The 216,441-nt window shown below is 42.3% G+C and overlaps 9 protein-coding genes across 13 annotated transcripts; 5 read left to right on the forward strand and 4 right to left on the reverse strand.

Annotated features, from left to right (window-relative positions):
- Positions 1–3,857: 3,857 nt before the first annotated feature.
- On the reverse strand, positions 3,858–25,500 carry hlfb (HLF transcription factor, PAR bZIP family member b). Of its 2 annotated transcripts, none has more exons than XM_049563392.1 (4): positions 25,072–25,500; positions 22,268–22,630; positions 11,480–11,694; positions 3,858–8,367 (listed from the first exon to the last, which is right to left on the reverse strand). In XM_049563392.1, exons 1-4 carry the CDS (start codon positions 25,202–25,204, stop codon positions 8,149–8,151), a joined length of 930 nt encoding a protein of 309 aa, XP_049419349.1. In that variant the 5' UTR covers positions 25,205–25,500; the 3' UTR covers positions 3,858–8,148. The 2 variants fall into 2 exon arrangements, with proteins under 2 accessions (XP_049419349.1, XP_049419350.1); XM_049563393.1 differs by having other exon boundaries at positions 3,858–8,364; positions 25,072–25,498.
- Positions 25,501–40,994: 15,494 nt separating this feature from the next.
- Positions 40,995–120,419, reverse strand: stxbp4 (syntaxin binding protein 4). 2 transcript variants are annotated; one of them, XM_049563269.1, is made up of 23 exons: positions 120,353–120,419; positions 119,798–120,043; positions 110,294–110,367; positions 110,007–110,102; positions 109,828–109,897; positions 108,282–108,356; positions 103,672–103,757; positions 101,290–101,443; positions 99,743–99,875; positions 98,486–98,592; positions 97,155–97,380; positions 96,789–96,870; positions 94,191–94,273; positions 92,382–92,478; positions 92,017–92,141; positions 88,490–88,579; positions 87,936–88,001; positions 74,495–74,674; positions 70,746–70,862; positions 68,485–68,534; positions 63,381–63,520; positions 44,491–44,548; positions 40,995–41,732 (listed from the first exon to the last, which is right to left on the reverse strand). In XM_049563269.1, the coding sequence occupies exons 2-23, from the start codon at positions 119,851–119,853 to the stop codon at positions 41,579–41,581; spliced, it is 2,319 nt and encodes a 772-aa protein (XP_049419226.1). In that variant the 5' UTR covers positions 119,854–120,043; positions 120,353–120,419; the 3' UTR covers positions 40,995–41,578. The 2 variants fall into 2 exon arrangements, with proteins under 2 accessions (XP_049419226.1, XP_049419227.1); XM_049563270.1 differs by lacking the exons at positions 40,995–41,732; positions 44,491–44,548 and adding an exon at positions 60,923–63,221.
- A 3,733-nt stretch (positions 120,420–124,152) lies between these two features.
- LOC125880676 (hydroxycarboxylic acid receptor 2-like) lies at positions 124,153–128,504 on the forward strand. Its single transcript, XM_049563379.1, has 3 exons — positions 124,153–124,291; positions 124,712–125,369; positions 126,710–128,504. The coding sequence occupies exons 2-3, from the start codon at positions 124,953–124,955 to the stop codon at positions 127,403–127,405; spliced, it is 1,113 nt and encodes a 370-aa protein (XP_049419336.1). The 5' UTR covers positions 124,153–124,291; positions 124,712–124,952; the 3' UTR covers positions 127,406–128,504.
- A 2,021-nt stretch (positions 128,505–130,525) lies between these two features.
- LOC125880638 (stonustoxin subunit alpha-like) lies at positions 130,526–136,866 on the forward strand. The gene is made up of 3 exons (XM_049563284.1): positions 130,526–130,992; positions 132,542–134,023; positions 134,409–136,866. Exons 1-3 carry the CDS (start codon positions 130,917–130,919, stop codon positions 134,963–134,965), a joined length of 2,115 nt encoding a protein of 704 aa, XP_049419241.1. The 5' UTR covers positions 130,526–130,916; the 3' UTR covers positions 134,966–136,866.
- A 742-nt stretch (positions 136,867–137,608) lies between these two features.
- Positions 137,609–180,441, forward strand: LOC125880625 (poly [ADP-ribose] polymerase tankyrase-2). Of its 2 annotated transcripts, none has more exons than XM_049563247.1 (30): positions 137,609–137,893; positions 140,182–140,550; positions 141,824–141,939; positions 142,028–142,136; positions 146,711–146,806; positions 146,936–146,972; positions 148,413–148,488; positions 150,301–150,395; positions 150,705–150,771; positions 151,797–151,874; positions 152,752–152,860; positions 154,436–154,557; positions 154,865–154,956; positions 156,088–156,166; positions 156,357–156,528; positions 157,069–157,151; positions 157,444–157,589; positions 159,188–159,353; positions 159,468–159,687; positions 160,043–160,152; positions 164,247–164,435; positions 164,662–165,004; positions 165,680–165,762; positions 165,866–165,986; positions 166,146–166,243; positions 167,949–168,023; positions 169,364–169,469; positions 170,856–171,042; positions 172,555–172,711; positions 177,788–180,441. In XM_049563247.1, exons 2-30 carry the CDS (start codon positions 140,205–140,207, stop codon positions 177,848–177,850), a joined length of 3,741 nt encoding a protein of 1,246 aa, XP_049419204.1. In that variant the 5' UTR covers positions 137,609–137,893; positions 140,182–140,204; the 3' UTR covers positions 177,851–180,441. The 2 variants fall into 2 exon arrangements, with proteins under 2 accessions (XP_049419204.1, XP_049419206.1); XM_049563249.1 differs by having other exon boundaries at positions 157,072–157,151.
- A 7,389-nt stretch (positions 180,442–187,830) lies between these two features.
- Positions 187,831–189,436, reverse strand: LOC125880683 (uncharacterized). The gene is made up of 4 exons (XM_049563387.1): positions 189,344–189,436; positions 189,180–189,241; positions 187,970–188,871; positions 187,831–187,891 (listed from the first exon to the last, which is right to left on the reverse strand). Exons 1-3 carry the CDS (start codon positions 189,364–189,366, stop codon positions 187,973–187,975), a joined length of 984 nt encoding a protein of 327 aa, XP_049419344.1. The 5' UTR covers positions 189,367–189,436; the 3' UTR covers positions 187,831–187,891; positions 187,970–187,972.
- Positions 189,437–191,194: 1,758 nt separating this feature from the next.
- On the forward strand, positions 191,195–199,606 carry LOC125880682 (uncharacterized). The gene is made up of 5 exons (XM_049563386.1): positions 191,195–191,348; positions 191,433–191,494; positions 191,597–191,713; positions 198,658–199,457; positions 199,533–199,606. Exons 1-4 carry the CDS (start codon positions 191,326–191,328, stop codon positions 199,452–199,454), a joined length of 999 nt encoding a protein of 332 aa, XP_049419343.1. The 5' UTR covers positions 191,195–191,325; the 3' UTR covers positions 199,455–199,457; positions 199,533–199,606.
- Positions 199,607–204,983: 5,377 nt separating this feature from the next.
- Positions 204,984–206,997, forward strand: LOC125880667 (uncharacterized). 2 transcript variants are annotated; one of them, XM_049563353.1, is made up of 5 exons: positions 204,984–205,089; positions 205,193–205,254; positions 205,572–205,994; positions 206,280–206,828; positions 206,908–206,997. In XM_049563353.1, exons 1-4 carry the CDS (start codon positions 205,067–205,069, stop codon positions 206,822–206,824), a joined length of 1,053 nt encoding a protein of 350 aa, XP_049419310.1. In that variant the 5' UTR covers positions 204,984–205,066; the 3' UTR covers positions 206,825–206,828; positions 206,908–206,997. The 2 variants fall into 2 exon arrangements, with proteins under 2 accessions (XP_049419310.1, XP_049419309.1); XM_049563352.1 differs by having other exon boundaries at positions 205,572–206,828.
- Positions 206,998–211,979: 4,982 nt separating this feature from the next.
- LOC125880666 (D(5)-like dopamine receptor) lies at positions 211,980–213,523 on the reverse strand. The gene has a single exon (XM_049563351.1). The coding sequence runs from the start codon at positions 213,521–213,523 to the stop codon at positions 212,147–212,149; it is 1,377 nt and encodes a 458-aa protein (XP_049419308.1). The 3' UTR covers positions 211,980–212,146.
- Positions 213,524–216,441: the final 2,918 nt, after the last annotated feature.

The raw sequence follows: 216,441 nt of genomic DNA on the forward strand, positions 1-216,441 counted from the left end.
TGACCACAATTTTGAAAAGGTGCATTGAGATTTTATTTTATCCGATGTAAATGGAAAAATGTGCAAATCAGTGAATAAAAACTGGAAACCAAACAGTTGTGTCCAATACTGACTGATTAAAGGAAGAAGTTTTAACAGCTAGAAAGTGTAAAAACAGGCAGTGAAACCTTTTAAGGCTCGCCTGCTTTGTTATTTTCTGCATTTACTGAAAATCCGCAAGTGAATAAAACACATTTAGCTCCAGTCATTAAAGAGGAAAACGACTCCAACACGTCCTGGTGCGTCAGGACTTCATTACATACTGCCAGGCTGTTCTTTCACACTTTTGTACATTTCATGTTCTCCCAGATTTTAAAGCAGCACTAAAAACTCCTCTGCTGTCACCGTGTGACACCGTGAGCTTGTGGGATTAGCAGAATATCCTAATCTGCTCCCTTTCACTTTGAGAAAATGGAATTACATAACGACAATTCCAACTCAGCGGGGTGCTAAAGAGGGTAAAATATGAGACAGCATGAATCAAAAGAGCCGAACATGTCGTGTTCTCTCTGGGAGTTAATCTGGTCACAGAACATGTTCTCTTGCCTCATGTGTTCATGTATCATCTCACTTCTTCACACAATTAGAAAGACGTTTTTAGAATATAAAAGAAAGAAATTACCAGAGGTGGGACCAAGTTCTGAGTCAAGTCCTGAATTTTGAGTTTTGAGTCAAATCAAACAAATCATAATCAGCCAAATGTGACGCCACTTTAACAAAAGCATAAAAACAAATTTACAAAACTCATGAATGCTTTGTAAAAAAACATATTTGTTAAAACAAGTTTGTTCAAAGTTGTTGCTTCTCTGTCTGAAATTTTGGACCTGCGTGTTTTGCATACTGCAATTGACTTTTAGTTGAACGATGATAACTTTCCTCCGTCCTCCATTTCAAACAAGTTTCACTGTTTTTGGTCATTTTATGTTTATTATTTCTGACGGGCAATCAAACATTGAAATGACCAAACAAGAAAAACAAAAGGAAAGAAGCCCAAACGTATCTGGATCATAAAGAAATGAAAATACAGAAATAACAGCAAGAGAAAATGCTGCTTTTATAAATGTGATGTTACCTTCACCTTCTGTGTAAATACATTACATGAAACATTTGATCTGCAGTGTCATCAGAATTATACTAATTTTAAATTAATGCAGGAACCATGAACACTGCAGAGTATGAGCTCGTAAAAAGACAGCAACCAGACTTTACTGGGGGACAGACTTTAAGAGGCAGGGACAGCATCACTGCAGTGTGTCTCATCTAATAGAGGGAGAGGAAGTGAAGCTGCCGTGAGTCTGAAGGACAGAACAAGGCTCAGGTGTGTTCAGTGAAGAGATGAGGGACAGGTGTGCAGAGTGAAACACAATCAGGTGACTGACAGAGAGACTCTGAGGACATCTGGTGGACAGCAGAGGAATGACAGAGACAGGAGCTTCTCACTGGCTGATCGTTTTAACTTCACTTTGATGAGTTTAATTTATCTGCAGATACTTTTAAAATTCTGATTTCATCGCTCTCTGGAGAAAGTCATGTTCGAGGAGGGTCAACGTGTAAAATGACAGCTTGATCAAACTTCAAATCAGACCTCTAAAATCAGGATTGTTCCATTAAATATCAGCAGTGAATAGACGACTTGACTGAATATAAACTTGCTTTGTTTTGCAACAGTCTGTTAATGTCCCTGTGTCAAATGCTGCAATGACACAACACCATATGTCCTTAAACGAGCACGTCCTAAATAACAGTGTTTTATTCCTGTTGCTAAAATTGGTCAAATTTGTTTCCATATCAAACTACAAACATTAATAAACTTGATTCAATCATACAATATGATCAGGTTTTGTCCCTTGTCCGCTTTTGTGTCAGGATCAGCTGCAGACTGACTTGGCAGAGATGGTTGCCTTCTTGTTTTTACATGGATTAGAGTATTGTGCTCTTACTACCACTAGATGGCACAAAGAAGTGTCCATGAACGAGGACAAGAGGTCTGAGTGAAGCAGAATGACGTATAAGATGCAGCAATCCAAGATATAACACCCTCATATGAAGACGTAGGGTCTCAGGAGGTTCAGCTCAGTAGTTCTTGAATACATCTTCTGATGCACCTGAACACATCATCAGTGATGTAACCTGGGGTCATTGGGTGTTTCGGGTCTTTCAACATCAGACACCCTCGCTCAGACGCCCTTCGGATCTCCAGATCCAGAGCCATCTCGAGGCTTTCTCAGCTGCTTCGGTGATGTTCTTGATGGCTCTGTTCCTTGCTGTTCCCGTGATGCCCAGTGTGCTAAAGGCTTTGTGGAGTGAGTGCCCCACAAATCCTCTACTGCCAACCTCGATGGTATACATCTTGCCCTCCAGCCCTGTGCTCGGCAGTTGACGACCAGGTGTTCATATTTGGTCCTCTTCCTCCCCCAGGTGGTCCTCCCATGGCACTGTCAGCTCCGTGATGATGATGTTCTTGGTGCTCTCTGAGACCAGAAGGATATCTGGCCTCAGGTGAGGAGGTCGCTGGGCTAGGTAGGACAGAAGTGCCCGAATCAGGAAGGTGATGCGGTGTGGCTCAGCCTGCCAGAGATCCCTCCATGTGACTTTCCGGTCCATGGCCCTCTCCCATAGTGAGGTATTTGTACTTCACGTGAGAGTATCATTTTTCTGCTGCTTTCTACTTCTATTCCATTACATCTCAGAGGGAAATATTGTAATCCACTTTTTTACGTTAGGATTTGATGCATTAACAAAATCGAAAATGTGCATATTGAGTCATTACAGTCTGCTGTGCTGTAAGAATATTCCAAATATCTTTTTAATTATAATTACATGTTTCAAATACTTTCAAATTTTAATTATTGATAATTCTAGTGCAAGGTACCGTTTTTTGTTTCAAGATCGTACAGAAATATTTTTTGGAGCTGACTGAAAGAGGAAGTGAAGGACTTTTATTTTCCACTCTGACCAGTTTCAGTCTTCCTTCTTCCGGCTTGAAATAAATATGAGAATGATTTGTGGGGAGTTGCTGCCATCTAGTGGCCATCTTTAAAACTCCATCATCCTCCTGCATGTTGGGACTCAGATGTCTGTCTGTTCTACATTTTGTTTCCTCACTTTTATCACTGTTAAATATGAGATATCACCAGTGAGCGTTGAGAGGGAGACTCTAAGGAGAGTTCAAACTTCTAACCAATAGATATCTTCTCTGCTGTAATGTGCCGGGGCAGCAGGGTGAAGACAGCTGATGCTAACACTTTATAACTTTATGACTTTATAAACTCATCAGGAGAGCTGGTTCTGTCCTGGAAGTGGAGCTGTAGTCTTCAGAGGAGAACGCTGAGAAAACTCAGTGACCCTGACCTCAGGAACCCACTGGTTGCTACTGGTTGTGAACATTAAATTGTTTTCTGTACTTAGTGTTACTGTAATTTGAAGCGTTCTCTGGCACAAGAACTTCCTCATCAGTTTTCTTGTGCTGCCTCCAGACGTCTTTCTGAAGTATTTAATTTTTTTTTTTTTAAAAAACATGGGAAAAAGACAACGAGCAACTTGGTGAGAAATGTCCAACAAATTGCAAAAAATTTATAGATTCAGAATTTAAAAAAAAAAAAAAAAAAAAAAGACAAGGGAATAAAGTGCAAAAACTAAATTATTAAAATTATGTTACAGATTTTTTTTTTAAAATAATCTTTAAGCTCTTCTTCCAGGTCATTTCCTTGGCATTTTCAATTGTTCTTGTTGCAAACTTCTGTCCCAGACTTGTATCAAACAGTCCAGATTGTAATCTACAGAGCTGCTTCACACAAGAACAAAACCGAGCCACAGACTGGATTTGAACCTTTATTTATTTATTATTATTTTGATCATGAGAACATAATCAAGGACAAATATAGGAAAAAATATCTTTGAACGAACAGAGGAGAGCTGCGCAGGCTCTGAAGAAGCAGAGAGATAAATCACAGCAAACAAACAGAACAAGAGAAATAAAAAGTGCTTCAGGTTGGGTGAATACATTCCTCTGGGCCAAATGAAACTGTACATACGTAAGCATACGTATATATATATATATATATTTATATATATGGAGGAGAGTATGTCGGAGCACCTGGTGCAAAAACAACCCACCAGCTGAATCAGCTGATGTAGCACCTGCACAGGTGTGACGGAGGGTTTGAGGTATTTCAACTACGCTGGGAGGAAAAGATCTCGGAGGGTTTCTGTAATGCCCATGCATCGCCCAGACTGGTCGGGCACGCCATTTTGGTAATATTTCTGAATATACTTATATGTGTAATATACTGCTTATATTCATGTAACCCTTTCCAAAATACACAGGAAATATCTATGTAGGAAAACAGACTGTACAAAAAAACAATATCTCTGTATAAACATTAAAACCTTTAATATATATCAATATATCATTTATATACTGTAATCTTTTGGTCTGTAGTAAAGAGTACTAAAGTGATTCCACAGTAGAAGACGACAACACTCACCCAACGCACTGTGTGTTTCAAATATACATTCATGTCTCACTCGGCCACCGGGGGGCGCACTCGTCGCTCAGCTACACTTCGGAAATACGCGCGAGAAAAAAAAAAGTTCATGCCAAAGCCGTGAAGAACCATCTATTGCACACGTTTGGTTTCTGAAGGAATTTCAAAAAGACCCGTTCAAACAACAGCGAGTCTTTAAACTGACTCTGTGTCGTCTGAGAAACATTTCAACGTCTGAGCTCATAAAAAACCTCTAAGGACAAAAGCAGAGGGTTTTTAGGAGAGAAATCAAATATCACATTTTCTTTTTTTGACAATCTGCCTCTTGTTTTTGTTTTCTGGAGACCTTGGTTGTGTCAAATTGTGTTTTTCCTTTCCTGTATCACGGCAGACTGCAGCCGCACTGTGGGCTGTTCATCAGCTTTCACTTTGTCCTCAACACAACACACAGACACATTAGATTCATCTGTCAAACAACATCCAAAAAACAGAGTTCTGGAAACAGCAACATCCATCTTCCTTCGTCACTGTCTCTGTTGCATGAGGGTGTGTGACATCAGCTGTGACGCCACCTGGCACGTCAGGTAACCGTTCAGTTTGTGCCAACTAGCTCAGCACTGTAGAAATGTCCGCACACGCCCTCCTCATCCTGTTTTCAGTCACATCCACTGTCCGTTAACGAGACCAGTGAGAGCGAAATACTTTGATTGTGCCGGCAGGATGGTTGGACAGTAAAGTAACTAACATGACTCACATTTTCAAAATGAGAGCAAGAAACTCAAATTAAATTTTCGTATGGAGGCGGCCCCCTGAGGTCCTGAAAAATGATTAAAAGAAGATAATTGCACACACACAAGAAAATATCCTGTGCTCACAAGTCATTCTGTCACACAGAACAAAAACAATCTTGAGCATGCAAAATATGATCTTGTTCTTATTTTGCAAACACAAGTTATTATCTTGTTTGCACATACGATATTATCTTCAATGCGCAATAATGTTTGAATAAATTATCTCACAGAAAATAAACGATCTTGTTCAGACAAGATATCCTGTATTGTGCATGAAAGACATAACCTTGTTCACAAAAAGTATTTATTTGAGCTTGCGAGACATGATTTTGAATCTTCAGGGAAGAGTTATTATTCACACAAGATACAAAATCTATGATCCTGTTTCCACAAGATATCATTTCACAAGCACAAGTTATTAACTTTTCGTTGCACAAAAACTGATCTTGCATGCACAACTTGTTTAGGTGGGGGTCCTCTATCCGAAAATTTTGAGCATCAAACACTTGATTTCCTGCACTCTGGTTCATTTTGATAAACAAGTTTTTACCTTTTCTGCACACAGAAATAATCTTCTTCATACAAGACATTCTGTTCAAATAAGATCATCCAATTTTTACTTTTTCTGAATTTTGTAAATCCATGAATGAAACCTGGATCTCTACATCACTGTGACGTGTCCCACAGTTCCTCCCGGGCAGAGAGGCAGCAGTGCTGAGATTTCTACAGCGTCTGCATCACATCAAACTCAGGACTTTAACATGTGGACAGTGAACATTTACAAAGGTTCATAAAGCTCGTCTCCAACGCAATGAGACAAACAGATAAACAGGTCGATACAGTCGATGTACAAACACTGAAGATACTGAACTGAAGGGAAAATGTCACATGTATCACACGAGTTGCTGCAGTCTGGATCCACCTCGGATCCACCTGTCTGTCTGTTGGCGTCCGATCGTCAGACCTGTGAGTGTGAGCTGAAACTGTACAGGAGCCTGAGCCAGACTAAGAGGCTGCTGAGGGCCCCCAGGGGCCCCTAAAACAAACTTTAAGTGTCGACTCTCTTTGGGTTCCTCTCTGAACTGCTTGTCATGATTAAAGTAAGAACAGATACACTCCCTGATGTTGTTACAGCACATTTGATGATTATAAGAAAAACATTTTAGGGGCAAATTTGGGTTATAACAAATCATGAGGGTATAAAAAATACATTTCGGGGGGAGCTATACATTTCTTTTGGCATTTTGGGACACTATATCAAAATCAGTGAGTGCATCTTAAAGTCATCACATCCTTTGCACTGTCCATAAATATCCATAAAAATACTGCTGAGGGCCCCAAAAAGACTTCAGTAGAGACGCTGATTGACCAATAGCAGAGCGGCAAGAGGCGGACCACATTCATATACAGAGTCATCAGGAGCAGAACGAAGGCAGGTATGTACATGTGAACAGGTGCAGTGTGGGAAAACACCTGCACACCTCGGGGGGGCGAGAGCGAGGCGTCGGTAGTTCTAAAGTGCCACTATTGTACACTGGAGGCGGAGGGGTCAGAGGTCAGACATCAGGTGGGGCGGCAGTTTAGTGTTAGTGACCCAAAGAGGAGTCCATGAGGAGAATTCACAAAGAGACGTGTGTGTGTGTGTGTATGTGTGTGTGTGTGTGTGTGTGTGTGTGTGTGTTTCATAATCCTGAATAATGGGCTCAACTCACGGCCGTCGCTCAGGAGCAGCTTTAAGCAGCTGCTGGGTGACTGTTACCATGGAAACAGATGACAGGTGTTAGCTGGGATGTTATAAAGACGTTGATAACACTCCTGGCTCAGACAGAGAGAATAATCTGGTGCCAGAGATGAACAATAAAACCCGTGGAGTCATCTTCAGTGCTGTGCTTCTTTGTTTCTTGTCATCTAAAATATAAATCTGGTGATATTCTGCGTTTCTCTTCATCTTCAGACGAACAGTGAATGTGTCTACGAAGTTCTCTGCGTGTGTGCGTCTACAGCCTGACGTTTTGGTCCTCTGTGCCACAGAGACAGGTCTGAGAGCAGCCGTGACTGGGCAGGAACCTACTGTTATGATCAGTTTGCGGGGCGCAAGATGGCGGCTGTTCATACGCACATATTTGAAATTTTAAGATGCATGACGACGGGACAGGATTCCACGTCTGCTCATGAAATGACCCACTCAGTAACGCCAGACGCTTGCAGAAAGCTAGCTAGCAAGGTCAATAGCAGCTAGCAGCCTTTTAAAGATCGAGTTGACGCAAATTGCTTTTGTTGCCGGATGTAGCCGAACACTAACTGTCAGTTCGCCCCACTTGTTTCATCATGGCTCCAGTTAAGAATCCAAACTGGTCCCGATCTATTGGAACTGTCTGCCTGTGAGCTTATCGATTCCTTTCATTGATGCCGCCATGTTTTTATGCAAAACAATGACGTCAAAATTCACGCATCTCACTGCTGGACACTTTCAAACAGAAGGAGTCACAGCAGAGAGGAGGTCCAAAGTGTTGCTGAGAAACACAGAGTAACACCAGACGGATCGTTTCTCTCCCTCCATGTTTACATTCATATAAACAGTGCACTGATTGGTCCACAGTATAACCTCCACCGTCATGTCAGACAGGATGAAAAGCTGAAATATATTTAAAAGTACATTTTTTGCATCTAAACCCTTCAGCTACCGTGAGCGGAGCCATCAGGAGTGTGAAAGGAGGGTCGCTGGTGGATCAGGAGGAGGCAGGATCATCATTCTCAGAGCGCGTGTTGGTGTATACGTGTCTATATATATATGTATATGTATATATATATATATGTGTGTTTGTGTGTCCTCACAGCGGCCCGTGCTGTGCCTCGTACTTGGCCAGGATGTTTTTGGTGCGTCCCAGCTCTTTCCTCAGCTCGGCCACCTCCTGCCTCAGGGCCGAGTTCTCCTTCTCCAGGAAGCCGGCTCGGATGGCGATCTGGTTCTCTTTGAGCCGCCTCGCGTCCCGGGACCGTTTGGCCGCCAAGTTGTTCTTCCTGCGCCTGGCCCAGTATTTGTCATCCTGCTCGAAGGACACAAGGGAGGAGAGAGGAGACGAATACTTCAAAGAAAGATAAACATGGAAGAGGAGGGAGGACTTTTGTTTTTGGAATCAGAGGCTGCATCCCAAGTCTCTCACTTGCATCTTTTCCTTGCGTCTTAGTCCCTCATGCAAGGAAACCATGCGAGCAGAGAGGAAACGGGGTAACATGTTTTGGGAAAATATCCTTTCCTCTCAAAAGACGTCCATTTCTCATGATGGCGTCACAGCTCTGACAGCTGCACACATGTGCACTGTGCTGCAGGGTTGCAGTGATAAACCAGGGTTTATCGTGAAATAAAAGTTGATGGTTATTTTACCATGTACATTTGCTTGTCTATGGTATTGACAAAGTTATTTTCTAAGGGGAGACTTTTTACACAAACCTTTCTGTTTTCAGTCCTTTAAAGGGACAGTGCACCCAAAAATGAAAATTCAGCCATTATCTACTCACCCATATGCCGAGGGAGGCTCAGGTGAAGTTTTAGAGTCCTCACATCACTTGCAGAGATCCAAGGGGAGAGGAGGTAGCAACACAACTCCACCTAATGGAGGCTGACGGCGCCCCAGATTCAAATGTCCAAAAACACATCATTGAATCCACAAAATATCTCCATACTGCTCGTCCGTAGTGATCCAAGTGTCCTGAAGCCCTGACATAAAACGTTGTTTGGAAAAACGTCATTTGAACTCTGTTTTTAGCCTCATTGTAGCCTGTAGCTCAGTGTACAAAGAGGCAGTTAGAGCTACGACTGACGTTTGAATCTGGGGCACCGTCAGCCTCCATTAGGTGGAGTTGTGTTGCTACCTCCTCTCCCCTTGGATCTCTGCAAGTGATGTGAGGACTCTAAAACTTCACCTGAGCCTCCCTCGGCATATGGGTGAGTAGATAATGGCTGAATTTTCATTTTTGGGTGCACTATCCCTTTAAGGCTAATTCTGACTGATAATAATATAAATTCTGTGATACCATGATACCTTGACACCGCATTTTTTCTGAGAAGGTTATCGTACCATGAAATTCTCACCGTACTGTGCTGACATTAATAAGGGCACACGGTTATCAGTGGCAGAGCAGCAGTTTTTTCCCTCTGCACATGAAGAACAACCTTTTATATGGTTTATATGATTTATAAATTATTTGCCTCTGTATTTATTGATATTCGGACTGTAAATTCATTATTCAATAACCCAGAATATGATTGCGGTGTCTTTTGAACACTTGAAGTTATTTATTCTGCCAAAATATTTCAGGGAAAATTGAAATGATGTGACTGAAATGTCCATGCTGTGGGGGACAGTATGACAATAAATGATGAGACAGCCTCTCTCTGACTTTGATTGTCTCCATAATAAATGTTAACAGGGGAAAATAACAGATCGTGAAAAAAAAAGAAGTCATTTTTCACCGGATGGTGAATCAGAAAAAAAAGAAAATATACAACTTCAAAGTGAAACCCTCGAGTTTAATTTCTTGTCTGTCTTCACTCTGGTATAACACTCAGATGATGTTATGATGTATCAGATCAGTCAGATTAGCTGCAGCGTCCAATCAATAACTGATCTAATCAGGGAAGCCTGTTGGCCAATAAAAGTCCATGCTCTCATTAATGCTCGCTCATCGATCCTCAGAGCAGAGTAAGAGCTCTGTGAGGGCCTTTAAGATGGCGCCAAAGAGCCACTTCTGGTTTAAGAGAGGATCAAGGCTGAGGGAATGTTGAATATGAGACTTGGGATGGACCTGGGATGTAGTTAGCTTAGCATAACGATGGCCTGGCTCTGTTAGAGTGTAAACCTAACAGCCTCTAATGTTCACTGTAAAGCACAGTTTGTGGTTTACTATCAGATACATGCTGAAGTTATTTCACGTACTGTATATGTATTTATAAGGAAATATTTCATTGTGGTTTTCATGTTTCTCGTTTGTTTAAAAATAAAAGTAAAAGGTGTCTTTCTGCCCCCTGGCGGTCAAACGTCACACATTGCTGCTTTAGTGCAGCTCCTATAGAGGAGGTGTGGAGCCTCAGTGTCTCCCTAAAGCCTCTGCAGAGCTGCGTTCACAATCAGCTCCCAACCGCTCATCACTGGACGGCAGCCACACACAGATCCACTTTTTATTGGAACAAATTAAAAGCTAAATCCTCTCAGCCTGACCTCACAGCGGAGGAGACGGGTGGCAGGATCACGAAACAGCTCTGCTCTCTCATTCAGTCTCATTTAAGCCTCTTAACCAGGAGGACACACCCCCTCTCTCCCGAGCAGGACCAATAGCAGACGGCAAGTTCTCTCCCAGCACGCTGTGCAGGTTTAAGCTGAGTCGATAATAATCAGCACTAATGGTTCTGTCTGCATGTCAGTCAGTCTGAGCACCGGTCCTGCACGTCAGTTTCGACTCTGAGACTTTCACAGACATGTCAATGTTCCGGCAGCTCAGGATCTTCCAGTGTGACGTCTCTGACTGATGAGAGATCTCTGTCAAACTCTACAAACTAGACTTGAAACTTGAACCTTTCTACCCTTCTACCTTGTTACCTCTCCCTTCATGCAGACACTGTGTACACATTATAATATCGCACTGAGCTGCAGATAACAGAGCTAATATCTGTGTCATGTATGACGTGAACGCAGCATTAGAAAAGGAGTATTTTGGTTTTGTGATATGCATTGAAGCAAGGAGGCATCAATGCCAATACTTTAGTGCCTTAAACCTCAGTTCTTTCTAAACACCAGAATGGGGCACGGTGCAGTCGCTAGAAGAAAATGTACATTTCTGCAAACCACGGATACATTACATAAGTCATGGAGTAGTAGGAGGACAAGCCGCAGCCGAATAATTCACTAAAGTTCCTTTTATAACATCAATGTTTTTTCAGCTTTATGAACCTGAATTGTTGTAATTTCAGTGGGTTGAATTGTGTGTAGTTTTTATTGGAAGGTTGGAACACAATTTCACCCTTAAAGTGAGTCAAGGTTATGACATAACAATGCAGGCAGGAAATCAGGTTGTGTTGCATAACGAGATGATTTCAATCTTTTGAGAGTTTAAAATAAAATTCAAAAAATGACCTTGATCTTGTCAGAACCAACTCCAAATTACCTTCAGGTCCTCTGGGATGAAGATCTTGCGAGCTTTCTTGATCATGGGCTGTGGTTTCAGCTCCTCGGCCGAGAACTTGCGTTTGCGCGGGTCGAACATCTCCTGACCTGGCACACTGGACAGAGCCAGGTCGGCCGGGTCGGGCTCGTACCCAACAGGGACCTGGATGGAGTCTGGGTCGATGGGGCTGGGAGTGTTTCTAGAGCTCGGGAGGCCTGGAGGAAGAAAAGCCAAGGTCTTTGAATAATGGACATCAGAGCATCACAACAAGATGCATCTCACACAAAGTCCTGTGGATCCAGAGTGAGTAACAAGGAGATGTGTCTTTAGAAAGGCACAAAACATCTTGTCAACGGTGATCAGAAAAGATGACGTTCACTGTCAGCTGAAGATACCTGAAACGTCTATCACGACCTTATAGTATAGTTAAGATCTTTTGAAGTGGGGTTGTATGAGGTACTTAAACATAGTCAGTGTATTATCTACAGTAGATGGAGGTTGGCACGCCCTCAGTTTGGAGAAGCAGACTGCAGCACCGACAGCTGTTCGTCTACCGCTGCCTGATCGAGGCAGGACTGTACAAAGAACATCATATGACTCCACTTCAAAATATCTTATCTATCCCTTTAAGTTGATATTAAATGCGTTTGATGAGCAAATAAAAGTTTCCCAAACTGAACATGTGACTTCACCCCTGCTCAGAAAAGATAAAGAAGTATTGCTCTTCCTGTCTAAGGCAAAACAATCACTGGTCATTTTTAAAATCATAATCAACATAGTGACAAACAAAAAACTAACAAGCAAACACAGAAAAAAAAACAAAACAGCTACTCAAAAATAGGAGAATATTAAAAAGGAAATTAAATGAAACTGGTTAAATTAAAAGGTTGACATCATAAGATCTCAATCCAAAGCATCTAAACCATTTAAAGTATTAACTATTACTCCATAATAGTATTAAATAATCACAAGATATAGAAGGAATATCTACATTTATATTACAAAAATATGGTATTATATTATATTCAGAGGACTTTCTGTGAGGCTGCAGTGTGGAGCTGCGGCCAGCAGGAGGCGACAAACCTGAAGTTAAACCGTTAATATAAACACTGATTTTAAACCAGGTTTGTCTGAGTGAGCAGCTTCAGGTGAAAAACCAAAACTCTTTAGCCATAAAGGTGTGACAGAAATGTTTCTGGAGCAGCTCCAAGTCTTTGTGTCCTTAATTGTCCTCACTGAGGAGTCAGCCCTGACCTGCTGATACATTCACTGTCTCCTCTCTGCTGTGACGAGGTGGAAAACGTGGGCAGATCAAACTTGTGAAAATCTAAAGAAGGTGAATATATATCCATTCACCTCCGTGTGATGAGGAGCTACAGACCAAAGACGTGCCGTGGGTTTAAAGGACATTTGCTCTGCTCTTTTTGCAGAATAGAGATGTAGTTAATGACATTTACAACAATGAAATCAGCCGTCACTGTGTTTTCAGTGTTCTCCGTCATCTCTGAAGACAGACAGCCGTTATGTAACACCAACTGTGGGTGTCTTAATTAACACACCATTTTAGAAGCAGCAGAAGAATAAAGGCACCAGCTGGTTTTAACTTGAAATTCAAAGGCACTGTAAACACCTCAGTTTGGTTGAATGCAACTGCAGTAAAAATAAAAAAAAGTTGTATGAAATACTAATGTATTTTATCAGCTGTTACACTCGTGAAGTTTCCTCTACGAAATAATCCTTGCCAAAAAAACACAGTGCCTTTTCAACTGCATTGTCACATCCACAACTTTGTATTTGCTGCCACTGTGTCTATGCTGTATTAATTATTTTAGATTTATTATGATGTGATAAGACTTTCTGTATTAATGCAGCATGATGTTTTTATTGTATCTGGTGAAACCAAAGGTGAATATCTGGCCTCTGCTGGACAAGTGTTCTATAATATTTTATTCTAACGAGCAGTTAATGTTGAGGGAGTTTGTATTAAAGCCCATTTGTGCCATAAAAAGAAAAAAAAGTGAGTAAATAAAAAAAATAAGAATATGAAATGACAAAAACAGTTACGGTAAATAAAATTACTGTAAGCAAGTCAGATCAGTTATAACAGGTAATAATAAGTCATCTGAATTTTGACTTAAAAACTCACATTTTCAGTTGTAAACTTGCAATTTGGTCTGAACCTGATTCATTTTTTCATGATTTTAACTGTGCAAACTTTTAATTCTAATAAGAAGTCTTAATTTTGTTATCATAGATATAACATTTTTACTTTTATCTTTTTAAAATCTAATCTTTTTGGTGTTTTTTTGTGCAGAAAAGGAAAATCCATACCGTCTTCCATGCATTTGGCCTCCAAGGGAAATTACATTGAGAAAGTACAAACACGTAACAAATATTTGTTTTTAAGAGTCAAATTTTAAGACAAGTGATGTCAGCGGAAACAAAAAGGTGAATAAGCTGTACACCTGAATGGAGTCGCCCCTCCCCCGACTGTCTCTTTCTCTCTATGAGCCTGAGAAGCAGTTCTTGGAAGAGACTATTTGTTTTTCCTCTCCAGCTGGTCCTGCAGAGGTCAGGGCAGGTGTGTGTGTGTGTGTGTGTGTGTGTGTGTGTGTGTGTGTGTGTGTGTGTGTTCACTTGTACTTGCTACATAAGTGAGGACCAAAATGTGCTTTTTAACAACAGCGAGAGGACATTTCTTTATAAGTGTGGACATTTTGGCCTGTTAAAAGGTCAAGACTTTGTTTAAAGGTCCTGGTTAGAATTACGTCAAGGTTAGGGACATTTAGATGTGATGGGTACAGTTAGGGTAATGGGCCAAAGAGGGTCCTCACAAAGATATAAGTACAGGCATGTGTGTGTGTTTGTGAACTCTTGTATGGTAATCTTTGTGAGGACTAGTTCAAGACAATTAAAGAAGAGGACATTTTTTTCAAAGTGAGGACTTGTTGTTTGGTGCTGACTTTGGGCCATGGGAGCCCACACTGTCGTAAGCAAATGCACCACAGGGTATTCAAACACTTGAGGTCATGTTGAATACTATTTTGACTTCACATAGCCCAGCTAACGAGCTAGCGTAACTGTTTCTGCCTAAACCAAACTGCAATCAAATACCAAGCAACTGACTGAGCCTGTAGCAAAGAGCATTGTCTGCTCGAACATGGTGCATGCCTGATGACAGTGCTCCCAAAATCTTTTATTTCAAGCATTGAGAGGGGACAGGAAGTTTCCTTTTGATTTTTTTTTCTTTATAAAAAAAATCTGTAATAAAGGATTATTCTGCCTATTTATTTTGGATTCTTTGAATGGAAACATATAAAAAGGTATAATTTATTTTTCAATGTCGAGCCAAAAACAGTTCTTTTTAGATGAAATGAGTCATTATAGTAACATGACAGTGACATAAAATGAGTTTTACAATTAACTTAGAGGAACAATTTAGATGTTTGCTCGATGTCTTGGGCTGCATCGGCAGAATTCTGAAGAGATATTCACTCTAAAATATGTAAGGTTTTGTTAGAAGAGATAGAATCTTTGTTTTATTCTTACTTCTTTATTTACTCTGACCCAGCAACATCTATACCAATGCTTCCACCTCTGCAATAAATCACGTGTCACCTTTATCATGCTGCTATTCATAGTAGTTGCAGAGAAATACTCCCCTAATTTTGGATGTGTACTTCTTGAGCAGAGGCCTTAGCCACAGGCCCAGTAAAGGAAAGATTTTAAAAAAGGACTGTTAGAAAATTCAGACTGGGTTACAATCAGGTTTAGGTTGATTTTAGGGTGGATTTCGATGTGTAACCGCACAATGGAATCACAGCTCCCTTCAAATGTATTAGTGACGTTTAAACCTACCGCAGCTCTTCCTCAGATTTTTGCCTGAGGACGAGCTGCAGCTGGTCTCCCATCATGTGCTTCCACATGACTGAAGCACATGATGGATTCAGATTGACACATGATGATGTGCCTCACTGCATCAAAACGTGATGCTGACAGACGTCCTGACATGTGCGTGTGTGTGTGTGTAACATGAGTGTGAGCCGCTGAGTCGTGGTTCCTGATGTTTCCCACAGAGCCCAGCTGGTCTCTGATCCCTATGTTTAGAGCTGGTTTGAAAATATACATCCTACATTACTGTTATTATTTTGAGCCTCAGACAGAACCATGCTAGCAGTTTCCCCCTGCTTTCAGTCTTTATGCTAAGCTAAGCTAATCACTTCATGATTCCAGCTATGTACTGAACACACAGAATAAATCTGTTTCACAAATACTCAATTACTCCATTTAGCCAATAATTTAAACCACTGATCTGGAAGAGAAACTAAATATCCATCAGGCCAGTGGCTCCCACCTGATGGTTGGGACCCCTCCAACAGGTCACATGATAGATCACAGGGGTCTCAACAAGATAAGAATGACTGATGATGAATTACACAACAGAAAATGACATGTTTCTGCTTTTTTCTAAACCTTCCTACTACTCTTACCCTTTTCAGGCCTCTAGAAAGTATTTTCTTTAATGCAGAATCTGTGAGCTTGTGTTAATTATTGAAGATGCATTTGAGTCTTTTCACCTCTTCTTTTCTCTAATCAGAGATTTTAGTGAGCAGATGTAGGAATAAATTTATTCTTCATCCTGCCCAAGACCAAACCTGCAAATGATGAGCTGGCAAGCTTTTATTTTCTCTTCTCAATTCAACCCAATCAGCCGAAAAGATGTTTGATATTGTATGTTTCTGTAAACTACGGATACGTTAAAATTGCGGGTTATTATGCAGCAAATACAATCACAATATAACATGATTTTCATGGTACCATCCTGGCTGGAAACGCAACAATGGGTTGCTAAAAATCAACCATGTTATGTGAGTAAAAACCAATGGAAACAAAGTGATGACTTGCTAAATAACAACTGCTTTTCTTGGCACTATCCTGGCAGGAAATATGGCTATGTCTCCACGGAAGAACAGCCATGACGCTGGTAAAAAGCCGCTGGAAACACGGCAATGACTCATTAAAACAAAAGCGGTTTTGTTCTCTGTTAGTCTTGAACAGTGGTCTGGAGCCTCCAGAAGACAAAGTCAGCTCATATTCTGCGTCACTTTAGAAACACTGATATGTATGATACACAAAAAATCTAAGAGTTTTTCAGAAATGTACAATGCAAACATTTTCTTGGTGACTGGGCTGCGCAATCTTACATTTGGGGGATTTGGGTTGTGAAGTCCTGTTCAGAGCCCCAGAGAAGCTCGGTCCAGTGCAGAGTGGGATGACACCCGTAATTGAAAAAGTCACTTTAGAGTCTTGAACTCTGCACTTCTCACAACAATATCAAAGCAGTTCGTGCAGGTCAGAGGTGACTCCGAGATGAAAGTGTGAGGAAACATTTCAGGTTCAGGATGTGGCTGTTTGTGCTGTTTCAGTCCGTCCTCTCTCTGTCAGTTTGTTTTTCATTACTTGCTGAACCCCGGGTAACCCTGGTTGTTCCTGCTTCCTTATCTGCAGGGCAGTCACAGGGCCATGTGGGAATACAAATATGACAGATTATGCCCATAGATTACTCAGCTATATTTAGACATGAGAGCAGCAGATTACTGCTGGCCTCTGCTGGGCTGAAGCTACAGTGTGATGCTGTGCAGGGAGCCGTGACCGCTGATGGGAGAAGTTTTAAAATCTTTCATGGGAGTCAAAGTCAGTGGAAAAGTATGAACTTTACTAAAATGTTGCAGTGGTTCCAGAGTGAACATATTGATGGGAATGTGAGTTTATAGTCCAATACAGCTGTCTATATATGTCTTTGTAAAGATCGTTAAATGTATCAATGAGGAGGTTTTCTTTCACTGTCAAGGCCTGAAGGATTACATTAGTTTAGTTTAGTTTATTTCGGTCATTTTTCAACTTATACAACTTAAAAATACAATACTGAGACATTACTTTTGAAACAGTGGCGACAATTGATTTGTTGTGTTAGCCTGACTAAACTCAGACTTTTAAAATTTATGTAAACATGTTAGTCTGACTGAAATAGTAATAAATCGAATTTCTCAAAGTGGGACTAACACACCCAGATAATGTGACTCCTGCATGTATACAGTGAACCAGACCCAAACTGGCCGAGGCGCTCTGAGCATGCTAACTTGTTTGTTGATTGTTTCATCTGACGTAATCGGTCAACTTCTATACAAGATGTTTCTTTTCAAGTTTTGTCATTCAGATGAAAGTGTCAGTAATCATAGAGCAGATTCTGGAGAAGCAGACGATGTGCTTTTCAGAAAAGTTTAGGAAGGAAACACAAGTGTTTTGTCCGGGAAATGTGTCATACACAAATTATTATTCAAAGCAGGATAGTTTGAAAAATCAGCTCCAGTCTCGACCTTTAAAAAACCATCAGATGAACTCCTGCAGCTGATTCTGAAAACACAAGACATGAACTCTACTCTGGACCAAGCGGAATATCCCTGTCTGAATCACACACTTTAGCTCTGTGTGTGCGCGTGCGTGCGTGTGTGTGTGTGTGTGTGTGCTTGTGTGCGCATGTGAGTCACAGGGTTATTAGTTGATGTGAGTGTAAACACAGGGCTGGAAACTTGGTGTGTGTTGATGTGAGGGTTACCGCCCCCTGGCCTACTTCTGCAGAGAACACTATGTTCTTAAAACATTGATCTCATGCAGGGACAGGCGCGCGCGCACACACACAGGCACACACTCACACACACACCAGCTGGTCACATGTCTCTGCATGCTGCGAGAGGGCGGCTTGTTTTCTTTCTCTATTAACATGAGGAACTCAGAGCGAGTAAAAGACTTCACACGGAAGTTTTCGCCGTCACACGCACACATGTTGTTACACGAGTGCGTACAGACACACACACCCATACTGAGGCCAGGACATCTGTCGAGGTGTTGAATCTGACACCTCTCTCACTCCTGGCGTCTGGGGTGGACATGTTTTCCTCACTCTGCGCAGCAGTGCAGCAGCGCAGAGCGAGCGTTACTACTTGCAGAGTTTCCCCCCATCTGAGATCAGATCTGAGCACACCTGAGCTCCTCTCACCTTTGCACTGTTTCACTCCTTACGCAGCATTTCTCTGGCCACGAGAAGGTCAAGGATTTAAACTTTGCTCTCTCTGATCTGAGAGTGTTTTCAGTGTGTGGTGAAAGAAGGTGACCAAAGATTAGAGTGCAGGACGGTGGGGTCATGTGCAAATAAATGTCTAGCAACGACGTGTAAATGATATGAGTGGACGTCAGAATGAACGACACAGTGGCACTGACATCACTTTATGACACACTGACTTCAAGGAGCGAGATATCTTTTCGATATTTTTGGATGTCTTCCTTTATGGGTTGGGGGAAAAAATCAATACAGTAAAGTATCGCCATATTTTGTGTGGCAATATTGTATTGAACAGCAAGTATTGAAATATTATTCCATAAATTATTAATGCTGCAAATACAAATTAAACTTTTCCTCGCCTACAGACTGAAACTCTGTCTTATTGGATAAAAACAGATATTGACACAGTTTTTCCTTAATGTGGAGCTAATAAAATGTAATAAATTGCAATATATATCGCAATATTTGTTATTACAATACTCAGTATCTTGCAAAACATTTAAAAGCACAATAATATTGCATCATGACCAGTGTATCATGATAATATCATCTCAGGGGGTCTCTGGTGATTCCCACCCCTAACTTCCTTTGAGGATTATAAAAGAAGCCAAAGTTGTTAAAATGTTAACGTCTGATCACGAGCAGCCGAACTAAAACTACATATCTGAAAGCTGTCTGATGAAACAAGAAGTAAAAAATACTACAAATATGGCCAGACATTCATGACAACTTTATTTTTACATGGTTTTGTATAAAGGTTTTTGACACAAGTGTTGATGTGATATCTTGGTTTCGGTACTGACAGTACAACAATATTTATTTGATCCCTTGCTTCTCTACAAAAATCACGTTTTCTCCTAACAAAATAACCTGGAGGTCTTAAATGGTTACTATTATTTAAACACAAGCACCTTTATCTAAATCAAATACTTAATAATTGGCAAACGAAGTGATTTGGCTCCAGCCTGATTACTTCTTTGTTTTGTTTTTTTAACTAAACAACTGGCATGCGACAGGATTTAAAAAAAAAAAAAAAAAAGTAGCTTTGTGAGGTCATAAAGTTAGATAAGAATCAAGCTGAGCCCAGTAATGTTTGTTTGTCTATCTAAACTTTGCTAACGTGACTAAATAAGCCACTGTGAGACACTAGTTGTACCCGTCTGTGTGGGCTGACATGTGTGTAGTGAAATGCTGCTCTGTATCAAAAGAGTATAAAATTCACTTGCAGAATTAATTGTATTCTTTATTTGTTACCAATATTTCTGGTTTTTAGAGAAGGGTGGAATTGTCAAACAAACTCCGGACTTTCACCCAGGAGACTGCTCTCTGTGTCCTGTGTAACAGCAAAAGTCAACCAAGTTATTCTAATATGTCATATGTATATATGTATGTCATGTGCTGTTACGTTACATTATTTAAGCCAAGCATTATGTTTTTTTATCTTACTCTAACCACATGTCAGGTCTGCACATTGTTTCCCTTTCATACATTTAGCACATAAAATGAGCCTGTGTGTGTCAGACCTGATCACACCTACTGGATATACTCTGTATGGTTAAGCGAGGGGTGGTGTTTGCATGGAGCGTGCAAGGTGCAGCGCATGATGCGAATTACACCGTGATCCCTTAGCGTGTTTGTAATTGTATCTTGCCATTTTATTAATTTGTCTGTTTTTGGCCCTTAACGACAGAAGTTCTTGAACCTAGCCGTTTCTCCAGTTAGACATTTTTGCTGCTAACGATTCTTCTTCTTCACCTGCTGTTAGTTTTCCTCTGGTTTTCCATGAGCCGCACACGCCTTCGCTTGCAGTGAATTCTCTGGACAATGACCTGCTCTATTCACATTAAGGACTTTGTACTCAGGAGCTGGTTCTCACTTACAGCTCCTCCAGGTAATGTCTAGATAATTTCAGGTTTGCAGTGTAAAAAGGCGTAGAGTTCAATGTGCGGGGTCGCTGCCGAAGTGTCGGTATTTGATGAGTTGGTTCGGTGTGAGACTGTGTTCTCTAAAACTACTGAAGCCTATAAAGTACCCATTGTGTGTAAGTTTAAACTTGTAGAATCTGAACAGCCCTCAGAGTGCTAACACCAGTAGACATGACCTCAGTGTTGCTGTAGCTACAGCCCTGCTGAGAGTCCTGCTATTGGACCATCGATTTTCATCTACAGCTAAAAGTACAGAAATCATTTAATCTTAAAGCTGAACTCATGTGAACTCATTTTAACCGATTCCTCCTCCTCGGCTGTGAATCAAACTGTTCCTCGAGTGAGATATTTAGCCGATTGATTTTTCTATACAAAGACCAAATCCCCCCTGCAGCCCTGAACGCCTCCTGCTTGTTTTCTGCTCACCCATCACTGCTAATCACTCAGGAGGACAAAGGCTTCTTCCTCCTACTGCAGCTACAACTCATCATGAAAGATGTCCTTTTGTTTTCAGCCTGAGATAACAAAGGGGAAAACTGGTTGTTCAAAGTAATGCTTTGTAGTGGTGCTCTGGTGGTGCTTCTTTTAGTGTTGAGTGAGACATGCAGCCTTGATTTCACTGACTGCCCTGCTTTTCAAGTCTGGTGGAGATTTCTGAGCCCATAGAAGATCGTGTGATCACTTAAAAGAACATGTCTCTGTGTTTTAGCTCGTACAAATTACGTAACCTTCATATTTTGCTGATCTTTTTAAAAACATGTTGTAGAGTTTTAGATTTCTAGGTGTATTTCTCCTTTAATTCCAGACATATGTTGTTTTCCATTCACACTGTAAGGCACATAAGTCAATTAGCAGTCTCTTAAATTACAGCAGAAACAATTGGTCAATTAATCAATTAGTTGAGCGGTTGATTGACAGAAAATTACTGGGAAAAGTCAGGTTTTCTTACAGTCGTATGATACTGTACTGAATATCTTTGGGGTTTTGAAACACAAAAGAACTTTCGCTGCATCTTTAAGAAAACATGCGACTGGGTTGAGAATGATGACTGGCGTTATACGAGTATAGCTCAGTGCGTACTAGGGAGTGCGTGGTTGAGAGAGATGGTGGTGACTGCGCTGACAACACACAGGTGTTGGCATTCAGAGCAGCGAAGAAAAACTGTGGTCTATGGTGCACGGTCTCACCTAGACTCATGTGCTCGCAACTCTTATTTATCTTCCCATAAAAATAAAACAAAACAAAATGTTTCGCTTTTCGTAGCGTTTATGGTAATGCTGGGCAACTTTTCATCATTCACACTTGTTCATTATTGTGCAGTTCCTCTGGGATCATCCTTGGTCCTGTTATCTTTCTCTAAAATGTAATTTCGCTGCTATGCTGATGACACCCTGCTTTATCTGCAAATAAAACAAAAACAAACAGGCTTATTTACAGCTTCTAAAGGACTGTCTTTAGATTAGGCCGTAACTTTCCTCAGCTGAATGAAACCAAGATATTTTTTGTGCCTTTACTGAACCAACTGTTGGTAACGTTCTGTAATGAACATAAAACAGAAGTTACCTTCAATGGAAAAAATATGTCTATAACACAGCAGTGTGGTTTGCAAATCAAATTCTCCTTTTAAGTTTATACACGAGTGGAAGTAAATGGAGTAAAAATTGCACAAACATCATCGTAAACTGAGGCTGGAACATGAAAATGAATTATAGGAGAAACGGTGTGTGTGTATTTCTGTGTTACCTGCTCTTGCGGGGCTGCTGTGCAGGCAGTTTGGAGAGACGACACTCGTGTGTACAGAGGTGGAGGCGTGGTTGCTGAGGTCCATCACAGAAGGTGACGACGTGGGCGCGGCTTGGGACATAATTGGCGGCTGGCGTGGCGGAGCGTGTGGTTGGTGCTGGTTGAGTTGGTGGTGGTGCTGGGAGGGGCTGGAGGGGATGCCGTTCTCAGACAGGAACTCTTCCAGGTCCATGTACTCCAGCTGGAAGGTGTCTCCATCGTACGGCAGAGTCTTGTCCCACAGCGTGGGGCCGAGGAAGGCTGACTGGGGGGCGCTGCGCTCCTCCTCAAGGTTCTTCTCCTTCTCCTGCTCCTTGCTGAAAGCTACACGAGGACAGAGGGAATGAATCAGTCAGTGCAACTCAAAATAAGAAAATCCTTCTGTTTGGGTATGGCTCTTGGGATTTGGATTATAACCTCTTAGTTGCTCAAGTCCAATGTTAGTCCTGCCTTAAAGGTGCCCTGAAGAGTTTTTGATCACCTGCAGCTCCGCGAAGCATTTGGAAATTATATTGTTGAGCAGGTCCACATTTTGTGGCATCTCACGCTCTACTAGCACATGACACAGATTTAGAAAATATTGAAATTGTACATTTCTGCAAACTATGAATAAGTTACATTTGCACATTGTATATCAACATTTCTAAAGTGGCATGTCACCTAGGCGAAACGACTGCCAAGCTGTAGACCAATGTTTAAGACCAGCAAATAAGTCATTGCTATTTTTCCAGCAGCTTTTAGCCTCCAGACGTGGGTGTTTTTTAGCGACCAGTCATTGTTTTTCCAGCGGGGACAGAGGCACAAAAAGTGGTAGCATTTTACTGAGATATTGTTGTGTTTCCAGTGCCCCCAAAACTGAATATTTTGAGCCAGCACATGACCTTTTCCTAAACATGACCAAGTTTTTGCTTTGTTTTTATTTCGAATCCCAACTGCATAATAACATGCAGATGTAACATATCTGTGGTTTGCAGAAACATAATGCCAACATTGTTTCTGGCAGTTGGGTTGCCAAAAAGTCCTCCAAACTAAACAACCAAATGTGATATTTATCATTGCTTTCCAATATGAAACTCTGTACTGAGCATTTTCTGATCTAATAAGACGCCATTGTTTGTCAGTGTCTACCAACACCATCAAAATTCCAAAAATGACTCACATGACTGTTTACTACTTGCCATGATTAAGGTTTGTTTGTGTTTTCATATATAAGAGTTGATTATAGTTCGGAAAAGATCATGGTTCACATTTATAAAAATATTTGGGTGAAAGTGAGGACACGTCGAGTTGAAAACTTTTCAACTTGGGCAAGAAATGAACACTTATACTGTGGCTTTATGACTGTAGATTATAATACATGGGTGTCACCCTGTTCTTGCTCTGGTTGCTACAACAGAAGCATGTAAACAAATGCTGCTTTTGTCTCAGTGACAGTCCTGCTGATGATTTCATGCTGTTCCACTAATCGCCAGCTGGTGGCGGTAATGTCTCTGGAGCAAACATAATGCAAAATACTTTTTTAAAAATATCATATACATCGGTTTTGCAGCTTGAATAAATAAAGTTAACATGAGATTAATGCATCAGGTGAAAATGATGACATTTTAGGCACGTCATAATAAACAATGGCGCCTGGACATCTGTGTCGTCCAACAAGAAGACTGAAATGCTTTTCATTAGCAGTTAAAACCTAAAACAAGAGGGATTATGGGTATAAAGAGGCAGATGTCATAATGGGAAACTCAATATGAAGTGACGAGGGAGTGTGTTTCTAATGAGTCGCCAAAACTAGTGAAGAAGACGGTTTAGATTTTACAGTTTAGACAAAGAACTTGAAACATGTTCACAATACTTCAGACAATGTCAGACCTTTAATGTGTCCTCAGAACCGTCATGGTTCCTCACTGACAGCGAGGTGTGTCCTTAAACACAACACTGGACCTCTATCAGCTCCACAAACCCTGACCTCTGACCTTCCCACGAACAGACGCATCTTTCCCACAGGAATCAATAAGTTTTCCACTGTTTATTATTATTGATTATGAGTGTTTTTGTGACACTTCACAGACACATTTCTGCATGTTGGTCACCAAACAACCAATATTATGACTTTACGTTTCACATTTAAATATGCTTCAAATGCATGCACTGAAATATCTGCTAAAATTCCAGCAATAAAACCCACTGTGAGGTCATGGATCATTTTCTGGGGATTTGAACATTCTGAGACAGAGAATCAAATTTTCAGTTAATGAAATGACAATTAGGTTGGTCACAAGTGTCTTTGGTGGGAGGGGTTTGGCTGTGTAGCTGTCTTGACAGGTACATTTAACAAACACTAAATGTTCAAACATTAATATTATAATTACATTACAGCTCATCTGGCCTGATTTTAATATATATGGAATGAGCGTTTATAATATTTATATAAGGCACTTAATTCGCACTGCTCCTCTGCACATTTCCAAGCATATTTCTGCCTGGACTGCTATGAAAAGTTTATCTGCGTGAGACTCAGAGTTAACCTTCCCTGCAGCTTTAGATACAGGTTCAAAAAGACTAAAGAAAAGTGCAGACACACTCCATGCTTGGAACGCAGCTCTGACAGCTCAGCGGCAGCATGACTGAGATTCCTCATGAATCACCTCTCTTTAAAACACCCAACACTCCATGCAGTCAACATGAACAGTAAATCACAGCCTAATAAAAGCAGACAGTAAATCATGTGTTGAAGCTCTGCGACACCGTTTCTCTGCTAACTTCACCTTCATGATGCAGCGGCAGCTTCATCGGGTTCTCCAGCAGAGACTTGAGCACTCCGTGCGTCGCTGAGGGCAGAAAACTTGGATTGAGCGGGATGGGATGTCGGGACATTTTCTCCATCACGCCTCCTTGCATCGGGCGAGCCGGGGTCCGAAAAAACACAAGTGAAGAAGAAGAAGAAATAAAACCAAAAGGAAATGTGGGGAAGGAAAAGTGTGAATGTAGTTGGTGGAGTCCTCGGCTCTGCAGCTACATGGAAACACTCAGATTATAAAATGATCACAGCCCTTAGAATAAAACCCTGTCTGCTGGAATAAAAACAATAATCGGCGCGGGACGTGTTGTGGGCGCGTGCGGCGGTGCCTGACCGGGCTGCAGGAGGCGGACAGACCGATCACCGATCCCATGTGTGAGACCGGAGGACTGCTGACGTCAAACACCCGCCTCTCTACCTCCACACCCCTCCTCTATCTCTCTCCGCCTTTCCTCACTGCTCACTCAAATCTGCAGAACTGACCATTTATTACAGTCAATTAATTTATATCAATTATTATTATTATTTTAATAATATGTGAGTTCTTTAAGTAACCCTAAGGAGTCCTCCCAAACCCTTATATTAATTAATAGCTGAATATACAAATTCAAGCATTTTTTGTGTGCAGCCCAACTTTCTGTCCATTTTACGCACACAAATACTCTTTTCAAAACACAATGCCTTTGAAATCCTAAATAATCCTGACCTCACAAAATGTTATTTATCATAAGTTATTAATTTGAATACTCTCCCAACTTCCTTTGATCAGAAGAGACGCGCGAGTCTCTCCTGTAAAGAGTTAAAGCGCACAGCTGGTGACACATGAGTGAAGAGACCGGCTGACAGTTTTGTTGTCTGAAGCCTCCATTCATGAATTTATGATATTTCAATACATATTCTTTAGTTCTGGATGATTAATAAGTGAGGACACACACACACACACACACACACACACACACACACACGGACACACACGCGCGCACAGCCTGGAGAGAGGAATGCTGGGTCACATGAGTGGGCCGGCTTGACCTACTTTTATCCAATGAGAAGCCGCCGTGTCCCGCACTCCTCCCCCTGCTCTCCTCCCCCTGCTCCCCCCCTGCAGCCCGGGCACATTGAACCTCATGTGCTCCGGAGGAGAGGAAAACAAACCGAGGAGAGGAGGGAGGGAGAGGAGAGAGGAGAGGTGGGAACAAGAGAGGGGAGGAAAAAAAGAGAGGAGAGGTGGAAACAAGAGGAGAGAGGAGAAGAGGAAACAAGAGAGAAGAGAAAAAAAGACATAAAAGGAGGAAAGAAAAGCGGACCAGAGAGGAGACGAGGAGAGGAGAGAGGGAGAGAGGAGAAAAAAGGAGAGAGAGAAAGGAGAGGACAGGAGAGGAAAAGAGGGGATAAGGAAACAAGAAAGGAAAGGAAAGGAGAGAGGATGAGAGGAGAGAAGGAGAAAGGACATGAAAGACTGATGCAAAAGGAGAGGAGAGAATGAAACAAGAAAGAAGAGGAGAAATATGACAAGAGAGGAGATGAGAGAAGAGAGCAAGGAGGAAAGGAAAGAGGAGAGGAGAGGGAAGGAAAGGGAGAGAAGAGGAGATGTGGAAAACAAGGAGAAAGGAGAGGAGGAAACAATAGAGGAAAGAAGGAGAGGGTAAAGGAGAGGAGGAGAGGAGATAAGAAAACAAGAAACAAAAGTATAGGAGAGAGGATGAGAGGAGAGAAGGAAAAAGGACATGAAAGAGTGGTGCAGAGGAGAGGAGAGGAGGAAACAGGAAAGGAGAGGAGAAAGATGACAAGAGAGGAGATGAGGAGAGAAGAGAGCAAGGAGAAAAGGAAAGAGAGAGAAGAGGAGATGTGGAAAACGGGGACAGAGGAGAGGAGAGGAGGAAACAAGAGAGGAGAGAAGGAGAGGGTAAAGGAGAGGAGGGGAGGGGATAAGGAAACAAGATGGGAGAGAGGATGAGAGGAGAGGAGGAAAAAGGTCATGAAAGAGGAGAGAAGGAAACAAGGACGGAGAGGAAAAGATGACAAGAAAGGAGATGAGGAGACAGGAGAGCAAGGAGAGAAGGAAAGAGGAGGAGGGGAGAGGGAAGGAAAGGGAGAGAAGAGGAGATGTGGAAAACGAGGAGAAAGGAGAGGAGGAAACAAGAGGAAAGAAGGAGAGGGTAAAGGAGAGGGGGAGAGGGGATGAGAGGAGAGGAGGAAATGAGTGAAGGGAAGAAAAGGACATGAAAGAAAGAAGCAAAAGGAGAGGAGAGGAGAAGCCTCATGAAAACACTGTGATGGTGACACGTATGAACACTCTGTGAGGCCGTGACTTTATCAGGTATTTAACAGCAGAGAAATATTAAAGGGATATTTTAAGGTCATTACATAACAGCTAAGTGACACATGTACACTCTGTGTTTGAGTGATTGTACTGGCCCGTATCATCAGACCTGTCTGTACATGTGAACATGTGAACATGAGATGGATCACTGTGACCACCTTCAGTCAGACTCCTCTTACATACAGCAGCCAAACACCAGATGTGACACCGGCTGGAAAAAGAAGAAGAAGAAGAAGAAATCCTCAGCAGCCCTGACAAATCCCTATCAGCCCTGCTCTCATTAAAACTTCCTTAGCAACAGCGGTTGCTACAGCACGGTGATGTTGTGACGACCTTTGTGAGCGAGGAAAGTAGGACAGGGCTCAGACTCACTGAGAGGTGACTCGGCCAAACGCAAAGCTCTGACTCATCCCTTTAATACGCATGGTCGATCTGTGACCCACTCGCTGTCACCACCTGCAGTGTCTGTATACATTAATGGTTACACCTGTTAGAAACACCGTCTGCCGCTCTGCACACAGATTTATGGGACATTTTGAGCAGGTGTTCATATTAAAGCTGCTCTAATAAACATTTACACACCAACAGTACATCAGGTGACGACACATCATGTGAGTCTTCACCTACAGTGATGTTTTTACTTGACAAAATGCAGTCATGGCAGATTTGCACAGGATTGAGATCACAGATTATGTCTACAGTTATTACTAATGACTAGAGGTCCCCAGGTGAGACTAATCTTATGCGACAGCCCACAATGCTGGGCTTAAAATGTGGTTAGGATTAGGCACAAAAGAAAAACACTTGGTTATGGCTTAAAATATCCAGTTCTGGGGGCACACTCCCGACAGGAAATGGCAAGGACTCGCTGTTGTTTGTTGTAAGACTCAGCTTGTGAGGCTATTGTGCTTCTGTGCATGTCTCATGTCTACTGGATGCTTCTCCGTCACATCACGCTCACGTCTCTCCATCATGGTTCAGACTTTCACTGGCAGACTTTCGTGAAGCAGCGTGTTCTTCAGCACTACACGTAAGAGTCTGCATTACATTAAAGCCTTGTTTCCACTGAGCGGTACGGTTCAGCATGTTTTTATTTCCATTTCCACAGTGAAAAGTTGTGGATGGTCCCAACAGAAGCGTTCCTTAGCGTCCCCATGTTTGGTCCCCCCTCTGTTGGGGTACCTAGCACACAGATCTGGTACTAAAAAATGGAGCTGTGAACACTGCAGTCTGATTGGTCAGTAGAGGACGCTCACTCTGGTTTTATGTAGGACCCTACAATACCAGAGTGAGGACACTTCCATTGACTCCTGTGGTATGCTGAAGTCAAGCCTCACGCGCCCTCTAGTGGGACATGAGGGCATTACCTTTCCGACCAGAAAACCCATTCACTTACAGTATGTCTGACGCACACTTGCTTGTAAATCGATGAAAACGTCCTTGTTTTTACTTTTAGCTGTCTTGGTCATATTAAGTCATGCTTATAATTTGTTTATTTCAAAATATAGAGAGTAACATTATGGTAGACTACTGCTTTTTGTTTTTGTTTTTGTTTTTTTTTACCTGTAAACGGGTCACCGATGCACCTATTACGGTAGATTATGGTAGATTATGCTTTTAGGTTTGCTTGACTTTGGAAACACACAAGAATTCCTGGTCGGCAGCAATGCAGCGATACTAAAGTTCAGTCGGTTCTTGGTCGGATATGCAACGCGCTATCCCGCCACTAGAGGGCATGTAACCAACTTTACGTATGACCAATATGTGTCGCTACTCTGGTATTGTAGGGTCCTAGATTTATGTAACCTCTCTTCATTCACTGGGCCGACTGCCGGCAACTTTTAAGGTGGAACGTTAACTTGTAATGTTACTCAATGCATGAGTTGATGACGTGAATCCATCAGCACACCTTAAATTTCACTGTGACAACTTTGACCATCACTTTAGTTTTTATATGACACACACTTTTAGTAATGACTTTAAAAATATAGATTCATTTGGAGCGGATTATGTGAAGGTCATATATTCTAATCCTCACTTCCTGTGGGCTACAGCAACACTAAACCCCTGAGCTTGCCTGAGAAGGACTAAATGCACAAAGCTGCTATTTTTAAATATCCCATGGAGAGAGACTCTCACTGCAGCCTGTTCTATTTTGTTGTGAAAATGTGGGCGTGCAGCCTCGTTCTGTGGACGATAAACCAGGTGCAGACTTCCATCTGTGTCACCGCTGATGAGGAAATACAGCGAGTGCTGGACGGAGCAGTGAGTGACAACAACCCCGCCCACATTTAAGAGGACTGTCTGAACACACCGAGGGTCTAGGTACCACGTCTGAAGGCTTACTGCTGGTTCCAAAGGTGCTGGACTGAAAGATAACATTCCTTCCTTTGCTTCAGACAGACACAAAAAAGCAAAGATAGTTTTGCTTAACACTAAGTCAGGATCATGCTTCAAAGGTGCAGAATGCGCTGGAAAAAAATGACTGTCTTCGCTAAAAATGGTCATATTAAACATGTTCTCACCCCAACTCGTCAAATATCACCGCTTTGTCAGCGGACTTCCCCATCTACATATGACGTAGCAGGTATCCTCCTGTGTCTGTTGCTGATGTTCCTGGACAGCGTGTCAATTTACATCTGTTACATGCATTGTGTCTTTTCAAAATACACTTCCATTTTCACAGGAAATGTACGGTTTCTGCACATTAGATGCATAAAGTCTTTCCCTTGGTCTATTTTCTTGTGCAACAAATGCAAGTGGTTAGCTTTAGAAGAAAACAGGATGATTTGGATCAGAATTCACAGGGAAGCAAACATCGTGCTAACAGTGCAGCAGTATTTGGCAAGTTGGGAATGAGAATCAGCTGTCAGTTAAAATTAAAATATGAATTCAATAGTATTAATCTGGAACATCTGGGATTAACAGAAATTCAAGGCATCCTGTCTCAAGCTTAAATGTTTAACAAATGGATAATCTGATGTGTACGGTAGTGCAGAGTTATCAGGATTAATTATCTGGAGACTGGAACAAGTGACCAACAGACGTCACCATCTTTAGCGCCAGGACACCAGTGTGGCTACAAACACGGCAAAAACCTAATCAGTCTCTTTTATTCTCAGAACACAAAGATATTAGTCCTCGTTATGACACAGAATATGCTGTAAACATGGCAGCAAGGATTCATAACTGGGTTTCTAGTAGTTCTTTATCATTCAGTCAAAGTCTGGGCCACAGAGAGTTTACTGTGAAACTTCCAGAAGAGTAAATTGGATTTTCCTCCTAAACGAAGGGATTTGCCTCCAGTCCAGTTCATGCTGAGGAGCTAATTTACCACAGGAGCTCAGTTACACAGAAGCCCTTGTTTTGTGGGTCACTTTTTGTTTTTTTATAACCCACTGTAAACAGCAGTGTGGTCATGTAATCCCAGTGTGAGCGTCGTGCCTGCATTGCTCTTTGAAATTCTGATTTACATAACCAAAGCTGGCTTGAATGAGCTCAGTCAGAACCTCCTGGTACGTCTTAAGACTCAGCGTGGCCGAGCCAAGACCTGCTAGACGCTTATTAAGACCTGTCATCACAAAGAACTTAAGGAACAGAGATGTAGCTAGAGTCATTCGGGGTTTTCTGTTAAACTCATCATCAGTGACTTTGTTAGGCGGCCAATCACTGGCTGACTGTGATCTGTTTGGGTCGAGCTTTTTAATCCAATCCTCACAGAGTTGTTGATGCCGTCTGTGACCTTTGAGTTCTGCAGGTTGAATCAAGGAAAAGAGGCTTTGCAGGTTGTGTAACTTTGCCGCTGATTTGGTTGTAAAGTGTTCAGACACGAGCAGAGAGCAGGACTGTGTGTGTGTGCACGAACAGATGATCTAATACAGGCAGTGTCTTGAACGCAGCTTCCAATTCTCTATAAATATCTCAATGTTTTTTGTCCACTGCAGCTCTATCAGGACAAAAATCATGAACCTTTATCCAGATAACACGAAGGTAATTAATCCGTTATTTCAAGAATTTGCTGGTGTTTTGTAAAAAAGAGAAAAGGTGGAGCTCAGGTCACATGATGGGGCGTTGCTGCACAGGTGGTCAGGATGGAAATGCACAGAGCCTGGAAGCTGCAGTAAAATGGACAAATTACTGCGTTCAATGAGCAACTTGTGCTCTCAAATTGTGAATCATCCACACTTCGATAAAAATCTAACTTAAGAATTCTGGAGCACATCGTGGTTACAGAAGCACAACATTGTAAACATAATCACTATTTCATAAATCTAAAATAATGAAATTTCATGACATTGTTGAATTTCAAACAGCACAATTTATGTGCAAAATTAGGAATAAATCAGCACCAATCCACTTACAAAACATGTTTTATGGAAGAGAGGGAGGGTATAATTTAAGAGGAAAGTTAAATTTCAAAACTTGCAGGTACCGAACAACTGTGAAAAGATTTTGTATGACAATCAGTGGAGTAAGATCATGGAACAGACTGTATGTGGAGCTTCAACAATGTTCAAACATCACCCAGTTTAAAAAGAAATACAAACATATGATTTTTACAAAGTACGGGGAAGAAAGGGTTTAACTCCAAGGGTATATAATATATGTTATAATATTATATTATGTATTATATATATATATGTATATATATATATATATATATACACCATATACATATATATATATATATATATATATATGGTATATATTCAAATAATAGTGTAGTAATACTATATATATAGTCTAATTATGTTATAAATTAGAAGATTTAATACAATTATGTATAAATATAAAAAGAAAGTAAAGTGAGAAAATATTATATAATATTTAAAATATAATATATTTTATATATATATATATATATATATATATATATATACTAGTCCATAAATATTGGATTTGAGTGTGTGAAATTTATAGTTATTTTGTACAGATAATTTTTTTTTTTTTTTACTTGGTGTATAAAAAATATGATTGCATTATCTAAGAATACAGATTAGGGGGTAGAATTATAAAAGTTTTTACTTCATTCTACTCCTTTTCGAGCATGTTGACTTATGTTAGATGTAACTTTTCTTTTTAATCGTTCGTCGTTTGTTTTGTTCTTTTTATCATTATTTTCTATTATTAATAGTATTATTTTCTTGTTCACTTACTGTTTTGTCTGATTTCAGTGCTGTATGGTTTACATGTTCAAAATAAAAAAAAAAAAAAAAAATCATAAGTGATAATAAAAGGAGTCATCTCCCCTGAGAACTACATAGCTCTGTTCGCATTCGCACAGACAATAGGAACCCTGTTGGACGACTGTACGCCAATGTTATGGATGAAAGGTGGGTGCGCCCTTTGTCTTTGCTGGTTTCCTGTGCTTCTTTTCTTTGTGTCTCTTCAGCTTCAGCCAACACCACTGGGCACTAGCTATGCTTACATGGACACAAATATTTGGAATAAAGGGACCATCATAATAAAAACGTTTCATGTAAACATGTCAGTTGGAGGATTTTGATCTGATTCGGCTCATTCGGAAAGAAATTGTGCTCCGATTGAGAGGGGTGGTTTATGCGGATCCTTATTCTGAACCGCGTCCATGTACACACTTATTCCAATCGTGACTTCCTGTTTGGGGTAAAATTAACCTCACTGCGCATGTGTGCCCTATGTCAACGTGACGCATTTCCGCCGCCTTTGCACTGTTTTGTGGCAAGCCGTGAACATGGCGGAGTTGAAGCTGAACTGGTTGGTTGCCAATACACACCACCTGCTCCCACCAGTCTTTACTTCTAACCTTCATCCACTGGCTTCTGGTCTTTTGTGGAGGAGGGGGCAGCAGCACTAAACTTGGAGGGATGGTCATTTCCTCCCGCTCTCTCCTCCTGTAACGCAAGAGCAGTACGCATTGCCGTAGCTTGATCACGGAGAACAATAGAAACAAAAGTACAGCTTTCAGAACCTGGTGCAGGTCCATTCTGAGTGCAGGGAAAAGCCATGGATGTATAAAGAGAACAGGGGAAAGCACAAAAGAGTAAAGTGGAGCAGCATCAGCGTTTGTTTACAGCAACGGCGGAAGTACTCCCTCTTCTTCTGTGGTTATTTTAGGGAAATTGGACAACTCTGCACATGTCAAAATGCTGATATTCTCAATAAAACTTGGTGCATATGCACGTCATGATTGGATTATTTGATTTAGTACCCATACAAACAGTGGATTCTGAATTTCCAATCCCTCAAGTTTTTAATCTGATTAAGAAATTTTGTGCATGTAAACATAGCTACTGTTAAACTATAATGGCGACCAGCGGCGATGTAGCTTAGAAAGGTCATCATGTACCTTGCCTTTGTCACGGCGTCTGATAGCGATGCACAAGGTAACCTTGAGTGTCTCTTTGTGGAACATGTGGTTAATGTGGTGAAATGGTCGCAGTCAGGTTAAAGCAATAAAGCTACATAATGTGAGTGAAGTGAGTGCATATCGATCGTACATACACAAACAACAGTCTTGAGGGTTGAAGTCTTGTTTCGTTTGACGCCTCCACCTCCCCATACGCAGACCTTCTTGCTTTTTCAGTTGCTCTCAGCGTCACATGTTGCTGCAGAGGGTTTACACTGAAGGTAGTTATAAGCTGTGTCTCATAAACAGGATGCCTTTGTTGTCGATATCAGATGCTGAGGGGCATGACAACGCATCAGCTTTTGATGATCTAGGAATGAGGACGGGCTGAATATAATTAGGCTGACCAGAAAGAATACTGTCTTACACTTGGGTGAATATGGTTTTGTAGGACACAAATTGTTATTTAAGGGAATGATGTGTAATTTTAGGACAGGAAACAAATTCAAGGACATGAAACTACTGATCAGAATTGTCCTATCCAGCTCCAAAGACTTGAGATGTTACAAATTACAAATGTAGATTTTTCTCATGCATCAGTTGCTCCACAACAAACGCTAATGTGAAATGATGTTTTCACGCCGTTAGAGATGTCTCAAACATCAAAAACAAACAAACCATCAACTGTGGTCATTCAATCAGCTTTGTGTTTAGATGTTTATGAGTGTGTGTATATGTGTGTGTGTGTGTCTCATGTCATTAGTGTTTCCAAGCATGGCAGATATTTATAGCTGCACTTGCTAGCGCGAAGGGAAATCAATACTCGGAGCCTGAGGCAGGAAGAATATTGGCTCGGCCCTTCCACTTCCAGCCCTCGCGCACACACTATAAATACTACCATTCACACACACACACACACACACACACACACACACACACACATTCACACACTCCAAGAGCGCTAAAGCCTCACACTTAATAAATGATTCCCCCAATGACTTCCTCACCCGCAGCTCAACAGTAGAATAATCTTATTATTACAGCCTTTTATTTTGTTACTTTCGAGTAAAGACGTCAGCAGAAGAACAAAACAGAGAAGAATCGGTTTAAAATCCCACATCAAATGGAAAGACCTTTTCTATATCGATCTGACTCTATGACATAACACATGTTACAATCCAATAATAACTCTAATATGTGGTACAGTGCGGCTTCTGAGGACACAGTCAGCAAATCGTTACAGGGGTTTTATGAGTTCTTTAAAATGTTTGACAGTGTACCATCGCTCTCATCCTGAGCTTCTCAAGTTTCATTTCTCCAGGTAAAAGTGAAGAAATTAAATCAAAGAAAGAAAAATGTAACATATTTGAGAGAAATTTGGTGGAAAAGATTGTAGTTATTTGTGTCTCTGAGCCAGAACTCTTGAAGTGCTGCTGTTGGTTCATAAACATCAGTACTGAGTTCTTTACGACACATTACTACATTTGGTAAAGACTGTCTACAGCTTGAACACTGATTCCCTCAGAGTCCACGGCTCAGGAGGTTTTTACTTGGAGCCAAATTATTGGAAGAGGTCTCCTCCTCTTGCAAACAAACAGATATGGTGATTTAAACTAGTAAAAACACTGAATAAATAACTTTCATGTTACCAATCAGTGTTTTTCCAACTCTGTTCAGCTTGTCAGAGACAGGCCGCTGGTCTAATGTGTGCTCACTCGTTTTCTCTGATAAGATCCAGATGTTCAGGAGGCGAATTATATGCAACACATTCATACTGCGACCTTGTCACATGTCCACGTTTGGTCATGGACTTTCCACGTCCACATATGACGTCCAAGGTACCCTGGGTGTGTTGGATGTTGACGTTCTGGGACGCCGTGTCAACTTCAGCCTGTTACATGCATTGTCTGTTTTCAAAATACACTTCTGTTTTCACAGGAAATGTACAGTTTGCATTCAGTCTCTTTCAAAATAAAAGCACTACGTTGGTACAACACTGTGAATTGACATTTTTATTTTAAGACAAAACATGATCTTGTCCTAAAGATGACCAAGTGTTCTTTGTTCCTAAACCTAACCACCTGATTACCACAGTGTTGTTGAATTAAACATCTGAGCTACATAATAACGTACAAATGTTGTTTGCAGAAACATACATATCCAACATTTTTTCTTGAAACAAACCTGGCAAGTGTTATAGCCTTTATTAGGCTACTTTCCCTGGGTCTACCTCCTCTGTGGTAGTATAGGTAAGGCAGAAATTGTTGTGAGGGCTCGTCTTGGGGAGGTAGGCTGTACAGCCTAACCTGGCGGGGGAGTGTTATAGCCTAGCAAGGCTTCCCTCCCTGGGTCTACCTCCTCTGTGGTAGTATAGGTAAAGTAAAGGAGGTTGTTGGGTCGGTGTGGGGAGCAGTGAGACCTGGCATTAGGGGAGTGTCTCTGGGACGCCAGAGATCACTGTCTAGACCTCCTGGAGGTGTCGTGGGACCAACTAGACGAAACAGTGGTGAAAGGAGGTTCCCACCTGATGACCCCAAAGATGTGTTAGTTATCACTGCTCACTGGTCTGTATAGTTAAAGGATAACTTTGGTATTTTTCAACCTGGGCCCTATTTCCCCATGTGTATGTGTGCGTATGATTCATAGGTACAACTCATTCTAAAATTGGTTCAGTAGTGAGGGAGGCAGATGCGAAATGAACTAAAACGGTAACGGGGGCAAATGTGTCCCGTATAAGCTTGCGCATTAAAAGTGCTTTTTTTCGCCACTGACTGGTTCAGATCGCCAGTGTTTGTTTTGCTCCACTGTGTCTGTACCTCTCTTTACTCGTGGGACAGCCGTTTTCTTGAGGAAGAGGTGTTTCGGGATTGGATGTCTTCTCTTCTTCGGCTGGCAGTAGTCATCTTGGGAGAAGTGAGCACTGCAGACCCGATGGTCTGCAAGGCGCAGTGTCTGGACAGGAGTGTTAGCATCCATTTGTAGCACAACTAGCCACAACTTCAGCATCTCACTGTCCGACAAAGGCAGCCTATGAAAGCTGTACGGGGTGTTGCGCGACATCCTGTTCTTGCAATTCGGATAAGCACAGACACGAACCATTGTTTTCAATCGATGAAGTAAAACTCTCAGCTGTACTCCAGGACAACCAGTGCCACTCTGAGCGGCGCTCAGCATGGCTCCTCTGTTTTCTTCCGGCAACAAGCAAAGCTCTCGCGAGATGATGTCACAGCCCAGAGCAAGTGAAGGGTAAGGGAAACACTTAGTATGCTATTTACAGAGATAACACTGGCGATCTGAACCGATCAGTGGCGAATAAAAAGCACTTTTAATGCGCAAACTTAAACGGGACACATTTGCCCCCGTTACTGTTTTAGCTCATTTCGCATCCACCTCCCTCAATACTGAACCAATTTTAGAATGAGTTGTACCTATGAATCATACGCACACATACACATGGGGAAATAGGGCCCAGATTGAAAAATACCAAAGTTATCCTTTACCTTTAGTTGTTGTCCTGCTGTGTCTCCTCAACGCCGCCAGGTGGCTTTTAACAATAACGACAACTGGCTGCGCATCATGTCAACGTGAAAGGACGGCTTTTTTCATCAGTGTCTAACACCAGAACTCACTGACCAAGTGCCAGTTTTTGACACTTTCAGAGTGAGACCGAATTGACAGAGGTCTAATCCTCTGCAAAACAAATGGATACGATGAGCTGAACCAGTAAAAACACTGAATACATCAAGGTTTTCCAATGCTGGTAGGCATGCTAATGAGTGCTTACCCTTTTTCCTGTTAACTTAAGATCCAGATGTTCAGGAGTTTTTTAACAGGAACCGAATTATCTGCAGTAATCTCTTCTTCTCCCCCCAAAAAATGGACCTGGTAATTCAACAGGTAAAAACGCTGAAAAACCCTACATAAGCTTAAACTCATTCTACACTAACATAAACACAATGATTCTTATTTTCAGGTGATTATACACAAAAGGAAACATACTTCTTATATTGCATTCCATTACAGCCAATATTTCTCCCCAAAATCCTACACACTGGACCTTTGGACTTTAAGTAAATCAGATTTTGTCACACTTGCACTTTTATTTTGAAGCTAAGAAGCTCAAACCAGGAGTCTGAATCTGACAGGCTGATCCTTCCATTAAAAATCAAATGACGAAGGCATGCTTTGGTTTTCTACCAGTTTATAAATACCACATGTTCTCGTTCTTCTGTCTTGATTATAAAAACATTAATTATGGTTGAAAATAAACGATTGAAAACCAGCTCCGTCATCTCTGTCTTATCTCCTTTGTCAGATGGGAGAGCTGACGTGTTGATTCGCCGCTGATTACTCTCAGTCTTTCTACCCTCGAGCCGCGACAGAGAAGAAAAACACGTCTTGTTAGTTTGGACAGGCTTGTAGCAGCAAACTTCAGGCTCTATTGTGGCCCTGAAGAACAATTCAGAGCCAGGAATGTAGACCTTCTCAGAATAGCCTCATGCACTGAGAAAACCTTCCTGTCGCTGGGAATAAAAACATGCCGACTGTTCAGCCTGAAAGGTTGTAAAGGCTGGGAAGGGAGCAGAGACAAAGAACAGAGCACAGCTACTCAGTCCAGACAGACTCAAGTGGTGGAGAGGAAAAATGCTTGAGTCTCAAAGAGTTCTCAAGATATCTTCCTCTTAGGTTTGAATTGCATTAAATGGTGTTTATGTGATGAAGGTATTTGTGTGAAAACAGCCTATGTGACCTTTTAAAAATGATTCATGTAAGTGTTTTCAGCTCTACAGTGCTAAATACCTGCAGACACTCACCGCTGAAAAGAAGTGTTATCAACATACTTATACATTATTTACAATTAATATTCTCCTGAAAAGATTATACGAACATCTGAAGTACACTCTTTGTACTGTAGTACTGATGTAAATACAGCTTTATCTTTCAGAAAGTATCAGGTATCTGTTAAAGAAAATAAAGATGATTTCAGGGTTGGTGCATTACTAGTACAGATGTTTACGTAGAAATTCCTTGCATTTTACTATTTAATTACAAAAAGTATAATTTGAACAACCCAAATGGTTCTGCTGAACCAAACAATGCTGCAGCCATAAACTCCATCACTACCTGTTTTTTGTAAACTTTGTATTTATCGAACTGATCTCAGTCACCATTGGCAACGGCTCCTCCTCTGCGACCCCTCTGACCTGCGTTGTTCCCCAAGGATCCATCCTTGGCCCCCTTTTCTTCTGCATAAAACCAGTGAGGAAGGCAATTTTAAAAATCTTTTATCCTGTCTGTCTGACAAAAATTGCTGAGTGTCCTAAAGCAAATCAGAAATAATCCTCTTTGGTCGTCCAAAATCCATCATTATTCTACAAAACCACCTTGGCCAGTCCTCTTTATTTCAATGAAGAATCATCTCCAAAATCAGGTCCGATCTCTCTCAACATGATCTTGAGAAGGTCATCCATGTGTTTATTTCTTCATAGTAAGACTGCTGCAACTCCTTGTCTTCAGGGTTGACCCAAAAAGTCATCTGACGGCTTTAGCTAGTGCAAAATGCAGCTGCTCGGCCTTTAACTAACACTGGAAAACATGACTACCTCAGCCCCCTTTTAGCCTCTCTTCACTGGTTACCAGTCAGTTTTAGAATTGATTTTAAGATTTTACTGATCACTTTTAAAGATTTTCATGGCTCTGTCCCCAGCTACATCATTGAGATGCTGATCCCCAATGAACCAGGGCACAGCCTCAGATCCTCAGGCAGGGCTCAGACTAAAGGTGACTGAGGCCCTTCAGCTATGGAGCTCCCTGCCTAAGGATCTGAGGCTGCTGATCAGTGACATCTTTTAAATCGCTTCTTAAAAATAAATCTGTTCAAAAAAGCCTTTTATTAGTTTTAGCACACTGCTTATTTTATATATGTCTCATTTGATTATCTTCATTGTTTTTATCTTGTGTTGTCAGTTTTGTATTCTTTTATTTATTTTATTTAGTTTGATTTGATGTACCTCAGTGCAATCGATAGGGCAATTAGTTGCCAATCTTTGCTAATCTACCTCAGTGATGGTATTTTATCTTTATTTTATTTTTTGTTCTTTGCATTTCCTCAGAATTGCCCCATTTTATTTGCGCTTTGTAACTTTGTTTTGAAAAGCACTTTATAAATAACATTTATTATATTATTATTATTTTGGCAAAGTAAATGGGTGAGCAATCAGTTTCTAAAGTTAAATTAGGACAAAACTGAAATTCTGCTGGTCCACCCTAGAACAAAAGCCTCAAGTCCCACATTAACAAGATGGCGACATCATCAACAACATCACTACGGCATGTCCATTTATAAATGACAAAGATGCAGAGAAATTGATTTGTGTGTTTATTCCAAGCCAACTCGACTACTGTTATGAACTTTTTACCGGCCTCCCAAAAAAAGCAGGAACCGCAGCGATATCTCTGTAAAAAACAACTGCTGTTCATGGTACTATTCCCACCGGAAAAACAGCAATGGGTTGCGAAAAAACTCCCAAGTTTGGTGACTAGAAAGCCACTGGAAACACGGCAATGACACGCTAAAACACAGCCAGTTTTGTTGTTTGTTCGTCCTGAACAGTGGTCTGGAGCTTGGCAGCCATCTCGTCTACCATCCTTCCACAGCTCATATACTGCGTCACTTTAGAAACGTTGATATTTACCTATGAAACATAGAAATGTAACGTGTCCAGAAACATTCAATGCCAACATTTTCTTCTAGCGACTGAGGTGCTAAAACCAGCAAGAGGTTTGTTGCTGGTCATTGGACCAGATTTACATTTCACCAAATTTGAACTTAAAGCAAAATAGTTGATGTCAACTTCGACCACATGAGCAACTCCACTTCTATTGAATTTAGTTTGTAAATTGATCACGTTTTCTCACTCATAAAGGGAAGACAAAAATCTCTACTTAAATCCTGCTGATAATCGATAGCAGTGATAACTGTGTCAGCCGTCAATGAGCACAACACCAGAACTATCTGGATCAGAGATGTAGATGGGAACTCAAAGGTCTGGAACCAGGACAAAAAAAATCCAGCAGAAGACATCTAGCAGACAGGATGTGGAAAAGTTTTATGAATCGAGGCTAAACCACTGATGAGTTACAGCAGAACTTTATTCAGAAACATTTTGAATTAATATCACTTGTAGACCTAAAGGGACTGAAGCTTTACAACCACATTACTTCCTAGGGAAAGAACCAGAGACCAGTAAATCCTAATTTATATTTTACCAAATTTCCCCTGAAGGTTTTTTCAGTTAAAACAAAGACACTGTCCAACAGAGACACACATTTATGGACATATTTTAAATGTCTCAGGCATCATTCTAGACACACCTCCCCAAAATTCAGTCTGACATATTTATTCCTAGAAAACTTCGGAAAGACTTTGATAAAACATCAATACCAATGTGAAGCTACAGCCAGCCACTGGTTAGCCTACCTTAGCATGAAGACTGGGTGCTGATAGGTGGATTTAAGTTTGGACAGAGTCAGGCTAGCTCTTTATGCTAAGCTAAGCTAACCAGCTGCCGGCTGTTGCTGTACATACGTTAGATTGGAATCAATCTAAACATCTACAATAAAGCAAATAACCATTTTTTTTTTAACCAAATGTCAAACTGTTTCTTTAAATAATGTTCTGTGGGTTTGAAACTAAACATTTTAAGATATATAACTTTAATTGGGGCTATGGGAAAATGTGACTTTCAGAAAATGTATACAGATAAAAATGTCATGTTGCTATGGTAACACTAATGACAGACAGGAGGGAGAGTCTGCTGCAGGTTTTCACATCTCCGTCTCAATGGACGGGCTGGGCCTCCGGTCGGTCACCTCGCCGTTTCTCTGTCCCTCCAGCTCTGAGGTTTCCGAAACTGCGGTAGGCAGCGTGGCGCCGCTGCTCGTCACAGGGAGGGTCCATGATGTCGTCTGGGTCACATGACTGTCACGGGTCAGAGTAACACACAACAAGGTATTGATTGTGACAGATCACCAGACAGACAGCTTCTTGAGGCCTAAACTGCTTCCTCAGACATTTCTCTGGAAGCTCAGTGGTCAGTGGAAGTGTGGTAATTAGTGGTGTGGCAACTGTCATGGAAAAAAGAGCAAAAAAGTCTGCACAGGGCCGCCAGTGGGAGGGGAGGTGGATGGATCAACGAACATTGTACTTTCACTAGGGAGGCCGCTGTTCGTGTCCCGTCAGAAACCAAAGGTCAATGGAGTTATTTTAATAAGCTTGTAGTGTGCTAGTCTGTTTAGCATGTTAATCTAGTGACATATGTCACAGGACCAAGGATCACCCTTTGGGGCTGAAAAATGAAGCCAATGCAGAAGTCCCAAAAACTGCAGTTCCTCTAATGTCCACCAGAGGCTGGCTCCAAGAGCGAGTCAGTTCCCACAGACCCCAAACTTTACAGCAGAAATAAACATGTTTACAGCCTGGTACAAAAACCAGCTTTGGTCTGTATAGCTCACCATTCAGTCAGATCCACTCCACACATAGTCACCTATGGCTCTATAAACAACTCATTCTCACTCCGACCTCGTCACCTGTCCATGTTTGGTCATGGACTTTCCACGTCCACATATGACGTCTAAGGTGTGTTGGTTGTTGACGTTCTGGGACGCCGTGTAAACTTCAGCCTGTTACATGCATTGTCTGTTTTCAAAATACACCTCTGTTTTCACAGGAAATGTAGTTTGCAAACAGTCTCTTTCAAAATAAAAGCACTATATTGGTACGTCGGTTCTTTTCCTTTAACAACAAATGCACATAATTACATTTAGCCAAAACACACACGTGGTTGGGTTTAGGAAAAAAGTCTTTACAATCTAACAGGAAGTGAACACCGGCCTCCTGGGTGAAAGAACATGGTTGTTGGACCCCTCCACCACCCTTCCACCTGCCCTATTCGAACTTATCGCCCTCCTTAACTTACGTTGTTGTGCAGCCACTTTTCCCCCTAACACCACCAGGCGCCATTACAGAATAACAGCGACAAGTTGAGTATTATGCGGACGTGGGAGGACCACTATTTTCCTCAGTGTCTGACGCCAGAAGTCACTGCTCAAGGCTTCAAACTGTTAGTCCACAAAACAATGGGTGACATCATGGTTGGTACGTCCATATACAGTCAATGCACATGATGTATGTCATGTAGGTCACATGATGCTATATTGCATTAGTAAAAGGTTATTTTAAGCCAAACCATGCTTTTTTCTGAATCTAACCACGTTCCTTTGTTGCCTAAGCTAAAGTAAGTAACCCTAAAGCTGCAGACACACCAAACCGACATCAAAGAACTAGCGGCGATGAAAGCCAACTGTTGCGTCGTCTACGAAAATACGAAATTCTCGCGCGCGCCGGAGCACCTCCGTTCACATCAGACGCGCATTTCTCCATGCCGTCGACAAGCGATTCTGCTCCCAGCTCTTGTTTTTCACTGCCTGGCTTGTCAGATTCCCTCGCGGCTCGCGCAGAAAATAGACCAGACGCCAAACTGATCGCTGCAAATCGTGAGCCTGCCGCGGAGCTTCCCGGCGCGGCGCGGCCAGTGTGGACGACACAGTCGGTTAACATGGGCGCCGAAAGGAAACTGCCTTCTCTTCTCGCTTCCGCGGGCGCTTCCAGGCCCTAGCGTCAGGCTCCACTTCACTCAGCTGCCCGATAAACCCGCTGCTTCTTCCCACTTTAACCTGAATAACAAACCAGGTCTCGGTGCTCCGGTTGGATCCAAACGGAGAGCCGGGGCTAGCTGGGAGGCTAGCGGAGGCTAACTGGCTGTGCTTCCCTCTGGCCATGCTGCAGCTAACGCTCCACTAGCCGCTCCCAGCTAGCTCCAGTTTGTTATTCAGGTTAAAGTGGGAAGAAGCAGCGGGTCTGTGGGGCAGCTGAGTGAAGTGGAGCCTGAGGAGGAAGCACCTGTTAGCCCCGGTTTCACTACAGACAGATTCACTCGCTACAGGGGCGAGGAAATAAAACCTGAACAGCCAATCAGAGTGATCTCTCTTACCGACAAGCTCTGCCGCAGATTCAACATGCTCAATCGGCCAAAAAGCCGCCGACGCCGATGGGCCGACGGTGCGGGACACACCGCAAAAACTAGGGCAACAGACGCTCGCCGAAGGCCCGACTTTGGTCGACGGCTGACTGTCGGCTTGATGTGTCAGGGCTTTAAAACACAAAGTTTATAACCTATACGTAAACTGACACACCATCGCTGAACATCCAAAACTGATGCAGGAGGAAACCTAGCGTATCATATTTGTATGTGACGGGCCTTTTGGCGACGTGGGGGTGAGAATGTGTTGGCAGCTGTTTTTGTCAGTGGAGTCTGGTGAATTTGAAGAGAACATAGATGAGGAACCGAAGCAGTTAACGGTTTCTCTGTCAGAAAGGGTTGTCTAAACGTCAAGGTAAAGCAGTGAAAATATTCTAAATATAGCGTATACTTCAACTGATATAGATTTTTCAGGTGGCTTGAGTACATTCTGCTGCTGCCCCCATCTGCAGCAGTACACTGCTTAGCTTCCATGTCAGTACTCCTGCCTGCTTCTCCAAACTGGGAGCATGCCAACTGACATGTAGGTAATAAACTGACTACTGAGTACTGTACCTCATACAACCATGCTTCAAACCACCACTAAAATACATTATAAACTTGCATTGTTGGGGTTGGAAAATGTCTGATTCCTCTTACTTGATGTAGTACTTGACTCCATCTGCAGTGTAGGCCTCCTCCCAGCCATAAGGCAGACCTGCAGGGGGGAATAAAAAGTCATCAAACCATTTAGTGGTTGTCAGGTTTATTGAGGCATGTTAGCCTCACTTTCCATGACATTCAGACATAATCAGGCCAGCAGATCACCACACACTGCTCACACGTGTCAAGTTTCCATCCAGCCTCTTTTCCCTGAGAAGCTCCAGTATTCCACGACCCACAGTGAGAGGAGTCTTACTGTACTTTTCCACTGTCTCTCTCCGCTTACTGTACAAGCTGGAGGATGAAAAGTCTCTTAACCCCCATTCAGTGAACAAAAGGGGGCAAAGTTTCAAATGATGCCCCGCAGACATGAGCTCGTAAACTAAAACCAAACATTTCACACGTTCAGAGAAAAGAGGGATTGTGTTGAATACTGTATCAGTGACCCAATGACATGATACACAACATGATACATGACAAATGATGTGTTATGACATGTATGCTCAGCATAGTCACCAGAAGGAAATGTTGCCAATATATGTTTTTACAAATCATTATCATATCAATGTTTCTAAAGTGACGTGATATATGAACATATGATTACATATATGAGCTCATCAGGAGGTGGAGGCGATGGTCGATGGCATGACCTTTCTGTCACTGTTCATGAACCCTCTCTTGCCTCCCGTACTGTCCACAGGAAGTCAAACGCTCCCGTGTGCTTCATCACAATAATCTTCATGTATGTACACAGAGAGCACAATGAGCTTCTCACCGCTGGAACAAAGACACCCGAGGCGAGGCGGGAAGCTGCTTTATGTCGCCGTGAATAACAATGTGTGAAGCTCGGCGATACATTTCACAGACCAGGTTTCAGCCCGTCAGTCTGAGTGCTGACAGGAGGGCCCAGGGACAAGAGGCAGGTGTCAGGTGGTGAAAACATGTCTGTCACAGAGGGAGATACGGTGAACTGAAGAGTGATGACCAGGTCACTCACAGGACTCGCAGGGTTCCTGGAAAACCTGAAACTCTGTACATAGGAAGGTTCTTCTTCTATGGTGAAATGGATACAGGTGTGTAGTTCTTATTTTAAAATGACCATGTGAGAATTAAAATACTCCAACACATTGCATTTAGGTTTAATTACACTGAAGGACAGAATCTGGCTGATGTGAGGCGTCTGTTTGTTTGCTTTTCAGGCACTTCAGTATTAATTAGTGTCAAATCGGATATCTTGGGGCATTTATAAATATCTGAGTGTCACAGCTGTAATTACAACTTGTATGTTGACGTGGATGCAATTTGCAAGTTGGGACCTCATAATAACTCATAATTAACACCTTTTTTCAATGAACTTTCAAAACTTTTCCATAACTTTATATAAGTAGTTTAAAATAGGTATATCTATATATCAGTCAGTGTTGGGGGTTACACATTACTTTTGTAATGCTTTACAGTAATACAGTAATATATTACATTTTGGTATAAAGCCTACATCAGGTGCAGGTCTGTGCACAATGTGATGACATGGAACACAGAAACTGTAACTTTCTGCTGCAAAAGAATGACTGGTCTAGATATTATGGCTCTGATTTTATATCCATTTAAAGGGGAACTAATGTTTTTTTCAACCTGGGCCCTATTTTCCGATCTGCTTTTGTCTAAATGAGTGATAGGATGTTCAATATTTGACATTTCTCTGGTACGAAGCTAGGGCTGACCTGCCTGCAGCCCGTGAGCGCGTGCTATATTAAATAATAGGGCACTCAGACAGCGTCAAACAACGTCAAAATACGTCCACTAAAAGTGCATTTTTTTCACACAGATAGGCTCGGATTGTTAGTATAATTATCTGACGACATAACGGAAAGGAGAAATGAACGTGTGTGTTTACCTTTAGCTGGATTCAGACATGTTCCTCTGCCTGTTTTAAATACGGGCGCTCATCAAATTCAGATGGCTCATCCAGATCCAGTTGGTCAAAATCGGGTAAAAATTCGGACATGTTTGTTGTGGCAAGTCAAAACACCCACTCAGCGAGTGAAAGTCTGCCTCTGGAATCTCACGTCTCGCAAGATTTGAGTTGTTGCAGGAAGTTACCGCTGGACTGACCTTACAAATACCAGGAGTTACTCTGTTAGTCATGGCTGATTTTTACCCAATTTTGACCAACTGGATCTGGATGAGCCATTTGAATTTGATGACCGCCCGTATTTATTTGAACACGGAGTACACGGACGCACACGGACGCAGAGCTCATTGAAACTGAAGAGCGGACGAGGAGAGAGAGGGAGCAGCAACAGGCAGAGGAACATGTCTGAATCCAGCTAAAGGTAAACACAGACGTTCATTTCTCCTTTCCGTTATGTTGTCAGATTTAATATAGCGCGCGCTCACGGGCTGCAGGCAGGTCAGCCCTAGCTTCGTACAGGAGAAATGTCACATATTGAACACCCTATCACTCATTTAGACAAAAGGAGATCGGAAAATAGGGCCCAGGTTGAAAAAAACATGAGTTCCCCTTTAAACGGCATCACAACACAGGATGTCGACTTTTAAAGAAAGCACATGTTGATGATGCCACTTCTTGCCATCAGGTGGTCTTTTCGTATATTTAAAGTTCGGGTACACCGTTTTTTTTAGAAAGGGTGGTTCTGTTTTATAAATGTCAACAGTTGCAGAACTGTGTGCACGAGACTCTGACGATAGGCAGAACTAAATGCAGACACAAACTCAATCACCTGTTTGCATATTAACATTTCTGCATGCTCCACTCGTCTATTAGTGAAAATAAACGCAGAAGAAGGTTGTGTTAGTTCTCCAACAATACCAGAGCGTCCATTGTTATGAAGAACTAGATGATGTTTTAAAAACCAAACCATCAGGTGTAAAGAAGCAGAAGAATTAATATGTGATTAACTCTGCTGAACTGAATTCCAATAAAGTCATCGGGTTTATCTCAGAACATTAAACTAGTCTTTTTTCTGACCCACCTGGGAGCTCTCTGTTACTTTAGATGACACAATATTCAGCATGTTTTAAGGAAGTATTTATATTTCTACAGTCGATTCAACAGTCATTCGTTCCTCTGGTCTTTATCAGCAGGTCGCACAGAGCCAGTGGTGTTGTTGTCTCAGATCAGAGGGTGTGTTAGTAATGAGGTGCTGCCGTTCAGGTCACTTATGAATGTGTCAGTGCAGCACAGAGGCCACGGCTGCAGGAACGCTGCAGAAAGCGTCTCCAGGGAAACACATTTTCACAGCTACAAGGCTGAAGTCTCGTTACTGGACTCTGCTGCGAGCTGAAGATGTAAATAGACAAAGCGTCACAGATCAGAGCCCTTGTGTCTGCAGGGACATTTTGAAAAAGAGATGAAGCATCTTCACAGACTTCTGCTATAAAAAATGTTCAATTAACATCAGAGGAAACTGAAAAAAAAAACCCTTTTGAAAATCCTCCTTGTGGTTTAACTGCTTTAGTTGTTGGAGACCACGGCCAAAAAGCACAGTGTTTGGACCTTTATATTATTTTAATGTCTCCATTGTATTGGCATTCACATCTAACTGAAAACCTTTGTCTGAACTCAGTTCGACAGTTTAGTACCTTTTTGGCATCTGACAAAGGAGCTTTAAAGGGATAGTTCGACATTTTGGCAAATTCGCCTATTGCCATAATCCCTATAGTCATATGAGTAGGTACATTACCTTTAATTGTCAGTGCCTGCAGTTCTGAGATCGGTGGAGCAGAGCTGCCCGCTGAAATGGAGGTGAACAGTACAGGTCCCTGTCTCCCTCAAAACTAATCAAATACACCATCAAATGACTCCAAAACGCTCTGGTGGACAACACATGGCTTGTGCATTCCCCATGCTATGAAAAAATAGTGTATAATTAAGTAACATTACGACACATGAAGCAAATACTCAGAACTACTTTCTTGAGTAAACCACTGAGTGACACAGTGCGCAGCTGAGACAGTGCCGTAGTGCTTGCTTGTAGCCGTTTGCGGTATCGTCAGCTGGACACACCAGAAGGTTTGAGGAAAGTGTTTTTGTAAATCATGGTTTACACATGCATTGTAAAAGGTTGCAGTAACAAACTGAAGACATGGAGCAGAGTGAAGTTTCATGTAGTTCCAACCAGTAATACGGACAGGATGAAACAATGGCTATTTGTGCTGGACATCGACCCCAACACGCCTGTGGAAACGGTCCGGAAAATGTTTGTGTGCTCCTGCCATTTTTTACCAGAGGACGACGCTGAAAGGATGGAGCGCAGAAGCTCAGGAATGGTTCAAATGCTTTTCTTGAAAGATACTGTCACACCATCTGTCGACATCACAAAACGAGCAGACGTGGTAAGTGATCGTTGTGTATTTTGCTCAGCAATCTCTCTGCTATAACGTTACCTCCATGTTGAGTAACATTAGCCTACAACCCAAGCATGGAAAATAAGGCTAAAATGCAAATGTTGTTGTGGTTATGTTATGGATAAGTGCTTGCCCAGAGCATATAGTGAAGTGACTGGCATTACTTCTCATTGTTGGTAATAAACAGACTGCTAGGGAACATTTTATGTTGTTGTTCCCTCAGGAGTTGTGGTGATTTATGAGTGTGGAGTTAGCATGTTCTCCCCATGTTCCGGTGATTATTTTGAGGCATACTCTATATTCATATTGCACAGGTGTACCTAATAAAGTGGCCAGTAAGCCCCACATTTACACCACCGGCTCTGGGTCTCCCCTCAGCCCCTGGTTGCTCGGCAGCCTCAGCCTCTCTTCTTGCTCCCTCTTCTTCCAAAACCTGTAACTCTTCCTCTGTATATTCTGGCTTCTTCTCAACAAACTTGTTGTTTTGATGACGGGAGGAACTGCACTAAACATACGCTGTTTGAAATCACTCCGCCCAGCAAGTACTGTATGTCTGGAATGTAGTTCCGGCTCTGCATTTGGCTTCAAAACAACTCTGTCTCGTAATATTACGTTATTATTTCATAGCGTGGTGAATGTGTAAGCTACAAGTTGTCCACAAGAGCGTTTTGGAGTCATTTGATGGTGTATTTGATTAGTTTTGAGGGAGAGAGGGACCTGTACCGTTCACCTCCATTTCAGTGGGCAGCTCTGCTCCACCGATCTCAGAACAGCATGCACTGACAATTAAAGGTAATGTACCTACTCATATGACTACAGGGATTACGGCAATAGGTGAATTTGCCAAAATGTCGAACTATGCCTTTAAGACAAGACCTGATTTAGCTTTAATGGGTAACTTTGATATTTTCAACACATTCTCATCCCAACTCATTTCACGTCTAAATTTGACATACTCGGTGCCCTGCTGTGTCTGAATTTATACTCATTATACGCATTGTGTCTTTTCAAAAATTTGCTTTTGTGTTCACAGGAAATTTTCAGTTTCTGCTCGTTAGATGCATACAGTCTTTTTCAAAATAAACTTGCGGTGGTGAAAAAAACAACTCGTATATAGGTTTATTTCCTTGTGCATAAAAGCACGTGTTCAGAAAAAAGTTCAGAAAATAACATCATGGTTTGGCTCAACATTCACATGGAGAGCAAACAGCGGCCTCCCGGGTCAAAGTCTTGTGTTTGTCGGACATATTTACCACCATCCCCCGCCCACCCTACAGGGACTTACCAGTTCCTTATAGTAGGTCGTTACTGGCAGCAAACTGACGCTGTCCAATAGCATTGCACACTGGAGAGTCTCGCTCTGAAATCTCACAGACTTTTTCACATTGTTGAAATTAGCTAAATATTCTTATCTTTTAGATAAGAGTAGGAAATGCTTTCTGTATTCCAACACATTTAACTGTGTCACTTATTTCCACTGTGTTGTTCCTGCAACAAGTCAGGTCTCGTGAGATTTCAGAAACAGGCTTCTCCAGCCCTTTCTTATTCTTAAGTTGTCGAATACAGGCACACTGTTAGACACCTGACATGAAAAGCCACCTTTCATGGTGTTATGATACACCACTGGTCTGTCAGACAGCATTTTCCGCGGCAGTACGATAAGCTGCTGGATGGCAGCAGTTTGGAATGTGGCCACATGGCACCTGTTGCTGCAATATGATATGGCACTGCCGGTAACGACGTAATGTAAGGAGCTGGAAAGTCCCTTAAGGTAAGGTGGGAGGGGTGGTAGATGGATGCAACAAACCCTGGACTTTCACCCATGAGCACAGTGTTTGCTTCCTGTTTGAATTTTGAACCAAACCATGATGTTTATTCTGAACCTTACATGTCCTTTTGTTGATGTCCTGACGTTGGTAGCAGCATACTGGAATGTCAACAGCAGAGGAAAGGATACCTAGAGTGTAATATGTAGATGTGAAAGGCCACCGACAAAGTGGTGATATGTGACAACTTGGGATGAAAATGTGTTGGCTTCTTGCAACATATCCTAATAGAATGTTTCAGATGGTAACCTATGAAAATGCATAAACAACAGTGTGAATGATATCTTTTGAATCTGTGCCTCACAAATGACATCCTTAACATAATGTTACAGAGATCAGGTTCAGGCAAGAAAAGTTACGGTGGTTCGGAACCGTGTGGACTTTGAGTCATTTTAAGGTCCTCACCATGCTTCCTAAACCTGGAAATGAAACATGGAGAGGACCTTAAAATGACTCACACGGTTCCCAACAACTGTCTCCTGGGGAAAGTCCTGTGTTTTGCGACCCATTCACGGCGCCAGCTTGCCTCCCTACAGACTGCCCAGGACTACTTCCTTGTTTACTCCCGTCAGCACATCGGTCACATGATCCCAGCCTTACAAAGCGCATGGGTTATGCATGAATTACTGGTTCATAATTAAGTGGGATATGTATGAATTTGAGTTAATTACTTTTTGTAGGAAAACATATCAACAGTTTAAAAAAACAGCTTGTTTCTCGTTAGCAAGACTTGGGCACAAAACAGACCAGACAGAGCAAGCAGAAGGTACAAAGAAAGGTTTCATTTCTCTGTAGGGTCCTTTTTGTGATGTTGCAAGACACTCATAACAGTCTGAGCCTGTCAGAATCACAAACAAGTGCTGTTACTTGACATAAATGAATGAGGCGCAACGTCCCCCTGAGAGTTACTTTGCAGCCTGTTCTGCCGCTGCAGGCTGCAAAACTCTCTCTCAGTACTGGACCAGTTTCAAAAAGTGTTGTTCCGATTAGTTAGACACATAAACATGGGAGAGCAGGATCCAGCTCAAAAATACCACAGTTTCCCTTCAATGGCAAGTTCCTGTCTGATATGGCTGAAAGTCTTAAGGGGTTCTTAAGGGGTTTTAAAGAATTAAGAATTTTTCTTCGTTACCACTGGTTTTACCTGGTGATGATGACGCAGGACTTCTCCTTTCACTGGAACATTTTTACACAGCGCTCCTGATATTATTACTGGGACTATTATTATACACACACTTGTAAATCCACCTGCATGTACACACTGTACCACGGACACTGACTCATCCAGCGAGATTAACAACACACACACACACACACACACACACCTTCTGGCCTGATTTCGCTGCTTAGTTTCACCTCGTTCACTTCTTCTGCCTCAACTGAACGCTTATCTAATGAATTAATTAGCTGTCTGTGTTGGAAACAGTTTGATCTGTACCACTGCACATCCACATCAACAATATAAAGGCTCTTGACTGAGCATTTAACTTCAAATACACCAAGAGGTCCAGACTGTTCAGTGTGAAAATGTTCCTGGAGACAGATGTCAGAGGAGCATCAAAATATTTTGTCAGGAGGAAACAAGGAGTTAAAGAGACTGTAGATTAAACGCTGTCAAACCTGAAACTGATAAGTGGCCACAAAGAGCTTTTCTGGAGCTTTTTAAGGAGGTTTGGGCTCAAGTCTTAAAGTTGCCTGGTTTCATTGGCTCCTTATGTCTGGTGTTAATTTACTGCTTGTCTTGTCAAAAAATCCAATAAAATGACACAAACCAACAATATGTGGGTCAAACAATATGTGACTATTCTCACTTCCTGTCCGTGGCTCTCAGCTCCAAGCCCATTGGTTCCTACTGAAGACGTCAGTCTTTCAAAAAAACAAATATTTATGCTGCATTCAAATGCCCCTCGGATGGACCCATTTCCCGAGTTGGGAAGTCGTTCCTCCAACTTCAGTGTGTTCATTAAGTCATAATGTGTAAACAACATGGACGTACAAAGAGGATGTGTTGTATTTATTACTTAGAGCGTTTCAATGACAAAAAACTGTCTGAAGCTTTTTTGTCCCAGACTTGTTGCTGCACCTGTACAGTCCCATAAAACCCTTAAATACTGCTTTACATGACTAACGCTAATAAATACATTTTCTTACTAATCTAGGTCACAATAGTTACAACCTAACACTGTATTACAAACTATATTTGAGCAACAAATGACATGCAATATGTAAATTAATAACATTTACTTTTGTCCCGTTTGTTTCCACGTATATGACGTCAAAGTTGGCAAATCACGTACCCACATTTTTGTTCTGATTTGAGAGGCTGTTCATGTGAGTTTTCCAGCCTGTTCTCGTTCCCAACTCGTCAAGTGCCGCTGCTTTGTCAGTGGACGTCAGACACAAGCACACAGAGGCGCTCTTTGCAGCCATATGATACGCACCAAGCGGCGGCTATTTCTGACAAGGTGGGCAACACCTGTAGTATAAAGCATGAGAAAGTCTGCATAGGGAGGGTGGTAGTGGAGGTGGATGGGTCAGTCAGACTACGGACTTTCACCTGTTTGTTTCCTGTGCAAAACCAAAAGTCAATCTAGTTATTTTAGTAACAGCTAGTGCTAGTATGTGTAAAATGCATGATGTTACATTATGTAAGTAACAAATGTTCTTATTTTAAGCCAAATCATGATGTTTTTTCTCAACCTCAACATCTGCTTTTGTTACCTCAACTTGAGAAAATCAACTGAAAAACACAAATGTATTTTGAAAAAACCCACAGCATGTAATGAGCGAAAATTGACACACCATCCCTGAATGTCCAGAACTGAAGCAGGAGGGTAGCTAGCATGATCACTGTTCACTGCCCTGATGAGCTGGCATCAGAAATGTCGGAATTTTCTCAGTCGAGGACTCATTTTTCTGATTATTCAGACACCACATGAATGCAGCATTAGTTTTAATTATTTTAAAAAGTTTCAGTAATTTCCTCAAACAGCTGCTCGTTGTGGTTTCTATCAAACAAACAGGAGGCAAAATAAACTCCTGCTCAGTGTGTGTGTTCATGGTAATGAAGGAACAACAGTGTGGCTCACTGATGTGATTTAACAGTGATGGAGGAAGACGAGATGTCAGGCTATAGATACACGCTCTGCTTTTGTTGGTCTGAGTCTGAACATGAATCAAAATGTCAAATACTCTCAGACGTTTTCAGTTATTATTTTCAGTCTGCTGTAAATCTGGTGTATTTTGTGATGCAGGTCTGTTTTAATGATGACAGGAGGACTGGAGGTCCGGCATCACTGTCACTGATTTATACTGGTGCAGTTGTCATGGCAACAGAAACACAAAGACACTGGCTGTTATGACAGATGTACCCGACTGTGTCTGTGAACTCTGACAGTCCTCGATTTTAAAGTGATTTTAAAGAACGATTCACTCTGGAGCTGCTTTTTTTATCTGCCGCTGAAGGTTGTGTGATACGACTGAAAGCTCCAGAACGGCTACTAAATGGACCTCATGGTGAGGTTGTTTTTTTTTTCTCAGTGACGGAGAACAGAAGAAGAAAGGAGACTTTTTACTGCAGAGGAAAAACTTGAGTTGTAATGACACAGTCAGTCGAGGGTTTGACACCTTCGACAGTATCTGTCACATTATGTGATATAAACTTAACTTGTCACCTTTCACATTTATCTCATCAGATGTTTGATATCACTCACACAACCTAAAACTTTTACAAAAATAAAATTCACCCACCCACCCATAGTTACATTTAACCAACACACACAGTTGGGTTTAGGAAAAAAGAACAGGGTTTGCCTTTATATTCTAACTGGAAGCTAATACCGATCTCCTGGGTAGAAGTTGGGGTTGTTGGACCCATCCACAACTCCTCCCACTCACGCTACTCAGACTTTTCATGCCCTTAACTTTGGTTGTTGTCCTGCCACGTCTCCCCCTGACACCGCAGGGTGCCATTAAACAGTAATAGTGAGCAGCCACCTATCATGGCCACGTAAAAGGACGTCTTTTTCGTTGGTGTCTGACTCTGGAAGTCATCGCCCAAGCGGCAGTTTCTGACGACTTTGGAGTGAGACTGGGTCGGTAAAAACACAACTGAAGCACTGTTGAGAACATACCAAACCAACAGGCAGAGATATAACTGTAAGCCTAAAGCCACGTCAAGAGGAAGAAGAAGATTTATTTATTTATTATTATTCATTTTCATTTAAAATGTTTGAATTATACGTTTCTAAAAACTGTTGACACTTTATATGTGCATGCTTCATACGTATCCTATCAGTGTTTCTAAAGTGACGTAATATATGAGCAGGCTGTCATCAGGAGGTGGAGGGGTTCGCCAAGCTGCAGATCACTGGCCATGTTTCCATCAGCCTGTTTAGATGCACATCTGCAAGTATCGCATCGGAAAATTATGATGCCAAAATTCGAATTAAAATCCCCTGATTCGCACAAACTAAAATACGCTCGCTTTAGCCGGGTTTTGGTTGATTCAAAAAAATATTGATTCGCAAAATGGGGGATGGAAACAGTTATGTTCAAATGAAGTCTGACGTAGCGCACCTCTCTCCATGGTGATATCCACACTGCGGGTCGGGAAGGTGGTAATGCATTTACAAGCTGGTTGCCAACCGCCAGAAAACGTAGAAGAAGAAGAATGCGAGACTTGTTTTGTTTCCAGTTCTGCGGAAAACACACAGGATTTGTATTTCTTTTAATGCGCATTTCCCAATGATTCCAATCACTTTTGGATGGAAACATAGCTACTGTTTCAAACCAACAACACTGGCTGTTTTTTGATGTTTTTTAGAGGTGTTTGTGGCACCACACCTCAGTGTTATTCAGCGACCTGTCCCTGCTTTTCCACCAACTTCTGTGCCACTAAACACGTCTTTTATTTATTTTTTTTAACCCAAAACATTTTTTTTAACCCAAAACACAAACCTCATTCAGGGTTAGGGTAAAACAAGTTCACCACAGTGTTGTAGAGAAACAAAGCTTAAACATATGTGCAACTAAAACATTTACAAATGTAACTTATCCATGGTTTGCAAAATAATATACACATTTTTGTGTAGAAGAAAGGCCAAAACTTATGGACAAAATCGTCATTTTCAAATATACCCGTGTATGTTCGGATAAAGCCTGATATGAGTTTAAAAAGGTGGCACGGCTCCACCACTGCCTGAAGTCTGCTCTTCCTCTGCCTGTGTGTGATTGTCTGAGTGGAGACAGGTGTGCTGGACTCAGAGCTGAGCCCCACCAGCTGCATGCCATCCTGTAATCAAGCTCTGCCACATCCACCCTGCCAGATCCTGGTACCTGCTCAGTTACTCTGCGTTTCCAGCCTATCTAGTTCATATTTGCTCTTTGCTTGTGTTCCTTCACTGATCCTGTTTGTCCTCTCGCTGCAGTCCTGTCTGCTCAGCTGCAGCCTCTTCATCTCATCACTCCTTCTGCTCTCTGCTGCTCCTGCTCGACACAACCGGCCATCAGCCCAGTCCCCACACTTCCAGTCGTCCCTCCTGTCCAGCTCACATCACATCTTTTTCAACCTTGCAGTACACTATCTTATTAATTCTCCTCCAGTCTCCTTGCATCTGGTGTTTCTCCATCTTTGGTGGAAGTAAAGGGTTGTGTAGTTAAATAAGTCAACAAAATCTACTCAGAGACAAACCTCAATCAGTAAAGTAATAATGATGTTCTATCTGCAGGACGTCCACATGTTTAACAAGCAGCTGATGATTATGTATTGTGTTCATATGCAGGTGTCAGAGGCTGATTTATTAAATCAAACAAATATGTTTTGCTTTTGTTTTGTCTGGAAACTTTGTCTGGTGTGAAATATTCCAATCAATACACACTGTTCAATATTCTGCATTATTAATGTTGAGAGTTCAGCAGGTTGGTGCAGTTCACAGTCACTGAGGTCGGGATGATGAATGGAGCCAGCATTTCCCCGTTAACCAGTGGGTTTAAAACTGTGAAGTCTCACAACAGCATTAGCGAGTGTGTTAACAGGCACATTAGGATCCTGGTTTCCATGTTGGGATGTGAAGTCAACAAAGAACATGAGGAACCTGGTTATTCATGTTCAACATTTTAATAATATTTCTTGGACTATTTTTTTTTTTTTTCTGGAAATTTCAGTAGTGTTTTTCAACATTTTTTCAAACATTTTAATAATATTTTTGGGACATTTATTAACATATTTTCCAACATTTTTCTGATATTTTTTGGGAAATTTCAATAGTTTTGCTTAATTCTGATAATTTTACTAATTCTATTAATGCAACCCTTTGTGTTGTGCTTCACAGTTGAAGTAATAACCCGTGCAGCATCCTTGCTCACCCAGTCTGGGCAACTATCGTACACCGTAGCCTGTGATTCAGTAGGCACTGTCATCGTACAGTCTGCAGACATCATACTTGATGTTGTACCCAAGTTTATTAAATCCATGTCGCACAGTGTAGCTGCACTAAACTTGTAAGATTGCTAAAATCTCTCAGTCTGTAGGAGGATTAACAGTGATATCACTGAGCCATCTCTGATTCTACTTCTATCATTGTGGTTGAAGCTCTGCAGACGTGAACTCCAACATTAATCAGTTTTCTTTAGATCTTACACACAGATGAAAGGAGCAAAGAAGTGTTTCTGCTCGGAGTAAAGAACCTTTAAAGGTCAGAATCTGCAGGTTTTATCCACTTATTTCTAAATGTTATGAGCGATGAGTCATTCGTAATAAAAAAGGCTTTTTATTGTGTAACATTAATCAGCTGGAAACACGTTGGCGGCAAATGTGTTTGATGAAGCAAAAAAAAAAAAAAAAAAACCCAGACAAACATTCATCATAACCTAAAAATGATTATATTTTGGTAAGTAAGCATTGTAGTCGCATATGAGTGTGAGTTCATAGGGGACATGGTCTCCATGGAAACGGTGTCCGAACTGCTGCCTGCAAAGAACGAGAGAGAATGAGCTGGATGTGACTGAAACCGCTCCGTCTGATGGCTTATAATGCAATCTGTCGGGCAAGGAGTGTGTGTGTGTGTGTGTGTGTGTGTAGGTGGATGTTCTGCTGATCATATTAACTGGCAGTGAATGAAGACAAAGGTTCCTGCAGTTACAAGCTTTACGATTTAAAAGCGAAGCACGTATCCAGGCAACGGGGACTGTGATGAGCTATAGGTGATTGTACACACACACACGCAGACACACACACATGGCAGACGTGCACAAACTGAGCGAGCTGGCTCAGACTGACCTACTTTCTTTGTAACTTGGGTTGCTCCCTCTTCATTACCTCTAACAGGACATTGTGAATGATAGCGGACGTCTCCACTCGCGGCCTGTGATCCTGAATCACGGCTGTTAATTATGTAACTGCGCCCACGTCCTCCCACTGATGGAGGGAAATTAGGTGACTGTGTCAAAAACCCACATCCTGCCTGCTGAATACAAACTGTGTTGGAAGACCTTCAACATCAATATGAATTCAGAAATATATATAATCAGTGATCTCTTACTGGAACAAATGAACGGATGTATGAGAGTGTCTGTGGTCAGTATCAGTCACTGTGTTCCATCAGGAGCACAAAGATTTTAATTAAATTTTTTATTAACATTTAACCAAAATCATAATCTTTCCCTAACCTTAACCAAAGTGCTTTTGTTGCATAACCCTAAGACAGGAGTCTGGAGACGACCCCAAAGATCTGGTATCAAGATATTGAACTTTGCATGCCCACCTTCCTCCTCCTTGCGAAGCTTGTGTGAAACTTGTTAACATTATCCATGGGCAGCGAGTGCGTTGCCACAGCAATGTAATTAGGAAAGTTTACGTTTTGTGACATACAAACGTAACTTCTAGGAGAGAAGATTGCATAATATTAAGTGTATTTCCATCCTGCTCTCATACAGAAATGGTCAAATACCTCAGCTTTGTCAGTGACACCTGATGCCACAAGCCACCTTCTGTGACAGTATCATACGTGACGCGACAGTATGATACACGAACAGGTGACGGCACCTGTCATGGCAGTATACGTCACTGGATAGAGTCAGTTTGAAACGCTGCCGGTAACAACATAACAGAAGTAGCTGGGAAATCTCTATACGGCAGGTATGAGGGGGCGTGGATGGGTTCAACAAACCTTCCTGTTTGAATGTAGAGCCAAACCATGATGTTTTTTGCTAAGGGTGCTTTCACACCTGCCCTGTTTGGTTTGGTTCAATTGAACTCAAGTTTGTCTGCCCCCTCAGTGCAGTTCGTTTGGGCAGGTGTGAACACAGCAATCACACTCAGGTGCGCACCAAAACAAACTAACTGACACCTCTTTGAGAAGGTCTCACTCACAAACGAACTCTGGCGCTGTTGCTTTGTGGTGAGAAGGTGTTCCGACCTGGATGTGAAGCAACTGCAGTCACATGACACATTGTTTGGGTTAAACATGAGCATGTTACAGTCCTGGAGGATTATTAATGTGCACCTCCTCCTGTACTGCCTTAATATGCACATTCAGCACATCCAATGCATCAAAACATTGTTTTCTAGTTGGAGCCGCGCCTCGTTTTCAAACTGTATGGTTTGACTAAAATGAACAATGACAGCAATATAGTCCACGATGAGCAGCGCTAAAATCAACCTGCGTAGTTGTCCCTCCATTGTGACATTAGAAAGTGTCACATTTATCTTGCAAGTGTACTCTTCTTCAACGTTTGCTTTACTTCCCAGTTCCTTTTGGCTACTCATCAGCTGTGTATACCGGAAACGCTTAAAATTCCCATATCCTGTAAACTACCAGCTGGCCCCATCACCTCACCACCGGATCTGTATATTTCCTGGAAACCCTTCACTCTCCGAGGCCCACAAGAAATAACTGATGGCTGTGTTTATGTACTGTCTTCAATGCATAACAAAAGAGGAAAGACCACTCTGGAGATTTAATATTATTTAGCCAAGTGGCTCTCAACCAGAGGTCCGGGGAGCCCAAGGGGTCCTTGGGGGAGTTCCAAAGGGTCCCCAGAAAAATGGGAAAGAGTTTAAGAGTGAATATTATGATCAGAGGTTTCACTCAGGTGTTAAAGCGACACTTACCTTTCTGGAAATTTTACACTTTTCTTTGTTTAGGTTAAAATGCTATTAATAAGCTGATGACACACTAAAATGTAAGTGAATTCCACCAGAGATAAAAACTCATAATTATACCATTCTCATATGGTTCTGAGAAAACTCCGACCAATCATTGCTTTTGGACCAAAATGGAAATCAGTTGGCAAAAGAAAGAATAAAGCAGAAAAAGCTAACACTAAGAGAGAACTCGATGCTACAAGAGTCAAAACTCAAGTCAACATCGGCTCTGCCTTTGAGCGATGGCGAAGACTGATGCAGCTTCATCCTGAGCTAAAAAGGCACGAGATGGTCGCAGAGTTTCTGCTGGACAGGTATTTTTAGTTTGCTTCTAATATAACATATAACATATGACAACATGGCATCCAGTTGCTAATAGCTAATGTTAGCCTACTGTAGCGAAGCCTCTGAAACATTAACGTTATCTTCCTTGTGCGTTTCCACTTACGCGCGTAACGTTAACGCTACTATCTAGCGTTAGCACTGTAACCTTATTCTAAAACTCATCAGTCATCACTGACTCCAGTTGAGTTTTAAAACTCTGTGGTTGCGTTTGACTGTCTTGGTTGTAACGTTACACTTGCTCTCCTCTTCCGTGTATCTAACGTTACCATGCCAACGCCTACGCCTATCATAGACGTAATGAGGACGTAATGGCGGAGGGGGAGTTGCCGGAGAACTGTAGTTGAGAACTCTGGTCTTTATCTTTCTTAACAACTAAAATCTTTTTTAGGTGGAGGTCTCTGGAGTGAAATCTTATCAAACAGGGGTCCATGACCTCATGTGTATAAATTTTAGAGGTCCTTAACATTAAAAAAAAGACTAAGAATCAACAATTTAGCCAGTTCATGATGTCTCTTTGCTGTGGATAGTTTTCAGAAACATGCTGTTCCCAGTTATCTTTGATGCTTTGAAACAGCATCCGTCTGTCAACATGTTTCCAAGTGACTTTCACATGAGAAAACATTTTCTGTTGGTGAGTTCAAGGACATTTTGACATCTACGCTCTGAGTCAGCTGAACAGAAACGTTTTTAATGAAACAACTGACAAAATGATGTTTCACACTACAATTATTGTTTGTCTTCTGGCTTTGTTCTCTCACAAAAGTGCAGGGATGATAATTCATAATCAACTTGTGATGAAATGGTGATAAAATCAACGCAAAACACTCTTCAGACTTAAAGTGGTGCGTTTATACGTCTTTGCCTCTCAAACAAACCATGTGTTTTATTCCATTAAATCAGTCACAGCCCAGCTGATCTGAACAAAGACTCTTCCGGCTGCTACACTTTGAAATAATCCATAAATCGTACCAATATTTGACACAGTTAGAGCTTCTCTTTACAAAGAAGAAGTCATGATATGTAGATAGCTTGTTCCACAATATTTACTCAGAAAAAGATGGTGGACAAACAGCAAATAACTCCACACATGATGAAAGCGTCTAAAGCGTCCCATCAGGCTGGAACTGTCCTTCAACCCCTGCTGGTGTCAGACCACGATGGCCACATTCCTACATGAATATCATGGCTCCTTTACCCTCTGCCTTCATCCTTCCTGACCTTGTGTTTGGAGGTGAGTGAGGGTTTCGGGAATTCCTCCTCTCATATTATTTGATGATGTTTTGATTTGTTGGCTAATCTACGGCACAGACACGAGCGTTCAGCCTCTCAAACACAAAGCTAAACACTGACTGGATAACAGAGAGTAGTGAGACAGAAAGCTACAGTAAGTTGTGTTAACTTGCTCTGGTATGGATTGTTAGCTACAGTAAATGGCAACCATATGATGTTGTGACGGTACAGTTTCATATTGCTTTATATTGCTTGTTACATGAAGGTATTATTGATGCTACAGACACAGAGGTTGGGGTACACTGCAAGGACTACACCAACGGTTTGCCCATTGCTCACTTTACCCTCCATCTGACAAAGTTTCTGTTTTTGGTGTACAGTATACGCAAGGCGAGCAACTCGGTAGCCATCTTGGTATCCAGTATCTAGGTATAATATATCTATGGTCCGTCAACATAGACCTCCATCTTGTGTGCTATTTGTTATTATTTTTATCTTTGTTCTCATCGCATTATCTTGTTTTTATTGTTTATTTGTCATTGTGTTAGTTTTGATTTGCTTTTCTCAACTGCACATAGCAAAGATGTTATCTTCTCTAATGGTATAAGTATTACATCACTACATCTGCATGTGCTAAATGTATGTAATGTTATTTATTTGTGTATATATATAGCTTATGTTTTGTCTTGTTCTTTTTCTTCTTTTTGTCTAAGTTTTTTCTTTTCTAAAAAAAACAAACAAACATAGACCTCCATGTTAAAGGGATAGTGCACCCAAAAAAGAAAATTCATACCCACTCTCCCCTTGGATCTCTGCAAGTGTTGTGAGGACTCTCAAACATCACCAGAGCCTCCATCAGCATATGGGTGAGTCATTTTTGGGTGCACTATCCCTTTAAAATGTCCAACAGGAGTCAGATATTCAGTTTTTCTTGTAAAATTATTTAGTTTTAACTGTTTTAAACCTGTTTCCCTAAAGATTTGCATTGGAATTATTGCAGTTAACTACAACTGTAAGTGCTCTGTGCTAACCAGGCTAGCAGCTAGCATTAGGGTTATCTCCACTTTCTCGTCCAAATATGGTCACCTTTAGCTCCAAACATTCAAGATGGCGACAGCCAAACTGCCAAACTTGAGGCTTCATTGGGGAATCCACAAACTAGAGAGTGATGTCACAGTGGCTACGATACCTTCCTCCATTGTGGATGGCTTAGTCTCTTAGTTTCCTCAAAGGTCAGAACTGTTGAGTTAGCTTTTGGTCAACAGCACAAATTTTTTAACATCACGTATCCTGAAAATTTAGCAGGCAGGCCAGACAGTTTTGGTGCCAACACTGTCATCCTGTAATTAATAAAGTGACCAATAGGCAAACATTTTTAAACGTTCATGGAGTCCATCAACTTTACAATGATCTCCTTCCAGTGTTTTAACCTGTTGAAACTTATTTCAAGTCTCTCCAAAGATAAACTAATCATTGTTTCAGACAAAACGTCAGTTTGAGTGACGAACATCCTTTAAGAAAGCAAATTAAATACATGTAATCATTCCTTTTCCAAATTAATCAGGTTAAAAGACTGGAATAAAACCACTGTTTGGTGGGTATTGACTATTCAGAAACTGTCTTGTGATAAATGTGCAAACAGAAGAGTGTTTCATGCAGAGTTAAGACATGAGTCCATTGCTAGCAGGTACTGAGGAGATGAGGAGTTGTCAGGGAAGAGAGTTCAGGTTCAGCTCAGGTTGGCTGTTGATGTCCTGCAGACGTCTCAGAGCCTTGCTGACAGTTGGATCCTCTAGAAGGTCAGAAGGTCAGCACTGAAACGGGGAGGACAGTTAACTCACAGCAGCAGGTTGGCAGGATCACTTTGGTTTCAGCTTCATCCGGTGGGAGTCGCATGCAGGGCAGCACAGAAACAGAGAGGAGGAGGAGGACATGCAGACCTGCATGCGTGGAGGCGAGCAGAGATCACTTACAGTCGACCTCCAGGATGGCTCTGACAGTCCTTGTGAGCTCTTTTGCCTCCTGGGCGAGTGTGGCCGCCGTCCAGGGACTCTTCTTGTAGCGAGGGGGGAGGCTTGATGATGATGACGATCCAACTTTAACGTCTCCAGAGCTGCAAAATAAGACAAGGATTAATTAGCAGTGAAAAACAACTTTGACAGCAAACAGCCACAGGTGGAGCCATCATGGTGGAGTCGGTGGTCCTACATGATGACTATGGAGGTTCTTCCAAATAAAGAGCCTAAGTCCCTAAGGCTAACGACTGTCCGTTTAGTTTGGGCTCTGTCTAAATGTTGGCAATGTCCATTTCTTCAAACAACATTTGTACGTTATTATGTAGCTCAGATGCTGAATTCAACAACACGTGGTGAGGTTTAGGAACAAAGAACACTTTTAGGACAAGATCATGTTTTGTCTTAAAATAAAAAAGGCAATTCACAGTGCTATACCGACGTAGTGCTTTTATTTTGAAAGAGACTGTATGCAAACTGTACATTTCCTGTGAAAACAGAAGTGTATTTTGAAAACAGACAATGCATGTAACAGGCTAAAGTTGACACGATGTCCCAGAACGTCAACAACCAACACACCCAGGGTACCTTGGACGTCATATGTAGACGTGGAAAATCCATGACCAAACGTGGACATGTGACGAGGTCAAAGTGGGAATGTGTTGTTGTAGCAGACCTGCAGTGGTTTGGGAGTTTTTTACAGATATCTGAGGCCAAAAAACGAAACGCTTCTTCCCCGTGTTTAGGGTTGACTTTAGGGACACAAAACAGACCTGTCCCTGAAGATCTGAGAGGTCTGGATGGTTTGTAGTGTAGCAGGTCAGAAATGTATCTGAACATAAACCACGTAGTGCATTTAAAACTAGTATCACTAGTATTTTGAAATAGATTCTTTGAGATACAGGACGCCAGTGTGAAGACATCAGAGGGGTCAATAAAAACACACACACTGGTGTCTAAAAAGCTGCTGGAAAGGCAGCAACTGGTTTTGTTGTTTGTTGGTCTCCAACAGTTGTCTGGTAAAAGAAACGATGATATGATCCATATGAAATATAACGTATCCATGCTTCGCAGAAATCTACAATGCCAACTTTTTTATCAGGTGACTGGCTCTGTGTATTTCCTGGGATTGCTCACTCATAGGCATAGGCCGACAGTACACACACACTCTCAGCAACATGCCAGCTTGTGTATTTTCTGGAAATACTTCAATCCAACAGGTTCCATTGAAAAACAGTGAAGAGTCGCCAAAAAAACACCCACGTCTGGGGGCTAAATGTGGCCGGAAACACAGCAATGACTCGCTATAAAACAGTTTTGTTGTGTGTTGCTGTTTAACAGTGGTCTGCAGCTTGGTGTCACACCATCTACCTTCCCCTCCATGGTCCTCTTATACGTCACTTTAAAAATGTTGATATGACATTCATGGTTTGCAGAAACATGCAATGCCAACAACGTCTGTTTATTTGTTTGTTTGTTTGTATGAAATGCCCAGTGCTGTATTATTATTTCAAATTCTTAAGCAAGTAAACCACTATTACCAAAACCAAATCTATCGCCTGCTGAAATAAATATTTTTGTGTGTTGAGCTGCCAAGAACAAACAGAAACAGACAGTTTAAAAAAAAAAAACAGTTGCCACCTGTTCTGTCCATGAGAGCCTCTCGTGTTGGTTTAGTGGTTTGGAGGAGCGACTAAAAGCTTTAAATAACACTCATGAAGCTGCTTGTTGATGTGGGTTGGTCACAGCCTGATGAGTAAACTCACACCTCCAGGTGTTTGACTGATGGAGGGAGCTAAAAACACTTTCTAAAGCTGCTGAAGTGACCACGTCGCCATGGTTGCAGCTGTTAGTCGGTTCACACTCCCATCAGTAAACACTGAGGTCGCTGTAAAACACAGACAGGATCAACCTCAGGATTTTATGCTTTATTATTTATTTCTGGAAATGAAGACTTAATTTCTGCACCCTCTCTCCTGAAGGATGTTTCCTTTCCTGCACACCTCTTTCTTTGTAACAGCGCTGAACTCAGGGTGACTAATGGCTTTAATGAGAGTGATATTCAGCGTCATTAACTGGGAGTGAGCGGGCAACACAGAGACATTCAATGCCAACAAAAAGGAGTGACGCCTGCTGCCCTCGATGAATCAAACCACTGGACAACCTACATTTGCTCTTACGAGTGGCCTAGAAAAGGATGGACAGGTGAATAAAAAGAAAAACACGAGCAGGGGGTCCCGTGGTTACAAAACACGAGTGCAGGTGTCCCACTGACCTGGACTGAAATAAAAGGAAACCCCACAGGAGGTGTCATAGCTGGGTGACTTAATAACATGACAGATTGACCTGATTTACAGGATGTGACTTACACAACCGAGCAGAAGGTGCTGATAATGCCATGTTATGGTTCACTAAGTGCCGGATCAGAACTCAGTACAGACGAGGAGACATCACAGAGTTGTTTTACATACAGTGGAAAAATACATTACAGGTATAAATCCTGCTTCAACAATATAACTGAAGAGGAAGTCAGAGTTAGGATGGAAGGTTAAGAGGAAAGATTCTTAGAAAAAAATAAAGAAAGAAAGGAATTAAGGAAGGGAGGAAGAAAGAAGGAATTTTAAGAAATGAAACAAGCAGAAAGAACGACACAAGAAAACTGCAAAGACAGATGTAAATGTAAATGTATAAGGACAGAGGGATGGAAGGATATTATAACAATACAAGAAAGAAAAGGAAGAAATAAAAAAATCAAGGACAAGCAGAAGGTAAGGAAGGTGAAAGTAAGAAAGAAAAGAAAAACTTATAGTAAAGAATGGACGGACTAAGGAAGAAAGCAAGAAGGATGGGAAGAAGCAACAGAAGGAAAATTAAAGAACGACTGAAAAGGAGGAAAGAGAAAAAGTCGCAGAAATGGAGGTTGGAGAGAAGGAAAGAAAAGATGGGAAAAGGCCTAAATGGAAAAGGAGAGAATAAGGAAGGAAGCATAGGAAGAAAGACAGGAAGATATGGTTGAAGGGACAGAGAGAAAGAAACAAGAGAAGAGGCAGAAGAAGTATGTAGTATGTAAAAAACAAGGAAGGACAGGAGGAAAACCTAAAGAAAAATGAAAGGTATAAGGAAGGAAATCAGGACAGATGACAAGGAAGAAGGAAAAGTAGGAAAGGGTACTACAAGGAGACATGACAGAGTGAGAAGGTAAGGAGGCACAGGGTTGAAGGAAAAGGTTCAAGTAATTGAAGAAGGACAAAGGAAAGGAGGGAAGCACAGACAGACGCCCGATGTAGGGATGTGAACTGTCTGACACGCATGCCTCCATGTCGGTGATATTGCACACCTGGTAACACCTGAGGGTTTATCTAATACCTGGAACAATCATTGGCGCCCCATATGGTTCTTCACTCCTCCAGTAAATAGGAAGGACCTTAGATACGACCTAGCAACGGGAGATATTCTGCCCAGCTCAGGGTGCCCTTTGGCCCAGCTATTAGCCAGAAAGCTAACATTATGCTAGCAAGATTCAAAGTCAATAACACTGTGTACGGTTGACAAACAGTAAATATAATTTGACAGGATGTTTGACGACAAGCCTTGTTAGCTATCAGCCATGTCACTATCCCTAAATCAATATATGACAAGATTATCATGAGTAAACGATACGCCATGTGTGACGTTACTGTCGGCAGCAGCCTGAAGTAGTGAGTTCAACAGCAGATGATTGTTTAAGTTCAGAGGGGCGGAGTCGTACCTGCAAGGTGTGTTACAGTCTCCGTCCAGTCTCCCACACTGAAGGACTAACATTACTCTGTGTTGTACATCAACTGTAATCAGATTACAGATACTGATACGATTATGTAGCCGGCACATTGATTTATCACAGCAAACAAACAGTTTCAGAGGAAATACTTAGCAGGTGTCCATTATCAGTTTTTAACGGACACCCTGCAGCCAATCAGAATCGAGTTAAGGATGTGATGTTATTCGTTGGGTGCTAATTTGTAGGATATCACACGAACCATTCTATGAGGATGCTTAGATGGAATGACAGGAAATATATAAGAAATGACAGATTAGAGGGAAGGAGGGAAATTAAAGAAGAAAGAAAGAAAGAAAGAAAGAAAGAAAGAAAGAAAGAAAGAAAGAAAGAAGGAAACAAAGAAGCAAAGAAAGACTGAGAGGAAACAAAAAAGGGTGCTTCTGTGATAATTAACTGAAGCTGCCCCACAGACCACAGAAGCACGGCTCGCCTGTGAGGGCACCACACAGCTCAACATCATTTTACATGGCTGCTCTATTTTGTTTGTTTGGGGTTTTTTTGTCTACGTGCAGCTCCGTGTAAAACATGATAGCAGTTTGTTTAAAAATAATGACAATGAACATGTCATTGTACCCGAGGCAACGTGAAGCAGCGGAGCAACATGTTGTGTTTTCACATTTCACATGAAAATAAATCAGTCAAACCGATGCATCCTGTTGTTAAAGGGATCCAGTTCATTAATTCAGCACCAGTTAATATAGTCCACACTTCCAAACTCTGCAGAACTACCTGCATTATCACTTGGTAAAACTCAACACATACACACACACACACACACACACACACACACACACACACACACACACAGAGTGAGGCTGGCAGCAACCACACACTGTGGAGACGGAGTCTGTGTAGCAGGTAAAAAAAACACCTACATGAGATGAGAAATTGAATTATGCAGGGAAGGAGGGAAGTTAAAGAAAGAAAGACAGAGAGAAAGAAAGCAATGTATAGGAGGATGTACAGACAGCTGTTCTTCTTCTTCTGTGGTGTTAGCTGTGACCTCACACTGTCACGGCAGGTCAAGATGTTTCATAACACCGCTGCACTCTGCGGGCGACCATTAACAGGAGTGTTCTACCTGTCTGAAGTGGGTCGAGCTGGACCACTGAGTGTGTGTGTGTGTGTGTGTGTGTGTTTAAAGTGGGCTAATGGGCTCCGCTCTCTGCAGGATCTCTCATTATGTGACTCCAACGGTGGGTCAGACAATCACACACACACACACACACACACACACACACACACTACCTGTAGCTCTTTGTTGGTCCGTGGCTTTCAAGCAGGAACTCTTGAACGTTCTGCAGATAAACAAAAAAACAAACAAAAGATTTGACTGGAGATCTTTTATTGTTTCTTTTCTCTGCTCTTTTCAAACGCACCAGAGGTCATTACATAAACTATAATCCTACTGGAGTCAGATTATAGTTTAATGGAGTAATATCTCTTCAACCAAAGCTAAACAGTCATTTGCAGTTTCTTTTCTATCAAGTGTAAACACAAATACAGTACAGGCCAAAAGTTTGGACACACCTTCTCATTCAATGCGTTTTCTTTATTTTCATGACTATTTACATTGTAGATTCTCACTGAAGGCATCAAAACTATGAATGAACACATGTGGAGTTATGTACTTAACAAAAAAGCTGAAATAACTGAAAACATGTTTTATATTCTAGTTTCTTCAAAATAGCCACCCTTTGCTCAGATTACTGCTTTGCACACTCTTGGCATTCTCTCCATGAGCTTCAAGAGGTAGTCACCTGAAATGGTTTCCACTTCACAGGTGTGCCTTATCAGGGTTAATTAGTGGAATTTCTTGCTTTATCAATGGGGTTGGGACCATCGGTTGTGTTGTGCAGAAGTCAGGTTAATACACAGCCGACAGCCCTATTGGACAACTGTTAAAATTCATATTATGGCAAGAACCAATCAGCTAACTAAAGAAAAATGAGTGGCCATCATTACTTTAAGAAATGAAGGTCAGTCAGCCCGGAAAATTGCAAAAACTTTAAATGTGTCCCCAAGTGGAGTCGCAAAAACCATCAAGTGCTACAACGAAACTGGCACACATGAGGACCGACCCAGGAAGGAAGACCAAGAGTCACCTCTGCTTCTGAGGATAAGTTCATCCGAGTCACCAACCTCAGAAATCGCAAGTTAACAGCAGCTCAGATCAGAGACCAGATGAATGTCACACAGAGTTCTAGCAGCAGAGCCATCTCGAGAACAACTGTTAAGAGGAGACTGCGCGAATCAGGCCTTCATGGTCAAATAGCTGCTAGGAAACCACTGCTAAGGAGAGGCAACAAGCAGAAGAGATTTGTTTGGGCCAAGAAACACAAGGAATGGACATTAGACCAGTGGAAATCTGTGCTTTGGTCTGATGAGTCCAAATTTGAGATCTTTGGTTCCAACCGCCGTGTCTTTGTGAGACGCAGAAAAGGTGAGCGGATAGATTCCACATGCCTGGTTCCCACTGTGAAGCATGGAGGAGGAGGTGTGATGGTGTGGGGTGTTTTGCTGGTGACACTGTTGGGGATTTATTCAAAATTGAAGGCACACTGAACCAGCATGGCTACCACAGCATCCTGCAGCGACATGCCATCCCATCCGGTTTGCGTTTAGTTGACGATCATTTATTTTTCAACAGGACAATGACCCCAAACACACCTCCAGGCTGTGTAAGGGCTATTTGACCAAGAAGGAGAGTGATGGAGTGCTGCGGCAGATGACCTGGCCTCCACAGTCACCGGACCTGAACCCAATGGAGATGGTTTGGGGTGAGCTGGACCGCAGAGTGAAGGCAAAGGGGCCAACAAGTGCTAAACACATCTGGGAACTCTTTCAAGACTGTTGGAAAACCATTTCAGGTGACTACCTCTTGAAGCTCATGGAGAGAATGCCAAGAGTGTGCAAAGCAGTAATCTGAGCAAAGGGTGGCTATTTTGAAGAAACTAGAATATAAAACATGTTTTCAGTTATTTCAGCTTTTTTTGTTAAGTACATAACTCCACATGTGTTCATTCATAGTTTTGATGCCTTCAGTGAGAATCTACAATGTAAATAGTCATGAAAATAAAGAAAACGCATTGAATGAGAAGGTGTGTCCAAACTTTTGGCCTGTACTGTATTTCATCGACTGCCATCCTTCCAGGACAAAAGACATTGTCTAGATGTGACAGAAATAGATACGTGGTGTAATAAAACACAAGCAGTCTCTGGTTACCATGGACACAACTAAACCTTTCGCCAAAGTATAAATTAGAAATGCTCTTTAATTTCAAGCGACACCCTTCAATAGTAGCCGGCACCCAACCATGAACCAGGCTTAATGAAGGAACATGTGACCCAGTGTGGCTCACTGATGTGATTTTATGGCACAGAAGAAGAAAATCTATCAGACTGTAGATACTACACTCATTAGGAGATACGGTAACGGTTGGTTTGAGTCTGAACATGAGATTTCTTGACAACCAGAACAAATACAGAATAAAAGTTAAACTGTCTACCTCCACAAAACTCAGCAGTTTTCCCGTTGACATCTCAAAACCCTTTTTGGCAGCTTCGCTTTTCCGTAGTTGACACTCCAGGACGGCCATTCTCTTCTTCAGCTCCTCCGTCTCTTCCTGGGATGAAAATGGGAAACACTGGTCTTCGTAATGACGTCATGATAGTAACATGAACATTTGGAAGTTTTGGGGTGTTGGTCAAACAAAACCAGACATCTGTAGACGTCAGCTTGGACTCAGGGAAGATGTGAGGAGCATTTTTTGCTATTCCCAGACATTTTACAGACTGCTGAGACTGTTGAGCAGATTAATGCATAGCACAAAAGAAACAGTTCGCCTTTTTAGGCATAACTGTACAAAACCCTCAACAAAACATTTAATGGTATGTTCTCTCACTCACTACAGCTGATCTCCTGTCCTCCCTCCGGCCTGCCTCTCACCACTGACTCTGTGCACACGGCACAGGAGGAAAGGCAGAGAACCTGCCATGGTCACCTGATATCAGACAGTCGTAAACTCGTTACAAAAGGAGTCCACATCATGAAGAGAGGAAAAATCATATTTAAAATGGAATGAAGGAGCATAAGGGAAGTGATGCCAGCTGGAGCTGAAGTTTCACTTTCAGCAGGAAGTCTGCCAGTATTGGAAGCCGGTTTGATGTAGTGACCAAACCATGTAATTACAACGTCCAGGTCCGTCACTTGATGCCATCAGGCCCAAAAAGCCTTTTTCCCATTGACCTACACTGGGAAAGAGACGTGTGTAAATCAGCGGGTGTATGTTTTATGCCCAGAGAAATGATTTGTTTAATCCATTTGGCCTGATAACATTTTGAAAGACTCAAAGAGCAGAAGGATTAAATTTTTTTATCCTCACTCAAGTTAGCGGAGTGCTAAACTTAAAGTTAGCTGCTCAGTTGTCAAAGCCTCTAGTACACCTGTGCTACTGACCCCACACTGTGGAAGATCTGGGCAGTTTGTACCCAGGGACTCAGATGTTTTTGGCTTCATGTGTCACTGAGCAACTTTCATAGGAATTAATTTGGCCCCGCCTCCACTACTGTATCCAGTTCTCTATATACATCCATGGATAAAAACATACTGTAGTTAAAGCCAGCAGTGTTGACAGAGCTAACAGTCAGTATGTTTCCAGTCACATTAAAGTGGAGCTACAGTTACAGCTCGATTAGGCCATTTAACTGGCCTACTGTCCTTGTCCCAGTATACAAGCAGAGAAGGGGAATCCATTTATTGAGCCAAGTATGTGCGACTCCTCTACGATAGGTGGAGATATGCCCCCTTTCAGCTTGTTAGTATTGGACCTTTTTCCTGTTGACCTATTACGTCACAGACAAACAAGTTAGCTACGGTTAGCTAGCAGCTAACTGGTACCATGGTGGACAACTTTACAGCTCTGTACATTTCATACGTGCTTTATGCTTAACTTCCAGGTCATAGCACAGGGTAGAAACTGTGGAGCATGCTCAGAGTGCCTCAGTCAGTTTGGGTCCGACTGACTGTATGCATGCAGCAGTCACATGATCTGGGTGTGTTAGTCCGACTTTGAGAAATTCGATTTAGTACGATTTCAGTCGGACTAACACAATAAATCATTTTTTCTCATGTCATGTAAACGTGCTGAGAGTCACCCTGGGGGATCAGGAGGGTGGGCGAGATACCTCTGCAATACCACCGTTCTGATATCGGCGCACATGCACTAACATGCATACATGGATGGACCGGCTGACCACAACAAACCACAGAGAAGCTCAGATTACAACACACACAGAGGGAGGGAACGTGAATTCATTCTCTGCTCAGGACACTATTACTTCCAGCACCCTGAATAAACCCTGACATAACATCTTGTGCAGAGCTGGAGGATTACTGTTGCTAAACCATGTCTTGTGATTATGCACATACTGTTTTGACACTGTCAGAAGATTTCCTCAGAAAAAGCCTGAGTCAGCACTTTGTTTTCACCGTGTCACAATATTTACAATGCAGCAGAGGAGAGGAGCATCTTTCTCTCTGCTGATCTGTTAAAGCTGATTTGGCTTGTGGCGTCGGCTTGGCTTCATCTGCTCGCCATCAGCAGCGAGCCTGCCGCTGCTGACCTGCAGGTTGCTACCCAGATTTTTACAAAAATAACCTGTCGGAGAGATTGGCGACGTCAGAGAGGGAAGCAGCTCTGTCACTGAGTAAGACGGAGCAGAAACACTGACCCAGATTCACTGCTGAGGGCGGAGGAAGAAAGCAAAATGCGGAGAGACGAAGGGAGGGCAGAGAGACAGAGTCAGACAAGGACAAAGAAAGATCTTTTTGCAACGATATACTCTTCAGTGGCTTTGCAATAGAGAGCATAGATTTATACCATTTATTAAAAATAGGATAAACAACAGTCTGTTTCAGTCTCAGTTGTTTCCAGCAGCAGTAGATTCAGTTGAAGACAGTGGATCATTTAGCAGCTAAAAAGAAAGAGATCTTTCTCATGAGTTGGTGGAGGGTGTTGGCCGAGTGCAGAAACTCTGTCAGCAAAACACAAATGCCACCTTAGCTGAGAAGCTTCAATGAAATGGCCTCATGAATCAGAGTTACTGGCCTGCAATTAACTGTAACTTGCTCTATCATTTTCAGTCACATTGACCCTGAAACACACTGTAAGTTTTAAACTCAGTTGGACAGAGTCTTCGGTTTTTAATGATATTAGAATTCTTTTTGTAGTCCAAATATCACGCAAAATAATTGTTTGGCCCATGTGCAAGGTGAACAACTTGGAATGCGAAGGCACCATTTAGCTAGCTTGTCGTCACGCCTTTACAAGCTTCAAAATTGTATTTATTTATTTATGTATTTATTTACTATGTACACATAAAAGTAGCTGATGAAAATGTGAACTAATTCATATTGAAGGTATTTTTCCCCAAACTTTGCAAAATTTGTTTCAAACTTGCATTTTTTTTCTTGACCACAAGAGGGAGCTTGCCAAACAAAAATAATAAGAAGAGAAAAAAAAGGACGTGTCATCTTAAGCGACAACCTACAAGTTTATAAAAACTTCTGATCAAGGATTATATGAATGTAAACTGAAGACAAAGGGTCCGTCCCAATACTCACACTTCCCCTCAAAATTGGCCCTAGCCCTTGTTTTTGCACATTCCTGCAAAGGGCTAGGATGTCCCACACTTTTGGGAAGTGCTTTTCAGCCCTTAAAAACCCCACTTAATTTGAAGGGCCATGCGATGCACACTTATGAACTCATCTCAACTGGGGGGAAGATTGAACTTCCCAGGTTGCATTGCCAAACTATCCAGCCAGGCGAGTTTTCCAGGAGCATGGCAACCTCCATGAGAAAGCCATCGCACAATTTAAGTACTATTTTCGCAAATAAGCATGCAAAAATTCCAAAACATGTCGAAATATGTGTTATGTTTCTGCATATGCACTGTTATCTGGACGTGTTGAGTTAGAATTTGAATGCTTGAATATCGCTAATTCACGATGTAGCCGACTACGTCGACGATACGCATGACGTAGGTAAACACATCTGTTACACTACTTTGCATGAAGTGGCGTCCCAATTCGTTGGTAAAATTCCCTACCCCTCAACACTACCCCTTCGTCATTGAGGGGAATCTATCTGGCGAGTGCACTTGAAACCAAGGGGTAAGGTCAAGGGAAGAGAATTGGGATTGGCCCAAAGACTAAACTGAGTCAGCTTTGGTTCTGACAAACAGTCACGTCGGTCACCTTGTTGGTCGACGCCGGCTGCTCCACCCTCTGAGTCTTCAGCTCAGCGATCTCAGCCTCCAGCAGGTGGATCACCTCCTCGTAGTCCATCTCCATCCCCCTCGCCTGCTTCTGAGCCGCCTCGGCCAGCTGGATCCGAGTCCTCAGAGCACGACTCTCCTCCGCTCCCAGTTTTACCTCCTGCCAAAAGGTTGCAGAGGAAGGAGGAAGAGGAGGAGGAAGAGGAGAGAGATTCATCATCACAGCTCAACAAGTGAACAGATTACTCAGCAGAGTTATCAGCGGGGCCTCTGTGGTGCATTCAGGGTCCCGCTCAAAGCTTCTTAACCCTCATACATCTTTCAAGGTGCTGCAGTGGTGATTTTGAATTCTTGGTGTCAGCGTGAGTTAGTGTGATGAAGCTCTTTCACTGGATCAGCAGTCGAGTCCCAGCAGGCCTGTCAGCGCCCAGCATACTTCTATCTTTGATAAGGTTACAGAAGTTTAAAAAGATGCATCACTGAGAAACCAGAGCAGAAACAGTGATATGTTTAACTACTGTTGCTCCTGTGATGTGAACCTGATTTTCATACCTTTAAATGTGAGTTTACTGTGATATGAAACAGAGAAAAGTCCTGAAATGAGAGAAACTAGAAGCAGAGAATGATTTTTTCCTGCTTCATAAATGACAATTATCAAAATGACTATCAGTCAGTCAGTTTAATAAATTTGTCAAATCCTGTACCTGCTGAACCTTTCTAAAAGCCCTTTAATCCCCCTTTGATCAATGTTTACTAATGCCGAGTTCAGACTACACAATATTTTTGTCTGTTCTGACAGTCACTGTCAGATCAGGTGATTGTGGAGTTAAAATCTTGCTGTGACTTGGCCGACAGACATGACAGACTACACATTGGTCCACGACCAATCATCTGTGGTCGTCTTTCACGATGTGCAAGATGTCACTGGATTATTCTCGTCCTAGTCTTCTTATTGTTATCATCATTATTATTTCAGTTACTGTAGCTGTTGACATCCAGCCGAAATGTTATTGTAATAACATAAAAAAAAAAAGTGCCACCAGATGGGCGGAGCAACATTTAAAGTACCTTCAAACAGAGTCAGCATTGGTCTGCGCAACAATGAACTACACGACACTGTCTCCACGATCTCTAGTGGTACAGCTCCGTTTCCATGTGTATCCGTAAGCTCTTAGAAAACATGCACAGATACGCAATCAATGCAAATTACAGATAGAAGGCTCTGTCCGTCTCTGTCTCCGACTACATTCAGCATAAATGAGCCCTTACGCTGTGTCAACACTACGAGCAACAACGCAATGGCATGACCAGCTAAATATTCACAGAGTCGCTGTTGAAGTGTTACTCAAGTGCTCGGTGACACAGTAACGTCATCACGGGCTTGCGTCTGCAGCTGGTATTACTTGTTGGGCGTCAGTTTGAACCTTCATGTCAACGGCTTCCATTGAAAATGACTTATAGCCTGTTGATGTGTCACTCGTAGTGTGAACGCAGCATTAAAAACACAACCTGATCACTAGAATCAGACTGTTCTCACAAATTATTGATTATAAATCAATTATGTTTTCCTGCGATAAGCAATGCAACCACATGTGCTGACTAACTACTAAACAGGCAGGTTGGGGTGGTGGATGGGTCACAAAGAAACAAACCATTGCGTGGAACTTTTCCCTGGAGTTGTGTGTTTGAATCCGTGTGAACTTTGAGTAATTTTAAGGTACGACCTCACCATGTTTCTTTCCCTAATCCCAATCACAGTAACTTTTACTGCTTTAATTTAACCTCCTTAACTTTATGTTAATTACAAAACTGTATGTTAAGGATGTAAAGTCATTCTTGGGGAGCAAATTCTTAGGATACTGTACGAACTGTTCTATGAGAATATGTTTCCAGGGTGCATGTTGGCATTGTAAATTACTACGTATGTGTTATGTGTTGAACATGTGGTGGACGAGATCATGTTTTGGCTTAAAATACCAGGTTTTCATGGCACTATCCTGGCAGGAAACACAGAGAGCATGTTTGGTGGCTATAAAGCTGCTTGAAACACAGCGCTGACTTGCAGGTTGTTGGTCTTGAACAGTGGTCTGCAGCTTAGCAGGCGTTCACTTCGCTGTCACTGTCATAGCTGAGCCATCAGCTCATATGCTGCTTAGGTTTAGAAATGATATGAATAGTATTAAACGTATGTAACACATCTGTGATTTGCAGATGATGCCAGCATTTCCCTCTAGCAGCTGGGCTGAAAAACTATAGAAGACTAAAATACCATTAGAATATAACATTAAAATTTAAACAGTTATTTAAATTGTTCAGAAACACATATTTCATTTGTTTTAACTTGGCATTGTTATTTTATTTTATTTTACTTTATTTTATCTTACGTGCTAATTTTGTCTTGATTTTAGGTATCATACTGAAATAGTGACAGAGTAATAATGTATCTTATCCAGTGTTTTTTCACATCCATTTCATATTTGCACTTTCTAAAAGAATGACACTGGACCAAACAAACAATTTCTAACTCTACCTGGTTATCTTTAATCACTTTAAACTCTCAGTAACTGTGTATAAGGTGGTGAAACCAGTGAAACCAGTGAAACCAGTGACTCTGTCCACGTGGTTTCAACAAAGCTCCACTTCACAGTCAGTGTTTGAGGCCAGGAGGGAAAACCACCCCTCAGAGTGGAAGTTACATAACTGAAACAGACACCCGCAACAATTAAGACACTGTAACTCCCCTTGACTGGGAAGCAACCACTCCCAGTACTGTTGGCACACTGGCAACCAGTAACTCTAACCCTGTGGTAGTGAAACAAACACTAGAGCTTCTGCAGCGCTGCTCTCGTCCACAGTAAAGTGATCCTCAGAGGTAGTAAAAGATAACAAGGCTTTACAAATGAGTCGTGAATATTGTCACGCAGCTGAGGGAGCATGAGTCAGCACTAACACACCACTGAAGACACAGAGACGGAAACAGTTCTGCTCACAGTATTAGTACTGTTAATATCTCACTGTGAGTATATCTGCTGTCCACATACTTCTGTACACTTTTCATGTCCTGGTTTGGGCCCTGGAGGCTCAATTTGTCTCTTTGTTGGTTTTTCCATCAGAAAAGTTGTGGATAGTACCTGATACTTTTTTGTTATCACCTCGGTCATAGTTCCAAGTGAGCTGATCAATTCTGGAAAGTGGAGTTTTATTCACTTGACCCAGATTGTTTTTTAAACGGCAACTACACCATACACTATTATCACCCACCTACAATGCAGTCTTGGGATCCCTCCCCAGACGACACACACACACCCATCCACCCCTGGTCCCACCTGACCCTAACGACTCACATGGTGGCCAGGTGGGTCAACGACTCACAGTGTGACCTTAACGACTCTGAAACTGAGAGCTCATGTGACCCCTACGACTCTGCAAGGCTTCCCACCCACACAGGGTTTATAGCCTGCAACTTCGTACAAGTCATTTAGAACTGAAGAAGCTTCTTGGATGAGAGGCGAAACGTCTTCAAGAAGCGCAAGCAAGTCCAGTTGCCTACGATATAGCACTTACGAATACACACATGATAACACTGTGCAAGTAATGCAGCGCCACTGAAATCATTTATGTTTCTTCCTGTTTTTGCTTTGTCTGCGACCCCAGCGTCCCCCAGTCCACCCACACACACTTGACATGTCACCACGACACACTAAATAGCTAGCTAGAACCCAGTGTTGGGCTTGTTACTCTAAAAATGTAGTTTTATAACTACCTGCGTACCGACCCAACACATCAACCATCGTGCTCACCTGCTACCCAGGAACCCAGCCTTCATCCCTCAACCCTTAAGGTCCTGACACACCAAGTCGACAGTCAGCCGGCGACCAAAGTCGGGCCGTCAGTGAGCGTCTGTCGCCCTAGTTTTTGCGGTGTGTCCCACACCGTCGGCACTTTGGCAGCGGCGGCTTTTCGGCCGATTGAGGATGTTGAATCGGTGGCGGAGCTTGTCGGTGAGAGAGATCACTCTGATTGGCTGTTCAGGTTTTATTTCCTCGCCCCTGTAGCGAGTGAATCTGCCTGTAGTGAAACCGGGGCTAACCGGTGCTTCCTCCTCAGGCTCCACTTCACTCAGCTGCCCCACAGACCCGCTGCTTCTTCCCACTTTAACCTGAATAACAAACCAGAGCTAGCTGGGAGGCTAGCGGAGCATTAGCCGCAGCATGACCGGAGGGAAGCACGGCCAGTTAACCTCCGCTAGTCTCTGAGCTAACCCCGGCTCAGTCCTCACTCTATATCCCTTGATCTTTACCCTGTCATCCCTATCCCATCCCATCTTTTCCTCCAGATTCATAATCCATCATACGCAATAAATCATTCAGAATCTTTACCTTGTTGGTGTGGTCTTTGTTAGTGAAAAATGTAATGTATTACTCGTTACTCTTTTCAAAAGTTATTTTACTTATTACTCCCTGCCAACAGTAATTTGTTACAATGTTGTTATATTACTTTTCCGTTACACCCCCAAAAAATTGGTAATTGTGCATCGCTGGTAAGTGTAGCTGAGGCTAGATAGAGTGCAAATTATTATTATTATCATTATTATTATCATTATTATGCTGTTATGATGTTGTATTTCAAGTCAACAGTGAGGTGATAGCAAAGCAAAAATAATTAGTTACACTACTTGTTACTGGAAAAATGAATATTATTACTGAAACGCGTTACTCATGACAGGTTGGTGATATCTCAGATGAAGCCCAGGATGTTGGAATGACATGTTCAACAATCACATTTGGAGACAAAAGTCCAGGTGTCCACATACTTTTGGCAATATAATCTTCGTTTTAGTTACTCCTGCCTTCAAATGACTCGCAGTATACCAGAATAAGCTTCTAAGTTTTCTCCAAAGATCAGCATGACTGTTACCATGTGTATTTCCACAGTGTCTAAATATTTTCTCTCATTAGAGCAGCATTTAGAGGGGCAGCCCTGATGGAGGTGTGAGCTCCCTCTGTGTTTCTCTCATTGTTTTGTCGGCCTTTACAAACACTCACGCACACACACACAAGTGCACACACACACACACACACACATGCATGAAGCAGTGATCTTGGCAGCCTCACTGTCCTCCTGCGACGCCATCATATGTAGGGAGCGCTAACAGGACACACATGAAGCAAACGCAAGACGTGTTTATTTCTGAACAACACTCGGAAATCACAAAATCAGCCACTGCGTGGACACACACACACACACACACACTTGCACATACACACACACACACACACAGAAGGAGTGAGAACAGTCCATCTGCTAGCTTCACTTTTCTCAGCAGGACTACGTGCAATTTCAAAATTCTGCAAATCCTTGTTCCAAGAAAAAAGGCTGTGTGTGTGTGTGTGTGTGTGTGTGTGTGTGTGTGTGTGTGTGTGTGAGGAAAGAAATGAGAGAAAGTGACTGAGAAACACATATAGAGGAAGATAACAGAAGCCCACAGCGATGATAACTGACCAAACACACGACACGACTTCAGAGTCTGAAATGATACATTAGAAACTGGAGGTGTTCATAGCTGATTGTTTCATAATAAGAGTTGCATTATGTGGTGTTCTGACATTTTTCTTTCTGTTCCTGGCGTTTACATTTTAGTTTTTAAATGCACAATGCAACACTTTTATGTCTGACATGCGTCAGTCCAGCTGGGTTGATAGTGTTGATTTTAAAAGAAGGAAATGGACATTAGGCAGGGCAGGGGCAGTTCGAGGACATTTGGTGGCCTCGACCTTTTTTCACATGAAAGACATCTTCAAGAAAATAATCAAAAAGCCTCTTTACTGTACATGATACATCATAATTCCCTCTCTAATATCTGTTTTATAGTGCTGTGAAAACATCAACACATTTCTCCTTCAAACAGCTGATTCATTCAAGTTTCTCACCAAAAACTACATTTTACAAGATTACAGTGAACACATCATGAGAACGTTATAATTTGCCCAGTGCTTGTTTTTACTGAATAGAGCTTGAACGCTTCACAATGTAAATCAATGCAGCCTCCATGAGCTGTTGGTTGTGTCCACTGGCTGCTTAGAGGTAACAATAAGTAGCTGCTAACTGCTAACAGTTATCTCAACTAGCTCTATTCTGCCATTTTCAACACAGATTTTTTTTTCACCATGGCAACATCAAAAATTATATTAACACTCTCTTCTGAACCCTCCTGCAGATGGTTACACCATCATTTGCTTGACTACTTAGTTCAGCTGTTTCAGCTGCTGATGCCTAAAGAATCCTGTATGTCCCAGTCCAGTCGCCAGAGGGAAATATTGGCATTGCACGTTTGTGCAAACCACATACACGTTACATTTGTACATGTATCATATTAACACTTGTAAAGTGATGGTGTGACACCTAAACAAGATGCCTGCCAAGCTGCAGACCACTGCTCAAGAACAATGAACAACAAAACCAGCTGATTTCTCGTAAGACATCGCTTTTTTTGTCAGAATTTTACCCCCAAAACCGGGTATTTCAAACCAAACATGGATTTCTCCTAACAAAAGGGTTTCTTTTACTTTTGCCTAAACCGAGCCACATGTTAATCACAGTGTTGCTGAAACATGAAGAAACATAAAGTTTCAACATGTCTGTGGTTTGAAAAAATTTACCGGTGCCAACATTTTTTCTGGTGATTGGATTGTAGGTCCAGAATGTAGAAAAACAAAAGCTATAAACAAAAATGTATTTGATGTCACACCAGCAGCACAATGACTCACATTTCACTCACGTGACCTCAAATGGTCTTTTTACCGACTATTTCAAGAAGAAGATACAGTTTATTTATCCCCGAGGGGAAATTCAAGTTTTTTCACACAAGCCTGAAATACACACACATGCACAAGCAAGACCTATACATGCATTAAATGGAGGGATGTCAGAGCGAGGAGGTCGCCCTTGGACAGGCGCCCCGAGCAGTTGGGGGTTTAGCGCCTTGATCAAGGGCACATCGGCAGTGCCCAGGAGGCAAACTGACACCTCACCAGCTACCAGTCCACGCTCCATACTTGGTCTGAACATGGACTTGAACCAGCGAGCCTCCGGTTTCCACGCCAAGTCCCTATGGACTGAGGTACTGCCGAACTGCTATCTTAGCTTAGCTTAGCTTAGCTTAGCTCAGCTTAGCAAGGCTTCAGCAGAGGCAGAGTAGGGGTGACCGACCACATAGCAGTGTTAGGGACACTGCTATGTGATAGGGACACACAGAGTGTGTGTATCATAGTGGCACAATATTCTGATGGAAGCTCAGCTGGCCATAAGAAAATGTTGCCATTGTACGTCTCTGCAAACCAGAAATGCATCGAATATGAGCGGACTTTGTCATCAGGATGGGGATGGTGGCTGGTGTGACACCAAGCCGACACGTCCACAAAGCTGCAGACCGCTGTTCAAGAACGACGACCAACAAGAGTGGGTTTTTTTCCAGTGTGGTGGTGAAAAGGCCTAGAAATGTGACAGTTAGGGTCAAGTTAGAAGAAGAACAGGTTTACCTAGATTGAACAACCTTGGATGAAACAGAGTGACGAGAGTAGAATGTTCATAAGGTGAAATAAGTGAAAGCTCTGGAAAGGTATGATGTCTTTAACTGTTCTGTGAGGCTGTCTCATTGTTGCAGTTGTAAGCTGTGTTTTCAATAAACCCCCAAGGCTGTACGACCGACCTTGAGCCATAGAGTCTGCTTTCAACAACAGACACGACACGAGCATCCAATTGCTCCCTTTCCACTGGCCTTTGGCCTTTGGACTGAGACCACAGGGTTTTTTTGGAAACATATGTCACATATCCATAACATGCCACTATTCTTTCTGGTGATTGGGTTGCTGCTGGAGTGTAGAGATGGAGTGTGATTGACTGTGTGTGTGTGTGTGTGTGTGTGTCTGGTCTCGCCTGGTTGGGTAACTAATGGATCCCAGCATGAGCTCCCTCACTCCAGCTGTGGCCTCGGGGGGTCTGTGGGGCCTGAGAGGCCCCCCCACCTTGAAGCCTGACCTCCAGCTCTAATGAGGGAGTGTGTCACCCTCCAGCTCTCCCTCGCTGTGCACAAGCTGCACAGAGTGGCAGTTAAAGAGCGGCGGCTGGTTGTGTTTCAGTCCTGACCTCACTGAGAAGCGACGGTCACATTTGCATTTGCGGCAGTTTCTTGCTTTGTTTGCCTGTTATATAATACTGATGTAATGTCTCTGACTCTGGGCTGCTGGTTTCACTGAAAGCCATGACAGCGTCAGAGAAATGCCACCCTCAGAGGAAGGAATATTAAATGCACTTGAGGTTATTCAGGAGTGTGTGGACTGTGGACTGTGCATGTGTGTAACAGTAAACTGGATGGCTTTTTTTTGCACCATGTGTTTTTCTAAATTTTCCATGTGGTTCAGCCAAATACCGAAAACAAAGAAGCTCTTCCTGCTGTCAGGAAGTCACCATCGTGTTTTCTTGTGCACTTATGAGGGTACTGCATTTACATACCAATGACTGGTTCCATCCTGGCTTTAGGCCTCAACTACTTTTGACTTGAAAAGCAACTTATAAGACCAAGGTGTGTTAGATGAAAAACTCAGACTGTTTGAACCGTTGGCTCTTTTATTGGATGTCCAGGGGTATTTGGTCTTTTGGGGAAGCTTATAAGTACCACTGCAGATCTAATGGGGATGCAATAGCCAGTGGACCCTGCAATTAAAACATTGCAAATAATAAGAACAGAATTATCCACTTTAGGTGCTCTCTTTGCAGCATTACAGGTTTCAGATCTCAGGCTAAGCAACTAAATTACTAGTTGTGAGAACCTGCAGGTATTTGGGGATGACTCCTTGAGAAATCCCTCTCAGAGGATTAAAGTTTGTCAGCTTATCTTGTCTGCACACGCTCATTAAATATGCAGAGAACACCATAGAGTGCTGAACCTGGAAGCCAGGTAGCTGTAATCTGCGTTGTGATGCAGCCCGGCTGGATTTAAGCAATTAAAAGTCACTGTTCCTGATCAACCTCTGCAGCTGACTCAGTCGCCAGAATAAATGTATGTTTCTGCAAACCATGGATATATTTATACTTTATGTAATATGCTATACTTTACAATTCAGCAATGCTGTGATTAACATGTGGTTAGAATTATGCACAAAAACCACTCGGTTACTGTGAAAATATCACATTTTGGCTTAAAAAAATACTCACTTATTATGGCACTACTGCAGCAGGAAATGCAGTGATGACTCTGTAAAAAGCAGCAGCTTTTCTTGTCACTATCCCCACTGGAAACACAGCAACGAGTCGCTATAAAATGTTTGTTGGTCTTAAATAGTGGTCTGCAGCTTGCCAGGCATCTCGCCTAGGTGACACATCCTCCACCTCCCGATGACAAAGTCAGCTCCTATACTGCATCACTTTAGAAACGCTGATATGATATGATATGATATGATATGATATGATATGTAGGAAACGTCCAAATATAATGCATTTGTGGTTTGCAGAAACGTACAATGCCAACATTTTCTTCTGGCTGCTGCATCTTTATTTGTCCCTGTATCTACTGTGGGTGAGGACACACAGAGACAGACTTGAGTCTTCCGTTCTTTAAACCTTCACATCTTTGTCCTGAGGCAGAAACCTGAAAGCTTTCTGTTCTTTTTGCCAAAGTGCCCGTTCTTAAACCTTCATCGTAACAGGAGGTCTTTGTGCCAAATGAACAGTGTTGTGCTAGTTACTGAAAAATAGTAACTCAGTTACTTAAACCAAAAAGTAATGCATTACTGAGAAAAGTAACTTTTTAGTTACTCCTCCCCCTCCCCCAGAAAAAAAAAAAAAAAAAAAAAACTAGACTTAGGACTGTTGTCTTGGCTCGCCATCATGCCATGACTAGTGTCATCTATACTCTGAGTACGTCCTGGCTGTAGATGACTGAGTGGGGATGCTAGGGGGCGCTAGGTGCTTTTCTTTTTTGCAGTGTAGTTTTTCTAAGCCACAAAGAAGACAAACTCAGCCCTGCAGCCCATAGACATATATACATAGACACCACATGCTGTTGCTATCTGCAGAAAGTATTAAAGCATGAAATCCCGCATTTTTGATGTACGAAAGCATCCTGTATCATAACTACATGTGTGCCGTTTGTAACAAACCAAACCGCGTGAAAATCAGTTGAAAACTCAGTGAGTTATTCTATTTTACTTGTGCATACAGCTCCTTCCTCAATAGAAGTGAATGCACTGTGGAGGCGAAGCGAGACCCATCCAAGATGGCGGCCGGCTGGGACGTCGGCTCCAATAGGCAGCGGCAGTCAATGCGGCGTCTATGTATGTATGTCTATGCTGCAGCCCAAAACATTTCCTAACTGTATTGGCTCATAGCTACATCGCCTAAGCGACCGTGGATGGAGTTTAACCAAGGGACTACAACTTGACAAAACAATTGAACGGTATAGCAAACATGCGACCGTCTTCTACAGTGGAGTCACTCGCTGTCAGGCAGCTAAATGTTTTACAATTACGGTACTTGGATACAAATATGGAAAATGAGCTAAAGAGAACATTTGAAGAGCTACATGATGATGTCGAGTCTGTCGCCCACCGCAGACACTGTCTGTCCACAACAAAAGCTTCCTCAGGATAACAGATATCATGTCACTGGATATCACGTCACTGGGACTAAAAATCTACAGAAGCGCTACCGCTTAATATAACGTTACAGCACTGTGGTGAGGCCAGCAGGTCGACAGTGACTTCAGAGATGGTGAGAGACGTGTTTCATTAAGATGCTCTGGTAAGAATTGTTCATATACCTCTATCTGACTTGACTATCTTTTATTGTTTAGGGTTAAAATGTTTTAGTGAAAGGCAACTTCAGTTTGTGAAGGAATACTGCATGCTGTGCGCTGTTTTAAAACCTGGCCAAAAATAATGGAGTAATGCACCGTTTGGTAATGGTAACTGAGTTACTGAATTTAAAAACTAACATGTTAGAGTATTAGTTACTGCCAAAACTAACGGCGTTACTGTAACGCATTAAGAATAACGCGTTACTGCCCAACACTGCAAATGAAACACTTCAGTGCCTTTTTTTTCACCCTCATGTCACAGCAAACAGACACCTGAGGACGGAAGAGTTTACACTTTCATGTGATCAAACCCTGTCCCTTCAAACAGACATCAGCTCTACATAAAAAACACAGCCTCCTCATTCACCTTAATGTGTTTGCATGTGATGAAGAGAAGCTTGAAAAAATAAGACGCTCACGGTTAAAGCTTTAAGACTGGGTGCTGAATCCTTAATGTAAGGAATAATATCAGGACGGCGCTCAGATTTGAAGACTTAACAGAAAAGCTCGAACCAGCTGTGAGTTCCTTCACTTTGCAGGAAGTATTACAAATCGACTTCTACACAGTGACAACTGAGGAATTAAAATAAATAAGGAAAACGGCCACAAACACCTATGTACTACACACTGAACCAGCTGAAAAGGAGTTTCAAATTTCTCATTAACTGATGTTTCTGGCATTGTGACTCTTGGAAAACTTGAGTTTCCTTCTCAGCGTGATTTTTCTTCAAATCGTTTCAGAGAGGTTAGACTGTTCATATGTCACAATAAGACATCAAAGATTAGAGAAAAGCTGATCATAACCCTCGACTGCAAACCAGAGTGTCCTCAGCAACACCAAACTAATTCAGTAAACCTTTAAACACTCAGGAACTTTGCCGAAGAGGAGACAGAACAGGTGCATTCAAGACAGTGCAGCTGCGCACAGGACTTAAAAAAGGCCTTAACATGAAGCGTATCCTCCCTGTTTCTGCCCCTCAGATAGGAAATGTCCCGGCTGAGTCTTTGTTGCCGCGGTGCATCTGTGAGCCGAGTCTAAATGTGGATATCGATCGTTTTATGCAACAGAATAAAAGTTGAGAGGCAGCAGAGTGGGAGGGAGCCGGAGAGGCTGAGACCCTTCAGCTGTGAAGCACAACAAACACACACACGAGGAGGAACCCTAAAAAAGACTCAACGGTCGCCTTCCACTCCTCCCACTGTCAGCCTGCTGCTGCTGTGTGAGTGCGCCTCAGCCTCCCACACACACACACACACACACACACAACAATAGGAAAAGAGGAAGGAAAGCTCACGGTGAGTTTAGTTGGTCTTTTACCGCAGCCTTAAGAGTGTGTGTGTGTGTGTGTGTGTGTGTGTAGGCATTTGTAGAGCTTTACCTGCTGAGCTATTTTGATAGAAGCACCCCTTCAGAAGCCCACATACTCACACACACACACACACACACACACACACACGCTCTCCCAGCAGGTAAGAACCAACTATAGAAACCCAATAAACTCACTGAACTGTTCACACAGCATCAACATGAATGTACCTTTATGAACATTGTTATTGATGACGAGGTCATTCTTTACTCCAGAAGGAGATTAAATATTTTTAGGAGCAAATTTTACTTTTTTTTTTCAGGTTTTCTGAAGAGGATCCTCCGACACCTAAATATGTTGCTCACAAAATGTGTTTATTGGTTTTTTTTGCCTGTTTGGTGACATTTTATCCGACATGAAATGGACGAAAATTCAAGTACACTTTTACAGCAGACAGAGGGGTCTACAGTCTGTGTTTGAAGGCTATATCCAGGATGTCAAACTGACTCAGCAGCAACAACAGGTTAAAAAGACAAAGATAGTTAGAAGCTAAAGCCGAACTATAGGCTACAGATCACAGTGTAAAAGTGAACCACCACATCACTGCTGATCGCCACACAAGACAATGAATATAAAGGGAAACTTTGCTCCCCCTGGGGCCACCAGCTCTTGGACCTCCACCACCGGACGGGCATGGATCTCCAGGGTAAGTCAAACAATGTTCATCTGCACACACTGCGATGACACACAGCTGGTTGAATATGAGGAAAGTTTCCCTGCTTCCCTTCACTGGTTCCTGTACAGCAGGGTCGGTCTTTGTTTCACTGTTATAATCATTACAAAGCCAAAGCAGCATGTGTATACATTCAGTAGGCTATATCTTCAGTAGCTAGCTAGCTAACCCTACACTTTTCAGGGTTTGATTTTGGTTTTGGAGCAGGGAAGAAACGTATCTTTTTCCAACCTCTCCAGGTAACGAGTATCATTTTGGCCAGCCTTGCTCGTAAAAGAGATCATTTGATCTCAAGCAAATCTGCCTGGTAAAGTAAAGGTTAAATAAAAATAAAATTAAATTAATACACGACGTGCCCCAGACACAAATTTTAGCTCCAAATCCGAAAACACCAGCCTGAAAATGAAGCCAGTCTGGATTGGAGGGGCAAGACTTAGGGAAGGGTCAATTGGTTTGTTTTTAGCCACCTAGAAAAAATATATCAATTTCCAGAAACATGACCCGTGTATCTGCATCAGGTATGACTCACCTGTTTCACTTTGCTGAGCTCCTCCTCCATCTGATGGTGAACTCTCTGGGACTCGACCAGCTGCTCCTGAAGACGAGGAACAAACAGGAAATCAACAAGTAGTACACAAACCACAGACTGTATAAACATTACAGTAAACTTCCATGAACTGAAAATATACTTAAGTAGCAACAGCTAGCACCCACCACTGAAAGTCCCTTAAATATGCACAGCTTTAAGCTTCGACAACATGTAAACAGGTGACTTATATAAAAATTCAGCTCCTGTGCAGTTGTCCTCAATGTTGAAATTATCTGTCGACATCAAATTGTTTTTGTACCAGGCTGTAAGCATGTTTATTTCTGCTGTAAAGTTTTAACATGGAGGTCTGTGGGGACTGACTCGCTCTTGGAGTCAGCCTCAAGTGGACATTAGAGGAACTGCAGTTTTTGGTGCTCCAGTGTTGCCTTCATTTTCAACCCTGGAGGTTGCAGCTTTGATACCAACAGGTCAAGGTCAGGTTATTTAAAGGTGAAATTGATTGATGTACTTCAGGTGTGTGTGTGTTGTTTTACCTGGAGCCTCTTGATCTCCCTCAGCGCCTCGATGTGCTCCTTCCTCAGTCTCTCCATCTCCTCCAGGTCCTCCGAGTCTGACTGTGACGACTGCACACAGACATCACATAAACTCTTAACCACTCAGACAACCTCGACATCTAAATAAAATTAAATTAATTTAAAGTTAATTAAGTTACATCGCCACCGTGTTTCTTTTCCTTAACCTAACCAACATAGCTTTATGTGTTCGCTGGGCGCTAACTCATTCGATATCACATGAACTGTTGTATGACGAAACACTGAATTATTTCAGGGAGGTGGAACCTTGAGTCCAAATAGGTCCTTGAGGCATTCATTTAGGGTACACTTAATCAATAAATGGGTTTTTTATATCAAATTATTATTGAATAGCATTATAAACATGCTAAAGAAAAAAACAACAACTTTCGAGCCACCATCAATCACTCTGACCAAGAAACAGGCATTATTGAGGACTATTTTCAGCGGTGGATGAATCCACATTTGGCGCTCTGATGAATATTTGTGGCAGCAGGACAGTGTGTGTGTGTGTGTGTGTGTGTGTGTGTGTGTGTGTCAGCGTGTTCTTATTGATACTGTGTGACCTCGGCGGTGTAGAAAATCTTTACACCCTGCTGATTGGACGGTTCACGTGTCAACAGATCGATGTCGGAGCGACCACATTGATGTGACTCTGAGCAGCGTACCGGCACATCACCCACAGCTGATCATCACACATGACGATGAGAGAGAGGCCTGATGACTCTGATGGTGTCACTTCCTGTCATGTGCTGCATGTAGACACTCACACGTTTATTTATCCTGCTGATTAAACAGAGCTCTTAATGAACCCTCTGTCTGGTTTCTGATTTAAGAAAACAAGAAATATTTTTACACAAAAAATGACTTCAAGTGGTTTATGGTTTCGGCTGTTCTTTTATAAATTGTTGAATTGAATTTATCACCAAACATCAGATTTCATACCTTTAAAAAACATTATCAAGATCAATATAAGTGCCAGGTAGCACAAAACACCTTAAGTTCAGATTTTCCTAAAGTCCTTGTTAAGGTTCCCTCAGAATAAAATCAGTTGCACAAAACACTTGTTTCAGTCTTAAATTAAAGGAATCCCCAGACCATTGCACAAAAGACCTTAGCAACCAAAGTAAGGGGAAAAAAACCTGAAGGAACCTCTGACTTTATTTTAACTGCTTCATGACCGAGTTTGTGATGATCAATAAAAAACTAACACATCCTGCGAAGAGTGTTCTGCGACCATTTTCTTTTCTTCCTACAATCATTTTCTGTTTTCTATAATTTGGATCAAATTGACTTTGCAGTTTGTGCTCTCTATGACTGTCCTCCGCCAGAAGTTTAATCTTTTCCTCCTCTGACCAGTATGATTTTCTTATCTTCCTTTCTTCTGCCATTTTTTCACTATGCCGAGCCACACAAGGCCAACTTTGTGAGACGATAACAGGCATCACAAACGTGAGTCCAAGCAAACAAACAATCTCCATGGAAAGTGTTAACGCTGTTAGATCTCTTTCAACAAAGTAAATGAGTTAACGTTTTTCCTTAAAGGGAAATTTCGGTTTATTTCAACCTGTCTATCGTCCTAAATTTGTTTCAAGTGACTAGTGACATAAAAATAATAGTTAGCATGTTAGCCGTTAGCCTAGATACAGCCGGGGCGCATAGTAGCATCAGACCTGTTAAAACGTAAGTGAACGGGCAACCTTCAAGTGCAAAGTTAGTCCACTAAACAAGCTTTTTTTCCACAAAGACCGCCTCATATCGTTAGGATAAACGTCAGAGAACATATAGAAAACAACATGTAAACGTGTTGTCTTACCTTACCGGTGTGCTGCCATGTTTGTTTGCCATTTAGCTCTGCTTTCCAAAGCGCGGCCGAAATATATCTGGCGAGCTCTAGATAAAGCCCAGCTGGATACTACTCCAGGTGGAGGTGTCTCGTCCTCGGTCACATCCAGACCTTGAAAATAAGGCTGCAACTGGTCCCATTCCTTGCAACAGAGGCATTCCTCTTCTGTGGGCACTGGGGCACAGCATTCACAGGTACACCACCAATCTCCAGAGCTACGCAGCCTTGCAGCAGCCATTCCTCCTCTCTCGTCCTCTACCTGTTGCGCCTCTCTCTCTCTCCTCCTCCGTTCTTCAATTTCACGAAGCTCTTCGTCAGTGTATTCTGGCTCAAATAAATAAGGGCGGCCATCAAACTCTGCAAAATCAAATTCCTCCTCCACAAAGTCGAAGTCTGGCAAAAAGTCAGCCATTATTCTATAAATCTTTCATAAAATAAATGAATGAACTTTTCAGGCTACTGTCCGGTTCTGCCTTCCAGCTGTTGCTGCTTGTTCTCGTGAGATTTCAGGCACGGTATCACGCTAGTCACTTTATCACAAATTTAGGACGATAGGAGACAGGTTGAAATAAACCGAAATTTCCCTTTAAGGAAACCTTTTATAGGATTCTGTGCAACTGCGCAAGTTCCTCAGCTGCAGAGAAACTAAGCCTTGAGTGTTATACGAAAGGACAAAACTTAAGGGGTTTTGTGCAACCTGTCCCTGAAATTTAAAGGCCTACTTATGGACAGTTGAGTAAATGTACTTAGTTACATTCTGCTATGAGTATCTTATTTTTTCATCAACCTTTAGCCAACAGTTGAGCATCTCAGCTGTTACAGTAAGACCACCATCTTTAATTATCACACTTTCATAAATTCAGTCACCACAATCTTTCGTTGTTTTTTCATCATCATCAGATTTCTCAGGGATCAATCAGTCAATGCAAAGATTATTTAGAACATATGAATTTGTCCCAGCCACATAAAAACATGAAAATAGCAGAGAACTTTTATTTCAACGAACTGCTAGAACCCGACTTCTAGACGCAGCCATGCCTCCAGTAAAGTACAATGATTGCTTTCTGCCATAGAACGGAAAGAAGATGAAGCAACTATGCGTGGTTTCATGTCATTTCCACCATACGCTGATGCAGGAAAGGCAAATAATTGGTGCATAAAAATTCACCAGAGTGTGTTTGTTGTTGGAAGAAAAAAACGTCAATTCAAGTTGTCCCGATGTAGTGCTTTTATTTTGAAAGAGACTGTATGCAAACTGTACATTTCCTGTGAAAACAGAATTGTATGTTGAAAACAGACAATGCATGCGACAGGCTGAAGTTGACACGGCGTCCCAGAACGTCAACAACCAACACACCCAGGGTACCTTGGACGTCATATGTGGACGTGGAAAGTCCATGACCAAACGTGAGCCGAAACACCAAATAAGACTGAATCTGGGGTTGGCTTCTACTTTTATTTTCACTGGCGAGCGTGTTTGCAAAAATTAACCAACAACCCTGCGGAGTATACTTTTAATAAAACCTCCTGGTTCTGGTTAAGAGCTAAACTTTAGAGGTGAACTGACTCTGTTCGGTGTGTTTTTAAACCATCTGAACTCTGTAGTTTGTGACCCAGCAGCAGATCTGTAATGAGCTCTCACCCGTGTGTTGGTCAGTGACTCCAACAAACTGTACAGGTCATCAGACGTTAACCTCGACCCTGGCTGGCTGACGGTCAACTCCTCCAGCTGAGGCTTAAACAGCTCCCTGATCAGGCTCTCAAAATCTACACAAAGTACACACAAGTATACACATGTGCAATGTTGCATCAGGGTGTTTACAGATCACATTCTCAGCAGATAAACCTCTCATCACAAACACTGGTTGAGCAACATGAGGGTTAAATGGGAGCAGGAGATGCAGGAGGTTTAGGGTTAAATCTGTAAATGTGACTATACGTGATTTATTTCAGGTTAAACAGGGGGAATGTGGGAGTTGAGGGTGAGGATGTGTGTTGCAGTCTTACCTGTGAAGGCCACCGTCCCTGCTGAATCAGCTCGTAGTCTGGACCTGAGCGCCTGCCGCTGAGCGTCTGTGGGCTTCAGACCGAGCAGATCCAGAGCCTGCACACACACACACACACACACACACAGATCAATACACACAGTGGTGACGCCCCTGAAACAAACATTGACATGCTGTCACCATCTAATGAAATCCCTGTACCGCCCTGATTTAAGGTCCATGTTTGAGATGATGGGGAAAAAAATAAAACATTTTAGGAGTCAAAAAAGGAAAGAAAGTAAATCTTCAACTTAGCTGACAACATGATAATTAGCAGACTTAGATATGCATGGTTTTCAGTGGACAACAGAGGCTGTGGCCTGAGGCAGAAACTGACCTACAAGGCTGGTTTCAAAGTATTAACACACATTTATTAACATTATAGAAACACAGCTGTTGACTCTGATCCTCTCTTAGCGTCCAAATCTTTCTGTTCAGTTAAAAACAGTAACATTAAATTTATAGAAAAATGCACATTACAAGTTCCCAAATCTTAAATGTTTTACTTTAACCGACCAACAATTTAGAAAACCCCATATTATTCCTTTTAAAATGAAACTCGAATCACCACTTTGTGGTTGTGTGCACTTCACAGAAGATCTATACAATCAGCACAGTTTCAAGATTTGAGTCACCAATTCAGTATCTGACCAAATGTCTCCCCTTCTGTTCCTGAGATATGATGTTAAAACATGATGATGTCACAGTCAAGCTGACCTTTGACCTTTTGGATGTAAAATGTCATCACTTCATTATTTTATCCTGTTAAATGTTTGTGTGAAATTTTGTAGTAATTATCACAAGTGTTATTGTGTCAGAATCTGTTGGGCCGGCTATTCCCCCCGCCGTTGGATGGTCTCTGGAGTAAGAAATCCCAGGTGTGCGAGAGGGTGTACGCCCCCTCGTTCCGCCCGCTTCTTGATTTCGATTGCCTCTTTTATCCAACGTTTGAATTCATTGATCTCTGATGTGATTATTTTGCCCTTGTCCCAGTCCATAATGTGGTTATTTCTCCTGCAGTGATCTGCGATAAAAGAGGCAATCGAAATCAGGTAGCGGGCGAGCGGCACCATCAACTGGGATGAGAGGGCGTACACCCTCTCGCACCGCACAGACCATCCAATGGCGGGGGGAGTGGCCGGCCTGACAGATTCTGATAGCTGGTAAATGACACGTCAGCAACACGTCGGATGACACTTCTGAGGAAGACTGGAGTCACAGATGAAACTGTCAAGCAGGTAAAAGAAACATCTCCGACACTTTGTTGTCTGAAGATAAGAAAATTCTAAATTCTTCTAAAAAGAAGACAAAATGAATCAAATCAATCTGTTCTGGAGTTATGGCTTAAGACATGTTTTGTGAGGTCACAGTGACCTTGACCTTTGACTACCAAAATCTAATCAGTTAATCCTTGATCAAGTGGACATTTGTGCCAAATCTGAAGAAATTCCCCAAAGGTGCTGTTTGGATATCTGTATGTTCTTCACAAGAAAGGGGCAGACAGGAAACCCAAACCATAATGCCTCCAACCAGAGAGTGTACCCTAAACTGTTAATCAAGTATCAAAACTGTTTTGGGTTAAGTTCTGTCAATCAACAAATCAATTGATTGATCACATCAGCACTACCAAAACCTGATGAGAGAAAATACACACAGGACTGAAAGCTACAGTGAAACAGAGGCTAACCTGGTAGTCGGGATGGACTCTGGATCTTTAAAACAAAGAGTACATATATATTATAAATATGAAACTAATCACACACACACACACCTGCTCCATCCTCTCCAGTTTGAGGCGACAGCTGGTATCGAGGGAGCACTTCCTGTGAGGAGGCTGCTGACTGCTGGTCGGCTCTGCGGACAGAGATGAAACTTGCCTTAATTAAAACTTGTCTATCAGTAAACAACAATAAGGTCACATCAACACAAACATGTTGTCCTGAGCAGAACACTGAGCTTTGGCCTCATAAAAGAGAGCACGACTAATCCTATCATCTTATCAAATCTTTTTTTTTGCTATTAATGAGCTCTAAATAATACAGATGTCATCTGTCACGATTCTGATGCAAAGATTTGTTTTATTCTGGCTTGTTTTTTTAAAGATGCCGACCCTCATGACAAAATTTGACTTTTATTGGAAACAAAAATAAAGTAAATAAATAAATTCAGTCTGATTATGAGGCCAGACTGACGTCTACAGACGCTGTTGCTCTGTGAAGCTGCAGCCGCCAGCCCAGTTTAAACCATGTTGAGATGACAAAAATCACCTTGCTCGGCAGGATGTTACATTATCACACCCTCTCTGTTTCATCTCACATGCAGATACTTGGAGAGATAACGTGCAGAAATGTGTAGGACGAAGTGTAAACGGGTTGTGCTTCTTCAAAAATCAAAAACACCAGTATTTTTGGTTCCAGCTACGTTGTCATCGCAGGTCATCATCTTTCCAAGCGTCAGATAATGATGGTACAGAGGTGTATGTGTGTGTGTGTGTGTGTGTGTGTGGAATCTTGCCTCAAGGCATATCTGTCATATTAAACGCATGAATAATAGATCACTGGAACACTCTGTGCTACAGGAATCAGTGGTGCTGCAGGTCAGGCTATTCTCACAATTTTTTTGTATGTTTTCCTATGAAAAGCAATGCACACAAATTTGGGGTATTTTGAAATGCTGCAATCACCTGACCAATGCACTGACAGCAGTAAACAAGGAAGCAGTCCCAAGCCCTTCTAAGGAGGCAGGTTGGGGTGGTGGATGGGACACAAAGAACCAGTCTTTCGCCTGGGACTATCCTCTGAAGTCTTGTGTTTGGATTCGTGTGGACTTTGAGTCATTTTAAGGTACGTCCTGACAGTGACATCGGCCATCCTTGAACCTCTCACACTGAGCGACATAGGACCACCATTTTACAACCACCACCAAAGATATCGCCACGTTTCTTTGGACAATCAAAATTGCACGCTTTGCAACCTGCCTCCACTCCAGCTCCTCCTTTTTCTGTTGTGTCTGACTGACAATGTCATTTCTGTTTGTCACTGATGCTGCTCTGCTCTGTTACTTTGCTGGTACTTTACTGCGGTTCTCCTTGCTTCAGGCTTTCCACGCAGGCACATGGAAGGGCAGAGAGGTTTGCTCTCTCTGCCTTAACTCTTTCCACATGTGAAAGTTCATAGCAGTGTGGTCTCTCTGCTTTAGGTTTTCCATGCAGGCACATGGAAGGGTGTGGAGGTGTGTTCCATCTGCCTTCAGGCTTTCCTTATTTGCACGTGGAAGGGCGAAGAGGTGTGCTCTCTCCGCCTTAGACTTTCTTAGGAGAGGCAGAGAGGCCATAACAGGGCCTTACTGCCAAATATAATGCTGGAAATAGAAATAAAGTTTTCTTTGACTAAAGTGTTCCTGACTGAAGTAGTTTTACATTTACTTGAGTTACATTTTAATTAATGTAAAAATACTTTTACTTGAGTGTAATATTCTATACTCGTTCCACATCTGGAAAACCATACAAACAACATAGCATCAATGTTTGCAGTCGTTTTCCATCTCTTTCGGTTTGGGTGTCTCCTCAGTAGGAGGGGTGGGGGGTCTTTTACACTATCTCAAAATCTGTCCACGACTCTTTTTGAGGTGTTTATCTCCCTCAGGCTTTCCACAAATTAAACCAAAACTAAATAATCCAAATATTCCTACAGACAGGTTTAGTGGTACGACTGAAGCAAGTGTTGGAGGTTCTCTAACACAGGTATCTGCCCTAAACATCCTCCATCGTCTGTACTGGAATGTCTGGTGATCACTGGTGTGACGTCGACAATCCACAGAGATGCACATATGGAGAAAGACCTCAGGTTCCCTCTCACACACAGAGACGAGATGATGCTTCGGACCTCTGCAGCCAATCGTAGGCCAGACCCCCCGCCTGCCTCACTTCCTCCTCTGACAGGCAGCCAACCACACGCCATCTGTCCCTGTCCCGCTGCCTCCTCCTCCCCCTTCGTTCATCTCCATCAGGACGGCTGCCCGGTCTTCATTTGCACCTCATTTACACCAGTTCTTAATGTCTTTCAGTGGGTTTTTGTTCACCTGTTTTTATTCGCATTTTAAAGAAAATCTAAGCAAGAGGTCGAGTTAAAGTGTTTCCTGTCTGAGGTGTGAAGTTGATAAAATTAGTATCGGACTGAGTGAATAAATGATGCCGTATATGAAGCATGAGGCTTTGACTGGAGATCTTTCATTCACCTCTTCTTCCTCTGCAGTGGTTTAATGGCACCGACTGGAGAATTAGCTTCACCAGATGTTTATATATAACATATTAATATTCACACAACAGGAGTGGATTATAACCATGAAGTAGAGAAAGACAGATTCATACCAGGGTTTGTATCAGTGATGCTGTCGCTCTCTGGTGGGGAGGACACACGTGTCGGCTCTGTTCTGACTGGAGACACTCGCACCTGCAAACGTTAACACAACATATGAATAATGGGTTGATAAGAGTGTGTTCACGCGTGTGTTCATGTGTTTGTGTGTGTCATGACCTCAGTTTAGTACAGTGAGAGCGATAACGCACTGACTTTACAGAAGGTGGTGGTGTAACATGAAGTCACATATATTTGTAAGATGATTTAATTCTGGTTAAAAGTTGATCCTAGTCAGTGAGACCCATTTTAAGTGGTCCAGAGTTTATTCAAGACTAAACCAGTCCAGCTTTTATCCTGGTCTGTACTGAAGTTCACACCTGGCTGACGTTGACCGCCGGCAGAGTCTCACTGGCAGGGTTTCTGCTGGAGGTGATTTTGGTGACCACGGCAGCCTGAGGAGGCATGGCCCCCAGCCCTGGGGGCCTCGTCTGGGGCCCACCTCCACCACCAGACCCCTGCATGGAGATGGGGCTGTGAGGCCCGCTGCTGGAGCTGGAGGAAGACCGCCGCCGGATGAAGGCGATTTCCACCGTGGGGTCTGGTCTACAATACAGAGGACAAGTCGCTGTTTATAACATGTTATGCATGAAGTATTTTTAGACATCCATTCATAAAGTTCACAACAGAAACAAGAGTATTCATAGCTTTTGTTTGCAGTAGACCAAATTTAACCCTTTTTCTCACAAATATATAATACAGAGAAAAAAGGAAAATAAAAAAGTCAAATTTGTAATTTTAAATATCAAACACTGAAACTGATATTTCTGCCTATCCGAGAAAGTACAAAATTGAAATGTAATGCAAAGACTCTTCTACCTGTCATCACTGATGATGTCACAATCATTTAGAAATTGATGTATTTTATGTCTTGTTAGACTAAATTTCAAAAAACGAATTCCCAAATTAACTGCCCCGGTAAAGTCTGTGTGATTTCTGATTCACTCTAAATAAACTACTGACTAAATCTGAATCCACAAAATACATACATCTGCAAACATCCATACGCAGTGTACTATACCTGCCTTTAAGAGAAGATAATCGCTTTAAGTATGTATGTTCAGTCTGTTTGTGTCAGTCAGTCTGTGGATTGCACCTGGTTTTTCCTTTCCCTCTTCCCTTCCCCCCTCCTTTCTGTGTGAGTGTGAGCAGGTGAGGCAGGCTGCAGCAATCATCTCCACACCTGCAACCATTCAGCAATCCACCTGGAGTATTTCAGACTGGCTCTTCTCTGCAGTCGTCACCAGTTCGTTGTCAACCTGCTCTGCTCCACTGCCTGCTCCACTCCTCTGACACCCAATCCTGGATCTCCCCCCACCCTGCCTCAGTCCAGCTCTGGCCTCTCCCCGGTCCTCGTTATCTGTGGTACCAGCCAGTGAGTACTACCTGTCCATGTGGTCCAACAGCAGTGTTGCCGCCTTGAATGCAGAAGACCTGGGTTCAAAACCCACTCTGGACTACTAGTATAATTCTGAGCTCTGTGGTTGTCTGCATTATTGAGTCCACCTGTCGTTCTTTAACTTAACAGTCTGTAGAAGTTTATCATGGATTTACAAATGGCTATTGTCACATTTATTTGAGTGAGATCTTATTTTAGAGCCAAACTTCTGAATGATTTATGCCTTTGAAAAAGTCTCCAGGTGTGTTGGACCTGAGTTTGGTGCGTGTCAGGATGCTCCTGGCCTCCTCGTATGTCACTCCAATCAGAGACTCTTTGTTGATGGACACCAGCTGGTCTCCGACCTGCAGCCTGCCGTCCTGAAACACCAGATACACAGAAACCTTCAGATCCTGCTGTTCAACAAGCTAACTGGGCTTCTGGGAACAAAGAAAAATAATTTGTTTTTGCTGATAGACTCTGTTTTGTTTTGCTCTTACCTGTAGTACATGGAATTACAACAATCTAAACATGATGAAATAAAAGCAGCTGTGACATAATAGACACAAGGTATTTGCCTTAAGGTTGGATGAACATGGATGACCAAGTAAGTAATTCACATTTTGAAAAAGAGAAATATATCATATTAATCAATGAAAGTTAAATATTTTGTTTTAAGATAAATGTTTGTCATCTGCATAACAGTGGTGGTGAATTTTCTGCTCAAGAAAGTTATAAGTGGAAACATAAAATGAAACAAAAAGGTGTCCAAGAATGGAGCCTAGGGGAACACCACAGGTTAAGCAGGGTTTATACTTTTGCAATAAATCAACAAAATACCTACAGCGTAGGCTCTGCATAGATCCATGCTAGTTTGTGTTGTAGCCTAACATGCACCTCCTCAATAATGTATCTCCACATAGTGGCAACGCAGACCTCCTATTCATTTTTGTAACCTGAAAACTATTTCCCTCAACGGAAACAAAGCCTATAATTTACTCTTATTTCACAGATAATAAACAATAAATGTTGAGACAGTACAGCCCCCACAGTATTTTAAGTGATTTGTCTTGGCTTCATATGAGTAGAGGAGATCTGCTGGCTGCTAGGCTAATTTATGCAGTGTAAAATGTAATACGGTTATGTTAATGCAAACAACATGGGTGTTTATGAAGGAATAAAACTTTCCAACATGCTCTGGATTTTCCTCATAACTTTAGTGAAGTCCGAACACAGATCAGTGATTATACTTCCTCCGTCCCCTCCAAGCTCTACTCTTTCTCCCCCTTCTCTTTTTTCCCCAAGACTAAATATATTAAACTACTGTTATAACTTTTTTTAAATGTTCCTTTTGTTTTTTATTTCACTGCTTTTTATTTCATTTGATTTTAAAGGCCTCTCTCACTGCATTTATTTTGTTTTCATTCAATAATATTATAAATGTTGTAAAAAGGAAATGATGTAACATCCCACAGTCCAAATGACGTCAATACTTTTGTTCACATTAAAGCTCTCAGTGAGGACGCTGACCTTCTGGCAGTCTCCTCCAGACACTATTTCCTGAATGAACACCATTGGTCCTTCTGCGCGGTTAGCTCCGCCCTTGATGACGAGCCCCAGGCCTGTTCCCTTGGATACGCATATCAACTGAATGACACTGTCACTGGGGAGAGAGACAGAGAGGATGACACTAAGCATTATTAAAAGCCACAAAGCCACGCTGCCGCTCACATTCAATCCTACCGTGACATAATCTCTAACCCTCCTCCTCCTCCTCCTCCTCTCTATCTCTATCTCTCTCTGGTCTTCCTACACTTCTCTGTGAAATTGCTGAAGATGCTTTTCACTATTTTTAGCTGTCGCTGTTGTTCCAATGCTGCAGAAATACAATTTAACAGTTTACATAACCACCTTCTAAAAACACAAAACAAAAGAGCTGCTGTTTGAGCACACACTGCATGTACATGTAGTTTGATCACAGCAGTGAATCCCTGAGTGGTTTTAATTTGTTCCCAGTTTTTGTTTTATGGTCTCTTTTCCTGTTTTGGAGAAACACAGAAAAAATAGACAATATTCATTCATCTGTGGCCTCTCAGTCAAAAGCTTAATTTAAGCCAAATTTCTATCCATGACCTCATCACATGTTTCGGTCATGAACTTTCCATGTCAAGATATGGCATGCAAGGTACCCTGGGTGCATTGGTTGTTAACTTTCTGGGATGCCAGACGTCAGTTTTCATACAGTCTCTTTCAAAATAAAAGCACAACGTTGGTACAACGCTGTAAATTGACATTTTTTTCCCTCAACAACAAACGCACATGGTTGGATTTCGAAAAAAAAGAGCAGGGTGTGGCTTTACAATCAAAAGGTAAGTCAGTGGTTCTTTGACCCATCCACCATCCTTCTGCCTGTCCTATTTGGACTTTCGTCCCCATAACTTACGTTGTTGTCCCGTCACATTTCCCCCTGACGCCTCTGGGCATCGTTAAACAATACTGGTGAATGGCTATGTATCATGCCAACATGTAAGGAGGTTTTTATTGTCTGTGTTTGACACAGGAAGTCACTGACTAAGCGCCGGTTTTCAACGACTTCGGATAGAGACTGGGTTGATGTATGAGCACTTTAATTTAAAGACTTACATGAAATCTAACTCACAGTCGGAGCTGTGATTGGCCAGACTCCTGACAACTACACTATTGGCCACAGGTTTTTTATTTAATTGTTTACACACTGTTACTGTTGTAAAATGTTTAACTTCAAAGATGGCTGTCTTTAAATGGAAGTGATGGGGAAACTGTGAATGTTAAAACAAAAAATGAATAAACTGTAAGATGGAATTAAATCAGTCAACAAACTGTAAAGTAAACCAAACAATAAATCATTTATTAATTGACTTTACTCAAACACTGCACAGCATTTTTATTATCCTGTCGGGACCTTTCTGACTTTGTAACACTACTTTATCCAAACTTTTAGGATTGATAGAGCAGAGCAGGCCTCGCTGTAGAATCCATAAGAACAGACAAGTTATTTCTATAAAGGTTGAAATGTGCTGCAGCCGTTTGATTCCTACCTGAAGGCGTGCGTGGGAGTGTGCACAGTGTAGGGGGGGTTGGCAGAGTAAGGGGAGGCGTGGGTGTAGGCGGTGACCCCCTCTTTAGGACTGAGGAGCTGGGGGCTCTCTGATCTGGAAGAGGAGGAGGAGGAGGCCGTGTCTGTCAGCTTTCCTGAACAGAGACAAGAGAAGAAGAAGAAGAAAACGGGAGAGGTGAGCAGGAAGAGGTGGGAGACAGAGAAGAAGAAAGAGGGAGAGGGAAATAGAAAGAGAGTAGGAGGGAGATGGAGACGGAGGGAGGAGGTGGAGAGTGGTGGATGATGGGACAAAGAGCGAGATGGAGGTGGAGAGAGAAGAGAACACAGGTTCAATCAGATCACTTTATTAATATCAGTAATCAAAGATTTCTAACTGTGGCATCAAACTAAAATCACACAATAAAGTGGAGTGACTGTCTCATATTTTTGTCCCTGTGGGGACACATGTTAAACCCTGAGAGAGAGGACAGTTTAGACACGTTCATTTTGGGACATCTTTGTAAAGTAAGTCAAATAAGAGGAAATACAGTATTTTTAAATTAGGACATTTTTGCGGAGTGAGAATATTTTTGAGAAAGGGAGGACATTTTTTGAAAAATCAGGACATTTTTGAAAAAGTGAGGGCATTTTTGAAAAGATAAGACATTTTTGCAAAAAGTGGGGACATTTTTGCAAAGTGGGGCCATTTAAAAAAGAATGAAAACAATTTTTGCAAAGCAAGGACAAAAATTGAGGACATTTTAAGAAAATCAGGACATTTTTGGAAAGTGAAGACATTTTTGCAAAGTGGGGACATTTTTCAAAAAGTGAGAACATTTTTGAAAAAGTGAAGACACATTGAAAATCAGGACATTTTTGGAAAGTGAAGACATTTTTGCAAAGTGGGGACATTTTTGAAAAAGTGGGGACATTTTTGGAAAAGTGGGAACATTTTTGCAAAGTGGGGCCATTTAAAAAAGAATGAAAACAATTTTTGCAAAGCAAGGACAAAAAGTGAGGACATTTTAAGAAAATCAGGACATTTTTGGAAAGTGGAGACATTTTTCAAAAAGTGGGGACATTTTTCAAAAAGTGGGGACATTTTTGCAAAAAGGGGACATTTTTGAAAAAGTGGTGACATTTTTTTGAAAATCAGGACATTTTTGGAAAGTGAAGACATTTTTGAAAAAGTGAGGACATTCTTGAAATGATAAGACATTTTTGCAAAGTGGGGACATTTTTGCAAAGAGGGGACATTTTTGAAAAAGTGAGAACATTTTTGAAAAAGTGAAGACACTGAAAATCAGGACATTTTTGGAAAGTGAAGACATTTTTGCAAAGTGGGCACATTTTTGAAAAGTGAGAACATGTTTTGAAAAGATAAGACAGTTTTGCAAAAAGGAGACATTTTTGAAAAAGTGGTGACATTTTTTGAAAATCAGGACATTTTTGGAAAGTGAAGACATTTTTGAAAAAGTGAGGACATTTTTGAAAAGTGAGAACATGTTTGAAATGATAAGACATTTTTGCCAAGTGGGGACATTTTTGCAAAGCAAGGGCACTTTTGAAAAAGTGAGTGCATTTTAAAAAAATCAGGGCATTTGGAAAAATTTCCCATTTTTACAAACTGAGGAAGTTCTTACATAGCGGGACATTTTTAGGACATCTCTGCAAAGTAAGGATATGTTTACAAAATTAGGACATTTCTGGAAAAGTCAGGATATTTTTACAATGTGAGGTCAATTTTTAAAAGGTAAGGACATTAACTGTGTGAGAACGTATTTGCAAGCTAAGAACATGATCCAAAAATCAGGATTTCGAAACATTTTGACATTTTTGCAAAGTGGGACATGTTTGGAGGGTGAGGAGTTTTTTGCAAAGTTTATGTTTATTTACTTTATTAATCCCCCTGAGGGGAAATTCAATGTTTTCACTCTTGCTTGTCAATTACACACAGGTCTGAAAGACACACACATGCAGAAACAGGACCTATACATGCACAAAGTGGAGAGATGTCAGAGTGAGGGGGCTGCCCTTTGGTCAGGCGCCCCGAGTGGTTGGGGGGTTCAGGCCTTGCTCATGGGCACCTTGGCAGTGCCCAGGAGGTGAACTGGCACCTCTCCAGCCACCAGTCCAAAATGCAGACATATTTAGAAAATGAGAACATTTTTGCAATATGGGGACATTAAAGTCACATTATTTTTGAAAGCTGCGGACATCTTTAGAAGTTCAAAACTTTTCCAGATGGTCGGGACACGTTTGTAAACTGCGGACATTTTGTGCCGTCCTCACGTCTTCAAAGCGCTGCTGTTTAGGCTTCAGGTTGGTGTCAGCTGTGAGTGACTGAAGTATAAAAGTATCTGGATGTGTAGGTGTGTTTTACCTGTGGAGAGCTGAGTAGGAGAGATTCGTCCTGAAGCTGTGATATTATTGGAGCTGTACTTTTCCATCAGCTCAGCAAACTCCCTCCTGAAGGACACACACACACACACGTGTTATTTTGTGTAATCTCTTTTGTCTGCTTATACGTCCCTGCACGTATCTTCACTGCATTACACAATAAAAAAAAAATCTAATGTGGGTGATCAAGTTTTTGAATGAATGTACTTGTTTTGAAAAGACGGCTGTTTTAGTTCATTAAGATCTTCATAACATTTTGATACTGTAGTGAAGTTACTCCTTTATATTAATAAACATCAGGTGAAAAGTCTGATGAGTCAAAGATACTGAAGGTGCAGAATAAATTAGCATCATGCAGCTTTAATGAAAGACAACAAGGATCTTTCTGCTTTTCCTCCAACATATTTTGAAGAAGAAATATTTGACTTTTTCTCTACTTCAATCTGCTACCTGGTCCCTCTGCATTAAAAACAAGAAACATAAAACATATTGCATCTCTGTCTTTCCTCATTTCATTTCCATCCTTCATCAACTGATGTCAAAACATGAAAACAAGCTGCTTTATTTTGGATGCTTTACTTTCACTAAATTATGAATCTAACTGCAGGTTTTGACAGCTGAGGTGGATGCTTTGAGGGAAGCAGGCAGATCTGTGGGTGTTTGTCTCCCTCACATGGACGTGGACGAAACCTGAGGTCACACCATCACGGTCTGATCTGAATGTGATCCTATCGGCTGTTAATGCCTCTTAAACAGGACCTGCACGGTCATTGAAGCTAAACACTCAGAGGTCAGAGGTCACAGACACTGTGACACCTGTCTGACCAGCGAGCATGGCGAGGAAACGTCTGGATTTAAAGCATCAAAACATTAGTTTATATTGTGTTTCATATGACACACTTAAACACTGATGAATTCATGAAATGACCGTGACCTGTCTGCACCTGAGTGACAGCAGAGACTTCACCTGACATTTTGTTGTTTGGACAGTCGCTTCAAAATGACATAAACCTCCAGAATTCATCACATAACTCTCCCAACAAGTTCAGACTCCACGTTTGTTTTTCTGTTTCCATCCACTGAACCTGTGAGGACGCCAGAACCAAATCCCCAAGGCATGATTTCATCAGGGTGTCCTCACAGTGACCGGCTGTACCGCCCGGGAGCAGCTGCACATAATAATCATAATTTGCTTCAAGTGTGAAACAAATCGCTGCAACAATTGAGGTCGAGCTTTGAGGTGAATACCTGACGTGTCGACACAAAGCTGGTTTCACGCACACACACACACACACACACACACACACACACACACACACACACACACGGTCTTGCCGCTGCTTTGGTTGCGTAATAACGGATGAAAATGAAAGGACTCCTCTCTCTGCCAGAGGTTGGACGACCTTTCCTCTGCAGTCACAACAACACAGTCGCTTCCTATCAACTTTTTCAGCAGGCTGCACCTGAAATAACCTTCTGTTCCTCTTTCATCCACATCTGCTCATTTCCTACATTTTCCTACATTTTCTTTCTCTGATGCCTTCAGACATTCTTCTCCTTCACATCCTTTTTTCTTACCACCATGTCACACCTCTTAAACGAGTCTAAAACCACCAAGACACACTGAAGAAGCAACATATAAAATCATTTAAAAACATATAAAACAGCAACAGGTCACTAAAAAACACCCACATGGCTGAAAAGCTGCTGGAGAACACAGCATGGACTCGCTGAAACGTGACCGGTTTTGTTGTTTGTTGGTCTTGAACAGTGGTTTGTAGCTTGACCAACCAGGTCTCACTCCCAAGTCGTCAAATACAGGCACTTGGGCAGTGACTTCTGGTGATGAAAAAAGTCATCCTTTTCAACATCTGTTGTTGTGTAATGGCGCCTGGCGGCATCAAGGGAAAACGCAGCAGGACAACAACTCAAGTTAAGGGGTCAAAAGTCCAAGTAGGATGGCAGGGAGGGGGGGCAGATGGGTCCAATAACCATGGACTTTCACCCAGGAGGCCAGGGTTTGCTTCCCGTGTGTTCATGAATTGAAACCATGTATTTGTATTTTTAAAGTTTTCATACACCCCTTATAGTCAAGAGGCATCATGGTCCCCTGTGAAGCTTAGCGACCTCTAGTCGGTGTTGCGACCCCCAGGTTGGGAACCAGTGGATTAAACAAACAAGATATAATTAATAATAATCCAATAATCTCTGTGTGCTTTAGAGGTGCTTGTAGGTGGATTTTGTCACCTTCGGACAAAGCCAGGCTGACCGACTTACTTTACAATTTTCAAAAAGACGTCAGTATCAATTATCTTACATGGCATGGGGCTGTACTGTGCAGGGCAAAGTATCCTTAGGATTTAATTTATACCAGTCTGCAGGTCATGATTTACGTCCAGTGCCGATATGCAGTGCTGATGTAGAAAGTAGTGTAACCTTTATGTGTCAACAGTTGTAGTAAGGATGTGGAGGTGAGGGTTTGTGTTTCTTCGGGATTTAGACTCGTCAGAGTTTCAGCTTCAAGAGTTTAAAAAAAAAAGATGTATTCTGTTGTAACATGTTGATGGTTGGGAAGCAACAGTGGGATTTGTCATGTTGGTTTAAAAACATGACGATAATAATCCCAAATGATGACCTTAAATCACAGAAAACGACTGCAGTCTGCCAAGCGTCCTGCAAAAAGTGCAGCCAGGAAGCAGCCCGCTCACTGCTGTTTGTGCTGATCTCTGTGTTGCTTTACATCTCTGATCAGCTGGAGCTGTTTCCCTGAGCAGAGACCCCGTGGACAGACAGCAGAGCGTCCCTATTGTGTCACTGCGCGTTTGTCTCAACGAGGCAGGCTGACGTGGAAAAGCACAGGGGACAGCAGAGTGCCAGGTCAGTTTACCTCCTGCTGGTGAACCGCAGGAGCGCCTCCTGTCAGACGCACACGTTCACCTCAGAGTTTACACAAAGGACGGATCAAACCAGTGACATGCTTCACTTCAATGGGCAGTAAAAGCTTGAAGTGAGAAGACCGTCTCTCATGTGGCCTCTGAAACATCAGCTGGTGTCGGGGAACCATCAGATTGGGAATACAAGATGAATCCTTGGAGAAAATATTCATGAAAAACCTTTTTTTAAACACTCCATAAAGCCGGGCTCTTCCTCCACACGCTCTAGGATTCTTCAAGAAAAGCTTTTGTAAGAGACAAATTTAAGAAGCTTAGAGGCTCCTTGTGATTGTTGACACATAAGTGAAATTATTTACACAAACCTGAATGTGTGAGAGGTGTGCTGGAGGAAAGAACGAGTAAAGAACATCATGCAAACATTCACTTTTATCTTTTTAAATGTTTGACAAGTCATCCTCACTGACACATTTCTGTAGTCACTTCATCGTTTGATTTCAAACAAACCCACAGTGAAACAAGGAACATTGTACCTGGCTCAGTTGGAAAAAAGACATGATGGAATTAAGGCCGATGGAAACAGGGCGTTGAACTGAATAATGGTGCTTCTGCGTCTCCTGCTGTAGATCAACTGTTGATTATATTAATACCCAGAGGGATATTCCAACGTCACAGCAGCCAGATACATTAAAATACATTAAAAACGGAAACTGTCCAGTGAAGCTGAACCCAAAACAGAAAGTTTTACACCCCAAAATGTTTGAAACTTAAAGGTCCAGTGTGCAGGAGGCATCTGCTGGCAGAAATGTAATATAATATAGTCAGTATGTTTTATTTAGTCTATAATCACCTGAAATTAAGAACTGTTGTGTTTTTGTTACCTTAGATCGAGCCGTTTATATCTATATAGGCAGCAGGTCCTCGTTCTTCGTCCTGTGCCCACAGCTCGCCATTTTGCACCAGACAAACCAAACATTGACTCTAGATAGGGCCATTCTCTTTTTTGCATCAGCCACTGTAGTTAGAAGCCCCTCCACGATAAGCAGCAGTGGAAAAACACTGATTTTTGGTTAAAGATAAAACTACTTTATCACCTTTATTGCTTTATTCTAGCAAGGGGTTGGTAGTTCATACGTACAGAATAAAAGTTAATGGCTACTAGTGGTGTTCCTCAGGGCTCTGTCTTAGGTCCTCTCTTACTTATCATCTACCGAATACGTCTTGGTCATTTTTAATCACCTGGTCTGTTTGTTTTGGAGAGACAAAGACCTCTGTGGATAATTTGGCCCCTGGTAAAAACCTACTGAACATCTAGATCTTAAGTTTTCAAAGAAAAAAGGTGAAGACACATTAGCAGGGGCTAGTCAAATGGCTCAGCCCTGACATGCCAAGCAGCATTGGAGAAACACTGATTTGTAATGTCAAACTGCTTTATTGTTGTTTTCACTGGTTTAAATCAGCTGGTGTGTTTGTTTTGGAGATGAAGAGACCTCAGTGGATAATTCACCTCCTGGAAAAATCTTCCTGAACAATGAACACTGAAGGAATTCTAACCAGGAGAAGTTTCAGCTGGTTGCAATCTGCAGTCCTCACCACTAGACGCCACTAAATGTCCTTAAGTCTTACACACTGCTCCTTTAAAAGATCGAGAACGACCTGTGGTGTCAAAACATGACAGTGAGGTTTTATTTTTTTGTCTCACCTGGATTCATCGTCTCTGGCAACCAGCAGGGACATGTGATTAGAGAGCGAGGCTGACCTCAGGATCTCCACCGCCCTGTGAGGAAACAGGATGAAACATTTTTACCTGGCGTGCAGGTGAACATACAGTATATAGGTAGCTCCAGCTCAGTCACCAGAAGAAAATGTTGGCATTGTACATATCTGCAAATTACAGACACGTAACATTTGTACAGTACAGGTACGTGAGATGACTTTGTCATCTGTAGGTGGAGGGGATGGTCAATGGCCAGACCACTGTTCAAGACCAACTAACGAGACCAGTTGTTTTTTAGTGAGTCATCACTGCATTTCCAGCGACATTTTAACCACTAAATCTGCGTGTTTTCTACTAACTCATTACTGTTTTTCACTGGGGATAGTCCCATGAAAAGCTCCAGCCATGGTTGTGCCACCACAAGCGGGTACTTGAAGCCAAAACAGGATCTTTTCCTAATCATAACCAAGTGTTTTCTGTGCCTAAACTTAACCACACGTTAACTGCACTTGTTGAAAAATAAAGATATGTAAAGTTTGCATAACCTTACAATGCCAACATTTATTCTAGGTACTGGGTTGGTAGTTCATACGTACAGAATAAAAGTTAAAAGCTACTAGGAGTGTTCCACAGGGCTCTGTCTTAGGTCCCCTCTTACTTAAAATTTGGCATTCATTTCCAGTGCTACGCTGATGACACCCAGCTCTATCTATCTACCAAGCCTACATCCACTCTTTCACCCAGTTCCCTCTCTGACTGCTTATTGGATATTAAATCTTGGCTCTCGTACAACTTCCTCAAACTTAACAGTGATAAAACCGAGTTTCTCCTTGCAGATACTAACCACTCCCCTTCCCACCTGTCTGAACTCCCTCATATCTACACACCCTCCTGTACTCTTAGATCCTCCTCTGCAGTCAAGCTCACATCACCATCTGCTCTCCTGACTACCATGGGCTCTAGATCCTTCAGCTGTTTTGTCCCCACCTCTGGAACGCTCTCCATCATGACATTCACAGTATTGACTCCCTGTCCTCCTTAAATCCCGTCTGAAAATACACCTCTTCAAGCTGGCATATTTGGTCTGATTTAATGGTGACACACATATCGAGACTTGGCTGATGATGACTTTATGATGATGATGATTTAATACCTCATTTTTATAATTATGTTTTTTCACCATTAAGCATGCAAACTAGCTAATTAGCAGTAAACACAAAGTACAACTGAAGCTAATGGGAATGCCATTTTTTCTGCAGGTATGTACAGACTGAAACAAGGAAAAGTCAGGGAATCACAGACTAACATTCCTCCTCTGAGCACCATGAATGTCTGAACCAAATGTGGTGGCAATACATCCGGCAGTTGTTATGATATTTCAGTCTGAGCCAAAGTGATGAACTCACAGATATTGTCATCCCTGAAGCCAAAAATACCTCTGCCAACACACACACACACACACACACACACACACACACACACACACACACACACACTGATAAACTGCAGATGCAGCACACATCAAACTCACCTCTCATTGGTCACTCCTATCAGACTGATGTTATTGACATCTAAAATCAGGTCACCTGACTTAAGCCGCCCTGGAACAGAGAGTAACAATCAGACAGACAGACAGATCTGTTGAGGGAGGACAATGATAACAATATTAAATTCCCCCTGTATGAGACAATTTACCAAAAAACTACCTACCATCCAGAGCTGCCAACCCACCAGCTACCACTCGCTTTATGTAGATGCCGAACTCTTCCCCTGTCAGCTCTCGGTAACCCCCGATTATCTTCACACCTGTGCACAGAGGAGCTCAGGTTAGTTAGGAAACAAATGATCTGATGATACTTTTAGCACCGCTGTCTGTTGTTTATACATATGCTGCTGTCCACACCATGTTTCTACACCCTGAGCTGCAGTTTAGAGACAGCTGAGACTATATTAACTATGATCCAGAGGTCAGAGAGGTCAGGAAGAAAGATGCTCACCCAGTCCCTTCTTGCAGTCACAGAACTCCAGCCTCTGTACAGGTCGGTTGATGCCGTGCGGGCCCATGATCGTCCTGGCAACAAGCAAAAACACAACGGATTCAAAAACATATCAACATCCTGCCTCATCCAAAGCCTCTCCCTCTTCTCTCCGCTCCGCTGCACAAAATAATCAAATCATCACAGGATTTTGTTATTTTCTCCCCCCTCTCTCTCACCCTCCCTCCTCCTCCCAGCCACATCCAAACCAATAAAATCTGTCGCCTCTTAACAGCGGTTGAACCGTGCAGTGACCTGGATGTTAGGAAGCCTCAGCAGACTTAAATAAAAATTTAAAAAAATCAAAGGAACATTACAAAGCAATTATGATCCTTGACAGCCCCTTGGTGACACAAAGACTGTGTGCAGAGAGATTTGTGGGTGAGAAGGTTCAGATTAAAGCTGAAGAGATTCCTCAGACGAGGTTAACATGATGCTGCTGTCTGCTGGTCCTGTCCCGAGGCTCAGCTCACCGTCAGAGCAGAGCTGGTCTCACATGCTTACGTATGTTTGTGTGTGTGTATGTGTTGAGACAGCATCTACTGTCGTGGACAGACTCACTTCACAGGGCCGGCACAAGAGTGTTGCGGGGTCCTGATTAGAATTTGATTCCCCTCCACCCCCCATCCTTACAACAAACAAAATCACAAACTCGTGGTACACTGCAGAATTTTGGCAACTTCTCATAAACCCAACCCCCCAGCTAAAACGTACACACATCTTTTGTCCCAGTATTAAACAACTTTTGGTTTCACAAGGAGAAATTTAGGGGGCTTTTACCACGGGTGTGACAATGCATTCATCTGGATCGATATATCGATAAACGATCTAATAATACTGATGCAAAGTGAAAACATCTATTCATATCATCATCTTTAGTTTATGCCTTCATTTGGAAAGTCTGCGTCACCATCAAACAGCAGCAGGTAGATAGCAAGCAGCAGAGAGAAAGCAGCGAGGAAATACATTCGATTTTGGAAAAAAAAACACAAGTCAAAGGACAAAGCACGTGCTGTTAAGAGATAAAATACGACATAACGTTACCTGCCTGGCCGCATATCTCACTCTGCTCATTTTTTGCAGCAACATTAGCTGTTCTGAAGGCTGAAAGGAGAGGAAAAGTCTGCTAGCCGATAGGTGACTAGCAAAAAACAATTGACGTGTCTATGACCTTGTTGTTTTATGGCTGTTTGGAGAAGTTTGCCTTCAGGGCCTCAGGACAGATAACCCTAAAGCTCTATGAAAAAGATCATGGTCTCTGTTAAAATGACAAAAAACAGGACTCTTTGAAAGAAAGCTGTGAAGGCTAAATTATCTTGTTCTGTTTTATGTGTGTGTCAGTTTAAGTAAACTTTACTGCACTTAAGCAGTTACAATTATTTACATTATGTCTGTGTTGTTTTTATCTTTTATGGCCGAAACCAAAAAAGAAAGGGGTGGCGGCATCTCCTGTAATCTATTAGATTAAACAGGCAGATAATATCATATCGATCACAGGCCCCTGACTCACATCGAATCTAAATCGCATCGTGGCAGACTTTGTAATATCAGCAAATATTTTATCATTGCCCAAAGAATTGATATAATGTCATATTGTGATTAAACTGGTGATTTACACCCCTCAAGCTCAAGCCCAGATCTGGGCGCACATTACCCCAAAGTACAGTTTGCGTGATTAGTGTGAACACTGTGTATCATACCCAGGCGTGGTGCACCTGTATGCCTGTGCTAGAGTCCACTTGAAAAGTTAGTCTAGAGTACGGTTCATGTGTTCTTCAGTGTGGTACGGGATTTGGATAAGCAAGGATGTCAGCTGAGAAGGTGGTAGGGTTCGAGCCAAAATCATGACTGAGAGAGTTCAGTTTTACTCGTGGTCTGAAAAAGGCAGAGGTCAATATGAGAAAGGTTAGAAAGAGAAGGAGAACTTATCCAATTAGGGATCAGACAAAGAGGCAAGAGTCCAAAAAGCAGGCAGGGGTCAGAGACAAAGGCTGGAACGCTAAGTAGCAAGAACGTCAAGAGATCTGGCAGAGAATGAATTGAAATGTAGTAGTGTTTATACACTGCGAGGCTTAATGAGAAGTGAGGTCTGGCGCAGGTGGGTGGAGGAGGTCAGGTGATGGGGAATGGCGGGAATACAGGGATTACTGCAGGGCAGGAGGGACTGACAGCAGCTGAAACTAACAGTAGAGTTGGGAGATGGCAGGGAAAAGACATGATAATGTGAGAGCAAGAGTTGGCTGGTGTTGTGACAAAATTTTTGTGAAGAATACCAAACGCCAACCCTATAGCCAGAAACTAGAATTACCGCCCCTATAATGAAATTTGAAAATGTTTTGTTAATGGAAATTTGTGGAAAAAGTCTCCCCTTAGAAAATAACTCAATTAAGGGGAGATTCTCCGTCCAGTTGCATTTGCTCCCAAATATTGTAGATAAACAAATGTACACGGTATGATAACCGCCATCTTTTTTATCACGGTATACCTTGAAACTGGTATATCGTTACAACCCTAGACATATTGCACAAACAGACAGACCGACAGGCTGACAGACCAACGGACCGTCGGTCGTCAGACGGACAACCCAAAAACATGATTCTACATCTCTGCAAACCACAGATACATCACTTTTGTACATTATTATACGAGCGGATAAGATGAAACTTTCCGTTTTGACAACACTGTGTTTAACCTGTGACGAGGTTTTGGCACAAACCCACTTAGTTATGGTTCAGAACAGATCATGCTTTGGTTTAAAATATCCAGTTTTGGTGCCACTATCACTGTTGGAAAAACAGCAACATGTAGCTAAAAAGCACCGATGTTTTGTGGCTATAAAGCCGCTGAACACGCAGCAAGGACTCACGAAAAAACAACTGCTCTAGTTGTTGGTCTCAAACAGTGGCCCGCAGTGGTCCGCAGCTTGGCAGGCATCTTGCCTAGGTGTCGCGGCCCTGCAGTTTACATTCACTCTTTACCAGATTGTGTATTGTGCTTCCGCTTTGGCTTTCCAGCCATCTGTTCTGCCTCTCCACCAGCCTCTGCCCGTCAGTCTGGCCCCTCTTAGATACGTTTGCCTGCCTGGTTGTGACTCCCTGAGTCACAACCAGGCAGGCAAACCAAACTTGATTTTTGGAGTAAATGTGAACTTGTACTCATCCTGTCTGTCTCTGAGTCGTGCATCTGGGTTCCAACCTGTTTCCTTGCTGAGCCATAACAGATTTAATGTTCATGCATCTGTTTCCCAACAGAATCCTTGTTGCTGCTCACGTTCTTTGAGAGCCTTTTGTGTCTGATCTAACTCTGCTATCAACGGTCAAATCCTTGATGTAGGCATCTCTGACTGACCTATCTTTACTGTAGTTTCATGCTGAACCTAAATCCTGAATCTGCAAAGCAACTTGTATGCCCAGTCATCAGGTAAGTACAGAGTACAGTATTTCCCCTCTGTGGATGAAAAGTAAAAAGTCCCCAAATGGAAAACATAATCCAGAGGAATGGAGCTGTGTTCAGGGATGTTTGAGAGCTCCGATAAAGAGAGCTGTTGGCGCCGCTGCTATCAGGACCAGGTTACATACTGGGTGTTATGTAAGGGATAATGTACAGAGAAGTGGATGAATAGAGATTCCAAGGTGAGGCGGAGGTTACCCTGATCTCTCTGGAGAGGCTTATTTTGAAATAATAACATCATCCATCTTAACATACAGCCAACTACCAAATACATTATGTGACTATATAACGTCAGAGACATGGAGTTGATTTAAAATGTAAAGCCGAGACTTCCAACAGGCTGAAGGCTTCTCAAAGTACAAGCATGAGTTTCTCTCTGAGATGAGTGTCACCGTCGCTTTAGATTCTTTAAACTTCCAGAACATAACCTTTTCTTTTCTGTACTTAAACAAACCTTGATTCTGAATTTTAGCAGCGCCCTCTTCCTGTCGGTTCTCCTGACTTATATCTTGCACTGATCACCACATTCAATTAAAGGCATCAGTGTGCTTCAGACAAAGTGCTTGTTGAATCATCTATTACCTCATTTTCATTGCATGGTACAGCACGGCTCCTTCAAACTGGACACACTCTTTTTTTCTTTGTTGTGGATGGTACACCATACACTGTGTACGCTAAGCTGTTTGCTACATCGTACGCTATACTGTATGCTACACACTTAACATCATACACTGCACTGTATGCTACGCACATTACATCGTACACTATACTGTATGTTACGCACATTACATCGTACACTACACTGTATGCTATGCACTTAATACCGTACACTATACTGTATGTTACGCACATTACATTGTACACTATACTGTATGCTATGCACATTACATCGTACACTTACACTGTATGCTACGCACTTAATATCGTACACTATACTGTATGTTACGCACATTGCGTCGTACACTATACTGTATGCTACGCACATTACATCGTACACTACAATGTATGCTATGCACATTACATCGTACACTACACTGTATGCTACACACTTAACATCATACACTATACTGTATGCTACGCACATCACATCGTACACTATACTGTATGCTACACACATTACATCATACACTACACGGTATGCTACACACACTACATCGTACACTACACAGTATGCTATGCACACTTTACATCGTACACTATACTGTATGCTACGCACACTGCATCACACACTACACTGTATGCTACGAATACTACATCATACACTATGCTGTATGCTACACACATTTTATCGTATACTATACCGTATGCTACGCACACGACATTGCACACTACACCGAATGCTACGTATAATACATAATACACTATACTGTGTGCTACACACATTACATCGTACACTACAGTGTATGCTACGTATACATCATACACTATTTTGTACGCTGCGCATACTACACTTACACTAAAAAAATTATGTAGTACACTACACCATAAACTACGAACACCTTTACATACACTATGTTGCACACTACAAACACTACGCCATACACTATACACACTATGGTGTACACTGTGTACACTACACTGTACACACTGTACATTATGATTAATACTGTTCTATTCACGACGTAAACGGCACCAAACACTATTTACTCTGCACTATACACACTTCAACATACACTACACACACTAGGTCATACACTACGCACACTACACTGTACACCACGTACATGACATCATACACTACACATGTTATGGGCTTGGGTTTGGGCTTTTAAGGAGGGGCCAAAATACACCGCAGCACTGGATTTATAACACAAGACAAACTGAGAGCATAATTGTTGGAAGCTAAAATCATAATGGAAAATAAAATTTGATCAATCGCAGCTCTAAAAGGAAGTTTTTTTAAAATGTTGCAAACAACAACACTTAAAAGCAGGGCTACACTTGTCATTTCAAATGTTTAAAACTTTTTATAATCCTTTCTTTCTTAACATACATGCATAAACTAAAGGTGCTGTTGATAGAGCCATGTCATGGCTTTTGAATTTTGGAAATGGGTCCATGCACAACTCACTGTGTCCTGATGTGCATAAACCAAAGGAGACCCAATCCAAAACAGAGCTGAGGCCTGTAGGACCCGGTCTGAAATAGACCAGAGGATAATTAGATTCCCTCAGGTTTAGGACACATTGACACACAGACCTGAGACTGACTGACATTAAGAAAATGGACCTGATTACACTCTGTGTTTTTGGACCCGCGTCACGTCTTGGATACGCGGAGGCAGCAGCAGGTCTCTGAGCCCCATAAACAGATGACAACAGCCGACAACGTGCACCTGCTCCCTGCTGGGACAAGAAGGAGCAATTAAACTGATCACTTAATACCTGATAATCTGCATTACCTGCCGCAAGTGATTAACATCACACGCAGGCCGGCTGCCAGGGGCAACACACACAGTAACGCTACTGCAGAGCCACCAGGTCAGCATGAAGCAACACTGACCAGTCACTTTGTTTTTTAAATCTATACCACAGAGGAAGAACAAGAGCATTTATTTTATAGATTGAGACAAAGAATCAGACCGAAGAGATTTGAAGGTTCAGACCTCATGAATCTAAACGCTGCAGCTGCAACAATAAGAGTTTCACAAATAAATATATTGGTACAGATGTGTAAATATTAGGGACGTCATTGGGTAACTGTTCATCAGTTAAGTTAAGCATGTCTGTCGCTGACAAAATTTAATTCAGCTACTCTTCAGTTTAAATGCACTGTACACCACCCGTGCAACAAATTTGTGAATCCTAGGACAGCAAAGTAATGTCCCACTCTATGCTCTCTACAACTGGCTTGTACCTGTTGCCCTCGTTGGTTGGATTGGTTAGGTTTAACCAAGAGGAGTGGGATTAGCTAGGGCTGGAGTGTCAGGGTAAGCCGATTAGAGGCAGAGTAAGGCGGGACATTCCTTTGCTATCCTGGGATTAGAAAAATTCGCACTGGAGTGTGGTGGGAGCTAGCTAGCAGCATCACTCATTCAGCGATTACCGCAAAGACTGTATATAAAGATTGATGACATGATAGCTACCCAGAAGTGAAGCCGAAACATCTTGATCGCCACCTGGTGGCTGGCTGCAGTATGGGTCATAAAGTCCGCCCTGTCCGTGTTAGTGGATGGGACATGGGCCAAACTAAAAACTCAAAGTACTCAAATACAAAGTACCTTTTCCCAGAGGTGATTTTGTCTTTTAAGGTCGTTTTTATCACGCTGATGTTTGTTCGAGTTTTCGTTTTTCTGATAAGTTTGGCTTTTCATAGTTTAATGCTAAAAAACAGGGATTTTACAACATGATTGACAAACATTGTGAGCCAGTTGGTGGGCTCGCATTCAGTGGTGCTGCTCATGATTGGTCGGGGTGGGTGTATGGGCGGGAAACTTGATACCGGTGAAATCGCTATTGCACAGACTCTGGCTCTGAACGACGTCACCAGAACAAGATGGCAGCCGTATCTGGGGTCTTTGAGCTTCACTTTTGCACAGTTTGGGTGAGTGGAGATGCGCCGTCCATCTTTATATACAGTCTATGGATTGCTATATTGCTATAAACAGTCCCAACCCAAAAGTGTTGCTGTGGAAACACTGAAAGCCCTTTTTTTTTTTTAAAGATAAGACAAGTGTGAAAGGGGGAGAGAGGGGGAGTGACATGCAGCAAAGGGCCACAGGCTGGAGTCAAACCCGGGCCGCTGCAGCAACAGCCTTGTACATGGGGCGCCTGCTCTACCACTAAGCCACCGACGCCCCACACTGTGCCCTTTTTCCGGTCTCCCATCATGTTCCCCCCTGTGAGAAAGCAGCTCATGTTTTAGCCGCAAACCCCCTTTAGCATTGTTAGCACAGTTAGCAGTGTCAGCCTGACCTATGCTGCTAACATACTTAACAATGCTAAAGAGGTTTTGCAGCTCAGAACGAGGCCGTTGACTCTCCAGGGCGACCTCGGGGAAGATTGGGTCACCAAGTTCAAGTTGCCTATGATATAGCACTTACAATTACCATGACCTGGATGACTGAGAATCTTAACCGACTAATTGGGTCACCATATTTCCGCAGTTAGCTACCAGCAGTAATCTCTGAATGAGCTGCAATAAGCAGCACCGTTAGCTAGCTCCCACCTGACTCTGTGATGCACAGTGCAGAGTGGCCAAGGCTAACATTAGCGAACCAGTAGAGACTCAAGTATGGGCATTATGTTTCCGCATGTTAACATGGCTAGCTGGCTGTCTATCAGCAAAGCCAACAGGAAAAATATGGAAAACGCTTTGAAATGCAGCACCGAATCTCGCTGAGTCAGTGGAGCACCAGGCTGAAAGGAGAGTGCCTCTTGTATTTCACATTGTACATTTTGTTTTCTCAAAAATTCACCAGTAAGGTCCTGGTTAATAGCTAACAGACTATTGAGAAAAAAAATTAACAATTACTGAGCTTTTCTGGAGCTTTTAACCACATCTCGCTGTCTTCATCAGAGAGTGGAGTTTACACAGTGACCCCCACGTGACCTCAGTAGTGAATCATTTTCGAGTCCAACAAAGGGGACACAAGAAAACATTTGAAGAGTTTTTAGTGTAACATTCGTGTGCTTTTTTGTTTTTCAAGGAAAAACAAACGCAACATGAAAATATGGTTTCCACAAGATGGCAGCAAATGTTTAGAGTGTTATAATCAATATAAATATATATCACAGAATGCATTTTTGTGCCTCCTTTGAAGTGTGTTTACATATTTAATGTCTTTCTGTCAGTTCTCCTTCCCTCCCCGTGTGCTCAAGAGTCGAATAAAAAACAAGACGCCCCGAAAACAAGAGGGGAAAATAAAAAGACGAGACTCCCCGCGGTAAAGCGCAGCAGATGTTTTCATAGAGATGAGTGATGCAGATGGATCCACATGCTGACAGATTAACACAGGATGCTGTGAGGTTGACAGAAGCTGCTGCAGCTTCGGTTCAAACAGGATCACCGAGTGATTGCAGGAGAAAAGATCAATCAGTCAGTCAGCTGAGTCAGGAGCCACATCATACCAGATACTCATGGTATATACTTTGTCTTAGCTTACGTGAATGTATTCACCTTACAGTAATAAAGATTTCCATACATTATACTTTGTCTTTTAAAAAACAAAACACACATTCAGGGGTTTAGCTGAGGTACAAACATTGTAGTCTGTGAAATCAGTGTGAAGAAGCAATATGGCTGCAACTAAGAATTATTTTCATTATTAATGTGTCTATCGATTATGATTTTAATTAACTGTTGAATTAATGATTGTTAAAAATGGTGGAAAATAGTTCCTGCTGCAACTGTTGGCATTTCCAAATTACTTGTTAATTACAAAGTTAATTAATTTATAGTGACGTGACAAAGAGAAACAAACCAAATCCCTCCCTGAAACCAGAGTTTTGGCATTTTAATAAAATAATTAAGTTAAATGATTGATCAGTTATTATCAGAGTCCCTGAAAAATTAACATTTTGGAGATACACAAATTTTATCAGATGACAGCCACATCCAGCTCACGCTGAAGGTAACGTATGAATGTATGAAAAAAACTCTTTAACTGCGGCTGTCAGATAAAAGTAGGGAGTAAAAAGAACAAAATGTCCTCCTGAAATTAAGGAGAGGAAAAACAGAAAGTCTCAGAAACAGAACTGTTCTGAATCTGAACTGGATTAAATGTAAAAAATGTTGGCATCTCCCTTTAAATCAGCTCGTACAAACATGACCCAGAACTGCGCACAAGCATGTGGACTTAAACTCTGAGGCATCTGCCGGTAAACAGGCTGTAAACCTAATTCACCTCTGAAGTCTGTGACCCACATGAACTACCGCAGCAGGCAAGGATCGAGGACGAGGCAGAAAAACAAAAACCACATTAAAAGAGACAAGTTTCAAAAAAGAAGAGAAGGAAGGAAGGAAGGAGGAAAGTAAGCAAGGAAGGGAGGAGGAGCAGACAGGTAATTAGCTTACCAGTAGAGGAGAGACACCCTATCGAATCGATCTGCGTCCTGAGGGAGTAATGGCATCGCACGATGGTCCGAGACCCGAAAATAAAACACCCAACCAATCACACACAAACACACACAAGAGTTACAGCGCCATGAGACAGCAGCGGGTGGTTCAGAGGAGGAGACGGGATGAGAGGAGACGGCGGCGGTGGTTCAAACAAGGTCGGTGTGTGTGACCGGAGTGAAGAGGAGAGGGATGGAAATCCGCCTAGACAGGGAGAGACACACGCTTACCTTTACTCACTAATCCATGCTGATACCCGTCCGTCACACACACACACAACATAAGCACATGCAAACACACACACACAACATAAGCACATGCAAACACACACACACAACATAAGCACATGCTCACGAACGTCACAGAAGATGAAACTTAAAACATTTCTGAAGACGTGTCCTTTCTCCAGCTGCAAGATTAGAGCATTATAGTTAAAAACACTGGAAGGAGCTTAAATGTCTTAAAGTGTTGCCTCTTTGGAGTCTGAGAAATGCACCCGCGGAGATAAATCACCTGTAAACACGATGCCAACGAATCTGCAGCGTTGCTTTTTAAAAGTATCGAGCCAAGCAGACGGCTGGATTCTGCACACATGGATTGAAATTCAAATTTCATTTGACTGAGTACACAAAAGGCTATGAATCATCAGTGGAAAACGTTTGTGAGATTAAAAAGACAGATGGGAAGCAAAGAAGGGGAAGAGGAAGGGGAGAAAGTGAGAGCTGGGCCAGCTTTAGTAGTCAGGGATGTCTTGACCCAGTCTTAAGGATCGTACTGAGTCGATCCGGGCATATTTTATTGGATCAGTATCAGCTGATTAAATCCTGATCAAAATCTGATTCTTACTTCACTGAACTCGTCTGTGTTTGTTTACTCCAGTCTGCTGGTGAAAGTAGACTGAAAATAAATCTTCCATCATCCATTTTCAAGCACTTATCCAAAGTGAGGTCTCGGGGGCAGCAGGCTGAGCAAAGCACCCCAGACGTCCCTCTCCCCAGCAACACTTTCCAGCTCCTCCTGGGGGACCCTGAGGCATTCCCAAACCAGATGAGATATACAATCCCTCCAGTGTGTTCTGGGCCTCCTACCAGTGAAACATGCCTGAAACACCTCCAGCGGGAGGCCCCCAGGAGGATCCTGATCAGATGCCCGAACCACCTCAACTGGCCCCTTTCAACGTGAAGGAGCAGCGGCTCTACTCCGAGTTCCCTCTGGATGTCTGACTCCTCACCCTATCTCTAAGGCTGAGCCCAGACACCCCACGGAGGAAACTTATTTCGGCCACTTGTATCTTCAATCTCATTCTTTCAGTCACTACCCAGAGCTCATGACCAAAGGTGAGGGTTGGGATGTAGATGGACCCCTATTCAACACGACTTTTCAGCGCAGCGCCTGCATCACTGCAGAAGCCACACCAAACTGATCCATCTAAAGCTCCATTCTACCCTCATTCATGAACAAGATCCGGAGATACTCTTCCCTGAGGCAGAGGGTGCTAATCCACTGGTTTCCAGCAGAGAACCATGGCCTCAAATTTGGAGGTGCTGACTTTCATCCCGACCGCTTCACACTCGGCTGCAAACCGCCCCAGTGCATGCTGCATTTGTATCATGACTGTTTAATAAAGATAAACAATTTCACAGCTCCCCAAAAGTGGAATCAAAACATCTTGATGGTCCCCTGGTGGCTGGCTGCAGTATAGGTCAGTATAGGTTCCTCTGAGTCTTTAGGATGTCCATGCTACATTCCAGTATCTCTGTTGGTGTCTCACGACAAGACCATCATGGCAGAACTCAAAATGTAGGCAAGCTGTCCCTGCCAGTAGGCGTCTGGCAGTCGGGTTCTATTGGCTGGTGACCAGGGTGGCCTACTGCAGCAGCGGTACAGCTATGACAGCCTCAACGGACCACTCCAACACTCTGTGGTAGTAAGGTAGTTCTTACAACAGTTACAGTGGCCAAGATCTGATTGGAAAAAGTCTTGAATTACCACTCATTTCACTGGATGTCCACACCTGGTAAGCTCAAAGAAGGGCGAGTCTATGACAACCAATCACATCTGTTAAAAGAAAGCATCATACCGAGCAACATGGTCGACCACACCTCCTCACTGAGGTCAAAGTTTCTGTCCTTTCCTTGCTCAGATGTTCACACATCTACAAAGTATTTTTCAAATTATTCAAATAAACAATGGTTGTAATTATATTGTAACAAGAATATCTGTACAGTTTCATCAAATCAATTGTTAACTATAAACTTCACTTTATCAAGATAAGGGAAACCTGACACTGAAAAAAAAACTGAATTGTACGGAGCCATATTTTTGAGCTGTGATTCAGAGACTCTGAATAGTGATTTGCTGGTGTGTCACACATAACAGCAACAACTGTAATCCTGTGATGTCAAAACTTCCTCCACCATTTGTACATTTGTACCCAGACAGGAAACTCATTTCTAAACTTTGAGCACTGTTTGACCTGCAGTGCCTCAGCAGTGACGCATCGGGGACGTCGGTCGGCAGGAAGAAGACAGGAAGTGTGATAGGTCACTGACACAGAAACACAAAACCATTTTATTTGGTTCCTGATTGTCTTGAGATCTGGAAAAATTTTGTTGAATGCGAATCTTTATGGCGGCTTTGGTTTGCATCTTTACCTTTAACCAGTGGTGGAGACTCAAGTCCTTAATTACAGTTTGGAGGTATTTGTACTCTACTTGAGTATTTCCATTTCATGCTAATTTAAACTTCTACTCCATTACATCACAGAGGTAAATATTGTTCTTTATTCTGCACTACATTTATCTGACAGCTTTAGTTACTTTACAAATTCAGATTACTAATACAAAATATAATCAACTAATACATTAGGATGGACTATTGCTGATTAAGTATATAAAGTCATTGAAATGAGCTCCACCTTTACTAGCTGCAACATTAAAGTGATGAACACATTAATGCATCAATAATTATAATACCATCTTACTATACTGTATAGTGATGAAAACTGTGTGTGTGTGTGTGTGTGTGTGTGTGTGTGTGTGTGTGTGTGTGTGTGTGTTCCACGTTTTTCTCCTCACTGACTTGGTCAATCCGTGTGAAATTTGGCACAGTGGTAGAGGGTCATGGGAGGATGCCAATGAAGCAATATTACATCTATTGGCCAAAGGGGGGCGCTACAGCAACCCATTGAAATGTCAAACTTTGAATGGGCATATCTCATGCCCCGTATGTCGTAGAGACATGAAACTTTGCACAGAGATGCCTCTCCTCATGAGGAACACATTTGCCTCAAGAACCCATAACTTCCGCTTATATAGATTTTCCGCCATTTTGAATTTGTTGAAAAACACTTCAAATGGATCTCTTCCTAGGAAGTTTGAGCGATCTGCATGAAACTGGGTGAACATAATCTAGGGAGCAATATCTAAAGTTCCCTCTTGGCAAAAGTTGGAAAACTTCCTAAAACTGAGCTTCTATAAGGCAATGAATATTGCGGAGGGCGTGGCTCATCACATAAAGGTGTAGAACATCTCAAGGGTTTCACCCATCACCACGCAACTTTGTAGGCATATGACCACACATAATCTGAGGGGACCCCTCCATTATTGACCCCATCAAACAAAATGGGGGCGCTAGAGAGCTCATTTCTTATCTAGGCCTAACCGCCATATGGATTTTTACTAAACTTGGTAGATATGTAGAACAGGACGCCTCAAGGTGACTGGAGAAATCTTTCAGAACGTCAACAACCAACACACCCAGGGTACCTTGGACGTCATATGTGGAAAGTTCATGACCAAACGTTGACATGTGTCGAGGTCAGAGTCAGAAGGTGTTGTTTATGTATATGACAATAAAAAGAAACCTTAAGTTAACAGAATAAAAAGCACTGTTTTTCAACACCTAAATAATATTATTAATTATGATAATAATAAATATCTAAAATAATAATAACATAAGCTATTATTATTATTGTTATTTTACGATATAGTGTTGTGTTTTTTGTTGATATTGTTCAGGAAATGCTGAGTTCACCGATGTTGATTCGGTTTAAACATAATGAAACTCTGTACTTGTGCATCTACAGATGAAATGAATGTATTTTATGTATACATATATATATATATATATATATATATATATATATATATATATATATATATATATATATATATATATATATGTATATATACCATGTTAGTCAGATTAGTTTTGCTCCTCAGCCTCTAAAAATGGAAAAACACCCCTGGTGAAATGTCTTAAGAAACAGGCATCACGCAGGATTTCTGATCTTCAACGTGTTGCTGTACTATGTGTACCAGTGCGACTGTGGTAACAGCCTGACGACTGACGGGTGATGAAAGTCGACCACACAGGAACCTCCTCCTGCAGCGGACATACAAATACACAGACGGAGGTTTATGAGCAGTTCATGAATGAAACATCAGAGTGGTGAGTTCTGAATATTTCAGTCATTTAATGTGTGTAACCTGTATACATGAGATTAAAATGGCAAAGAGGTTAAATAAGAAATTACCTTTTCTTCAATAGAAACTCTTTAATGAGCATCATGCTGCAGTAGATGTATACAGTAGATTATACATTCTATACATTTTAAACATATATTTCCACAACATTAGTTTGGTTGTTGTTGAAAAGTATTTTATGATTTATGGTTTTCTAATGTTTCGAATCAATATTACATTTCATCATTAAGGTTTAAACTTCTCTTAAAATGTTCTGAAGATGTTTGATATGAGAATCATGTCTCTACGTTTGGTATAAAAATGCCTTTTCATCTGTCCTGTGGAGAAGTGCAACTAGGTCATGTTCATGTACAAACACCAACATACTCTCTGTTTTTTTCAACAGATTAAATTCAACAGAAAAGGAAGAAGGTGAAAAGAGGAAGTGCTAAATTTCCCTAATTGAGAAACTTTCCTCGGTGTGGTCACACAGTTATTTTCCTCCTACTTAGTCAACCAACAAACCCACAGCTGAAACTAAAAATAATCTCTTTCTAGTCATCTTGCCAAATTCTGCCACCACACTGAATCATCTACTCTGCTTAGAAGGAAGTTAATGATACAACATTAAAATTCAATCAACCAAAATGCTATCAGAGCCAAATGGAAACATCACTGCCTTAGCGTTGAACATGACGACCCCAGCCCCTGGTGGTGGTGGTAGAGGCGGCGGCTGCCCACCGGTCGGTATTCAGCTAGAGGGTTTGATCCTCCCTCCAGTCCTCGCCATAGACGTGGTACTGGGGCTGCTGGGAAACATCATGGCCCTGTGGATCTTCTGCTTTAAACTGAAGTCCTGGAACCCCAACAACCTGTTCCTCTTCAACCTGGTCATCGCCGACTTCCTGGCTCTAGTGAGTCTGCCGCTGAGGATCGATGCCTTGCTCAGGGGCTACTGGGTGTTTGGAGACGGCCTGTGCCGGATCAACCTCTTCCTGATGTTTTCCAACCGCTCGGCCAGCATTGCTCTCATGACCGTGGTGGCAATTTACCGCTACTTTAAGGTAACCACTAGTTCCAGGAGTTTAAGGGCATTGTTTTTTGACTGATTCCCAACTCAACCCAATTGCCAGAACAAATGTTGGCTTTGAATGTTTGTGCAAACCACATGTATATTACATTTTTGCACATTATTATGTAGCGGATACATTGAAACTTCACACTGAAACTTTACTTTTCAACAATGCTTAACATTTGGTTGTGAAAAGATCATATTTTGGCTCATAATCACCAGTTTTGGAGGCACCAGCTGAAAAAGCAGCAATGTCTTGGTAAAAAACAACTACTTTTCTTGGCACTATCCAGTGACAGGTCAAAACACCCACATTTGGTGCCTACAAACACGCTGGAAACACAGCAATGACTCATTAAATAGTAACCAGTGTTGCTGTTTGTCTGCAGTAAAGTGCATTTACATTCAGTTAAAGCTTTGTGTGGAGTCATCCATCCACTGATGTTCAGCTGAGACACTCAAACGATAGAAAGCCGAAGTCTGCTTCATTTTCCCAGGAGCCTCCCAGGAGACTTTGAAATATTCTTTTTTCAAGTGTAAAAATAAGTCATTATATTTAATCCAGTACAGTAGCTGATACTCATTAATCTTTGCTAATTTAAATAAACCCTGTATGACAATATTCATGCTGCTGGAACAGAAGCTGGTTTATAAACACAGCAGCACTTTGCTGTTCTTTGGCACCTTTCATATGTTTTCCTGTGAAAAGTAATGCACCAAAATTTGTACATATCCCACATAATGATGAGCCATTAATTTGTGTCTAACCCAAATTTTGGAAGGCTGCGATCAAGTGACCAATATGCTGATTAAAGTAAAGAAGTACAGACAGAATTATCCTCATAAAGGCGGATTTATAGTTGTGTGACAGCTCTACGTAGAGACTGTGCTGTGGCCTACATAAGTGACCTATGTAGTTGTGGGAATTTATACTTGTGCAGTGGTGAGTCTGTGTCACTGCAGTTACACCTTCAAAACACTAGATGGCGGTGGGGCTACAGCATAGGGTATGCTTGTACGCCATAGATACGGCATCAATTTGATCCACAAGTATAACTTAATACAGGACTTTCCCTGGTGGACTTGCGTTTGGATCAATGTGAACTTTGGATACATTGTTCACCATGTTTATTTTTCTAAACCTAACCGCTTATGCTCAGTATGTAACGTCATTCGTGGGGGCTTGTTCGTAGGATATCATACAAACCGTTGTATAAGGACAGGTTTCACTGTGACTCTATTCAGTCATGTGACAGTATAATATCAGCTCTTCGACACATTTTTGCTCCACATGGTGTGAAATGACGCCCCATCACTGTGCTCTTCCTCCAGGTGGTCCATCCTCACCACCGGTTCAACCGTATGACTAAACGTCAGGCTGTATTCGTGTCACTGTTTGTCTGGCTGCTGGTGATGAGCCCTCGGGTTCCCATGCTGGCTTACAACCACATCAAGGGCAGCGGCGACAAAACCCAGTGCTTCTTCTTCACCTCTTACAAAGAGGCATTGCGGGCCATCATCATCCTGGTCGGCATGCACCGGATCCTGACGGTGCTGGAGTTCTTCATCCCGATGGCCATGCTGCTCTTCTGTTCCATCCGGATCTCCAGCTTCCTGAGGAAGCGACAGATGGGAAAACCAGACAAGGTGCGAAAGGCAATGCGAGTGTGCATTGCCATCGTCGCAGTGTTCATGGTATGCTTCTTACCCACCACGGTGACGACCATCGGGTTGTGGGTCAACCGCTCGTACTTCCCGTCGGACTGCGCCACCTTCTACACCTTCACCCAGCTCACCATCGTGTCTCTGGGGCTGAACTTCTTGAACTCGGCCCTGGACCCCATCGTCTACGTCTTCTCCAGCTCCATGTTCAGGAAGGCCCTGTGCAACTCGTTGCCCCGCGCCCTGTGCTGCAGACAGGATGCAGGCAACCAGGAGAACGCAGTGTCCTCGTCAGGAACTCAGTCCACCACCCAGCAGGAACTCAAGTCCATGAGAGCTGACAGAGGCAGCGAAGACATGGAATGAGCTTCTCCTAAAATAGTGACTGTAGAAAACGTCTCATCTTGTTATTGATTTGTGTATTTTACAGAGTTATATCTGTTTTTGTGTTTTTGATTAGGGATGCACTGATCCGATATCTGGATCGAATATCGGCGCCAATATCATCAAAATAGATGTATCAGGTATCGGAAAATGCAATCTATACCTGAGGCGATCCTTTCCCTTTAAATCTATTGCGACGTGAGCTAGGACATACGTCATGGAGCATAGGAGAGAATCTGCTGTGTGGAGGTATTTCACACTATTTCAACTGCTGTTGCACAATTGTTTATTTTTGTTAAAAATAAATAGTTCATCATTGAATTAATCCGTTTCATCTTGTTTCATTTTATCTTCCGAAAGAACTGTGTAGTCATCAATGCCTGGTGCCTCTAGTCTTTTCTGTACTACAAAGTATATAGCTTTTTAGGTCAACCATGGTATCGGATTGGTATCGGGTATTGGCTGATACTCAAAGTCACAGCATCGGGATCGGTATCGAAACTGAAAAAGCTGGATCGGTGCATCTCTACTTTTGATGCTGTTAAAGATCTGTGATCTTTGTACATTTTATATTATGCTTTTAACATTGCTTTATTACTTTAGTAAGGACACAGAAAAAGGTCCATAGCATCCACATCAAATGAAAAAACAATCATCTATGTGCAAAAGTATGATATAATAATATAATATAATATAATATAATATAATATATATATTAAAAAAACAAGAAATGCCCAAGTTCATATAGAAAGACAAATTCAATAAACTGCGGCCACAAACAGGCTGAGAGCCAGTGGCCCCACATTTGACTGGCACTGCACCATCATGGAAGTTTTAGAAGCAGTCTCATTCCATCATGAAAGGCCACATTAAGTCTTTGCATATTGTTCTTCCTATAGGAGTGCCACAAGTGGGCAGGATACAGTGACGTACAAAATGCTCCATCTTCACATTAACTGAACACATGCTGAATTTGCGAGCGAGCATATTCACTTGACAATATAATGACGAAGATATTTAATCTCATTACAAACTTTAAGAGCAAGACTACAGGAAACAATAATTTTCTGTGTGGTCATAATTTTTTGGTACTGATGTTTTGTATTCGTCCGCAGTGATCCGTCAGATGTTCTCTCTCCTCCTCTCGGAGTGTGTGCATGGAGTTGAGTGTGATTGGATGTTGCAAGGCAGGTGGTGTGTGCTGATTGGGCTGTCCAAGGAGATTGCTGTCACTGGATTGGTGCACTGCAAGACAGAAGATTTTTAAACCACCATCTGATAGAAGCTCTCCCTTCCTTTTCACTCTTCCACTACCTACAGAACCAGAACTTAGACTGTGATTGTGAAACTGTTTGTGAGTACCTGCAGGCCAAACTTCTGAATCTGGTAAACTAGTGGGTGTATTCTGATAACTTTGTCATCTAGGAAAGTTATTTGGTCAGTTTTGAGTAGACGGGTTAATTATTTATTATCAGTTATTAGTGGATTTTCTTGTATTCTTTTGTTGAGCACTGTAAATAGAGCACTTTAAGCAGTTTTAGTAAGAGTGAGAAGCCCTTTTTGTTTGGCACCACCATGTTCTCTTCTCTTGTTTTGAATGGTAGAAGTTTAGGTTAGAAAATTGTCTTTTGCTTCCCTTTTTTTTTGCAGGGTAAGTTTAGAGTCCATTAGTATATTTTTGTTTGTTGTTTTGGGCACTGCTCAACTCTGAAGACGAATAAACTGCTTTCTTTGTTGTTTAAAATACTGTGTAACTGGCCATCCTTGGGAGTGGGAAGAGTGGGGAGGTTCCCTTAGAGTGGGTACGTAACATCTGTCTTCTTTACTTCTAACAATCATAATGTTGCTCTTTTTGGCATTATACTTGTCAAAATCAGCACCTTAGTCTGAGCAAATCTTCAACAGCTGTTATAGGTACTGATCTTCTTAAACTCTTGATTTGCGCCTAAATTTTCCCCTCAAGGTGGGACATTTGAAAAGAAAAACTCTTATCTTAGAGAAAATGGTGCCAGAGGCCACTTGCTGTAATGTTGTGGTCTGTTGGCAGATCCCAGGCGACGCTTGTGAGGAGAAGGAAAGAAAAGTAGGGAAGTAAAGAGGTAAAGTTTGCCTCATCAGGGCAGAGTCTGTATGCACAGACGTGCAGTCAACTTATAATGATCGGTGCTACCGGCTGAAAAATGAAATAAAATAAAATGCAACATTCAAAATAAAGTGTTTCTGGTGATGGTAGTAAAGGGAAAAAATCTTTTTACTCTGTCTTAGAGTTTTGCAAATTCTAAATCATTTGAAAAGGGTTCTCTGTGCATCATCATCCAGCAGCATGCAGCCAAATCAGGTGCCTCCAAGCTCAAGGACAGCGATCAGTGTGCTCCAGTCTTTTCCTCTCGCCTGGATATTAAAAATCATATTGTTCCAGCTCAGTGAAAAATTCAAATCCAAACTCTGTGGCTCCATTATTCCTTCACATTGAGGTATTCTTGTCATCTGTTTGCATCATTTTAGACACATTTTTTTCCACAAAAATCATGGTGACATATTTGGTGTCTTTGGAGACTTCAGGATCTTTTCAAACAGTTTTGTGATGTCCGCTGTTGGTTAAGCAGAGTTTCTGAGATTAAACAGAGAAAATGTTCATAGAAGCCAACGACAAGCTGCAGCTATCAGAGAAAAGCCTGAGCGTCAAGTTGTAATCAAAACAAAGTAAAATCTCTGGCTGTGTTATCTTCTGTTTTGTACTTCACTGCACTTAGACGTGGGCCTCTGCTCATGAGTGGATGGATAATGTGCACCATCTAGTGGTCAGATGATTCACTACACCAGCTGATCTTCCCTCTCTGCTGTCTCACATGTTGAACCAGTTTGGCAACCTCAGATCACATGAACACACGCAGACAGGAATGCTGCAGGAGAGTTATCAGTTTCTCTCTTAACAGTCCCTTTAGATTCAGTAAAGGTCTGCAACCTAATGCAGATCTGTTTTCTTATCCAGCTTGGCTTGGTTTGCTTTGTCTCTTTTGTTTTTCTCCTCTCAGGAACAAGTCCAAGCAGAGTGGAGGTAATCAGCGAGAGGAGGTTCACCTGGGCTGCTGGTCTGGGAAGTCTTTACACCTGGCCTGCTCAGTCTGTTGTTCTCAGCTCCTGCATCGTCCCCTCAGTATTAGTCAGTCGTTCACCTTGTTCAGAACACCGCTGCCAGGCCCCTCACATGTACCCAGAAAAGCGACCATATCACATCTATTAAAGCCTCTCTCCACTATTCTCCAGTTGGAAGTCAAAACTGAGCTGATTTACACATCTTTACCAGCTGAAGACAAACTGGGTGGAGACAATTTTTTGTCTGTATACTTTGGACTGGAAAATACTTTCAAAACTAACGTGCTCTGGCGGTTGTGACACTCATTTCCTGGATAAAAGGTTGGAGGCTGTATCATTGTACACTGACATCTGCTGTTAAATTTTTACCAACAGTGAGTTCTCGTCCTCGATTGACATGGCGGTGGCTGCCCTGGGCCAACCATTTACCTTAGGAATGCTGTATGATGGTCGGAAAGATGAACTTATCCCAGGTAAATCTTGACTGGGAAAACGGGGAAATAAAATAATTACTTACACAGGTATCTATCTGTCTGTGAGTCACCACACCCAGCAGTGATGCTGGGTGTGGTGACTCACCCTCAGGCAACCCTAACACCTAGAAATTATGTTTATATTCACCTGATTTACAACAGCAAATATGTTTTGAAGGAAAGGTTACACCAACTAAATTACGTTTGTTATCGACATAATAAACATGTTGTTAATGAAAATATTTGGCAAGTTAAAAAAAAATTGAACATTTCATTTGTTTTCAACCAAAATTTCCTTTCTTGTAATACAGTATCGTCCTGCAATGACTACAGCATTATTCAGATTTTGATGGTTATGTGAAGGCACTGGCAGCACTTGGTTGAGGGTAGGGAAAGACTGTGGTCTGGTTTAATACAAACAAAGCTAGTAGTGACTTTTGTGTTTATTATTTAAAGAAAACAGTACATTTTCATTAACCCTAACCAAAGTGCTCTGGTGCCAAAGTCTTGAGCTTTATACACTTTTCTTGAATTCCTGGAAAACATGGAAGAGTCTGTTCAATTCCCACACTTAATTTTGGACCATTCAGCACATTTTAACCAAAAATAAAATGGGTTCGGAACCTGAAAGTTGGTTCCCAGCTGGAATAAAAAACAGCAGGTTTTCCTTGATCTGAACAGGCAGCCTTGGCAGCATCAGTGGGCGTGTTATATTTGTGGTTGGAAAAAGAGGATGGAGTCTATGAGAAGTCTACATCTTCTTTATGGTCCGCCATCTTGCTACTACTGATTACATCCATTGTGCATCATACAATGCCCTCTGTTGATGACACATCCTTGATTACAATGGTTCCAGCATCAAGGCATCAAGGTTCCAAGAGTCCTTAACAGAAGAGGTTTAAGAACCAGAGCTAATTTAGGGGGAAAGGGGTACCTGTGATTCTTTTGCAGCTGGTTCACTCAAAGAAACTTTGTTTGTGAAAATATTTCATGCAGTCATTTAGTACCATAACAACAACACTTCCACAGATGTAATGATTGGTTTACACTGTCAGCGGGATGAAAATGATTTTCATTTCCTAATTCCTTTACTTTTTGTTTTTGTTGTACTTTGCTAAGATTATGCAAAGATGTCTGAAGAATGTAAACTGAATATAGATTGAGGACAGCAGATTGTAATATTGATAGAGCTTAAGTTGAATAGAAGCTTAATGCATACAAGACTGTCATCCACATAAAAGTGTATTTCATACAAATATAAGTGTATGGGTTTGAATTGTTTATGCAGAGTGTAAATAGTAAAGGACCTAGCACAGAACCTTGTGGTACCCCTCCTTATTTATCCCAATGGAAGTTGTTTTGAGATTGTATACAGATCACCTGAATTCTATCAGACAAATAAAAATATCTTTTACTGATTCTTTTATCATTTATATTTATTATGTTTTATATTTATATTAATTATATTTATGTTTTATATTTACAAAATACACAAACAAAATACAACATTATATAATTTTGCTTGCTGACACATGCTCTGTGTCTCTAGGTTTCACACTGTGGGATGAAGCAACTCTTCAGAAGAACACAGTTACAAGCTCTCAGCACAGTAGTGAATTTGAGATAACAATATCTGATTGTATTGAAGACAAGTCCTCTCAACTGGACATTGATGCCTCCCTAAAAGGCAGTTTCCTGTGTGGGCTGATCAAAGCTGAGGGATCTGCCAAGTATCTGAATGATAAGAAGAAATTCAAGAATCAGAGCAGAGTGACATGTCAGTACAAAGCTATCACCAACTTCAAACAGTTGTCAATGACTCACCTCGTAACCATGAGCCCCCAACAGATGGATGTTCTTGAGAAGGGCTTTGCAACACATGTAGTCACCGGCATCCTTTACGGTGCAAACGCTTTCTTTGTGTTTCACAGTGAAAAGTTAGATGCCAGCAACGTTAAGGACGTCCAGTGCAGCATGGAAGCTGTAATAAAGAAGATCCCCTCATGTAATGTTGATGGGAAAGTAGAGATGAAGCTGAGTGATGAGGAAAAAGACCTGACCAAGAAATTCTCCTGCAAATTCTATGGAGACTTCATTCTTGAAAGCAACCCTACAACATTTGAAGATGCAGTGAAGACCTATGTACGACTTCCAAAGCTGCTGGGAGAAAATGGAGAGAACAGTGTTCCAGTGAAGGTCTGGCTGATGCCACTGAAGAATCTGTATCTAAAAGCTATTGAGCTGACGAGTGGGGTCAGCGTTAGACTGGTGAGAAAGGCTCAAAAAGCTCTGCAGAACCTGCATGATCTAGAAATAGGATGCAACGACTTTCTGGAGGACAAAGTAGTGAAAGATTTTCCACAAATTCATGAAAAGCTGAGCAGTTTCCAGAAACTCTGTGTCCGTTTAAGATCTGCACTCGAACAGACCATGGCAAAGAAACTTCCATTGATCAGGACAGGAGAGGAAGATGAAAGCAAATTAGAAAAGGTCTTCGATGACGGAAACAAGACACTGTTCAGTCATGAGAAATTAACCAAGTGGACGGATGATAAAGAGAGAGAATTCAATGTCATCAGGTCCTGTGTAGAGATGATGGAGGGAACAAAGATTGTCCCAGATCAGTCAGAGCCGGACAGACAGGTTCTTGCTCCAAGTGTAGATGATGTTTTGTGCTTTGTTTTCACCTCTCTGGAAACTACTGACCCCTACCTTCAGAAACTTGCTCACTATGTGGATCTATTTAAGTTAGACGGAACCTTGGGTGCCACGCCACCTGCAAAAGACCAGTGGTACTTCTCAGAAGAAGTGATAACCACAATGAGAAAAAAAGCCAAAGCTTTCCATGATCTTGCAAAAGCACTGAAGAACAGCAGCAGATTCTGTTTCCTTGTAGCGGCCATTGCAAATGAGAAGTACAAAGGGGCAACCATGTACCACTACAAGAACAGCATTCTGGTCACTGAAGACTTCTCAAAGCCTGATGTCACTGATGTGGAAAATGTAACAGACAGAAGAGATTTACTCTGGTGTAAGTACTTCATTTTTATTGTCAGACAAATAATAGCAAATTACTCTCCTTCAGAAACCTGATTGGCCATAACCTTTATTACTTACTGACTCTGTGTTGCTTTTCTTGAAAATACTCTTGATTCACATTTGAGTTCACATTTGCTCAAGTCCGTCAAAAAATACCCACAATCCAAAATGTTCATTGGTGGCTGCAGCTGTTCCTCCTGTACATACTGGTGGCAAAGAGATCACTTTCTAAAGTAATTTCAGTTAAAGGAGCTGTACATGACATTCAGAGCATATCCACAGCCCCATTTACACTGCCTGTTCAAGGCAGGAATGTCGTGCCATTATTCCACCTGTTACTAGTTAACTTGACTCATGACGTCTTGTTCTCTCATCAGATGCCTGTGATCTCACCCTGGACCCAAACACAGCAAACAACCACCTCGTTCTGTCTGAGGGAAACAAGAGGGCGACACATGGACCACCGCAGTCATACCCTGACCTCCCACAGAGATTCAAAAAGCTTTCTCAGGTTCTGTGCAGGGAGGGGCTTACTGGGCGCAGTTACTGGGAGGTGGAGTGGAGTGCTGGCAACCATGAAGATGTTGCTGTGGGTGTTTGCTACAAAGGACTGTTCAGGAAAGGAAAAGGCGACTGGTGCAGGCTTGGATGGAACGTCATGTCCTGGTGTTTCGGCCATCGATGGTCCCCACTATCTCCAAAGGCTACTCTCTATGCAGAGCATGCTAACGAGCGCCACTCTTTCCCTTTTCCAGCTACCGGCTGCACTCGCCTGGGAGTTTATCTGGACTGGCCTGCTGGCACTCTGTCCTACTATAAGGTCTCATCTGACACACTCAGTCACATTTACACCTTCTCCAGCGAGTTCTCTGAGCCTGTTTACCCAGCCTTCTTGATCTTTCATGATACCAACTACGTGTTCCTGTCTCTGTAAACTTGGCACCACACCACATCAGTTCGTGACAGATCCAAAGTCCTGCCTCCCTTAATTACGGCTAAGTCTGACAAGCTTGACATAAGGAAACATGGCCATGCCGGTTCCATTTAGCCAGGTGCTGCTTCAAGAAGCCATTAGTCAGGACTACAGTGTGCAGTGGAAGGATATCTTTGTGATGCTCCTCTGTCGCAAGGCGTCCCCCAGAGGTCAGTGCTCGGTCCTCTCCTATTCGTCCTCTACATGCTCCCCCTTGGTAACATCATTCACAGCCATGGTCTCAACATCCACTGCTATGCTGATTAAGTCCGACTCTACATCTACCTAAATCCATCACCACTACAACTCACTCCACTCTGACCACCTGCCTCTTTGAAATCAAATCCTGGATGCAAGCCAACTTTCTTTAACTGAACTTTGAAAAATTTATCATGATCATCAACGTTCCCAAATCCCTTGTGAAAACCACTCACAACTTCTGTCTCAGCATTGATAACTCTACTCTGCATTCCTCCTCACACATCTTCAACCTCTGAGTTATTTTCAACAGCAACTTCTCCTTCGAAAACACGTCAGTCAACTCACCAGTGCTGCCTACTGCCACCGAAAAACATAGCTCGTCTCCGCCCATCACCCTCCCCCTCTGCTGCCGAAACTCTCGTCCATGCCTTTGTCACATCCAGATTTGACGACTGTAACCGTGGCCGGCCGATAAAAATCAATAGCTTCGATTAAAAACTACATATAAACACAAAAAATGTTTAAAAATGAATGCAGAGACGATGCCACCTAGGGTTAAAGGAGCCCAAGGACTTCATACAAGGCTACATGGGCTCCTTTAAAATCAGGGGTGACCAGAGTTGAAAAACACAACTGAAGAATTAAAGAACTTATTACATAAAGCTGTAAGATGATTAAAATGTCTCTTAAAACCAAAACACCAAGATTTTCCGCTCTCTGTCTCCCCGTCCCACAATGCATTCAAATCACAGTCCTTCTCTTCACTCATAAAGCCCTCCATAACCACGCCCCCTCCTACCTCACCGAGCTGCTCCAACGCCACACTCCTCCCCACAGTCTCAAGGAACCTTAGCCTTCATCTTTTCTTACAAACAATAATTCATGTCATCTTAAAAATATGTCAGCGACCAACCTGTCTGTCCCCTCCAAATCTCGGGAAAAACTCACTAAAGAAAAAAAAGGGGCCTCACTGTTACTTTAGTGAACAGAAAATAAAATAATAAAAAAATATACCTCTGAAAAACGGTTAAGGACAAATACTCTCTAAAACATTTGAAACTAAATACAAAGTGCAACCTGCACTGGACCTGAATGCACCACAGAGAGTCGGATGCTGTATTCAGGTCCAGTGCAGGTTGCTCATGCTGATCTGTGTGTGTGTGTGTGTGTGTGTGTGTGTGTGAGAGAAGATCTGCTCACACACTGCAAACATGCGCAGAACACAGCGCTCCCTGCCGCACGACAGGAGTGCCGTCTGCAGAGCCCACAGGCCGGGGTGCGCTCGATTTCTTCTTCATATCACACAGTGGGGCGGGGCTTCCCTTTCAAAGCAAATTGGGATTCTTCAACTCAAAACAGCAAAAGAAAACCAGTTCACCAGAATGATTTCTACACTTAATTAGGCTGATACCATAGATCTAATGTCAATTTCTTCATACAATTTTCTGAGTTTTAATAACATAAGTATAAGTTTATCAGCCAAATATGAAGTCATATTTTATCTACACATAGATTATTATCCCTTTTTGTTAACATCCGCTTTATTCCCTCATTGTCTAGGGTCCCACAGATATTAATGATAATTTCTTGATCAAATATACACAAGAAAAGGTAAGAAAGTATTTTTGTTTAATATGTTGTATGGACTTTTGACTTTTTGCAGCTCTGAGACCAAAAATATAAGTGATGTGACATTTTCAGTGATGACATCATCTGTTCCAAATCATGTTTATAAGTATTTCTTAGTCAATTAAGTATCAATCAGTAATTTAAGGTCTGTTTCAAGCTGATAAAGAGGACATGAGGGTTAACCAGGCCTCATATTTTTAAAAATGGACATACTTGAGTTACTGACTGCACAATAATTTGATTGATAATTAAACTGTGCAATACTTTTTCAATAAAATGCATTCATACTGGACATTTTAACTGGTATTCTTATTTAATTCAGATTTATACTCTTCTTATTTATATTAAACACACTCACACTTTTATTGACACTGTGGTTAGATATTGAAGTGTGATGCACGTATCTGTACTTATTTCTTATTTTCTTTTATATCTTCTACATTATAGCATATATTTATACACTTCCTATTTTTTTTTTGATTTTTGCTATTTTTCATATCATTTCTTTATGTTTATAACGCCTGTAGAGCAACTGTAACGTTACCCAGTTTCTACCTGGGATCAGTAAAATATTTCGGATTTCTGATTAAAGAATAAGTATCTACAAACTGTACTTTAGCAGGATGCTGTACGTGAGTACATGCAGGTTTTACACTGTTTTATAATCAGTGTTTTCTATTTGAGAAGATGAACAGTAGCTCCGCCCGCCCGGGTGGACCCAGGTGAACAAATGAAGCCGCTCTTTGTGCTTGTTGTGGACGGGAGGGTGGCTGTTCCATCCGTTGGTCCTCCTCAGCTCAGCTCTCCGTGTTTTAACATCCGTGTTAGCGTCTCTTCCTCCAGCCTCTCCTTCTCTCCATCCTCCCCGACGAGCCGCTGCTGGAGGCGGAGGAGGAAGATGATGGAGGACCGGAGCGTGTCCGCCTGTCTGCCGGGGAGGATTTAACGCAGCGAGGGCCAATACACGGAAATAATATTCCTCTAATATTCCTTTAATATTCCTGTAATATCCCTGTAAGAGCGCTGCAGGGTCTCCCGGTGTGTCTGCGGTGCTCCACAGTGAGTTTACATCAGGCCTTTTGTTTTGATTCCGCCTTTTATCATTATTATCATATTTCAATGCAACATTACTGCAGGGTTTCTGTCTCATCATCATAATATTTAAGGGGCTTTTAGTGTATTTGTCCTGCTCATGTTTGAATTCTAGGATTTTCCTTATCTCCTGTGCGATCACAGCTCCAGTAATATCACAGTCACACTCCTGTAGTGTGATGTTGTGTTATATTTAAACCTTACAGCACCAACATGATCCGTATTCATCTAAAATCACAGCATGTACCTGTAATACTCCTGTAATATTTCTACAGAGGCGTATAGTGCCATTAGCCTATATAACCTGGATGTGATATTCTACACCTGTTCATCCTATTGTGCCTCATGATGGGATCCTTCATCTCTGTGAACTGCACTTTACTCCATTATTTCTATTTTATAATTTATTCTTCAACTTTACAGCATTTCAAGGGGAAAAATTCCACTTATACTTCACTAAATTGAACTAAAATGACTTTGCATGCCATGATTTTTTTCATAAAGATCCATTTGTACAGTTATTTTATTTTATTTATTTATTTAACTCATATTTAACCAGGAGAGTAACTCTAGCTACAGTCAGATCTCAGTTCAATCAAAGTGTGAGGGGAGTTACCCAGTATGGCTTTATGAATGAACAAATACCAGTGACTGAGCCTGTGAAAGGTCAAAGGTGGCCGACCCGCCCTGGAGTAAAGCGTACAGTGATGAGTGCGAGCTCTACAGTTTGTAACCAATCTCAGTGCACTATGATATGCAGCATCTAACGTTCAAATAATATGCATTGTTTATTAAAATGTCTTAGTTGAGTCTGTAATGGGCAATGAGCCCATTCAGTTCTATTTTCTTTAAATGCATATTTTGTAAAATGAACTTTTATCTTTCTGGACTATGGTTCAATGATCTGCCTCGTTTTTTCCTGTTTAAAGCTCCAGATGCTCATTTATAAACACCCAAGTTAAAAAAAGTGCACCTAAGTACACTTAATTCAAGTATACTTAGTACACTTCCATGAAAACATAATATAAGTGCTATTTTTGGAGTACTGGTAAAGTACTTGATATGTGTCATTAGTGCTACTAAGACATACTGAAATACAATTAAGTGTGCTTGACTATTTTCTACTTCAGGTTTATTTCAGAACAGTTTTTTTATTTTGTTTTTAAATATTTTTACAAAAATATATTAGTAATGAAATTAAATTGTGTTTAATATATCTTTCAAATTAAAATTTCTTTAAATTGACAGTAACTTCCAAGTGCACTTAAAGTTTCAGTTTGTAAAGGGGGATTTTACTGGCATCTAGTGGTGAGGACTGCAGATTGCAACCAGCTGAAACTTCTCCTGGTTAAAATTCCTTCAGTGTTTATTGTTCAGGAGGTTTTTACCAGGAGCCAAATTATCCAAGGGAGTGATTTATTTAAAGGCATAGTTTGACATTTTATATTTAATTCTTTGTTGCTGAGAGTTAGATGTTCAGATTGGCACAACTGTCAACTTCCATTCCATTTTCAACCACTTACCCGGGGCCAGGTTGCAGGGGCAGCAGGCTGAGCACAGTGCTCCAAGTGAAGTACTTTAGGCAAGTATGAGAGGCGCCCAGGGGGCATCCTGATCAGATGCCTGAAACACTGTACATTTAATATGAAGCAGCCATTTAGCCTAGCTTAGCATAGAGACTGGAAACGGGGAAACAGCTAGCCTGTCTCAGTCCAAAGGTAAAATCTATCTATCCAAATCTCATGATTTATCCCTGGCAGGAATGCAACTTTATCCAGTATCCCACTATCACTAAGAACAAATTACTACAAATTATATTCAGCTACAAAATGTTGGAGAGGATACGCCGTCACGTCTCAACAAATTGATCTAAATTGGCAGGTTTTCAGAGCACTGCAGATCAGCATAAGTAGTTGCAAGTTTCAAATCATCTCATCACAAATCTTTGGTCTGAACATGTTATATGTAGTTTGTTTAATTTGCACAAAATCAAAGTGTTAAAACAACAAGTTGCGGTTTTACGAAGGTTATACAAAAATTTGCCTCATGGTGGTGTCAGAACTTCCAGCCCAGCTCTTTCCCTTTTTCCAGTCTTTATGCTATGCTAAGCTAACTGTCTCCTCACCTTAGCTTCATATTTTCTGCACAGACATGGGAGTGGCATCAGTCCAAACATTGAATTCTTAGTAAGGAGTGTTTTTCAAAATTTGTTTCACTATCCCTTTAACATAGATGTGTTTCCTGTCTCCCTGCAGGGAAGCAGAGCTCATCGTCCTGCATGGCCTCTGTGGCTGCAGGGTTCTGGGGTTCTGCTGCCTGCTGCTCGCACTCCAAATTCTCCAGAACCGGCAGTCTGAAACTGGGACGAGGCCGTTCACCACCGGCCATGTTGTCCAGTCGGAGGTGTTCGGGTGTGTCCGGTCTTGCGGGCGGAGCGGTGTCCCCGGGGCCAGTGGTGGCAGAGGTTGTGGAGCCAGGTGGGGGGTCGGGGGAGGCCAAGAGGGAGCTGTTCGAGGCCTGTCGGAGCGGAGACCTGGAGCGAGCTCGCAAACTGGTGACGGCCGAGAACGTGAACAGCCGGGACACAGCGGGGAGGAAGTCAACACCGCTGCACTTTGCTGCAGGTGAGACACACTGATGATGTCTTTACGTCTGTTGTTTACTTCTCTGTTTACTGTTTCATTCATGTCAGGTTTGGACATCTGAAAATATCAAGAATAAAAGCCACCTATGATCTGAATGAGAACAAAAGTTTCAGTTATATGCTGACGACCTCCTTTTCTTTCTGTCAGAACTCCTCTCCTAACTCTACATTATTCATATGCTAATTATGTCAAAACTTGACGCAAATGTCTAACTGGATAAAATAATGAAGTGATGACATTTTACATCTAAAAGGTCCAAGGTCAGCTTCACTGTGACATCATCATAATTTAATATCATATCTCAGGACCAGAGTGAAGCATCAAAGATTTGAAATATGTAGCTTCTTCGCAGCATCATGCATTCTGGAAACATTGTCTACTGTATCTATCTACTGTATCTATCTGTCTGTCCGTCCGTCTGTGAACTGTGACTGTTTTTCACCAGCTCATGTTAAAAATCATGGAGTCATATTTGATATGTGAAGTCTGACAAACAAATCAATCAAATAGTTAAAGTAAGTGTCATACTGCTGCGTCTCAGATCAATTCTCTGTATTTCTGACCTGGAGAAAGTCATCCACACCTTCATTTCCTCCTGCCTCGACAATTGCAACTCATTATATTTTACTCAGTCCCATTTATCCCGTCTATAAATAGCAGCAAGAGTTTTAACAAGGTCAAAAAAGAGGGAGCCAGTTACACCCGTTCTTGCCTCCCTACACTGGCTGCCTGTTAAGATTCTGATGTTTGTCAAAGTGTTAAACCGCCTCACCCCCTCTTACATCACAGAGAGAACTGAGATCGTGTGACCAAAGACTTCTGTCTGTCCCGAGGTCCAGGACCAAGTGTTACTGGGACAGGACTTTCTCTATCTCTATCGAGTTCTCTTCCTCCCGCCATCCAGGATCGCTTTCACAATCATTTGTTATGATGTCAAGATCTTTAATTTTTAAATCCAAAGTCATTTTTCAAGCAGTTGAATAAATGGATGAAGTCCTGATGTTTGCTCTAGGTGCTTCACCACCTTGATGATGATGGTTTAATGCTGAAAGAGCTTCCTCCCTGTAAAGCCTCGATCGTTACTGCAGCGCTCTGCTTTACTGTAAATTTACTGAATAATTTATTGTGATAGAACAAAACGAGACACAAAGACGTCTGAGGGCTCCGGCAGTATATGAATTATAAACTACAGAGCTTGTGAATGATTTGTGACTTCTGAGAATTATCCAGTTAACTCTGCCTGTCTCCTCAGGTTTCGGTCGGAAAGACGTTGTGGACTTCCTCCTCCAGAATGGAGCCAACGTGCACGCCAGGGACGACGGAGGGCTGATATCCCTCCACAACGCCTGCTCCTTTGGGCACGCTGAGGTACAACACCTCACCTCTGACCTCCACCTGTAAATTTTCCTTCAAACTTCAAACACATTTTCAGTTTGGTCCTGCTGTTTTTGTGTAGGTGGTGAGCCTGTTGCTTCACCACGGGGCGGAGGCCAATGCCAGAGACAACTGGAACTACACTCCGCTTCACGAGGCAGCTATCAAGGGCAAGATTGACGTTTGTATAGGTACACACACTCATACTGCACCAACACCTCCACATACTTACAGTACCAGAACCTCAAAAGTATCCTGAAGTAAAGAACCGAAGGAAACTGATTTAGCTACATGCAGTGCATTTGTGAATTAGCCAATAAACAGCCCAGTTATTAAAATGAATGTTGACACTGTACGTTTCTGCAAACCACAGATACATTACATTTGTACACTGCATACGCATCAGATCTATGTAGTTCTGATTTCATGTATATGAGGTGTCATCAGGAGGTGGAGGGGATGGTCGATGGTGTGACATCTAGGTAAAACGACTGCCAGGCTGCAGACCAATGTTTATGACCAACAATCAACAAAACCGGCTGTTTTTCTTAGCAATTTATTGCCATGTTTTCAGCTGCTTTATAGGCTCCAAACATACATGTTTTTTAGTCAGCCATTGCTGTGTTTCATCCAGGGATAGTGCCACAAAAAGCAGTTGTTTTTTATCAAGACTTCACTGTGTTTCTGCTGGGACAGTGCCAAATAAGGTGGTTGTTTTTTACAGGGACATCAACGGCTTCTCCAGCTGCGATTTTGCCACCAACACTAGGTACAATAAGCCCAAACATGATCTTTCCTAAACCATAACAAAGTAGTTTTGTGTCCAAACCAAACCGCACGTTAAACATGGTGTTGTAGAAACACAAAGTTTCAACGTATCTGCTACAATGAACTTTAGGGCTTTGCCCGACTCAGAGTTATGTCAGTGGAATCAGATTCAGCTGTTATATACAAATATTCAATGATTCTTCTTTTTTTACATGAAGTTTTAAAGTTTGAACATTTTTTGCCAACACTAGCTATCAAACAAAAGCCAGAGACTGTGTCGTATTAAGTATCTGTGAGCTGTTAATTCAACACATTCGACCAAGCAGAAGAGAGAAGATAATGTTATCTCAGAGCCTCACAGTGTGGAGTCTATCTTCCTGCGTGTGTCCAGCTCCCTGTACCACAGTAGCGTGAAAGTCAAGAGCACTAAGCAAAGTCTGCTAGGCTTGAAGCAATCTCAGTCGACAGAGGGGTCTCTGACTAATGATTCAAATCTCCAACTTTCAAGGTGCAGCCCTTGTTAACTTCAGGACTGATTTTCAGACTCTTTTGAGAACCTTTAGGGCTCAACATGGTCTGGCCCCAGTTATATAGCTGAGCTTCTGAATCACTTCTCCCCAAGTTGGGACCTGAGATCCTCAAGCCTCTCCTCACCAGTCGTCCCTGAGGCTTGTAATTCTCTGCCTGAGGAGCTAAGGTTGTTTTAAATCATTGTGTGAACATGTTTTTATAGGAAAGCTTTTCCTTTTGATGCCTGATTTGTAACTTTTGTTTTGTATTTCCTTTTGTTCTATTTTTGCCTCTCTGCGCACAGTTTTTCTGAGCTCTTGACATTGTTTTAAATGATTGTAACTGTAGAGTGGTTCACAAATTGCGTGAAAATAAAACAAGAAAAATAAAGTTATTAATAACACACAAATGTAAGGTATCTGTGTTTTGCAGAGAAGGATAATGCCACCATTTTTTCTGGTGTCTGGGTTGCAGTAAAACCACGGCATTACAGTTACACCACATTTTTGTGCATAAGAAGTTCATAATGCCGACCAGTATAAATCATATCTTGTCAGTTCCAGATGTCGTTGTGTCAGACAAACATTACTGCTGGATACTGAACAATACTGTGCTTTAGTCAAGCTACAGTGATGGCAGAGAGGTGGCGCCCATGACTGGAACACACCTTTTAAGTGTCACTGCTGTTTGAAAACTGCTTTTGAACTTTATTATGTTGCTGATGCCACAGGAAACCATCTGGAAAGTTTGCACTGCTCGCAATAATTAAAACAAAAGATATTGCAGGTGACAGGTAGCAGAGAGGTGGGGAATAATGTGACAGAAGGAAAATTATACAACTATAACTCAGCCAGGGAAAGAGGTTGCAGCTATCTCAGCAACAAGTGTCTCTGTGTGGAGTCTCCTCAGGACCAGCTGAGCTTCTTTTTGCTGCAAACTAAACTCTGACAGGAGGAAGGCTGATAATGTGACAGTGGGAATTTTACATGCCTCAGTCACTTTTACGAAAGTACAAAACATGTTTGATGTAATTCAGAAACAGTGTCTTAATTACATGGTTTGTCCACCAGAGAGTGCTGTCTTGTCTGTTTTGTAAAAAGTCAGTATGTATCTGCGATATACTCATGAGAAAACAAAGGGATCAGTCTCGAGAATCTATGTTCAGTGTTTATGTTAAAAAATGTATCAGCAGATAGATCGATCAGCAGAAACCTTCAGACCACTGACAGGTGAAGAGAATAACTTTGATTATTTTGTTCCAGTGCATTGTTCTGCTGGGAAACCTTTGGTTCTGGCATTCATGTGGATACCACCTGACATGTTCCACCCACTCAAACACTATTGCAGACCAAGTACCCCCCTCAAAACATCGCTCAGGAATGGCCCGAAGTGCCAACCTGGCCTCCAAATTCCCCAGAACCAAAGGTTTACCTGTCAGTGGTTTGAATGTTTGGGCTGATCGGTGTATATATATATATATATATATATATATATATATATATACACATATATATATACAGATAGATAGATAGATAGATAGATACATATATATATATCATTATTGGATTTTTTAAACAGGTCAGAACAGGTCAGGTCTGAACTGAATGTCAGATTAACAAAATGACTGCAGCAGCAGTAAGTGAAATATACAGACGGGTAAATTAAATTGTTCTTAAGAGCGCTCATTAAATGAGTCGGCTCATTGTCCGTCGTTGCTTGTGTAGTTGGACGAAGGTTTTCTCTTATAAATGATGAGAAAATATTTAAGTAAATTTAGTTTTAAGTTTATCTGTGGGGAGCAGGGTCAAGTGTTGCTCATTAATTAATGCCTCTGCTAGAACACTTATTTTATTTTATTTTATTTTATATACTTTATTAACCCTTTGAAACCTGAGCAAATTGGCTTGATTTCTTTCAAAAGCACAGGAAGAAGGCCCACAAATTAGTGGAAAGAGAAAATTAAAAACGAGAAAATTATTTAAACAAAAAAGAAAAAAGAAAGTTTAAAACAAGCAAGGAAATGATCTGAAAAAAGTACTTAAAAATTTTTGATTTAAAAAAAAAAAAAATCTGTAACCTAATTTTGACATATGTAGTTTTTCCCTAGCTTTTTTTAACTGGCTTAAAAAAAACATGGAATCTATTCTTTTTTTGCAATTTGTGGGACATTTCTTACCAAAATGCTCATTGCCTTTTTTCCCCATGTTTTTGAAAGAAGCTCCGCATTCAACGGTTTAAATACCTGCAAAACGTGTCTGAAAGCAGCACAGGAAAAGTGATGTCGCTCCAGGTTTCAAAGGGTTAGTCTCCCTGAGGGGAAATTCAGTTTTTTTCACTCTGTTGTCATTAACACACAGGTCCGAAATACGGGATTTGCGTCCTTAATTCAGTCACTGACACGTGACGCGTGTTATTTGTTGGTATTATCATTTTCCAGCTCGTCTTACCAGATTTAAATGATAACAATAAGTAACCCAATCACAGCAATATGAAGGTAGCCCATTTTTTGTTTTGTATATTGGATGTTTTTTTTTTTTTTTTTTTAATTAATCTTTTACATAATAAAACAAGAACCAGACAGGAGATTCACACACTGTATTAGTTTTAATTGCCCAGAACAATCAATATTAAGACACAAACACAATCATCTCTCAAGTGATTGATGTGCTTGATTAAGAGCCAACCCCCTCTCAGGTTGAAACTGTCAGATTGGGCCAATCAGAGCAGAGCTGAACGGCGCTCTCTGACACTAGCACATAGGGGACAAAATGTGTCTCCATGAAGAGGAACCAAAAACAACAAGAAAAATACGTGAAAAAAAGTCAAAAAGATTAAAAGAAAAACAGAAAACAACTAGAAAAGCACTCAGAGAGTGCAGACCTCTGCCAAGTAGGTGATATTCCCTCCCCCTCTGCATCAGATTTTGCAGCCTGCATCAAAATTAGATTATTTGCATCACTATCATTATTAGGTTATATATGCCTTCACCATGGAGACACTGTGGTGTATTTGTCGTTTTTATTTTGTACCAACACAGAATATAATGTTTTTTTGTATTTTTCACTTTCTTTTTTCCAACACAGAACATTAATTTCAATTTTAGAATTACAACAATATTCAAGCAGAGCAAGACGTGCCACCAGGTGGCGCTATTTTCATGTCTCATTAGAAATTGGAATTGCTGCTGAGGCTGTCAGACGATAGATTTTATTTATGATTTTATCCACTTTGCTTCTACCGATCACCACCAAAATTGTATTATCTGTTCCTTGTCCCATTAGCCACCTTTCCTGAAAATTTCATCAAAATCCGTTCATAACTTTTTGAGTTATTTTGCAGACAAACAAACAGACAAACAGATGAACGTTGGCGAAAACAAAACCTCCTTGGCAGAGGTAATAAGTTACTACATCAAAAGGGGAGGCTTGTTCCATCTATATTGTAATAGACATCTTTCGTGTGTGTGTGTGTGTGTGTGTGTGTGTAGTGTTGCTGCAGCATGGTGCCGAGCCGACCATCAGGAACACAGATGGTCGGACAGCTCTGGATCTGGCAGAACCGTCTGCCAAAGCAGTTCTGACAGGTGAGGAGCACAACGTGTCCTGAGTTTAAAAACACTGGTCCTCACAATGATAGAAGAACAGACTTGTAACGTGAACACGCTGACGATAAAGACACTTTTTTTTTAAATCAGATTTTTACTGTTTTTCAGGTGAATACAGAAAAGATGAGCTTCTGGAGAGTGCAAGGTACAGTAGATTTAATCTAAATTAAGACCATTCTCATCCGTAATCTGGTCAGATTTAGGCTATCGGGTTAGATCAGATCTTGAAAAGATTCTGAAATGAGATTAGATCATGGAATCCGATCTTGATTTGGATCCGGATCAAACCTTCAGTTGTGTTGCTCAAAATATTTTGGTAGGATCAGGATACCTTTGATCCAAGAAACCAGGATTATTGTTTTTATATTAGGCACATAATTTGTTTAACAGTAATAGTGATAAAGTAGATAAAATTAACATTAGCCTACCTGTTAAGCCTTTCAGTAAGTATAAAAGTAGTTTGTCCCATAATTCCCCAAATAGCTATCAGTATTAAACAAAAATGATTAAATGTTTCAGTAATGAAGATATACACCCATATATCAAACATCGATCCAAATTAGTCTTCACTGAGTTCAAAAGAGAGACTGAACCACCATAAAGCTTTCACAGGCCTCCATGCAGCTTTCTACTGTTCACTAACCTGTTTTCTGGCCTGTCTGTGATGTCAAACATGACACACCATAAAAAAACACCCCCCCAGAGAGGCACACTCGTCAGCTTTAGAGCCGCAATCACAGCCCTGGTCTACTGGTAATGGGAGAAGAGTCTGTCACCTATTTTCAGCGTGTTTTCCCGCATTTAAAAACACCACGTTCACACACTGATTTGGGTGGGAAAAGGTGATGAGACAAACCAGGCTTTCAGCTTACAACACTTTCACCCAGGGGACCGCACTCCGAGTCTCGTGTGGAACCATTGTTCAAATGTAATTTATGTACAGTAGTTGTGCACTACCTCACGTTATTGTAACATAACAAATGTAATTATTTTGTTTTCTAAACCTAACCAAGTAGTTCTGTTGCACAAATTGCCAAAATGTGACCGTAAGTAGGTGTTTCAGCTGTGTGTGTCACATAGGGAAGCTAAAGGGTGCCCTGTGCGTCACTATGAGATGCAGAGAGGTGTGACAAAGCATCTGTGTTTAATGACCAGGGAATGAGAATGGGTCGGTATATCTCACTGTCTGAATGACTTCATATCTGAGCTGCACAGAAGTAAACAGATTTATAATGAAATCTACCTGATCAGGCTGTTTACACACACACCTCTCAGAGTGTTGTTCAGTGGTTCGCTGTTATCAGAGCTGAAGCTGTTAGTCAATAAATCAATTATTTTTCAAGAAAACAAATGTCCTCAGTGACTCCAGCTTTTCAACTGAAATGATTTGCTGTTTTTCTTTGTTATACATGATGTTTTGGGGCGATATCATCTTGACCTCTGAGAAATAATTCCACTATTTTCAGACATTACATAAACAACACATCTACATGATTGATGGAGAAAAGAAGCGTCAGATGAATCAGTAATGAAGGTGACTGTTATTTGGATGTTATTCATCAACATGATGCTGATGTCTGAACAGGAGCGGTAATGAGGAGAAGCTGATGGCTCTGCTGACACCGCTCAATGTCAACTGTCACGCCAGCGACGGAAGAAAGGTAAAAAGTCAACTCAGTTATTGTTTTCTTTCTTTTCATGATTAGATTTTGATTAAATTTGAGTCGCAGCAAAACGCAAGGCAGAGTTTGTAGACTTTGTATAACAGTTTTACACTTTAAGAACACACCTTTTAAGAGATTTCTAAAAATGTCTCCACGTCTCCGTACAGATGATGTCAAATGTTTCTGGTTGCTAGTTTGGGTCTTATAGTGTGCAGACACACTTAATAAATCTAATCAGATCAAGGGTACTGCGCTCTGCACAGCATTGACTCCCAGCTGGGGGTACTTCTACCAAAAAGGGTACTTTTACAGCTGGCAGGAGATGCATGGAAAGATTGTAGAGCAGCTCAACTAGAATTTATGATTTGATTAAAAGAAACAAACACATTTTGAGTCCACTGTAAAGGTGCGGACACACCAAACCAACATCAAAGAACTAGCGGCGATGAAAGCCAACTGTTGGGTCGTCTACGTCGCCTCACGTCACCCTGTGTCAGTTGCATTTGAACACACTATACGGACTACATCCGACGGCCAAGTAGCACGTACGTTCTGCGTCTGCGTGAGAGAGAGTGGAGTGAGAGAGTGGTACATCCTGTCAGCTGAGGGGTTTCCTATCTGTGCAGCCGAGCACCGCAGCACCTCCACGGACTATTACATCCAGACGGTCACGGTGTTTCCTCCGCAGGCTCCACTTCACTCAGCTGCCCGATAAACCTGCTGCTTCTTCCCACTTTATCCTGAATAACAAACCAGGGCTTGGTGCTCCGGTTGGATCCAAACGGAGAGCCAGGGCTAGCTGGGAGGCTAGCGGAGGCTAACTGGCTGTGCTTCCCTCTGGCCATGCTGCAGCTAACGCTCCACTAGCCGCTCCCAGCTAGCTCCGGTTTGTTATTCAGGTTAAAGTGGGAAGAAGCAGCGGGTCTGTGGGGCAGCTGAGTGAAGTGGAGCCTGAGGAGGAAGCACCGGTTAGTCCCGGTTTCACTACAGACAGATTCACTCGCTACAGGGGCGAGGAAATAAAACCTGAACAGCCAATCAGAGTGATCTCTCTCACCAACAAGCTCCACCGCCAATTCAACATGCTCAATCAGCCGAAAAGCCGCCGACGCCAATGAACCGCATGACGACGGCCCGACTTTGGTCGACGGCCGACCGTCCGCTTGGTGTGTCAGGGCCTTAACATTGAACGGTTATGTTTCCATGCTCTTGATTTAGTATAATTTCAATTGGACTAACATGTTTAAATGTGTTTTAAAAGTCTTGTTTTAGTCATTCTAAGTGATGCTGTAAGAAGTACATGACAGTGATTAGTTGATTATTGATTCAATTAAATATTGCCACATCATTGTTATTGTAACATTGACTTTTATATCCAGGTCTATGTCAATGACAGTTAAATAACTGTTAAAATAAACTCTCAAGTTCATCTGTTCTTCAGACAGAAACACCAGCAGGATGAAGGGGTTTCCAAAACAACAATAAATTATGGAAAATGGTTTTTCAGAGTTTTCGTTTCTTGTGTTCTGGCACCAGAGGACCCAATATGAGCCAGCTCTGGCCTGTATATGTCCTCCAGATTTGGCTGTGAGTCAGGTGGTGCAGATTTTGGTCATTCAGTCAGCTCCAGTTAGCAGGTCTCAGGCCAGTTCTGGATCAGTGTCAGAACTTAGAGTGTAGAGGATTGTCATGTCATTCATCACAGTTCTGTCACATGTGTATTACCCAGTGTAGCTGGATGGATGTAGCAGCTGTTGGGTGAAGCAGTTTGGGCTGGTAAACTTCTGAGTGTCCTCTGTGTTGTTTCAGTCGACACCATTACACCTGGCCGCCGGCTACAACCGCGTCAAGACTGTCCAACTGTTACTGCAGCACGGTGCGGATGTGCACGCCAAGGACAAGGGGTACGACTCGTTTTGTTTGTGTGTGTGTGTGTGTGTGTGTGAGAGAGAGAGAGAGAGAGAGAGAGAGAGAGTATCAGTGTGTTTGTGTTGTAGCACTGTCTTTGTGGGGACCATGATTTGAAACAACGTAGCGAGGACGTTTCTGCACAGTGAGGACATTCTGGCTAATCCTCACAACTTCAAAGGGAAAAATTGGGTTTTTAAAAGTGAAGGGCACAGAATTCTGCTGCTGACAAGCTTTAGTATCATCATGAGCAGCAGCAGTGTGTAAAGAGCAGCAGTATCAATACAGTGTCCTCTGTCTTTCAGAGATTTGGTTCCTCTTCATAACGCCTGTTCATACGGTCACTATGAGGTCACTGAGCTACTGGTAAAGGTACGTTTTCTTTGTTTTGTATTCTTGACCTTTGTGTTTACACTCTGTTTACCTGTTGTAATTTTTGTCATTGTTGTCATATTTGTATAATCTAGTGCATGTCCACTGGTATTTTTTCTCGAAAGGGTTTTACGGGGTTTGTTTCCAATTTCAAATTATGGTAACTGTGTGTCCCTACACTAGTAACCTTTGGCTTTCAGAACTGATTTGAAGATTTTATTGATTACTTATAAAGCCCTGAGAGGCCTCGCTCCAAGTTATATAACAGACCTTTTATTTATTTTTACTATGTGATGTGTATTTTATTTTATTGATTTTATCTTGTTTTATTTGCTTTGTCTTTTATTCAGTTTTGTCAGGCACTTTGTAACTGTTTTGAAAGGTGCTATATGAATAAAGTTTATGATTGATTTATTATTACTATTCTAAGGAATCATAAATTGTACATCGTAGAGGACTCTGGTCAGATGTATAATTTTAGATTTTTGGCTGCTTAAAAACAGTTAATTTACCTTGTTTTTATACAGGAACTGAAATTGTCCTTCATGGCTTGACAAAAACTTTGAATTTCCTGTGACTTCTCCACAATTCACATTAAAAGCCCCCGTGTTTGTCCAGTTGAATCGTTTTAATGTAAAGCAGCAGCAGTAGGAAACATTGTGTTAGCATTAGCAGTAACTTAATCAGCAGGAGACCTAACAGTAAACAGTGACGCTGATTTCAGTCAGATGAAATATCAAACAGTAACACTGATCTAGGCTGCGTCTTTTCCTGTGTGTGAAGGCAATCTGAATCCATGCTGGAAAATGTAGTACCATATATAGTATCAAAATGTGGTTTGATTTGATGAGAATCTTAAGTATTATAACTTTGTTAATGATGTGCTCAATAAACTCAGTTAGACATCATGCACATGTGAAAATGATGTTAAAAGCAGAGCAGTGCTGTAATTCTGTGTGCAGCTCACAGACGACAGGTTTAATGTTTCCGGTCATTAAACTAATAAAGCTTCTCTCTGTGTGCAGCATGGAGCTTGTGTTAACGCCATGGACCTGTGGCAGTTCACTCCTCTTCATGAAGCTGCCTCGAAGAACCGTGTTGAGGTACAGTACGGCGCTTTTCTAAACCCCACTTTACTTAATTAGTTATTTAACTAATTACAGCAGCAGCATGATGATCCTCGCTCCACACAGGAGTTGCTGTATGCAGCAGGGTGTGTCTGACATGTTTTCAGTCTCATTTTAAAAGCAGCAGGAGTCTGACCTCACAACAGTGATCAGAGTCTGACTGTAGTCTTTAAAATGCTGGCAGGAAGTCCTGAAGAAAATGTTTCATTAATTCCTGCAGCACAGTTAATAACACACATCTGTGCAGATTTGATTTACTTGGAGTTTTATTTGCAGTGGAGCAAAAAGTGTCGTATTTTCCTCTGAAATGTGCTGAAGCAGAGGCATGAAATAGCAAATTGGAAATATTCAAGTTGAATACAAATACCACAAAACTGTAATTCAGTGGAGCAGGTTGGTGAATATACTGAGTTACATTCCTTCATTGAATCTTAACATTTTTGTTGTTACTGACTGTTTAATTTAGTAATTTAAGTAATTTAAGAAACTATGGTTTCTTTTGCTAAATTAAATGTTTAAACATTTTAATTTTTGAAGTTTCTAATTTAATAAATTTCTCACAGTAAGGTATTAATAACACAGTTTTGGTATTGATGCCACAGCTCAGATATTGTACTGGCAGTAGTATCAAAACATTTCAAACGATATCAGACCGTAGTTACAGGACATGTATGCAGTGTAGAAGTTAATATGTGTAAACCTCATGTAACAAAAGCATGTTAGTATCATCTTATTTTCTATATTAATGCCAGAATTCAGTAACAACATGAGTTGTATATATGTATAATAAAAACACTTCCAGGTCCTTGTTCTTGTACTCTGCTGGTTGTGACTGTTTGTATTTTGTGTTTAGGTGTGTTCTCTCCTGCTGAGTTATGGAGCCGACCCCACCTTCCTCAACTGTCACAATAAAAGCTCCATCGACCTCGCTCCCACCGTGCAGCTTAAAGAGCGACTGGCCTGTACGTTCTGTTTACCTCCATTATCTTTCTTACTAAGGGTGATGTGTGTAACTGTGCGTTTACCATAGCGTAATGTATCATAACTCATCGTATCATATTGTATCCTTTCATATCATATTGCATCGTTTTGCACAGTATTGTTTCGTATTGTATTGTATCGCATCACACCGACCTGCACCACACCGCATTGCACCGCACCTCACCGCACTGCACCAAATTGTAGTATGATATCGTATCGCAATTTATAGTTTTGTTCCGTTTCGTATCACATTGCATCGCATCGTACTGTACCGCAATGTACCGTATCGTATTGTACATATCTGCAGCGTGTGTTAGGGGCCATCCACACTGAGAACAATAACTGTGACGATAAATATAAATATATGTTTTAAAAATTGTTCCAACTCAAGTGATGCAAAGACCACACCACAATTATAACAACCCAATCGCCAGAAAAAAATATTGGCATTGTATGTTTCTGCAAACTATGCATGTTACATTTGCATGGTATTTTGTCGCAGATTGGTTGAAACTTTATATTTCTTTACATTTCAGCACAGCTGTGGTTAACTTGTGGTTAGTTTTTGGCACAAAAAACACTGTCGGCAAAGATCATGATTTGGCTTAAAATACCTCGTTTTAAAGGCACAGCCTCTTGAAAAACAGCAGTGACTCGGTAAAAAACAGCTCGGCAGGCATCTCACCTCAGTGTCATGGCATCCGTCACCTCCACCGCCTGGTGACAAAGTCAGCTCATATCTTTACGCCACTTTAGAAACGTTGATATTGTGAGTATGAAGCGTACAAATGTAACCTATTCATGGTTTGCAGAACTGTACAATGTCAGCATTTTCTTCTGGCGACTGGGCAGGCTGTAACAACAACAAACAATATTGTTGGGATGACATTCAGAGCGATGTAATGAGCGATAGAAACACTGACAGCCACCCAAAATCCATTAAAAAAATACAGGATGTCACCTTTAGTTTTATAACGAAATATTAGGCAGCAAGTTTCACATTGATAAAAGCAGTCTTTGGCCTCTTTGACAATCACCAGGATATGATTGAACTGATGGTGAAAGAAAGTATGAATAAAATTTGTCTTCAAAAGACTCTCATAGCTCTTTTTTGAAGAATTTCTTGAACTCAGATCCTTGTGGATTTCTTTTTGTTTCTCTGCACAGTGTATATCAGTAACAGGTCATCAGCATCCATTTTCCTAAGCTGCCAGCACAGCTGCAGCGAGCAGCAGACACTCGATCTTTATCGTTCATCAGTGTGGATGCTCACATCACCATAGTTATTATTCTTGGTGTGGACGGCCCTTTAGGGATGTAAATACAGATACATTGTTCAGATATGAAAACATAACGCAGTCTGACCTGATTTGAGAAACAAAAACACCTGATAGAAACATCACATCACTTCTTCTCTTCTTCGTCATTACTCAGTCAGAGCTACAAACACCTCGATACAACCAGAGGGATTCACTCTTTACAGTGGAGTCAGGATCTCTGACAGTCCTCTCAGTGCATCATGAACCGTTAATGTTGTTGACTGTGCTCTCTGACAGATGAGTTCAGAGGTCACAGCCTGCTGCAGGCAGCCAGGGAGGCCGACGTGCTGCGAGTCAAGAAGCACCTGAATCTGGAGACCATCAGCTTCAAACATCCACACACTCAGGAGACCGCACTGGTAACATGTAGACACACAGATGATGTAATATGGATTCATCGCAGCTGCTTGCGAGCTTCAGTGCACCTTTAAAAACTGTCTGCTCCATTAACATGTATAATTATCTCAGAGCTGATAAATACCACTGGACTGGATCTTAAAATTTAAACATTTAAAGATTCACAATTAAAGTTCAACTAACTTATTCTTTTAATTTACTGTAAATTCTCAAGCAGTCAGTTCTTAAATGATACAGCTCATAAAATGAATGCCACCTCCCACTAAAAACACAAAAAAATATGTACATGTGTGTGTTTCAATACCTCAGCATTGTGCGTCTGCCTCTCTGTACCCGAAGAGGAAACAAGTGTGTGAAATTCTGCTGAGGAAGGGCGCCAACGTCAACGAGAAGAATAAAGAGTGAGTATTGACAAGTCCGTGATTTAGTTCAGCTCAGATCACACTACTCAACTTTCAAAGTTGTCATATCGCTGCACAGTTGACACTACACCACCTGCTGTCATGTAGTCAGGAGTCTGATGAACCACCGCTCATGCTCTGCAGGTGCTTACTAGAAAATATCAAAGCTAAAAAAAAATGACAAAGCAGCATTCCCAGGAAGTTATTAGGCTTATAAGTTAAAGAAAGATTACATGCAATAGTCCACCTTCCACCCTCTCTTCCCCTCTTTTTGTCACCGTCTCTCTTTCTCAAACACACAGACACAAAGACACTGTGTAAAGCGTCACACCAGTGCTTGTCTCTGTCCTCAACCCGTGTCTTGCGCTGTCATTGGCTGTAGCTTGGAGATAAGGTCCCTGACAGGTTCACATATTTAGCCTGCGTGATATCTGCAGTGTGTCATGAGTCTCTCGGCTTGCTTCTTTGAGCAGTTCACAAGTGGCGCTCAAGAGCCAATTTGCAGGCACCAAGCTGATGCAGTCAGTGAGCAGAAAAGCAGAGCTAGTGTCATGTTGATATTAAATAACATTGTCTGTAGATAATAGAAAGCACTGTGATGCCTTGACAACCTGCAGCATTCTTTCAGTGCTTTACAAAATGCACATATTGATGCACCAACAAAAAAATAAGAATTAGACTTGATTTATACAGAAACAATTCCTGTTTTCCTCTATCTTGTATTAAGAAGATTGTGGAAGCAATCTGTTGTTGCTAGACTATGGTGATGTAATTTATTGCCGTGCGGCAGCCTCCACTCTTATGCCTCTAAGTGCTGTTTACCATTCAGCCCTTAGATTTAAAACTGGAGGCAGCTGCCGCACTCATCATTGTTTTCTTTGTCTAAAAGTGGGTTGACCTTCTCTTTGTATTAGAAGAGACCAGCATTTGTTTTTATTTCTTTATAAAAGACTCAAAAATTGCCCTTGTATTTGACGTCGCTTATTGGCTGGAGAGCTGCAACATACAGTATAACACGTGTACGCAGGAGTGGTTGGTACCACGGACTCCTAATTATAACACAGATTTGGGAAAGATTGCTTTAAGATTCTTTGCACCTAAGCCTGTTGTGATGTCACTGTGCTCCCTCAGCCTGCTGACCCCTCTCCACATAGCGTCAGAGAAAGCCCACAACGACGTCATCGAAGTTTTGGTCAAACATGAAGCCAAGGTGAGCAACCTGAACATGTTGAACAAGCTGAAATGTTGCTTTAACGTGTGGCTGTTAATGTTTGTGAGCAACAAAAACTTTATCTTCTTTAAACTGTCTGTTACTGCAGTAAAACTAATTTGATCCGTGAAGGACAAACATTGTTAAGAACCTGAACGGATGAGGCTGACCTTCCTTCCCCTCCCTCCAGGTGAATGCGGTGGATCACCTTGGCCAGACAGCACTGCATCGAGCTGCTCACTGCGGACACCTGCAGACCTGCAGACTGCTGCTGACCGCCGGCTGCGACCCGCTGCTCACGTCACTGCAGGGACTGTCGGCTTCACAGCTGGGCAACGAGAGCGTGCAGGAGATACTGCAAGGTGTGCGGCTCATTTTAGACACTGAGCTCACTCTGATCATCCCAGATCATTAGTATCGGGATTACTAGGAGTGCACCAGTAAATTACATGTGTCAGTTTGGACATACGGTCCCAAATATTAACTGCCATTGAAGTCAGGCTGACAGGGCTGTAATTATCAAACATAACTTAGATTGTAAACCTTTGCACCTGTCCGCACTGTGTTCATGTGTTGCTCTGTGATCTCAGTTTCTAAAGGCTTCTTGTCCACATCGACTGCAGCTGAGGCTCATGAGTATCGTAGTTTTTAGAGCCGTCCAACAAACTGAAGAACCTGATTTCTCGGAAACACCTCAGAAACCTTAAGTGCTTTTATCCATGAGACCCCTGTGTGTGTTTATTAGGGAACATTACAGACTTTAGATGGAAAAAAACTCAAAATGAGAATTTACAGTGAAAAATAAATCCACATCCAGACACTCGTCTCACTCTGCAGCTCTGCAGAGAGCCGTCAGGTGGTTATTAGTATTGTTTAATGGTGTTATATTTCTTATTTGTCAGCAGAGGGAGTTTTGATCAGGAACTCTGAGGTGGACCGACAGCTGCTGGAAGCCTCCAAAACAGGAGATCTGGACATTGTCAAGGTAAGAGAGATGTAGCTTTAACTCACCCTCTGGCAGCCATGTTCTACTGCAGATTCATTAACTGCAGGTTTGTTTGGGAACTTGCGCCTCTTCACGACAATATTAACTGCATTGCGATGTTGTGACTTGTCTGAGGAGCAGAGGAACAGGTGTCTGCAGAGGAGGAGAATAACACAGTTAGTTAAAATTGCCCCTAAAAGAAGCTTCTCAGTTTGGCTGTCTGACAGCTGAATGTTGGTGGATGATAAAGTTTGTTCATTTCATTCTCTTTCTCTTTCCGTCCCCTGTGTAGAAGCTCTGCACGATGCAGAATGTGAACTGCAGGGATGTGGAGGGTCGACAGTCCACGCCGCTGCACTTTGCCGCCGGCTACAACCGGCTGGCTATTGTCCAGTTCCTGCTGCAGCACGGAGCCGACGTGCACGCCAAGGATAAAGGGTGAGGGCGATTATTCTGAGAGTGGTGAATAAGGCCGGCAGGGTTCTTTAAATTATTTGTTTTTTGCATTTCGGTCCTATGTTGAGTGAGCGTGTCCTCGCTCTCAAACAGCTGTGAAAGAAACATTTCTTCTCAGTGACCTGTGCTGGTGATCAAAAGCAGTATTTTCTTGTGTGTTAAGCAGTGTACTGCTGCGGACAGGGGCAGCAGCAAAACATATGTTAGCCCCCTGAAAAAGTCAGTATGAGTTTAGAGCACACTACATCTGGAATATTTTCTCAGCTTTACCTTAATGTCAAATAGTGATTTCTGACAGGGAGCTGACGCCATTATCTACGCTCTCTTCAAAGCCAGACTCCACTGAAAAAAAACAAACTAATTTTGGCTCGCTGAACACAGGAGCTGTACGGATCCAAACTAACCTGTTAAAATACCAAAGTCCCCAAAGTCAATAACACAAACAAACTTAAGCCCAAAACACAACGCAGCGGGTCAAAAAATACGTTATTTTCAATGTACAACCCCACACCGGCGGCGGCTGATGTGCATCTGTGCACCTGGACGTGCCTCCCCTATTTCCAGCCTCACCACCCCCTGAATTAAATGCATTTTCCTACACTTTCTGCTTGAACACACCAGATCCCATAGCAGCTCTTGCGGCAGCTCGACTCCTCTCCTCACCACTGCTTATAAAGAGAACTCTGTAGCTGTGTCTCGTGTGTGATTAAGAATGGATGTGCAGAGACTCGTTGTTAAGGTCGAGAAACATCCCGAGCTAAACGACCCACAGTCCCATCATTATAAAGACAGAGGCCAAAAAGATACTTCCTGATGAGTCATAGCTCTGGAGATCAGCTCTTCAGGTGAGAAGTCATGTTTAATCAGTGGCTGTCCACACATGATTTTAAGCTAACGCAGAGGAGGAGGAAGTGCAGATCTGTAAGTAAAAGTAGAAATAGCTTTGCGTGGTCGTTTGTTGATGAGCGGCAGTGTGACACGTCCAGTGTGTGCTTGGTACATGACGCTTGGTGGATTTTTTTTGGGTGGCTAAAGTACGTTTTGCTGCTGCTCCATTCCACAGCAGTAAATTGCTTTGCTCCTGTGTCAGTGCTCCTGGAGGAGTGTGACTGACATCTACTGTAGGTAATACACTGACTATGGACAAGTACCACATACAACCCCACTTCAAAAAATCCAAACTGTTTCTTTAAATACAGCTTTTGTGTCATCGCTGACAGCTGCAGAGCCTCGTTGAGTTGGGGGGTGGTTAGCAGAAAGAAGTGTACACATACATGCCATTCATGATTTTTGAGGCTCTACATGGAGCAAACATTGACACACTCAGGGTGGGCACACATAAAATAGCAGAGGGTAAATATAGTGCAGCATATTCTGAATAAGGAGTTGAACGTATTCTCTAAGATTTGGCAAATTGTTCCTGAAAATAAGGTTGAAGTTAGAAAGAGAAAATATCACAGCGACAACCAGTGACCAAGGATGACTGTGTTAACTGTAAACTGTCTCACATCCCTGTTAAATTATTACATTACATACACACTAGCACAAAGTGACAGAGTGTGTCTCTGTGTGTGTGTCAGCGGTCTGGTTCCTCTCCATAACGCCTGCTCATATGGTCACTATGAGGTCGCTGAGTTGTTGGTCCTCCATGGTGCTGTGGTGAACGTGGCTGACCTCTGGAAGTTCACACCGCTGCACGAAGCTGCCGCCAAGGGCAAATATGACATCTGTAAACTCCTGCTGCAGGTACGCACACGCACACACACACACACGCACACACTAATATGGGCTCGTGCTCAGACAGGTGAGGGTTTATTGTTTCAGGTCAAAGCTCTCACTAATGTTTCCTGTTATCTCCAGCACGGTGCCGACCCAACCCGGAAGAACCGGGACGGGAACACCCCTCTAGATCTGGTGAAGGACGCCGACACGGACATCCAGGACCTGCTGCGGGGCGACGCCGCGCTGCTGGACGCCGCCAAGAAAGGCTGCCTGGCCCGAGTGAAGAAACTCTGCACACACGACAACGTCAACTGCAGAGACACACAGGGGAGACACTCCACACCGCTGCACCTGGCTGGTACTGAAACACACACACACAAAAAGCTGTTCGAAAAAGTGCGGACAAGACAAAATGTCCTCACAGTGCAGGTCTAGACCTCAACCTGGACCTCCAAAAGCTCAAAAGCTAGCACAAGAGGACACACATTCTCCTGAGTTTCCTGCAGTCTTCTGACTGGAGCTTGATGAGTAAATTATAAGCCAGGCAGACTGATACATCTGCAGTTATTGCACATGTAGTCAGTTTAACTCTGCACTTGCTGGGACTAAATTATAAAAAACTGTTTGCAAATTTAACAATTTGAAGCAGGACAGACAGAAATTTTTTTTTTTAATAGTGCACCTAACTCTCCCTCCCTCTGTGTGTGTCACAGCGGGCTATAACAACCTGGAGGTGGCGGAGTACCTGCTGCAGCACGGAGCTGAGGTCAACTCTCAAGATAAAGGAGGACTGATTCCTCTGCACAACGCTGCCTCCTATGGGGTGAGATGGGATAACACACACATACAGCAATGCAACATGGTACAGTTGTTCATGACAACAAAATAGAGGGCTGTTCTTGCGGGAGCGGGCGGTTTGAACTTTGCTGCAGGCTGGAACGGGCAGCTAAAAAAACACTGTGGGATCGGGATGTAGCCTATAGCGACAGGATGGAGTTAACAAATGATGTGGAAAAGAAGCTCAAACAAGGTCTGAAGGCGCACTGAGCCCTCTACTTCCCAGCGCTCTCGCATTTAGTTTTTAATGAAATAAAGGCTGTTTCATATTCTGTTCTCCTCCTCTGTATTTATTGATTTATGTGATTGAGGTTAAGGTCTCTTTTCTAAGAGAGACCTGAATACGAAACATTAATGAGATAAAGATAAAGCCTATGCTCAATAACACCGGCATCATCACGCCTCTTTATGTAATTAACAAATAGCAACGAGAGTAGGCTGTGAGTTAGAGGGCTGCATTTGGGTTGGGTCCCACCGGGTCCCGTGGGACCCAACCCAAATCTTGCGGGAGCGGGCGGTTTGAACTTTGCTGCGGGCGGGAACAGGCAGCTAAAAAAAAACACTGTGGGATCGGGATGTAGCCTATAGCGACAGGATGGAGTTAACAAATGATGTGGAAAAGAAGCTCAAACAAGGTCTGAAGGCGCACTGAGCCCTCTACTTCCCAGCGCTCTCAAAGCTGGCGCGTTTCATCTTCAGTATCCCCGCATCCAGTGCGCCTTCAGAGCGGGTCTTTAGTGTCTGTGGGCGCATCTTGGAAGAGAGACGCACGGGACTGGGACCGCAGTCGGTCAGCAACATTCTCTTCCTCCACAGCAATATTATGGCCAAGTGATTCAATTGTTAAATTCATTTGTTTCATTTGTTAACTTTGTTTATTTTATGTTATTTATTAGTGTTATTTGAGCTACTCACAGTAGTTTTGTGTTTTCTTCATTCCGCTCCTGCCCGCTCCCGCTGAATTTCTGACCATTACCGCCCACTCCCGCAAAACTCTGAGAATTTATGCCCGCACAATAATAGAGATGCATTGATTTTGTGTCTTCTCCCGCCCCGCAGGAGAAAACACGTCATTTTATAGGCTATTAATAAAGTGATTCATGGGGTTGTTTGTTTCGTTTCCCTGGCCTGCATGTCTTTTGACACACTGGTCAGGAATAGCGCTCCTATTTCGTTGTTCTCATTTAGTTTGTAATGAAATAAAAGCTGTTTCATATTCTATTCTCCTCCTCTGTATTTTATTTATTTTTCTACCTTTATATAATCACGCAGTGACTGAGGTTAAGGTCTCTTTTCTAAGAGAGACCTGAATAAGAAACATTAATGAGATAAAGATAAAGCCTATGCTCAATAACACCGGCATCACGCCTCTTTATGTAATTAACAAATAGCAACGAGAGTAGGCTGTGAGTAGCTCAAATAACACTAATAAATAACATAAAATAAACAAAGTTAACGAATGAAACAAATGAATTTAACAATTGAATCACTTGGCCATAATATTGCTGTGGAGGAAGAGAATGTTGCTGACCGACTGCGGTGCCAGTACCGTGCGTCTCTCTTCCAAGATGCGCCCACAGACACTAAAGACCCGCTCTGAAGGTGCACTGGATGCGGGGATACTGAAGATGAAACGCGCCAGCTTTGAGAGCGCTGGGAAGTAGAGGGCTCAGTGCGTCTTCAGACCTTGTTTGAGCTTTCTTAACTCCATCCTGTCGCTATAGGCTACATCCCGATCCCACAGTGTTTTTTTTAGCTGCCCGTTTCCGCCCGCAGCAAAGTTCAAACCGCCCGCTCCCGCAAAATTTGGGTTGGGTCCCGCGGGACCCGGCGGGACCCAACCCAAATGCAGCCCTCTAACTCACAGCCTACTCTCGTTGCTATTTGTTAATTACATAAAGAGGCGTGATGCCGGTGTTATTGAGCATAGGCTTTATCTTTATCTCATTAATGTTTCTTATTCAGGTCTCTCTTAGAAAAGAGACCTTAACCTCAGTCACTGCGTGATTATATAAAGGTAGAAAAATCAATAAATACAGAGGAGGAGAATAGAATATGAAACAGCCTTTATTTCATTACAAACTAAATGAGAACAACGAAATAGGAGCGCTATTCCTGACCAGTGCGTCGAAAGACATGCAGGCCAGGGAAACGAAACAAACAACCCCATGAATCTCTTTATTAATAGCCTATAAAATGACGTGTTTTCTCTTGCGGGACGGGAGAAGACATAAAATCAATGCATCTCTATTATTGTGCGGGCATAAATTCTCAGAGTTTTGCGGGAGTGGACATACACATTGCGGTTGCGGGTGGTAATGGTCAGAAATTCAGCGGGAGCGGGATGAAGAAAACAGTCCTGCGCAGGGCTCTACAACAAAATGTACCCTCCAGAAAACACTCGTATGTAGACCTTAAACACAGAATATTGTACAGTGAGGACTGCAGACTGAAACCAGCTGAAACTTCTCCTGGTTAGAGTTCCCGCAGTGTTCATTGTTTAGGAGGTTTTTACTGGGAGCAGAATTATCTGCAGACATCTCCTCCTTCTCTCAATCAGCAGTCGATTTCAGCTGGTAAAGAGATCAGTGTCTGGGGCAACTTCTAGCTCAACTGGCAGAGTTTGCGCCCCCTATAGGCTGAGTCCTTCGCAGCACACTGGATTCGATTTAGACCCTCTGCCCTTTGTTGCATGTTGTTTTTCTGACGCTGCTGTTCGACGCAAAACTTGAATGTGCCCATCTAGAGCCAGAGAAAACAATGTTGTATTCCATTTCTGCCAATATACCCCCCTAATCCTACACACAGGAGCTTTAAATCTGTAAACAGATTCAGTGAGCGATTTGAAAGAATTTGTATTTAATGAATCAATCCAAACGCCGACCTGAACCAAACTCTGTGAAAACTTTCGACTAATTTTAGCTGGTTGCCTGTGGGAACAGTTTCAGTTTCTGACCAGACTGCTTCATCTTGAGGAGGGTGTTACTCAGCTCTGGCTTTGTCCTCTTTGATTCACTTACACACACACACACACACACACACACACACAAACGCACAAACACATAGAGTACAGTCCTAGAGTCCTCTGATTGATGAGCTGCTGATTGAAGAGACAGAAAGTGGGCAAAAGCACACACCCTTGATGAGGAGTGAAATGATACATGTATATGTTAATGTGTGTGTGTGTGTGTGTGTGTGTGTGTGTGTGTAGCACTCCAGGCCTCTTGTCTAGTCCGATCAGCAGAGACTCATTTTCTTCCCTCCACCTCTCTCTCAGCTCATCCTTGCATCTCTTCATCTCTTACATCACCTCCATCACAAACCACAGTTTTGTATTTTATGACCTTGAAGTTCTCTCCTTCGTCGGCCTCTGTGGGGAGAAGAACAAACAGGTTTTATTTAAACAAGGCGGCACAATGAGAGCTGTTGAGCTGAGAACAGACGTTTGAGGACTGTTTGTGTCTGAAGAAAGAGCTCACTGTGCTACCACAGCAAATATTAGGCTAAAATATAATTTAACTATTTTAATTAAACATTCTTAAATCTGAAGAAGCATTTCTATCTGCGTCAAATGTTAATATATAATGTTTTTTAAATGAATTTCAGTGATTCTGATTGGAGAAGAGCCACATCAGAGCGTAGTGACATCATTACACGTGACACACAGCTGATCATATTTGTGACCTATCAGTAACATTGTTAACACTGTGCTACAGTACAGAGAAATACAAACCGTACTAATGAACCTTCATTAATATAGGCCTATATTTTATCTCCAAGTGCACGTCACACACTGAGCGAGCCGCCTGTTAATGACGCTGTGGGCTAATGGGCATGTAGCTACTTCCATGTTTCAGATGATACGTCATGTTTGTAGTCGACCAATGAAGATGAGTTTACATATCACCTTGGGTTCCTCCATGTCTGTAGTCCTGTCTGCTTCTCCAAACTGGAGGCGTTATGACCACACTGCTGCGCCTCACGGCAGCCTCACAGACTTTAAAAGGAAACTGATGAACACGACATGAACTTCTATGTCAGACTCATTCATTCAGTTTTCTTCCTGTATTTATGTTCCAGCACGTAGACGTGGCCGCTCTGCTCATCAAGTACGACGCCTGCGTCAACGCCACAGATAAGTGGGCGTTCACTCCGCTGCACGAGGCTGCTCAGAAGGGCCGCACGCAGCTCTGTGCCCTCCTATTGGCTCATGGGGCAGACCCCACCCTCCGCAACCAGGAAGGACAGTCATCGCTTGACTTGGTCACGGTCCGTCTCAGGCTGATTTAAAGGGACAGTCCACTGAAATACATACAGAACGATCTCAAGATGGATTCTCTTAACTTCTCTTCCTCCTCTCTTGTCCTCATTGTCTCCCATGTTCTCCACCCCTTCTGTATCCTTCCTTTCCTTTTCATCATTCACTCTTTCTTTTCATTATCATCTTCTGCTTGTTCCCCCCCTTCTCCTCCTCCTCCTCCTCCTCCTCCTGCAGGCGGATGATGTCCGGGCGTTGTTAACCGCCGCCATGCCTCCCTCTGCTCTCCCCGGCTGTTATAAACCTCAGGTCATCAGCGTGGCAGCATCGGCCTCTGGTGCTCCACCCATTGCCATGGTCCCACCACTTCTGTCCTCTTCTTCCTCTTCTTCTTCCTCCTCTTCCTCCTCCTCAGGTCTTGAAGCCACAGCAGCGGCTGCGACCAACAGCAACGCCACCGCAGCTTCTAACGCTTCAAGCTCGTCATCTACACCGCAGCCCTCGTCTTCTGCGTTCCCTGAGATGTCAGCGCTGCTGTCGACGGTCGAAGGCTCACTGGGTGCTGAGAAGAAAGAGGAAGGTGAGTGAATAAAGAAGTCCTCAAACCTGAACAACTTCAGAGTTGTTTCCCAAAAGACTTTCTGATGCCACCTCTGTTTTAAGGTTTAGATCTTAGTTGATACAAAACAAACTACTTGGTCACTACTTTTACTGATTTTTGCTGGTGCACCATGAAGGTCCCATCCTACCAGAGCTCCCGATAGCCAGTCCGACTCCGGCTTTTAACCCAGCAGATATTGGCACTTGCAAAATTAGGACATCCTTATTTTGATAAAATCTGACTTAATGAACCTGACTCAACTGTGAGCATTCGACTCGAAAGTACAATCAGATGTCCAGAGCCTCGGGCCGCCGACAGCAAACGCTGTCCCCTTAAGTTTTCAGCCTCTGGAACAGACAGACAACCTCTGCTGCCTCAGAGGACCTCAAACTACGTCCTGGTGTGTACGGTGCTAAGAGGTTGGAGATATACCTTGGACAGAGACCATGAAGAGCCTTAAAAGTGATCAGCAAAATCTTAAAATATATTGTAAAAGGGAGGAAGGAAGTTCATTGTTGGTCATTGTTGACGGTTTGAGATTGAGAAGTCGTACAGTGAACCTTGTCTTTGCTAGAAAACTCCTCAGACTACATAAAGTGATAACATCAAATTACAGCTCTCTGTGTGTGTGTGTGTGTGTGTGTGTGTGTGTAGTTCCAGGAGTTGAGTTCAGCATCTGTCAGTTCTTGAAGAATCTGGGACTGGAGCATCTTCTGGAGATCTTTGACAGAGAGCAGGTGAGATCAGCAACACAAGGGCAGCAGAACAAGCTGTGAGCACATCATATGGCAACTTTAACAATTTCATCGCTAACGTGTGTGTGTGTGTGTGTGTCTACAGATCACTCTGGATGTGCTGGTGGAGATGGGTCACCGTGAGCTGAAGGAGATCGGCATCAACGCCTACGGACACCGACACAAGATCATCAAGGGAGTGGAGAGGCTCATCAGCGGGCCGCAGAGTGAGGACACACACACACTCACACACACTTGAAGATGCAACCTTTAACACGCAGTTTAACGCACATCACATTACTCATGTCTTCTTGTCTTCCAGCATCAAATGAAAAGTGAAGTTTTATCTTGATGTGTGTGTGTGTATGTGTGTGTGTGTTTGTCAGGTCTGAACCCCTACCTGACGTTGAATACAGCCAACAGTGGGACCATCCTGATCGACCTCGCAGCCGATGACAAAGAGTTCCAGTCGGTGGAGGAGGAGGTACGAGCTTTTTCTTAAACAGGTTCTACTGCTTATTATAAAAAGAACAAGAAAAGCCTGAAATTCCACCTACTATTCAACCAATCGATCAGGTGATGGGAAAGAAAAATTATGCTTGTTATCTGTAGGTCAACTAAATGAGTGAACTGTACGTGGAGGCATTGTGTGTGTCTGTCACAGGGCTTGACATCAGTCTGTGCTCAGGCAGGTGGAATGCCTTAGGAGAAAAATAAATGTGAGGTCTACTGTAATATTATCTGAGAATAATGTGCGAACTCCAATGCTGGGGGCGCCCAGCTGAGCTGTGCGTACGAGTCCGTCTCTATAGCCCCTTTTACACTGCCAGATTTTCTGTGAATGTTGGGCCGTTTTGCCGGCAAGCTGCGAGTGTTTAGACACACAGAGCCGGATTGGCGAGTTGATCCGAGGTGACCAATTTTCCGCCGCGTAGGGCAGACATATTGGTGGAACCTTTTTAGTTTAAACATAACGAGGTGGCCTTCCGCAATGGGAGGGGCTGTTGATGACTTGTGGGAGGAGCTGTTGATGACTCTGCACGTGCGAGCCACTGGCGGTGGATAAACAGGAAACAGCTGATAGCAGGAATTAGCGAGCAGCTAGTAGCAAGAGGGAAACACAAACCTGACAGACACTGTAAAGATGAGCAACTGGGGAGACAAGGAATTGCGCGCCCTCCTTGTCCTCGCAAACAAAGAGGCCATTAACCGTCAGATGGCGGGGATGGTGAAGAACGGGCCGACTTATGAGAGAATCGCCGAAGGACTGACCAGCCGCGGCTTCCCTCCCACATCACTGTTTACGTCACACGCTGAGCTACACGTTTTGTTACTTGCTCACGCCCCCCATTGCCCCGAAAAAGGCACATTCTGTATGAACAAAAGTAGGTAGACGGTATTTTGCTGCACTCCCCGATTTTGTTTTTATACTGCCAATGCTGAAAAAAGACTGATTGGGCTTTCCTGCACATTTGCACAATTCCTGTTTAAAAAGGGCATCTGATAAACATCAGGACCGATGAGAAAAGTCTGACACACTGAACACTACAGAGGGTGACACCAGTGATGAGAATTTGGTTGAACAAGAGCGTAACAACTCACCATTTTCATTGAGTGATTTTTAATTGTATTTCATGCCAGCTCCTACATTTTCTTTTCAGTTCAAAATCTTTTTTATTGCGATTTTTCAAGGTAACAAAAGTGCAGTGCTGAATGGTCATTGCAGGAATGTGAGATAAGCAGGAGTGTGTATCAATGGCATCAATGAATGCAAAGAAACATGGACTGATTAATCATAAATCAGGGTGAGAGAGAAAAAATTAAAAAAAAAAAAAAAGGAAAAAGAACAGAACAGTTCAAAAACAATACACGTATAGAAAAGTACAAAATAATCCCTCCCAGTCACTGCCAGTGTACTGAAGATAATATTAATTAACTGTCACACCGAGAATCTGTGTGAGTGAATGATTAATGTGCAGCGAAGTTAAGCTGCACCAGGGAGTCGAACCTTTACAGGGTCTGGAATGATCAGATACTGATTTCTTATAGACATCAATAAAATGAAAGCGCAGTAAGAATGTTGTTGGAGAGGGAATCGTCGTCCTGCCTTCTTCTTCTTCTTCTTCTTCTTGTGGTTTATCACATGACCTTCAGATGTGACCAATGAGAAGCTTGTTTTTGTTGACCAGATGCAGAGTACGATCAGGGAGCACCGAGACGGCGGCCATGCTGGAGGAGTCTTCAACAGATACAACCTGGTCAAGGTAATATTTGTTTCTATTCAGACTTTATCAAATAGAATTAAAATAACACAGAGATCACAGTTAAAGTCAGAGTCTCAACTTTGTGTTTGCACTGCTGCGAATGTCAAACATAAATACAAGAAGTTCCCGTGGTAACACTTTACTTGAAGGTGTCTACATAAGAGTGACATGACACTGTCATAGCTATGACATGACACTGTCATGAACCTGTCATGAACATTATGTACATGTCATAAACATTTATGACTGCTGTCATTAAGAGTCATTTGGTTTTTGTCATGACAAGTTGACATTGTTTGGGATGTCCTTATTATGACAACTTGACATTAATCAGGATGACATTACCAGAAGATGTCTTTATGTTTATGTCAAGTTGTCATAATAAGGACATCCCAAACAATGTCAACTTGTCATTACAAAAAACAAATGACAGTTCATGACAATGTCATGTCATAGTTACGACAGTGTCATGTCACCCTTATGTAGATACCTTCAAGTAAAGTGTTACCGAGAGTTGGAAATGTGTCACTTTACCTGCTTTGATTGATATTTTGTGTTTAGAAGAAACAATTCAACAAGACAAAACAGATCTTCTGTAACTTCTTTGATTATATAATAGTCCTTTGTGTTTTGTGACAGTGACTCACAGCACCTCAATGAAGCTACAGTTCCTTTTTGTCTAATTCAGGCAACAGATGTACAAAAAAATTCAAACTTTCTTTTGTCTTTTGTTTGTGGAAGTTTCTACTCACTCGGAGTTACTGTTGTTCACAAACTAAAGAAATGATTAGATGATTTTTCTGTACTTTTTACTGGATATTTGAAGCAAACTTTGTCACATTGTAAAGAATATTGTTGCAGAAATACCCTGGATTATCATCATCATATTATTTTAGGGCCTTATCACCCACCTCTAACATAGCTTGAAGGCATCATAATGTAACTCAGTACAATCCCCGGGATGACGGGGTTTCAAGTTTTGAGGACAGCTTTTTAGCCTGCGCAAAATCAATATGACTCAACAGAAAAACATCGACCACTGCAGTGAACAGTGAATGTCATCTTATTCGCCAATAGGCCGACGGCAGTCAAAATGGCGAATATGCAGGTGAAAGTCAGTGCATCCCTACTAACATAATAAGCACTAAACACAAGAACAGACATTAACATCTGGACAAAACCAGTAGTTGTGGTCCGACCGGCCAACATCTATCCATTCAGTCACGTGCAGGAAAACCATTTGTATTACCGTAATTAACTGATGTGTTCCTGCAGTCGTGTGATGTCCTGATCACTGTCTGCACCTCCAGTTGACCTCCGTCTGACCTCTTGTCTTTCAGATCCAGAAGGTTTGCAACAAGAAGCTGTGGGAGAGGTACACTCACCGCAGGAAGGAAGTTTCAGAGGAAAACCACAACCACTCCAATGAGCGCATGCTCTTCCATGGTCAGAATATTAACTGTATTATCAGTAGTAGCAGTAGTATTAGGGTTAGGATGAGGAGAAACAGTAATAACAATGATAATGTGTAGCAGTAGTAGCAGCCTGCAATACTAGTAGTTGTTGTAGTGATACAGACCCGGCTGCAGAAACAAATTAAAGGGGGGGCACTAAATTTTTTTAGGGGGGCAAACTTTTTCAAACTACTTCAGGCTGAACAATGGCTCTGTGACCACTCCTACAGTGCTGAGAAATATTATTTTCCCTCACCAAAAAGGGGCAGTTCATCCCAAAATCTAAAAAAACAAACAAAAAACATTATTGTAGTGCTCTGTCCATTTATTCAACTCAAAAGTCAAGCATTTCTGGAGACATAAGCACTGATGTCAAGCTGAACACTGAAGTAAACATTCAAACTAGGAGAGGTAGCTACAGCAGCTAGGGAGCACAAGGAGCAGAACAAATCAGTGTTACCCTTCTGCCTTTAAGTACCCTAAGTGGGTGTATCTGTAAGGTGTGTGTGTGTGTGTGTGTGTGTGTGTGTGTGTGTGTGTGTGTGTGTGTGTCACTTTCAGTAGAGTGGCAGGCGGCGTTTGTGGAGTGTGTGAAACCTTCTTAACACATTGTCTTTCCACTCATTCCTAAATTTTTGAGTCAAGTCCCTAGCATGAATGTTTACTTCAGTGTTACTGTTGACTTCAGTGCTTACGTTTCCAGTTAAAGTCAATGGTGCTGCTGCTTCCTGCTCCCCCCCGTTCGCGTTGTCACTTCTCGTCGTTATATTTTTTTGGAAATAATTCCGGATATCCATAGCTCGCGCCTCGCGGCGATATTAATTATCGATGCTGTCCATGAATGAATGAGTCAGCACCCGCCCCCTCTGTCTGTAATTGGCTGAAAGTTGACTTCATTTGTTGGTTGGATTGGTTGAACTGTATGATCGTCAAAACGAGATAGGAATAAGAGAGAGTTGGCCACTCTGAGTTAAAAAAACAAAACCCCCCAAAAATAAACAGCTTCCAGTCGAGGGCGGGCACAGCTGACTCTGTGGGCGGGCACTGCCCCCCAATGCCCGCCCATGCCGCCGGGTCTGTAGTGATAGAAACAATAGTGGTAGAAGAGCATCATAACAGTAGTACAGTTAGTCATGATAGAAAAGCCAGTAATTACAGTTGTAGTAACAGTAGCACTAGTAACACTTGGCAGTAGGTAGTATGGGAGCAGTGGCAATAATGGAAGTAGAAAAGTAGCAGTCATCACATTAGGTGGAGCAGTGACAGTAGTAGTACTGGTAACAGCAGCAGGAGAAGTTGTAGTAGTAGTAGCAGTAGTGATAGTAATGTTCATACCAGTTGAACTTGTATCGATGGCACTGTGACTTTTCCCTCCCAGGTTCTCCGTTCGTCAACGCCATCATCCACAAAGGCTTTGACGAGCGTCACGCCTACATCGGTGGGATGTTCGGCGCCGGGATCTACTTTGCCGAGAACTCATCAAAGAGCAACCAGTACGTTCACGGGATCGGAGGGGGGACAGGCTGCCCGCTGCACAAAGACCGCTCCTGCTACATCTGCCACAGGTGTGCCTTCAGGACTCCCCCCCCCTCACAGAACAACATGTTTGACTCTCTTTGTTAGGCGTTTTCAAGTGAATGATTTAAATATGTCAGTTTAACAAGTCTTTGTCGAGATTCACTTCATTTTCAGAGCTGCCTTAGTGAGTTTCAAACATCAAAGGAAAACACACAATATTCTCACATTATTAACAAAACTGACCGTTCTCTAAACCCCACGTCTAATCAGTGTTTGTCGAATCATTTCCTTAGCAACTGTAACTACGTGTTAGGTGTTTGAAGGTCAGGTATTTTTTATTATTTTTGGAGACAACTTATAGTAATCCCCAAATGAGCAGTGCCGTTAGCTAACGTTAGTTTCCACCTGACCTGGGTGGTGCTCAGTGCAGAGGTGCCAAGGCTAACGTTAGCTAACCATTGGGGACCAGAGGGTACGCAGTCAGCGAAGCCAACAGAAAATAAAATGGAAGACAAAACATTTACATCACAGTACATTAAAATTTCAGTCAGTGGATCGCTCGACTACAAGGAAAGACCGCTTGTATTTCACGTCATTTTAAATTAGCAGTTTAATGCTGTCGAGCTCTCTAAAGCAAAATTTAGCAAAACTAACATTTACAGCCGTGATGTCGTGGACTGAAATGTTTTAATGAATTCTGTGCATGTTTGGAGACAGCTATGTTTCCGTCAAAAGTGATTGGAATCATTGGGAAATGCGCATTAAAAGAAATACGAATCCTGTGTGGCTCCATTAAATGTACGGACTTTGGTGAAAACTACGAACTTGCTCGAGTTTTCCGCAGAACCGGAAACAAAACAAGTCTCGCATTCTTCTTCTTCTACGTTTTCTGGCGGTTGGCAACCAGCTTGTAAATGCATTACCGCCTTCCCGACCCGCAGTGTGGATATCACCATGGAGAGAGGTGCGCTACGTCAGACTTAATTCGAACATAACTGTTTCCATCCCCCGTTTTGCGAATCAGCATTTTTTCAAATCAACCAAAACCCGGCTAAAGCGAGCATATTTTAGTTTAGCGAATCAGGGGATTTTAATTCAAATTTTGGCGTTTCCATCATAATTTTCTGATGCGATAATTATAGATGCGCATCTAAACAGGCTGATGGAAACATGGCTAGTGGCAAAAACAAACACTTTTAGTCGACATAAATTGACGGTGCCAACAATTCCAGAATGGTGACATTACAACCTGTTTGGCCACAAAATATTGTTCCCTTTAGTCACCTAACACAGAAACATGATAAAATATGGTACGTGTTTAAAATTCCCCTTAACTCTGGATTTGCGTAGCAACTGTACAGCATGGTAGCAAATGCTTTGTTTTCCCCCTCAGAGAAGAAGAAACGTAAACTCATGTCGTCTTGAGACAAACTGTTACAATCAAACCTCCAATAATCTAAAATCAATACGTACTGAATTAATAACTGCGTATATCTCTCTACAGTGTTTCCACACAGTATAATGCACTTTGTGTCAGCGTCTCTTTTTGTCCCTGGCAGGCACCTGTTGTTCTGCAGGGTGACTCTGGGGAAGTCCTTCCTGCAGTTCAGTGCCATGAAGATGGCTCACTCACCACCTGGTCACCACTCTGTCACCGGCAGGCCGAGCGTGAACGGTCTCGCTCTGGCCGAGTATGTCATCTACAGAGGAGAGCAGGTGGGCAACTTGTCTCATACATGATTATACATGATTATATGATCATTTCCTTGGACTTTGAGGTGTTCAGGAGGAGACAGTTCTTGTGACTCCACTCACTGAAGGCTTTTATCAGGTCCCTATATTCAGACTCCTGCCCATTCCTGATACACGCCACAATAGCAGTGTCGTCCGAGTATTTCTGGATGTGGCAGGACTCAGAGTCAGAGTATTTGAAGTCCGCCGTGTACAGTGTGAACAGGAATGGAGCCAGGACAGTCCCTTGTGGAGCCCCCGTGCTGCTCATTAATGTCCCAGAAACACAGCTCCCCAACCTGAATTACTGTGGCCTTCCTGTCAGGTAATCTGTGATCCAGGAGATAAAGGAAGGATCCACTGCCATCTCTGTGAGTTTGTCTTTGAGTATGTTGGGTTGGATGGTGTTGAATATGCTTGAAAAAACAAAGAACATGATTCTCACATAAGCGCCGGGTTCCTCCGGGTGAGCTAGGGCACGGTGAAGCATGTAGAGGACAGTATTGTTCACTCCAGTTTGTTGTTTGTATGCAAACTGCAGGGGGCTGAGTTTGTCTTTGACCTCAAATCTCAGTAGGCGTAGAATAAGCCGCTCCAAGATCTTCATGAAGTGCGAAGTAAGGGCTACTGGTCTGAAGTCATTAAATTCAGCTGGACATTTAATTTTTGGTACCGGCACAACACAGGAAGTCTGTGCCAAGTTGTGTTCTGACCTGCCCAGTGGTGGTAAGGCAGTGGCTCTCTAAGCTTCTTTGACTTTGTCATACAGCAGATCAAGGGTTTTATTTTCTCTGGTTGGACAGTTAACAAACTGTGTAAATCCAGTCAGGTGATAGGAGAGGGAAACATGGTTGAAGTCTCCTGATATTATCAATAGTGCCTCAGGATGTTTAGTCTGTATCTTAGCAACGAGTACATGGAGAACTTCACATGGAACTTCAGCACTTGCCTTGGGTGGGATGTACACAAGTATTGTTATGATATGACTGAATTCTCTTGGTACCTAAGTTGGCCTCATACCAACTGCCAAAAGTTCAATATCTGGACAACACATCTTCTCCTTGACAGTAATATGTGCAGGACTGCACCATCTCTGGTTCACAAATAAAGCCAGGCCCCCACCGTTTTTCTTGCCACCAGCTTCAGAGTCTCTGTCCGTTCGTATGAGAGTGAAGCCAGGTAGATCCACGTTGCAGTCTGAGATGTTTTGATTCAACCATGTTTCCATAAAACACCTGAGACTGCACTCATGGTATACTTTCTGAGTCTTCAGAAGTTCAGAAAAATATAATAAAAATTCAGTAAAACTAAGTAAAATTGCAGAGCTACCAGACTTTGCTGCTACTAGTTGAAGCGCATGTTCTGTATTATACCATGGTCTGGGTGAATACTCAGTTGTGATTGGCTGCAGGGTGTCCGTTAAAAGGTGTTATAGGACAGCTAAAAAGACGTTCCGGTCAAATTGCCTGATGACAGGTTCTAAATTATTGCGCTGCCTCAACTGCTAGTTTGTAACCATAGCAACGAAGACTCAAAGCAGAGGCAACGGATTACAACGGGCATCATGAGTGATTTTATCGTTTCATTTAATTTAATTGGTGAATTTGATCATTTTGATGACTGGGATGCAGAAGAAGAGAAGATAGAGAATGAAAACAAAAGGGAGAAACGGCACAAGGAGGTGACACCGGAAGAATTAAATAATTTAGAAGATGAGAAGGATGAGCCCAACACCAAGAAGACAACGAAATGGGCAGCTCAAATGCCACTATGATGGACATACCCATATCACTTTCAAATTTCAGTATTAATGGTAATGTAGCATTTAATTTTAAAGGAGCAATAAGCGAAATTCATCATTTCTAGATTGAAGGAATTAAAAAATTGCTATGTGAAGAACTAGAGGTGTAATTTCATCTGGAGTATAGCATGACCTCACACACCCTCTCTCTGTGTTGATCTCCAGCCCATTGTTTACAAGTCGGTCCGGCTGCGTGTTCATGTATGTTCATGTGAACCCCCCCCCCAGCCAGTGAGCACTGGCAGCGCATATTTTCAAAATGAAATGGCAGAGAGCGGAATGAAACCAGGGCTAACCGGTGCTTCCTCCTCAGGCTCCACTTCACTCAGCTGCCCCACAGATCTGCTGCCTCTCCCACTTTAACCTGAATAACAAACCGGAGCTAGCTGGGAGCGGCTGGCGGAGGGTTAGCCGCAGCATGACGGAGGGAAGCACAGCCATTTAGCCTCCGCTAGTCTAGCTCCGGCTCTCTGTTTGGATCAAACTGGAGCACCGAGCCCTGGTTTGTTATTCAGGTTAAAGTGGGAAGAAGCAGAGGTAGAGGGAGGAGTGGCTCATGACACACTTTGTTTTGGTTGCGGCCACAGCCACAGCGTGTTTCCATGGCTACATAGATTAAATAGTCCGCTCAGCTGTGGCTTGTGAAAAACTCATGATTTTTACTGTGAAAAACATTAAAGCAAAAATCATTTATTTAATATTCATTTCTTTGGTAAGTGACCATGGTATAAGCGGGTTAATGCCCTGCGGAAGTCCATTCATTCCTGATAATGGACACCTCGTAGGGCATTAACCCTTACATATATTCTATATATATCACTTAGTCGTTGTATAAGTGGAGAGCACAGCTTGTGCTCAGTCAATTGGACATATAATGTCTTCTGCTGAAACCCGTAGCTGTTCATAAGTGGCACTTCACGATCCAGCGTGAATAGATGTCCACTCGAGCAATCAGCGGTGCTATTAGTGTGTGGAATTACAAAGCTGATGTCTGGAGAGCAGCAGGACTGCAGAGATGTGGAGCTGCAGGCTGCTCTTCACTCAGCCGTCTCACATTATCACAGTGTCTGTTTCTCAGTCTTTGTGATTTGGTGGAAATTTTGTAGCCGGACCACTGACGACCCAGAAGATTAGACCAGATACAAAACCACATGACACAACATGAGATCACTGTTAATGACAAGACCGTAGTCTGTCAGTTATACCACTGACTCATCAGGAGGCCCAAACATCAGCACAGTTCTGCACTGAGTTACTAACATTTTAAAGTCAGGTGAAATAAAATCTGAAAACTACATAAGACACATTTTACAGGTTAGAAAACACCTGTTAAAAACATGTGTAAAGACGGGGAACTACACTGATCAGCAGAAACATTCAAACCACTGACAGGTGAAGTGAATAAACCTTTGGTTCTGGCATTCATGTAGATACCACCTGACGTGTTCCACCCACCCAAACACCGTTGCAGACCGTTCCGCCATCCTACGAATGCTAAAATCAGATCCAGATATTTTTTAATTTTGCAGTAAAGTGACTTTATTCTTAAGGGGGGCGTCTTCCCCCATATTACCCCACTGAATCGTAGAGTTAGACCATTAAACTGTTCTTCACCATTTCTGTGCTAAAAGCCTGTCCAGTGACACAATGGAGCAACCCTTAGTATAAGCCCCGTCCCTACACTGTATCAGAACCAGAGCCCTTGCCGTTCTTTCGCAGACCAAGCAGTACCAAGTGGATTTTCAGGCAGGTCAGAGTACTTTGGCTCTAAATTTGATTCTGGCTCTGGTGGCTCAAACATTTGTGGCTGTCCTATTCCAAAAAAGCTGCTAGATGCAGCATCCATCATAGTGCTATGATTAAAAGAGGCTGCAGCTTTCCTGTGTGTGGGCGTGGCTTTAGTGCTTCTTGTGAGTGGGCGTGGCCTCAGTGCATTCAGCGGACACGCCCCCAGTGTCTCAGAGCAGCCTATTTTTTCATGATTTTAAAACATAATTTTATAAACTTGTCGACTTTTTTTAAACATACAGATTTAGCCAAATTCTTAATGACGTATATTTATTTTTGCTTTACCTGGACTTTAACAGTTGCAAAAATAGTTCCAACATGGGAATAAGTTCACCTAGGTGCTAGGTGTAAGACCTAGGTCACTGTTGTTATTCTGGATGTAGGTTAAGGTTATGTAGTTATCACCTAATCATAATGCTTTGTCCTTGTTTACGAACCTTTTTGTTGTTTGCTGATTAACGTTAGCATTTTTAGCTGTCAGAGAGAATAGTGCTTTTCACTGATTGGCCACAGGAAGTGAAAATATCATTTTCTGAGACAGTGGGTTCGGTTATATGATGACTTCTCATTTGGAATTAAATAAATCTGAATGAAATCATTCAGAATTAAAGTTTTTCCAGGTAGTTTACATGGGAAATATTCATTCCCAATGAGGGTTTACACGGAGATCAGTTTAATAGCCTTTATTCAGGTCCACGCAAGTTTGGGGCAGGGAAGGTTTCTGATTGGATAGGGGGCGGGGCAGATGTTACGTGTTTACATTTACCGGAAGAAAACACTGTAGTCCTCACTCCGGATAACAAGATGCTTGACGACGCCGTTCTTAGTGCCTTTTTCAGGCTTGTTTTGCTTATATTCTTGAAGCAGCAGTACAACAACAACCTTGTTCTGCTAATGCTTCATCTGTTGAGGAGGAGAAGGGAGATAGAAGGTCGAAGAAGGGAGATAGAAGACCGTGCTTTGGCGAATGGAAACCGGTGATTGCAACGAGTCCGACTGCTCTATCTCAGCCTGTTGCTGCATATCAGTCGTGTGCGCTATATACGTCATCGCGCCAGAAGGGCAAGGAAACGAGCATGCGCAGAAAGACCGGAATGAACTTAAAGAGGAATGAGTGTATACAAGTGCGAGAAATTCGTTCATTCGGAATTAGAAACGGAATATTCCAGCTCCTTACATCAGATTGAATTTTCAATCGCATTGGCCATTTTCATTCCGAATTAGGTGTTTACAAGATCACTTTTAATAGGAATGAACTTTCATTCCAAATGAAAAGGGAATTAAACTGTCTACTTAACACCAGAGTAGCTCAGATGAACCTTACGTCTCGGTGGTGCATCCAAAAATTTGACACAGCTTTACAATCAAACTAACTACTTCCTGTATCATTTTAGTGTGGGCTTTGTGCTTTGCTGGTGTCTTAAGTGTTTGTTTTTACTGAGTGTCAGTGAATGCCTCTTTGCTGCCCACAGGCGTATCCAGAGTACCTGATCACATACCAGATCATGAAACCTGACGAGTCTGCAGACGGATGAGGAGGAAGAGGACGATGAAGGAAGTGTCAGAGGAGGAAAATACGAAGAAATGCAGAAGAAGAGAGCTCACCTTATCCTATCAGCTGAGCCATGGCGTTACTAACTGCATGCACAAAGAAAAACTTTATTTATACAATGTATAAAACATGTAGGTTTTTATCAGACGCCTGTTGTTGTTTTTTTCTATAGTTTGTTTTATGCACTTTATGAACCATGAGTTGTTTCATGATGTGACGTGATGTGACTGTTGAGTTTGTCCTTTTGTCACTAAAACAGTATCGTCCAGTGATTCAGTGTGCTGCGGCTTCAGAGAGGACATGTCACTTTCATCACATCAGTGTCATAGTTAGACACAAAGCACATCGCTGCCAACGCTTAACATGTTGTTGACAGGATATCTGGGAGTAATTCCAACCAGTAAGAGACCACTCACCTGTACTACCCAGTACTGACTGATGCCTCGGTCAAAAAAAGTCAAACATCTTGTTTTTAGTTTGACAACTGACACCATTTTTATTTACCCAGCATGCATTTATAGGCATTAATAAAAGTAAAGATGGCCACATGTTCTTGATCCATACAGAAATATTTACTTCTTAAACTAAAGCGACTTACAGTGAGATGTTTTCACAGCTAACAGTTGTTCTCAGAAACATAAACCGTCACTGAAACTCATTGTTTTCTGACACTGATGTTATTGGAAGTGACTCGTCCCTTCTGAAGAGTCTCTCTCTGACAAACATTTCCACAAACAACTCTTATGTGTTGCCTGGCAACATCCTAACGAGGTGAAGTATTGGTTTTATTTTACAAAGATGTTGTGTAATCTTCTTTTGTACAAGCATGTTAGTTTATTAACATTTATAATGTTGAAAAGAAAAATCTCTGCTGGGGTTTGGAGACAGTCTGAAGACGTGATTTTCTTTCTGCGGCTCTGGAGAGTTCAATTCATGAATCGGCCTTAATGAGAAGCAGCATCTGATTGGATAGCACTGTGCTGATCAGCCAATCACATGATGTGAGAAAACCTGAATATGTTTATCAGCAGCTGAAACCTTTTATTAAGACAGACAAACGGCAGAGATGTCCCTGATGACCCACAATGTCCCACAGCTCCCAATCAAGGGGTCATTGTTCATTTGATATTTACATTTGTATTTATTTTCCTAAATCATGTTTTTATTTTATTTATTTATATTTTTATATTATAAATATTTTATATTTTTATTTATTATTTCTTCTTTTTTGGACACTCCAGGGAGTATCAATCAAACCGATGTTGGTAAATTCATTTTAAAAATGGCTGGCATTTACCTGTTTTTACAAATAACCTCTTCTCTTATTCAGTGATTCTAATACGGCTGCTGATGATTGACCGCAGTCCATCAGGACTTTGTAGGCTGTAATAAGAACGGGAAACTAATTCTTCCATGAAAATGCCATGAAAATGGTCATTTTAGTTGTGAGAGATTGACGCAGCTGTTCAGGTTGTTGTAAGTCCGGGTCGGCCGATATTTTGATAGTTGACCATATACAGAAAAACAAAAAGAGTCGCGGGCCAGACAGTTGTAAATGCAAAGTTTTCAAACAGTTACACGGCGAGAAAGTCAGTGTTTCTAGATTAGAAAAGCCCATTTGCCATAGAAACCTAATTTTCTTTCACAATTAAAATACAACACTACTAAACAGTTTAACATATGACATTACAGTAATTTATTGGAGTTCCCAGAAGTTATAAGATGATGGTTCGAGATGACAGCAACATCGTGTTTAAACCAGGCTGTGCGATGTACATACGGTTCAACTTATTAGAAATATGCTATTTATGCTATTTATGAATTCGCAGTGAGCCATTTAACAATGGGCAGCGGGCCACAGTTGGCCCATGGGCCGTAGTTTAGCCACCCCTGTTGTAAGTCAACCTACAGAAATAAAACCTTTTTTTTTTTCTTTCTAACATATTTCTTTGTCAAACTCCACATGACTGGAAAACAGCTAACGTGACATCAGACTGAATATTTTTTAAGTGAAGGATTACCTTAGTACAGCTTTTACTCAAGCCCTCAGGACGAAGGCCGGGCTTTGAAGCTAATTTTACATAGTGGCCAAAGGTGGAATTACAACATCTGGGTCTGTCATGTAATCTCATGTGATCCAAAAAGACTTTTTCCCACAGACCTACACTTAAAAGAAGTGTCTGTAAATCAGTGGATATTTCTGAGCAGCACAACCTCCGCAAAATGACTTATTATTGTTCGGATTTGATCTAGAACAGCTGCAAAATTAAATCATTTTATCCCCAGTCAAGTTAGCAGAGTGCTAAACCAGGAGTTAGCTACTCACAGAGGATTTTATTTTTTATCCTCATTCAAGTTAGCGTAGTGCTTAACAGGAAGTTAGCCATGCGCACATGATTAAATAACTTTATCCCCAGTCAAGTTAGCATAGTGCTTAACAAGAAGTTAGCCGCTTGTACATGATTGAATAACTTTATCCCCAGTCAAGTTAGCGTAGTGCTTAACAGGAAGTTAGCCATGCGCGCATGATTAAATAACTTTATCCCCAGTCAAGTTAGCATAGTGCTTAACAGGAAGTTAACGGCTTGTACATGATTGAATAACTTTATCCCCAGTCAAGTTAGCGTAGTGCTTAACAGGAAGTTAGCCATGCGCGCATGATTAAATAACTTTATCCCCAGTCAAGTTAGCATAGTGCTTAACAGGAAGTTAGCCGCTTGTACATGATTGAATAACTTTATCCCCAGTCAAGTTAGCGTAGTGCTTAACAGGAAGTTAGCCATGCGCGCATGATTAAATAACTTTATCCCCAGTCAAGTTAGCATAGTGCTTAACAGGAAGTTAGCCGCTTGTACATGATTGAATAACTTTATCCCCAGTCAAGTTAGCGTAGTGCTTAACAGGAAGTTAGCCGCTTGTACATGATTGAATAACTTTATCCCCAGTCAAGTTAGCGTAGTGCTTAACAGGAAGTTAGCCATGCGCGCATGATTAAATAGCTTTATCCCCAGTCAAGTTAGCATAGTGCTTAACAGGAAGTTAGCCATGTCCACATGATTAAATAACTTTATCCCCAGGCAAGTTAGCAGAGAGCTAAACCAGAAGTTAGCTGCTCACAGAGGATTTAATCATTTTTTATCCTCATTCAAGTTAGCGTAGTGCTTAACAGGAAGTTAGCCATGTGCACATGATTAAATAACTTTATCCCCAGTCAAGTTAGCAGAGAGCTAAACCAGAAGAAAATGTGTCGGCTCCATACACGCTAAAATGTACTGTTTATTGAAATAGAGTCTGGTGGGTTTGGCGATGGTGATTTCGGGCTATTTTTGGTTAAACAAAAAGGATCTTGCTCTTAAACAAAAAGGTCTATTTCTGTAGGGATCTCCTCAATGTCATCAGACACCTAGAATAACAGTGAGCCTGTCAGTGACAAAAACAAACACTTGATGGTACGAATATGCCCTGAGCTGAGTTTCACCTGTTTACAACCAGGCTGCTGCTGGAAACTACAGTCTGACAGTATGACATGATAAAATGCAAACACTGACCCATCTGTGTCATTCAAACAGTGTTTGAGAGCTGATGTGCTTGAACTTTCTACATAGCTAATACAGTAACTGATGAGTCTATCTGGATTTAATTTACAGTACCTTTAAAAGCTCAAACCTGACCTGATATCAGACTGAACTGCCATTTTGTTTTTGCTTCAACATTCTGTCTGACATTATCTTTGCTGTTTGTGGGGTTCGTTTCTCTCAGTCAATCAACAGTGACTGACATATGACTTATTATGTTGATTTAAGAGTTCTTATTTCTGTGACTGACTTACAACAACCCATCTTATTCATGTGAGTCTGCAAGTTAGTGGTAATTATTCTGGCTCTGGTACATGGAGACGTGGACAATTCAGTTTCCCCTTAAGTTGTAATTGCACTGCAGGTATACAGACAATTTTATCAATTTCCGTCTCTGCAGTCACACAGTGACAAAGCTCATGTGGTTCACAGTTCTCAAGTCTAAGTACATTAACAGTGTGTCACAGCCTGAGATCTCACATAATATTTAATACAAAAAAAATACTATTTAGTTATTTGTAGTTTTCCATGTAACCCTTTCACTGCAGTGTGGCTGAAGCATTGTAACACAAAGACAAACCTGATTTAAAAACAGCGGTTTAATTTCTTTGCTCTCCAGTCTTGAGTCGAACTGTTAAACCCACAGAGAGGGAAAAACAAAAAATGAATGTCATGTATGTAAATTTACTCTGACTGTTCTGCTGTTGTGACTTCTTCTCCTGTCGTCTGTAATGTGAAGTTAATGGGCACTAATGGGGATGTTTTGTGCCCTGATGCATGGTGCCGTGGTGCTGTCGGACTGATCGCAGGTTCCTCATTTCGTCTGTTTAGGCGCAGACTGGGAGGAAACCAGCAGCTGGGTGTGAAGTGTTTGAATCCAAAATGTGACAGTAAGCATCTCACCGACTCTGCAAACTGATTGATAGAAAAAAATGGTGCTATTTAAAGGAAAGTCCTGGACAAAATGAGATCAATGACATTTATGTCAGGATTTGTGACATTTTGGAAACAAACTTCTCACGCTATGTGTTTGAAAGGGTCATTAATGGGAAAACATTCAACCATGAAGTGCATTAGATGTTAGCTAAATAACTGAATATGGGTGCAGGGAGTGTGGAGGGAACTTTTTGCATCTTTTAAAAAGATATGAAATACTGAACTTTCTAAATGTCAAGGAAAAAGATGTTGGAGATTTTAAACTCTATCTGCCTACCGACCCCTTTGTTTAATATATATAAATGATTATTGGTGGCTATTTGATGTGTTTCTGTTACACTCATTTTAGATAAATGCCTGTCAAAGCATCTACTTTCAAATGAAAGGTTCACTCATTAAAATGCTGTTTTCCTTCATTTATCATGATGTGGAGCGCAGACTGACTGACGTGATCGTACACTTGGTCGATATCAACATTGAGCTAGCAGATGAAAACAAGCAGAAATAAGGAAGACACATTAAATTTGTGTTATATATACCCAGTCTCACTCCAGAGTCATTGAATACCAACCCAGAACGTCAACAGCCAACACACCCAGGGTACCTTGTACCTTGTAGAAAGTCCTTGACCAATATGTGACGAGGTGGGAGTGCGAATATTGGTATATGGTGTTGTATTGTTTTGAATCTGATTTCATCCATCCACACGTTTACAGCGTTTTCAACTTTCACAACTTTCAAACTTTTTTCCTGTTTTGGTGACTGGTGAAGAACCAGCAGCCCTTTAGCATGTGTGCTGCAAAATGTGGAGTGGCAGAGAAGAAACCTGGACTGAAGATGAAGTGAGATGCTGCCTGAATATTTGGGGCTGAAAAGATCATTTCTCAATTACTTGAGGAGGTGAATAAGAGCACTGAGGAAATCAAAATATTCAGTGAGAAAATGGAGATGAACTCCAACTCAACACCAATCAACAACAACCGTGAACAGAACCTGACAGTGCTCCATGACGTACGATATCCAGGAGGACACTGGAAGGAGTCTGTCGTCTTTTTACCTGCCAACGGTAGTACAACCAATAATCCAACATTACTGCACTCGTATGGCGGTTACTGCTGTCAGGTTGTCAAGGAAGATTAGCTCCACCCTCTATATCCCTCCTGGCGAGCACCGTAAGCTCAGTCGGCACAGTTACTGTTCTTCCTGCTGTTCATTGAGTTAGCACCCTTAGCTGCTAGCCGGCTCCACAACCTCCATGTTGAAAACCGTGTGCACACAATCATGGCTTTGACCCTGAATCATAAATCCCTTTTACACTGCCAGATTTTCGGCGAATGTTGGGCCGTTTTGCCGGCAAGCTGCGAGCATTTAGACACACAGAGCCGGATTGGCGAGTTGATCCAAGGTGCCCAATTTTCCACCTCGTAGGGTAGACATATTGGCGGAGCCTTTTTAGTTTAAACAGACCGAGGTGGCCTTCCTCAACAGGAGGGGCTGTTGATGACTTGTGGGAGGAGCTGTTGATGACGCTGCACGTGCGAGCCACTGGCGGTGGATAAACAGGAAACAGCTGATAGCAGGAATTAGCGAGCAGCTAGTAGCAAGAGGGAAACACAAACCTGACAGACACTGTAAAGATGAGCAACTGGGGAGACAAGGAATTGCGCGCCCTTCTTGTCCTCGCAAATGAAGAGTCCATTAACCGTCAGATGACGGGGACGGTGAAGAATGGCTTATGAGAGAATCGCCGAAGGACTGACCAGCCGCGGCTTCCCTCCCACGTCACTGTTTACGTCACACGATGAGCTACACGTTTTGTTACTTGCTCACGCCCCCCATTGCCCCGAAAAAGGCACATTCTGTACAAACAAAAGTAGGTAGGCGGCATTTTGCTGCACTCCCCGATTTTGTTTTTATACTGCCAATGCTGAAAAAAGACTGATTGGGCTTTCCTGCAAATTTGCACAGTTCCGATCCAAAAAGGGCTATAGATCTGCTCTGAGCGTCACTGCTCCTTTAAATTATACTCTGATGTCTGTGATAGAAGACTCGTGTGTGTTCAGACAAAACCAGTATTGACATTTGGTTTATTTCTAATTCTGGAAAGTGTTCAACATGACATAATCTGAGCAGCTTGTTGTTGTTGTTGTTGAGCCGTGACATTTGATGTCTTTATTATTGAACTGTACTCTGTTTGTGGATTTCTGACAGTCTGTTCACTGGTTTACATCCAAATGTCAGGCTGTCGTCTGATTGGCTGCAGCAGACCTGTCAGTCAGACTGACAGCAGCACAGATTGTTTGAACATGTGCCATCTTCCGTCAGCGTCACGCCGTCTGTACTCACTGAGTCCTCCATGAAGACGTTTTCACTTCATCCTGTAGGAAACAGATGCTATTTGTCAAAACCATCACCTGAACGAACCTGCTGAACTTCTGTTTGTTGATTTGCCGTCATTGTTCTTGTTTGTCATTTTTGAGTTCAGTCAGTTCTCGTCTTGATCTTCTCTGTTGTTTTCTATAGAAGCTCATTTTCACCAGTGTGATGGAAAACAGAAAACTTCAACACACAATAAGGAGATACTTTACCTACATACCTACTTACATTTCTTTTAGACAAGTGTTTATTTTTGAGAAAGTTTGTCATTATTTTGAGATTCTATGTCACTGTTTTGATATAAGTAATTATTTTGAGATAAATAAGTCATCTTCTCATTTCTTTTAAACACCAAGTTGTCATTTTGAAATACTAAGTCGTCTTTTTGAGAGAAGTCATAAAAATCCTGTCATTATCTTGTCATTCTTATCTTAAAATAATGACTTTGTATCTAAAAGTAAGTCTTTTTTTAGAGGTCTTCAGAGAGCAAAAATCTGCTGTAATGTTTAACAGCCATTAACAAACACCATTTCCCATGAGCCCTGGACTTTTGTGGCTTGACAGAAGAAGCTTGTCCGTATTTCAGCCAGAATCAGGTGATCATTATATTGTGTAAACTGTCTCTATTAGAAGTCTCTATTTATGACAGAGACACAAGAATAAATAAGGACACTCTTTGTTTCATTGTAGGAACAGCAGATTTGATTCAAGCTTCCTGTCTGATCTGCATTTTGATGAGCCGATAAAAGCCAGCGAAAAGTCTCCTCTGGGATGTCTGGAACTTTAAGGCGCTCCCTCTTCTCACCGCTACCTGACAGGATCTCCAGACAGCCACAATGAGTCAGCACAATCTGCTCACTAAGAATTGAAGGTTCAGTCATTCAGTTTCCTGCAAGAAAAAAAGTGAGACAAACAAACAGCAGAAAATTGCTGAAAGAGATATTACCAGATAAGAAGCTGCTTATTTGCTGGACTGTTATGGCCTTTATGTCAGACTCAGGAGTTTCTAAAGAACAAAAAAAGACCGATGATGTGCTGCCGTACATTTCTAACAGGTTACTGAACTCTAACACGCTTCCCCTCATCAATGTTGATTAAGCTGCATTGTTAAGTTCTGACCCGTGTTTGGTCTTTAGTCATTTGGTGTTACTGATTGTTCTGATCTGACTGAGCCTGAGTTGGCTGCTTACTTATTAGTCACTTTATTCTGTGAAACTGTGAAATTAGCTTATTTTGGTGAAAAATTGAGACTGGCCTAAAATTAAACCAACTAGTCCATACCCATTAGTAGCTTTGTCACCTTCTACCTAGGCCAATCCTCAGTGCCTATGAATGCCTATCAATAATGGAGGGGTCCCCTCAGATTATGTGTGGTCATATGCCTACAAAGTTGCGTGGTGATGGGTGAAACCCTTGAGATGTTCTACACCTTTATGTGATGAGCCACGCCCTCCGCAATATTCATTGCCTTATAGAAGCTCAGTTTTAGGAAGTTTTCCAACTTTTGCCAAGAGGGAACTTTAGATATTGCTCCCTAGATTATGTTCACCCAGTTTCATGCAGATTGCTCAAACTTCCTAGGAAGAGATCCATTTGAAGTGTTTTTCAAAAAATTCAAAATGGCAGAAAATCTATATAAGCGGAAGTTATGGGTTCTTGAGGCAAATGTGTTCCTCATGAGGAGAGGCATCTCTGTGCAAAGTTTCATGTCCCTACGACATACAGGGCATGAGATATGCCCATTCAAAGTTTGACATTTCAATGGGTTGCTATAGCGCCCCCCTTTGGCCAGTTGATGTAATAGTGCTTCATTGGCATCCTCCCATGACCCTCTACCACTGTGCCAAATTTCACATGGATTGACCAAGTCAGTGAGGAGAAAAACATGGAACACACACACAGACAGTTTTCGTCATTATATAGTAAGATCTAGTCTGTAGTAAAAAAAAAAAAAATGAGGGTTTTCAAAAGGGGACCTGTTTTGATTTCCATATTTTCTGTTGGATAGTGTTGGATGTTCATATTAAACATGGCCATAGTTTCAGATAATTTCAGATAGTTGTTTGATCAATTTGGGATCCAGGGAATTTGGAGAACAGGTTGACACCTTAAACTCTGTGTCACGTTCCTCGGACCATTCCTGAGCAGCTTTTGTGGTGTGGCATGGCGTATTGTCCTGTTGGGGGGCCACGTGCTGTTGCCATGAGGGGGGCGTACCTGGTCTGCACTGGTGTTCAGGTGGTTGGAGCTTGTCTGGTGGCATTCACCTGAATGTCAGAACCCATGGTTTCCCGTGATGTTCAATGATGTTCACTTCACCTGTCAGTGGCTTGACTTATCACTTGAAGTGGGGAAAAAAAGAACATGTCTGTTCACTGATTCGCAGAGATCACCACTCAACAAGTAAAACATCAAAATGCTTCAGACATTCATTGGCACTGTTCTGAAAGGGTTCCTTGCTGTCAAGTGAATCTAGCTGATCAGAGTAGCTTTACATTATGTGAAGTGCCTTTTAGACATTTGTGGCTCTACCTCTCCTGGACCCTCAAATTAGGTACATGCAGGTCAGGTGATCAAAATGCTGTGAAATGTCAGTGGCTTTTGGATGTTTTAGATTCTCATAGGCTGCAGCTAATGATTTCTCAGTGTCAAGTAAACTGAGTCGATAACTTCAGTGTAACTGTCAAAATGGCAAGATATGCTTAACTCTAAGACTCTATTCTTGAAATACAGATCCAGCAGATTTGAAGTCTTGTCACTGGCTGTGCTTGATGCTGGGGTGAGGAAACATGTTAGCGTGCTCATGCTCTTTCCGCCACCAAATCTCAAAAGGATCCTCCTTGGGTGTCTTGAACTCCAGTAGGCTGCCACCTCATCCTTGGGCTGCAAAGTTTCATGGCTAGAGTCTTCCATGTTGGTGACCAATGGGGTCGAAGGTAAAAATAATGGTTGGATCTCAAGACCACATCGATACCTTGTGTCTACAGATGTCTGGCTGATCTAAATAAACTGAATTCCACATTTAGACAAGTTGAATCCATGTGTGGGTGACAAGAACTAAGTGACAAGCAAACAAGTTTCATGTTAAATTTTTATTTTTCAAACAGTTCTGGAAGGCTGAAGTTTTGCCAAGTTACCTGCAACACAAGAAGGCCAAATGTTAGTTGTGAGGACATCACTGTTGTGTGACAGCTTAACTTCAGTTTGCTTTTCACCTCTTAAACCTTCTTTCCTCCTTTGGGCCCAGCCTCTGGTGGAGACATGCCTGGTGCTTCAGTCTCAGCAGCAAAGACTGGTGGTTCAGGGTACTCTGGGGAGTATTTAGTGTGGGAAAGGAACTCTTGTGCTCGCTGGTAGCCATTTCTGGACTGGATGATGTAGGATGAAGGCGGTAGAGGGGGCAGAGGGGAAGTCTCACTCATGCTCTGCGGCATCTCGGCACTGGAGTCCCAGACACTCAAGTCTGGGAAATCACGAGATGGCATCCAGTTGCTGGGGTCGGAGAATGAGGAGTCGGCTCCCCCTGCAGGCTGCATGGACCAAGGAAGGCCAGGAGAAGAGTCACCACCACCACCTGAGTTGTAGGCTACAGGAGCACCATAAGCATAAGAGCCGGCAGAGCTGGAGGCTGCAGGAGCACCGTAAGCATAAGAGCCGGCAGAGCTGGAGGCTGCAGGAGCACCGTAAGCATAAGAGCCGGCAGAGCTGGAGGCTGCAGGAGCACCGATGTAAGGAACAGGTCCGTCACCAAAGTCCATGTACCCAGCAGCAGGGTATGCTGGAGCAGCCCCGTACACTGGACCAGATGCCGCCCCACCTGAGCCCATGTTGACGTTTCCACTGGTGCCAGCAGCAGACTGAGGCTGCACAGAGAAGCTGGGAGTCTTCTTCCCATAACTTGGTGAAGAGGCTGCAGATGCACTGGGAGCTCCCACACTGGATGGGGACCGGTTTCCAGTGGAGGAGCTGGCCTGCTGGGGGGCTGCCTGAGGCTGCTGATAACTAACAGATGGTTCATACTGCAGGTTCACCAGAGGAGGGCGTGAGCCTCCGGACTGAAGGTTCGATCCAGGAGCTGAACCACCACCAGAGCTCCAGGTGTAGGGATACCTGTAGTCTGGACAAGCAGTCAAGGTCAGTCAGCATCTGCATCCAATACAGGAAGTTCTTTGAAGTACTTGGTGTCTGAGTAGGAATTAGAGGTTCAAACTTGTATTTTCTAAACTAGTTGAATCAGATTTCAGGAAGCTTTAAGCATTTCTCAGCAAAGTAGTTTAAGGATTTATGGCACCAGAGACAAAATCAGTTTGTGACTTCTTCACATTTCCACAACATCTGAAGAGCCATTGAATTAATTCTGGATACCTTTGAACCATCTGTGTGGTCAGGAATCTGCTGCTAGATAGTAAAAAAAAAAAAACTCACCTCCTTTTGTTGCAGGAAAACAAGCACCACTGCTGAACAGCAGCAGACAGATCCAAGACACCCTGTAAGGTAGAGACAGGAGAACAAAGTTAATCCCCCAGAAGCTGACACTGAAGTAGAACTGGAGCAATCATTGTTATATTGTATAAACTGATTTAACTCACCTTAAACACAGTCCGTACATCATGTTTGACTCGTCCTCTGCAGCCTGTTGAGATCAACAGAAGCTCTGAGCTGTGAGGTGAATGTGGCTCCTCTGGTCTTATATTGGTGCAACACATGCTCTCTAATTAAACTCATTAATGACACCTGGAGCCCAATCAGTGCCTGCAGCCTGTGTCCACTGGTGGAACACAGTGACCACATTGTGAGTGTTCTAATCTTAATTAACTCATAAGCTGTCAGATAAATAAAGTGGACATTTAAGTATAAAATGTAATTAAATATAAAGTGACATAAAATTAACATTTCTAGAGTTGTCATCACAAAGTGCTTCACAATAACAGAAAAGCAAGACATAAAATGAAGACGCAATTTAGTGCAGCTACACTGTGCAACATGGATCTAATAAACTTGGGTACGACACCAAGTTTCATGTCTGCAGACTTTACGATGCAACAGCTGCTCATACTGAGCGCACAAGGATGCTGCACGGGTTATTACTTCTCCAACTGTGGAGCATAACATACAGGCTCACATTACTAAAATTAATAAAATTATTATTATCGATACTGAAATTAAGAAAATGCCCAAGAAAATGTTGAAAAAATGTGAGACAAATGTTGACAAAATGTCAGAAAAGCAATTTAAAAATGTCCAAAAAATGAAATATCTCAAAAATGCAAAAAAAAAAACCAGAAAAAAATGTTGAAAAAATATCTAAAAAATATTTTTTGAAAAATGTAAAAAATAAAAAAAACATTTAAAAAATTTCCAAAGAAATGTTGATAAAATGTCTGAAAAAATGTTGATAAAATGTCTGAAAAGCATTTTTAAAATGTCCAGAAAAATGTAAATGAAATGTCCCAAAAATGCCGAAATACATCAGAAAAAAATGTTGAAAAAAATATCCAAAAAATATTTTTTGAAAAATGTAAAAAAAAAACATTGAAAAAAATGTTGATAAAATTCCTGAAATGCATTTTTAAAATGTCCAAAAAAATGTAAATGAAATGTCAAAATACCAAAAAACATCAGAAAAAAATGTTAAAAAATATCCAAAAAATATATTTAAAAAAAAACAAAAACAATAATAATAATAAAAAAAATGTTGATAACATGTCCGAAAAATATTCTTGAAATGTCTGAAAATAACCTAAAGTTCTGTGGTCACTATATACTGCAGTGTGTGCCTGTATGTGTGTGTGTGTGTGTGTGTGTGTGTTTGCTAGCTGCTGCAAACCGAGGATAGGTGACATGAGGCTCGGTTGAGATGAACTGCACCTTGCCTGGAAAGTGGATGAGAGCAGGCAGCTGCAGCAGGAGGCGGTGAGAAAAGGTTGCAGTCAAATCGGACAGTTTCCCGACAGTTTCCAGCAGCCTTCAGTCTGTACAGGAAGTCACAGAAACACTCACATCCTGTTCTGATCTGATGCCGATTTATTTAAAATGTTGTCAGATCCATAAATCAATATATTCTTAGTCTCCTATAGTTTTAATTATGATAGAGCAACCTGTGAAAATGCTTCACAGGTGATTTCGATGATTCATGGTTTAACCTCCATTTTACATGAAATTCTTATGTGTTCATTCATGCCTATTATGTGTGTTTTACTTGCTGTACAACCATTTGGCCTCCAGGGACAAAATAAAGTTGAAGTTGAAGTTGTGTTATGTGGCGATCAGTTTGCGCAGGCCTGGTGAGATTGTGCGTTTTGTGACCGCAAATGTGCAAAAGACAGTTTTTTTCTGTCACTCCGGCCCATGTTTTAGCGCTTACCTCCAGCACTGAAGCATGGACTGACTGGGAGTGATTGGACTCAGGTGTGATCAATCAGTTTGATTAGAGCAGCGAGGACAAGTATATAAGGACAGAGCAGCTACAGGCCAGTCACAGCACAAAGCTTCTGTCTACAGCTTCTGCCAAGCTCTTGAGTTCAACCTGCTGTAGCTGAACTGTTGTGTTGGTTTTCTTTGAGGATTCAGGATGGTGCTTGGTTTGATTCTGAGGTGAGTCACAGAGATTTTGACTTTACATGGTTGCAGTTACTTTGTCAAGATTTTTGAAGAAAATCTGAATTTTTGTTTGAACAGGTCATCATGGATTTGTTTCCTGCTCTTTGGCAGCAGTGCAGGTTATCCTGCACCAAAAGACGGTAAGACTCCCAACAATATCGAGACTAGCTCAGAAGTTTAACATGAACTTCACTCTCCACCTTCTCATGCTCAAGTTTTGTTTAATCCAACTTGTGTTTCAGGTCAAACAAGTCAAAACACACCTGGGCTTGGCTTTAGACCTGTTCCCTACGGTGGCGCTGTCTCAAACCTTGTGTCTGGTGCTGGACCTTCTTATGACAACACTTTCCCTGCAACAGGTTAGTCTCCAAACAATCCTTGGATGGACACAGTGTTTCCTGGACAAATTTAGCTTCAATCTCTCTGGTTTCAGGTGGGGCAGCATCTGGTCCAGTATATGCTGCAGCTGGAAACCTTCAATCTGGAGGCTCACGCCCTCCTCTGGTGAACCTGCAGTATCAACCATCTGTTAATTATCAGCAGCCTGGAGCAGCCCCCCAGCAGGCCAGCTCCTCCACTGGAAACCAGTCCCCATCCAGTGTGGGAGCTCCCAGTGCATCTGCAGCCTCTTCACCAAGTTATGGGAAGAAGACTCCCAGCTTCTCTGTGCAGCCTCAGTCTGCTGCTGCCACCAGTGGAAACGTCAACATGGGCTCAGGTGGGGCGGCATCTGGTCCAGTGTACGGGGCTGCTCCAGCATACCCTGCTGCTGGGTACATGGACTTTGGTGACGGACCTGTTCCTTACATCGGTGCTCCTGCAGCCTCCAGCTCTGCCGGCTCTTATGCTTACGCTGCTCCTGTAGCCTACAACTCTGGTGGTGGTGACTCTTCTCCTGGCCTTCCTTGGTCCATGCAGCCTGGGGAGCCGTCTCCTCATTCTCTGACCCCAGCAGCTGGATGCCATCTCGTGATTTCCCAGACTTGAGTGTCTGGGACTCCAGTGCCGAGATGCCGCAGAGCATGAGTGAGACTTCCCCTCTGCCCCCTCTGCCGCCTTCATCCTACATCATCCAGTCCAGAAATGGCTACCAGCGAGCACAAGAGTTCCTTTCCCACACTAAATACTCCCCAGAGTACCCTGAACCACCAGTCTTTGCTGCTGAGACCATCAAAGCACCAGGCATGTCTCCACCAGAGGCTGGGCCCAAAGGAGGAAAGAAGGTTTAAAGAGGTAAAATGCAAACTGAAGTGTAAACTATTCAGTAACCTGTCTTTTACTTCAAAAGTGACATTTTGCTTTCCTGCAGGTGCAGCTGCTCGGCAGAGCCCTCCTGAACCTTGTTTGGAGAAGTGCAGAAATTAATAAATTCTTAAAAATAAGAGCTCTTGTTGTACTGCTGTAACTCTCAGATTTCTGAAGTTATTTTTGGATGTTGCTTTGAAACAAAATGTCTTGTCACTGCAGCTCTAAAATTTGAAGGGTTCAGTCTAAGAACTAAACTCTTGTTGGCTTTATTTGACTTTCCTGACCTTCAAATCTCAAACTAGCTGAGCCTTTTCAAAGGAATCATATGTATAAGTTTAATCGGGCTAAACTGGCTTGGGACAACTCAAATGCCAATTTCTGTGCCCTGGAGACGTCATGCTCGACTTTTTCGTCGCCAGTCATTTTGACCGACAGGGTCATAAAAATCCAGTCAATCTATTTACTATCATTTTAATTTTCCTTAAGATATTCAAAGACTTCATTCATTGTAATAAATCCAAGCAAGTTAAAGTGTGCATTAAAGACAGGAACGAAAACAGAACAGAGATCCACACACCCATGCCATTCTGGACACACCGGAAGCACAGCGGAGGCAGTTTTCAATCGGCGCCCATATCTGTCCACAGGCCGCAGAGCGGAGCACCCGCAGATGCAGTGTTTCAGTTTGACATCTGGTCTGTTTTTCATGTGAGCAATAAAATATTGTTTAGAATTTACAACAGTGCATAACCGAACACATTTCAATACCCTAATCAGTTCATTACCATTTTTTAATTTTGTGTCACCGAGCCTACAGACATAACTACACAGGCCTAAATAAAATGGTCAACAATATGCCCAGTGTTTATCCAACACGCTCAATACATGGATATGCTATGACAAATTATAATTTTTTACGTTATTAAAAAAACAAAATATGGACTTACCCATGTTTAAAATGACCTGAAGTGAAAAAACGAGTACTGACGGGAACAGACGAGTGGTGTCGATGTTTAACCGGCGTGGAGAGTGCAGGAGAAATGCGCTGCATCTGTGGACAGTCAACTTCTGCGGCACTACGCGTCTGGTGTGTCCAGGGCAAAGAGCATGGATACCAAGAGGCGAAGCTCAATAGAACGCCCCATAGCAACAGACTCGCCCATGGTTTCATCCTACCGCCGCCATTTTGGACTGTCAGCAGACCGCAGCAGACCCGCTTGCATACAAAAACACACAGACAAACTTAAGTATATCGCTATTAATTATGCTTACAGTGCTACTCACCTCGTGATAGCTTGGTCACAGCTGCTTTTTCACGTTTTTGTAAAGCAAAATATAGACTTAAAAAAAAAAAACGTAGAAAAACGGCCTAGATGGCATCTCTAAAATCAATATTTTAACTAGAAACACATTAATGGCGATGTCACATAGTCAGGAAGATTTATTTACAGTTTGTACAGTAAGGGGACAGTAATAATAATAATATATAGGCTATTTTAATATGATATATTTTAATGCTAAAGCAGTAATCAGTTCTGATATAAATGGTTCAAGAGGCCATATCTATATCTATATCTATATATCTATATAGATATATATATATGGAGAGAGAGAGAGAGATATTAAAACACTTTAACTCTTACACCTCAGGAGTTCTTACCTGTCGGGATCCTTCGGGAAACGGTGGAATCAGGTGCGGGTTGTTCCACTGATAGTTGTTGCAGTTAATTGCACTACACTGTTTTCTTTTACTTTTTTCCTCCTCTCTCCTTGACATCTTGCATGTTGTCTGGGCGCAACAGCAAGCTCAACAGTCCAAAATGGCGGCAGCGCTACCGCAGCGCCCCTAGTGGCTGTTGGCAAAAATTCAACGGCGCTTCGCCTCTTGGTGTCCATGCTCTTTGTCCAGGGCTCAGCAACGCTACATGAAGCAGATGAATGACTTTTTCTCTGCAGTGTGAAAACGGCAGCCACTGGCTGTGCACTCCGCCGCCATGTGGGAAGGGGTGGTGATTGCAACCGGTCAAAATGACCGACGGCCTTCAGATTTTCCGGTCATTGTTGTAAAAAAAAAACGGTCAATGACCGAGAATATCCGGTCAACGCGACCCCTGGTGCCCTGTAACTGGTGGTTCATTTGGTTGCAGCCTTAACTCAGGTTAGAATGAAAAATGTCTGCACTCAGGCCTGAAGGAACTGCTACCAGTGTAACAAGGACAACGTGCAAGTTCAAATGTTCTTTTGAGAAGGGTCAGTCTGTCTCAGTTGATCAGACTTGTATCAGTTGACATGTCCTGTTGACAAATGCCAGTAGGACTAAACAGTCTCAACCCAGTCTCACTCTGAAGTTGTCAAACTATGACGCTTGGGCAGTGACTTGCAGCATCAGACATTGACAAAAAGCCATCCTTTAATGTCATGAGACGCAGCTGGTCACCGCCAGTTTAACAGCGCTCTGCGGCATCAGAGTGGAACGCAGCAGGACAAGAGACAGTTAATGCACCAAATGTCCGTGGACAGGTGGTGGATGGGTCCAAGAAACAGACTTTCACTGGGGAGAGTGGTGTTTGCGTCCCATAAGATTATAAAGCCAAAACCTGGAGGACACATCACGAGGCTTCACAAGGTTTTCCTCACATTTCTTTTAGCGCTTTAGTTTTGCCTCCATGGCGAGCTGCTGTCCGTCTGTTGGTTTGGGTTTAGCGCTGATCAGTGCGTCATTTCATGCTGCATTTCTATTGGCTGGTTAGCAGACGTAGGTGGTAACAGCAGTCACTGTCAGAATTTTATCCCAGGCTGTCTTTGATCACAGACCGTGACAACAGCCATCCTTGAACCTCTGACTGTGTCACGTGGGACCACCGTTTTAGAGCCACGACCAAAGATATCGCCACGTTTCTTTTATGTTGGTCATCTTTCATCTGGGACAGCCCAAAATCACACAGTGGATACTGGGCTTAAAGGGGTGACTCTTCAGATTGCATCAACAAATAATTACAAAGTTTAGGAGCCCGGGGGCCTGTTGTTCGAAACCTAGATAAGGGATTAAGCCGGGATATGTTGGTTCTCCTGGCCTAACTTAGCGTTGATTCGGTTGTTCGAAAGCAGAGGCACATATGTTGCCATGGATATTTATTCTGTGCACTTAGCCTGGTCCCAACCAGGCTAACAATCAGGCTTAGTTTAGCCTGGTGCCTTATCTGTCCAGTCAGCTGTCACTGCGATCGGAAATCGATGTGTTTTACCGTCATTTCATGTTCTTATGTACGTATTTGCCTCATTTTTGAACAAAATACATTAAGCCTACAATAATAAAAAAAAAAAAACATATAACATTTAAAACATTATTTGTCATAGCCCAAGCATACTTTGACATGCACATGTTTTTACCAATAAAAGGATTAATTGTTGGAATAAACATACAAGTAGGTGCATTTGGCATTAACACAATTAGTGGTTATTAGGTTTCATAACTGTATGACCTTCCCAAATTATATTCCCAGCTAACTGGCCCAATAACTCCAGTGTACTTTACATCAATGAATGAAAACATGAAGATGAAACCACAATATCCTTTGACCTCATTTTATTTAAATGAAAAATGCAGTAATCAGTCACTGTCTGCTTTGAGCTGTGGAGAAAAAGAGAGAAATAACATTGATTAATTGCGTCATGCTTACAATGTGCATTAAAGTCACTTACTTCTTTCTCTAGTTTCTTAATTTCTAAGTCCAATTTCCTTAAGGTTTTTCTTTTAATTTGTCAATTTGTCTTACACTGCAAGACAATCCAAAGTCAGACAGTCCACATAACACCACTGGTTGATTAATGAATGAATAAAATGATTGATTCCATGTACAGTATACTGGAATAATGTAGCTTGTATGAAGAGGGCGGTTTCCCCCCCTCCGTCCTCCATCATCAGCCTGCTCGGTTCTGATCCAGGGCGAGCTCTTCTGCTTGTGTCAAATCAGCAGTTGCTTAACTTCCACTGTTCACCTTTAAGGTGAAGTGTACAACTGTTAATTTGTGGAAGGAACTTTAATTGTAATTATGACAGATTCATTTGTGCAGCAAGTGTATATTTTTAGATTATTTACGCATTCAGTCGGTCCGCAGTTGTTTGCCACGCACTCTCTCTCTGCTTTATTATCGCTGCAGTGTTTCCTTTCTTCGTGATTATATGTTTTACCTCTTCATAAGTGTCCATGATGAGACGCTGCTCACTGGGTGAGAAGTATGCGGCACGTGGCCTCTCCATTGCTGCATCGGTGAATCTGTGATCGATCTCGGGGTCTATTTAAGAAAGCCGTGGACGCGCACTCACCTGAATAAGTTACACTTGGCTTGAAAAAGCCACACCTCCTCAGCCTGGCTTGGCGTTCGAACAACCAGTTAAGCCAGGATGGACTGAGGGGAATTTGTCCAGCCTCGCTTTTCCACTTATCCTGGATTGGTTAATTCTACTTTCGAACAACAGGCCCCTGATGTCAAAGGCTTAGTTTTAAAGAGAAGTTTGACTTTCTTGGAAATATGTTTCTTTGTCTTTTCAGCCCAGTCGGCAAAAGAAAGGAGAAGAAAGCAGCAGGAGGCGGTGAGAAAAGGCTGCAGTCAAATCGGACAGTTTCCCGACAGTTTCCAGCAGCCTTCAGTCTGTACAAGACTATTCAAGAGAAGGCTGAGACACGGGGTCAAACACGGGGGGATTGCACATGCTCAGTGTAACTTGAGCTGCGATGCTGGAGGGTGACAGCAGGGGCGCTAGATAAAAATCCGCTCAGGCAATCAAGGAGTGCGCTTGGTGCGGTCTGCTTGGACTTTTGGACGGCGGCTGCCTGAAGTTGTCGGAATTGCGTCTCTGTCATTCTCACCCACAACACAGGCCACCAGTGACAGTCCAGTAATAAGCTGTGAAAATGACATGCGTACACATCCCCTTTATTCCCGGTTCTTGGGGCGTTCTATTGAGCTTCGCCTCTTGGTATCCATGCTCTTTGCCCTTGTCTCAGCCTTCTCTTGAATACCCTTGAGTCTGTACAGGAAGTCACAGAAACACTCACATCCTGTTCTGATCTGATGCCGATTTATTTAAAATGTTGTCAGATCCATAAATCAATATATTCTTAGTCTCCTATAGTTTTAATTATGATAGAGCTACCTGTGAAAATGCTTCATGGTTTAACCTCCATTTTACATGAAATGTGTTCATTCATGCGTATTATGTGTGTTTTACTTGCTGTACAACCATTTGGCCTCCAGGGACAAAATAAAGTTGAAGTTGAAGTTGTGTTATGTGGCGATCAGTTTGCGCAGGCCTGGTGAGATTGTGCGTTTTGTGACCGCAAATGTGCAAAAGACAGTTTTTTTCTGTCACTCCGGCCCATGTTTTAGCGCTTACCTCCAGCACTGAAGCATGGACTGACTGGGAGTGATTGGACTCAGGTGTGATCAATCAGTTTGATTAGAGCAGCGAGGACAAGTATATAAGGACAGAGCAGCTACAGGCCAGTCACAGCACAAAGCTTCTGCCAAGCTCTTGAGTTCAACCTGCTGTAGCTGAACTGTTGTGTTGGTTTTCTTTGAGGATTCAGGATGGTGCTTGGTTTGATTCTGAGGTGAGTCACAGAGATTTTGACTTTACATGGTTGCAGTTACTTTGTCAAGATTTTTAAAGAAAATCTGAATTTTTGTTTGAACAGGTCATCATGGATTTGTTTCCTGCTCTTTGGCAGCAGTGCAGGTTATCCTGCACCAAAAGACGGTAAGACTCCCAACAATATTGAGACTAGCTCAGAAGTTTAACATGAACTTCACTCTCCACCTTCTCATGCTCAAGTTTTGTTTAATCCAACTTGTGTTTCAGGTCAAACAAGTCAAAACACACCTGGGCTTGGCTTTAGACCTGTTCCCTATGGTGGCGCTGTCTCAAACCTTGTGTCTGGTGCTGGACCTTCTTATGACAACACTTTCCCTGCAACAGGTTAGTCTCCAAACAATCCTTGGATGAACAGTGTTCTCCTGGACAAATTTAGCTTCAATCTGTCTCTGGTTTCAGGTGGGGCAGCATCTGGTCCAGTGTACGCTGCAGCTGGAAACCTTCAATCTGGAGGCTCACGCCCTCCTCTGGTGAACCTGCAGTATCAACCATCTGTTAGTTATCAGCAGCCTGGAGCAGCCCCCCAGCAGGCCAGCTCCTCCACTGGAAACCGGTCCCCATCCAGTGTGGGAGCTCCCAGTGCATCTGCAGCCTCTTCACCAAGTTATGGGAAGAAGACTCCCAGCTTCTCTGTGCAGCCTCAGTCTGCTGCTGCCACCAGTGGAAACGTCAACATGGGCTCAGGTGGGGCGGCATCTGGTCCAGTGTACGGGGCTGCTCCAGCATACCCTGCTGCTGGGTACATGGACTTTGGTGACGGACCTGTTCCTTACATCGGTGCTCCTGCAGCCTCCAGCTCTGCCGGCTCTTATGCTTACGCTGCTCCTGTAGCCTACAACTCTGGTGGTGGTGACTCTTCTCCTGGCCTTCCTTGGTCCATGCAGCCTGCAGGGGGAGCCGTCTCCTCATTCTCTGACCCCAGCAGCTGGATGCCATCTCGTGATTTCCCAGACTTCAGTGTCTGGGACTCCAGTGCCGAGATGCCGCAGAGCATGAGTGAGACTTCCCCTCTGCCCCCTCTGCCGCCTTCATCCTACATCATCCAGTCCAGAAATGGCTACCAGCGAGCACAAGAGTTCCTTTCCCACACTAAATACTCCCCAGAGTACCCTGAACCACCAGTCTTTGCTGCTGAGACTGAAGCACCAGGCATGTCTCCACCAGAGGCTGGGCCCAAAGGAGGAAAGAAGGTTTAAGAGGTGAAAAGCAAACTGAAGTGTAAACTATTCAGTAACCTGTCTTTTACTTCAAAGTGACATTTTGCTTTCCTGCAGGTGCAGCTGCTCGGCAGAGCCCTCCTGAACCTTGTTTGGAGAAGTGCAGAAATTAATAAATTCTTTAAAGCTGTTTTTACTGTTGTAACTCTGATTTCTGAAGTTTTTGGATGTTGCTTTGAAACAAAATGTCTAACTGGCGTCACTGCAGCTCTAAAATTTGAAGGGTTCAGTTTTAAGAACTAAACTCTTGTTGGCTTTATTTAACTTTCCTGACCTTAATCTCAAACTAGCTGAGCCTTTTCAAATAATCTTAGGGTACAAGTTTAAATTGAGCTAAATTGGCTTGGGACAAACTCAATATGCCATCATTTATTTCTGTGCCCTGTAATTGGTGGTTCAGTTTTGAATTAACCTTCAAACATTTGGTTTGCAGCCTTAATTCAGGTTAGAATGTCCTGTTGACAGATGACAAATGCCAGTAGGACTAAACGGTCTCACTCTGAAGTTGTCAATTTAACGCTTGGGCAGTGACTTGCAGCGTCAGACGTTACAAAAAGCCATCCTTCAGTGTCATGAGACGCGGCTGGTCACCGTCAGTTTAACAGCGCTCTATGGCATCGGAGTGAAACGCAGCAGGACAAGAGACAGTTAATGCAGCAAAAGTCTGAAGAGGGGTGGTGTTTGTGTCCATGTGATTAAGCCAAACCCTCTTCCTAAACTCAACCATGTGCATTAGTTTTTGGGGAAAGTCAATCTGTAGTGGGGATTTTTTTTTTTTTTTTTTTTTTTTTTTTTGGACAGACTTTGCAGTGAACTTCCTGTTACAACAGTATTTTGAAAACAGACAATGCATGTAACAGGCTGAAGTTGACACGATGCCCCAGAATGTCAGCAATCAACACACCCAGGGTACCTTGGACGTCATATCTTGGTGTATTGACCAAATGTCTGTGACGAGGTCGGAGTGAGAACATGTTGAACTTGTACATTTTTACTTTAAGCCATTATCTCTCGTACCATCTGCCTTTCACTCCACATGCATGCTTACCAGAGTTGGGTATAAAGTGTTACAAAGTAACGCGTTAGTTACTTTGATTACTTTTTGCTGTAACGAGTAACCTAACGCGTTTGCTGTTTAATCAAATACTTAAGTACATTTTCAAACAAGACATCAGTTATGTCCGACCGTGAGGATGTACCATTGTTTGCTAGCTTGATGCTAATGACAGTAACGTTAACTCAGCGGGTTGGCAAAGTGCCTCTGCTGTTTCACACCATCATTTCCCCCTTTTACTGTGTGGTAACATCCCTAGAGGAAATATTAAAAATGCTGGGGTGTTGTTGTCATACAGTTGTCTACGGCAGCAGATCGATCTGTGTTTCTACTGGTCAAAGTGACGGCTGTGATGGGAGAACTGGATCTCAGTGAAGGGCAAGTGGTCCATAACTTTAATTTTGGAGACAAAAAAAATGTAGGCTTAGTGCCCTGTGGTCCATTGCCCAATAGGAAATGTAGAATACTCAAAAGTACTTTAGAAGTGCTTGAGTTACTTTTCTCAGGGAGTAACGTTGGAAGTACTTTTAAAGTAACGCAGTAAAGTAACTGGTTGCTTTTTTAGAAAGTAATGCAGTAACATACTTTGATTACTTTTAAAGTAACCCTTACCCAACACTGATGCTCTTGTAATTCTTGCTGTCACTGACTCTGTAATATGCACACAATATTCTGAATGATACAGGTCATGTAAACAGCATATTCCATTTAGATTTTCCTGATTAGGGTTTATTCCAAATGTGGCATTTTCTGAGACATGAGATGTTGGTACTAGTTGGGTTTTTATAGCAATATTTAAACATGCATAAAGTGTTCAGGATATGTGTGTCAGTTGGGGTTTTTACTGGAGTTTGCAACACACAGCTTCTTGTTTATAATCAGCTCTGTGTGTTGTACACAAACTAACTCGCCAACAGTTTGTAAGGCCGTGGGGTAGAGCTGCACGCCCAAAAGAAAATCCAACATTTCTAGTTGGAAGAACAAAACTACTTTTAATCATTATGAAAGACTTATATATGTGCAAATATCACATCACCGACCTTTTCAAGAAGATGGTTGAAGGAATAAAAGAGGGAGGCTGTATGGCAGGCGTGGCCAAACTCAACTTTCACCCTCTTGCTATTATATCGGTTACCTTGGAGATAAAACAAACGGCACTTACGGAGATCCACCCTGAGAGATCTGCTGCTGTTACTTTGCAGTGTGTGTAGTTTAACTTTAAAGTTATAACTGCACAGACTGAAGATTCTGGGGGGGTTATGTTGCTTTAAAGAAGACCTTCAGCAAAAATGTGAAATACAGAATAGGCCATAACTCTGTTTGCTGTGTGGTGCTGGGAAGCACTCTCTGCACCTCGAAACCAACCTGTTAGATACTGTGGTGTGATGTGAAACACATTAGGGAGGCAACTCAGTTCATACAGCATGTTTAATAAAGGGGAACCTGACCAACACCCACCAAACACATCAACTTCTAAATCTATAATCTGTATTGATGTAAGTTGTGGGTGCAGTATGTAACTCTGTGGGACAGCTGTTATTTCACTTTCATCCTCAGCTCCTCAAATACTGAAGCTTTGGGTTGTTTGTTTGGTCCGACCTCCTGCCCATGGTCGTAGGTATCTGATGAACTGTCTTTCTCCAGAGCTGCAGACTGAATCTTTAATCAGAACCCTGAATTTATCGATCAGTCGCTGAATTCTGCTCAGTGATGTCTCGCCTTTGTACAGTGATTTATTTTGTATCTTCCATCCTCGGTCAGGTGAAATTATGCTGCTAACGGCTTGAACTTCTTCTTAACACTGCGCTGATGATCAGTGTCACCGTCCGTCTCTACTGAACGGTCATTTAAGAGCCACTGTTGTGTGAAGGCAGTCAGAGCTGAAGTGACTTCAGAGAGTGAATGAAAAGAGGCTCCAACACAATCCCGTCCTTCTTCTGCTGGAGATCAAAGTGGAGTGTGTGCTGGGAACAGCTCTTAAGGGCTGCTTGTGTGTGTTGTCTGATTTGCTCCCTGACCTCTGACCTCGCTGCCGTGCGACAGCAGCCATGTTTCCATGAGTGGAACAAAAGCTTCAAACAGTGAGAGGCGGCAGGAGACACTTACTGCTGCACTCGAGTCCGAGGGAGAACATCAATCTGTGTCACTGAGTGTAGATTGTCACTAGATGTGTATCAGTGTTTGTTTCAACACAATGTCTTCACTGATTCATATTGCAGAGACACTCGAGTGACCTTTATCATATGTGTCCATGGCATCCATCATTTCCACACATTGTCTATGTAAGCAGGCATGCAATGTATTCTGCTAGTGCCATATTGTGTTTCGCAAGATGGGGTGTCACACAGGTCAACAGGAAGTGCACACGGCTTTGAAGCCAATTTTCATAGTGGCCAAACAGTAGAATTACATCCATCATGTGATGCCACTGGGGGCAAAAAGACTTTCCCATAGACTTACACGGCAAAACAGATGTCTGGATTTGATGCATTTGGTCTGATAACATTTGGAAAGTCTAGTAGAGCTGCACCCTTGATCCATTTTATCAAGTTAATGGAGCACGAAGCCGGAAGAAGCTGGCTCGGCTGGTGGAAGTCTGTAGTGCACCTGCTGTACAGACCACACAGTGCAGAAGCAGCGCTGATCATCTGGGTAATTTTATACACAGCAATTGAATATTTTTGGGTTCATTTTGCCACTGAGCAGCTGTCACAGGAACGAACGGGGTCCCACCTCCAACGCAGTTCTTTTTATACACCCATGGTGTCATGTTGATCACTCATGAAGATGAGGTCTAGGTTATTTTAGGCAGATTAGGGGCATCCAGTTGGATACGCCGACTCTGGTAACTCATGAAAAACTGGCCGTTGTTCATCTAAGATGAAGACTGTAACAGCAACTGCATGGCTTATTTCTCCCCTCACATGTTTTCAGAAATACATGTACTGAACTATTAAGCATCCAACGCTGGGGAACAGCACAACCAAAATTGCCCCATGGCACATACCACCAAAGCTGTCCGGTACGGTCCAGTTCAGTCTGGTCCACATTTTTTAAGTTTCCACAGTAAAAGTTGTGGATGGTACCAACAGAAGCGTTCCTTAGCGTCCCCATGTTTGGTCCCCCCTCTGTTGGGGTACCTAGCACACAGATCTGGTACTAAAAGGTGGAGCTAGAAACCCTGCAGTCTGATTGGTCAGTAGAGGACGTTCACTCTGGTTTTATGTAACCTCTGTTCATACATCAGTAAACTACAACTATAAAATGAAAGAGAAAAAAATCACTTCATTCACTGGGCCGACTGCCGGCAACTTTTAAGGTGGAACGTTAACTTGTAATGTTACTCAATGCATGAGTTGATGACGTGAATCCATCAGCACACCTTAAATTTCACTGTGACAGCTTTGACCATCACTTTAGTTTTTATATGACACACACTTTTAGTAATGACTTTAAAAATATAGATTCATTTGGAGCGGATTATGTGAAGGTCATATATTCTAATCCTCACTTCCTGTGGGCTACAGCAACACTAAACCCCTGAGCTTGCCTGAGAAGGACTAAATGCACAAAGCTGCTATTTTGAAATATCCCATGGAGAGAGACTCTCACTGCAGCCTGTTGTATTTTGTTGTGAAAATGTGGGCGTGCAGCCTCGTTCTGTGGACGATAAACCAGGTGCAGACTTCCATCTGTGTCACCGCTGATGAGGAAATACAGCGAGTGCTGGACGGAGCAGTGAGTGACAACAACCCCGCCCACATTTAAGAGGACTGTCTGAACACACCGAGGGTCTAGGTACCATGTCTGAAGGGTTACTGCTGGTTCCAGAGGTGCTGGACTGAAAGGGTTTGGTGGCAACAGGGCTTAAGGGTCCATACACATGCTGCATCTTTAACCACATGATGATTCATAATGCGTATTGCGATGTTTTAATATGGTGCAACTACTTTTTGATGACCAATCCAGTCAGTTTTAACCCACCTTTCTTGTCTTTTTCTTCAGTCTACAATAGGTGTGTAGTGGCAGAGGACTGACTGTGTGTTATTCAAGTTTTAAATATTATAGGTTATTGGTTATTTTATTTAAATTACCAGTAACTGTTGAATTAACTTCATATCATGTTGATTGTGCAGAATTACTAAGAATATGTGGCCAACCAAGGCAACAAGGCAAGAAAAGGTTTAGGATATTGATTGAATATTGATTGTGTGATGTCTGGTTTAGAGAGGTGCCTTTAAGCCACTTTACACTTGTAGCCACATTTTAGAATTTGATGTTGTATTTTTTTTTTTACTACACTACACATATCTGACAGCTGAGTAAGATTTTCTATCAAAAAATATAACACTGCGATGATGTGGTCACTGTGTTCCACCAGTGGACACAGGCTGCAGGCACTGATTGGGCTCCAGGTGTCATTAATGAGTTTAATTAGAGAGCATGTGTTGCACCAATATAAGACCAGAGGAGCCACATTCACCTCACAGCTCAGAGCTTCTGTTGATCTCAACAGGCTGCAGAGGACGAGTCAAACATGATGTACGGCCTGTCTTTAAGGTGAGTTAAGTCAGTTTATACAATATAACCAATGATTGCTCCAGTTCTACTTCAGTGTCAGCTTCTGGGGGATTAACTTTGTTCTCCTGTCTCCACCTTACAGGGTGTCTTGGATCTGTCTGCTGCTGTTCAGCAGTGGTGCTTGTTTTCCTGCAACAAAAGGAGGTGAGTTTCTTTTTACTGTTTGACAGCAGATTCCTGACCACACAGATAGTTCAAAGGTATCCAGAATTAATTTACTTTTAATTCAATGGCTCTTCAGATGTTGTGGAAATGTAAAGAAGTCACAAACTGATTTTGTCTCTCTGTTGCCATAAATCCTTAAACTACTTTGCTGAGAAATGCTTAAAGCTTCCTGAAATCTGATTCAACTAGTTTAGAAAATGCAAGTTTGAACCTTTAATTCCTACTCAGACACCAAGTACTTCAAAGAACTTCCTGTATTGGATGCGGATGCTGACTGACCTTGACTGCTTGTCCAGACTACAGGTATCCCTACACCTGGAGCTCTGGTGGTGGTTCAGCTCCTGGATCGAACCTTCAGTCCGGAGGCTCACGCCCTCCTCTGGTGAACCTGCAGTATCAACCATCTGTTAGTTATCAGCAGCCTCAGGCAGCCCCCCAGCAGGCCAGCTCTTCCACTGGAAACCAGTCCCCATCCAGTGTGGGAGCTCCCAGTGCATCTGCAGCCTCTTCACCAAGTTATGAGCCCAACTGGTTTACTGTGATGTATGATTCCAGCTCTAACAAACCCGCCAGTGCTCCTGAAGTTCCTTCTCAGGGTGTAGGGTACGTCAGCCCCAATCGCCTTCCTCCACCTACCGACACTGGGAAGAAGACTCCCAGCTTCTCTGTGCAGCCTCAGTCTGCTGCTGCCACCAGTGGAAACATCAACATGGGCTCAGGTGGGGCGGCATCTGGTCCAGTGTACGCTGCAGCTGGGAACCTTCAGTCTGGAGGCTCACGCCCTCCTCTGGTGAACCTGCAGTATCAACCATCTGTTAGTCATCAGCAGCCTGGAGCAGCCCCCCAGCAGGCCAGCTCCTCCACTGGAAACCGGTCCCCATCCAGTGTGGGAGCTCCCAGTGCATCTGCAGCCTCTTCACCAAGTTATGGGAAGAAGACTCCCAGCTTCTCTGTGCAGCCTCAGTCTGCTGCTGGCACCAGTGGAAACGTCAACATGGGCTCAGGTGGGGCGGCATCTGGTCCAGTGTACGGGGCTGCTCCAGCATACCCTGCTGCTGGGTACATGGACTTTGGTGACGGACCTGTTCCTTACATCGGTGCTCCTGCAGCCTCCAGCTTTGCTGGCTTTTATGCTTACGGTGCTCCTGCAGCCTCCAGCTCTGCCGGCTCTTATGCTTACGGTGCTCCTGTAGCCTACAACTCAGGTGGTGGTGACTCTTCTCCTGGCCTTCCTTGGTCCATGCAGCCTGCAGGGGGAGCCGACTCCTCATTCTCTGACCCCAGCACCTGGATGCCATCTCGTGATTTCCCAGACTTCAGTGTCTGGGACTCCAATGCCGAGATGCCGCAGAGCATGAGCGAGACTTCCCCTCTGCCACCTTCATCCTACATCATCCAGTCCAGAAATGGCTACCAGCGAGCACAAGAGTTCCTTTCCCACACTAAATACTCCCCAGAGTACCCTGAACCACCAGTCTTTGCTGCTGAGACTGAAGCACCAGGCATGTCTCCACCAGAGGCTGGGCCCAAAGGAGGAAAGAAGGTTTAAAGAGGTAAAATGCAAACTGAAGTTAAGCAGTTTTATAATGGTGGTGGTTCATGACTGACTTTGACCTTTTCCCTGTGTTGCAGGTCACCTTGCTGACTGAGCTTTAGCCTCTCTGGAACTGTACTATACTTAGCTAAGTATGCTAAATTCAAAATAAAAGAACTGATGTGACCTCGTTTGTCTTGAGTCTTACCATACTGAATTCTTGTGCCCTAAATCAAATTTACATTTGCTTTAAAATGTAGTCTGCTTTTAGAAAACGTGTGAACGCTGATCAGTGATGGCTATGTAGAAGAATATTTCCTACTTGTGTTCTAAAATGGCCTTGTTCCCTAAATTCTGACATCTGTGCTGAGACAAACTTAACAGATCCAACCCTATGTGTAAATTCTGAACTACTCTTCAGGAACAAACTCAAGCTTTCTTGAATTTAATGTAAAGTTAATTTGGCAACACTCTTGGCACACGTACGACTAGCAGAGGTGTTGAAGGGACTCAGTCAAGTTGCCAGAAGAAAGTGTCCCTGCAAAATGTTACATTTGCATAGTTCATAAACTATGGTCTCTAGGAGGAGGGGTATGTCAGCTTGTGACACCTAGGTGAGGGGCCTGCCAAGCTGCAGACCACTGTTATGTAGTAGGTCATCCTGTATCAATGTAAAACTTTCACCATGAATGTCAGTTAAGTCCTTAAACTATTCTTCACCTCTTGACCTCATGTTAACCAAGAGCAAGGAAAAGTGTTCTGGAAAAGGCATCAAGTAATTCTGCTATTCACAAGCAGCACCCTCCTCCGGTGCTAAAACATTATGTCCTCCATGAAGTGTCAAACTACAGTTCCTCTAATGTCCACTTGAGGCTGGCTTCAAAAGCAATTCAGTCCCCACAGACCCATGTTAACATGTCCAGCTTTACAGCAGAAAAATATGTTCACAGCTTGGTAGAAGTTTTGGCCTCTGGAGTCCACCAAGAATGACTCAGCATTTTACCACTCCAGGTTCCCTCTTTCATGAACTTTGAAGCGTCTATGATTAGCTTTTCTGGAAAGAACATTATGTTTTAATGGTTTTAAGCCTGTTTATTTCTACCAAATATTCAACAATCAGGCTTCCACCTCACCATCTGCATCGCCAATTTCCTGTCTCTGAAATGTTCATAAGCGTGGGTCAAGTTTCTCCCAGCAAGTCTGTTTTTATGCATCACAACATTTCTCTTTCAGGCCTCATTTGTGCGTACACAGTGTTTTATAAATGAGACTCCAGAGCTTTAAATCTGACTTCAGCACATTTTTAAAAATTTTAATATTGTGTCCTCTTTCTGGATTTAATTTGGCAGGAAATCCGATGATTGACATGTTTGTTCGTCCAGGTAAGAATGAAGCTTCCTCACAGCACGAAACACCTCAGAAGCCGTCAGTTCTTTTCCACTGAACACTAAAGCAGTTTATTATGGAAAATGTAATTAAATAGATTATAGGATTTAAGCCGAAATCACAAAGGACTGTAAGATGTGAATATTTGGAAAGCTAAACAGCCTGGTGCTCAAATTCAGCTGTTTAAACTGGAGGACAGACTGTCCATCAAACTCAGCTGAAGCTGGACAAAATGCTGTCAGATTGCAGAGCTCTCTGTGGGATCACACAGCAGCTCTGAGTGTGGAAACTTAATTCCTCAAGCAAAGACATCATTTCTCTGTCTCTGTGTTCAACTTTTCTCCCTCATCCATTCTCTCTGTGTCTCTGGCAGGAAGCTGAATGATAATCAGCTCTGGCTTCTCCATCTGGAGGGACACAGAATCGCAGCTCTCCACCTGTTCCATCCGGGGCCAAAGTCACACAGCAGCCTGGAGAAGACTCTGTGAATATGTCCTCATCCTCGGTCTGAAAGATCAGACACTCAGTCCTTCACAGAGACACTAAACCTGCTCACAGTGGTAACGTGCTGATGTGTCGCAGGTTCAACCATCTTATTTTAGTTTGTACAGCACAAAATGCAGCTGAGGTTGGTCGGGATGTTTATACTTCTGCAGGTATTTACTCATAAACTAAAGTAATGGACACATTAAAATGACCTGATGATGACACCAGATTTAAGTTACAGTTGTAAAGTATCCTCTGGCACTAGGTGTTCAGAAGTAACACAATAGGACTTTGGCTGTTGGATAGGATCAAATCCTAAAAAATAGGTTGTTCAAAAGAAAAAAGGATTCTGAAATCAGACTAGATTATGTAATCCAGACCTGGTTCTGATCCCAATCAAACCTTCAGGATGTGTTGTTCAAAACCTTTCAGTAGGACTAGGATAGCTCAGAAGCAGAAGGCTGGATTCAAGGTGGATTTCATGTACAAAATGTAATGAAACTTCATTTTGCACTTGATTTGTTTAAGCTCTGGTTATCCAGATGTGGTCTTGAAAACTCTGTATCTGGATCAGGCTGATCCAGTCCAGTGTTGCTTTGAAAACCAGCACAAAAGTAAAATGGATTAGCTCATCCTGGACAATCAAACAAGAGACTTCCAAATACCGATGCTTGGCCGGTGGCCCTGTGTGTCAATCTATGACGCTCTAGGCGACCCTCTAGCATCAGTTTTGGACGTGTCAGTTTCCACTCATTACACGTATACAATATCTTTAAAATGAATTTTAGTGTCCCCAGGAAACGCACAGTTTCTGCTCGTTGTATGTGTCTTTTCAAAGTAAACGTCTTGTTAGGTTTAAGAATTTAAACCACTGAGATGAGTTGACGAAATAAGAGCATGTTTTGGTTTAAAAAAAGTAACTGGCATAAATAGATTATAAGGTATGAGTTCAGGAAGTGTCAGTTACCGTTTGCATGCTGTTCGTACATAAAGTAATACACCACAATTTCTATAGAACCCATGTAATCCTGAACCAGTAATATAACTTAAATAAAGAAGGCTCCAATCACATGACTGATGCGCTGACAGCAGTACAAGGACGTAGTATGAGCAAATAAGATCCCATATGGATGCAGGGTGTGGTCGACGGGTCAAAGAAACACAGGACTTTGACCAGCAGGATTTGAAACCAAGAGAACTTTGAGTTATTTTAAGGTACATTGTCACTGTGTTTCTTTTCCTGAAGCTAACCTACATAATTTTACGTTAAGTAGGCTACGTAATGTGACGACGCCATTCATGGACTGCTAATTTGTTAGATATTATACAAACGTATGGGTAAAGGCTGCTGTTTGTAAATAGTATTCCCCGCCCCAGATTTACTTTTGTTTTGGAACAAGCCTCGTCTGCTTAGTGTTTTGCCTCGCAGCATAGTCACCAGAGAAATGTTAGCATTGTACGTTTGTTGTCCGGTGATGGAGGAGATGATGGACGGAAGATTAGGCAAGACATCTGCCAAGCTGCAAACCACAAACAACTAAGAAAAAAAGAACAAAATCAGTTGTTTTTAGCGACTCGTTGCTGTTTGCTGTTGCAAGTGGTGACTGGGAGGGATTACTTTATACTTTATACATTGATTTTAGGAAAATCCTGCTGTATATCGTAAAGTCTTGTGGCTATGTAGTTAAAATAACTCAACGCTTATGTTTGGTATCACAAAGGAGATGAACGGTGATCTCCTGGGTCAAAGTCCTGTGTTTGTTTGACCCATCTTACAACCCTGACCTTCTCCCTACTCACACTTTGTCATTCTTTATATTAAATCAGTTGCTCTGAGTGTCTAAGAATGATGCAGCCTAGTACGTCTCATGCAGACGCTAAGAGGGACCTGGGTGCGTCAATATCACACACTCAGGGCCATTGACCAAGTGTTGGTATTTAACAAGTTGGGAGTGAGACTGAGCTCTGGGAATATGACAATCCATCCCATCACCTTTGAGACATTTCACTGAAAAACATTAAAATCAACCTGCTGGTGGTGCTGCAGGAAAAGTGCAAAGATCATCAAAGTTATCAGGATTTATCATCTGGTGACTGTGAATGTTTGTACAAACTGTTAGAACAATCCATCCAGTAGCTGTTGAGATATTTCAGTCTGCTCCAAAGTGCTGGATCAACCTGCATTTCCTCAGAACCAGCAGATAAAACCTCAGTAACGAAGAAGACAAAGGCCATCTGAGATAATTCAGCAACCTTCAGTTTAACCACACTGCCACACAGAAGCATTGATCAGACTCTCTGTCTGACCGTCACAACACAGACTGTCTGAATAGACACAAACACTTGAATGTTTCATCAGCGTCATGTTTTATTTGGGTTCACTGAGTCTCAGCGATCGAGCTCTCCGACAGACACAGCCTGCAATTACCTGAAGGGCCAAATAAACACTGAAGCTAACGCAGTAATTGGTATTAATTATCATTTTAACATATCAAAGGCAGGTTCAGTGAGTGCTGCAGGACGGAGCACTCACATCAAACCACTCTGGATCAATTGCATCCATTGTAACAAACAACTGGACTTTACTGCTGCTGACAATCAGCCAGGCGGGTCTCTGTGTTATTACACACTTTAGTTAATTTATTAGTATAGAGTGAAGTCAGGGCGGCATTTGACAAACAATTAGAGTGAAACGGTTCATGAATGAAATCAAGACTATCATTAAAATGATTTTCCAGAATTAATATGTCACTTTGTCAGAAATACATGCAGAATTAAAATAAATAAATTAAAATATCACAAAAGAATTCCATTAAAATTCGATGATTTGTTTAGAACCTGTGTCTTTAACAGAAGTTCAGAGTTACTACAGAGACAACACATCCTCACTGTGACCTCGTCACATGTCCACGTTTGGTCATGGACTTTCCACGTCCACATATGACGTCCAAGGTACCCTGGGTGTGTTGGTTGTTGACGTTCCGGGACGCCGTGTCTGTTTTCACAGGAAATGTACAGTTTGCATTCAGTCTCTTTCAAAATAAAAGCACTATGTTGGTACAACACCGCAAAGTGACTTTTTTTTCCTTAAACAACAAAAACACATGGTTGGGTTTAGGAAAAAAGAACAAGGTTTGGCTTTACAATCTTACAGTTACACAATAATCATCATGGCGATGTGAAAGGGCAGGAGTCACTGCCCAAGCACCAGTACTGAACAACTGCAGAGTGAAACCAGGTTGTCGGGGTTCTCTCTCTCTCTCTCTCTCTCTTTCCCTCTGTGTGTGTGTTTGTCTGTTCCACGTTTTTCTCCTCACTGACTTGGTCAGTCCATATGAAATTTGGCACAGTGGTAGAGGGTCATGGGTCCCTGCTGCCTGGTATGTGTAGAGGCCCAGGATGAAACAAAACTGAACAGGGCCTCTGCATCGTGTCAGACATGTTGAGTATTTACTGTCTCCCAGCTCACAGCTCCTGGATTTGACCCGGAATAACGTAACAGTCTGCGGGTCCGGAGGAGCTGAAGGGCATCATGTCTAAAGAGATCTCCGCCTCGCACTCATACTGCAGCATGGCGGGCAGCAGTAAGTTGCTGTGGTTCCGTGAATCATCTGAAATGACAGAAACTTTGTCAAAGTTCTGCTGCAGGTCTCCACCCGTGTGCTGCGGCGGCGGCACGAGTCTCTGCGCCCCGGGGCCCGGCATGGCGCAGGTTTCCTTCTGCATGGTGGTGTCGTGGTGGTAAGACACCAGCTCGTTGCTGAAGTCCACCGCCTCCACCGTGGAGGTGGAGCAGTATTTATTACAGCCCAGGATGGTGGAGAAAGCCTTCCTGAAGTCGGCGTTGAAGGCGTAAATGACCGGGTTCAGGGACGAGTTGGCCCAGCCGAACCACACGAAGATGCTGAAGGTGGTGTCGCTGACGCACGGCGGCTCTCTGACTTTATCCAGCTCGCAAAAAGGCACCACGCAGTTCAAGACGAAAAACGGCAGCCAGCAGAACACAAACACTCCCATGATGATGGAGAGAGTCTTTAAAACTTTGGTTTCTCTCTTAAAAGATGTCTTCAGTGAGCTTTCGTCGTGCGTTGACGCGCGGTGGCGGTGGTTTTGCGCACGAGGCCCTGCCGCCCTCTCCAAAGACGAGATGCGTCTGATCTGGGTTTGCGCGATGCGGAAAATGCGCGTGTACGTCCCCACCATGATCACCACGGGAATGTAGAAGCTTATGAGGGACGAGGAGATGGCGTATGTCCGGTTCAGGCTGGCGTTGCAGTCGTCCGGGTTTTCCGCGGTCGAGTTGTCCGCGTCCGCGCGGTGCCAGTTGAGCTGCACAGGGATGAAGGAGATAAGGATGGAGAGAGTCCAGGCGACACCGATCATCAGGAAGGCGAACCTGCGCGTCATTTTGCGCTCGTACTTGAAGGGGCTGGAGATGGCCCAGTAGCGGTCCATGCTGATGATGCACAGGTTGAGGATGGACGCGGTGGAACACATGATGTCGAAGGCGACCCAGGTGTCGCAGAAGCGGCCGAAGAGCCAGATGCCGGCGACCTCGGACACCGCCCTCCAGGGCATCACCAGCACGGCCACGAACAGGTCGGACACCGCCAGAGAGATGACGAACGAGTTGGTGACTTTGGAGCGCAGGTGGCGGAATTTGATGACTGCGGCGCACACCAGAGTGTTCCCCAGCAGGGTGGAGACGATCAGGACGCACAGGACGCAGCCGGTCAGCGCGCGGAGACTGAGACCTCCACCCGGCCCGGGGCTGTCCGCTCCCGCTGTGACCACCTGATGCTGGTCCGGGTGATTTTGGCTCTCATTAAAAAAACTCTCCATGGATATCCAGACTCACGCCCTCGGTGCCATGTCAACCTCTCCTCATGAAACTGCCGCTCACACCCTCTGTCCACCATCACCTGCAGCGCGTCTCAACTCCAAACTCTGTGTTTCCAACACTCAGACAAAAAGAATAATCCTCCCGTTGTTGCTTAAAAACAGATTGAGCAGTGAGACCCTCGAGGAATTTAAAGAGATTTGACAGTTCATCCATAAACGCAGACTAAGTTTGTGTTTAAACTGAATTTGGGGGCATTTTCTCAGAGAATTATAAATGTGTGTTCTCAGGCACAAACATGCTTTAAAGGAGTAAAAAACAAACAAAACACTCTAATGTCACAAAGACTAAAACACACCAACAGAAACAATATGCACAGTCCACAGAGGCTGAGTTTGCATGTCCTGCTCAGATCTTAATTAAACATGACAGCAAGTCATTCTTCAAAACACGTGGGGAGGAAGACGGAAGTGCAAAAGGCAAAATTAGAGGAATTTAAAGAGATTTGACAGTTCATCCCTAAACGCAGACTAAGTTTGTGTTTAAACTGAATTTGGGGGCATTTTCTAAGAGAATTATAAATGTGTGTTGTCAGGTACAAACATGCTTTAAAGGAGTAAAAAACAAACAAAACAGAAAACATTTTCCATACGTCGTTGCTCCTGAGAGAATCCTTTCAAGTCCACAAAACACAATCAGGAAGTTGTGAAGTGTTCAGAGCAGCAGGAGAGTGAAGGAAGGTGAATCCTGCCCTCTAGTGGACAAAGACTCAAAACACACCAACAGCTGCACAGTCCACAGAGGCTGAGTTTGCATGTTCAGGTCCTGCTTAGATCTTAATTAAACATGTACGTGTCATTCTTCAACTCTGGTCCATCTTGGTATGGAAACTTTAAAAAAAAATCTGATACATATTTGAAATGAATTGATAGATCATTTTCATTAAGATATTGAATAAAGTCACAATATGTGAAGAACAACTTCCCAACTTGAAAAATCCGACAGTCCAAGGAGCACATGAATGCAGCAGGAACTACAAAATTGACTGGTAATGTGAGGTCAGCAGCTATTTGTTCAACAGGTCATATCCCTGCAAGTATGAGCACGTCATTTTTTATTTTGCATGTGAACAAAAATGTATCATTGCAATCACGATGCTAATTTCCGTCAGCGCACTAATGGCAATTCCCATTACGTGTTAGCGTTGAGCTAATAGATCAATGCAGGCCTTAATGAATAAGTCAGACATATTATTTCTATGACAGGTTTCAATGTAACGTTAAATATCTCAAAATAATACCTGACAACAGTATAGTGGTGCTAGTGCAAAAACACATGTATTTGTACAATGCAGCAGACATTAGCTAATCAAACAGCATCCCTCCTTCTGCTATGTAGCCAAGATGGTTTTACTGGTTTAATGTCCATAGTTCCATTTGTTTCTTGAGAGGAGTGCACCATCCGGGTCCTCACAGTGCACTGCATTTTGAAATATAAACACACTGATGGAATTCTAACCAGGAGAAGTTTCAGCTGGTTGTAATCTACAGTCCTCACCACTAGATGCCACTAACTGGGACTTTATTTTCATTGACAATGTTTAGTTTTTATATTTATCAGGTCCTACTGATCCCAGATAGCTCGGAGAAATTGGAGATGCATACCAAAAGTTTAGGTCTCAGGAGGATATGGGATGATTATTTCTGGATAATATGTATGTCAGTGTTAAACAGTGTCAAGTCTCCAGTTGATAATGTGACAAGATGATAAGATTACATGGTAGGTAGTTGAGGTGCATAAATAGTAATGGTGCACTTGTTTATTTATGAGTGATAAAGGTTGTAACTGACCTTTAAACAACTTTCTGGCTGATAAAGTTTGTAGTTTGACATGGAAACAAATGTTACTAATTTTAGCGACAGTAAGACACTGTTAATTGGAAAGTACTAATTTGAGGACACTGGTGCTGTGTCTCAAATCACATACTTCCGTTAGCACACTTCCATGTAGTATACCACGTGCACTATGTACTTATTGGCGTAATGCACAAATTTCGACAGGGTAGTGTTGTCTCAAACCAAACACGGCCATTGTGCACTCTCCGGAAATGACGACCACAAATTAGCGTTTTGAGTGCACCATCCGGGTACTCACAGTGCACTGCATTTTGCCATACTTCTCAGTGTGAACGCATTTATGCACTCAAAATATTGTAAGTACAGAAGTACGTGATTTGAGACACAGCATGGGACTTTATTTTCATTGACAATGTTTAGTTTTTATATTTATCAGGTCCTACTGATCCCAGATAGCATGGAGAAATTGAAGATGCATACCAAACAAAAGTTTAGGTCTCAGGAGGATATGGGATGATTAACACACCTCTGAGACACACATAAGGTGACCTGCACTGATGGTGACTTTATGATGAGGATTCCAGAATCCTGTTTCACCTTTTTAATTAATGATTAGTGACATTTCCTTGATGACATCCAAGACTATTTCCAGTAAATGTTTTCCCAGCGGTTGTTCACAGAGTAAACACCAGGTGGCGCAGTAACTGAGCCTCTCTGTGTTTTTAATACATTTACTGGTTTTCTTTGTGACTCAGAAATGAACAGCCTTCACCAGTGTATGATGTCACAGAATGGTGATTATGCTGTATTTATCTTTGGGAGCAGAAGAGAACATGGATGAAAGATTGCTGCACAATATTCTGGCTGAACAGGGAATTTAAGAACTCAACCAAGTATATTTATTCGAGTACTGTATGAAAGTATTTGCAGTTGATTTGCAGTCTTTTCTACTCCTGCCACTTTCTACATTTACTCCGCAACATTTATTTGACCCCTTTAGTTGTTAACATAAGGTCAGAATTGATTTTAAGATCCTTTTTATTGGTTTTTGAAGCTTTTAATGA

This window comes from Epinephelus fuscoguttatus, linkage group LG20, assembly GCF_011397635.1.
Source record: "Epinephelus fuscoguttatus linkage group LG20, E.fuscoguttatus.final_Chr_v1".
Lineage (NCBI taxonomy): Eukaryota > Metazoa > Chordata > Actinopteri > Perciformes > Serranidae > Epinephelus > Epinephelus fuscoguttatus.

Bases quoted from the DNA above. Each gene is read 5' to 3' on its own strand.
- hlfb (XM_049563392.1), bottom strand. From the start codon at position 25,204: ATGCAAGGAGGCGTGATGGAGAAAATGTCCCGACATCCCATCCCGCTC. The intron at 22,631-25,071 runs GTGAAGTTAGCA...GTCCTCGTGTAG, and splicing joins GCTGCCGCTGCATCATGAAG to CTTTCAGCAAGGAGCAGGAG. The intron at 11,695-22,267 runs GTAACACAGAAA...TTCTTCCTCCAG, and splicing joins CAGCAGCCCCGCAAGAGCAG to GCCTCCCGAGCTCTAGAAAC.
- stxbp4 (XM_049563269.1), bottom strand. From the start codon at position 119,853: ATGCCATTACTCCCTCAGGACGCAGATCGATTCGATAGGGTGTCTCTC. The intron at 101,444-103,671 runs GTAAAACACACC...GTCTCTGTTCAG, and splicing joins TCCTACTCAGCTCTCCACAG to GAAAGCTGACAGACACGGCC. The intron at 44,549-63,380 runs GTAAGTGATCTC...TCCCCCCTGCAG, and splicing joins AGCCATCCTGGAGGTCGACT to GTCTGCCTTATGGCTGGGAG.
- LOC125880676 (XM_049563379.1), top strand. From the start codon at position 124,953: ATGCTATCAGAGCCAAATGGAAACATCACTGCCTTAGCGTTGAACATG. The intron at 125,370-126,709 runs GTAACCACTAGT...CTCTTCCTCCAG, and splicing joins CAATTTACCGCTACTTTAAG to GTGGTCCATCCTCACCACCG.
- LOC125880638 (XM_049563284.1), top strand. From the start codon at position 130,917: ATGGCGGTGGCTGCCCTGGGCCAACCATTTACCTTAGGAATGCTGTAT. The intron at 130,993-132,541 runs GTAAATCTTGAC...CTGTGTCTCTAG, and splicing joins GAAAGATGAACTTATCCCAG to GTTTCACACTGTGGGATGAA. The intron at 134,024-134,408 runs GTAAGTACTTCA...TTCTCTCATCAG, and splicing joins CAGAAGAGATTTACTCTGGT to ATGCCTGTGATCTCACCCTG.
- LOC125880625 (XM_049563247.1), top strand. From the start codon at position 140,205: ATGGCCTCTGTGGCTGCAGGGTTCTGGGGTTCTGCTGCCTGCTGCTCG. The intron at 150,396-150,704 runs GTACGACTCGTT...TCTGTCTTTCAG, and splicing joins GTGCACGCCAAGGACAAGGG to AGATTTGGTTCCTCTTCATA. The intron at 159,354-159,467 runs GTACGCACACGC...TGTTATCTCCAG, and splicing joins TCTGTAAACTCCTGCTGCAG to CACGGTGCCGACCCAACCCG.
- LOC125880683 (XM_049563387.1), bottom strand. From the start codon at position 189,366: ATGATGTACGGACTGTGTTTAAG. The intron at 189,242-189,343 runs GTGAGTTAAATC...TCTACCTTACAG, and splicing joins ATGTACGGACTGTGTTTAAG to GGTGTCTTGGATCTGTCTGC. The intron at 188,872-189,179 runs GTGAGTTTTTTT...CTGCTTGTCCAG, and splicing joins TTTTCCTGCAACAAAAGGAG to ACTACAGGTATCCCTACACC.
- LOC125880682 (XM_049563386.1), top strand. From the start codon at position 191,326: ATGGTGCTTGGTTTGATTCTGAG. The intron at 191,349-191,432 runs GTGAGTCACAGA...TTGTTTGAACAG, and splicing joins GTGCTTGGTTTGATTCTGAG to GTCATCATGGATTTGTTTCC. The intron at 191,714-198,657 runs GTTAGTCTCCAA...CTCTGGTTTCAG, and splicing joins CAACACTTTCCCTGCAACAG to GTGGGGCAGCATCTGGTCCA.
- LOC125880667 (XM_049563352.1), top strand. From the start codon at position 205,067: ATGATGTACGGCCTGTCTTTAAG. The intron at 205,090-205,192 runs GTGAGTTAAGTC...TCCACCTTACAG, and splicing joins ATGTACGGCCTGTCTTTAAG to GGTGTCTTGGATCTGTCTGC. The intron at 205,255-205,571 runs GTGAGTTTCTTT...CTGCTTGTCCAG, and splicing joins TTTTCCTGCAACAAAAGGAG to ACTACAGGTATCCCTACACC.
- LOC125880666 (XM_049563351.1), bottom strand. From the start codon at position 213,523: ATGGAGAGTTTTTTTAATGAGAGCCAAAATCACCCGGACCAGCATCAG.